At 44.0% G+C, this 288,358-nt stretch overlaps 1 protein-coding gene across 1 annotated transcript; it reads left to right on the plus strand.

Annotated features, from left to right (window-relative positions):
* Window positions 1-34,043: 34,043 nt before the first annotated feature.
* On the plus strand, window positions 34,044-160,905 carry PTEN (phosphatase and tensin homolog). The gene is made up of 9 exons (XM_082268323.1): window positions 34,044-34,722; window positions 78,520-78,604; window positions 103,380-103,424; window positions 119,121-119,164; window positions 122,697-122,932; window positions 126,825-126,966; window positions 140,956-141,122; window positions 151,896-152,123; window positions 160,369-160,905. Exons 1-9 carry the CDS (start codon window positions 34,644-34,646, stop codon window positions 160,543-160,545), a joined length of 1,203 nt encoding a protein of 400 aa, XP_082124449.1. The 5' UTR covers window positions 34,044-34,643; the 3' UTR covers window positions 160,546-160,905.
* The last annotated feature ends 127,453 nt before the right edge of the window (window positions 160,906-288,358 follow it).

The following is a 288,358-nucleotide window of genomic DNA, read 5'->3' on the forward strand; positions in this document are numbered from 1 at the left end:
TGCTTTTGCAGTATTATTACATAACTCATTTAATGGTATACTAACAACAACCAGCAGGGGGAGTAGCACAATAAAACTTTAGTGTTTTTTACTAAGGTGATTTATGAGCACCAACTACAAAGTGAAATGATGGTCAGGAAGATGAATCTAACAATAAAGTAATACATAAATGATACCATTATATTAGTTTACTTTGAGTATATGTTAGTAAATAATCTTAATTTGTTGGTAACATACCACAATAACTATTAGGCCTCCTTCTTCTTGGTTAGCAATGGCAGGATTCCAGTGGCAAGAAACGATGGATTCTTGCATCACTAATGACAAGGTTACAGCAGCCTCCATTGTTTGTATGTAGCCGCACACCAAGCAGTTAACTGCAGTTAGTTACAGATGTCCCAGCCTGGACGCAGCTTAGTGTGTCCAGGCTCGGACATCTGACCCTAACCTCAGGTAAACCCTTGGTGTTCGATCACACACTAACAGTGGTGGCCACTGTCCGCTTGTCATTCGTTTATATGGCTGCCTCTATTATTCACATGACACTTGTCATTCTAGCTGCAAGAATCTACTAATTCTTACCGCTAGACTTTGGTGCTTTGCTGGATGCGGCCAAATGGCAGTGTGATGGAGTCCTTAAAGTGTATCTAAACTCTAAATCAAAAATGTAATACATAACAGCTTACTAATCCTTCTTGTGGCAGCTGATCAAAATTATGATTGAATCATCTCTGGGCTGGTGATTGTTACAAAACGATGCATAATTTTCCATCCTGGCTGTTCGATTTAAATCAAAATTGAGTTCAAACTGATCAGAAATGAAGTTATGTGTATTGGGGTATAAAGCACTCTCACTGATATTCTGATTAAATATTCTTATCAATACACATAAATCAATCTCATAAACATATCAATAAACTCATACCTTCAATTAATCAAATGTCCAAAATAGTCCATCATTATAGGTGATCTTCTTAGTAAATATAAGGATTCCATAGTGACTTAAAATGCTGTAGTGCCAAGTGCTGCAAACATAAATGGGTGCAATCCATGCAGTAAACATAAATCGGTGCAATCCATGCTCCACCCCAAGTAGGGTTATAACCCTTGTCAGATTTTTTTTTTTTCGCCATCTGTATCCCATTTTGGAGATTTTTTTCACTTCTTGTCCCTTAGCCGAACAGGAATTGAGAGGAAATCCTTGCAAATTAGGGGAATCACTTATGGACTCCTTGGTCACCAAAACTAGTGTCCCCATTGGAAAATGTCCCTTTTATTACTTTTCGAGGGACAATTTGGGATTTACTTTCACTTTCATGATAATGGTAAACGGGACAAATAGAGAGGGTGAATCTATAAAACAGGGGCACAAACAGCAATAAAAACTGACAGGGTTTCTAATCCATTTCCACTATATCCAAAACTAAAAAAAAGTTTTGCCTTTAGTTACATTTTAATAACATACACTTTTGAATGTGTAGATTTTTCTCAGAAGACAGTATGATTATTTATTAATGTTTGTCAGTATTTGTCCTATAGTCCAGTGGTTCTCAACTCCGGTCCTCAGGACCCACTAACAGGCCAGGTTTGCAAGATAACCGAAATACATCACAGGTGATATAATTTGCTGCTCAGTGATTGCAATACTCCAGTCCGCATCTCCCCAAGGTAATACTTAAAATCTGGCCTGTTAGTGGGTCCTGAGGACTGGATTTGAGAACCACTGCTATAGTCCACTATTTGGAAAGATCTTCACCGATAAAAAAATGTGCCAACAGGCTTCCAATTTAGGCCATGACAGTTTTAACACTACCATCTGTCTTCTGGAAAATGAATTGTTCCCTGTATATGTTGATTTTATGAGATTGTATCTGCCAGCATCTACTTTTATTTGCAGATTGTATCCGTCAGCATTACATTTTATTTCCCATACCTACTGTATATAATTGTATTTCAGTTATAATAATAATAATATATATATATATATATATATATATATATATATATATATATATATATATATATATATATATATATATTTATAAACATATATTACAATTACAATATACAGTATACCTACTGTATATAATCAGATTACAATTGACAACATAAGGAAAATTAGATAATGATCACTTTGTCTTGATTTTAGGAACAGCCCAGTGGCTGCAGCATCTCCCATGAGGTTTTTGGACTTTGTTCCAGTGCTAGGATGAAATGAAATACCAGCAGACATGTTCCATGTGCAAGTGCCAGCCTGCCTTTAAAACAGCCAGGATGCAGTCATACAAGCAGGAGGGCAGCTGGAGAACATCAGCTGATCCAGAGAGGCAGCTGCCCTAGAACTTGGCTTGCAGATAGAAAAAAAAATGTTCACGATGGGACATGAGCAAAAAGGTCTCCTAATATGAGTTTGGCAGCCTTTGATACTGCAGTTGTTCCTCTACTGAATCATTTGATAATCACTTGTATTATTGCTAAGCTTGATGGACTTTTTGCTCAAAAGCAACTTATTCAGATGCAGAATTTGAGAGCAGGCGAAAAGCTGAATACATAAGTAAAAAAGTGCACTCTTCTGATTTGCCAAATTAAAAATTACAATTAATATTGGGGTGGGATAACCACTTCCAATGTGGGTATTTATGGGGTTTAAAGTTTTTTTTTTAAGAAAGAAATTGGATAATTGCTTCTGAGTTCCTATTTATGGTATCACTCTTTCCACCCAAATGCATAGAGAGGTGACCAGAAGAAACTACTTTAATTTACTTTTGCTTTGTCTATTTCCCTTTTCTTTCCAAATTCTTTATTTATTGAAACTTCAGAATCATTTATTGTAAATAACTGTTAATTACAACAATGAAAGAAATCAAAAGAGATATTAAGCCCCTAATAAGTTAGAATGGAAGAGGAAACTGTTCCAGTCAATGCTGTAAGATCTGCACAGGATGGTAGCTCATTCCGAAGCTTTGTTTTATAGAAATAACATGAAAAATGCCCATTCGAAATAAATAATCTGGGACAAAAAAAGCAGGAATTATCACAAGCAAGGGCAGATAGAAAAAGAGAGAAGCAAGAAATTAGAAAGAAGGGTGAGAAGCAAAACACAAGATGAGAGCAAGGGGAGGAAATAAAGGATGCAGTGAGGGGTCCACCCAAAAATGATTCCAGGAACAACTCATCAGTAGGGCCTTACCCTCATCTGAGAGGAGGAAGGTGCCCCAGTAATTCCAGGTGCAGAGATGGGCTTTGTTTGGGGAACAGGGAAGGCAGTGGCCCAGAGAGTGAATCCGGGAGAAATCTTGGATTACGATTGATTGAATAGAGTGGGGAGGTTGTAGTAGAGATGGGGTATTCAGTTGAGAATGCAGAACAGACTGTAATAGAGGTGCCTATAATGGGATGTGATTTCAAGGAGGGGGATATATGTTGAGCACACCAGGGGAAGCTTTACAGAGGAAAGTCAGAAAAAGCCTGCTTAATGGTTAACCATCATTTTAGAGCGTTATGTCTGCACCAATGAAGAAGTCTAGTCAGATGGTAGTCTTTGTAATGGGTAGCTATGGCTACCTTTGGATTTGGGAAATATCTACAGGGTGCGTTAAAGTCTAGGACGTTTATTTGACCAGATAAAATTGGTAAAAATAGTATTGACTTTCTTGAACAAGACTGCAGGCATAGGTGTCTGGAGAAGATAGAATAATTTAGGCAATATCAACATTTTGATAATGTTTCAGTGAGCCAACCAAGAGTGATCCTGTATTCTATGTGGCAAATAAATCAGGGACCTGACAGAGAAAGGGTGGGAAATTGAAAGTGAAGACAGTTTTTACGTTGGACAGGATGGGATTACCTAGATATTTAATAGCTAAAGGCGCCCATTTGAATTTGAAATTTTGTTGCAAATGGGTACGTAGTGTGAAAGGGAGTGTTTCATATTTTGATTGTTTAGGTGTTTTATATTGTATATATTTACAGTATATTGTGGGGATTCGCTCAAGTGTAGTGCTTTACATCAACTCCAATCCAGCCAGGGAAGTACATTTGTAGGGTTTTTGGCCCACTTTTGTTTAAAAGTAATGTTCAAAAATAACTCACAGGGTTACCCTCACATGGGGTGTTTTCGGCATCATCATAACAGAACATAAATTTCTCAGCTTCCTGGCTATCTTGCCTTCATAGTCCCCGAGTCTATCTCCACACAGACTTACCACATTGTCTCAGTCAGCTTTGTAATAAACAAAATGCCCACCTGGGTTGCACAGGCTCCTGCCTATTGACACACAGTCTCTTAACATGTCTCAGGTAATGGCCTGGTCAGGTGTCCTATCCTTAAGGCCAAAGGCCAGTGTCTCTTCACACACACACACACACACACACACACACACTGCTCGTGCAGTCAATTGTCTCCAAGAAAGGAGCCCTACACCCCTTGACTAAAAGGAGCTGGGCACACTTATACAATCAAGTTTCTGGTCTCCAGTAAGATGTGGACACAGGGTCAGAGGCTTCATCCCTCTCACAAATGTTTAAAGCCTCTGGTTTTCAGAGAAAACTGCACAAACCTACAAAACCTTGATGATGGCAGTTAGACGAAACATGTAGGGCTGAGCTACATGGACAGACGAGAGAGATTGTGGAGAGATTGTGGATTGTGAGGCTCTGTGTATGATCAGCTGCAGCTGTACCTGCCACCTCTAAGACCAAGACCAAGAACTGAGCGATCTCTCAGCTATTGATCCTCAACCTGCTGAGAGCTAGTCAGTCACCAGCTCTTTGCTCTGGCCCTCCGGTGCTCATTGAAACGCCAAGCTATGGAGAGGCTGAACCAGCTGTCAGTCCAGACTTCTGGGTGAATCCCGACCATATCTTTTCAGAGCCTGGACCAGCTTAAGGCCTCTTTCACACGGCCGCTCTGTTTTTTTTTGTCCGCTGCGGCACTTTTTTTCTTTTTTTTTACGGACACGGATGACACTTGTGTCATCCGGTCCGTATGTCCGCATATCATCCCATCCGTTTGCGGATGATATACGGACATAATGTTAGTCTATGGGGATTGCGGATGTCAGCAGATGACACCGCTGATATCCAATTTTGCATCAGTTCCGGTTTTTTAATGGAGGAAAAATAGGGTTCTGTTCCGTTCCAAAAAACGGAACAGAACTGAAAGGACAAAAATCGGAAGGATTGGCTGACATCCGCAATCCCATTGACAAGCATTATATCCGTATATCACCCGCAAACGGATGGGGTGATATACCGACATACGGAACGAAATAAATTTTACATTAAAAAAAAAGTTTTGGGATATTTTTGCTGGTAATTAAAAAAAAAAAAAAAAAACCCAATTTTTTAATAAATATTTGTTAAGAGAAAGCTACCCTAACATGGCAGAATTTCAATCCCCACCATTAAAATCATCCAGAAGAGGAAAAATAATTTGTGGCAAAATAGTTAGGGTACATTTTATAGAAGTACACACCGTGAGATTGCTAATAGTACTAGGACCAAATAAAAAATGAAGGTGTTATGTGTTATCCATGTCTCTGGACGCTGGATTCACAACTTTAACCTTATCAAGGGAGAGACTTTTATTCATTCTCATTCTGGTAAGATAATGCACATAAAAAGTTATATACTTGCCAAACAAGTTTTGTAGTTTATTCAATCAAGTGTCCATGTAGCTTATGTTACATTGGGGAGACAACACAAAAAGTTAAAGAATGCATTATTAGACACAAATATTCCATTATTAAGAAACAAATTGGCCTGCCGGCTGACAGATAGTTTATTGAACAAAAACATTCTGTTTCACAGCTACGTTATGTAATTATCAATCATTTGCCTAGATTGAAAACAGGGGGAGGTAGAAAAAGATTTAAAAGTAAAAAAAGGTAGAATGAGCTCTTTGACTTGATACTATACAACCAAGAGGCCCTAATACACAATATGATTTTTTTGTTTTATAAAAATCACTTTTTTAAAAGATATTCTACAAGATATGATACTGAGTTTTGCTGCAATCACTGCTTTATTTCTATGTGTACCTGGACCTTGGGCTGATCCACATTGATGAGCACCAACCTGCTGTTGTGCAGTGCATCTGCTGTCTATCATTCACTCTATCTCCCTGTCTATCTTTATTATATATATACAGTATATGTGATGGATGTGGTTTGCACTCACAGGATTTTTAGACTAGTATACAAACAAATCCTAATTTTAATAAGGTGACCAATATTTGGCAGGGTACAGCCCACCTTTACCAATGACTCAAAAAAGTGGTCACCTAAATAAGAATGGAATTTTCCGCCAAACCACCTCTAATCGTTTCTGTTTCCATAGTGTTGAGTGCATTCAGGTCGTTGGATGTTGGTGGATCACAATCCTAACCTTGAGCATGTGGCAAAAGATTGCATAGAATAAAATGCCCATACTGAGCATATGTGACTGGGACAGCCATTATACCCTGTGGAAGGCCTCGAGCCATGCTTTAAAATAAGTAAACGACTGTGCATTGTGGAGTATGCAGGAAATGGGGTATTTTAATAATGTCAACCTGTAATGAAAAAACTTTGCACAAATACTTTGAATCAGGACAGTGGAATGTTGACTTACTGCTGCTCTTGCTAAAGAATGATCAAAGGAAGAAAAATATGTATTGTCACTACAACTGAAAGATGTCCACAAATACTGTACATAGGCATAGAACAGGCATGCTTTCCATACTTGAACATGAATTTGGCAGTAAATATTAAAAAATCAGACTAGGCGTACAAAGGAAAAAAAAAATAGAAATTAAGTATTTAACAAATTATCAAATTATTTTTCAATTCCGCTTGTCACAGCAATTTATTTATAGTCTCACATGAAAAAATTATTTGGTATTTCTTTAGGCTATGCAGGATTACAGAAGCAAGGAGACTAACTTTCTACTTATATCCCTATCCATGTTCAGTATTTTAGCATTTCAGCCTAGCTGTCAGCCTCTGTGTGTGGCACAGGCTAACCCAACAAGCCCTATACAAGTACTGACAAGCTGGAAGAATGTGAGATGATGGCTGTTCCAAAGAACGAGCATGCTCAAAAGAGGTCTGAATTGCATCCAAGGCACCATAGGGGAGCATGCCAAATGTCAGTGTTGCACAGTTGGAAGCAAAATGCTATAAAACTTTTGGTTCAGATTGATAAAGCTGAACTCCAGGCAGATATAAAAGGCACAAATGTAACATATTTTTTTTTAAATCCAAGCAATGTAAGTGCCTGCATTTTACATTTTATGAGCCTCTTACAATCTAATACAGCATAGCTCAGGCTCAGGGAGGAAGAAGCAGCACAAGATGCCAGTCATGAGATCAGTGAGCTTGGACCAATCAGTGAGCGTGGACCAGTTAATTTTATTTACATTGTTGTGAGATTCTATGTGTGTGTTTGTTTGTTTGTTTTTTGGGATGTTGGGGTGGAGAGTAATATTGCATTATGGGGATATGGGTGCCCAAGAAAATATTTGCACCGGGTCTAATAAGTATTATAGACGGCCTTGAGTAGACTGATGAGCTTGATCACTCTGCTCTCTTTTTCTATCAGCATGTCTTGGGCACCCATATCCCCATCATGCAATATTGCTCTCCACCCCAACATCCCAAAAAACAAACAAACAAACACACACATAGAATCTCACAACAATGTAAATAAAATTAACTGGTCCACGCTCACTGATTGGTCCAGGCTCACTGATTGGTTGCTAGAGGTTACTGCACAGTCTTACCGCTCACTAATTGGTTGCTAGAGTTTACTACACATCATTGCCGCTTACCCATTTGTTACTAGAGCAGGAATTCACAAACTACGGCCCTGCAGCTGTTGCAGAACTACACATCCCATGAGGCATTGTAAAACTCTGACATTCACATACATGACTAGGCATTATGGGAATTGTAGTTCCTGAACAACTAGAGAGCCATAGTTTGGGAATCCCTGTACTAGAGGTTACTGCACATTGTTACTGCTCATTGATTGTTTGCTAGGGGTTGCAGCACATCATTACCACTCACTGATTGGTTGCTAGAAGTTACTGCACATCATTATTGTTCACTGATTGATTGTTAGAGGTTATTTCACATCAATACTGCTCGCCTACTGTTTGTTAGAGGTTACTGCATATCCTTACCTTTTACTGATTAGTTGCTAGAGGTTACTGTACATCATTACCACTTACCCATTGGTTGCTGGAGGTTACTGCACATAATTTCTGCTCACTATTGGTTGCTATAGGTTAATGCACACCATTACCTTTCACAATTGGTTGTTAGACGTTATTGCACATCATTACTGCTCACCGATTGGTTGTTAAAGGTCACTGCACATCCTTACCCTTACCATTTTCTGATTAGTTTCAAAAGGTTACTGCACATCCTTACTGCTCACCCATTGGTTGATAGCTGTTACTGCACATCATTACTGCTCGCTATTGGTTGAAAGAGGGTACTACACATCATTATAGATCACTGATTGGTTGCTAGAGGTTACTGTACATCATTACCACTTACCCATTGGTTGCTAGAGGTTACTGCACATCATTACTGCTCACTATTGGTTGCTATAGGTTACTGCACATCATTACTGCTCACTACTGGTTGCTATAGGTTATTGCACACCATTACCTTTTCACAATTGGTTGCTAGAGGTTATTGCACATCATTACTGCTCACCCATTGGTTGCTAGAGGTTACTGTACATCCTTACCATTTTCTGATTAGTTTCTAAAGGTTACTGCACATCATTACTGCTCACCCATTGGTTGCTAGTGGTTACTGCACATCATTACTGCTCACCATTGGTTGATAGAAGTTACTGCACATCATTACTGCTCACTATTGGTTGCTATAGTTTTTTGCACACCATTACCTTTCACAATTGGTTGCTAGAGGTTATTGCACATCATTACTGCTCACCCATTGGTTGCTAGAGGTTACTGCACATCCTTACCATTTTCTGATTAGTCTCTAAAAGTTACTGCACATCATTACTGCTCACCGATTGGTTGCTAGCAGTTACTGCACATCATTACTGCTCAGCATTGGTTGCTAGAGGTTACTGCACATCAATACCACTCACTATTGGTTAAAAGAGGGTACTACGCATTATTACAGGTCACTGATTAGTTGCTAGAGGTTACTGTACATCATTACCACTTACCCATTGGTTGCTAGAGGTTACTGCATATCATTACTGCTCACTATTGGTTTCTAGAGCTTACTGCACATCCTTACAATATTCAAATTTGTTTCTAAAGGTTACCGCACATCATTACTGCTCACTCATTGGTTGCTAGCGGTTATTGCACATCATTACTGCTCACCATTGGTTGCTAGAGGTTATTACACATCATTACTGCTCACTATTGGTTGAAAGAGGGTACTGCACATCATTACAGTTCACTGATTGGTTGCTAGAGGTTATCGTACATCATTACTACTCACCATTTGCTGCTTTAGGTTACTGCACATCATTATTACTCACTGATTAGTTTCTAGAGGTTACTGCACATCATTACTGCTCACTATTGGTTGCTAGAGGTTACTACACATAATTACAGCTCATTAATTGATTGCTAGAGGTTACTGCACATCATTACTCTTTACCATTGGTTGCTATAGACTACTGCACATCATTATACTCACAAAAGAGTTGCTTAGTTGCTAGAGGTTACTGCACATCATTACCATTCACCCATTGATTGCTAGAGGTTACTGCTCATCATTACCGCTCACCCATTGGTTGCTAGAGGTTACTGCACATCATTATTGCTCACTGATTGATTGCTAGAGGCTACTACACATCATATCAGCTCAGTGATTGGTGGCTAGAGGTTACTGTACATCATTACTGCTCAACATTGGTTGCTCACAGTTCTCCCCTCTGCAAGTTGCTCCCATCCTACTGCTGCTTTATTAATCTTCTGCCCCCCCCCCTCCCGCTGCTGACAGAAGAAGGTTGCAGTAGAGCAGGTTTCCCACTCTGTGTGTTTCATCTTTCACGCTGCTAACAGGAGAAGGAGGGTCGAGCGAGGGAACACAGAGAGCCGCTCTTTCTCACTTCCTGTCACATCCTCTGCGGTCCTGACAGAGGGAAAAGGGGGCTCTAGTGCATACAGCCCCCAGCTGTGCCTCTCCCCATTCACAGCTTTGCCGTTTGTATCATTGCATCCAGGAAAGCAAGCCTGGCAGGCCAATAGGCTGCGCTTGCTACATCAGGGAAATATATGCAAGCAGTTTAGGTCTCAAGGGGCAGCTGCTATTGGCCCTACAACCATGACTGGGCCCAGGGCATTTGGCTCTTTTACCCCGCGTTAAAGACAGCCATGGGTCTACTGCACTTCCTTCCATTTTTCAATCACAAGCAACTCCTATCATATATGTATTTGATCTTTGTATCTTTTTTCCCTGGAGATACTGTAAGATTTGACGCTGAATTCCAGGCATAGCTATTCTTGCATAGTTACATTGGTCCAGCTTGAACCATTGCAAGTATTCATGTGTCGTACCTGGCCAATCCCAGTGAAAGCTGGAAATCGCTGTGGTCTGCACTGCTACTACAGTGATTACTGCTGGTTTCAGGGTCCCGTCCCAGAAGACAGGAATGTACTCAGTCAGCTTAGGTCCCATTCAGAGAACACTTTGCATGAATGCAAAGCATTTTCTGATTGGAGGAGATAAAGAGGCAGGACGGTGATCTCCACCTTCTCCAATCAGAGAACTCTTTGTATTTAATGAAAACCTTCAACGTGTTCTTTTCATGGCGCCTGTGCCGAGCAAGCCACATCTTGTGTTCAGTAAACAGTAAAGACTCCTACAGTGTTTTTCCAGCTTCCAATGGGATCCCACAGGTATGAAACATACATACAGTAAAACCTTGGATTGCGAGCATAATTCGTTCCGGAAGCATGCTTGTAATCCAAAGCACTCTTATATCAAAGCGAATTTCCCCATAAGAAATAATGGAAACTCAGATGATTCGTTTCACAACCATTTATTCATAAATCCTTCAATTTATAGTCCATATAAAAAGATTATAGCATTGCGATAGGTTATATAACCATAAAATGTCCATCCACAAATAGCCGCTTCCACAAGGGGATTGGAAGCAAAATCCAGCAGGAGATACAGGGTATCAAAGAGAAGAGAGGCGCCTCTAAGTGTAGCAATATGGTTCCATTTAATGAAGGTACAACATTTAGCAACTCACATGGTTGATGAATAAAACAGGCACATCTAAGTATGCAGGCATCCGGGGTAAAGCTGTCCACATAGACCATCGTCTGCACCGCCGGCTGCTAGTCTGTAATCCTGAACGGGAAGACCCCCCTGCAGTAAAGCGAGGGGCAGCATTGAAAGGATGACGTAGATGACGGTGCGGAGGATGGTCCTATGTGGACAGCTTTACCCCTGATGCCTGCATCCTTAGATGTGCCTGTTTCAATCATCAACCATGTGAGTTGCTAAATGTTGTACCTTCATTAAATTTAGCAATATTGCTACACTTAGAGGCGCCTCTCTTCTCTTTTATACTCAGCTGGGACTTGAGGCTACTTGTATATCAAGACATCGCTTGTATATCAAGTCAAAATTTATTTGAAAATTTTGCTTGTCTTGCAAAGCGCTCTTAAACCAAGTTACTCTCAAACCAAGGTTTTACTGTACTTTCATTACTCCAAGCTGGACCAATGTAACTATGCAAAAAACACTAAATCTGGAATTTAACTTTTTTTTTTAATCAGATTATTTTTATTGAAAAGAAAAAAACTATTTTTTCACATACAGCACAAAAACAAAACCACAGAACAGAAAGAGGCACAAATTGGCGATTACATGTCAGAAGAACACAGTAGTCTACTTAGTCTCAAGATGGACTGCATTGCGAACAGAGTAATATGCCATACACGTTCATTGAATGTTACTAGAACATCCCCAACGGTCATCACTTGTTAATGTTAGCGAACCAAAGTATACATGAAATCAAGCAGTAACCAAGATATATAGATGGACACCATCGCCAATTAAAAACAAGAAACACAACAAAACAAAACCACACCGGTGAATTCCATCAAATTGCCCATATGGAGTATGCTAATACCGAAGTCCCGTAATTAGATACCCGCATAAGATACAGGTCAACGGATGCAATCCCCTCCCCGCCCGCCTACGTGCAGGGTAGAGCAAATAGCCACACTACGCTGAGGAGACCACCCCACCCATCAGCCTGTTGGATAATAGGTGAAGAGAGGCCAGACCCGGTACATCAAGCCAAGGTCCCCAAATACGGTCAGATTTAAGTGCATTCCCTCTGTGTTTGTACGTGAGGTGCTCCCTATTCAGAAGTAACTTCACCTCCTCAATCCATTCAGCATGAGTAGGTGCAAGGGCGGAAATCCACTTCTGCCCTATTAGCTTCCTGGCAAGAAAAAGAGCCCTGAGGACCGCAGTGTGTACTTCTGGGGGGTAGAGTTCTTCATCTAGCCAGCCCAGTATACACAGTTTTGGTTCCGCAGAAAGAGACAATTTCTAAATATCATTGATTGAGCGCAAAACTGCATGCCAGTAGCGATGCAATTTCGGGCACCTCCAAAGCATGTGTAGCAAGTCGCCTGTGTGCACCTTACACCGAGGGCAGAGAGGGAAATCCCTCCTCTGCCAGCGATGCAGGCGTTGTGGAGTCCTGTACGAGCGGTGCAAAATAAATAGCTGCGTAAGCCTGTGCGAAGAAGATAGAGAGACCTTAGGTATATTATCAAGTATGCCTGTCCACTCCTCTGAGGAGATGGGACCCAGATCCACTGCCCAGTCCTCCCGACACTTATATGTCATAGCCCTAGAGATTTGTTCCATAAAGGCTGTATATAATGAAGAGATCTGCCCCTTTTTAATGGTAGTGCTTACCAAATTAATAAGTATAACAGGATTACACAAACCCCAGGGAGAGACCTTGGCTTGAGAGGCAAGGGCGTGTCTAAGCTGCAAATATTGAAAAAAAAGGGAGTTGGGGAGGCCAAACTCATCACGAATAGTCTGGAAGTCTTTAAGCACCTCTCCTCTGTACAGCTGGGAGATGAACCTTACTCCATAACTGTCCCAGCGCAGAGAGCTCCGCAGTTTATCCAATTCGGGATAATTGACATTGTTAAGAATGCGAGAGTACCTTGAGAAGCCATTGTAAGCAAAGTGTTTTTTAGCCTTCTGCCAAATCCTATCAAGAAGCACCAGGGTGGGACAGCCAGAAGAGCCCCGCAGGACACCAGCCTCCAGCGACTCTACCAGTGTCCCACCTGCCAGCTGTGCCCTGACGACCTGCTGGACAGGATCAGAGTCACTATCCAGTAGCCAACCCGTCAGGTGCTGCAGCTGGGATGACAGGAAATAATAGTAGGGGTTTGGAACAGCCAATCCGCCACTATCTTTAGCCTCCTGAAGCGTCTCTAGACGAATTCTAGGTGACTGCTTCCTCCAAATGAGTGCACGATAGACTGTGTTGAATTGCTTGAAAATGTGAATGGGGATCCACACAGGGAGTTGTGCAAGGCATACAGTAACTGGGGATTCCAGATCATCTTGATCAGATTACATCTGCCAACTACCGACAGAGGCAACCGGATCCAACTGGCCAATTTCTCACGGAATCTATGCAGGAGAGGGAGAACATTAAGCTTAACATACTGTCTCAGATCAGGGTGGATCACCCCCCCCAAATAACGGAACCGGTCCACCACCATGATCTGCGACGCAGCAGGAGGCAAAGCGACCTCAAGGGGGTCCAGTGGCAGCAAAACAGATTTGTCCCAGTTTATTTGAAAACCCGAGAAGGATCCGAACCTGCCTATCAGGTGCATCGGCGCTACCAGTGAACCTGACGTGTCTCCTAAAAACAATAGTGCGTCATCAGCATATAACGCAATCTTGTTTTCCCCCGCCCCCCTGCAAAAACCAACAATAGCTGGGTCAACTCTAATAGCCACCGCCAGGGGTTCCACCGCCAGGGCAAACAGCAGGGGCGACAGCGGACACCCCTGCCTAGTGCCCCTGTGCAACGGAAACGACTGAGAAAGGGAATTGTTGACTCGGATACAGGCCATAGGCGCCCTATACAGTAATTTAAGCCAGTTAATGAAGGACGGACCAAACCCAAAGCTCTCAAGGGCCGCCCAAAGATACTGCCACTCAACGCTATCAAAAGCTTTAGCAGCGTCGAGTGACAGTATTGCTCTATGACCACAGTTATCAGAGGGCAATTGCATATTCAGATACAATCTACGGATATTGGTAGCTGTGGACCTGCCAGGGATGAACCCAGACTGGTCCCCATGAACCAAGTGAGCGATAACCTTAGACAAGCGGTTGGCCAATACTTTAGCCAATAGTTTCAGGTCAGTGGGCAATAAAGAGATCGGGCGATAAGATTCAGGGTGGAGCGGATCCTTCCCGGGCTTTAACAGGACTACCACCACAGCGTCATACATAGATCGTGGAAGCTCCCCTCCCTCAAAAGAGGCCTGGATAACTTTAAGCAGTTCAGGTAGCAATACCCCACCAAAGGCTTTATACACCTCTATAGGGAGCCCATCCGTCCCCGGTGCTTTAGAGTTAGGGAATGATGCCAGCGCCTCCTGGAGTTCCTCCAACTTAATGGGGGAGTCCAGCATGGTTCGGTCTCTGGCGGATACCTGTGGTAACTGAAGTTCCCCTAAAAATGTTCGCAGGTCCTCTGGGTCATAAGCTACTTTGGAGGAGTACAGATCCTCAAAAAAGCAACGGAAACCCTGCAATATGTCAGCTGTGTCATCAACCACTCTAGCAGAAGGAAGCACTAGCTTATGAATGATGGACGGAGGGTGTTGAGCCCGGGAGATAACAGCAAGCATGTGACCGGTTTTCTCCCCCTCCTCGAAATAAGCCTGAGAGGAGAATAAACGCTTATGGTCCGCCTGCTGTTGCTGTACAGAACGATAGAAGCGTTGCGCTTCCAACCAGCAGCCCTCAGTGTCGGATGTGGGGGAGCGCAGGTAGTCGCGCTCAGCGTGAAGCACTGCCTCACTGGCATCCTGCGCCCAACTCCTGCTCTTAGATTTGATAGTAGATACCTCTCTAATGCACAGACAGACCACGCAAGAACGCCTTCATAGTATCCCATACAATACCAGGAGCTGCAGAGTGTCTGTTGTCAGTAAAGAATTGTTCCAGTTGGGTACTGAGGGAGGCAGGGTCTGGGAACAGCTGTAGCCAAAACGGGTTCAGCTTCCAATGCACGGGCAACCTGGGGCCAGGAAACCGAAGGTTGACCAGGACCGGGGAATGATTGGAGAGACCCCTAGCCAAATACTCAACTGTGGGCGTAAGAGTGTGAACTAGATTCGAGCCAAAGGCTAGATCAATGCGAGATAAAGTGGAATGAGACAGTGAGTGACAGGAGAATCCAGCTTCTAAGGGATGTTTACTGCGCCAGAGATCCACAAGACCCAACTCCCCCATAAATTTGGCGAAGGGAGTGGGTGTCCTGGATCCTCCAGGGCAAAAGCGTTTATACAAATCCAAGGTCGGGTCAAGGATATTATTAAAATCACCCATCACCAGTACCGGAACCTGAGGGTGCCTCCCCATAAACCGAGACAGACACTCTAGCACCTCGAAGGAGAACGGGGGAGGAAGATATACATTCGCAATAAGACATTTAAAGACATTCCAAATACCCACTAGGAAAATAAATCTACCCTGAGAGTCTATCACAGAGTCCACTAGTTCAAATTTTACCAAGGCAGATATCAAAACAGAGACCCCCCTTGAATATTGACTATGAAAAGAATGAAATTGGACTGGATACCTCCGAGAACGGAGATACCCAGTCGTGTCCTGGGTAAGGTGGGTTTCCTGCAGGCAGACCAGAGCAGGAACATGGTGAGACAACAGAGTCAGTACAGCAGTTCGTCCCCCAGACCTCTGACATTCCACGAGAGCATAGATTCCTTGGTGTCAGCCATGAGGAGATGTCAGTATAGGATAAGGACAGGGGAAGTCTCCGACTGGCAGTCGCGTCAGTTCCCAGCAGCGGACCGCCGCCTGAAGCAGCAGGCCAGAGGACCAAGGGACACAATCAGTAGCACCATAGTAGTAAGGCAGATCAGGAGCAGGGAGAGCATCATAGGGGAATTCACCATAATGTAAGCCGGACAAGAAAAAAAAGAAAAAGAAAAGGAAAATCTCAACAAAAAAAACAGTAACAACAAAAACTGATGGAGAGCAGCAGGGAAAGCCACTGCCATCCATGCCCCGCAGGGAACAGTCTGTAAGCCCCAATGGGGCCGAGGGGTATGAGAAGAGGGCCCGAACTCAGACAAAGTCAGAAACCCGGCACTTCCCTGCCACGGGCTTCAAAGAAGGAGCGAACAGTAGAGCCATAGAAATTCAAGCAGAACTCTGCGTCATGGCTCCAAACAGGGGACTAATAGACCCGACAAAGCAAAACTCTTCAACTTGCTTGAAGATAGTATTATTCCACAGCCGCTCTCAGGTGCCTCTCTTGACGATCCAGCCAGTTGGTTGCCAAGGCAGGATTTTCGAAAAAGTGTACTGTGCCATTCGCGACCACTCGTAGTTTAGCCGGATACATCATGGAGTAGACCAAAGGGATGGCACGCAGTCGTTTCTTCACATCAGTAAATCGCGCCCTCTGTTTTTGCAGGGCAGCTGAAAAGTCAGGGTAAATGGAGACCTTAGCACCCTGTATTTCCATACGGGGTTGCTGGCGGGCCGATTTCAGAATAATGTCCCTGTCCTTGTAGTGCAGTAGCTTCAGTAGGAATGGACGGTCAGGGCCCCCAGGCGGGGGAGCCCTGAAAGGCACCCTGTGTGCCCGCTCCACGGAAAAGAATGGTGAAAGATTGTCCTTTCCAAAAGTGGTGATCAGCCATTGTTCAATGAACTCCACAGGTGATTTACCCTCCGATTTCTCCGGGATGCCCACCAAGCGCAGATTGCTGCGGCGTAATCGGTTCTCCATATCCTCCAGTCTGTGCATCGCCTCAGCAACCCCTGAGGAATTAATGCGCACATCTTGCAGAATGGGGGGTAAATCATCCTCTACTGCACTCACCCGTCCCTCCAGGGCCGTGGTACGCTCCCTCATTTTCTGCATGTCCTGACGGATGTGCAGCAGGCCCTTTTTCATGCTTTTACCTCAATGGACAATTCAGAGAGGGATGTACCATACGTGTGCACCGCAGTTAATACATCTTGTATGGTGGGGAGAGGCTGCTCCACATCCTCCAGAGAACCGGGCCTGACAGCAGGGGCGGGAGTTGTACTCACTGCGTTCACTTGGGAAGGCCCAGCCGGGTGATTGAGGCATGGAGACAGCGCTGGCGAGGGAGGAGACGGACGATCCCGGGGAGCCGCTGAGGAGGCCGTCGGTGAGGTATGTGACTGGTGCTTCGTGGGATCGCGGGCGAATTTCCCCAGCTTAGAGATCGCTGTAGGCTGTTTCTCACGGCCCGCGCGCTGGGGGTGCGGGGGGCCGCCATCTTGGGCCTGCTTCTGGGCAGAGGGGCTGTCCTCCTTCTTCTTGGACATAGTGTTTCTGTGCGGCCGGGCATCCGGAGCAGTCACTGGGGTGATGCAGGCACGGGAGCGGAGCAGTCGATCAATTTTAGCGGGGATTCGGGTCCAAACGACAGGATAATTACAATCAGGATCACGGAGCCAGCTCAAGACACGACTGCTCACATGAACGGTTCAGCCACGCCCCCGGAATTTAACTTTTAACTCCCTCCAATGACTCTGCCCAATCAAAGCTGAATATTGATTTAGAAACGTGACTTACTCATCCCTTTGCAGAACCCAATTTCTGAATGTTTAGGCCTCATGCACACTGGACGTTTTTACAGCTGCTGTTAGCAGCGTCAGACGTTTTTTTTTGCAGCTGCAGAACGCCCATCCATGTTATTCTATGGCCTCATGCACACATAGAGCTTTTAGGAGCTCCAAGTGGCATAGGCGTTTTACAGCTCCAAAAAAAACCCAGAAACTGTGGGTTCAGGAGCTCCAGCGTCAAGCTGCAAAAAACGTCTGACGCTGCTAAGGGCTCCATAACGTTGCTTAACGTGCGTTAAGCCACGTTATACGTTTTTTTTCTTCCATTCAAAATCAATGGTTCCCTATTGATTTGAATGGAAGTCACACCGCAGGTCGGATCAGGGTGATCCGACTTGCGGTGCGACCTGCACTGTGAGAATCTTGAGGGGGAACTCCACGCCAAAATGGGGAAAAAAACGGCGTGGGGTTCCCCCCCAGGTTCCAAACCAGGCCCTTCGGATCTGGTATGGAATTTGAGGGTAGCCCCGCGCCGAAAAAACGGCGTGGGGTCCCCCCAAAATCCATACCAGACCCTTATCCGAGCATGCAGTCCGGCATGCCAGGAAAGGGGAGGGGACGAGCGAGCGGCCCCACCCCCCCTGGATCATACCAGGCCACACGCCCTCAACATGGGGGGGTGTGGGTGCTTTGGGGCAGGGGGGGGGGCTCTGCACCCCGCACCTCAAAGCACCTTGCCCCCATGTTGATGAGGACAAGGGCCTCATCCCCACAACCCTGGCCGGTGGTTGTGGGGGTCTGCGGGCAGGGGGCTCATCGGAATCTGGAGGCCCCCTTTAACAAGGGGGCCCCCGATCCCGGACCCCCTCCCTATGTGAATGGGTATGGGGTACACTGTACCCCTACTCATTCACCCCATAAAATGCAGTGTATGGAAATGACGACAGGAGACGTTTTGGAAAATTTATTAAAAATCTTCATCCGGCTCTTGTCCTCTCCGGGGGTCTTCTCCTCTCCGAGGGTCTTCTGCTCTTTTGCTGTCCGCCCTTCTTGTCTTCTCCTCTCCGGGGTCTTCTGCTGTCTTCTCCTCTCCGGGGGTCTTCTGCTGTCTTCTCTCCGAGGGTCTTCTGCTCTGTTGCTGTCCGCCCTTCTTGTCTTCTCCTCCCCGGGGGTCTTCTGCTGTCCGCCCTTCTGCTGTCCAATCTTCTTGTCTTCTCCGCTCCGGTCTTCTGCTCTTTTGCTGTCGGCTGTCCTTCTTCCTCCGGTCCTCCTCCGACGACGTCTTCAGCGATTATGCCGGCCTCTGGTCTCCGCAGCTTATTATATAGCCATTAGGGGCGTGGCCGCCAGATGACGTAATCGGGAGACCACGCCCCTTTGTGTCACAGGTGACGTCACATGTGACACAAAGGGGCGTGGTCTCCCGATTACGTCATCTGGCGGCCACGCCCCTAATGGCTATATAATAAGCTGCGGAGACCAGAGGCCGGCATAATCGCTGAAGACGTCGTCGGAGGAGGACCGGAGGAAGAAGGACAGCCGACAGCAAAAGAGCAGAAGACCGGAGCGGAGAAGACAAGAAGATTGGACAGCAGAAGGGCGGACAGCAGAAGACCCCCGGGGAGGAGAAGACAAGAAGGGCGGACAGCAACAGAGCAGAAGACCCTCGGAGAGAAGACAGCAGAAGACCCCCGGAGAGGAGAAGACAGCAGAAGACCCCGGAGAGGAGAAGACAAGAAGGGCGGACAGCAAAAGAGCAGAAGACCCTCGGAGAGGAGAAGACCCCCGGAGAGGACAAGAGCCGGATGAAGATTTTTAATAAATTTTCCAAAACGTCTCCTGTCGTCATTTCCATACACTGCATTTTATGGGGTGAATGAGTAGGGGTACAGTGTACCCCATACCCATTCACATAGGGAGGGGGTCCGGGATCGGGGGCCCCCTTGTTAAAGGGGGCCTCCAGATTCCGATGAGCCCCCTGCCCGCAGACCCCCACAACCACCGGCCAGGGTTGTGGGGATGAGGCCCTTGTCCTCATCAACATGGGGGCAAGGTGCTTTGAGGTGCGGGGTGCAGAGCCCCCCCCCTGCCCCAAAGCACCCACACCCCCCCATGTTGAGGGCGTGTGGCCTGGTATGATCCAGGGGGGGTGGGGCCGCTCGCTCGTCCCCTCCCCTTTCCTGGCATGCCGGACTGCATGCTCGGATAAGGGTCTGGTATGGATTTTGGGGGGGACCCCACGCTGTTTTTTCGGCGCGGGGCTACCCTCAAATTCCATACCAGATCCGAAGGGCCTGGTTTGGAACCTGGGGGGGAACCCCACGCCGTTTTTTTCCCCATTTTGGCGTGGAGTTCCCCCTCAAGATTCTCACAGTGCAGGTCGCACCGCAAGTCGGATCACCCTGATCCGACCTGCGGTGTGACTTCCATTCAAATCAATAGGCTCCCATAGGGAACCATTGATTTTGAATGGAGGCAGAAAAAAACGCTGCTAACAGCTACTGTGGCCAAACGTGCAATAACGCTAGTAGGAAAAGCTACTGAAAGCACGTTTTTACAGCTGCTGTTTCCCGGCGTTATGTAAACAGCTTTGGAGCACGTTTTTATGACGCCCTGTGTGCATGGAGCCTAAATACTAACAAAAACATTTTTTATAAGAGAATAAACGTTATCATTTACTGTATAAGTCTTTCTTATTTGCAGTGACGGGAAAATAGATAATTTTGAAGTAGGGTCACTGATGGCCCCCCCCCCCTGGGCGTATATAAAAAACCCTATATAAAGTCTTAATAATTATAAACAAAAGTGAACCAGTATATATAGGGCAAGATTTCTATGTATAAAAGATATATAAAAACAATAAAATTAATTAAATAACTAACAACTATTAAAATATAAACAACTGATGTGCTTAATGATCCTATTTAACCACTAGTGAACATACACTTTATTACAAAAAGTATTGGTAGGTGCAAGGGGGGGGGGGCAAATGCCCCCCCCCCCCGGAATCTCAGCTTCCGCTTTCAAGTGGTTGTTAAGCCACTTTATACCATCCTGTCTGGTCTGTTTAATAATCTTGTGTGCCTGTCTATGTGTTTTACAAAAATAAGCCGTTCTTTACCAGTTTTCAGAGGGCCGAGTGCCGCTCACGTGACCCATTGGCTCTCTCTACGTCTGACAGCTGCCTGCAGCAGGCAGGGCCGAGGATTCCTCATTGATGTCAGATGGGATGGGAGGGGAGGAGGAGGGGAGAGGGAGAGGAGGAGAGTGGAACTCTAAAAACTTGTAAAGAATGGCTTTTTTTTTTATAAAACACAGACACAGGGGCACACAGGGTTATTAAATGGACTGTAGACGGGATATAAAACTTTAAAAAAAACAGGAGCAGACAGGCAGGGAGAGAGGGGGAAGAGAGGACAGAGGAGGACAGGAGGGCTGCAGGTGATGGAGGCACGTAAACTGACCACAGTATCAGGGCTCAGCAGCCATGGTATACAGTGGTCAGTTTACAGAGGGGAGGACATAACCAGGCAGGATCAGCCAGGTATTTTAGGTGATAGAAGGAGCCAAATTACACAGCAAAGCACTGTGCTGTATAACATGCTTTAAGGGAACAGGATATTTTTTTTTGTTAGGTTAACAAATGCTTTAAAAATAAATGCTGCCGTTTGCTCTTTAAAAATAGATGCTCAAAATAAGTATAATGATTAAACCCCTCCCCTTCATGACATTGTTGAAAATGGGGTGGAGCAAGGGTGACCTTAAAATGATGTCCCTCCCCTGAAAAAAGTTCTGCGGACGCCCATGATGGGGAGCTGCATGTAGATGGTTTTTCACATTAATGCATAGAATGCAATAAAGTAAAAAAAAAAAAATACCTCTGCCTTTAGAACCACTTAAAAAAAACATCCCACAATGTAAATCCATTGTCAATCACATTATTTAGAGATGCACATCCTCAACAATCACAATGAACAATGTCCACCAACTGCCAAGGTGATCCGCTTCTGTAGCTACTCCTTGCTAAATGACAGATTGCTGTCTGACAGCTGGTTTCTAAATAAAGGGGCGGGGATGGTGGCAACTGGCCTGAGCAAGAAGCTGTCACATTTAGCAGAGGTATTGTGCATCCGGAAAGTATTGTGCTTAATGATCCTATTTAACCACTAGTGAACATACACTTTATTACAAAAAGTATTGGTAGGTGCAAGGGGGGGGGGCAAATGCCCCCCCCCCCGGAATCTCAGCTTCCCCTTTCAAGTGGTTGTTAAGCCACTTTATACCATCCTGTCTGGTCTGTTTAATAATCTTGTGTGCCTGTCTATGTGTTTTACAAAAATAAGCCGTTCTTTACCAGTTTTCAGAGGGCCGAGTGCCGCTCACGTGACCCATTGGCTCTCTCCTCTCTACGCCTGACAGCTGCCTGCAGCAGGCAGGGCCGAGGATTCCTCATTGATGTCAGATGGGAGGGGAGGAGGAGGGGAGAGGGAGAGGAGGAGAGTGGAACTCTAAAAACTTGTAAAGAATGGCTTTTTTTTTTATAAAACACAGACACAGGGGCACACAGGGTTATTAAATGGACTGTAGACGGGATATAAAACTTTAAAAAAAACAGGAGCAGACAGGCAGGGAGAGAGGGGGAAGAGAGGACAGAGGAGGACAGGAGGGCTGCAGGTGATGGAGGCACGTAAACTGACCACAGTATCAGGGCTCAGCAGCCATGGTATACAGTGGTCAGTTTACAGAGGGGAGGACATAACCAGGCAGGATCAGCCAGGTATTTTAGGTGATAGAAGGAGCCAAATTACACAGCAAAGCACTGTGCTGTATAACATGCTTTAAGGGAACAGGATATTTTTTTTTGTTAGGTTAACAAATGCTTTAAAAATAAATGCTGCCGTTTGCTCTTTAAAAATAGATGCTCAAAATAAGTATAATGATTAAATCCCTCCCCTTCATGACATTGTTGAAAATGGGGTGGAGCAAGGGTGACCTTAAAATGATGTCCCTCCCCTGAAAAAAGTTCTGCGGACGCCCATGATGGGGAGCTGCATGTAGATGGTTTTTCACATTAATGCATAGAATGCAATAAAGTAAAAAAAAAAAAAAATACCTCTGCCTTTAGAACCACTTAAAAAAAACATCCCACAATGTAAATCCATTGTCAATCACATTATTTAGAGATGCGCATCCTCAACAATCACAATGAACAATGTCCACCAACTGCCAAGGTGATCCGCTTCTGTAGCTACTCCTTGCTAAATGACAGATTGCTGTCTGACAGCTGGTTTCTAAATAAAGGGGCGGGGATGGTGGCAACTGGCCTGAGCAAGAAGCTGTCACATTTAGCAGAGGTATTGTGCATTCGGAAAGTATTCACATCGCTTCACTTTTTCCACATTTTTTTAAGCATCGTTATTCCAAAATGGATTAAATGCATTATTGTCCTTAAAATTCTAAAAACAATCCCTCATAATGACAATGTAAAAGAAGCTTGTTTGAAATCTTTGTAAATTCATTAAAATAAAAAAAACGGAAAAAAAAAATCACATTTACATAAGCCTTTGCTCAGTACTTTGTTAAAGCACCTTTTGCACCATTTACAGTCTCAAGTCTTTTTGAGTATGCTACAAGCTGGGCACACCTATTTTTAGGCAGTTTCTCCCATTCTTCTTTGCAGTACCTCTCAAGCTCCATCAGGTTGGATGGGGAGCATCTGTGCACAGCTATTTTCAGGTCTCTCTAGAGATGTTCAATCTGGTTCAAGTCTGGGCTCTGGCTGGGCCACTCAAGGACATTCACAGAGTTGTCCCGTAGCTACTCCTTTGTTATCTTGGCTGTGTGCTTAGGGTCATGGTCCTCTTGGAAGATGAACCTTCATCCCAGTCTGAGGTCCAGAGCGCTCTGGAGCAGGTTTCCACCAAGGATGTCTCTGTACCATGCTACATACATCTTCCCCTCGATCCTGAGTAGTCTCCGAGCTCCTGCCACTGAAAAACATCCCCCACAGCATGATGCTGCCACCACCATGCTTCACTGTAGGGATGATATTGGCCAGGTGCTGAGCCGTGCCTGCTTTTCTCCAGACATGACACTTGCCATTCAGGTCAAAGAGTTCAATCTTTGTTTCATCAGACCACAGAATTTTGTTTCTCATTGTCTGAGAGTCCTTTGCGTGCCTTTTGGCAAACTCCAAGCGGGCTGTCATGTGCCTTTTACTGAGGAGTGGCTTCCATCTGGCCACTCTACCATACAGGGCTGATGGGTGGAGTGCTGCAGAGATGGTTGTTCTACTGGAAGGTTCTCCTCTCTCCAAAGAGAAACACTCGAGCTCTGTCAGAGTGACCATCATGATCTTTGTCACCTCCCTGACTAAGGCCCTTCTCCTCCAATCGCTCAGTTTGGCCGGGCGGCCTGCTCTTGAAAGAGTCCTGGTGGTTCCAAACTTCTTCCATTTATGGATTGGAATATTCAATGCTGCAGACATTTCTCTGTACCCTTCTCTGCTTTGATACAATCCTATCTCAAAGGTCTAGACAATTCCTTGGACTTCATGGCTTGGTTTGTGCTCTGACATGCACTTTTAACTGTGGGACCTTATATAGACAGATGTGCGCCTTTCCAAATCATGTCCAGTTAACTGAATTTACCACAGGTGCACTTCAATCAAGTTGTAGAAACAGCTCAAGGATGATCAGTGGAAACAGGATGCGCCTGAGCTCAATTTTGAGTGTCATGAAAAAGGCTGTGAATACTTATGTACATGTGATTTTTTTTTTTTTTTTTTTGATGTTCGAACATTGAGCCCATCCCTAACCCTAGCCAAATGCAAAACTAGTGAAAAACAGTCAGAAAAGATGAGTAGGGAAAAAAACATCAATAGCCTCGACCTGTAAAACCACTCCTGTTTTGAAGGTTGTCTGATTATTGCCCATCTAGTGCACCTGTTGGTAGATTCATTAACACCAAAGCAGCTGAAACAACCCCCTCTGCTATTTAACTGACCAACCAGATTAATATCCCAGGGGTTTAATTGACTTGACGCTATACTCTGATTAAAAAGTGTTCCTTTAATTTGTTTGAGCAGTATATATCTGTGTACAATTACTGGCAAACTATCCCCTTTGTCCTTCGGGTCTGATATAGATTTTAAAGGGAACCCCATGCCAAAATAAAAAAAAATTAATAAAAAGGCGTGGGTTACCCCCCCCCCCAAAATCAATACAAACCCTTATTCGAGCATGCAGCCCAGCAGGTCAGGAAAGAGGGGGGATCGAGCGAACGCCCCCCCTCCTGAACCATACCAGGCCACGTGCCCTCAACATGGGGGGTGGGTGCTTTTGGTGCTCTGCCCTCCCTGCCTTAAAGCACCTTGTCCCCATGAGGTACAAGGGCCTCATTCCCACAGCCGTGTCTGCTGGTTGTAAGGGTCTGCGGGTAGGGGGCTTATCAAAAGCTGGAATCCACCAGCCCCCAGATCCCAGGCCCCCCCCCCAATTCACCAAAAAGCTGTCAAAAAGTCATAAAAACACAGAGACAGTTTTTGACAACTCCCTTATTGAAAAATAAAAAAAACAGTGACTCCCAATGTAAGTCCATTGTCATTCACCTCGTCCGCCGCACCGCCAGACCCCAAAAAAAAAAAAAACCCTCCGGCTGTCCATGAAGGCTGGCTGCCTACTGCAGGCTTCTCTGTTTGACAGTTCCTTACCACAGTTCACACCACATGCAGTCCAGTGCGTTTTTTTTTTTCAGCATCTACTGACGTAGGCTCCTTACCATGTGACCAGCTGTGTCCAATCATAGCTGGTCACATAGTAAATAGGAAGTGCCGTCCATCGTGACAGGCACGAGTAGAGGAGAGCCAATCTGTGGCTCTCCTGAGGGGGGTTTGCACTGATAATCAGAGCATTGATTACCAGTGCAGACCCTTGGGGGGGGGGGGTGCCACTAGAGCCACCAGGGATGCCCACCCATGACCCCAGGAATGCCCACCATGGCCACCAGGGATGGCAATCAAGGCTCAGGGAGCCCACCAGTGCCCTCCCCATCTGTGCTGCCCACCAGTGCCCTCCCCATCAGTGCTATCCACCAGTGCCCATCATTGCCATCTATCAGTGCCGCCCACCAGTGCCCATTATTGCCCACCAGTGCTGCCTATCAGTGCCCATCAGTGCCGCCTATCAGTGCCACCTATCAGTGCCCATCAGTGTCATCTATCAGTGCCCATCAGTGCTGTCTATCAGTGCCCATCAATGCCGCCTATCAATGCCCATCAGTGCCACCTATCAGTGCCCACCAATGCTGCATATCAGTGCTACCTATCAGTGCCACATATCAGTGCCCATCGGTGCTGCATATCAGTGCTGCCTATCAGTGCTGCATATTAGTGCCACCCCATCAGTGCTACTCCATCAGTGCCTCCTCATCAGTGCCTATCAGTGCGGCCTCATCAGTGCTCATCAGTGCAGGAAAAACGTATCTATTTAGAAAATTTTATTACATACCGTATATACTCGAGTTAACTTGAGTCACTGGCTCACTTACTTTTTAAAAATGGCGCCGCCCGGCGCCGACATGTCACTGCGCATGCGCCGCAAGCCCGGGAATAGTCGAACGTGTACGAGCTTTCCCGAGCATCGTCGGTGCATGCGTGGTGACGTGTTGGCGCCGGGCGGTGCCATTTTTAAATCGAAGGCGCCTCACCGACAGGTAAGTGAGACTCCTCCGCAGCCCCTGCATTTCCTCATGCAGTGCTGCGGGCACGGTACAGGACATTCTCCTGTACCATGCCCGCAGCACTGCATCTCCTGTGTTATGCCTGTACCTACTGTGCCATGCCTATACCTACTGTGCCATGCCTATACCATGACCTGTGCCATGCCTATACCATCCCCTGTGCCATGCCTATACCATCTCTTGTACCATGACCTGTGCCATGCCTGTACCATGACCTGTGCCATGCCTATACCATCACCTGTGCCATGCCTGTACCATGCCTATACCATCACCTGTGCCCTGCCTGTACCATCACCTGTGCCATGCCTGTACCATCACCTGTGCCATTCCTGTACCATCTCCTGTGCCATGCCTATACCATGATCTGTGCCATGCCTGTACCATGACCTGTACCATGCAGGGGCGTAACTACAGGGGTTGCAGGGGTTGCGATTGCTACCGGGCCCCATGCTCCAGGGGGCCCAGTAGCAAACCAGTGGGTGAACTTTCAGGATTGCAAAAGTCACACTTGCGAGCGGGCCCTGGCATTGCACCACTGTGGGGAGGCCCAAAGATTGCAGGAAGGGAGCCCACTGCAGAACTTGTGAAAGGATCCTGCTGCGGGACCGTAATAAAAGGCCATGCAACGAGAGTAAAGAGCCCCAGGATTAGTGGGAAGAGCCCTGGGCTTGAAGGGAAGGGCCCCGGCCAGGGATCTGGGGGGGCCCTTCATGGTTTCTTGCATCGGGGCCCTGAAGGCTCTAGTTACGCCTCTGGTACCATGACCTGTGCCATCTCCTGTACCATGCCTGAACCATCTCCTGCACCGTGCCCGCAGCCCCTGTTTTGTGTCTCGTGGTGGTCCCGTTGGGTCCAGTAGCTGCTGCATTTCCCACCCTAGGCTTATACTCGAGTCAATAAGTTTTCCCACTTTTTTGTGGTAAAATTAGGGGCCTCAGCTTATATTCGGGTCGGCTTATACTCGAGTATATACGGTAAACAAAAAAATTTTTTTTTTTTCCCAAACTTTTCGGTCTTTTTTTATTTGTTTAGCAAAAAAGAAAAAACCTTGCGGTGATCAAATACCACCAAAAGAAAGCTCTATTTGTGGGTTTAAAAATGCCATAAATTTGGTGTAGGTACAGTGTTGCATGACCGCGCAATTGTCCTTCAAAATGCAACAGCGCTAAAAGCTATAAATTGGCCAGGGCGGGAAGGGGGAAAAGTGCGCGGTATTGAAGAGGTTAAGGTTAAGAAAAAAGAGGGGGAAAAAATTTCACTGGACTGCATCCAAAACGCACCAAAAACGCATCGAAAACGTGCATGCAGAAAAGTTTACGGAACGCATCTGGACTCAATTTCTTTGATGTAAACTAGCCCTTAGGCCCCTTTCACACATGCGGACTATTCAGATCCGCCTGTCGGTTTTCAGGCAGATCGGAATGGATGCCCCATGCATCTCTATGGGGCAGCGGATGTCAGCGGAGACATGTCCGCTGACATCCGATCCGATCCTGTCCGTCAAATCCGGACAGATGGAAACCCTATTTTCCATCCGTCTGACGGATCGGATGAGAACGGACAGGCGGTCCATTCTCATCCAATTCCCCCATAGGGGACAGTGGGGATCTGACAGCTCCATCTCTGCACACAGCGCTGAGACAGAGCTGTCATCCGCCTGCTCGGCGGGGATCAGCGGATCGATCCCCCGCTGAGCAGAACGGCTCAGTCGACGGAACGGAGCCCTGTGAAGAGGGCCTTATAGGTAGGTGATGTCGCCAGGTGGCCCCACCCTTCCCTATAAAAGAACTGTCAAACGGAGGAGCCTGCGGTAGGTGGACGGCCTTCATGGATGGCGGGAGTGATTTTTTTTTTATTTTTTGGGTGCGGTGGGGGCGTGATTGATGATGGATTTACATCAGGGGACATTTTTTTTTTATTTTTTATCAAAGGAATTGTCAAAAATTGTCTCTGTTATTATTACTTTTTTTACACTATTTTGGTAAAATGGGATACCCCATACTCATTCACATGGGGGGTGGGATCTGGGGGCCCCCTTGTTAAATGGGACTTCTAGATTCCTATAAGCCCCCTGCCCGCATAAGCCCACAACCACCGGCCATGGTTGTGGGGATGAGGCCATTGTCAACAACATGGGGACAAGGTTCTTTGGGGTAGGAGACCATGTCTCCTCCCTTTCCTGACCTGCCAGGAGGCATGCTCGGATAAGGGTCTGGTATGAATTTGGGGGGGGGGGGTGGGCCATTTTTTTTTACATTTTAGCGTGGGTTCCCCTTAAAATCCATATCAGTCCCAAAGGGCCTAGTATGGACTGAGGGGGGACTCTACACCAGTTTTTTCTTTACTTTTTTCCCATAGCCGGGTGCCTGCAATGAAAACCACGAGGAAATTTAAATGTGATTTGACTTGTTTTTTTTCTTTAGAAATGTCATTTTTGCTATAGCGTGTTCCATGCAGGTTACAGATGTGCCACTTTACCCCGATCACTGACAGGGGTTCTTACAATAATAAGATTTTAATCATTTATGTAGAACTTTTATCCCCCTGCCTCCATCTGGTGCCTTTCTGGGCTCTTCCATGCGATCTGAAGGCCAGATTAATGATCTGGCGGCAGCGCTAGATTACCATAGAGCTGGCTGTGGCCCAGATGATCCCCGGCTATCTTTATAAATCTGGGAGGCAGGAAGCCATTTCATGACATCACTTCCAGGCCTGGCAGATGCACACTGACTGTTTTTCTTTTTTTTTTTTATCTGGAAAGCAGATTTTGATGTTTTTTTTTTTTTTTTTTTTTAATTCTCAGGCTATGCAGGGTAGAGGAGAGATCTGGGGTCTCATTGACCCCAGATCTCTCAATAAAGAAGACCTGTCATGCCTTATTCTTATTACAAGGGATGTTCACATTTCTTGTAATAGAAAAAAAAGTGATAAAAAAAAATAAATTAAAGTGTCGTCCCCTTGTGCTCACACGCAGAAGCGAATGCATATGTAGGTTGCGCTCGCATATTTGAATGGCGTTCGAACCACACATGTGAAGTGTCACCTCGAACGTTAGAGCGAGAGCAATAATTCTAGTACAAGACCTCCTCTGCAACTCTAAACTGGTAACCTGTAAAACAATTTAAAGCGTATGGAGATTCTAAAGTACCGACGTTTGGCGCTAGTCCATGAACGTGCGCAATTTTAAAGCGTGACATGTTAGATATCTATTTACTTGGGCTAACATCATCTTTCACTTTATACAAAAAAATGGGAGTAAATATTATGCTTTTTTTTTTTATTTCACAAAAGTGTTTTTATTTTTTCCAAAACAATTGCATTTAAAAAATTACTGTGCAAATACAATGTGAAATAACAAAATGCAACAATCACTTTTATACGCTAGGATCTCTGCTACAAAAATATATATAATTTTTGCGGGTTCTGAGTAATTTTCTAGCAAAAAAAAAAAGAGATCATTTTTTTACATGTAGGAGAGGAATTCCAGAATTGGCCCGGTATAGAAGTGGTTAAAGTGGTAGTAAATTTATTTTATTTTTTAAAAACCTGCAAGGCAAACTTATAATGTGCTAGTAGCTAGCACTGTCACCCCTGACAGGGCTTCCATATTCTCCCGGTCTTCCTTCCGGGTTGGCTCCAGGCCTTCAATTTGATGAGCTGCGATGACGCTGTTCACGGCACAGGCACAGGACTCTGAAGGAATGGCACGAGTCACAGCGCATGGGCCTGTGATGTCACTGACGGCTTCACAAGTAAATATCTCCTAAATGGTGCACGAAAAGTATGGCCAGGCGGGGGTTTCATTGTTCTGACTGGAAGTCATATGAGGTCTTTCAGAACAAGCCACTCATGCACACCCCTGGGGCGCGTGATTGGTGGTGTGGTGTGTTGCTCTGACACACAGCATCTCCGATCTCGGTAAGGAGTCTATGGCGTAGGCTCTGTACCATGTGATCAGCTGTGTCCAATCACAGTGTAAATAGGTTATCGCCATTCCTCTACTCGCACTGACAGCCTGTGAGTAGAGTAGAACGCATAAGCGGCTCTCCTGACAGGGGGAGGGTCTGCATTGATTATCAATGGAGTCCCATCAGCGATCAATGCCAGTGCCCACCAGTGATTCCAATCAGTGCCTTCTCATCAACGCCCATCAGGGCAGCCTCATCAGCGCCCATCAGGGCAGCCTCATCAGTGGCCATCAGAGCAGCCTCATCAGCGCCCATCAGAGCAGCCTCATCAACGCCCATCAGAGCAGCCTCATCAGCGCCCATCAGAGCAGCCTCATCAGCGCCCATCAGAGCAGCCTCATCAGCGCCCATCAGAGCAGCCTCATCAACGCCCATCAGAGCAGCCTCATCAGTGGCCATCAGAGCAGCCTCATCAGCGCCCATCAAGGCAGCCTCATCAACGCCCATCAGGGCAGCCTCATCAGCGCCCATCAGAGCAGCCTCATCAGTGCCCATCAAGGCAGCCTCATCAACACCCATCAGGGCAGCCTCTTCAGCACCCATCAGGGCAGCCTCATCAACGCCCATAAGAGCAGCCTCATCAGTGGCCATCAGAGCAGCCTCATCAGTGCCCATCAAGGCAGCCTCATCAACGCCCATCAGGGCAGCCTCATCAGTGCAGCCTCATCAGTGCCCATCAAGGCAGCCTCATCAACGCCCATCAGGGCAGCCTCATCAGCGCCCATCAGAGCAGCTTCATCAGCGCCCATCAGAGCAGCTTCATCAGCGCCCATCAAGGCAGCCTCATCAGCGCCCATCAGGGCAGCCTCATCAGCGCCCATTAGGGCAGCCTCTTCAGCACCCATCAGGGCAGCCTCATCAGCACCCATCAGGGCAGCCTCATCAGCACCCATCAGGTCAGCCTCTTCAGCACCCATCAGGGCAGCCTCATCAACGCCCATTAGGGCAGCCTCATCAGCACCCATCAGAGCAGCCTCATCAGCACCCATCAGAGCAGCCTCATCAGCGCCCATCAGAACAGCCTCATCAGTGCCCATCAGAGCAGCCTCATCAGTGGCCATCAGAGCAGCCTCATCAGCGCCCATCAAGGCAGCCTCATCAACGCCCATCAGGGCAGCCTCATCAGCGCCCATCAGAGCAGCCTCATCAGTGCCCATCAAGGCAGCCTCATCAACACCCATCAGGGCAGCCTCTTCAGCACCCATCAGGGCAGCCTCATCAACGCCCATAAGAGCAGCCTCATCAGTGGCCATCAGAGCAGCCTCATCAGTGCCCATCAAGGCAGCCTCATCAACGCCCATCAGGGCAGCCTCATCAGTGCAGCCTCATCAGTGCCCATCAAGGCAGCCTCATCAACGCCCATCAGGGCAGCCTCATCAGCGCCCATCAGAGCAGCTTCATCAGCGCCCATCAAGGCAGCCTCATCAGCGCCCATCAGGGCAGCCTCATCAGCGCCCATTAGGGCAGCCTCTTCAGCACCCATCAGGGCAGCCTCATCAGCACCCATCAGGGCAGCCTCATCAGCACCCATCAGGTCAGCCTCTTCAGCACCCATCAGGGCAGCCTCATCAATGCCCATTAGGGCAGCCTCATCAGCACCCATCAGAGCAGCCTCATCAGCACCCATCAGAGCAGCCTCATCAGCGCCCATCAGAACAGCCTCATCAGCGCCCATCAGAGCAGCCTCATCAGCACCCATCAGGGCAGCCTCATCAGCACCCATCAGGGCAGCCTCATCAGCACCCATCAGGGCAGCCTCATCAGCACCCATCAGAGCAGCCTCATCAGCACCCATCAGAGCAGCCTCATCAGTGCCCATCAGAGCAGCCTCATCAGTGCCCATCAGAGCAGCCTCTTCAGTGCCCATCAGAGCAGCCTCATCAGTGGCCATCAGAGCAGCCTCATCAGCGCCCATCAAGGCAGCCTCATCAACGCCCATCAGGGTAGCCTCATCAGCGCCCATCAGAGCAGCCTTATCAGTGCCCATCAAGGCAGCCTCATCAACACCCATCAGGGCAGCCTCTTCAGCACCCATCAGGGCAGCCTCATCAACGCCCATAAGAGCAGCCTCATCAGTGGCCATCAGAGCAGCCTCATCAGTGCCCATCAAGGCAGCCTCATCAACGCCCATCAGGGCAGCCTCATCAGTGCAGCCTCATCAGTGCCCATCAAGGCAGCCTCATCAACGCCCATCAGGGCAGCCTCATCAGAGCAGCTTCATCAGCGCCCATCAAGGCAGCCTCATCAGCGCCCATCAGGGCAGCCTCATCAGCACCCATCAGGGCAGCCTCATCAGCACCCATCAGGTCAGCCTCTTCAGCACCCATCAGGCCAGCCTCATCAACGCCCATTAGGGCAGCCTCATCAGCACCCATCAGAGCAGCCTCATCAGCACCCATCAGAGCAGCCTCATCAGCACCCATCAGAGCAGCCTCATCAGCACCCATCAGAGCAGCCTCATCAGCGCCCATCAGAAGAGCCTCATCAGCGCCCATCAGAGCAGCCTCATCAGCACCCATCAGGGCAGCCTCATCAGCACCCATCAGGGCAGCCTCATCAGCACCCATCAGGGCAGCCTCATCAGCACCCATCAGGGCAGCCTCATCAGCACCCATCAGAGCAGCCTCATCAGCGCCCATCAGAGCAGCCTCATCAGTGCCCATCAGAGCAGCCTCTTCAGTGCCCATCAGGGCAGCCTCATTAACACCCATCAGTAAAAAGGTAAACATTACTTATTTACAAAATTTTGTGACAGAAATTAAAAAAAAACTTTTTTTTTTTTTTTTTCAAAATTTTCTTTCTTTATTTGTTTAGAAACAAAAATAAAAAGCCCAACGGCGATTAAAATCATCAAAAGAAAACTATCTGTGTGTGCGAAAAAATGATACAAATGTCATATGGGTACAGAGTTGAATGATTGAGTAATTGTCATTCAAAGTGTGACAGCTGAAAGCTGGCCTGGGCAGGCAGGGGGTGAGAGTGCCCAGTATTGAGTACATCCTGGATGCCATTTATGATTGCTCTGTTAATATTAAGGGGGGTGGTATAATTAAATATGACATAATCATTATTGGAAGGATAAAGGGATGTGCACTCCCGGGTATATGAGAGGAGAAGAGGAGGGGGAGCAGGCCTGTGTGACTTTTCCTCCACATACAGGAGGAAGAAAGGGAAATGAAGTAAAAAGATGACATTCTGCAAAAGTTCCCCACTTCTACACCACGTGACTCTCCCTCCTCAAGGAACGAAAAGTAGTCCCCTCTGTGGAAAAATATCCTTCCGCCCTCAGCCTCGAATCCTTCCACTTCTCCCCGGAATCCTCTCCTGCCCGCCCCGGGGAAGGCTCCGTCCAGTAGGGGGTGAGGTCCCGCTGAGTCCGGCTCGGTGTGAAGGGTTTGCAGAGCGGCGTTGGCCCGGCGGTAGATGGATGATGTGGCGCGGACTATGTTGTGTTTGAACAGAAGGCGGAGGGATCTGTGGAGGGGGAGGCGGAGGGATACGCGGAGCCTGTTCGCTGACTCTCGTAGGGAAGCCATGATGGGAGCTTGAGCGTGCGACGGCGGAGACATGAGACGCGGCAGGCGGGCTCCTGCACCGACCACCCCGGTCCCCCCAGCCCCGGCTGTGTAGTGACCCCCCCTCCCCTGGAGAAAGGCCGACACGAAGGGATTAAAGCACTGGCCATTGCAGGAAGGAGCCGCGGCTTGGCCCTCCCTACTCGGAGGATCACGACACCACCGAGCAGTGGAGGGGAGACCCCGGACCGGACTTGGTTGTCCCGAGTGGCGCTCCGTAGGGTGACGGGGCAGTCGGCCCATTGCTGGATATACGGTGACTGAGGTGTACGAGCCGGCCTCCGGACTAGGCCGCATCCCCTCCCCCTTCCCCTTTTCCCCCTCCCCTCTTCCCTCCCGGCCGGACTCTGGCCTCCCCGGGCAGCCCCCGGAGCGTCCGCAGCAGCAGCCGGAGGAGGAGGGGGCGCAGAGGGGAGCCCCAGGAGGCTGACCCCCGATCTGGGCCCGCAGCGGCCCCCCACCAACTCTCAGCCCCCCTCTCCTCCTTCTTCCCCACCCCCCGGCTCCCCGACATGACCGCCATCATCAAGGAGTTCGTCAGCAGGAACAAAAGGCGATACCAGGAGGATGGATTCGACTTGGACTTGACCTGTATCCCTTTTTATGTGTGTGCGCCTCTCTCTATGGGTGGCCCGGGGGGATGGGGGGGGGGGGGGGGGGGGGCAGTGCTGCATTTATTCTGATCTACATTCATTCTGGTCTGCATGGGGGCATGACCGGGGGAAAGTAACATTCACTGACACTCAGACTGGCACACACTGAGACCAACACTCAGACTGGCACTGACACTCAGACTGGCACACACTGAGACCAACACTCAGACTGGCACTGATACTCAGACTGGCACTGATACTCAGACTGGCACACACTGAGACCAACACTCAGACTGGCACTGACACTCAGACTGGCACACACTGAGACCAACACTCAGACTGGCACTGACACTCAGACTGGCACACACTGAGACCAACACTCAGACTGGCACTGATACTCAGACTGGCACACACTGAGACCAACACTCAGACTGGCACTGATACTCAGACTGGCACTGACACTCAGACTGGCACTGACACACACACACACACACACACACACTGACACTCAGACTGGCACACACTGACACTGAGACCAACACTCAGACTTGCTGACACACACTCAGACTGACACTGACACACACACACACTGACACTGAGACCAACACTCACTGGCACTGACACACACACTGACACTCAGACTGGCACTGACACACACACTGACACTCAGACTGGCACTGACACACACACTGACACTCAGACTGGCACTGACACACACACTGACACTCAGACTGGCACTGACACACACACTGACACTCAGACTGGCACTGACACTCACACACACTGACTCTCAGACTCCCTGACACACATACTGACACTCAGACTCACTGACAAAAATTGGCACACCGACGGACTCGCTCATGCGCACACACTGACACACACTGGTGTGTGTCACTCTTACACACTGACACTCACTGACACTGTTACACACTGACACACACTCACTGACACTCTTACTCACTGACGCTCTTACACACACTCACACTCTTACACACTCACTGACACTTTTACACACACACTCACTGACACACTTACTCATTGACGCTCTTACACACACTCACACTCACTGACGCTCTTACACACACTCACTGACACACACTCATTGACACACACTCACACACTGCTGACACTCGCACTCACACAGACACACAGGTTCTCTGGGGGGTGATGTCATTTTATTGAAGTTTTCACAGAAAGTGATGCCAGTGGATTCCATCTTGGGATTGGTTGGACCTCTGCTGGGGTTTCATGTCAGCGCTGATATACAAGGCCGAGGCTTGTTGCTCAGGTGTGGGGATTTCAGGTGAACCAGCCATCCTCATCCAGGGTTCCTCAAGAGGTTGCTGGTGATTTCTTGCTGTGGCTAATTGACCTCCATTGGTGCAACAATGCCTGTTTTGTAAGTGGGCGATTCTTCCCACTGACCACCTGTGTGTGTGTGTGTGTGTGTGTGTGTGTGTGTGTGTGTGTGTGTGTGTGTGTGTGTGTGTGTGTGTGTGTGGTTCTTCCCACTGACCACCAGTGTTGGTGGGGGGGGGGGGGTGGGGGGCATTCTTCCCACTGACCACCAGTTTTGGGGGGGGGGGGGTTCTTCCCACTGACCACCAGTGTTGGGGGGGGGGGCATTCTTCCCACTGACCACCAGTTTTGGGGGGGGGGGGGTTCTTCCCACTGACCACCAGTGTTGGGGGGGTTCTTCCCACTGACCACCAGTTTTGGGGGGGGGGGGGTTCTTCCCACTGACCACCAGTGTTGGGGGGGTTCTTCCCACTGACCACCAGTTTTGGGGGGGGGGGGTTCTTCCCACTGACCACCAGTGTTGGGGGGGTTCTTCCCACTGACCACCAGTTTTGGGGGGGGGATTCTCTCTCACTGACCACCAGTGTGGGGGAGGCGTTCTCGGTGGAAAGGAATAGTATTACCAATAACCACCATTATAAGGGGGTGGTGTTCTCAGTCATCGCCACTGTGAGGGCCTTTCTTTCCCCCAAAGACCATTTCAAGGGGACATTTTTTGCACCATTCTATGGAGGCAATATTCCCACTGAACACCGGGGTGGGGGGGGGGGGGGTTGGGGTGAAGATGGTATTCTTTCCTCTGCCCATCATTGTGATGGGTGTTCTTCCCAAAGACCACCATCATAAGGGAGGGGGGGGTCCCACTTGCCACTCATCGCTGATAAATAGGTTGTAGAAGAGGTTTGCTGAGACTTGAATATGATTTTATGGGTTCTTCTGATGTTAAAAGGTTGAGAGGTACTGATCTAAATCCTTGTCATTTGATTTGCGTAATCCTGTGTATCTTAAAATATTACCATAGTATTTATACGAAAATACTATTTCACATTTGTTTTCATCCCTTTTTTTTAATCCTTGTTTGCAACACGGTACTGCTGATTTTTTTTTTTTTTTTTTTTCGGCCCTTCTCAGCCCCTTTCTGTCTACATACACACACTTGGCTGCAAATCATTGCTTAGGACTGGCTGCCTGATGGTGACATTAGTGGATCATGGCTGTGTAATGTGTTGGTGATGCTGCATGTAGAATCAGGGTGTGCATGTGACAGCGCAGGAGCACAATTGGAAGACAGTTGCCTGTAACAGGAAGTGGCTGAAGAAGGGCCTTCCTGGTGGGGTCACCAGGTATACTTCTTGTATGTGATACAGATTAAAAATCTTCTGACTTTCATTAACATGTTTAGGCTTACTTAAAAGTTCAGTAATAGGTCTTGGATTTACCTTCCTTCATACCAAAGCTTGTGTAGTTGTTGAAGACTTGCATCATGTCAGGAGAGCTGCCCAGATCAACGCAAGGCTGAACACAAGGGCACATAGAAACCAGTTTCTAAGGCCAGTTAACACCACAACACTGCGTTGAGGTGTAGTGCACTGTATAAAAACACTGTGTACCTGCAATTTTACCCAGCTCAACTTGCCACATCACACTGCGGTGATAGACTTGAATAAGGCCAGGTTCACATGTGTGGGTGCGATTTCATGCCTGGGGTCCGGTGCGTTTTTGTTTATTAATTCAGGTCTGAATTTTTTCCTGAATTTGCACCTGAACCGGACCCAAAACGCTCTGCGGTTGCCTTGGACCTGTGTGAACCGGCTCGATTGAGAGCCGGTCATGTGAATTGGATGTGATGAAAATTGCATCCAATTCGCACATGTGAACCCAGCCTGAAGTATTATTTTGTGTGGGTTTATTTTTTATAATGGGGAAAACACTGCCCTTACACACTGTACACTGATTAGTGCATGTGCGGTGCAGCGGCTAGTGTGAATAAGGCCTTAGTTTCTTGGGTTTTATAATCCCATGGTCGCGCCGAGAACCATGTTTTATATATACTTCTAATATAATTTTCCACCTTGTCTTAAAGCGGAGTTCCGGGCACAAAATCAATTTTTTTTTTTTTTTTGTGCCCGTCCGCTTGTTCACCTTCACCTGAAACAGAATTGGATAGTTGGGTATATTTTTTTTTTTTTACTCACCTTGTAATTGTAGATCGAAGATACTCACCTATTCTTCACTTCCTCCCTCTGCGCCGTGGCTCCGCCGTCACTTCCGGGCTTGCAATGATTCCTGGGAGCTGAACGTCGTCGCTCCCAGGAATCAATGCGACGGCACCGGCCCCGCTCATCACTTCCGGGGCGACGCCGCATTCCCTGCTAAACAGCTTCTGGGCATGCCCAGAAGCTGTGGAGGAATGCGGCGCCGCACCGGAAGTGACAAGAGGGGCCAGTGCAGGCGCATTCTGGGAGAATAGGACGCGGAAGAAGACGCGGAAGAGGATCGTGCCGGCTTCAGCTGCCCACAAGAGAGATGAAAACGCTGTGGAAGAAATTTTATAAGTAAGTATTTCTTCTTGCAGGTAAGTGCGAACCGGGACAGATCAGATGCTATCAATTGTGGAATGTGCTAGCCCTGACTGTCCCTGGGGTTCATTGAAAAATGGTTTCTGTGCCCGGAACTCCGCTTTAAGATTTGCTTCCTAGAAAAAATGTTTTGAGACACTTGTAGCAGAAGGAGACCTAGGCTCATGCTGAGTACTTCATTTTTAAAGGATGTGGAAAATATTAAAACTTTCTTGTAACAAAAATACATTTGGGGTAGCATGGCAAGGTTAAAAGGATTTTGTTAGGTATGGTTTACATTCTGCAGTTGGTTCCATCTTGTTGAGGTTTATCTCTTCAGTACTGCAGTTGGTAATATTTTGCATTCTATGAAATGGTTGTGCCATAAAAGATGGAAGCTTGAATAATGATGGGTGCTTTTAGGATGCTGTCAAGTCTTTTGTAATGCAGTCAGGTGCCATAGCTTTCTTAGGCCCTGTTCACACATCAGCGTTTTTCAGTTCATAAAATGCTGATCTCTAAAGTCTCAAAACGCCCAACAAGCAAAATCCCATTAATTTCAATGGTCCCTGTTAACATATGAGCGTGTTGTCGCCTGAAGCAAGTACGTGAGCTTCTTTTTTGACAGATTACAAGCGTTATTGTTAGATGTCAATGCCTACCTGCAAAAAAACGCTTGGAAAAAAAAAGCCCCAAGAAACACCTGAAAACGATACGCTCAGGTGTGAATGGAGCCTTCGAGAGGTTTTAGGGTTGAATGGTTGTATCTTATGGGTATGACTAATGCTGTTTTTTTTTTTTTTTTTTTCCCCCCTAGTAGTGGCCTAATAATATATAAGTAACTAAGTCTCCATTCACACTAATACGACTTGTCAGCCTGACAAGTCGCGGTCCGTTGTGTGGTACGGGAACCGTTCTAATAGGAGCCACACAAGTCGCTCCGACTTAGAAAAAGGTTCCTGTACTACTTCGGGGCAACCTCGGAGCGACTTGCATAGACATTCATTCTGTGAAGTCCGTGCAAGTCGTGCCGAAGTTGCACTGCACGCGACTTCACATGTCGCCCCCGAAGTTGTGCCGCTTCAGTGTGAATGCGGTCTAACTCAAATGTTTAATCTTCTTTAGAATGTTGCATCTGTTTAGATTGAACCTTGCTTGTGGACTACACACTAGGCATTAGGAAGTAAAGGCCTCTGCCATGTCAAGGGTTCATTGTGTGCAGAAGATGGATCTTCTTGTGCTTTGACTCGTCTTTTGTTCAGCAGTATTTTGTATATTTTTTTTAATCAAGGGCACAAACATTTTAGCATGGCAGAAGGACAGTTTGAAAATAAAGGTATTGTGATAATGCCAGATGTCTTTGTTGTGCAGTTGTGGTTCATTAAAGAGGTTGTAAACCCAATTTTTTATTTTTTTTTCACCCTGAAAGAGAAACACATAATGAGCTAGTATGCATATGCATGAAATACTTACCTTAGAACGAGCCCCCGCTGTGCCGCCCGCTTACCTCTATGACGGGCGACATGTTCAGTCGCCCGTCTTCCGGTATCGCGGCATCCGGCCATCTGATTGGCTGGAGGCGTGGTGACGTCACTGCGCGGGAGCTGACGGTCACGGCTCGAGGCTCTGAAGGAACGGCACCAGCGGCCGTTCCTTCAGAGCGCATGCGCCAGTGAGGTCACTGGCTGCATGTAAGGTAAATATCTCCTAAACGGTACATGTTTAGGAGATATTTACAGTACCTATAGATAGGTAAGCCTTATCATAGGCTTACCTATAGGTACAACTTGCAGAGGAGGGTTTACGTCCTCTTTAAAGCGGAGTTCTACCCAAAAGTGGAACTTCCGCTTTAAATAGTCCTAACCCCCTGACATGCCACATTTGGCATGTCATTTTTTTGGGGGGGGGGGGGGGAGCGGGTACCTAGTTTTGACAGGTATCCGCTCCCACTTCCGCTCGGAGTGCCGCGGCGCCCTGAGCGGAAGTTCTCCTCTCTCCCTCCCTGCAATCTTCTGGGACACATCAGAGGTCCCAGAAGATTGCTGGCCACTCGCGCATGTGCAGTGCGTACCCGGCTGTGAAACAGCAAACTGTCACAGCCGGGTGCCCACATCAGTGATGCCGCGGAGCAGAGAGGGAGAAGACGGTGCATCGCTGGACCGTAGGACAGGTGAGTGTGCGGTTAGGCTGGAACTCCGCTTTAAGTTGGAAGTTTTTTCTTTTGGTATATCTGGAGCATGCAACATATTACGAATTTATTTTTTTTAAAGGGTTTTATCAGTTTATTTTATGTATTGGGAAATATGACCGGAAACCGTGTTGGTTCAAATAGGGTGGGTGACCTCTGTACAATCTTGCCAGTGTATTACGTTCTGAAAATAACTTCTTCTGTACTACTGGTGGCAGAGGCTTTTGACTGTTTCAGATTTACTAGTTAGTAGGACCTTTTGAAATGGAACAGCAAGATTGTTCATGCAAAGTAAGTTGGACTACGCTAATATCAGTATTGACTGATCAACATAGGTCTTTGCTTCATTCCTTGATCAACATAGGTCTTTGCTTCATTCCTTGATCAACATAGGTCTTTGCTTCATTCCTTGATCAACATAGGTCTTTGCTTCATTCCTTGATCAACATAGGTCTTTGCTTCATTCCTAGAAGTAGAACTTCCTGAATTTGCATGCATAAAGTTCATCCGTGTTAATTGTTCAGCCACATGCTGTGTTGGGGCCACTGAAGTCTCTTCTGTGTCATCAGCTGAATGTGGAGCCCTCCACTGTGTATGTAGTTCTGATCATTACTTTTTGTTCACTTGGTGGTAAGGGCATACAGACCCGAAACACTCCTAAAGCTCATTATTTTCTTATGGATTTCATTTGCTGCTGTTTTTCCAAAACTTTGAGTCCCGGTATTCTGATTCTATTGAAATGGTGTAATATCCATTTTTATATTTGGAATGTTATCTGTTCCTATTTTTTATGTAATAAGCTTCGTTGCTAGAGTAATTTTTTGTTGTGTTTTTATAGTATAAGACAGTTTTCTTTACAAACTGAAGAAATATATAAAGTATTGTCATTTTATTGGTGATGTACAGTTTTTTGGTTGTGTGTGTGTAAGCATGTGGCTTTGAATTCAGTAGGCAGAATATTTCTCACAGAAACCCATTAGAATGTAGAACTAGTTTAGTAGTATTGTGCAAATGTTGCTAAGAGACAGCCCTGTCATTCAAACAGGAAATGTCTGAATAGCAGTAAATGAAGGCTGGCTCACACACAAATGTCTGTATGTTGTATGTATATAATAACTTTTATATACAAGCTGGACACATTTCTGCAGCCAGATTCCTAGGACCTTCATATTGACAAATGCTTTCTTATGCCAAGCTCAGGCTTCATGTACTGTCAGCTCCTAAACTCGAGTTTAGGAGCTTTTGGCGTTTTTTTTTTTTTGCCAATGCTCCTTAACTCACCTCCATAAAAGCCTGTGTGTCCGTGGCGGTTCACACTACAGCGATGTTAGACATCGCATGCGATTCGCACTGCTATGCAAATCACATATGTCTGTGCGATGCGAATTCAGCCATGCAGATTGTATGGCTTAATTTGCATTGTGCAGGACCACACCCATGCGATTTGATTCTTGTCCGAATTGACATTTGTCACTGCGATATGCAAACTGATCTGGGGGTGTGGTTAACTTTACATTGACGCTCCCAGCAGTTGGAATATGGCAGTGTGAACTGCCTGCGAGTCGGATGCAGTGCGGTAACAGTGGATTTGCAGGGTTCCCGAATTGCATCGTGTGAACCGAGCTTCCATGTACATATATTTTACAAGAGTTTAGGAGCTGCCACATTTAGATGAGGTTTAACCTCCCTCTCCTGTACATGGAAGATTCGTGTTTAGGATAGGAACGTTTTGGCCGCGCATATCAAGGTAAAAGGCCGCAGTCAGGGTAGGCTAGTATACATATAGCCTTATAAACGTTCCACATCTTCAGTATAATGCACCTTTCATCATAGAAATATTTATAAACTTTATCCCTTTTCAGTGCAAGTTGCTAGCTATTATTTATTTCAGGTACTTGTATAGCTCTGTTAATTTACGCAGCGCTTTTACATATACATTGTACATTCACGTCAGTCCCTGCCTTCAAGGAGCGTACAATCTAAGGTCCCTAACTCACATTCATACATAGATAGTAGGGCCAATTTTATACAGGATCCAATTAACCTACCAGCATGTCTTTGGAGTGTGGGAGGAAAGCGGAGTACCCAGAGGAAACCCACGCAGGCACAGGTTGATGGCTTACAGTGTTCTTTTACTGTAGTGGGACAATGGTACAGTACTTAAATTGTACTTTCTGAATAAAGGTTTGCTGTGTGTCTAGAAACTTGTTTTGGAGCGGTTTGTGCCTTGCCGTATTGATTTTGGTAAGGATTATTGTATATGTGATATGCTGCTGGATGAATGCCTAGCAGTTTTGAAAATGCATTGACTAGACTACGCATATGAAGCTCAAACAGGACCGCGTTCCAGTGACCTGCATGGGCTAAAGTGGCCCATTGATGTGAGATAAGTCACCAAACCTGGCTTTTGTTTTTTTTACCAGACTGGGTAAAAATATGGTTTACCTTGTGGAAGGCTGGCGTTTTGCCAATGATCAAGTCATAAGAGGGACATTGATGGGACAGGTGAGCATGCACTCCTATTAATGTTCTGCCCAAGATAACGTGCCACTGGAATGTGCGTGTTCTGCTCATATTCTACACCTCCTCTGAATTGATGTATTCAGAGGTTTCAAAGCTTATGGACTTGTTGCCTTGTGGTTAGTTGGATTTTGCCTGCAGTTCCAACCATATTATAAGGATTTGGGGCAGTATAACTCTCATAGTTTCTATTATACTGGGCTGCATGTGTCTAACCTTCCTAAAATACTATACATTCTGCAATGTGGGAGACCTAAACCCAAAAACAAAAAAATAGCAGCTTACCAGGCCTATTTCCATCATTTCCAGTCCCAGTGACAAGGTCATTACAATAAGTCTCCATGTTGCAGACCTAGATGCAATTAACACATGATAGAGGTTGTTACCCACTGGTTCCCATGTGCCCTGCTGGCTCTCTGTATGCAGCCTGCTAGGTCTACCACCTGTTGGGCACTTTTTAGAGTGTCAGCAGGGTGCCATGTACTTAAATTCTTTCTCTGTTGCAGCACCTGACACCAAAACAATGCTGGTAATGTCTAGCAGAGTGATTTTTCACTTAGGCTACATTCACACCTGAGCGTAGCGTTTTTCGCGCGTTTTTTACCGCGATTTTTGCGGCGATTTTTACCGCGATTTTACCGCGTTTTTTACCGCGATTTTTGTGCAGGCGTTTTTAGAATGAATAGAGATCAATGGAAAACGCCTGTAATCTGCCCAAAAAGAAGCTCATGTACTTTTTTGAGCGTTGGGCGTTTTGTATACAGCGTCAAAACGCTCAGATGTGAACAGGGGCCATTGAAATGAATAGGATTTGTCTTGTTGGGCGTTTTGAGAGCTGATCCTAGAGCAGAAAAACGCCCCAAAAACGCCCCAAAACGCCTACATGTGAACGGAGCCTTAACCAGTTCAAGTATAGTCCTGGTCAGATAGGAAAGAGAGAGCGGTATGAGAGTGCAAGATAATTGTAAGTAACCACTGACCGCCAATGTTGGGGGTTTAATTTTATGACCACTGACCATCAATGGTGGGATTTTTTGAAAAAACACTGCCACTGACCACTTGGGGAGGTGGGGGTACAGTTTACAAAAGACTACTGACTGCCAAGTGGGGGGTTTAAAATACTGCTACTGCCTGCCATTTGCTACGTGTTTGGGGGGGGGGCACTAAAAGCACTAATACTGACTGCCAATGTTGGAGGGGAAGTGAATGGGGATGTATGATGCCAATACTGGGCATTAATACATTTTGAAATCAGTGTTGGGGGTTACTATTGCATCCACATACGCCAGGGCTTGACAAATTTGCTTTGAATCTTGGAGCCAGTTTTTTTTTTTCTTCTAACAAATCTTATGGATGTAGCATGTTTTAGAAGGTGAAATTATCTTTTAACCCTTTCACAGCCAGATCCAATTTTTGCGTTTTTTTTTTTTTTTTTTTTTTTTTTTTTATTTTATAAACGTTTAAAAAATCACTTTAGTCCTGAAAATTACTCAAAACCCCCAAACATTATATATTTCTGAAATCAGACACCCTAGAGCATAAAATAGCGGTAGTTCCAATTTTTTATGTCGCACAATATCAAAAAGACCCTGCATGTCTCCTATGTGCTCCTCTGAATGTAATGCAATGCACATCGCACTGCATTACATTGTTTCCCAGCCTTGATGGCCGGAGAAACTGTCAACAGGGACGTCGCAGGTCACTTCCGGGTCCACAACCAAAAGCGGAGGTGAGCAGCTCTCGTCCCGCCTCCCGTTATGCTGGTCCTGGGCCTGCACATGGCCATGCAGAGCCCAGTACACATGGCAGGGGGTGTGCAGAGCATTCAGGCGGCAGCCCAGGCGCAAGGTCGAAACTTCTGTTTTCCATGGCACCTGGGGTTTGTCGATCCCTGACCTATGCCAATGCTGACAGTTGTTTCATCCATGGACACCAATGCAAGGGGTGGTGGTTGTTGTGGTCACTGCCAACAATAAAGGGTGTTATTGCTGTCACTAATGCCGGTGCTGGGACTTGTTAGAGAATCCATGGACACCAATGCTCGGGTTTTCTTGCTGCACCTGCAGACATCAAAGCTGGGAGCTATTATTGCATTCACTAACACCAACGATGGGGCGTAGTTTACTCCCAATTCCCTTCTGTAGTGTGCTGTAAATAAGAGTAGGAGCAAAATTGTCAGGCCTTGGTGCATTATAGCCAAACTCAAGGCAATGCACCTTAAAAAGCTGCCAATGTGCAGCCCTCTGGAAGCGCCAAGTTTACCACTAATAATGTCCCAACCTCGTCCCCTAAGCCCCCACCATTTCACACTGAACAATAGGGTTTTGAAATCTTGCTACTTCAGTGGGATTTCAAAGCCGCAGGATAGTGCGGATGCTTCTGCGGCTTGCAGACATCTGTGCGATTTCATGTGCAGATGTCAATGCAAGTCGCACACGAAGTAGTCAAAAATAGCGCAGGAACTATTTTTCAAATCAAGGTACTGGAAATTGCACTTAAGACTATGCCATAGAAAGACATTGGATGCGACTTCAGGCGAGAATTGTAAATTGCATGACGCACCTAAAGTCGCACTAGTGTGAACAGGGGCTTATACCTAGTTGATACCTGAAAAACCTCAGTTGGCTTTTTTGATTACCTTACCATTCCAGAGCATCAAACAGTGCAATGCAGAGGGACTACTTTAGGGCTGAAACAACTAATGGATTATGGAAATAGTTGTTAGCTATTTTCATAATCTATTGGTTGGTCAGCCAATTAGTTGGCCTGCATACAGAATGCATTATTTGTTTACATCTAAAATATAGTGCAGCACACATACAGCTTAGTACACCCTCCATACATGTCAGTATACACAGCGCAGCACACCTACAGCTCAGTACACCCTCCATACATTTCATTATACACAGCGCAGCACACATACAGCTCAGTACACCCTCCATACACGTCAGTATGCACCTCAGTACACCCTCCATACATGTCAGTATACACAGTGCAGCACACATACAGCTCAGTACACCCTCCATACATGTCAGTATACACAGTGCAGCACACATACAGCTCAGTACACCCTCCATACATGTCAGTATACACAGCGCAGCACACCTACAGCTCAGTACACCCTCCATACATTTCATTATACACAGCGCAGCACACATACAGCTCAGTACACCCTCCATACACGTCAGTATGCACCTCAGTACACCCTCCATACATGTCAGTATACACAGTGCAGCACACATACAGCTCAGTACACCCTCCATACATTTCATTATACACAGTGCAGCACACATACAGCTCAGTACACCCTCCATACACGTCAGTATGCACCTCAGTACACCCTCCATACATGTCAGTATACACAGTGCAGCACACGTACAGCTCAGTACACCCTCCATACAAGTCAGTATACACAGTGCAGCACACATACAGCTCAGTACACCCTCCATACATGTCAGTATACACAGCGCAGCACACCTACAGCTCAGTACACCCTCCATACATTTCATTATACACAGCGCAGCACACATACAGCTCAGTACACCCTCCATACACGTCAGTATGCACCCCAGTACACCCTCCATACATGTCAGTATACACAGTGCAGCACACATACAGCTCAGTACACCCTCCATACATTTCATTATACACAGTGCAGCACACATACAGCTCAGTACACCCTCCATACACGTCAGTATGCACCTCAGTACACCCTCCATACATGTCAGTATACACAGTGCAGCACACGTACAGCTCAGTACACCCTCCATACAAGTCAGTATACACAGTGCAGCACACATACAGCTCAGTACACCCTCCATACATTTCATTATACACAGTGCAGCACACATACAGCTCAGTACACCCTCCATACACGTCAGTATGCACCTCAGTACACCCTCCATACATGTCAGTATACACAGTGCAGCACACGTACAGCTCAGTACACCCTCCATACAAGTCAGTATACACAGTGCAGCACACATACAGCTCAGTACACCCTCCATACATTTCATTATACACAGTGCAGCACACATACAGCTCAGTACACCCTCCATACACGTCAGTATGCACCTCAGTACACCCTCCATACATGTCAGTATACACAGTGCAGCACACGTACAGCTCAGTACACCCTCCATACATGTCAGTATACACAGTGCAGCACACATACAGCTCAGTACACCCTCCATACATGTCAGTATACACAGTGCAGCCCACGTACAGCTCAGTACACCCTCCATTAGAGATGGGCTTGGGCGTGTTCGGGATCCCACCTGCCCAAATCTGCCAGGAAGCCGACATTGCACACAACTAATCACAGGCAGTGAGACATTTCCCGATCTGTGCAGCTGTGAATTGGAAAATGTTTCACTGCCTGTGATTAGCTCTGTGCAGTGTCTGCGTCCTGGTGGGATCCTGAACACGCCCGAGCCCATTCCTACCCTCCATACATTTCAGTAAGCTTGTGAATGTGTGAGGAGCAATGCCTCATGGGACATGTAGTCCTGGCAAGGAGAAGGAAGTGATTTGAAGTCATTCTAAAGGCAGTCTTATTTTTTTATCTTGCTATAGGGGAACTCTATGTTATACTTTGCGGTTTGCTGTAGGGGCACTCTTTAGAAAAGAGGAGCAAGAAGCACCGACAGGGCACCCCAGAAGAGGAAGTACGAGTACTGATACTTTTTCTCATGTACTCCCCGATATCAGTTACTAAAACTAGTTACTAAATTTTTAATGTCGTGATAATTTTTTTTTTTTTTTTTTTGACTAATCCTAAATTATTACAGTTTCTTTATAATTGTGAACAGTTCTTCTGTGGCTTTTGAAATTGGGCTATTTCAGCATGGTTTCAAAGCCGCGGATAATGTGATTTGGACCTCCTGATTTCATTGCGGCTTGTGACTTAATTTAAAGAAACTCAATGCAAGTCAATGGAATTGAAGAAAGGTATCTGTTTTAGTATCAGAGCACCCTTTCCAGTAAACTATACAATGAAAAACAGGGATATTTAGTTTACATATAGTCCATTCCAGAATTTGTAGTGTTATGTGGTCACACCCCTTTAGCACCTGATAGTTTAAATACATGAGCAAGCTATTGGGATTTGAGCACATGTATATCTTTACTCACCATATAGATGATTATTTGTATTTACCACTGCATAGAGATATTTGAGAATATACTTTTTCTTTTTTTTTTAACTTTTCTTTAATAACTAAATTATACGCCAAACATTTTTTTTTTTTTTTTTCTTTATCCGATCAATCGAAACAATAATTGGCCAACTAACCGATTATGAAAATAATCGTTTGTTGCAGCCCTAGACTACTTGCAAAGTTGGAGCTGTATTAGGGAACAAGAGCCGCATAAGCCATGGCCTCTCCTGTCCCATGTGGAGTGATGCCAACTGCACTCCACCTCTCATCCCAGCTAGCGGTCTCCAGAGTGGTGCCAGCAGCAGGAAAGAGGAGATATTCATGTCATTGTGAAGCAATACACTTGGCATATTGGTACACGGCTGCTTTCACACAGATGCATCCTAATTATGGGGTTTTATCACCACCCCCCCCCAAACTGCAAATTTAAATGAAACCTTACTCTTCTGAGCGCCCTTTAAGGCTGCTTTAACATTGATGTGCTGTGGTTTACGTACACTGCAGTGCAGTGTACCTACAGTTTTCATGCAGTATATTCTGCCGCTTTGCTGTCCTTTCAGAAAGAGCGCCACACCTGCAGGATATAATAGAAGTCTTTAGAAAAGCGCAACTAACCCAGGAAAGTTGCAGATGCACTGCGTTGCACCTGCGGAAAAGGTAAACCGCAGCACATCAGTGTTAAAGAAGGCTTACAGGGGGATTAGGACAGCAAGGGTTCATTTACATTTGTAGTTTGGGGGGTGGTAAAACACCATAGCCCCAACCGCACCCCCTTTAACTACAGCCGTTGGGGGTGTTCACTTGCTGCAGCAGGAGTTATATGCCCTGTCATGGTTGGTGGGTGTAGCACCTGCTAAGCATGACCCATTCAAGTGAATGAGACCACTGTGCAAGTGCCCTAAAACCTTGTTCAGTACAGCAAACAATGAGTTAAAGGAGGCAGCGTTGCGTTTTTCTCACCCCCTACCTGGACCCCACAGGAGCATGCAGCTGCCAGAGGAACTTGCGGAGTGGCCCCATTTACTTAAATGGGTCGCGATTTGCAGGTGGTAGCAACCATCAAAAGCAACAGGTGGCATAATTCCTGCTGTGGCATTTGTATACCTTTTGCCTGCTGCCTTAGCAGCTAAAGGAGGGTAGGGATTGGGGGCTGTAAAAGCGCATCTCAACTGCAGGGTTTTACCACTGCCAACTATACTTGTGAACGAGCCCTAAAGGTGCCACTGTCAAATGCAACTAAGGGCTCATTCACAAGCCTCCTCACCACCTGATTTAAAGTCATGATTGCTATGTAATGCGCTCGATTACAACAATTAGAGGTGACACTGGCAGCCCTGTGATCTGACTTCCTCCATGTTGCTCAGGTTGATCCCCCCACCTCTTTAACCACTTTAGGATCTGCCCCCTTCCTGACCAGGCCCTATTTTGCGATTCGGCACTGCGTTACTTTAACGGACAATTGCATGGTCGTGCGATGCTGTACCCAAATAAAATTGATGTCCTTTTTTCCCCACAAATGGAGCTTTCTTTTGGTGGTATTTGATCACCTGTGCAATTTTTTTTTTTTTTTTTTTTTTTTTGCGTTCTAAGCAAAAAAAGCGACAATTTAAAAAAAAAAAAAAAAACTATTTTTCACTTTCTGCTGTATGACCATCTCAAAAAAAAAATTTAAAAATCAAAATTTTTTACCATTTTAGGGCAATTTGTTTTCTGCTACATATTAGCGTATTTTGATTGGTGTGCGCAAAAGTTATCGCATCTACAAACTATGGGAAAGATTTGTCATTTGTTTTATTTATTTATTTATTTATTTTCTTTTACTAGTAATGGCGGCAATCTGTGATTTTTTTTTTTTTTTTTTTTTTTTTTTATTTTGCGGGACTGCGACATTGCAGTGGACAGATCGGACCCCTAACTGACTTTTTTGACACTTTTGGGGGGGACCAGTGACATTACTATAGTAATCAGTGCTAAAAATATGCACTGTTGCTGTAATAATGACACTGGCAGGGAAGGGGTTAACATTATGGGGGATTAAGGGGTTAAATGTGAGCCTAGGGGAATGATTCTAACTGTAGGGGGCGTCGCTTCTAAAATGACCACAGAGACGTGTGATCCTATATAGAAGGATCACATTGACTCTATGATCATTCCAGGGAGAAGAATGGTCAGCTGTGTTTACAACAGCTGACCGTTCTCTCTCAGCGGGGAGCGATCGCGGGTGTCACGGCAATCCGAGCCACCTGCCCGCTGCATCAGCTTCCCCTCTGATGATCGGGGGCGGCAGCATGCCGCCTACGGCGCGCGCTCCCCCCCCTAGCCTCCTGCCAGCAAGCGACGTACAGCTATGGCGATTCGCCTGGGAGCGGCTGCCTACCGCCGTGTAACTGCGGCGGGCGGTCGTGAACAGGTTAAGCTGCCTACCTCTGCCTTTCAGCATAAAGCAAAAGGCTTCACAGATCTCTCTCATGCTAGGGTTGCTTTAAAGGATAAGTTCACCTTTTATAAATAATAAATGCTAATTTTTTGGCAGCAGGTAGAAAAATATGCATTTTATTTTTTTTACACTGCAGCCTTTAAAAAAATTGCACCCACAATTAGCAGATTATAGATGCAATGCCAGGATCCTGCAGACTCTCGGTACACTGTCCCTGATACGCGCAGGCAGTTACTGAATGGCAGGAAGAATCCATGGACTACGAGAACGCTCACTAGCATCGGCAGCAGAGGCTGATGGTACTTTTAGTTCATTCACAAAACTCTGTGAATGAGTGATGTGTCCATATGGGTGGAGCACCGCATGGCCAGGCTGTTTTTAAATTCTGACAGCGGGTGCAGGGAGAAGATCTCCCCCTCGCACACACTCGCAGGGAAAAAGAGAGCAGGAGGGGCAGGAGCTGGAATGTTTCATGTTCCACTCTAAATATGAATGGACCGTGTAACATATTCCAAAGGTGAACTTATCCTTTACAATATTTAACACGTACTTTCCGTCAATATTTCACAATATTGAATTGTCTCCTTCCTTTTGCTCAAACTGAGTCTTGTAAATGGAGTTGGATGGGGAGTACAGAAACCGTGCTGACTGGTTTCTGATCCAACAATACACAAGGAAATATTATTTTGTTGGAAGGCTTAGGCAGGAGTGGCGAGACAAATGTTTTATGAAAGTTTTGCTTCATTAAATATCTCCTGTGGAAAATTGTTGTAGAGCTATGCAAATATTTTTTGCTGTCTAGGATTCCAGTGTTGGGTCCTTTTCCACCACTTGGGCATCCTTCCTTGATTGCCAGAAGACCGTGTATGGCAATGCTGATAGTCCAGGCGTTTCAGCGCCTGCCTCCCCACCAACAGTAACTATATTAGTGTGTTGGGGAAAACCCCATGTTAAAATGCCACCCCCCCCCCCCCCCCACTTTTAGAATTTGACATTTGTTCGCTCCAGGTTCATGACTTGTCTGTGCTGTGAGAGACAGGCACAGCTACCACAATTCTTTTGGCATCTGATACATGGTTTAACCCCTTTTCTACTATATTTTTCAGGTTTTGCACACGGTAAAATAACGTCATGGCTGATCAGTGTATGTTTGTGTGTTTTAAGCAATTTTCTATCATAAGTTGATTTTAACATGTATGAGAAAAAATGTCAAGTGCAGTGGGCAGCAAGTGGTGGGTTAAACGTTCTCTATGTAATAAGATTTATTTTTTTGTGCAATAGGTTCTGTTTTTTTTTTTTTTTAACTTCTTATGTCTCCTCTGACCTCCGTTGAAGCTAATTGAGTGAAGATGATTCTCTATTAGCTTTTTCTACAGTCGGGCAAGGTGCAAGGTGACCGCCAAACCTAGAAGTGATGAAATAAATGTTGGTTCTTATATAGGTGAGATCAGTAAGTGGAAGTTGACTGGTCTCCCTCCCCTCTGCTCAGCGATACCTACCATGGCAGTCTTGGGTTCATCGATGTAATTGGGAAGCCTGATAAACATGCGTGGTGGATTGGGGGGTTTTGGCAACTATATCAGGAATCCATGAAAGTCGGTTTGTCACATTTATGTAGCAGTCGGGACTGTGTATAAAACCACCTGCTGCTGTTAACATATGCCATTCATCAGTGGCAGCGGAAGGAAGGATTACAATCCTTTTCCACCAGCCTCTGTTTATATACAACGCTGGTAGACAAGTGGTTAATGCTGAACGCCAGGAAAGATCTGTGTTCTATACTTATTGCTCCTGCTTGGCACTACATAAGTAAGCATGTTTCATACCTGATGGGCTGCTGGTAAAGCTGAATATCACTATTGTAGATGGTGCCACTACAGTGGTAGCTGCAATTAGGCTTACTTTCCCCACACAAAACACAGGGGCTTGCACGCTCGGCAACGCCACTCATAGAACGCCTTGTATTTTTTTCAATTAATACAAGGCTGTCTGTGATTAAGCGAGATGGAGAGGAGGGGCAGAAGACATCGTAAACTTCACCTTTATCCAGTCAGAGAATAGCTTGCATTCATTAGAAAAATACAAGGCGTCTGGGAATGGCTTTAAAGTTGTTCCATTAATAAAGTAAAGCCTAGTACACACGCAACGATTATCGGCCGACCGAGTGGTGTTTTGTTGGTTGGAATGTGCCTAGACTGCACAGGAATTTTCTCGCCGACAAAATTCTACTTCAGAAGTGATGTCATGTGCTGGATTGCTTTCTTTGTGTTCTTTCTTCTCTAAGCATGCCCAGTCTTGCTCATTAGATTTTTCCCTGTCGAAATCTGTACTGACTGCACGAAAATCGGCCGTGTTTTGACGGCAGACAAAAATTTTATAGCCTGCACACCAGAATTTTTTCGGCCGAAAAGTCTGAGTCGGTTGTCGGAAGCATCATACTAACAAGCCGAAAATTCTCTGCCGATTTTCGACACGTGTGTACGAGGCTTAATAGTCTGTTCTTTAACCACCTGCCCTCCGGAAGATTTACCCCCTTAATGACCAGGCCAGTTTTGGCTTTTTTTGAGCTTTCTTTTGGTGGTATTTGATCACCTCTGTGGTTTTTTTATTTTTTGTGCTATTAACTAAAAAAAAAAACAAAGTTTGAAAACCAAACATGATGGCTGCGATCAGTGACTTATTACAGGACTGTGATAGTATGGCATGCAGTCTAACACAACTGACACTTTGTGGGAACCAGTGACCTGAATACAGTGATCAGTGCTAAAAATATGCACTGTCACTGTATTAATGACACTGGCTGGGACAGGGTTAAATGTGTGCCTAACCAGTGTTAATACGTGTGCTGCTTTTACAAAGGGATGTAAAAGTTTTTTTTATTCCATGCTTTTCAGGGAAACAAAAACCACCACATCCCAACTGACAGGACAGTGCTCGGTCTTCCTCCTTGCCAATCAGCGGGTGCCGGCGACCATTCCTTGGCCAGGACCTGCTGATCAGCTTGTGCTGTGTGTAATCACAGCTGGCATGTGCGCCACCTACCTGGAAGTGCCGGGCACGGGAGAGCCACTTTGCCATCGTATAACGGCGTTATGTGGTCCACAAGTCGTTGATATTATTAATTTGTTAAAGCCAAACTTTAGCCAAAAAATTATTTTGCTCCTATAGCTTCAATCGCATCACTTACCTGTAATGAAGCATGTCTCATGTCGGTCAGGCAGCTGGATCCTGGAGAAACCTTCTGTGCAGTGATGACAGGTCCTCTTCCTATGGAGGGAGATAATAGCTTCTGATCAAGAAAAGATTGGACAGGGACCCGCCCCTACTCCCATCTCACCCATTGAAAAACGCCCATGCATTGAATACACTTCATGTAACATGATCTGTGAATGGGGTAAAGTCTCTTGAATGACCGTATTCTTTTCTCACATTCACAGGTTGTGTTACATGCAGTGTAATCGATGCATGCAGTTTTCTCAATGGCGGAAAGGAGGTACCCTTAAGATTTTTTTTTTTTCCCTCAGTGCAGCTCACTGAAGGCTTGGTGCTATTGACTCCCTCAGAAGTTGAGCAGCAGGAAGAGAACCTGTCATTAATGCACACATTTCTATAGAAACCCAGCTGCGTGACAGTTGTGGGACATCACAGGCAAGTGACGTGACTGTAGCTATGAGCGCAAAACTTTTTAACTAAACGAAGTCTGTTCAAAATTAACTGCACAAATGTAGTGAACACACAAACAAAAATGTTAACACAAAACTGAACTCTTTTATATCCTAATGTGAACAGGCATGTTATTTTATCACAGAAGAGACCTACAGTATCTCACAAAAGTGAGTACACCCCCTCACATTTTTGTAAATATTTTATTATGGCTTTTCATGTGACAACACTGAAGAAAGGAATTTGCTACAATGTAAAGTAGTGAGTGTACAGCTTATATAACATTGTCAATTTGCTGTCCCCTCAAAATACCCCAACACACAGCCATTAATGTCTAAACCGCTGGCAAAAAAAGTACACCCCTAAGTTAAAATGTCCAAATTGAGTCCAAAGTGTCAGTGTCAATATTTTGTGTGGCCACCATTATTTCCAGCGCTGCCTTAACCCTCTTGGGCATGGAGTTCACCAGATCTTCACAGGTAGCCACTGGAGTCCTCTTAAGCTCCTCCATGACGACATCACGTAGCAGGTGGATGCTAGAGACCTTGCGCTCCTCCGCCTTCCATTTGAGGATGCCCCACAGATGCTCAATAGGTTTTAGGTCTGGAGACATGCTTGGTCAATCCATCACCTTTACCCTTTGCTTCTTTAGCAAGGCAGTGGTTGTCTTGGAGGTGTGTTTGTGGTTATTATCATGTTGGAATACTGCCCTGCAGCTCAGTCTCCAAAGGGAGGGGATTATACTCTGCTTCAGTATGTCACAGTTAATGTTGGCATTCATGGTTCCCTCAAAGAACTGTAGCTCCCCAGTGCTGCAGCTTCATACCACAACACTCCCATCACCATGCTTGACTGTAGGCAAGACACACTTGTCTTTGTACTCCTCACCTGGTTGCCACCACACACGCTTGACACCATTTGAACCAAATAGGTTTATCTTCTCATCGGACCACCAGACATGGTTCCAGTAATTCATGTCCTTAGTCTGCTTGTCTTCAGCAGACTGTTTGCAGGCTTTCTTGTGCATCGTCTTTAGAAGAGGCTTCCTTCTGGGACAACAGATATGCAGACCAATTTGATACAGTGTGCGGCGTATGGTCTGAGCAATGACAGGCTGATCCCCCCCCCACCCGGTTAACTTCTGCAGCAATACTAGCAGAACTCCTATGTCTATTTCCCAAAGACAACCTCTGGATATGACACTGAGCATGTGCACTCAACTTCTTTGGTTGACTATGGTGAGGCCTGTTCTGAGTGAAACCTGTACTGTTAAACTGCTGTATGGTCTTTGCCAACGCGCTGTAGTTCAGTTTCAAGGTCTTGGCAATCTTCTTATATAGGATTCTAACTCTTCAACAGTCCTGTCCTGGGCCGTCTTTGTCATATTTTTATTTTCAAGATGCGCCAAATATTTTCAGTTGGCGAAAGGTCTGGACTGCAGGCATGCCAGTTAAGCACCCAGGCTCTTCTACGAGCCATGCTGTTATAGATACACTATGCTGTTTAGCATTCTCCTGCTGACATATGCAACGCCTTCCCTGAAAGATGTTGTCTGGATGGGAGCATTTGCTACTCTAAAACCTGGGTATATCTTTCAACATTGCTTTTCCAGATGTGAAAGCTGCTCATTCTATAACTAATGAGCCCCCTTACCATCAGAGATGTAGACTTTTCAACGAAGTGCTGATAACCCAGAAGGTCTCTCTCCTCTTTAGTCTGGAGGAAGCAGAACCCATTGTTGCCAAAAAAGAATCAAATTTAGATCTGTCTGACCACAGAGCAGTCTTCCATTTTGCTACAGACCATTTTAAATGAGCTTCGGCATAGGGTAAACGGTGGGTGGCATTCGTGGATTATGTTCAGACATGGCTTCTTCTTTGCATTATAGAGCTTTACCTTGCTTTTGGTTGGCACGGTGAACTGTGTTCACAGAATGATTTTTTGGAAGTATTCCTGAGCCCATATAGAGATGCTATTGCAGAATCATGCCTGTTTTTAATGCATTGCCATCTTGAGGACAGAAGATCATGGGCATCCAATATTGTGCTTCAGCCTTGCCCCATATACACAAAGATTTCTCCAGATTTGTAGAATCTTTTGATATATAATGTACTGTAGATGTAACTTATCGGCTTTGAAATTTTTTACGTTGAGGAACATTATTCTGAAATTAAGAAATTGTTATACTTATTTATTTTTACAGATTGGTAAACCTCTGCCCATCTTTACGTTTGGGACACTCTGGAGTTGATTTACTAAAACTGGAGAATGCAAAATCTGGTGCAGTTGTACATTGTAATCCGCTTCTTACATCAGAGATGTATGGGAATTTTTCTTGAATCCTATTTAGGTGGATGCAGCATCGATCTGATGCTGCATCTGTCCCCCAGCGCCTATAAGACTGAGAACCAAGCAATCTAGTACCGCAGAATGCTTGGTTCTCACAGCTCTCAATATATTTTTTTCTTTTTTCAAAATTGTTGCTCTTCTTTTTTTTTTTTTTTTTTTTTTGTTTAAAGCGCAAAAAATAAAATTCGCAGAGGTGGTCAAATACCACCAAAAGAGAGCTCTATTTGTGGGGGAAAAAGGATATCAATTTTATTTGGGTACAGCGCCGTACGACCGCGCAATTGTCAGTTAAAGTAACGCAGTGCTGTATCGCAAAAAATGACCTGGTCATTAAGGGGGCAAAACCCTCCGGTCCTTAAGGGCTCTTTCACACTTGTAGTCCGTCAAACGGACTCCGCTTTTCTCAGCGGGGGATCGATCCGCCGATCCCCCGCTGAGCAGGAGGATGACAGCTGTGTCTCCGCGCTGTGTGTGGAGATACAGCTGTCAGTTCCCCATGCATCTCTATGGGGGAAATCAGATGGGAACAGACCGTCAGTCCGTTCTCATCTGATCCGATCCGATCCGCTAGATGGATGGAAAATAGGGTTTCCATCCAGATTTGACGGATCGGATCAGGTGTCAGCGGACATGTCTCCGCTGACATCCGATGCCCCATAGGGATGCATGGGGGGACCCGATGATCCGCCAAAAAAACGGACAGGCGGATCTGAACGGGGTCCGCCTGTATGAAAGGGGCCTAAGAGGTTAAATGGAACTGCTGCTCTAATGCAGTTCAGCTGCTATGTGATTTAAAAAATTTTAATGGCTGTCTGTTTTCACAACCAGGCTTGATAGGGATAAATGCTGCCGTAGAGCTAAATTCTTGGCAGATATACAAACACACATTCATGCAGCTTTTTCATAAATGTATCATAAAATGTATTTTTTGCATCCATTATAAGTGCATAATTTTGACTTGATTGCTGCCTATTTTAATCCCCTCCCTGTACAGCAGCATTCGGCAGCAACAACGGGAAGGGCAAGGGCAGGACTATGTTTGCTGTATTTTTATACTGAATGATGACTGGAGCATGGCACAAAGGGAAGAGAATATCTGAATGTGCTTCTCCATCATGAACATTGTTATGGTCAGGCTCTCAACTTGGAGTTACTGCATTCTGCAGGCAAGTTATGTCATTAAACTGGTTGTGCTATGTGACTGTACTGTGTAAATATCAGGATTCAATGGGTAGTAATGGACATTGGTTGGAGGGGAGGGGGGAGGGGTTGGTGATAGGAAGCTTGTGTAGTTTCCTGTCAGATTTCATCACATTGCATTTATGCAGCCAGCCCAGCGAATTCCTGTTTGGTGTCTTTTCAATGTTGAGAGAAATCCACCTTTTACAAAAAGAAAATAGTAAATGCATACTTTTTGCAAAAAGCAGCACCAAATTCCAACATGATAGGAGCTGGCAGGGAGTAGAACCCCTGGATTCTGTAATGGTGGGGCTGTTTGAAGTTTGGAGTCTAACATTGTTTTATATTCCACTTTAAACAGTCCCCTAGATGTTAAAATAAGTAAAAATCTATTCCTGTATAGTTCATTCAGCTCTGGTGTAGGATCAGTGTAGTTGATGACGACATCATTGGAAAAGAAAGGTAGTTTTCTTCACCTGATAAACTGCATTCTTCTTACTGGAATATGCAACTTTTGTGTCTTGACTTTCAGGTTTTTCATACAGTTCTTTGAAAAAGGGAACTTTCAGGAACATGTACATGTACAGTTTCCTTTTTCAGGAGTAGGTCATCATTTTCACTCCACTTGCAAAGATCTGGTCATTTGTTCTAGGCAAACTTGGGGGCATAGAATTTGATACCCTTCCCTTTTTTTTTTTTTTTTTTCTTGATTTATATCAATAATATACATATATAATTGATATACAAGGTATGACCATGGCCAGTTCAAAGTCACGTGGGACTGTAAGTCCCCAAATAAACCCTCCCTCTCAACCCCACCCCCTGTGATGCCCTCATGTTGGAATCACCCCCTGCCAAAAATGTTTTAAATACTGGGCACTGCCAGAAGATGTGGATAAAATCTGCTGGCTTGGGAGAAGGTATAGTGCTAGCTAGTTAAAAAGGATGGATATATGCCCGCATTATGACATGAGCTTGCCCACCTTTTTAATACCCTTTATAAGGAATTTTTGATATCCTTGATTTTAAGGTGCAGGCTCTGCAAGTTTATCATCCTGTCCCCGGTCTAAACATTCATGTTGCATTCTTGGTCCAGGACAGGTATTTAAAAAGGAACTAAAGACAGGACAGGGATTATTTCCATCAGGCTGATTTCACACATGCGGCCGCAGCTCAATGCTGGTGTCGGGTGCGTCCCTGTTCACGGATTCGGGTGCGAATCACGTACAAATTTCTGCCTGAATTTGCACCTGATTCGGAGCCAAAGATGCACAGGACCCTTTCTAAATGCTGGCCCCTGCTACCCCGGAGGTGTGTGAACCAGCTCCATATAGAGCCGGTGTTCTGCCGAAAACTCCAACTTACCGAGATCTCCAACCATGTTCTTTCCGGTGAGTGTACACCAGGAAGAATTGGCGATTTTGACCACTTGGTGTTTTCAGACAACACCAGCAGCCTTTACATTCCAGTAGATGCTATAATTAGTGCAGATTGTTAGTCTGCCTGCTAGCTGTCGCTGCCTTTAAAGGCGGCCATGTTTCTGGTTGTAGTGGGTGGACTAACAATCTGCACTAATTATAGCATCTACCGGAGTGTATAGGCTGGCGGGAGTTTTGTGAAAACCCCAAGTGGTCAAAATCTCCAATTATTCCTGGTTGTACGCTCACTAGAAATAACATCGTTGGAGATCTCGGCAAGTTGGAGTTTTCGGTAGAACACCGGTCACACACTCCTGTCATGTGAATAGGATGCGGAGAAACTCGCATCCAATTCGCATGAGTGTGAACTTGGCCTCAAAGTTGTCAGTCACTGCTCCCATATTTGTTATGGCGCTTTTCCACTGCATGGAACCGTACCGGTTCGGCACGCTTTTGTGCTTTTCCACTGCTGGTACCGCATGGTATAGGGTCGGAACGGTTCGGTACGGTACGGTATAGGTTTGTTTTTCCACTGCATGGAACCGAACGGTACGGCTCTGAAAAAACAGTGCCTACTCGATTGTGGTTCCAACAGGTACCAAACTGGTACCATATCCCAAAATCCTTTGCATGCAGTCACTACTAGCCACTGATTGGTCAGAGAATCCCACCCACCCCGTTGTTATCCCACCCACTTAACTTAGTACTACTTTAGTGGAAAAGCAAAACTATACCGTACCGAACCGTTCCGACACTATACCATGCGGTACCAGCAGTGGAAAAGCAAACCGGCCAAGCGGGGCCGAGTAGAGCCGAGCCGGTACTTGCAGTGGAAAAGTGCCATTACAGATTCACCTAGGTATTGGCTGATTATCATTGCCTATGAATGTGTCCGTGGACATTGGTATTTTATATTGACTGCAGCTACTTTTCAGCTCTTGCTCAAGCTGGCCCAGTTATGTTTTCTCATTTAGCAAATTTGATTCTTGGAAGTGTTTTAATGATGGGGGACACTGTTTTGCTTGGCAGATGGCTGCTTTACTGAAGCCTGGTACACACGACAAGGTTATGGGAAGAATAATCATTCGTTTCTTTTTGCATGCTAGTCTCGTATCAAAAATAAGGCAGTTATTCAACTTTGAAAATTCTCGTAAGACAGAATACAACTTCAGAAGTGATGTAATGTGTTGCATTGTTTTGGAATGTATTCTTTCTTTTTGGGGCATGCGTAGTCTTGTTCTTACCATTTTTTTCAGATGGAAACTTTGTTTTTATTCACTATAAAAAAAATATTGAACACGCGAAGACCCGGTCCACACTAGCGCGACTTGTCAGGCGACTTGTCAGCCTGACAAGTCGCGGTCCATTGACTGCTACAGGACCCGTTCTAATAGGAGCGACACAAGTCAAAAAGTGTCCTGTACTACTTTGGGACGACCTCGGAGCGACTTGCATAGACTTTCTATATGTAAAGTCCATGCAAGTCGCTCCGAAGTCGTGGTGCATGGGAATGCACAAGTCGCCCCCGAAGAAGTAAGGAGTCGTGCCGCCCCAGTGTGAACCGAGCCTTAGGGCCCTTTCACATGGGCTTTCCAACCGGCTAGGTCTGCTTTGCTCAGCAGGGGATCAATCCGCTGATGCCCCCTGAGCAGGCCGATTACAGGTCTGTCTCTGCTTACTGTGCTGAGACGGACCAATGAGAGCCCCGCTCTCTTCTGTGGGAGATCTGATGAAACCAGACTGCCTGTTTGTTTTTATCCTATCCTGATCTGGATTTCACGGACAGGATCAGATAGCAGCGGGTTTCAGCGGACATGTCACTGCTGACATCCATTGCCCCATAGAGGAGCATGGAGTGTCCGATCAGGTCTGCCTGAAAAACTGACAGGCGGAACCCGATTAGAAAGCCTGTGTGAAAGGGGCCTTCTGAAATGTTTTAACCACTTCATACAAAATCCTTTGTTGGTAATTGCAGCTTCAAGATAACCTCCTGTATGGAGAAACTAGTTGCATGCATTGCTCAGGTGTGATTTTTGGCCCATTCCTTCACACAAACAGTCTTCAAATCTTGAATGTTCTGTGGGCCTCTTCTACGAACGCTGATCCTTAGTTCTTTCCAAAGATTTTCCATTGGATTTAAGTCAGTTGGCTGGGCCATTCTAGCAGCCTTATTTTATTTCTTTGAAACCAATTGAGAGTTTCCTTGGCTTTGTATTTGGGATCATTGTCTTGCTGAAATGTCCACCCTTGTTTCATCTTCATCATTCTGGTAGGTGGCAGCAGATGTTTATCAAGAATGTCTTAGTATATTTTCTGTAAATAGCACCTTTAGAAATATACCTAGAACAATGATGATGTGTTCAATACTTTTTACCTGCTGTAATATATTCGCCAACAGTTTGTACAGCGCTTTACAAAATGAAGACAGTGATAAGAAGTTATAATGTCCAAATTGGGCCCAAAGTGTCAATATTTTGTGTGGCCACCATTTATTTTCCAGCACTGCCTTAACCCTCTTGGGCATGGAGTTCTCACAGGTTGCCAGTGGAGTCCTCTTTCACTCCTCCATGACAACATCATGGAGCTGGTGGATGTTAGAGACCTTGCTCTCCTCCACCTTCCATTTGAGGATGTCCCACATAAGCTCAATAGGGTTTAGGTCTGGAGACATGCTTGGCCAGTCCATCACCTTTACCCTCAGCTTCTTTAGCAATGCAATGGTCATCTTGGAGGTGTGTATGGGGTCATTATCATTTGGAAATATTGCCCTGCATCCCAGTCTCCAAAGAGAGGGGATCATGCTCTGTTTCAGTATGTCACGGTACATGTTGGCATTCATGGTTCCCAGGGCTTGACAAATTTTCCTGAAATCTAGGAGCCAGCTAAAAGTTAGGAGCCAGTTTTTTTTTTTTTTTTTAAACAACCAAGCTTTATTTAATAAAACGGATACTAAATTTACACTTAAATACGACTAGAACCCCACTCTCCTCTATAGCACAATTGGATGAAAACAGACTGTCTGTCTGTTTCCATCCGATGCCATCTGATACGATCCACGGGATGGATAGAAAATAGAACCACCATCCGTCTGCTTTTGGCGGACAGGATCAGATGGTGGCAGATTACTGCTTCATATAGGAGAATCAAGGGTCCGATCAGGTCTGCCTGAAAAACTGACAGGCGGACCTGATCAGACAGCCCGTGTGAAAGGGGCCTTCGGCTGTGGCATGGCGATGAGGAAAAAAAAAAAAAAACAGTATATATTATTATATATATATTTTTTTTTAATAATTGGAAAAAAAAGAATTTTTTTTTTTAATAATTAAAAAAAAAGAAGAAAATATTACTTATTTTTTTTTTACATTTAAAAAATAAATTAAATAATAATAACCACACTCCCTGTCAAAGGTAACTAACTGGACAGGGAGATGGTAATGAATTGAGAACAAAAAGGCAGTGGAAACAGTCATTACAACAGTCATTACGTCCGGCCTCCACAAGAGGGCGCCAGTTCCCCATTGGAAGCCTGTCATCTCAAGTAGGCCGAAAAGCCGGGGCCTCAATTTTCGGATGGCCCGGAAGTCCGTGCACTCCGTGCGCGGAAGTCCGGGCAAAAATGACAGGGCACCTTCTGCAGTGCACCCCCAGGCGCCAGGTCGCTAATTCTAGTCGCAAATGCGACCTGGCGCCCGGGGATTGTCGAGCCCTGCATGGTTCCCTCAATAAATTGTAGCCCCCCCCCCCGTGCCGACAGCATTCATGCAGCCCCAGACCATAACAGTCCCACCACCATGCTTGACTTTAGGCAGGGCACACTTGTCTTTGTTCTCTTCACCTGGTTGCCGCCGCACACGCTTGACACCATCTGAACCAAATAAGTTTATCTTGGTCTCATCAGACCCCAGGGCATGGTTCCAGTAATCTGCAGCCTTAGTCTCTTTGTCTTCAGCAAACTGTTTGCGGGCTTTCTGGTACATCATCTTTTGAAGAGGCTTCCTTCTGGGATGACAACCATGCAGACCAATTTGATGCAGTGTGCAGCGTATGGTCTGAGCACTGACAGGCTGACCCTCCACCCCTTCAACCTCTGCAGCAATGCTGGCAGCACTCATATGTCTATTTCCAGAAGACAACCTCTAGATACGACACTGAGCACGTGCACTCAACTTCTTTGGTCGACCATGGCGAGGGCTGTTCAAAGTGGAACTTGTCCTGTTAAACCGCTGTATGGTCTTGGCCACCGTTCTGCAGCTCAGTTTCATGGTCTTGGCAATATTCTTATAACCTAGGGCCATCTTTATGTAGAGCAACAATTCTTTTTTTCAGATCCTCCAGAGAGTTCTTTGCCATGAGGTGCCATGTTGAACTTCCAGTGACCAGCATGAGAGAGTGAGAGCGATAACACCAAATTTAACACCTGCTCCCCATTCACACCTGAGACCTTGTAACACTAACGAGTCACATTACACCAGGGAGGGAAAATTACTAATTGGGCCCAATTTGGACATTTTCACTTAAGGGTGTACTTACTGTTGGTTGCCAGCAGTTTAGACATTAATGGCTGTGTGTTGAGTTATTTTGAGGGTCCAGCAAATTTACACTGTTATACAAGCTGTACTCTCACTACTTTACATTGTAGCAAAATGTCATTTCCTCAGTGTTGTCACATAAAAAGAGATACACACACACACACACACACACACACACACACACTATAGAGAGAGAGCACTCCCTTCTTGTTCCACATGTACACCCTACTCACCCAGCTCTTAAAGTGGACAAAGCATCAGATGTTTTTTAGTGTTTGGAGCTCTGCATGGCTGCCTCTGAAAGAACACTTGGTATTTTTTTTTTTCACGGAATACGGGATACAAGGCATTCTATGTATTGGACAAGGTGGCCATGGTGACTTTATTGCCCCGCCTCTCCACCTTGTCTAGTCATAGAATACTCTTGCATTCATTGAAAAAAAATGTGTTCTGTGAATGGTGGCAATGCTTACTATGCAGAAGGGCAGCCCACTTGGCACTGGACCTGGAAGACTGCTGCTATCACTCTAGTAGCAGCGACTACTACTAACGAGATTTGCAGCTTGCACAGGGATCGCTCAGGTTTGGGAGATGCATACTTGCATTGGTTCAAGTTGGATCAATACAACTATGCAATAAAATTCATCCTAATCTATATATCTTTCAAGCACTAGCCAGGGTCTGCATCTGATTCCTGGGCAAGAGATGCTGTGGCTTTGAGATATAACAATCATGTAAATCCTGGTGCTGTTGCACCACTTTGCTGCATTCACAAATGTTTTGACAAAGATCACAGCCACAGCTTCTCTCTCCTTTGACTTGGTATGACTTTACAGGCTAGGCTCACACTAGTGCTGCTGCATGCAGCATGATGTGTTTTTCAGTGTGTTAATACACACCTGCCAAAAAATGCAATAAAAATGTCTATGCGTTTTACACTCGTTCTTATGAAGTCTGAGGCCAAAATTGCACTGAAACTACACTAAAGTAGCACCTGAACCTTTGCACCATAGAGAATGTGATTTTCATTGTCATGCAGTGCTGCCTGAGTGACAGCAACAGTGTAAGAAAATGCCCCAGTCTAAACAGTGGCACAATGGTGAATGATTGCCGGGGGAATAGAAGATGAGGAAATGCTGCCTGCAGCAGATTGATGACTTCTCCATGTAAACTGTGGTGTCTGGCCTGACGTCGTAAAGTGCTGCGTAAACTATTGGCGCTATATAAATTCTGTATAATAATATGGCACTTTTCCACTGCCAGTACCGGCTCGGCTCTACTCAGCCCTGCTTGGCCCGGTTTGCTTTTCCACTGCTGGTACTGCATGGTACGGTGTTGGAACGGTTCGGTACGGTACGGTTTGCTTTTCCACTAAAGTAGTACTAAAGTTAAGTGGTGGGATAACAACGATTCTCTGACCAATCAGTGGCTAGTAGTGACTGCATGCAAAGGATTGTGGGATATGGTACCGGGTATGGTACCTCTTGGAACCACAATCGAGGTGGTACTGTTTTGAGAGCCGTACCGTTCGGTTCCATGCAGTGGAAAAGCGCTGCCTTACCGTACCGAACCGTTCCTACACCGTACCATGCGTTACCAGCAGTGGAAAAGCAAAAAAGCGAGCTGAAACGTTCGGTTCCATGCAGTGGAAAAGCGCCAATAGACAGACAGGACGACTCCCTTTTTTATATATAAAAGTTCCAAGAACTGATTCTGTGTATTGATACATTGGAAATGTATTCATTTAGATGTGTAAAGCAACAGAAAGAGATCCATGTTAACCACTTAAGGACTGCGGCAGGCAGCCCCTCCTGCGCAAACCGACGTAACTGTATGTCAGGCACGCGCCTGCTGCTAGGGGGCTCTGATGCACGGGGCAGGTGGCTCCGATTGCTGCCAGCCATCCGCGATCGTTCCCCGCAATCGCAAAAAAAAGCCTTGTCATTAAGGGGGCAAATCCTTCCGGGCCAGAACTGGTTAAAGTAGATATAAAGGCAAACCGTTTTGTAGCGCGTGGTTTTTTTTTTTTTTTGGTGGTTCCCCCCCCCCCCACCCCAGAGAGATTAGGACAATTTAAAGGTTTCTATTGGTGTCTGTGCCCTATTGGGGAGTTTCCTCTCTATATGGTCAGTTTAACATCATCAGTAAAAGTAAAAGAAAATTCTAATCAGAAACGTTAACCAGAACAAGCTTAAAATATGCCTCTAAGAGCCAGGTTCACACTGGGGTGACTGGGTCTCCCCGACTTTGTGCCGCCCCGTGGAGCATGACTTCATCGCGGCTTGCAAACGACTTCTATAATAGAGGTCAATGCAAGCCGCTCCGATGTCGCCCCGAAGTAGTGCAGGGAGTTGAGTCGCTCTGATTAGAACGGTTCCATTGCATAGAATGGAGCACGACTTGTCAGGCGACCAAGGCAGTGTCAACCGGGTCGAAATGTCCTAATGGGCATGGACACATAGGAGAACGGTGAGCTGCCTAGATTGGCAAAACAAACTCTGTAGAAGAAGGGTTTATTTTTATTTTTTAAGCCATTGTGCATGGAGCCTAAAAATGAGCCGCATGTTTAAGCCCCCATTCACACTGGGGCGACCTGTGAGGCGACCTGGTCGCCTCACAGGTCGCCGCAGGTCGCCTCCCATAGGGAAGCTGCGGACCCGTTCTGATAGGAGCGACACAAGTCGCTCCGACTCAGAAAAAGGGTCCGGAGCTTCTTTGGGGCGACCAGGAGGCGACCGCCATAGACTTCAATGTTACGAAGTCCGTGGCGGCCGCTCCGAGGTCGCGGCGCGCTGCTCGCACCGCGACCTCGGAGGTCGCGGTGCGAAGTAGCGTCGCCCCAGTGTGAATGGGGGCTAAGCGTGTCAAGTGTTTTGGTGTTTATGAATTCCAGAATGTTAATTTATTCTGCCCATTGAAATGATTGAACCCTCAAGCTCTAAACATGTTTAACAACATTTATACACAATAAGTGTTTTTCTGCCCAAAATCTCCTCTCCTGAATGTGCTGGTTATGGTTTTTTTTTTTTTTTTCAGCCTGGAAACACTCCTTGTGTAATATACCTATAAACTCATGGACACACAGGCTAACCTAGAGGTGCTTTTACAGGCAAAAAGTCAAACACCTGTAAAAAGGGCCTTTTTAAGCCCTAAATGGCTTCTGTTCTGACTTTCTCCTAAAATGTTTAGACGTTTAAATAAAAAAAACAGGCCATATTTCTAATATAGATTAGTCTCTGGAAATGTAGTTTGGGTACTTGGCATTTTAACCACACTAAAGAATTTTTGTGTGATAGCTTTGTTGGGTTGTAATACAAATCTGTGAATTTATTGGGAAAGGCTTTAGGAAATGATTTTACTGACTTGTCTGGTATTCATTGGTAGTCCTTTGATTTTGTGTTGCTAAGCTCATTCTGGTATTCAGTAAGTTTTGCATCTGTAGGATGATATATCATCGGTCACTGTTAGGCTGGCCATACACTATACAATTTTCTTATTCCATTTCCTTTAGATTTACCTTTTCTATGTAGTGCAAGGGCCTGCCTGACTGCATACAAATTGAAAGTGTTTAGGTTTGACCCTATATTACATGGTTTTGGTAAATCTAAAGGAAAGTTGAACAAGAAAATTGTATAGTGTATGGCCAGCCTTAGGAAATGCAATTTTTCTGTTGCAGCATGTAATAGTTTTGTATTCTTAAACTATAGGTAATAGAAAATCTGGAAAAATCTCTGTATTTGATTGTATAGAGTAGTCTGAAGAGGGAAGGTCAGTGTAAGTAATACAGGAATTCATCTTTAAAGCGATATTAAAGCCTTGTGTGTGGTGGGTTTTTAATTAAAAAAAAAAAAAAAAACTTTATACTTGCCTGCTCTGTGCAACTGTTTTGCACAGAGCAGCCCGGATCCTTCTTTTCTCGGGTCCCACTCTGGCACTCCTGGCTCTTCCCTCCTACCAGGTGCCCCCACAGCAATGGCACCCTGAAACAGATTTAAAAAAGCAGTGCAATTGCCAGAATTGCATCGAATGGGTGTGAGCACCCATGCAATGCGATTCAGGTGCAGGGGAAAAAAGGGTCCTGCACCATTTTGGTGCAGATGCAATGCAATTTGGGCCATACAAAACTGCATTGAAATTGCATGATGTGCACAGGAATGTGGTGCGAGTCCTGTTAGAATCAGATTCAGTGTTTTGCACGCACCAGTGTGATCCTAGGCTAAAAAAAGTTCTCCGAGAAAAAGTACTAAATATTCCCTTTTAATGCACATGACGTTTATAGCAAGTTTGTGAGTTTCCTTGAATATTCTTGCACATAGCAGCACCAGAGAAGTGGGATCATGACCTGTCCGTTTGGTACTGCTCCTTCATTGTCCAGCTAGCATTTTGAGAGCGTAATATTGACCAAGTTGAGCTGCCACTGCAGTTAATGTCCAGGATCTAGATGACTAAAGAAGTTTCACTTTCACTACATTTTTTTTTAAAATTGAAGTTTAAGAGAATACACAGTATATCAAATACAGATATAGATTCCAAAACAATACGTTTTTAGTAGTAGTCAACAATTGTGTTTTCAAGCGTTCTCTCTTCCTCAGGGGTATATAGCCATGAAGAAATTTCATTTTTTTTTTTTTTCATGGGAAATTTGACAGGTAATGATGATCCTTAATACTAAGGCCCCTTTCACACAGTCTGTCCGTCCGTCGGACGTACTCCATTTTTCTCAGCGTGGGATCGATCTGCCGATCACCCGCTGAGCAGGAGGATGACAGCTGTTCTCCACGCTGTATGCAGAGACACACATCTGTCAGGTCCCCATGCATCTCTATGGGGGAATCGGATAAGAATGGACCATCGGTCCGTTCTCATCCGATCCGCTGGACGGATGAAAAATAGGGTTTCCATCCGTCCAGATTTGACGGATCGGATGTCAGCGGACATTTCTCCGCTGACATCCGATGCCCCATAGGGATGCATGGGGGGGACCGTTCAGATCCGACAAAAAAACTGACAGGCGGATCTGAACGGGTCCGCCTGTGTGAAAGGGGGCCTAAGGCTTCATTTAGATGTGCAGTTGGGGACTGTGCAGCCAAGTTTACCCAAACACTACACATTCAAGCACATGGGGAATCACTGCAAACACCCCACAACTGTGTGCAGTGCATATAGTTGTGGCAATTTTTGGGGGTTAAAACAGGTTGCTTGGAGGCGTCATGTCACTTCCTCACCACTTGTCAGCAGCCCCTGAAGTGCGTAAATGGAGAATTGTACTCCCATGTAATTCTACCCTTAGGGCAAAACTGGACAGATTTGCTGTTCAATGGATTGTTAATGCAAGCTTTGAAAATATATATACCTTTTTATTAAATATCCCGTTGTATTATGATCAAAGAAAAAATGATTGGTTGTATTTATAGTGTTAAAAGTAATGAGTTGCATTGGCAGAACAGTTATGGCTTGCAATCGTGAAGCCTATGAAAAAATGACATGTTAAAACCACTCTTATGTGACATAAATTTTTTTTCTGGAACTACTGTGAATGCCTTGTTGTAAATGTAGGTGAGAACACTGTAGAGTATGTGGAGTTCATTGTGTTCAGGTCTCTTTAATTCTTCTTCCTCCCCCTAGCAATGCGTTATCCACAAGTGCTCTCTCCTTTGCTTACGGAGTGAAACAGGCATTCTTCGAAGAACATTTTCAAAAAGCGTTTTCAAGCCAAAAAGGATTATTTCCTGCCCCAGGATTTGAAGTTTAAAGTATAACAGTGCTTTTTTTCAAGTACAGTCACTTCAGAAATGAGCTTGGCAGACACCATGAATATATCCCCTATGCTGAAAATACCAAAGGCGTTTTCCTTGGCCTAGCCGTGGTATCCCGAGCACAAAGTGTTCACTGTTGAAAGAGGAGATACTGCTGAAAGTCTGCACCATGACTGAGAACAGACACTGCTTTATATCCCTGGTGCTTGTACTCCAACTCCTCTCTGTACATTACTGGTTTAGTGTCACATCAATTTATACCCTTTTTTTGTTTCATTTTGCAGTGTAGTGATGTAGTTAAGGATGCCCCTGGTTGTCTGAGTAAAATAACAAATTGGCATTGAAAATATTTCAACCTTTACCTTTTCAATAAACTGGTAAGGAACAGATAATGTCCCTGTTCCTTATCTGCCAGTACTTTGCAATGAAATTCACACACGTTCGTTTTGCTTCTTCCTGGAATATTTCCAGAATGGTGGAAATTTTTTGTTGTCTAGTTGTACAATGTGAAGAGATTGTTGTTGACCTGTGGCCGCCTAGTGGACATTGGTTTTCAACATTTTACTGTGGCATACTACTGATGCGGTCTTTACTTTGAGATACTACGCTTCTGTATTTTTAGTTAAGGGAATTTGAAGTCTTATGGTAATCATGGAATGCGCATGCTGTCTCATGGTCCACTTTTTCAGCATTGGGTCAAACAGTACAAATATCTTCCAATCAGGATGTAAGAAAACGGCTTAAACAAGTTTAGGTGTGTATTCATTTTAAAGCTGGCCAGATGCTAGTCTAATTGTACAGGTTTGTCACTATTACATTTGTCCTGAACTGTCTAGAGCAGTGGGGGTCAATCTGGTAAATATCGGGGAACACATATGCAGTCCCCAACATGTTCAATGTGCTACAATAGCTTTGTTTTTTTTTAAATCTACTATTTGTACTTCATGCACCCAGGAAAAATGAATCTATTTGTGTAAAACATTACTGTAACTTTCAGATGAGATCAAGTTGGGTTTTTGCAGACCATTAACACAACTGACATTTTCATAGGTTTGTGATCTTTAAATGAGTTGTAAATCAGGAAGGTTTTTTTATGTTAATGCTTTTTATGCATTAAGATAAAAAGCCGCCTGTGTGCAGAAGCCCCCCCTAATACTTACCTGAGCGCCTTCTCTGTCCAGCGATGTCCATGAGTGCCTCTACCGCCCAGAACTCTCTCCTGATTGGCTGAGACATAGCAGCAGTGCCATTTGGCTCTCCCTGCTGTCAATCAAACTCCATTAGCCAATCAGGGGAGAGAGGGCAGGGGCTGAACAGCAGATTTGTGTGTGAATAGATACATGGAGCTGCAGATCGGCTCAGGTGCCTCCATATCAAGCTGCTTGCTTTGGGGTCACTCAAAGGGAGGGGCAAGGAACTCCAGCCAGGGACCTGAGGAGAAGAGAGGGTTCTGGGCTGCCCTGTGCATAACCCCTTCACAGAGCAGATAAGTATACCATGTTTGGTATTTTAGTAGAACAAAAAAACGAGACTTTACAATCTCTTTAAGGCCCCATTCACTTAGGGATTTAGAATCATAGGTGGAATCATGAAGATTCTAAATTGCAGCAAAATGTGTGATGTGTGTTTGGGTGCCATTCATTCTTTGTGTTACCAAACGCAGAAATGTGCATTCACTATATCTGATCACGCACTGTACACAGCACATTGAAATTCAATTATTTTAGTAAATATAAACTACTAAATATGTTTTCTCAGCTGTAATATAGCAGTCTAGTGACTTCTATCGGTGTCTGTTTGAAGCTTGGAGGAGTTTTCATTCTCCCACGATTGTGCAATGAGAATGCAGGACCCCTGAACCCCTGTCTGGACAGTGCTGTTTGGCCCTGTGCTATTCACACGCGCTCACCAAAGAAAAAAAACTGTCTGGCAATACACACCAAACTGAGCATGTGCAGCTTGTCATCCATTTCTGTAAACATCAGGAGATATATTGGAGACACTAAAAGAATGGGAGGGTCAGAGGAGACCGGATCAAACAGATTAACCCCTTAGGTTCCCCAGTGAGTATAAAACAAGCATGCTTTACTGCAAATACTGATTTTACTTATGTGGGTTTAGTAACACTTTAATGGCACCTTAGACGCATTGCGATTTTGCTTCACAACATGCACAAAATGCAGCAAATCATGCATGTGAAAACACACTTGACTCGGGCTAAAATTTAGGTCCTTGAGCTTATTTGTAGTGACAAACACAATACACAGAAATGCGTATTAAATGTGCAAAAAAGATCACAAAAGGGAACTGGTGTTTCTGGTAGGCGAAATGTGAATGGAGCCTTAAATTCTGAATGGCATTTTGCTCTTGTGCAGGTGGTTAATGTTTATCCATTATAATACCAATGTCACACAGAATATTCCATGGTTTTTACAACCTGGGGATTATTGGCGGACAGCATTTTTTTTCCCTGATGGATTTAAGACCAATCTCAGCACATCAGATGTTACATAGTTCGTCTGGTTGAAAAAAGACACAATTCCATCCAGTTCAACCAATAGGAATGCTTTGTTTTTTTTCTCCCTGGTGACCAACAGGTGATGGGCCACATGCAGAGTTCCGGACCAAAGACTAAGGCTCGGTTCACACTTGTGCGATGCGGGAACGCTGCGAATATGCAGCGTGTTCCCGCATCTCATCCGCATATCTGGCAGTTCACACTACCATATGTGATACGCAGGGGGTGTCAATTGAAAGTTGACACCCCCAGTTTGATTGCATATCGCAGTGCGATCTGCAAGTACGCACAGAATCAGATCGCACAAGTGTGAACCACTTTGCGATCCGATTTTGATGCGGCTCAAAAAATGCCTCCTGTGCGTCTTTGGTGCGAATTCAGCCATACAAAGTGTATGGCTGAAATTCGCACCGCACATGAGATCGCATGTAATGAAGGAGCAGTGCGCTCCGAATTACATGCGATCTCTGCAGCCGCACAAGTGTGAACCAGCACTTAAACTGTTTTTTCTTTTCACGTATACACTTGCCCTGTAAAGTTGTTGATAAATCTTCAAGAAATTGTGCAATTGTTTTGTAACGTACGTTGCCGGCTGTGATATTAGGTCTAGTAAAAATATTCTACTGTGTTCAGTCAATGTTTTATATACATTTTTTGTGTGAGCCCACTGATTTGTGTGATTGTACAGTAAAATTGTGTGTGGCTAGTTGTGTACATAGTTCTCTAACCTTATATTAAGGGGAGCCTGTCACCTTACCCATTCAGGGCAGAGTGAAGTCATCTGTTTAAAAGTACGTTGCCTGACTACCTGCTGGTACAGCATTCCGCCTTCAATTGCAGCCCCTGCAAAATAACTGACCTGTGTATAAGCTTAGAGAGTATAGTGATATTGGATTTAGTAATTGGCCCTAGGCACTTGAGACATTAGATGCTCCTCCATACTGGAAAGAACCTGGTGTTTTGTGGCACCACTACAGTAAAAAATGAGCAACAGAGATGAGTCTAATGAAGGTTAGGGTCTGTGTAAAGTCTACCTCCCTGTCACATTGCTCTGAAGGGTCAAGGTTACAGTCTCTTTTAAACATGCAAATTATCCATAGTAATTTTCCCTCTTGGCTTAGGCATTGTGGACAACACTCGCTACTATATATTCGTAACCATCTTTCTTTATCGCAGGTTTACCCGACTGTCTTTACCAAAAACATCACACGTGTAATAAAAGACAAGTATGCCATCATAGCTTTTTAGATGTGTGGGACTAGTGAGGACTGTTTGCTTTTCTCCCTTGTGGGATATGTTGAACTGCATTAGGGCAATCGCATGTTCAGCGTAATTGCAGCCGACTTTCCTCAGCCCAGGTAGCCTAGGTGCAGCATACAACATGTCATTGACATTGAATAACTGGGTGCCGCTATACTTGTGTACATTGGTGTGATCGTAAACAGGAGCACCGCGTATACTTTAAACTTATCTTTTTCTATTTTTAATTTTTTTTTTGCATACTCCCATACACTATACTCGTGTTTACCACCATAGCACCATCATATGCACGAGGACAGCAGAGCGCAACTAATTGTTAGGGATGGATCGATATTGTTTTTTCGTTACCGAGATCGATATGCGCCGATATTTTGTACATTTAAAGTGTTGAAAAATAAAGACAATTTTTGACACAAATCTGGTACTGAACATGTTAATTTTTGTTTAATGTTTAATAGCTGGCTTGTTGGCACCCTGTGGTGGGTGGCTGGCACCCTGTGGTGGGTGGCTGGCTGGTACCCTGGGGTGGGTGGGTGGCTGGCTGGTTGGCACAGGGCCTGTGGGTGGGTGGCTGGCACAGGGCTTGTGGGCGGCTGGCTGGTACAGTGCCACTGGCTGGTACAGGGCCTGTGGGTGGTTGGCTGGCTGGTACAGGGCCTGTGGTTGGCTGGCTGGTACAGGGCCTGTGGGTGGCTGGCTGGCTGGTACAGGGCCTGTGGGTGGCTGGCTGGCTGGTACAGGGCCTGTGGGTGGCTGTCTGGCTGGTACAGGGCCTGTGGGGTGCTGTCTGGCTGGTACAGGGCCTGTGGGTGGCTGGCTGGTACAGGGCCTGTGGGTGGCTGTCTGTCTGGCACCCTGTGGTGGGTGGCTGGCTGGTACAGGGCCTGGTGCTGGGTGGCTGGCTGGCACCGGGCTGCTGTGGGTGGGTGTGTGGCTGGCTGGCTGGCTCGCTGGTACAGGGCCTGTGAGTGGGTGGCTGGCTGGCACCGGGCTGCTGTGGGTGTGTGTGGGTGGCTGGCTGGCACCCTGTGGTGGGTGGCTGGCTGGTACAGGGCCTGTGGGTGGGTGTGTGTGTTGGTGGCTGGCTCGCTGGTACAGTGCCTTTGGCTGACTCGCTGGTACAGGGCCTATGAGTGGGTGGCTGGCTGGCACCGGGCTGCTGTGGGTGGGTGTGTATATGGCTGTGATACACTCCCGCGAGACTAGTCCCGACTCCAGATGCGGCTGTCCAAGGCAAAAGAGGCGGCCTAAGTAGGCAGAATGACCTCACGAAAATATCGGCAATATCGGCAACTTCCGGGGCCGATACCGATATATCTGGGAAAGTGCATATCGGCCCTCGATATATCGGCCTTGCCTAATTAATGCTAATGACAGGCTGTGTATGCTGCACCTTGACTGCTTGGGTGGAGAAAGACTGTGGCTATTACCCTGAATGGACTCACAAGCCAGTGTGCAAGAGTACCAGGGAAATCGGTATGCTTAGTCGAATACAAAATGCTGATTACAACAGCTCTGTAGAAAATATATTTTATTTTACTCTCATTTCTGCTGGATCATTGCATTTTGGAAATATTCGTCTGTGTCACAATATTCTGGCAAGATACCAGTGCCATACTTTTTCCAAAAAATCACATAGACTCGTTATTGGACACCATATTGTTTTTCTTACGTTCAATGACTTGATATTTTCTTGCAAGCGTTGCAAAGTTTACTTGATGCATTTAAAGACCAGCTATACTCAATTTTTATTTTCTTTTTGGATGGAGCTTTTTAAAGCCTTTTTTGGCAAGTTTTTTTTTTTTTTTTTTTTCTCAACTGATTTTTTTTTTTATTTTTAATTGGTGGTTTATCCCTTTCAATACAGTTTTTGAAGCTAAACTCCAACTTTCAATTTAAATAGTGTCTTGTGTCAAGCTGGCCCAAATAAGCAATTTCTTTGGCTAATACATGTGGCTGCTGTATGAACTGTGTGTAGCATCAACTACATATATTTTGCAGCAGTGGTACAGGGACTTCTACCCCGTTCATGGGTCAAAATTGTTGGGCTGAGTGCTGTTCACCATTCATAGACTGCCTTGTATTTTTATGAATTAGTACAAAGCTTTCTATGATGGCTGAGGTGGGGAGGTGACCAGGTGATGCCACAAACGCAACCTCATCCAGTAAGCCATGAAGTCTTACTGCCAAACTGCCCCCAGCTGAGTCAGTCCTATAGCCCTTCAATCTACAAGCTCATGCTTCCCACTGATTGGGGACCCTGACTTTGACTTAGCAGGTGGCTTGTCAGACCTCTGAAAAGATTTCTTTGCTTCCCCACAGAGAACAAGGGTTCCTCTCTGCAACATACTGGCACAGGACAAGCGTTCACGTTTCAGCAGTGGCTGATTTATTTATTTTTTTAAAGATCTAAAACTATGAGTTTGCATAGTTTTTGTTTTGTTGCACTTGAAATGTATTTAGGTCATTTATATTTCAATCTGTTAAAATTTTACATAGAAAAAATCTCTTGTAACATAGTAAAAGTTGTAAGTAATCTTTTCTTGATTTGGATAGGAACAGTAGAAATGAGTACTGTTTGACAGGTCCGTTCCCATCCGATTTCCCCCATAGAGATACAAGGGGAACTGACAGCTGTGTCTCCGCACACAGCGCAGAGACACAGCTGTCATACTCCTGCTCAGCGGGGGATCGGCGGATCGATCCCCCGCTGAGAAAAACGGAATCCGTCCGACGGACGGATAGTGTGAAAGGAGCCTAAAGGTTTTACATGATTAAATAAAAGCTGATCAGTGTTTTGCCTCTCTCTAACTGCTACATTTACCGGAGATCTTGTTCTGTTGAGAAACACTAGCTGGTTCACCAAATGAAAATGAATGCAGCCGTCACATTTAAGATTTGGTAAACTGCAATATAATATAATTGCTTTTGGGATTAATACTGCTTTAATGTTTCCTACAAAAGCGTTGAAAGCATTGTACCTGTGATCAATGGATCAGGGTCCAATATCCGTCTTCTGCAGACAAGCCTTGCAGCTTTCCGTCTGTACCGCCATATAGGCTGTCAATGTGAAAACTGCAGGGCTTGTGAATGAACAAGGGGTGCTCCTCAGTGCTCTTGCAGTTCATTCAGAACTACAAACCATCTGCTGTGATGCCTGGCAGTACTTGTAGTTCATTCTTTCACAGGAAACACTGAATGAATGACGTGACTGTGTGGGGGTGGAGCTCGCACAGCTGCACGGTTTTTGAAATGAGACCTCAGGTGTGAGGAGAAGATCCTCTGCCTGTTGTCACACTTTGGGAATTCGGGGGGGGGGGAGAGACGGTAGGAGCTAGAACATGTTGCATACCTTAATACATGTTCTAAAAGATGAACTTGTCCTTTAACCACTTAAGCCCCGGAAGATTTTACCCCCATTCCGACCAGGGGGTATTTTGCGATTCGGCACTGCGTGACTTTAACGGACAATTGCGCGGTCGTGCGACGCTGTACCTAAACGAATTTGGCGTCCTTTTTTTCCCACAAACAGAGCTTTCTTTTGGTGGTATTTGATCACCTGTGCGATTTTTTGATCACGCGCTATAAACAAAAAAAGAGCGTCAATTTTGCAAAAATAGCAATATTTTCACATTTTTTATATGAAATTCCCCCCAAAAAAAATGTAAAAATCAAAATTTTTTAACATTTTCGGCCAATTTGTTTTATGCTACCTATGTTTGGTAAAAAAAATCGCAAAAAGCGTATTTTGATTGGTTTGCGCAAAAGTTATCGCGTTTACTAACAAAGGGAAAGATTTTTGTCTTATTTGTTGTTTTTTTTTTTTTTTAACGCCTAATGGCGGCGATCTGCGATTTTTTTTTTTTTTGCGGTACTGCGACATTGCGGCGGACAGATCGGACCCTTGACTGACATTTTTGACACTTTTGGGGTTACCAGTGACATTTCTACAGTAATCAGTGCTATATATATGCACTGTTACTGTAAAAATACACTGGTAGTGAAGGGGTTAACTTTATTTGGGAGGGAGGGGCTGTGTGTGTGTCCCTAGGGGCGTGCTTTCTACTGTGATTGGCTGTGGCTTGAGCTGTAAGGACACTGATCAACGGATCTACATAGTAGATCCATGTGATCAGTGTCTTTACAGCGAGGAGAATGACCCCCCGCCGATCGCCGAGTGGCCGGCGGACATCGGGTCCGCTGGTCACACGCGCGGGGGGGTCCGTGACCACGTGGGAGCGGGAGCGCGCGCTCTCTCCCTAGACCCTCACAAGCAAGCAACGTAGCCCTACGTTAGTTTGCCTGTGAGGGGCTGACCGCCGACGTAGATAGTCGTGCAGCGGTCGGCAAGTGGTTAAATGAGCCTGGTATCCTGCGCTATTGCAACTAATACAAAAAATAGATCTAGCAACAACTTGCCAAGCAAGATCCATTTTGCAGAGAATTCTCAAATTCCTATTGCATCCTAAACATTGCTCATAGCAGATAATTATTTCTACATCACGTCCCCTTCAAATAATTTCCTTTACTTTAACTTTTATGGGCATTTAACAAGAATTCTCTATGCTTTTTCAACGCTTCAGTAATACAACAAACATGGGTCGCAATCACATCATAAATTCTATAGGCGTGTAATGAGCATTGCTTTCTTCTATTGCTTTGCCCTAATATCATAATATAATGTTGACAAGTGTTTGCACATGGGATTGGGCTAATTTTGGTTAGTTTTGAGAGTTGTAAGGGTTAACAGTATATCTGGCTTCTGATACAGTCTCATTAATTGGTAAAATATAGGTAAAGTAACCAGCTGGATTTTTTACTTCATATGCATTTAGGGTCAGTGTTGTCTAAAAAAAAAAAAAAAAATTCTTGAATTTTATCAGTCTTTAAGTGATCTGCCATAAACTATTCCTTTTGCTTACCACTGTAACATTTGTTAGTTACCTTGACAGAAATCTTTAGATATTTATCCAAATATAATTGCTATGGGATTTCCGGCAGAAAGACTTGAAGGTGTATACCGAAACAATATAGATGATGTTGTAAGGTAAGTGTTTTTTTACTGATTCTTAAAAAAAGCATTTTGATATTAAATAAATGAGAATTGTGTGCCTCTGAGTCTACAGCTTTCTTCAAAATGGTGTTGAAAGTTGTGTTGCAGGTTTGACCCTTTTCCTCCAGTTGTCCTGTCTGAAAAAGCATATATAGCGTTTGTTACCCCACTGCACAGCCTTTCACTGGGAATCTTGGTGTCCTGCTTCTCCTCCTCCCCCCAGCTCTTATGCAGCTAAGAGCAGAGGGAATGTGATCACTTATAAAAAAAGGGGGAAAAAAGGTATTTTATTTTTTATATCTATACAAAAAATGCTTTGCCTTTTTCATTTTTATTTTAAACTGAATGGTTTTCTTTTACAAGGTGATCGTATTTCCACATTTTGTTGGTGCTCCCTTTCATCATATTGACCTAAAAGTTGAATGTGGGGTTCAGCCCGCATTTGGCTTTTGAATTCCATTTTTGCATCCAGCTCCTTTTGATTCTTAAAGAAGAACTCCAGCTTTTCCTCAAAACAAACAGATGCATTGTGGATGTGAGTGAATCCCTGCCACACTGTCATGTTTGTGTAACTTACCTCCATTAGCTGTATACAGCAGGATTCTTTTTTGTTTAATAAATGTTTATTGAAAGAAATTCACAATGTAAGAACAGAAATAAAGCACAAAATAAATGCTGAGCTTGTACAGATTACTTAAATAAGTTGTCACTTTCACATAACGTTAAACTGGTGTTTTATAAAAACACTTTTTATCGAAAGAAACTGTAAACCATCAGAACATGGCTGTTTAGTTTGGTAAATAAAGAGTAGCAGAGGGGGAATGGAAGAAAAGAGATGGAGGAAAAGAAAGAAGGGTAGGGAAGAGAAAAGGGGGTACCTGCTCCTAAGATAGTATTAAAGAAAAGATATACATAAGTAAGGGCATCATCAGGTTTGAGACATTATTTCAGCATAAGTAGATGAATAGGTAAAGGATAAGCAGCAGGCTCATATCTTATGCGATTTAACTGACGTATTCTAAAGTCATGTCCACCATATGGTAGATGTGATCTACAACTTTTAACCATTAACCGTGGGGATTGTAGATTGCTTCCAATATGATAAGGTATTTTGCTGCATTCAGAAGATGGGGGGTGATTGATCTTCGATATTGGTCTGCTGGCCTCTGTGCAGTGGAATAGTACTTCCCAGGGGTCATCTTTATTTGGATAACCTTCGATAGATTCAATGTGTTTCAGTATTGTAGACCAGTAAGGCTGTATGAGACGAGTGGACCCTGCCACCAGATGTGGGCATGGGTGGCACAACCTCTCCAGCAGAGTTTTGAGATGTCTAGGAATATCTGATGTAATTTTGCGGGTGAATGATGCCATCTAGTTAATAGTTTATAATTGGATTTGGCTGTCTTTTGAAGAGATGGGCGAAGTATGAGCAAGACAAAGTATTTTTAGCTACTGAATATTTGATAAAGGTTGTTGAAAGTCTTTTTCCCATAATGTTATGAAGGTTGGGGATTCAGCAGAGTCTAAAGTCTTTAAGGATTTGTAGAATTGGGAGATGATTTTCCGAGGAGGTTGGTCGGTGTTCAAGAGTACTTGCGTTGGGGTGAAGTCTGACAAAATCCATAAGGGATAAGGCAATGTTTTCACGAATTGTTTCAGCTGGGTGTATCTCCAGTGGTCCATGGAGGAGGAAGAAGGAACAATAGTGGCGAGGGCTACCAGGCTATGCTCTGTCGTCACGTGATGAAGAGGAGTAGGGCATGGAAGCCAGGTTTAGGAAGCCAGTTTTAGGGTCTAGTTGGCCAGGAGGGAAAAAAGATTGGCCTAAGATAGGCATGAGCAGAGAATTTTTTTCCATCCAAATATTCTGTGCATGGCATCCCATATAGCGAACGTAGATCTCGTTAACGGAAAGGTGTGGGTTGTAAAACATCTAAATCGATTGGGGAGCCAAATTTTAAATAAAGTTCTATGCCTCCATGCCACTCAGGCTATGTTCCACTTAAACCCAAAGTTTAGAGTTTTTAGGTGGGGTTTCCAATCTGAGATTCTATTGAGTATGATTGCATGAAAATGTTTTGAAATCAGGGAGAGCCAATCATCTGTCCGATTTTCAACCTGGTGAGTGGACAGGGAGATATGTGGATGTGAACGATACCATACATATTTAAGGATTAAAGACCTCAGAATTTTTAAAAAAACAGGGTATGTTAAAGGGGCTCATTTGAAAAAGAGCTCCCTTTTGGAAGTACATTCATTTTAATGAAGTTCACTCTGCCCAACCATGAGATGGCTAAATGGTTCCATTTGTGGAGATCTTGTCTGATGTATTTTAAAGGGGGATGTAGATAGTGTGAAATGCTTTGGAGGGGTTGGCAATCAAATGTATCCCTAAGTATTTTAGAGTGTAGGGCTGCCAGGAAAATGGGAAATTGGGTTGTAGTCTCCTAGCCTCCGGTCTGGTCATTGAAATGTTTGAGTATTTCTGATTTGGAGAGATTATTTTTAAAATAAGAAATATTCCCAAAGATGTTAAAGGCCACCGTGAGATTGGGCAAGGTGATATTGGGTTGTTGAACATGAAGTAAAATATCATCTGCATGCGCAGCGTATTTGTATTCTTGATCATCCACTTGAATTCCATGAATATTGGGGTTATTACGGATGGATGTGAGGAAGAGTTCAAGGGAAAGGGCAAATAGGATAGGGGAGAGAGCACAACTCTGTCTAGTGGCTTTATACAGCGTGAAAGTGTCACTCAGAATGCCATTGACCCGGATTTGAGCTTTGGGGGCATTATACAATGCTGCAATCATGGGCAAAATATTGGGCCCGAATAGGAGAGAGTAGACATCAGATATTCCCAGTCCACCCTATCAAATGCTTTTTCAGCATAAGTGGATAGGAGTAGGGTGGGCTGATAAAATCTCTGGGCATATGAAATGAGGGAGATTGTACGAGCTGCATTATCTCTAGCCTCTCTGCCAGGGATAAAGCCTGTCTGATCACTGGAGAGGAGTCGAAGGATCAGAGGCAAAAGTCTGGAGGATAACACCTTTGCGTACAACTTGGCATCAATGCTTAAAAGTGAGATTGGCTTGTTACTCCCACTAAGACTAGGGTCTTTCTCAGGTTTGGGGATGACCGGAACATTGGCATGTAATGTTTCAGATTGCAATGTTCTCCCCCCCCCCCCCCCCCGATCGAATTGTGTTGACACGTAGCTAGAAAAGAGAGTACTTTGTCTTGAAAAGCGCGGTAGTAGGTGTTTGGGGGGGGGGGGGGGGTGGTTTAGATAAGCTTGGGACAAAAAAATCCTGCATCATAGTTCGTCTCCGATGGGTTTTTTGTACTTGGTATAAGTGTTGGTATAAAGTTCTGAATTCCTTGGCTATGGCTTTAGATTCATACACGAGCGCATCTGTTGGGGTTTTATTTTTAGATATAAAAGATGCTGATTTTTATTTTATTGTGCAATGACCCGGCCAAGCATCTACTGGGCTTGTCTCCCCATTCGTATATTTTTTGAGCTAATTTATGGAAAGCGCATTTATGTTTAACATAGTGAATAGCTTTCAGCTCCTCCCTTTTTTTTTGCGTTTAAAGGGTAACTCCACTTTCGTGGGGAAAAAAATCAGCAAATAAAGAAAAAACAATATAGTAGAGCTGCACGATTAATCGTATGAAAATCGCGATCTCGATTCACCCCCCTTGACGATCTAAACCTGACATAGTCTCGATTCTTTGCATAGCTGAGGGAGCAGAGAAAACAGCTGTGGAAAACTCCCAGTAACTATAAACAAAATGATTACATTGTATCTTTCCTCCCGCAAACGCCTATCAGCATTAAGGCTCCGTTCACATCTAGGCGTTTTGGGGCGTTTTTGGGGCGTTTTTCTGCTCTAGGATCAGCTCTCAAAACGCCCAACAAGACAAATCCTATTCATTTCAATGGCCCCTGTTCACATCTGAGCGTTTTGACGCTGTATACAAAACGCCCAACGCTCAAAAAAGTACATGAGCTTCTTTTTGGGCAGATTACAGGCGTTTTCCATTGATCTCTATTCAATCTAAAAACGCCTGCACAAAAATCGCGGTAAAAATCGCGGTAAAAAACGCCGCAAAAATCGCGGTAAAATCGCGGTAAAAAACGCGCGAAAAACGTTACGCTCAGGTGTGAATGTAGCCTAAGTCTCCCAGTAACTATAAACAAAATGATTACATTGTATCTTTTCCATCCCTCTGCCAGGAAGAAAGGAAGTTTAACCTCTTAAAGACTGGACCTTTCTCTGACACTTGTTGCTTGCAAGTTAAAATCAGTTTTTTTTTGCTAGAAAAGTACTTAGAACCCCCAAACATTTTAAATATTTTTTTAGCAGAGACCCTACAGAATAAAATGGCGATTGTTGTAATATTTTATGTCACACTGTATTTGCGCAGCAGTCTTTCAAACGCAATTAATAAACTTTTTAATGAATAAAAAAAAAAACGTAACAGTAAAGTTATCCCAATTTTTTTTTGTTACACAGAGAATCGTGAGAGAATCGTGATCTTTATTCCAAGCTAAAAAATCGTGATTCTCATTTTGGCCAGAATCGTGCAGCTCTACAATATAGCGTATACAATTGTGACAAAAATCATATTGAAATTAAAAATTACCTTTCCTTTTCAACCTGCAGCTGTTGTAATTTTCTGAAAATGCAGTGAAATATGGCTACCTGGAGCTGTTCTGTACACAAAATGTGTACTGATCACACCCCAGAAACATAATTTCCTGCTTGTGTGATTGGTTCACCAATTTTCCCAGAAGTCTGCCTAAGATACAAGTCAGATTTCTGGCATCCCCTGCAAGAAAAACTTTATTTTTGGTGAGATACACATATAGGAACACGTCTAAAGGGATGCAGGCCCAGCAGATTTCCTCATTAGTGCCCTGCAGCTGCCACAGCTGACAGATAATTATGAAACCTCTCCCATTTGACCCACTCAGCACAGAGGCATGAGAGGAACAAACAATGATTTATTCAGAATAACAAAAGGTAGGAATCTGCAACAAAGTTTGTTAAAATCCCTGCAATGTACATGGATCACCCAGAGGGGCGTGTTTTTTTTTTTTTCTCAACAAAAGTGGAGCTGCGCTTTAAGGATTGGAGAAGAGATAGTGACAGGGAAGCCTTGTGTTTTACGTTTTGAGAGCCTGTATCTTCTGGAGGAGACCAGATTGGTGCTGTAACCTCTCTTGCGTGAACCTAGCTCTATGAATCTGCTCCGTATATAAACACTTTGTGGGCTTCCCAGACAACCGCAGGGGATGTATTGTCGGATGTGTTCTCAATATAATAGGATGAGATATCCGCTCCAATCTGGGACTTATTCACCTCGTCAAGTAGTAAAGAGTCGTTAAGTTTCCAGTTGGAGGATTTCATGGGCAAGGAGGAAACCTTCAGTGTTAAACAAATCGGAGCATGATCCGATATGTAATAAGGTAATTTATCGCAAGCCAAAATAGACTCTAAGTGGTGGCAGTCGATGAAGATATAATCGATCCTGGAATAGGTTTGGTGTCTTTGTGAAAAGGAGCTATCGTGCTGAAGGATGCATAATGTGCCATGTATCCATTAGCTGTGTGTCATGGAGTTGCTTACGTTGAAAGGTGAGACTTGTATGAGATGGGGATGATTTACCTAAAGAAGTGTTTAGTTTGGGTTACAGGGGAACATTGAGATCTCCAGCTAAAAAAATGCAACCTTTCCCAAGTTCCTTCAATTTTCTTAAGGTGTTAGACAAGAAATCTACTTGATTTTGGTTGGGGGCGTATACATTCACTAACGTACAGGGCATGTTTCCCAGATTGCCCCTAAAAATAAGTATCTCCCATACATATCCACCATAGTGGCATCACGTGAAGGATGACCCTCTGCGAAAACCAATGGCCACCCCTTTTCCTTTATGGAAATCAGAGAGGCTGTAATACCAGTCTGGAAAGTTTGGAGAGAACAGTCTAGTGGTAGTTGAGTGTGTGAGATGAGTTTCCTGAAACAAAGCTACATCAGTGTAGCCTTTTTAAGTTCCCTGTACAAACCATGTCTCTTACCGAAGACGTGGAGACCTCTGACATTGATCGTAATTAGGTTGATGATTGCCATGGGGATTGCAGAGAGGGGCCCAACTGATTAATCAATATATTCTGTAAAGGAGCAGGGTGTAGGTATAGGCGAGGAGGTGGAGGACAAAAGGGTAGCGCGAGGTAAGAAAGGTTGTATAGGAAAGGGAGGGGAGAGAAAATCATGGGTAAAACAATTTTCTGATCAAGTCCAGTCAAGGCACGCTAACGTTTGCAGTGCTTAAACAGGGAATCGCCATCCCTCGATCCACCATTAGTTTCGCCGAGGCTGCGAACATGAGTGGGGTCTGAGGTACAGTGAGCCCCATTAGGGGGCTGAAGGCGGGAAGGCATCAGAGGGAGAGCAAAGGCCGACAAACAAAGTATGAGGTATCGCTCACCCCCCGGAGGCACTCCTAATGCATTAAGTGCAAAAGAAAACCAGCAAACTGTGTTAAAACATTATAAAATAACAAGTAAAACGTGGTAATGTTAATAATAAACTGGGAGGCACATGTGAACAATAGGACCGCTGTGTAGACCAACCAAGCTGAAGAGAGCAGGTTCTGATGTTGGTAAAAGGTAGGAGAAAAGTGGCCACACTTTGGGAGGTGAGGAACGTTGGCTAGTTGTGGAGTATGGCCTCAGCAATGATCCGTGTGGACGCTTACCCATTTTTGTGTGTGGCGTAGCAGTGTGGTGTTTCTTGGTAGGTTTCTGCCATTGTGCTGCAGATGTAGATTCCAGTATAGGGATGTCGATCTTGCCAACCTGGGAGTTCTGGAGGAGAGATGTTGAGGTCCATACAGAACTTTTCCAGGTCTTCAGGGAAGCGAAGGGTAGCAGTTCTTCCATCTCTGGTGGCGACGAGGCAGACTTGAAATCCCCAGCTGTATTGTATGGCGTTGTGACGAACCTTCTCTGTAAGAGGCTGTAAGGCTCGGCATTGATCTATTGTCTCTCTGGCTTTGTCAGGGAAGAAAGGGAGAAGAGCTCCATTAATTTCTAGTGACGCGGCCTCTTTCGCTTCGGACATTATTTGCTCTTTTTGATGATTTTACCCTACAGATCATGTCCCTGAGAATCTCCAAGGAAAGGTTTTGTGGGCGTGGGGCACAATGGACTCTTTCTTTATTGGGTCATCAGCAGGATTGCCCAGTAATTTGTTAAATATCCCCCGAATTGTAGGTAACAGGTCCTCCTCTCTAGTAGCTTCGGGTATGCCATGGATTTGAATATTATTTCTATGATTGTTCAGACTCTTCTACCCGTAGCAGTATTTTTGGATAAATCCGATCCACACTTCCTTTTTAATAGCATTTTGCAGGCTATGGAGCATCGAGGCCAGTTCTGATTTGGTAGGAAGTCCACTGACCGGAGCCGCTACTTCCGATCTCCCCAGGAAGCGGCTTTCTCTGTCTGAACTGTAGAAAGAGGCCGGAGAACTACGGCACAAAGAGGGTTCTTTGTCTGAGGGCAGAGCCACCACCACAAGGCGAGTGGACTAGTTCGCCTCCATCTAAGCAATCTTCAGATTCCAGTAACCTTGATGGACCCTGAAGAAGGGTTTTTAGCTGTCAGGGACTTTCCTGTGCGTTTCCCCATAGCGAGAGCAAGGGTATGGTGTTCTAGTAAGGTGCTGGTAAAGCGTAGAGAAGATACCTCCAGAGGAGATCACAGAGAAAGCGCCTTCACAGCTCCATGCGGAAACCACGCCCTTGCATACAGCAGGTTTCTGTGATGCTACTCCTGGCTTAAAGTTGTTCTAAAGGCAGAAGGTTTTTATGTTAATGCATTAAGATAAAAAAAACCTGTGTGCAGCAGCCCCCCCTAATACTTACCTGAGCCCCATCTCAATCCAGCCTTGGCTATTCTGGACTCTCCCTCTTGGCTGGAACACAGCAGCGGGCGCAATTGGCGGGGCTGAGACGCGGGTCCGTGTCTGAATGGACACAGAGCAGCGGCACCGGCCTGGATGCCCCAATAGCAAGATTTTCTGTGAGGGCACTTGGCAGGAAGGAGGGGCCAGGAGCACTGGCGAAGGACCCAAGAAGAGGATCCAGGCTGCCCTGTACAAAACCACTGCACAAAGCAGGTGTGTATAACATGTTTGTTTTTAAACCAAAAAAAAAAGACTTTGGGCTCTTTCACACGGCCGCTCCGATTTTTTTTTTTTCCCCGCTGCGGCATTTTTTTTTTCATGGACACGGATGACACTTGTGTCATCTGCTCCGTATGTCCGCATAACATCCCATCCGTTTGCGGATGATATACGGACATAATGTATGTCTATGGGGATTGCGGATGACACCGCTGACATCCGATTTTGCATCCGTTCCTTTTTTTTAAACGGAAGAAAAAATAGGGTTCTGTTCCGTTCCAAAAAACGGAACAGCACTGAAAGGACGCAAATCGGATGTCAGCGGATGGTTATCCGCTGACATCCGCAATCCCATTGACATGCATTATGTCCGTTTTTTCATCCGCAAAAAAATGGGATTAAATACGGACATACGGAGCGCCCGTGTGAAAGAGCCCTTTATCACTTTCAAAGTTCTCTGACTTCTTGTGTCCTTTCTTTACCAGTCCTGATACTACATTTCCCATCATCCTTTAAACCTCTGTATCTTCCGGGCAGGGTATGGGACTCACTTGTACCAGTTCTGTGAGTTGATGTGGGTGGGTCCTAGGGTTACTGTGGGTGTTTCTAGAAGTTGATGTGGGTGGAGAAAGGTGTAAATGTGTCATGCCTCCCCCGCTGCCATTTCTGCTTGTAGCATGCCAAAGTATATGAAAGAATAATGGCTTACTGCAAGACGACAGAGGAAGGGCTATGGGGACGGTATTATGAAGGGGTTTCCCTCATATGTAAATGAGCAGGGTATTGGGAGGGTGGGACTCTTAATTGGTTGCACTGGTAGGCATATTTAGTTGGTCAGGATTTAATTCTAATTGTGATCTCTTCCATCCTTCCCAGCAGCAGCACAGGTAACTTTCAGAACGGCTGTGTATGAAGGGGTTTTCTTCTTGAATGCTTGCATCTGTAAGGCAGACTTGGGAAGTTTGGACTCTTCCTGTAGGTGTGACTGGGTGGGATTGAATGCTAATAAAGATGTAATCTAGAGCCGCGCTTGATTCAATCCCCCACACAATCTTAATCCAGCATTTCCTCCATTCATGTAACCGGTTCAGAGCAGTTACAGCTGTGAAAAAAAAAAAAAAAGCAGCCGGCAATGTTTATCAACAATGCTGAAAGAGATTAAAAAGAAACCTTATCTTTCTGGTCATTTACAGTTTAACTGTCCCGGGGGTATTTTTATAAAAAAAATGTATAACTAGGGTGGAACTCCGCTTTAGGCTCGGTTCACACTATTGCGATGCGGGAAGGCTGCGAATTCGCAGCCTGTTCCCGCATCGCACACGCACCCCCGGCAGTTCACACTGCCATATGCGATCCGCTGGGGGTGTCAATGTAATCTTAACGACCCCCCCAGTTTGATCGCATATCGCAGTGCGATCGTGCAGTTCGCACAGGATCGGATCGCACAAGTGTGAACCGCTGTGCGATCCGATCCTGATGCGGCAGCAAAAATGCCTCCTGTGCGTCTTTGCTGCGGGTGCGGTGCGAATTTAGCCATACAAACTGTATGGCTATACTCGCACCGCACAGCTGATCGCATGTCATGTCGGAGCAGTGCGCTCCGACATGACATGCGAACCCGGCACACGCAGAAGTGTGAACCGGGTCTCAGGGCTAGCACATTCCACAATGGCTAGCCTCTGATCTGTCCCGGGTTGCACTTACCTTTCAGGAGAAATACTTACCTTGAAATTGTCTTCTCCAGCGCTGCCATCTCAGGTGTGGGCAGCTTGAAGCCAGCGCGATCCTCTTCCGCGTCCTCTTCGGTCCTCTTCCTCCTTCGGTCCCACGATGCACTGCACCGGCCCCGACGTCACTTCCGGGTCGCGCGCGTCATCCCTCCACAGCTTCTGGGCATGCCCAGAAGCGGTTTAGAAGGGAATGACGCGCGCGCCCCGGAACTGACGTCGGGGCCGGTGCAGGCGCAATGATTCCTGGGAGCGATGACGTTCAGCTCCCAGGAATCATTGCAAAAGCCAGGAAGTGACGAATCGCCGTGGCCGCCGAGGGGAGGAAGCAGGAAGTAAGGTAAGTATATTTTCTCTAAAAGGTAAGTGGAAAAAAAAAAAAATTGCGATTATCCATTTGTTTTTCAGGTGACCGGGAGCGAGAAGATGGAGGTAAGTATAAATTTCGGGTGGAACTCCGCTTTAAAGAGTTTGTAAACCCTTTTTTTTTTTTCTTTCTTTTTCACCCTCAAACACATAATGAGCTAGTATGCATCGCATACTAGCTCATTATGAAATACCTTAGAACGAGCCCCTGCCGTGCCGCCCGCTTAGCTGTATGACGGGCGACATGTCCAGTCGCCCGTCTTCCGGGATCGCGGCATCCGGCCATCTGATTGGCCAGATGCCGCGGTGACGTCACTCCCGCGCGGGAGCCGACGGTCACGGCACGGAGTTCTGATGGAACGGCACCAGCGGCCGTTCCTTCAGAGCGCATGCGCCAGTGACGTCACTGGCTGCATGTAAGGTAAATATCTCCTAAACGGTGCATGTTTAGGAGATATTTACAGTACCTATAGGTAAGCCTTAATATAAGCTTACCTATAGGTACAAGTGTCAGAGGAGGGTTTACTTCCACTTTAAAGGGATGAACTTTAGTCTGCAATTGAGGTCAGTTTAACCCCTTCATGCCTAAGCCTTTTTTCTGACACTTCTTGCTTACTAGTTAAAATCTGTCTTTTTTGCTATAAAATTACTTAGAATGCCCAAACATTCTATCTATATATATATATATATATATATATATATATATATATATATATATATATATATTTAGCAGAGACCCTAGAGAATAATAAAATGGCGCTCATTGCAATATTTTATGTCACACTATATTCGTAGAGCGGTCTTTCAAGCGCAATTTTTTGGGGAAAAGTTTTCGGTACTACACACCATCAGAGCTGTAAAGGAAGTTGCATAATTTGCAGAGACTGAAAGACTACAAAAGGGAGTGTACATACTGTAGCTGCTGCAGGGGAGCGTACAGACTATAGCTGCTGCAGGGGAGCGTACAGACTATAGCTGCTGCAGGGGAGTGGCTGTGGAAGGAACAGAATCTATCAGCAGGCTATAAGCCCAGAATATCCTGGGTCTGCAGACAACAGAGCAACATAGTACCGAGCCAAGATCTATGCTGGGACAGATCATCCTATTCAGTTCTAGTGAAAAATTTGGAGTTCAGCTATAAAGCATAACGCAACCAAAATGGAATTTATTGCAGTTAACCAATCCTTAAATTTTTGATAGCTTAGTTTTATTTTTTTTATTTTAATTTTTCACCTAGTGATCCAGTCAGTAACAGACTTATAAAGGTGACTGCGCTTAGTGGAGGAGCATAGAAGCCAACCTTAGCAGCATTGTTAGCCTGTAGAGAGAGTACTGTTAGATGTACTAGAAGATTTAGATTAATTTAACAAATTAAAGCTGAACTCCAGCTAATGCTTTTTAGATGCGTATATGATGGCATTGGGCATACACTGATCAGCCATAACTTTATGACCACCCATCTAATATTAAATAGGGCCCCCTTTTGTGATGAAAACAGCCCTGACCTATCACCACATACATGCCACTAGACCTCTGAAGGTATGCTGTGGTATCTGGCACCAAGCCGACAGTAGCGAATCCTTTTTGTGCACATAAGTTTACATACCCTAGCAGAATTTGATTTCTTGGCCTTTTTTCAGAGAATATGAATAACACAAAAACTTTTTTCACTCATGGTTTAGTGTTTGGCTGAAGCCATTTATTATCAATCAGCTGTGTTTACTCTTTTTAAATCCTAATGACAACAAACTACCCAAATGACCCTGGTCAAAAGTTTACATACCCCAGTTCTTAATACCGTGTATTGCCCCCTTTATCATCAAATACAGCTTGAAGTCTTTTGTGGTATTTGTGGATGAGGCTCTTTATCTTCTCAAATGGTAAAGCTGCCCATTCTTCCTGGCAAAAAGCCTCCAGTTCCTGTAAATTCTTGGGCTGTCTTGCATGAACTGCACGTTTTGAGATCTCCCCAGAGTGGCTCAATGATATCGAGGTCAGGAGACTGAGATGGCCACTCCAGAACCTTCATTTTATTCTGCTGTAGCCAAAGACAGGGCCTTGTGTTAAGGATCATTGTCATGTTGGAATGTCCAAGTACGTCCCATGCGCAGCTTCCAGGCTGATGAATGCAATTTTTTCTCCAGTATTTTTTGATAACATACTGCATTCATCTTGCCATTAATTCTCACCAAATTTCCTGTGCCTTTTTGTAGCTCACTCCTAACCAAAACATCAGCAATCCACCTCCGTGTTTCACAGTAGGAATGGTGTAGCTTTCATCATAGGCCTTGTTGACTCCAAATGTAGTGTTTTATGGTTGTGGCAAAAAAGCTCAATTTTGGTCTCATCACTCCAAATGACTTTGTGCCAGAAGGTTTGAGGCTTGTCTGTGCTGTTTGGCGTATTGTAAGCGGGATACTTGGTGGCATTTGTGTAGTAATGGCTTTCTTCTGGCGACTCAACCATGCAGCCCATCTTTCTTCAAATGCCTCCTTATTGTGCATCTTGAAACAGCCACACCACATGTTTTCAGAGAGTCTTGTATTTTACCTGAAGTTATTTGTGGGTTTTTCTTTGCATCCCAAACAATTTTCCTGGCAGTTGTGGCTGAAATTTTAGTTGGTCTACCTGACTGGTTTGGTTTCAACAGAACCCCTCATTATCCACTTCTTGATTAGAGTTTGAACACTGCTGATTGGCATTCTCAATTCCTTGCATATCTTTTTATATCCCTTTCCTGTTTTATACAGTTCAACTACCTTTTTCTGCAGATCATTTTACAATTCTTTTGCTTTTCCTATGACTCAGAATCTAGAAACTTCAGTGCAGCACTGGATGAAAGATGCAAGGGTCTGTCAGGAGTCCAGAAACTCTTTTTTTACACATACACACACACTAATTACAAGCAAACAGATCACAGGTGAGGATGGTTACCTTTTTAATAGCCATTCAAACCCCTTTGTGTCAACTTATCAGGCCAAAATCATCAGGGTCATTTGGGTAGTTTAAAATATTAAAAAAGAATAGCGCGCAAATGCAAAAGAAATAACTACAAAATCTGAAGACAATCCATAAATAAAAATGGGGGTTTGGTCCCACCATATGGCCATATCGTGCTCAAGCCCACTACTGCGTCAAAGTACCCCATTATCAGTGGGTCCTACACTATCCATGAAAAAGAGATGAATCCAGCCTTTCTAACCCATGGAGATAATACTCCTTGCTGGGAAGGATGTGCAAATGCACTACAGGGGACTCCTCCTATATCCACTTGATGGTGGACACTGATTGAGTACAGGTGTGTGTGGGGGGGTGGGGAGGGTTGCTCAACCTCGATAGTCTGGTCAGACCGAATACATAATAAACAGGCAAAAAATTTGGGGGAGCATACCCGTGTATTTCTAAAGCTGCTGCAGCTATGAACCAAAAGACATGTATATTAAAAAAGAATAGCGCGCAAATGCAAAAGAAATAACTACCAAATCTGAAGACAATCCATAAATAAAAATGGGGGTTTGGTCCCACCATATGGCCATATCGTGCTCAAGCCCACTACTGCGTCAAAGTACCCCATTATCAGTGGGTCCTACACTATCCATGAAAAAGAGATGAATCCAGCCTTTCTAACCCATGGAGATAATACTCCTTGCTGGGAAGGATGTGCAAATGCACTACAGGGGACTCCTCCTATATCCACTTGATGGTGGACACTGAGTACAGGTGTGTGTGGGGGGGTGGGGAGGGTTGGTCAGACCGAATATATTTTTTTTATTTTTTATATCCATTTTATTTATTGATTGTCTTCAGATTTGGTAGTTATTTCTTTTGCATTTGCGCGCTATTCTTTTTTAATATACATGTCTTTTGGTTCATAGCTGCAGCAGCTTTAGAAATACATGGGTATGCTCCCCCAAATTTTTTGCCCATTTGGGTAGGTTCTGTTGTCATTATGATTTAAAAAGAGTAAACGCAGTTGGTTGATAATAAATGGCTTCAGCCAAACGCTAACCATGAGTGAAAGAAACGTTTTTGTGTTCTCATTCATATTCTTGCAGTGTGACAGGGTACTATATCCTGCTGAAAGAGGCCACTGCCTTCAGGGAATATCGTTTCCATAAGGAGGTGTACGAAGTCAGAAACCATGTTAAGGAAGGAGGTATATGTCAAGTATAATCCGCATGAATGGCAGGACCCAAGGTTTCCCAGCAGAACATTGCCCAAAGCATCACACTACCACTGACTTGCCTTCGTCCCATAGTGCAACCTGGTGCCACTTCTTGACACATGCACTTGTGCCCATCCACATGATGTAAAAGATAATGTTATTCATCAGACTAGGCCACCTTCTTCTATTGCTCAGTGGTCCAGTTCTTATGCTTACATGGCCATTGTAGGCACTTTTGTCAAGTGACAAGGGTCAGCATGGGCACCCTGAACAGTCTGTTGCTATGCAGCCCCATTCACAACAACCTGCAATGTCCATTTTTCTTCTTTGAACACATCAACTTTAGGGACAACATGTTCACTTGCCGCCTAATATCCCATCCACTTTTTAGCTGCGATTGTAACAAGATAATTAATATTGTTTACTTAACCTGTCAGTGGTCAAAAAGTTAGGGCTGATTGGTATCCTCATGGGAGTAAAGAGCAGAGGGTGGAGCTCAACAGTATGCTGCTGTCCTTATTATTCCATTTCTTGCTGGCCCAGTGTGGTAATCAAGCAGTAGAGAGCCAACCTGGCCATGCTGCCTGATAGGGCTTTGTAAATCAAATGAATGGAAAGAAATGCAGAACCTTTGACAGATCAAATAACTTTTATAATGTGTTTCAGCTGTGTTTAGCTATAATCTTTTTATTTAAAAGTGCTTCTCCTCACTCATGTTATCTCTCTTCCAGCTCATCATATCCTTTTTTCACCATATTAGGGAATACTGACACAGCAGTTCTCACACTAGGCCAGCTTGCAGGGTTGGAGAGATATAAACAATGTTAGCTTGTTGCACTGTACATTTGCATTATTAAATGGATTAATCTGTGCACACACATTTATCTAGTACAAATTTGGAAGCTAATCCGTATATAGAGACTCATTAGTTGACCATACCCGATTTGTACTGCACATTCATAAATCTATTGTAGTTCCGCTGCTTCTTTTTTTTTTATTTTACCTTTTTGCTTGGTGTATGCTTTTTAACCAAATGGCTACAAGTGAACTAGATGTGACCCAGATTGCATTGTCTAAACAACTTCCTTCATTTTCTAACAGGATGTGTAGCTACACAAAGGCACCAAAATGCCATCCATGGTAAATCGCGTCATTAGACTGGTGGTTCCTGCATGCCTTTGTTCTATCTATAATCAAATTAGGTCTAGTTAGATGAACGTTGTCTCCGTTGAGAATATGCAGTATTATTTTACTGTGTGCTGGGAATAGAGTTTGTATTGGGTTTTTCTGATCCAGCCCAAAGTTCTAGAATCTTTTCTGACCTTTTACATTTCCAGTAACTGACATTCACCTTAAATCCTGGTTTACTGCAGTCGAGAGCAACACTAATTTGTACTTGTACGCTTATATGCACTGTAGCCATTGTTCTGCATAGCCGTACCTATTTTTATACATTATTTGTGTATGGGATATAGTAGCAGCGTCTGAAATAGTCTGTTGTTCTGCTGGAAGCCAGAAACTGATCTTTTGCTAGCTTAATAAAAACATTTGAAGACTATTTGTGTTAATTTTCATAACTGGACAAAATATGGACAGCTGTGCATAGTAACCAATCAGCTTGTTAAGTTAAAGCAGAAATAAATTCTCCTCTCCTTTACAGCCAAGGAAAGCTGCTTCTTGGCCTCTGTTTGATCTGCAGTTGCCATGGAGAGTACAAGCAACTGATAGCTGTCATTCATGGCATGCTGCCTTGATTGTAACTGTTGGGGAAACTGAATCAATGGGTTTAGTCCTGCTTTGAAAACGAAAGCTAGAAGTGTATTGGTTGCTATGCACTGTGGCTATTCCAGTTTTGATACATTCCCCACAATGTTTAACGCTGTTAAAGATTTAGCTTTTTTTTTTTTTTTTTTAATAACAAATATGTTATACTTGCATGCTCTGCGCAGTGGTTTTGCACAAAGCAACGCTGATCCATGTCTTCTCGGGTCCCCCACTGGTTCTCCTGGCTCTGGACCAGTGCCCCCAATAGCAAGCCACTTGCAGTGTTGGCACTGGTGCGCTCGCTCCCAAGCCCTGTGCATCCATAAGACATACAGAGCCGTGGCGTGGCCTCGCCACCCACCACCCAATCTCTCCTCATTAGCTCACTGGCTAAGATTCACAGCAATGGGAACCAATGGCTCCCAATACTGTCTCAGCCAATGAGGAGAGGAAGTCCCAGGGACAGCTGAGACTCTCATGCACAACGCTGGATCAAGAGGGAGCTCAGGTAAGTATTAGGGGGGCTGTTGGGGGAGCAGCACGCAGAAGGTAGGTCTTTTACCTTAATGCATTGAATGCATTAACCACTTTACCACTAGAGGATTTTGCTGTCTTACGTCTGGGCCACTTTTTGCGATTCGGCACTGTGCGACTTTAACTGACAATTGCGCGGTCGTGCGATGCCGTACCCAAACGAAATTTACGTCCTTTTTTTTCCCACAAACAGAGCTTTCTTTTGGTGGTATTTGATCACCTGTGTGATTTTTACTTTTTGCGCTATAAACAAAAAAATAGCGTAAATTTTGAAAAAACAATATTTTTCACATTTTTTTATATGAAATTCCCCCCAAAAAATGTAAAAATCTAAATTTTTTTTAAATTTTTGGCCAATTTGTTTTCTGCTACCTATGTTTGGTAAAAAAATTCACAATAAGCGTATTTTGATTGGTTTGCGCAAAAGTTATTGCGTTTACTAACAAAGGGAAAGATTTCTGTCATTTTTGGTGTTTTTTTTTTTTTAACGCGTAATGGCGGCGATCTGCGATTTCTTTTGCGGGACTGCGACATTGCGGCGGACAGATCGGACCCTTGACTGACATTTTTGACACTTTTGGGGGTACCGGTGACATTACTGCAGTGCTATATATATGCACTATTACTGTAAAAATGACACTTGCAGGGAAGGGGTTAATTTTATTGGAGAGGGAGGGGTTAATGTATGCCTGGTGCTTACTGACGTGTGGGGGGGAGGTGACTGTGTGACACAAGGACAGATCCAGGGTTCAGCTATGCTGAACCCTGCAATCTGACCCTGCCTGTCACTTGGGAGATCCGCCCGCTTGTGTTTACACAAGCAGGCGGATCTCCACACTAGATCCCCGACGATCGGGGAAGAGCAGAGGCGATCGCCGCTGCTCCTCCCCTGGCCCGACTCCCGCTGTGACTGGATACACATGCGCGCCGCCGAAAAAGGGGAGTGTCTGACGACGTAGTACTACGTCGTCGGACGATAACGAGCCACTTTGCCGCAGTAGTACTACAGTACTCAGTGGTAAAGTGGTTAAGGTAAAACTTCAGCCTTTTCAACTACAAAATATTTTACGGATTATCAGAAATTTAAAAAAAACTGTCCTTTTTGCTCTTGAGCTTGCACATGGTTTGGACCCCTGCTTCCTAAAGAAGAGGGGAGCTTTATTGGGTAGGAGCTTTGTTCTTACAAGAGAACTTTTTGCTTTGCCTTAAATGGGCAAATTTGTTAAAGTATATTTGTACCAACTAACTTGATAGTTGCTACTAAATTCTTCAGACAGACCTCTATTTAGGGGTTTAAGCTTTAATCAGGGCTTCCTTTTACTTCTCAGAGCTTGTCTTTTGGGCAATAGCAGATAATTTAGAGACCATCTTGGCAGGGTTTGCAAGCTGGTGGGCTCTTCAGTTTAGCTCTATGGGTGGAAAACCCTATCTGTAAGATCATGTTCCATCCAAGGTACACGCTCAGGGTCTAGCCATGGCTATTCTGGGTGCATGTATTAAGTTTGGTAAGGGCCCAGGCTTTTTCCTATTGCCAATGGTATGAAGCCTGGAGTGGTGAATGCATCTGTGTGTGAGGGCTGTTCTATGGTTTTTACATTTTGTCAGGAGAGGAAAGGGAATTGGACCAGGGAATTTGAGTTGTCCTCTTAATCGTAGGAGAAACTGCCTTCAGATTAAATAATGGCATTGCATGCATGTTGCTGTGTAATACATGAATATACACTTATCCTCATAGTTGACATTCGTGTACATGCTCTACATCAGTTACCAGTACTGTAAAGGAAAGCTTTGAGGTGATGAAACAGATACAACTATGTGGAGGTGGTGGGCCTAGTGTGTCTAGACAGGAGCGGGGGTGTGCAGCATCACAATTCAGAATGCCCCAATGATCTCTGAGGAGGAAGTTCTGCTGTTTTGAATTTAACTGCTTCATGGTCAGTAGAGTGGCATTGTTTCCTTCATAGACCAAAAATTACTGCTGCCAAGAGCAGATAGGTTGCCTATGGCATGGACACCCTAAGGGCCTAGTAGGCAGAAATTAACCTTATCTTAAAACCATTTTAAATATTCCTGAAAAGAGTGCACAGCATTGATTTGTCTTTTATTGTGAAGATATTCGGGGCTGCTTATTTTTTTTAATTATATTTTAATATCTAAATATAAAATATAAAAGTGTACAATACATAAAAATCTGGACTCTGATAATGTTGTGTTTTTCATACCCCTCTGGGCAGTTTCTTTACTAATTTTCCACTGTAATAAGCTGGTATTATCTATACAGTTTTTGTCATCTTCAGTATAATAAAGTGGTTCTAAAGGCTGAAGTTTTTTTACCTTTATACATGCTATGCATAAAGGTAAAAAACCTGTGTGCAGCATCCCCCTCAATACTTGCCTAAACCCCATTGCGATCCAGCGATGTACACGAGAGCCTTTTATGGACTCTCCCTTCTCATTTGCTGTCCATAGCCAATGAGAAAAGAGGGGGCGGAGCTGAGCTGTGGCTCTGTGTCTGAATAAACACGCAGAACAGCAGCTTAGGAGCTAGCCTGCTGGGGTGCACTTGGCAGGGTGGAGGGGCTGGGGGGGGGGGGGAGAAGAAAAAATATCCCTCTAAAGCATTTCATCCATTTTTGCTGCTAGCTTACATCTTTCTTATATTGCCAACTATAGTATGATCAAGACATCTGGGAAGGGGGTGGTGAGTCCCTGTGGGGGTTATTTGGCTCTATCTTACTGCTATATCGATTTTGGTGCACTTGTAGCACTGCTGGTGCAGTGGTGGGTTGGTATTTTTTTTCGCCGCAATTTTACACATTTTGCTGGCGGTTGCAGGTTAACCCATGGAGTCCCTGGAGCATGTCACCACCTGACCCCCCTTCTCTGAGGCTGCGGACCTGCAGGGTCCCAGTCCGCTTTGTATGCTATGGCGGCTGTCCTGCAGTCACTGGTGTCAAAAGTAGATTTGTTCCTCCAAAATGGAACAAGTAAAAAGCGTTCTCTTCCTTCACCTGCATCCTCTCTGTCTCCTCAGATTCTTTTCCGAGGTGGATTTGGCCGCCGCCCTTTGTAGGAGACCGCTTGTTCGGTGCTTCCATGAAGGAGATCATTAAGGGTCTTACAGGAGGTAAGAGTACTGCTTCCGCAGTCTGCCAGGAGTAAAGAGACTCGTCGTAAACTTGGTCCTTTCTTCTCAGCCCATAAGCAGTCCTTTTTTCCTTCGGGATCTAAGGACCAGGGATCAAAATCCACCTGTAACCCCGCAGCGGGTCCCAAAAGGCTCTAGGAGGGGGCCCCTCCGGGACCACAGACACACTCGCTTCTGCCTGAAGGGGTGCCCTCACCCGTACTTTGGGTGGGGGGATGTCTTCGCTTCTTTCCTGGATCCGTGGACCTCCTGGATTCAAAACAAATGGGTCCACGAGTTGATTCAGCCTGGGTACAAGATCGAGTTTCGGTCCTTGCCTCCGGCAAGGTTCTTTCCTTCCAATCTGCATTTGTCCCCAGATCGTCTACAAGGTCATTTTGGGGCAGTACAGGATCTGCTGTCACAGAGGGTCTTTGTACCGTTTCCGGAATCTGAACGCTTCCTAGGGGCGCACTGGACTGGCCTCACAGGTCTTGGTATGCAGACCTAGTATGGCTGGTCATCGATGTCCCTTGGAGACTCCCTGTCAGAGAAGATCTGTTAACTCAAGGACCGATCTTCCATCCTGCTATACAGTCCCTGGCTTTGACAGCCTGTCTTCTGAAACCGCCCTTTGAAAATATTTGTGAGATTCCATGCTCACTTTGAAACAAAAGGTAGCTTTCTTGGGGTCTAATACTTCTGCGCGCAGGGTGTCGGCGCTGGCTACGTTGTCCTGTCATTAACCCCACCTGGTGGTTCACAGAGACAAGTTGGTGCTTTGTACCTGTCAGTCATTCCTTCCTAAAGTCGTCTTTGGTTTCCATTTTAAATGAAGACCTTGTGTTGCCTTCTCTGTGTCCGAAGCATCCTAAAGAGATCGCCTTACATTCCTTGGATGTGGTTCGGGCAATCGGGGTGTATCTCTGACAGTGACAGTCGTTCCGGAAATCTGATTCTCGGTTTGTCCTTATGGATGAACCCCGTAGGGGGATGGTCGTGTCTGCTACGACCATTTCCTGATGGATCAGACAGACGGTGGTGCAGGCCTATTCCATTAAGGGTCAGGGTCCTCCTCTCCCTGTTGAGGCGCATTCTACGAGGGTGCTTAATGCCTTCTGGGCCTTCCGTTATCGGGCGTCAGTGATGCAGGTTTGCAAGGCAGCCACATGGTTGTCAGTGCAGACTTTCACAAAATTTTATAAGGTGGATGTGTTGGCATCTACGGATGATTCTTTTGGCCGCAAGGTTTTGCAGGCCGCTATTGGTGAGGTTTAGTCCTCTGAGGGTGTATTTATTTTTGTCAGGTAAGCTCCAGTTTTTCCTGGTTGAGCTCTTGTTTTGCCTGGCTATGTTTAGCCTTTGGGAAGTGTGTGTTTTGTTGCTATGTTATTCCCACTCCTCATTGACCCTGCTTTTGGACGTCCCATCGGTCAAGAAGATGTATAGCTGTGTCCGTCAATGAACAAAAGAAAACTGGATTTTTGTCTTACCGTAAAATCCTTTTCTTTGATGTTTGACGGACACAGCACCCACCTCTCTATTGAGTTGGGTTTTATGTTCTTCTGTCACTGCTTATTACAAACTGAAGCCCTATAGCACACAGTGGGAGTATACTAGGGATCGACCGATTATCGGAGGGCCGATATTTACTTTTGCCGATTATATCTGTATCAGCCCCGGAACTGGTTGATATTACCGATATTCCAAATATTGCTCATGTAAGGGTAAAATAATGTCACATAGCATAATTCGGTTTACAAATGTTATTGAATATGCTACTCACATATGTACAAAAGATGCAAGCAATTCCACATTAGCAGATCTGCTGGCAGATCGGTATTTCTCACCCACTTGCCCTAAGTGATACCCGGGTGATACCGCTCTGTTCTGCATGACCTCGTGTCTTCTGAGATCGTATGCCGGACGGAGCGGTATCACCCGGGTGTCACGGCAAGTGGGTGAGAGACGGCGTGGTATCAGGTGGGGGGGAGACAAAGCAGGTGAGAGACGGAGCGGTATCGGGTGGGTGCCGGACGGAGCGGTATCACCCGGGTATCGCGTATGGCAAGTGGGTGAGAGATACCGATCTGCCAGCATATCTGCTAATGTGGAATTGCTTATATCTTTTGTACATATGTGAGTAGCATATTCAATAACATTTCTAAACGTAATTATGCTATGTGACATCATTTTACCCTTACATGAGCATCACCACCTAATGGTTTGAGGAGGAGAAGACTAGTCTCGGACCCTGACATAGGATGTACAAAATATCGGCCGAGCCTGATAAGTTGTGACCAATATATCGGTATCGGCCCTGAAAAAAACCATATCGGTCTATCCCTAGAGTATCCCCCTGGGACTGCCCTATAGGCGTGGTCAAATTTTTTTTTTCCCCAGCATAGTGTCCTACTCCTATGGAGAGCAGCATAAACCCATCGGTCCAGATATAGAGCTGCGTCTGTCAATGAACATCAGAGAAAAGGATTTTACAAAAATCCAGTTTTTGCCTATAGTGCTAGTAGGGCTGGGCGATAAAACGATACCGATGGGTATCGCGATAGTCCCGTGCTCGATAGCAATAAAAGGCTTCGAACGATAAAACGAAAAGTCCGCTCCGACGGGTTTAAGCTTTAAAAATGGCGCCGCCCGTTGCATACATGTCACCGCGCACGCGCCGCCGCCGCTCGGGAGAGGCCGGGAATAGACGAAATTACACGAGCGGTGGCGGCGCGTGCGCAATGACGTGCCGGCGCCGGGCGGCGCCATTTTTAAAATGAAGGCGCCTCTGGAACAGGTAAGTGAAACAGCTTCACTACCTGCCATTATGCAGGGCTGCGGGCACACTACAAGGGATGCAGTGCTGCGGGCATGGTCTACCTGTACCATGCCCACAGCACTGCATCTCCTGTAGTATGCCCACAACCCCGGATCCTCTTGTACCATGCCAGTACCCTGCATTCTCCTGTACCATGCCAGTACCCTGCATTCTCCTGTACCATGCCAGTACCCTGCATTCTCCTGTACCATGCCAGTACCCTGCATTCTCCTGTACCATGCCAGTACCCTGCATTCTCCTGTACCATGCCAGTACCCTGCATTCTCCTGTACCATGCCAGTACCCTGCATTCTCCTGTACCATGCCAGTACCCTGCATTCTCCTGTACCATGCCAGTGCCCTGCATTCTCATGCATCATGCCAGTGCCCTGCATTCTCATGCATCATGCCAGTGCCCTGCATTCTCATGCATCATGCCAGTGCCCTGCATTCTCATGCATCATGCCAGTGCCCTGCATTCTCATGCATCATGCCAGTGCCCTGCATTCTCCTGCACCATGCCAGTACCCTGCATTCTCCTGCACCATGCCCGCCGCCCTGCATTCTCACCCTAGGGTCCTTATTTTAAATGGGTAATAAAAAATATCAATAATTATCGATACCGACCGATATGAAACACTGATATCGTGATACAGTTTTCAGCCATATCGCCCAGCCCTAAGTTCTAGTTTAATTCCTGATTCTGGAGGTGCCTTAGAAATTAAAGCAGGCTTTTTAGTTGTTGCTCTTGGCAAAATTAATTAAAAATACTGCAGTCTGAAAGTAATGTGAAAATAAAACCAAAGAAAATGCTCATCAAGGAAGATTTGCCATTGTTGATATTTCGATGTCTGCAGTAAATTCTCTAGAATCTTACTAAGGCCCTGTTGCTCTGGAGCCTGGAACCACCTTCATAGTTTGCACGCAATGAGACTTGTCCACTCAGTACTTGCCATTGTTTTTCCTCATCTTTCAGACTTTGTAGTATTAACATTTGGCTGCCAGCCAGTTAGTACAATGGCAAATAAAGGGTGTAGCACAGCATGCATAGTGCTCTCAAGGAGTACCTAAACGGGCAAGAACAATTCTCATAATACAGTGATTATGTGGTTCAGTTGTGATTTTTCTAGAATAACTGAGAAAGTATTTTACAAACCTTTTTGCCGGTAAACCAGCTATTTCCCAGTCAGTTTTTGTTAAAGGGGCTAGATTGATTGATTGTTTTTTTGTTTTTGTTTTTTTGTATATGCTTCATTGACATTATAAATGTATGGGTTTTTACAGGGTATGTTTTTTTTTTTTTTTTGCAGTAAAAGCACATATACTTATGTTTTATTGCAATCTGCAATATAGAAAAGAGCTGTTGACGTGCCAGAAATATAGTGGCATCCTTTTTGACATGACAGCACAGTGTGATTTTGGCTCTGAATTCCATAGTGCATCATGTTAGCTTTGCTTCATTACTGATGGATTACCAAGAACACAGACCTCTTCTCATGCCCCCACCTCATCTCCACACCCCCTCCTTGTGCACAGACAGGTAGTTTTTGCACTCATCAAGCAGAAAAAACAATATTTAATAGTATATTTATCAGACCCGAAGGCAAGCGGATAAAAGAAGTTCATTGTTTGGGTTAACATACAATTAAACAGTCTGTTCCCTCTCAGCGGTCCATTTTATGCTTTCTATAACATAACGTGTTACTAAACAGTATAGCTATACATTATAATGTACAGTTTAACCACCTGTCCTCTGGAAGATTAACCCCCCCTTTATGACCAGGCCATTTTTGCAACGCGGCATTGTTACTTTAATGGACAATTGTGCAGTGGTGCTACGCTGTACCCAATTAAAATGTATGTTCCCCCCCCCCCCCCCCCCCCACAAATAGAGCTTTCTTTTAGACTACTCTTTTCACCAAAAATACTGATTTTTGTGTGAATAGTTTTGATTTTAGTTGGCAGTAGTTTGTGGTCAAGCATATTTTACAGTAGGCAGCATGTATTATCCATTAAATCTATTCACATTATAATTCTGCTTCATATTTTCTTTTTAAGGTTTTTGGATTCCAAGCATAAAAACCATTACAAGATCTACAATCTGTAAGTATATTTGGAGTGTGTATTTCGAATGCCCACTTTGCAAAATGCTGCAGGTCAAATGTCCCTTTAAGAGAAGGTTTCTTACTTTTAATTTCTGTAGAATGACTAGAAGGGTATTGTTTTACTGACATCTATGCTGAAAACAATTAATTGTTGAAGCTTAATGGAGACTTCAGTTAGCTTGGTTATGTTGGTAGAGTGACAAGGTTAAATGGAATTTTGGCAGGCATTCATGTTACTTGATCTACTTTTAAATGACTTGGAAACAAGCCCACTTCATGGTCTGTGACCATGTGCTGAATGGTAATAGAACGCATGGACAATGTAATGACTTGTGGACTTCTGGGAGAAGCTCTTGGAAATCACACAGGTGAATGTTTTGTGCCTCTCACAGCTGAGTTTTTTTTTTTGTGCTGTGTAACCCCTGTAGCCTGTTGTGAGGAAATGAGCTACACACTTTAGTGCATGCAAAAACTCATACAGTATGCAAGGTTTTACTCAGTTGAATTTTACTCTTCTAAAAAAATGTTTGCATTTATTTAGGTTATCTAAAGTGCCCCTAAAAGACTGTGTATTGGGAGAATACCCTAAGGCCCCTTTCACACGGACGTTCCGTATGTCCGTATATCACCCCATCCGTTTGCCGGTGATATACGGACATAATGCATGTAAATGGGATTGCGGATGTCAGCAGATGACCATCCACTGACATCCGATTTGCGTCCTTTCAGTTCTGTTCCGTTTTTCTGTTCCCCCGGGAGAGTGCATGTGATCAGCACAGGACCAATCGGCACTGTCCAGACAGAGGGTCAGGAGTCCTGCATTCTCATAGGATAGTCCGAAAACAACTCTTACGAGCTTTAACCCATGCTTGGCTGGACACTGATAGAAGTCACAAGACTGTTCTAACTGCTGATAATAAGATATTTAGCAGTTTATATTAACAAAAATAATTGCATTTCCATGATTTGTGTACTGTGGGAGACCAGATATAGTGAATGCAGGGTCCTGGCTTTAGTGACACTTTAATGACATTGGCTGTATTTTTTGGGCTGTTCTGCTGCAGAATAAATTTGGGGCCAATCGCACACCTCCCTGATGGTATGGCGTGATTGATAAGTATCTGCCTGTATTTGTCAGCATTGAGGAGACCATTGATCCTGACCAAATCCCAACTCCATTTGCAGAAATGCAGCCCCAAACTTTCAAGGAACCCTCTCTATGCTTCACTGTTGCAGACTCTCATTTTTGTACCACTCTCTAGCCCTTCGGTAAAGAAACTGCCTCCTGCTACAGTTAAAATATTTCAAATTTTGACTCCACATTCCAGAGAACCTGCTGCCTTTTTTCATTTTCCCATTCCTCACCCAGTTTTAAAGTGGCCGTTAAGCAACTATGTTATCTTTATACCATCCCCATTGTTGGATAAGAACATGTGTTCTAGTGTCTGTGCTTCACATATCAACTGTTAAGAGTACAATTCAAATTGTATTGAACAAACGTCCTAATGATAACAGTATTTTTTTTAAACATGAAAACCTTACAATGCACTGTTCCAAATTATTATGCATAGTAAGTTCCAAAACACTTTATAGGTTGTAAAGAACTGAAAGTGATCATTTGTTGTGTTTGCAGCATATTTACTGAAATCAAAAGCTATTTAATTTAATCTATCTAACTTTTTAGACATTTTAACAGGTCCAGTTACATTTTAACATAGGACCCCTTATTTGATAGCCGCTTCACAAGTCTTGTATCCATTGAACTTGTGAGTTTTTGGACAGTTTCTGCTTGAATTTGTTTGCAAGATGTCAGAATAGCCTCTCAGAGCTGCTGTTTGGATGTAAACTGCCTCCCACCCTCATAGATCTTTTGCTTGAGGATGCTCCAAAGGTTCTCAATAGGATTGAGGTCAGGGGAGGATGGAGGCCACACTATGACTTTCTCTCCTTTTTATCCCCATAGCAGCTATTGATGCAGAGATAATCTTTGCAGCATGAGATGGTACATTGTCATGCATGAAGATTTTATTACGGAAAGCATAGGGAAGAAAGGGGTCAGTCAGAAACTCTGCATACTTTGCAGAGGTCATCTTTACACATTCGGGGACCCTAAAGGCGCCGACCAGCTCTCTTCCCATGATTCTGGCCCAAAACATGACTTCACCACCGCCTTGCTGACGTCACAGCCTTGTTGAAACAGGGTGTCCGTCCTCCAAACATCCACTACTCCGTCCATCTGGACCATCCAGGCTTGCATAGAACTCATCAGTGAACAGGACTGTTTGAAAATTAGTCTTCATGTATTTTTCTGCCCAATGCAGCCATTTCTGCTTGTGAGCATTGGTTAGTGGTGGCCGAATAGAAGGTTTATGCACAGTTGCAACACTCTGGAGGACTGCAACATGTCCTTGGGACTCCAGAGGCACCAGCAGCTTCAAATATCTCTTTGCTGCTATGTAATGGTATTTTAGCAGCTGCTCTCTTGATCCGATGCATGGATCTGGCAGAAATCTCCCTCAATGTGCCTTTATCTGCGCAAACCCGTCTGTGCTCTGAATCAGCCATAAATCTATTAATAGTGCAATGATCACACTTACGTTTTCATGAAATATCTAATGTTTTCATATCTTGTCCAAGGCATTAAACTATTTCACTCTTTTCGGCAGCAGAGAGATCCTTTTTCTTCCCCATATTGCATGAAAATGGTGCTCTGCTTAATAATGTGGAACACCCTCCTTTAGTAGTTTTTCCTTAAATTGGGCTCACCTGGCAATCTAATTATCACAGGTGTCCGAAATTGTTTTCAGTCATCAAAAGAGCCCTGAGACACAATGCCATCCACGAGTTAAACTGAAAAACTAAATATTTAATCTTTGTGACACTTAGAATTTGCATAATAATTTGGAAAAGGGTGTGTGTCTGTATGTGTGTAAGTATATATGTATATATATATAATATAGTGTGTGTGTGTGTGTGTGTGTGTGTGTGTGTATATACTGATTTCTTCCTGATTTCACAGTCCCTCCCCCCCCGACTCTCCCCCTTCCTTGTCTGACAGCTCCAGTGGGTGGGGCCGAGAACTCCTGCTGACGTCAGTCCTGGAGGAGAGAGCTAGGGAGTCATGTGAGCACTGGGAGGCGCTGTGAAATCAGGTTGAAATCAGCTTTTTTTTTTTTTTTTAAGATTTTGCGCCAGGATCTGGAGGGGAGTCAAAACCCTTCTGAGCTGGCGGATCAGTTGATCCAAGGGTTACAGTATATTTGTGATGCATCCCTGGATGCGCCCCCCCCCCCCCCCCATCCTGGCCTGCAGAGTTTCTGAGACATTGGTGATCCTTCTCTGCATGATCTGGTTGAAGTACTGGTCAGCTGACCAGGCTTTTAAAAAGGTGCGGACTGATCTTCCTTTTGTAGGGGACCGTCTGTTCAGGGTCTCTATGGAAGAGATTAAGGGCCTTACGGGAGGCCACAGTATATTGCTTCCGCAGGCTGCTCAGGGCAAGGAACCTCGCCGCAAGCAGGGGCCCTTCTTTTCGGCTCACAAGCGACCCTTTTGTCCATGTGAATCTCAAGATAAGGGCTCGAGATCCACCCGTAACTTTGCGGGAGGCTCCAAGAGGCCCTGGAATGGTAAGTCCAAAGCGGGCACTTCTGGTTCCGCAGACAAGCCTTCCTCAACCAGAAGGGGCGTCTTCACCCACGTTTGGTGTGGGGGGGGCGTCTTCGCTTCTTTCCGGATCCGTAGACCTTGCTTATTCAGGACAAATGGTTCCACAAATTGATTCGGTACGGTTACAAGATCAAGTTTTGGTTCTTTCCTTGCAACTTACGCCTGTCTCCAGAGCGGCTACAGGGTCTCTACGGAGAAGTGCAGGACTTGTTGGCACAAGGAGTTTTTGTGCCGGTTCCAGAGTCAGAACGTTTCCAAAGTTTTTATTCAAATCTATTTACAGTTACATAGTTAGTGAGGTTGAAAAAAGACATCAGTCCATCCAGTTCAACCTATCATGTGTGAGTGTGTTTGCTGTTAACCGTACATTGTATACCCCTGTATGTTGTGGTCTTTAAGGTGCCCATCTAATAGTTTTTTGAAACTATCTATGCTGCCTGCTGATACGACTGCTTGCAGAAGAGCATTCCGCATCCTTACTGCTCTTACAGTGAAGAACCCCCTGCGTATTTTAAGGTTAAACCGCCTTTCCTCTAGTTTTAGTGAGTGGCCACGTGTCTTATTGTATTCACTTTTTCTGAATAGGTTTTTCCATATGCTAGGGTTGCCAGTACAGTATTTGTACATTGATATCGTATCCCCCCTCAATCGTCTCTTCTCCAGAGAGAATAAGTTCAGTGCTTGTAGTCTTTCCTCATAGCTGATGTCCTCCATTCCCCTAATTATTTTTATTGCCCTTCTCTGGACTTTCTCCAGTTCCAGCACATCCTTCCTGAGGACCGGTGCTCCGAAATGGGACAGCATACTCCAGATGTGGCTGGACCAGAGTCTTGTAGAGTGGGACAATAATCTCTTTTTCTCTAGCGCTCATCGACAGACGTAGTCCTCGGTGATACACCACCTTCGGGCTATGTTACCTCCGCAGGAGCAGGACTAGACAGGAAATTAAAAAGCTCTGGCCACACCCCAGGGGCAGCCCCAGAGGGTATATCCCCTCTCTCTCTGCCTCAGCAAATCAGTTATTTTCTGTCTAGTTAGGAGTAAGGACCTAGACACCTTGCTGGGATCTTAGGTCCTGGCAAGAATTTTTTCTTAAAGGATTTTTTTAGACAGCTTTTTTCTCCAGTGTTCCTGTGAGATCTTCAAGCAAGAAAGCTGAACTGGGCGACGGGCTGGATGTTGAGATCCGGTGGTCACCCCAGTTCAGCCTACGAGCGCGTGCAGGCCATAGCTCCGCGCTGGGTCGGCCGCGACAAAGTCCCATTAAAGGACTGTCCACGCGAGTTAAACGTCTCGCCGAAACGCCAAAGACCATGAGTCACGGCGTCCGTATCGGTCGACAGCCCTCCCGCCCCGGTGGAGAGGGGTACTGTCAGGAGTTGGTGCCCGCCTGGTTCCGGTATGGTGAGTAGTATGTTCCCCCTTTTTCCCTGACGGGTTTTGTGGTGAACGCGGGCCCCTCTCTGTATGGTAAGAAAGAGTTCTTTCTATCCTATAACATGTCACAAATCCTCCTACTTTGAGTGTGATTTATGTGTGCAAAAGCCAGGAAGCTTGGCTTGGGAGCTAACAATCTATTGTATACATGTTTTAAAGATGTAATCTGTGGCATTCTGGGAATCTTATGGGTTAAGTATAAGCTACCTACCAGTCAGAAGCCACGGACATGTAGACTGCCTTCCAAATCAGATCTCCAGCTATTAGCAGGCCTCCCGAACGGCCACGCGGTCCGCCAGGGCCGGTACCGCCAACCACGCCATATCCCCATGCAGAGAGAGTGTTGTGTGCCCTGCAGCACACCGCTATTCAGTTTAGGCCGCCGCCATTTTTTTTTTTTTTTGCTGGATCGCACGAGCCGCCATTTTGGCGTAGCCTCGTGTCTCCAGCATGGGGGCGGCCATGTTTGAGGTGATCCTACACCTCGTGGAGCTTGGGGGAGGCGCCGGAAGGCGTGCAGAGGGGCGGAGCCGCCTCCTCCTTTCTTCCTGGGCAGCCAGCCAAAAGACTTCCTGTTTGTCAAGACAGCGCTGTAAGCTGTTGCAGTTTAACTCTGAGCATCAAGTGGTGAGCCTGGGGGTCTATCTCTCTCTCTCTCGATCGATAGGGATCCCTAAGCAGGTAACTCTAAGGGGCTTTTTTGTGGCGCTGGGGGTCAAAAAAAAAAAAAAAAAAAAAAAGTTTTTTTCTTTACTTTTGAATTATATTATCCAGGAAGTAACTGGAGTTATTATGGACCCTGCCACACATATTCCCCCACCTGTTTCCCTCGAGGGGGCCTCGGGACCCGCCGGTGCACAGAGTATAGAGTCATTTACAGCAATTTTGGAGTCTATGGTGGCTCGGGTGGAGGCGGCCTGTCAGGGACGGGGGTCAAGGAAGCGACCCCCGCCTACCCCTATACCATCTGACACCTCTGACTCAGATTCAGAGATGGTCACGGCAGTTGCAGGTTCCTCTGCAAGGGCTGTTATCCCAGGTAAAGCCCCCTCAGACAGTGAGGAGGACGCTTCTTCTCTTGCTATAATTCAGGAAGAAGCATTGGTGGACGCACTAGTTGTGGCAGTGCAAGAAACCTTAAAACTTGAGGCTTTACCGGCAGAGGCAACTGAAACAGAGAGGCCTTTTGGGACTAATAAGCCCATCAAGACGGCGAAGGCTTTTCCTGTACCTAAATGTTTTGGTAATCAGATTAAAGGAGAATGGGAGCATTCTAAACGTACCTTTACTATTTCCAAGCGTATTGCTAGACGCTATCCGTTTGAGGAATCCATCATTAAGAAATGGACGGTACCACCAGTCGTGGATCCGCCTATTTCCAGGCTGAATAAAGCCACGGTTATTCCAGTGGAGGACACTTCGTCCTTTAAGGATCCGGTGGATCGAAAGATAGAAGCAGAGTCCCGCACTATCTTTTCCCTGATAGGGTCAGCATTTAGACCAGTAATCGTTATTGGTCTAGTTTCCCAGACACTTACGGAATGGGCGAAAATGGTACGCCAAGATCTTAGGGGAAAAGATATTCCCCAGGAGACATCTGATTTGATCAGGGGAATCGTCTATTTGGAGCCAACCTAGATGAAATCATTAAGGATGCCACTGGGGGCAAGAGCACTTTTTTGCCACAGGCTGCAAAAGCTAAGGGACCTCGCAACAAGCGAGGACCTTTCTTTACCGCCCATAAAGGGCGCCCGGCTGGTACTAGCGGGAAAGGCAAGACTCCTCCAGGAGGGTTCAAGAAGGGGACCAACCCAGCCAAACCCGAAGCAAAGGAGTACACAGCCTGAAGGTGCGCCCCCACCTGGTGTCAGGGTGGGGGGACGTTTTCACCGGTATTCAGGACATTAGATCGAGCATCAACCACTACTACCGGTGCGATTCTTCCCTTCCAACATTTAAGTACCACAGGAAGCGGTAGTTACCGTTCCCTGAAAAGATCTTTTCCTTTACCTTTTCCTAAGATTAGTCCCGATACCTCACAGGAATCGGATCTGGTTGACCAGATAGGCCAAGTAGCCTCTAGTCGGGTGACTTCGGTCCCTGAGGTTCAACCAGAAAAGATCACCTTTCCTGATAACTATCAGGTATCTGATAAATGTGTGGGAACAGGAAACGACCAGACTTTCTCGGATGGTCGGGGCCAGATAGCTCTAGGGACGCCTGGTTCAGATCCAATCAGCGCCAGTGGTCCTAGAAATTCTAGGCTGGCCTCCTCAAGCCGGCCTGGCCGACTTGGACATGTTAGTCGCAGACGTTCCGTGGGAACTTCGTCTCAGGGAGTGTCTGTGGTCTCAAGGACCAATTTACCTTCGTGCTTTACAGTCGCTGGTTTTAATGGCCTGGCCATTGAGACCCAAGTACTGAAGGACAGAGGTTTGTCTACTTCAGTCATTCCTACCCTTATTAAAGCAAGGAAAGCGACTTCCAGCAAAGTCTATTATCACACATGGAAGACCTATATTGCGTGGTGCGAATCTTTAGGATTTCCTCCACGTACCTATTCGGTGACTCGAATATTGGCCTTTTTGCAACAAGGGGTTGAGCAGAAGCTAGCCTTGAGCACCATCAAGGGTCAAGTTTCAGCATTAGCAATCTTCTTTCAGAAGCCTTTAGCTACCAAATCCTTGGTGCGGAATTTCATCCAGGGGGTGCGGCACCTGGCTCCTCCAGTCCGCGCGCCCTTACCGCCCTGGGATCTTAATTTGGTTTTGTCGGTTCTACAGAAACCTCCCTTTGAAAACATCAGGGAGATTCCCTTGCTTACTCTATCCCAGAAGGTGGCCTTCTTGGTGGCTATTACTTCTGCTCGCAGGGTGTCAGAACTGGCTGCATTATCATGCCAGTCACCATACCTAGTGATTCATAGGGATAAGGTAGTACTTCATCCTAAGCCATCTTTTCTTCCCAAGGTGGTTTCAGATTTTCATCTGAATGAAGATATTGTACTACCTTCCTTGTGTCCTCAGCCCAAGCATCGTCGGGAACATGCGTTGCATTCCTTAGATGTGGTTCGGGCAATCAGGGTATACCTGGAAGCTACGGAATCATTCCGTAAGACGGATTCACTTTTTGTGATCACGGATGGCCCCAGAAAGGGTTTGCCTGTATCTGCCGCGACCATTGCCAAATGGATTAGACAAACGGTGGTACAGGCTTATTCTATTAAGGGTCAGAGTCCTCCGTTCCCTGTTAGGGCGCACTCCACTCGAGCGCTCAGTACTTCCTGGGCCTTTCGCCATCAGGCGTCAGTGGTCCAGGTATGTAAGGCGGCCACCTGGTCGTCGGTACATACCTTTACAAAATTCTAAAAATTGATGTGACGGCATCGGCGGATGCCTCATTTGGCCGCAAGGTTTTGCAGGCCGCAATTTGAGGAGACCGGTGGTCTACCTCGAGGGTTTTTTTCTGTTTGAAAAAAAAAAAAAAAAAATTTGTTTTCTCTTTTTTTGGTTGAGTCTCATCATTAAGGATGAGCATTGTAAACTTCTAGTTGGCACCGGTTGGGCCTTCTAGATTGGGATTTGATTTCCATTTTCCCACCCCTCAGTTGTGATACTGCTCTGGGACGTCCCGAAGGTGGTGTATCACCGAGGACTACGTCTGTCGATGAGCGCTAGAGAAAAATGGATTTTTGTAAAATCTTACCGTAAAATCCTTTTCTCTTAGCTCATCGACAGACGTAGTCCCCGCCCCTCTGTTTTGGAGTTGGGTTGGGTTAAATTCTCTAAGCACTGCTTTTTCACATAACTGATTTGCTGAGGCAGAGAGAGAGGGGATATACCCTCTGGGGCTGCCCCTGGGGTGTGGCCAGAGCTTTTTAATTTCCTGTCTAGTCCTGCTCCTGCGGAGGTAACATAGCCCGAAGGTGGTGTATCACCGAGGACTACGTCTGTCGATGAGCTAAGAGAAAAGGATTTTACGGTAAGATTTTACAAAAATCCATTTATTTCTGGAGTGAATCCCCTTTTTTATATATCCCAGTATTCTGTTGACTTTGCTTGCAGCGGCTTGGCATTGCATGCCACTTCCAAGCCTGTTGTCTACCAGTACCCCAGGTCCTTTTCCATCCTAGACTCACCCAGAGGCCCCCCCCCCCCTAATGAGTAGCTTGATTTCTGGTTTCTGGCACCCAAGTGCATTACTTTACATTTCCCAGGAAGGAAGGCAAGTTTCATCCAATCGTGGATCTGAAGGCTCTGAACCGCTTTGTGCGGGTTCAGAAATTTCGTCCATCCGCACAGTAGTAGCTTCCCTTCATCAAGGAGATCTGCTGGCTTTGATCGATCTCAAGGACGCTTACCTTCATATTCCAATATATGTAGGGCATCAGCATTTTCTTTGTTTTGCCGTGGGGGAGGAGCACTTTCAATTCATGGCGTTATGCTTTGGTCTCGCCTCAGCTCTCCGGGTGTTCACAAAGGTTTTGGCCCCAGTGTTGGGCTTGTTACGGCAACAAGGGGATTGCTCTACTAGGTTACCTGGACGATCTGCTTCTTCATGCAGAGTCTTTCTCTAGTCTAGAAGCCGACTTTGAGGTTACGGTGCTACCTCTGTAGGAGTTTGGGTGGACGCTGAATTTTCAGAAATTGGCACTGTCTGTTCACAAAACTGGACTACTTGGGGTCTGATGCTGGATTCAGCATCAGCCCGGGTGTTTCTTCCTCAAACAAAACCTCTGAAGCTACATAATGTTGTTCGGCTCCTGTTGTCCAACCATCAATCATCACTCAGGAATTGAATGCAAGTGCGGATTGTATCCACCTTCGAGGCGGCTCTGTTTGCCCATTTCCACACCAGACCTTTTCAAAGGGAGATTCTGATCAAATGGAACAAGGATGCCCTGTCATTGGACACTCTGATCCTGTGAGTCGGGGGCCATGGTGGCTCCGCTCCCTGGCTCTACATCTGGGAAAATCTTCCCTTTCCCTGTGGACTCTAATCACAATGGATGCCAGTCTGTCCGGATGGCGAGGTGTCTTGGGAGTGTGTTCGGCCCAATGTGTGGACACGCGAGTCCAGGATTGCCGATCAACATCCTGGAAATTCAGGCGATCAGACTTTCTGTCTCAATGAATGGATCGTCTGCAGGGATGCCCTGTGCGGATACAATCGGACAATGCTATGGCTGTGGCATATGTCAATCATGAAGGGCACACAAGAAGTGCCCTGGCGGCCCTGGAAGTGGCTGGCATCTTGAGGTGGGCAGAACGATATGTTCCAGCCCTCTCTGATGTGCACATTTTGGGGGTAGAGAATTTTCTAGCGGGCTATCTGTCTGCAGAAGTTGGATCTGGGAGAATGCTCTCTTTACCCAGAAGTATTTCATCAACTGTCTTCAGTAAGGGCCTCCGATGTAGACCTGCTGGCTTCCCGTCTCAACAGGAAGGTGCAGAGTTTCGTGTAAAGGTCTTAGGATCCTCTGATGCCGCAGACACTCTGGTGGCCCCCTGGGGGTCAGTATCGTCTGATTTACACCTTTCTTCCAATAGAACATCTGTCAAGACTGCTACGCAGAATTAAGGTAGAAGGAATTCCAGTCATTCTGGTGGCACCAGACTGGCCTCGCCAGTCTTGGTACGCTGGCCTGGTAAGGCTGGTAGCAGACGTTCCTTGGAGACTTCCTCTCAGGGAAGATCTTCTGTCTCGGGGACCAATTTTCCATCCTGCTTTACAGTCGCTGGCTTTAACGGCTTGGCTATTGAAAGCCAGGTGCTGAAAGACAGAGGGCTGTCGTGAGTCGGTAATTCCTACACCGTTGGAGGCTAGGAACTTTCTTCCAGGAAGGTTTATCATCGAGTTTGGAAGGCGTACATAACTTGGTGTGAGTCGCGGGGGGGGGGGTTCTCCCCGCTCCTTTTCTCTGTTTCGCCTGTTGGAGTTTCTACAATTGGGTGTAGATCAACGTTTTGCTCTAGGCACCATCAAGGGCCAGATTTCCACTTTGACTATTTTTTTCCAAAGGCCATTGGCGGTGAAGTCCTTGTTTCACACTTTTGTGCAGGGAGTTTGCCATCTGGCTCCTCCCTTACGATCCCTAGTACCTCTGTGGGATCTCAATTTTGTTCTGTCGGTGCTTCAAAAGTCTCCTTTTTAAAAATATTCGAGAAATTCCTCTGCTCACTCTGTCGCAGAAGGTGGCTTTTACTTCCACACGTCGCGTGTCGGAGTTGGCTGCGTTGTCCTGTCGGTCACCTTACTTGGTGATTCATAGGGACAAGATGGTGTTGCGACCCAGTCAGGCGTTCCTGCCTAAGAATGTCTCTGGTTTCAATTGAATGAAGACCTTGTGCTTCCGTCCCTATGTCCTAAGCCTACACATCCTAAGGAAGTTGCCTTATATTCCTTAGATGTGGTAAGGGCGATTCGGGTTTACGTGGCGGTGACTGAACCGATTAGAGAGTCCAGTTCTTTGTTCTTAAAAGATGGACCTCGTAAGGGGCAGGCCGCATTTGTTTCTACCATTTCTAAGTGGATCCAGCAGACGGTGGTGCAGGCCTACGCCATTAGGGGTCAGGTTCCTCCTGGGCCTTCTGTCATCAGGCAACAGTGGTTCAGGTGTGCAAGGCGGCTACGTGGTCATCTGTACACACATTCAGAAAATGTTATAAGGTAGATGTACTTGCATCTTCGGATGTGGCGTTTGGCCGCAAAGTTTTGCAAACTGCGGTTGCAGAGGCTTCCGCTTCTTGAGGGTGAAAATTTTTCCTGGTGGGGAGTTCCAGTTCCTAGTTGGGCTCCTGTTGTTGGCTATGTTTAGCCTTGTTGGGAATTCTGTGTTTGCTGTGTCTTATTTTCCCCACTGCTTTGGGACATCCCACTGGTCTTATGCATTGAAGCTGTTTCTGTCAGGGAATGAAAGAACTGGATTTTTGTCCTTTTCTCTGAGGTTCACTGACGGACACCGCACCCGCCATACTGTTGGGGTTGAGTTATTTTTTGTTCTGACACTGCTTGTTACAAACTGGGGTCCTACAGCAGGAAGTGATGGTAAACCCTCTGGGACTGCTCCAGGGGCGTAACCAAAAAGGTTTCGGCCTAGTCATACTCCTGAAGAGACAGCATTAAGCCCACTGGTCTGAAGAATTTAAGCTGTCTGTCAGTGAACCTCAGAAAAAAGGATTTTACGGTAAGGCAAAAATCAATTTTTTTTTTTTTTTTTTTTTTAAAAGCATTCTTACTTTACATTTCTTCGCACTCGTCTAAAACTTTTGCACTTCTGTATATGTGTATTGCTAAGTGACTGCTTGCATTGTAAACGGTGATTCTGCTGAAGTTTTGTGAAAATTATGAACGATCATCCTTCCAGTGTGTGTGTGTGTGTGTGTGTGTGTGTGTATATAATTGAAATGGAGAATGCCACAGGAAGTTTTATGTGCAGTATCGCTATGAGAACGTTCTACTGCATCTAGTGATCAGAAACACTGGCTGAACATTGCAGCCAGTGTCTCTGGTCACTAGCCACAGAATTACACTGTCACCATAGTAACTAAGAGTGCACTTCTCTGGTGACAGTATGTGAAAAAAAAAAGAAAATACTAGTTTTATACTGTCACCAGTGCAGTGTCATTGTGGTGGCATTTTACTGCTGTGACTAGTAATCATGTACATCAGTGGTCCTCAACTGCGGTCCTCGGGTCCCACTAACAGGCTAGTTTTGCAAGATAACTAAATGACATCACAGGTGATCTCATTTGCTGCTCAGTGATTGCAGTATTCTAGTCTGCATTTCCCCAAGGTAATACTTAAAAAGTTCAATATTGTGGGCTCAAGGTGTCACACTCTAATCGGCTAAAAAACTCAAAACACCTGTAAAGGTTTCCTGAGCCAATAAATGATTATATGCAAGTAATTGGCCATAAAAGGGGTATGGGGGTCTGGCTACTGCCTTGGGGGATATGTATCCGTATAAAAGATTTTTTTAAACAATCGCTTTTTTAGGAGCAGTGATGCAATAAAAATTAAAAATGTCTTTACAGGCACGTTAAAAAAAAAACTGTGGGGGATCCCCCCCTTGCAAAATCCATACCAGACCCTTGTCGGGCGCCCCCCAACCCTACCAGGCCACATGCCCTCAACATGGGGGGTGCTGTTGGGCAGAGGGGGCACTGCCCTCCACACCCCAAAGCACATTGTTCCCATGTTGATGGGGATAAGGGTCTGCAGCACAATTCCATCCAGACCCTGTAATTATAGCACAATAAAGTTTAAACCATTTATTGCACTACCGCATAAGTATGGAGTATCTACTAAACTGCTGAAAGAGAAAAATTAAGAAAAAGGCTTTTCTGATATTTTTGTTTCTTAATATTTAATGCTGGTAATATATTCAGGTAATATGTGCATTAAAGTGGAGTTCCGCCCATTTTAGCAACTTTAGATGTATGTAATCCCCTTTAAAACGACTTTTACCAATGGAAACTTTTTTTTTTTTTTGCTAGTAAATACCTTATTTTCTGCTTTATTCATCCTCACTTCCGGGTCCGGTCGGCGATTACGTCATTCGGCGATTCGCAGGGTGTGCTGGGATGTATCTCAGGGCATGAAATCTCGCATTATTACACAGGAGATGAGCTGCACTGCATGCCCTGCCTCCGCCCGCCTCCTCTCAGTGAGCTGTACTGTATGTATTGTATTGAGGCCGTGCTCCACCCTGCCTCCTCTCAGTGAGCTCAGTGAGGATTTAATGCTTTCAGTCCTCGCTCACTGAGAGGAGGCGGGGCGGAGCACGGCCTCAATACAATACATACAGTACAGCTCACTGAGAGGAGGCGGGGCAGAGCATGCAGTGCAGCTCATCTCCTGTGTAATAATGCGAGATTTCATGCCCTGAGATACATCCCAGCACACACTGCGAATCGCCGAATGACGTAATCGCCGACCGGACCCGGAAGTGAGGAGAGGATGAATAAAGCAGAAAATAAGGTATTTACTAGCAACAAAAAAAAGTTTCCATTGGTAAAAGTCGTTTTAAAGGCGATTACATACATCTATGTAATCCAACTTGTTAAAAATGGGTGGAACTCCACTTTAACATCACAGCCTATAGAGTTTACATTTTTTTTTTTTTTTTTTTTAAAGTTGTATTTCTGTTTGTCCAAAATCAATATTTTTGTTTGTATATGAAACTTGGTTTTATTTAGAAAGACGTTATATATTACAATGGCTAAGTCTGTGTCTGTAGTGCATGTTTAAACCTTAATACCAGAAATATCATATTAGATTTTTACTCCAGGAGTATATAATTTGGAAATCCTAGAGAGATGTTAAAATAATGCATTACAATTTACCTAAACCCATTCCATTTGTAGTTGACGAAAATGTATAAGATTTTAGTCGACTAAAACAATTCAGTCAGATGAATAAAATACAACTAAAACTAAAATAGCATTTTAGTCAAGACTATACCCAAATCAAAATTTGCTTCCAAAATGACACTGATGCCCGTGCTGCGCTTTGACATTTCTTATATCAGCAAGGGGCGGGGCCACCTGGCTACGTCACAGACCCTTGTCCCAGATAAGGGTGTGGTATGGATTTTGGGGGGAACCCAGGTCGTTTTTTTTTATTTTTTACCGCCCCCCTCTTCTTTTTTTTTTTTTTTCTTTCTTTTTTTTTTTTCAGCTGTCAGCAGGGAAACCCATTGACAGCTGATGACTCATCGGTTGTTAAAGACGGCGCGGCCGGCTTGCTGGCTCGGCTCCTTAACAACCAGCTTACACTGCACTCTGATTGGGCAAGGCTTTGCCCGATCAGGGCACAGAAATGCACCCTGCAGAGCTTGCGGATGAACACCCTGCAAATTCAGTCGGCGAACCCATGCTCAGGCTGAACTGTTAGCCCAGCCCTATTTCTCTAATAACTTTTTGAATTGAATTAGTAAAATAAAATAACTTTTTGATGATATTCTAATTTTTTGAGATGCTTATGTATTTAAAAAAATAAATACTGAGAAATTATAATACCTTTACTTGCCTGCAGTTCATCTTTAAATATTGGTTTAATTCTTGTTCTTTAAATACTGTTGTCACCATAATAAACTTTTGGACCTGTGAGTCAGCACTTCAGAAATATCTCATTCTTAGATATGCACTTAGATCATTTTTATGAAGCACTTCTGCAAGACGTTATTTAACAATGGGTAGACATGTCCTTCACAAAGGCCACTACCCAAAGTCAGGCTGTAAATGTAATGTCCTCTTAAGGAGCCAAGCCAATAATGACATCACATGGCACTTGCACTCTAAGAGCTTTCCAAGATCAATGCCTGAGATCTTAAATGCATATCCATTTAAATAATGCAGAGTAATGTGTACTACAAGATTTGGCTACAAATGGAAATTAGAAATAATTAGACCATTTTTCCTTTGTTGCTAAATAGATTTAGTTTGATATACAATTTCAGCACCTTTTTGTGGAACGGATACTTTAGAAAAGGTGTTTAGCATATGTACAATGAAGGTTTTCGCATGTTTGATTGCTAATACATTTACTGTAATCTATAGCTTAGCATTACCTCCTTTTCTTACAGATGTGCTGAAAGACATTATGATACCAACAAATTTAGCTGCAGAGGTAAGTTGTGCATTTTTGCTTGAACTTTATAACTATCTTGTGTTGATTGCGCATTTTAACAGCTACCCGTTACTGAAATGCAAGAGCAGCTTTGGTGTTGGTCCTTTTTGTAAAGACCAACTCCAGGCAATAAGTAATTTGAAAAAGAGAGGTACACCCAATAACTTCTCAGCGGAAAAGTCCTGTGAATTCTTGTTCTTTAATCCCCCTTGAGTTTATGGGACTCAAGTGCAGTCCGCATTAACGAACCTTTTATTTGTGGGGTCACAATCCTGGGTGGAGATGCCGGATAAATCTCAAGTAAGAGACTCCGTAATTATTCGCCCTAAAAATTAAATTGATTACTCTAAAAATATTGGTTTTGTTTTATTGTAAATGGCTTAAGGTTTGCTTGGTCATTGTGGCACATGAAAAATCAAGAATAACTTTTAGTTTTACAGGTAAATTGCGTTTACATGTATGGGTTTTAAGGCTTTACTCTTTTGAATGCGCAGTGTACCTTTTATTGTGATGGTGTTGCAAAGGTACAATTCTATTTCCCTCAAAAGGCACCTGCCTAGACCACCCATATCTGTTGGGTATAAACACAGACATGGATGAATAATATATATGTTCAGGTATTGCCCAAATGTAACCTTATCCTCCTGCTTCTTTAGAGCAGCCTTTTTCAACCAAGGTGCCATGGCAGAATGCCTATAAATTGCACCAAAAATGGTCAGCAAATTGAGCAAGCCTACCTTTTTTGTTACACAGTCACACGTTCTCATTATGCATCATTACAACACTGGGCACTATTCGAGCCAGCCACTGGCATACTTACAACAAATGACGTCAGGTACTTGCACGCCATCCTTGTCTGCCCCCTCCCCTGCCCCTCTACATCAGCACTGGAGTCACACTAGCAAGGTGAGGGAGAGAAACACTAAAATATTAGACTTTCAATACAGGTATATTTAGCTTTGTAACAATAAATCACCTCTAATTTTGGGTGCCCTACTTGTGTGCATGCTGCTGCAGTAAATAAAGCTTTTGGTTTAGTTTTACATTTTTGAATGGAGGGCATTGAGATTGTGCTGAATTTTAAAGGGTTGTTTTAAAACGCTGTTCTAGAGTATGTTCTGGATTTTGTTTTTACCTTGTTTCAGCTGCAGGGGCGCCCAGAATTACATCTCTCAAGAACCCTTTTCCCAAACAATGTGTGGGCAAGCTCTAGGGTCTTCAAACTATGGCCCTCCAGTTGCTCGGGAACTACAAATCCCACAATGCTTAGCCATGTCTGTGAATGTCAGAATTTTACAATGCCTCATGGGATGTGTAGTTCTGCAACAGCTGGAGGGCCGTGGTTTGAGGTTCCCTGCTCTAGGGAGTCGAAGCAATAGCTCTGCTTTGCTGAAAAATAAATCAATCTATGCATATTTAGTGGAATTGGGGGATAGAGGAGGTTCTGTAGTCCAGCAGGCAAGGCCGACAGTGCTGGTTTGGATTTCTGTGAGGTTCTATTAGCCCACACAGTAATTTGAATCTCATAGGGTTTCTTGCAGATCCCCTTGTGCAGCTTTTTTAAAGGTATAAAACATAGAGTAAGCAAATTTCACTTTTTTTTTCTTTTTTTTTTTTTTGCATTCCTTGGGCTAGCTTATGAACTTCCTCACATCCGCACTACAGCCTATATACGGCTGCAGCGCGGACTTGAATTTTCGGGAGGCTGTTTTTAAGCGGCCTCCCAGAAAGACTCTCCCCGCACGCTCCCGCGAGCGCGCATCGGGGAGAATCTGTGTCGGCCGTGTCCCTTGGACACAGCCGATCACAGATCGTGGTGAATGGCCAATCACAGCGGCCATTCACCACGTGATCAAGCCGTCCAATGAGAGATGATCTCATATGTAAACATATGAGATCATCTCTCATCGCCGGCGCTCCTTCCTCACACAGAGACTGCAGTGTGAGGAAGGAGGGGGAGCCGTCAGCCGCTGGGGACACACAGCAGTGTAATCAGGGCAATGATCACCAGTGCCCTGATTACTAAAGGTAAAAAAATACACAAATTGCCCCCCCATCAGTGCCCACAGTGCCCGCCATCAGTGCCCCCCATCAATGCCCACAATCAGTGCCCATAGTGCTGCCAGTCAGTGCCCATCAGTGCCTGCTCATCTAGTTATGATGGCAAAGCACAAGTTCACTTTAAGAAAAGTTCATAGCTTGAGGCAGGGTTCACAATTGGGCGATGCGATGACCGACATCGCATGTGATCCACACCGCACGTGCTGATCACAAGCAATGTGATTTCAACCATACAAACTGGCTGAAATCGCATCACATTTGCAGCAAAATGAGCACAGGTCCCTTTTTGTGTTCTGCTTTGGAATCTGATCGCATGGGTGTTCACACCCATGCAATCCGATTTCTACACCATTTTACAGTTCGCACTGCGATCTGCGGGTGTCCTTAATTTTACATTAACACCCCCAACAGTTTGCAAACCTCAGTGTGAACTAGTGTGCGATTCAGGTGCGATGCGGGAACCGGCACTGAATCACAGGGATTCCCGCATTGCACCAGTGTGAACCTGGATAAAGCTGAATTCTGCAACTCTGTAAAAAGTGCAGGCACAATAATGAGTTTAGTCCAACCGGGTGCCTGCCTCCTTTTGGGCTTATATCTATTTATATTTGATGAATTTATTGCTCTGCTGGAGAATATACTGCAGACATTTGGAGCTGTAAGATGTGAAAGAAGCACACAGAGCAGCTATGCCCCTCCCCTCCCCTCCACTGCCCTTTCACAGAAGCCTTTGTATTTTGTTAGTTTGCATGATACAAAGGCTTCTGTGATTGAACAGGTGGAGGGGAAGAGGCCAGACATAGTAGCTGCACCAACTCTACACTTGAAGGAGCTGAGACTAGAGCGATCCACTTCAGAGCTCTTGAATTGATCTTGCTGGAGCATAATAAACCTGTCAGATCTAAATTAAAGAGCACCAATAGGTGGCAGACACTTGGTTGGACTTAAAGCAGTTGTAAACCCTAAAAAAAAAAAAAAAAAAAAACCTGCAAGAAAAAGGCATAATGAGCTAGTATGCATCGCATACTAGCCCATTATGTGTAACTTACCTTAGAACGAAGCCCCGACACGGACCACCGGACATCGCTGCGGGCTCCGGCGCGGTGATTGCCCGGAAGAGACGGCTCCAGCGCGATGATTGGCCGGAGCCGCGATGGCGTCACTCCCGCGCATGCGCGCGGGAGTGATTTTCCGGCAAGCTCCCGGCAAACATAATTGAAGGTCCCCCCGGATATTATTTGTACCTACAGGTAAGCCTTATTATAGGCTTACCTGTAGGTAAAAGTGTCAAAAAGCGGGATACTACCACTTTAACTCATAACGTACCTACACTTTTAACATAGTTGCTGAACTCCTAGATGTGCTTGACCAAGAGTGTTGCAAGTGTGATGCCATTGCAGTTTTATGCTGTTATTTTCACTAATTTGTAAAAGTAGTGTGGTGCTGAATAAATGTTTTTTTCTTTTATTAGTTGCACAGTATCCTTTTGAAGACCACAATCCACCACAGTTAGAGCTAATCAAACCATTTTGTGAAGATCTTGACCAATGGCTAAGTGAAAATGATAATGTAGCAGCAATCCACTGTAAAGCAGGCAAAGGTCGTACAGGAGTCATGATCTGTGCTTATTTGCTACATCGAGGCAAGTTTCTAAAAGCACAAGAGGCATTAGATTTTTATGGAGAAGTTCGGACCAGGGACAAAAAGGTCGGTATTGTTTTTAATTTGTCTTCAAGCCTTGTAAATGACCTTTCTTGCTAATGAGTTGACAAACAAAATCACTACAGGAAATATGCAAATGTAAAGCAAACTTTTAACACCTTTAAAATAATATCAGGTACTAGAATTATATTGTACATAAGTCCACTGTGCAGATAGATGATAAATTAGTGCTAAAGTTGTGTGTTGAGTGCCTTTTTTTGTTTTGCCGTTCATGTTTACTGACCATCACTGACTTGTGAAGTTGTTTGAAATGTGCCTGTATGCTGGTCCATTTGCCTGTGGAAACAGAACAAGCTATGTGTCAGATCCAAATTCTAACATATAGTAGTTAGAGGTAGACTAGGCAGAGATAGGACTGTTCTATTGAATACTGCAGATTGCACCAGACAACCCTGGATTGCTGGCATGGTCAGCAGACTTTTTTTTTCTTTTAGCAGATAAAACATTTTATACATTTAAAAGACCCAGATGAGAGCAAATAAAGTTTGCATACACTTCAAGAAGGGTTTCCATTATCTAATTTCTACCATCTCATTTAGCTTTATTTTAAAGTGGTTCTAAGGTCAAAATGTTTTCTCCCCCTAATGCATTATGTGCTTTAAGGCAAAAACATCCCCACAACATGATTATTAGCGAACAGCGCCTGCATCCAACCGCATGCAGCCACTCGTTAGATTTTTGACAGCCGGTGAGAACAGCTGTCAGAATACTATAGCCGCAGCAGGAGATTCTGGAATCTGTTTCATTTTATTCAGCCTGCAGGCTGAACAGAAAAAATATTTGTGTATGGCCAGCTTTATTAACAATGTTTACTGTCCATTTGTCAGGTGGAAGGATTGTGTTTTTAAATTGTTTATGTAGTTGTTTGGCTAAAATTCTACTTTAAAGGGCAGCTATCTAAAAAAAACTAATTGTATTGTAATTATTTGTAGTTGGTACATGCAGCGACAAAATTCAGTAGGGGAAATTTATTAAAAACTGGAGCAGACAGAATCTGAAACAGCTGTGCATAGAAACCAATCTGCGTCTATCTTCAGCCTTTCCATTTAAGCCATGAAAATGAAACCTAAAGTGGTTGCCATGCACCACTGCTCCAGTTTCTGTCTGTGCCAGTCTTAGTAAATTCACTTCAGAGTATTCCTTTATTTCATATAATTTTGGGATTTTTTTTTTCTTAGTTGTGCATCACAAGATACAGAGGAGTTAATAATTATTACGTTGGTTATGCCACCACATTCAGGTGAATGGACACTGGCCAGAAAAAAGGCAGGCGTCAGTGTCCAGAGATAACCTCTGCCACCTTAGGTAAGCCTCAGTTTTGTGCTAGTGTCCAGAAGGTGTTTTTGCCACTGAAATGCTTACTCACTACCCCATGGAGAGAGTTCTATAGGAAAAATTGGGTTGGCTAGCTGTTGACCTAGCTGTTTACTATACGAATAAGACCTGACTGGTCCCCTTGGATGATGTCCTTGTCTTAAAAGACTCCTTGGATTAGAAGAAGCCCTCTTTAAGGCATCATTCTCTCTGTTGGAGTGGCTCTGTAGGCTGTGTGGTGCATTGGGGAATTTCATAAGCTAACTTTCAGGAGTGGGCACTGTCTGTCAGAATGAGAAGGCTCTTATGGTTTAGGTGTTGATTGGCAGAATTTATCTACAGGATACACATTGAGAGGCGGCTCTTTTGAGGGTGAACACCTATTCAGACTATCTTTGGATGCCTACATCCAAAAGGTGACCATAGGGAAGAGTATTCTCTTGGCCATTAAGAAGAAAGCAAAGGTTATAGGCTAAAAGCCAGTAACGTCTTCAACATTCAAGGAGTTACTTTCCTAAGAAATCAATCTCTAACTCCAAATAAAAGCCTACATTAGAGCTGCACGATTCTGAATAAAACGAGAATCACAATTTTTTGCTTAGACTAAAGGTCACGATTCTGAAGAACTTTTTAATTCTAAAGATTTGCAACCTCTGAACATTAAGTTGCCAAACTAGATGGCAGTAAAACAAGACCTAATACTCTTTGCTTTAATCAAATTTCAAGAAAAGTACATAAAAATGACCATTAAGTATTGGGGTTTCTTTTTTTCTAGTACTCTCTGATACCAATTACTGATACCTACAGCAACATTTTTTGTTTACACTTCAGCTTTTAGCAATGGTACAAAGCATTAAAAGGTTATTTTGCAAATGAAAGAAATTGGCTGTTTCTCTTTCATTCATTGACGGACACAGCTCCATATCATCTTTACCCTTGGGTTTATGCTGACCCCTACAGGAGTAGGACACTAGGCGGAAAAAAGTTCACCTATGGCCATAGGGCAGTTCCACTTCCTGCTATAGGTCTTCAGTTTTTTTATGCCTAGCCAGGAGTAAGGACCTAGTTCCTTGCTAGGATCTCTGGTCAGAGCATTTTTTTCTTTTTAATGGAATTTTTTTTACTTCTCAAAATGTGTTTTTTTGGGAGGAATGGTACTGGTGGGAGCTTTGGTGGAAAGATACCTTACAAGGAGTTGGACGCAGGGGACCTCAGCATGCTGTCCAGAGGATTCAAGCTGGAATTTTCCGTCCCCCCCCCTCCTGCTTTAAGCACTTTAGATTCATGAAAGAGCGGTTTTCTTTGTAGCCCTAAAAAGCTTATTGTCCTAAGGGATCATCCCTCCTGTGCCTTTTTAGAGGAGAGGTCTCAAGGCTTTTTTTACTCCAACCCATTTCATAGTTATCAAACCAGAGACTTCCAGCCTATCCTATCTCAAAGGTTCCAACACGTTCCTGAAAATTCAAAAATTTCTATATTTTGCTAAGGAGGATCGCCGCTACCAGTTTATGGTGTTACCTTTAGCCTGTCCACAACCCCCCACCCGAACCATGCACATTTTTCTTTTCAGAACCCTGCGTCTCAATATACAGGCGGTATGTGACAGGTGTTGGAGTCCTTGGATCAGCCATTGCATCTGACTCAAAAGACCAAAGTTGTTCTGGAGTGCTGGTTATCCATACAGATGCTGGATTCAGGGAAATCCTTCCAGTGACCTGGAATATCTATAGGACAGATGCTTACCTGTCAGGAACATGGTGGTCAGAGAAAAAAAATAACTGATTTGCATCCTGGAACTTCAGGTGATTTGGCTGTCACTCTTGCACTAATCTGTCTGCCTTCAGGGTCTCCTTGTTAGAGTGCAATTGTATGAAGGGTCCTACAGGTGGCTTTGTAAGGGGGAATTGGGCTTATTGGCCTTGTTGCTTTGTTGCCCTCCCCTTATATTTACCCTGTGTAGTAATGACTATCCACTCCTCTGTTTTGTAATGTATGATTAAGAAATTAGGATTTTTGGTTTATCTGTAAACTCCCCTCTGACTGTTCCTTATTGCTACAAAAATGAGGCTTAGCTGTGCTTGCAGCGGTTCTGCCCGGGCAGGGATGCCAGCCCTTTCTTTTCTTCTGGCCAGTGCACATTCAACTCAGGATGGCAGCATAACCAATGTAGTAATGACTGGCAACCCCTCTGCGTCCTGTGTACTCCAAGAAATGGACTTTACAGGTAAGCTAAAAATCCTAATTTTTTTTTTTTTTAATGCACAACCTAAAGTGTCCTCCAAGTGTTCCAATAAGCATTGTGTTTGTAAGTTTAAAATTAGCATTAAAAACCAAAAACCAAAAAGGAGCCTTAAGTGATGCAAGCTTTCTTTAGGCTGAGCAATGTAACAAAGTCCATTTCATTGCTATGACTTTTCTGCCAATGTTTTAAAAAGATTTGTGTACTAAGGTGTGTTTAAAATAGCTTTCTTCTGAGATAATAAAAAAAAAAAGTTAAGAAAAGTACAGCGGTTGTAAACCAATGTGGCGCAGACTGCAGAATTAATGTCTTGTATATTTTTAGGGTGTGACAATTCCCAGCCAAAGGCGCTACGTATATTACTACAGCTACTTGTTAAAGAATCATTTGGATTACAGACCAGTGGCACTTCTATTTCACAAGATGATGTTTGAAACAATTCCAATGTTCAGCGGTGGAACATGCAGTAAGTTGAATGAGTGTCTCCTTTTTGTTTGCTGTAACACCAATGCAAGAATGAATAGGTAAAATATGTATAGTTTGCCTCACTGATATCCGCTAACCATTCAAAAGAGACATTGGATTCTGCTACGGGAAAATCTCTGAATCTGGCTTGATTTGAGTTCACAAACTGTTTTCCTTTAGAAAAACTCAGAGCGTGCTCAAGGCTTTGAAAATGCATTTGTATTGCATTCAGTATCTTGCCAAGCTCCAAGTCCTGCAGGCTTCAAATATTAGCCTCTTTCTAACATTATTGGACCTTGTGTAATAAATGTCTGCTGCTTGTCCAGATTCTCTCTGGAGCAGATCAGAACATGACCGGATTTTGGTATTTTTTTTTGTTTTTTTTTTTCTCTTCGACTTAACAAAGGCTTTATAAAGAAGTAGTGTAAAATGTGAAGCACCATGCTGTTATAACTTAACTACTTTCCACCCGCATGAGGTCGTATGACACCGTGGATTTAAAATGGCTATATCTGGATGATGCCTGCAGCTACAGGCATCATCCAGATATCTTTCTTTTCAGCCTGCAATTCCCTTCACTGTAAAAGGCAGGGGGAGGGGATGCCCTGCTGCCCATCGATGCCTCTCTGGGCTTTCCGGTGCGATGGAAAACCGTAGATCCAATCTAGAGAGAGAGCTAGATTACCACAGGGCTGGTTGAGGACCAGATGGTCCCAGGCCATATCTATGACCCTGGGAGGCTGGAAGTGACATGAACACTCATTTTATTCTCCCTAGAAAGTAGCGATCAATGTGTTTTTTTTTTTTTTGTGCCCATGGTTTCCAAGGTTGAGGAGATATCTGGGGCCTCCATAATGAGGACCTGTCATGCAATATTTCTATTACAAGGAATGTTCTTGTGATAGGAATAAAAGTGATCAAAAAAAATTAAAGGGATAGTGTACTCAAAACCGGTAACATGTAAAGGCATTTAAAAGCATTTATCCATAAAGATTTTTAAGTACCGTATTTTGCCATTCTATGAGCGTGCACAAGTTTGGCATGTATTTACTCGGCGTACTCTCATCTTTAACATTCTACAAAAAAATTGGTAACTATTTTTTTTAGAAAAAAAAAATTGTGTTCGCAAAACCGCTGCGCAAATACCATGCGAAATAAAAAATGTATAATGCTTGGGGGTTATAATTAATTTTCTAGCAAAAAATACTGATTTAAACTTGTAAACAAAACGTGCCAGAAAAAGCCTGGTTGGCAAGTGATTACAGTTATTTTAACTTTAATCTCTAACTTGCACTGACAAATGCCTGGAAACATTGAAGTCCAGAAAGTTTTGTGGTGGTATTTTTTGGGTCCCCCCTCTTTAGAGAAGCAGCGCCATGATTAGGCCCTAGGCAATGTTTAATTTGGTTCTACTGCAAGTCAGCATCCCCCCCCCCATATTTTGAAAGATTATTTCTTAATTGATACAAAAAAAGTCCACGTTTTTAAATTTTTATGCAGCTATGCTAGTTAGGGTAACAGTTTTTTTTTTCTTTTTAATAAGTGATCTGTCACTGTTCAGCTGATCAGCACAACCCTTGCTATTATTTTGTCCTACGTTTAACGTACCATTGTGGTTTCTTCTGGCTTTCTTTTGATATGGGTTTAAAGCCTCCTCCCTTCCTGTTCTTAATTTGAGGCAGAGTGGTTTTGTGCACCTAACCCAACCCTAAACAGAGCTTACCTCCCTAAAAGTTTACAAACTTGAGATTTATTTGGTGTAACTACTGTAGCCTTTGTTGGAATAATATTGACTGCAGTGAGTACTAAATATGAAGCAGAGCTTTTGGCATTTGGTTATAGATTTAGATTTTCTTTGCATGGCTTGTCTTAGCAGTCGTATTTGAGAGATACAATATTGCTTTCCTAATCCTTTTGTAGAAAGTTCTAAATTCATATAAAGTGTACCTGTATTTTGCATGGTCTGTATATTAAAACTGCTTAGGAAAATTGGCATTAGAATATTGAGCATCTGTTTTAAAGAATCTTGTGTGTGCTCAGAATGCCGCTAAACCACAAAGGCCCGAAAACAATGTATGAGCATGGGAAAAGAACCAATGAGGAAAATTTTTCTTGGCTTATTCAGGATTCAAATTATTTGGACTTTAAATTTTTCTTACTCAGTGGCTTTACTTATGGAATATTTATTGCCCAAACACTATGGTGTCACCTGTCTTCTCTCAAGCACTGCATACTCATGTGGGATATATATATATATATATATATATATATATATATATATATATGTGTGTGTGTATGTATGTCTCCTGATAGGAGTCTTTTCAAGTGGTATTAAGCCCAGACCCAGAACCGAAAATGTATTATATTTCAGCTTACCAATCAGCTGTGGTGGCTGCATTAGTTTTTGTTTTGCTCTTACGTCCTCCGACAGACGCCGCCCACTCATACAGTCTTCACCAATGGGTATTGACCTCTTATCCATAGGAGCAAGCTAGGCATAAGACTTGTTAAAAACAAAGCAGACACACCTATGGGGGCTGTCCCACTGGTCCAATACCCCCCTGCTATCAGCCATCCCAACTCAGTTTGTCTTCTGCCTAGTTAGGAGTGAGATAGGCTCTCCCTGTGCTGGGGCTACAGTCTTAGCCGCCTTCTTTTTTTCTTTATGATTTTATTTCAGGGAATGTGTTTTTTCTTCACATTACTAGCTGTTATTTCTCATCTTTTAGTTAGTCACTTTTTCAAGATGATGACGGCGTTGCGGAGCTGGGAGTCGGACTGGTCATCCTGGTTCTCCAGGACAGAGGGCCTTATGGAATCCCAGCCCGCCATGGAGTGTTTAGCAGGCTATGTGTTCGCCCTGGCCTCGCAAAGGACCCATCCCTGTCCTCAGGGATGCAAGCCTGCGAGGTGGCTACCTCGCCTGGACGTCTCCCCGCGGTTCTCCGTGCACTGTTAGCATCCTGCGTTTTGGCTGATGGCACTCCTCGTGGTTTCCGGTCGATGAGAGGCACCCCATGCCATCGGGTACATGTAAGTACATTCTGTGTGGGGCCTCTGTCTGGGGCTGGCAGTCCTGTGTGTCTGTGTTATCCCCTCATGTCTGTGCGTTTTTTTGGGCTCCCTGATCCCGGTCCCTGCGGGGGTTTTTTCTCACGGGCTGTGCACTGTGTGGGTTTGTGGGGGTCCCTCTCCTGTGTCACTTTAGGGTGCTTTGGTAGGTACAGACACGTGTGGCGACCGCTGCGGGGTTAAACACCGCCGGTCCGCTAATTTTAGGTGTGGGCAGCATGTCTGGCTCCACTGTGGGCGCTTATACAGCATTGTATGTGGTGTGTTTTGGCGCCTTGCGGCGCCATCTTGTCTGTGGCAAAACGCTCGTTCCGAGCACATGTCGGCGGCCATTTTCCCAAGCCTCCCATTACTTTTTATAGGCAACCATTTTTCCTTGGCCTGAAGTCTCTGTTCAGCCTCTTGCGGTGACATCACTTCCTCCTTCTGTTCAGGAGAGATCGGCTGCGGTGGTAACACTTTGTGGGGGTCTGTCTGCTGTCCTTTTTTTGTGCAAATACTTCTGGCTATCAGTTTATTCCTGCTTAGGGGTCCGTTTGTCACAGTCTTGTAGCCGTGTGCTGCGGGGGTCCGCGGTGCGCTTAAAGGGCCAGTACCACCAAAAAAAAAAAGAAAACTTTTTTTATTATGGAATCTCAGGACAGCAAATTTTCCCCAGCCTTAGTGGGGGGATTCAGGTTCTTCTGAATCTTCTGCTCTGACTACTTTGTCTGCTGCAGTGGCAACTTTGGTGTCCAAAGTGGATATTCTGATGACTGAATGAGCTAATAGAAAAAGGCCTAGGGTTTCTTTTTCTTCTGATTCTGAATCTGACATGGTTGCCATAGGTAGCGTGCCCCTGGCAGAGTCTCACTCTTCTCAGTCTGAGGGGGAGGCGGAGGTTGCAGGGGTGGATGATTTCCCCCCTGGGACGGCCGAAGACCGGGCAGCTTTGGATGCGCTAATTCTTGCCATTAAGGAAACACTACATTTAGAGGACGAGCCCAATCCTCCGGGAATTGTGTCCTCTTTTGGTACACACAGGTGTTTCCTTGCCCCGCTGAGTTTCACGCTACTGTGAATGATCAATGGCGTCATTTAAAACGCACCTTTGTGGTGCCAAGAAAGTTTCAACTCCTAAATCCCTTTGCGTCTCCTACGGATTCGCGCTGGTGTGTGGCTCCTCAGGTGGATCACATTGTGGCCAGGTTGAACAAGGCTACTCTGGTACCCACCGAAGATTCTCCGGTGTTTAGGGATCCTACGGATAGGAGGATGGAATCCCTTGCCCGCCATGCCTACATGGTGGCGAGTTCCATGCTAAAACCTATTTTCGCTTCTGTGATGGTGGCTCAGGCGGTGGCAGATTGGACCAAGGTGCTGAGACGCACCCTCATGGCTGATTCTGCCCCCCCCTACTACCGTGGAGATGGTGGACCAGATTTATCAAGGGGTCATGTATTTGTGCGATGCGGCCTTGAATGAGGCCCCATTATCAGTGTCGCAGTGAATAACCGTCGCCTGATATGGTTGAAAAGCTGGTCGGCTGACCAGACTTCCAGGAAATCGGTGGCTGACATCCCCTATGCGGGGTCTCGCCTTTTTGGGGACTCCCTGAATGAATTGGTTAAAGGGGTCACTGGGGGCAAGAGCACTCTGCTGCCCCAGAATCCTAAGGGCAAGTTTTTCCGCGGTAAGCGGAGCCCCTCCCTTAAACCAAATCAGGGGTCCTTTCGTGCCTTCAAGGCACAGGACAAGGGAAAACCAGAGAAAGCCCTGGGCAGGCAAACCAAAGACCGCCCAGGCTGGTGCGGCGGCCCAGTCTGCCTCTGCCTGAAGGGGCGCCCTCACCCGTTTCAGGGGTGGGGGGACATTTGCGCGGTTTCCTCCAACCTTGGCTGCTCCGAATTCTGGACAGGTGGGTTCAGGAAATCATTCGATCAGGATACAAGATCGAATTCCTTTCGCGGCCGGCGGACAGATTCTTTCCCTCAAATCTTAATTTGACCCCAGGGCGGTTACAGGACCTGCATCAGGCGGTGCAGGATCTCCTCGCCCAGGGGGTGATCGTCCCAGTGCCTTATCGGGACAGGTTTCAGGGGTTTTACTCGAATCTGTTCACTGTGCCCTAGAAAAGAGGGCAAGGTGCGTCCGATTCTGGACTTGAAAGCTCTGAACCGCTTTGTACGCGTTCGGAAGTTCCGCATGGAATCACTCCGTTCGGTGGTAGCCTTCCTGAGTCCAGGCGAATTCCTGGCCTCTATCAACCTGAAGGATGCGTATTTACACATCCCCGTTTTCGAGGGTCATCAGAGGTACATCCGATTCGCTATCGCGGAGGAACATTATCAGTTTGTGGCGTTACCCTTCGGTCTCGCTTCGGCTCCAAGGGTGTTTTACCAAAGTGCTGGCTCCCGTTCTGGGCCTGTTAGGGGCACAGGGCATTGCGGTCTTGGGATATCTGGACGATCTCCTGTTAAGATCGAGTGCCAGTCAGAGCCTGCTGCGTGATCTGTCCACTACAGTTCAGACGCTTCAGGAGTTTGGATGGACCATCAACGTGCAGAAGTCGACCTTGTCTCCTTCGGTTCGTCTCCCATACTTGGGAATGGTTCTGGACTCTGCTCAAGCAAAGGTGTTCCTGCCGGAGGACAAACTCCGGACCCTACAGAATGGGGTCAGGGCCCTCAGGAAAAATGAATCCTCGTCACTGAGGACCTGTATGTGGTCCCTGGGGTTGATTGTGTTGGCCTTCGAGGCCATACCGCTTGCACAGTTTCACACCAGGTCTCTCCAAGCGGAGATCCTGGCCAGATGGGACAGGTTGCCTCAGTCCTTGGATCTGAGGGTGTCTTGAGTCACCAAACCAGAATGGATCTTCTGTGGTGCCTTCAGTCCCCGGCGGTGGCGGATGGAAAATCCTTCTGGCCATTACTGTGGACGGTAATTACCACGGATGCCAGCCTGTCAGGCTGGGGTGGAGTCCTGGGCAACCTGTCTGCACAGGGCACTTGGTCGGTGCAGGAATCCTCCCTCCCCATAAACATATTGGAATTGAGAGCGATCAGGCTGTGCCTGCTCCATTGGTCGGATCGTCTCCAGGGCCGTCCTGTACGGGTGCAGACGGACAATGCCACTGCGGTGGCTTACATCAATCACCAAGGGGGCACCAGGAGTGCCCGGGCGGCCCAGGAAGTGACCAGAATTCTGTCTTGGGCCGAGACTCCTGTCCCGGCGATATCGGCATTCCGGGTGTGGAGAATTAGCAGGCCGATTATCTGAGCCGCCAGACCCTGGACCAGGGGGAATGGTCCCTGCACCCGGAGGTATTTCAAATGCTGTGTGCGAAATGGGGATCCCCCGGATGTGGATCTGTTTCGCGTCTCCGCTAAACAACAAGGTGGAAAGGTTCGGGGCAAGAACGCGCAATCCTCTGGCAGACGCCTCGGATGCGCTGGTGGTGCCTTGGCATCGGTATCATCTGATATATGCCTTTCCTCCGATTCAGTTGTTGTCCAGGTTCCTTCGCAGGTTGGCCTCGGAACCAACACCGGCCACGCCGGTCCTGGTACGCGGACATCGTTCAACTGGCCGTCGAGCCTCCATGGCGGCTGCCAATGCGAGAAGATCTACTGTCTCAAGGACCGATCTTCCATCCTGCTTTACAGTCGCTGGCTTTAACGGCATGTCTGTTGAAAGCCAGGTCCTGACAGACAGGGGGTCTCTCTTCAGAGGTCATTTCTACCTTACTCAAGGCTAGGAAAGCCTCATCTGGTAAGATTTATTACCGTACATGGGAAGCTTATTTTGCCTGGTGTGAGTCCAGGGGCTTCTCTCCTCGTTCATACTCTGTGGCGAGAGTGTTGGCTTTCCTTCAGTCTGATGTGGACCAGCACCTTACGTTGGCCACGATTAAGGGCCAGGTATCTGCACTGGCTGTCCTTTTCCAGCGCCCCTTGGCGTCTGATTCTTTGATTCGCACCTTCATTCAAGGTGTGCGTCACTTGGCTCCTCCTCGAAGGGCGCCCTTACCTCCATGGGACTTGAACTTGGTTCTGTCCGTGTTGCGTTCCCCGTTTGAAAACATCAGGGAAATCTCGTTAACTCTGCTGTCTAAAAAGGTTGCCTTTCTTGTGGCAATCACTTCTGCTCGCAGAGTGTCGGAGTTGGCGGCCTTGTCTTGTTGCTCCCCTTACCTGGTGGTTCATAGGGATAAGGTGGTCTTGCGACCTAACCAGTCCTTTCTTCCAAAGGTGGTCTCTGATTTTCACCTTAATGAGGACATTGTTTTGCCTTCGCTCTGTGCGAATCCTAAGCATCCTAAGGAGGTTGCTTTGCATTCCTTGGATGTTGTCAGGGCGATCAGGGTTTACCTGTCGTCAACTGAATCCTTTCGGAAATCGGATTCTCTTTTTGTCCTTCCTGAGGGATCTTGGAAGGGTATGGCTGTGTCTGTGCGACCATTTCGAAATGGATCAGACAGACAATTGTACAGGCCTATTCGTTGAAGGAACGGGTACTGCCCCCGCCCCTCTTTTTGGGGTTCTTGGACTCTAACTGCTTGCTACCAAACTGAGTTGGGAAGCCTGATGGCAGGGGGGTATTGGACCACTGGGACAGCCCCCATAGGTGTGTCTATGTAAATGCTTTGTTTTTAACAAGTCTTATGCCTAGCTTGCTCCTATGGATAAGAGGTCAATACCCATTGGTGAAGACTGTATGAGTGGGCGGCAACTGTCGGAGGACTCAGAGAAAGGAATTTTACGGTAAGATTTTACAAAAATTCATTTTTTTGGCTTTTTCCCCTCTGTTTTTTACCTGGTTATCTGGCCACTAACACATCTCCTGTATTGAGATATAATTCTGGATGAATCAGCAGAGGAAGCACAGCACCGTTGTCAGTCTTGGGTAAGGGGAATGTTCTGCTTAGTAGCAGATATAGAATCATTAACCACCTGAAGTCAAACTTACACTTAAGCAGATCCTTTTTGGGATAAAGGTTTTGAATCCATAAATAAAAGTTTAATTTCAACAGCAGACCCCCCCCCCCCCCCCCCCGCCACTGATACATTCTGCTGGAGAGTTTGCAGGCTTCTTTGTTCATCGACGGACACAGCGCTCCATAAATCATACCTACTGGGTTATATTGCCTTCTCCAGGAGTAGGACTAGGCAGAACAAAAAACACCTGGCTATGCCCATGGGCCGTCCTCAGCTGGTATATAACCCACCTCCCACCTGTCTGCTCTAGGTAATCAGTTTTAATCTGTCTAGTCAGGGGTAAGGACCTAGGCTCCTGGCTGTAATCTCTGGTCCTAGCATTTTTTTTTTTTTTCTCCTTCCTTACATCTTTTTTGTCTTTCTCTCTGGAGATCTACAATCAACTGCCGAGCTGGGCAACGGGCTGGATAATCTAGATCCAGTGGTACCCACCAGCTAGTGAGCGTGTCCAGACCACAGCTACGTGTTAGATAGGCTGCGATGTAGCCTTACAGACTGAGGCTGGCCAAGTTAAACATCTCGCTGGGTCGCATTCGACTGGGCGTGGGTCTGAGTCACAGCAGTCCCTTGGCTATCCGCTCCTCTACTTCTGTGGCAAGCATTCTGTCTGGAGCGTTACCTGCACCATGGAACGGTAAGTACAATCCCCCCTCTTCCCTTTTTGGTATTTATTTTTTTGGAGTGGACGCGGGTAACCTCCATTGACGGTCGGACATGTCCTCAGGTTCCCTCCTCCCATCCTTTTTTTTCAATATTAGAGTATGACTTTTTATTTTTTTGTTTGTTTTGTTTTTTGTCATCTGTGTCCCATTGGGGAGATTTCTCTTTGATTTCCCCTATATTCCTGTTCTGGGGACAACCCAAAATTTGGTATTTTCATTCACTTTCACTTCCAGTGATGAAAGAAAATAACAGAGGGGTGAATCTCCCTAACAAGGACAGATAGATATTCTAATCCCTCTCCGCTCTCTTCAGAACAAAACAAAAAGTTTTGCCCTTAGTTATACTTTAGGGACTGTACACATTTGCATATGAAGAAAATGTTATGGCAAGTTTAGGCAAGCAGCTCTTTACAGTTTAAAGAGGAAGTAAACTTCCATCTTTAAGTTTTACCTATAGGTAGTATAAATCTCTCTTAAACATGCATTGTTTAGGAGATATTTACTGAGGTAGCATCCAGTTCCTTCAGAGCGCATGCGTCATTGACGTAACGGCCACCCGTCCCGTTTCTTTAGAGCAGTGTGCTGTGACTGACAGCTCCTGCGTGCATGCTGAAAAATTACTCCGAACCCCCAATCATGTTTTTTTTTTTTTTTTTTTTTTTTTAGCAGAGACCCTAGCAAATAAAACTCAGATTGTTGCAATTCATGTCACACGGTATTTGTGCAGCGATTCTTCAAACACAACTTTTTTGGAAAAAATGCACAATATTTACCCTAATTTTTTTTTGTATAATGTAAAAGATGTTACGCCAAGTAAATAGATACCTAACATGTCACGCTTTAAAATTTTCACACACTTGTGGAATGGCGCCAAACTTCAGTACTTAAAAATCTCCATAGCCTACGCTTGCTGATCGCTGCACTTGTAGTGCAGATTCTCCTGGTGGCTGCAGGTGCCTGTTTCTGTGAGCGGTGAGTCTGGTGGGGTTTTCTCCCTCTCTGCTGAGGATCGCTTGGTGCTTTGTGCCTGGTGGGGGTTGTCCCTTAGCAGTGTTTTACACTTTTTGTGGGGTCCCCCTGGTGACTCTTGGAGTCTTTGGAGCACATTTTTTCACCTGATCCCCCTCTCTGAGGCTGCGGAGCCCTCCGGGTCCCAACCATCCATCCATGTACTGACGGCGGTCCTGGAGTCCCTTGTGTCCCGGGTGGAGTTGGCTTGTGGGCAACAGGTTAGCAAAAGGTGCCCCCCACCTTCCCCTGCCTTATATGCCTTATCAGATCCTGAATCTTATTCGGCCGCCATGGATGTGGGTCACCGTGCTGGGTCTGCAACTACGCACCTGGAATCCTCTGATAGTGAGGATGATTCCTCCACGTCTGCGACGGCGCACAAAAAGGTGCTGGTGGATGCACTTATTGTATCTGTGCGTGAGACACTGAAGATGTAGGACGCAGCTGAAGCTGCTACAGAGGCACAGGTGCCCTTTGGAAGGCTTGTGAGTGCCAAAGTGGCAAAGGTGTTTCCTTTCCCTGCCTATTTTGACAGAATTTTCGCTAAAGAGTGGGGACGACCAAAGTGTCCCCATGGGGTTCCTACTCGCTTTACTAGGCATTATCCCTATGAGAAGTCCCTTCTTAAGAAGTGGATTGTGCCACCGGTGGTGGACCCTTCGGTTTCCAGATTAAACAAGGCAACCTTGATTCCGGTTGAAGAGTCCCCAGCCTTTAAGGATCCGGCTGATCGGAAGGCGGAGGCTGTGACCCGCACTATGTACACTCTGGCTGGTTCGGCAATGAGGCCGGTATTCACCATTGCCCTAGTGTCGCAAACTCTGACCGAGTGGGCTAAGCTCCTACACTGTGACCTGGAGGAGGAACAAACAACTTCCCCCCCCCCCCTCCCCCAGTGTATCAGCCTCCACCCTCTCTGGGCGCAGCTGCTGATCTTCCCTGCACACAGTCTTTTTAAAGTGATTTATTTTTTATTTTTTAAACAACAAACATGTTATACTCCCCTGCTCTGTGTAATGGCTTTGCACAGAGCAGCCCTGATTCTCCGCTAAAGGGATCCCCCACCAACCTTTCTGGCCTCCTGCCCTCGGAGTGCCCCTATAGCAAGCTGCAAAGTATATTAGAGTGCCCCTATAGCAAGGTAAAAAAAACAAAAAAATTTTGCCTTTAGAACCACTCACTTCCTTCCCCGGACTACATGTCCCATGAGGCATTGCTCCTCACTCATTAACAAGTTCTTAGGAACTTACGGTCATGGATGGTGTACTGAGCTGTATTTGTGCTGCACTGTATTTCCTGATATGTAAACAAATAATGCATTCTGTTTGCAGACCAACTAATCGATTATGAAAATAGTACTCAGTGGAGTAGTACTTGTGAGTACACCCTCTGCACCAACCTTCTTCCCTTTTTGTTCTCACAGCTGTACATGTAGCCTTTACCTTTGACAATTTTGCTTGGAATCTAGGAGCCAGCTTAAAAAGTTAGCAGCCAGTTTTTTTTTTTTTTTTGTGCGTGTCGAATGGCCGGCTTCTGTGAGACCGCCGGCAATACACACGGGCCGAATGGCAGCCAGTTTTTATTGAACCGGCTGATGTTGCCTGGCATTCGACCCATGTGTACTTGGCTTGATGGGGTGATGGGCAGTTGGTCACTTGGTAAGGACAGTGCAGCAAGGTGGGGGCGATAGGAGATCCAGTAACTCATGCCACCTTAGGCCCCTTTCATACGGGCACCTCCACTAAGCAGAATTCGCTTGCTCAGCTGTGATTTTTTTAGCTGATCCCAGCTGAGCAGGCCGATGACTGGTCCTGTTAGCGAACACTGACAGTCCCACTCTCCTCTATGGGGCAATCAGATGGAAATGGACTGCCTATCCACTTCCAACTGATGCCATCTGATTCGATCTGCTGGACAGGTGGGAAATAGGACCACCATCTGTCTGTTTTTGGCGCACAGGATCGGATGGCGGTTTTTAGCGGACATCCGCCACTCCATAGAGGAGACTGAAGGATCCAATCAGGTCCGCCTGTAAAACTGACAGGCGGACCTGATCCGACAGCCCACGTGAAAGGGCCTTCGGCTGTGTGGGGTGACGGGGAGAGAATGAAAAATAATAAATGGGATGTCAGACATCGCATGTGATTCGCACTGCATTGCAATGCAAATCACATGCGATGTCTGTGTGTTGCAAATTTAGCCATACAGATTGTATGGCTGAATTTGCTTTGCATTCGGACCAAAGACACACAGGAACCGTTTTTTTTGGTCCGCACCAGAATCGGATCACATGGGTGTTCACACCTATACTATCCGATTCATGTCAGAACTGACAGTTCGCACTGCGATATGCAAACTGATCTGGGGGTGTTAACTTTGTATTGACACCCCCCAGTGATCCGCATATGGCAGTGTGAACTGCCTGCGAGTCAAATGCGATGTGGGAATCCACAGTGGATTCACAGGGTTCCCGCATCGCATGTGTGTGAACCGGCACTAAAAGAACAGGATCCTTTTTATTTAGGGTAACAAACGCTTTAAGTGAAATAGATCAATCCTCACAATTACAATTATAAAAAATACTTGTTCAAAAGGTGTAAATAAACATTTTTGCTACATCAATTTGCCAGCTAAAAAGTTAAACAGTGATTTCACCCACCGCAAATACCAGATAAATCAAATGGCTGTATAGTATAGCACAACTTGCGCAAAAGCTTACATATTAGGCCTCATGCACACTGGAGGTTATAAAAACGCCATGAGCTTTGTAGTGAGTTTTTGAGCGTTTTTCAGCCTTTTGGAAATTGGCACTTTTTAGCTTTTTTTTTTTTTGGGGCGTTAGCGGTTTTTGGTGTTTTTTGCTAAAAAGCACCTCTCTGCTTTTTTAGTGACTCCCACTTTCCCACAATGCAATGCTTGCTAGAATTGCATCGCATGGGTGTTCACAGACATGTGATAAGATTTAGGTGCGGGGAAAAAAGGGTCCTAAAACATTTGGTGCAAATGTTGGACCCTTTTTCCCCCGCATCAAAATCTCATTGCATGGGTGTTAACACCATTCAATGCGATTCTGTCAAGCTCACTGCATTTTCCGATCAGCCCCGGTTCACATTTGTGCGATTGCGGAGATCGCATGTAATTCGGAGCACACTGCTCCTAAATTGCATGCGATCTCATGTGCGGTGCGAATTTCAGCCATACACTTTGTATGGCTGAATTCGCACCGCATCCGCACTAAACTCGCACATGAGGCTTTTTTTTTTTTATTCGCAGCAGAATCGGATCACATAGTGGTTCACACTAGTGCGATCCGATTCTGTGCGAACTTGCAGATCGCACTGCGATATGCGACTGCAACTGGCGGTGTCGTTAACTTTTAATTGTCACCCCCTGCGTATTGCATGTGGCAGTGTGAACTGTATAGCTATTTAACTGCTTAAGGTCATCCACCCATACATTTTATTTCAGGACAGCGTCGCATAACCACACAATTGCTAGTTAAAGTAATGCACTGCTGTATTGCAAAAAAAAAGCCTGGTCATGAAGGGGGTTAATCTTCTGGAGGTCAAGTGGTTAAAGAGTACTTCTGATACTGGCATTACCCTTACCACAAATAACATTTCATTGCAAAAACTACCCAAATTTTTTGTACATAAAATTTGTATAGAGGTCATTAGCTTAGGTTAAAGGCTTTGTCCACCTATATGACCATGTTTCATATTCAGAGGCTAACATGAAACATGGTCACATTACCCAATCCCCCCCCCCACTCCACCCCACTCCCCGCCCCCCCCCCCACTCCACTCCACCCCACTCCCCTTACCAGAATCAAGGTGTTCTTCCCCCTGCGACTTTGTGTGTAGATCAGGCACTGCTGTGCATGGCCCAGTTTACACAGCCATGCCACCCATTCACGGAAACCTGTGAATGAAAAGACTACAAGTCCCATTTGCCACCATGACAGATGGACTCAGATCTCAGTGTTGCCACGCTTGTAGCCCATTTCTTACTTCGTTCTGGTGCTGGGAAGTAAACGGTGCCTGTGCATTACCCTTCATTGCTCTGAAGGTTTTAATGCAAATGTTTTTATTATTGTGGGTGTGTTGTTATATTTTTGTAAAAGGTGGACTATGCTTTTAAGCAATGTGTTTTTTTTTTTTTTTTTCCCTGAACGTCACACAATTAACAACTTCTGATAAATTCATCTTGCATACTTGATATATTGTATGAACGATTCTAACTTTGTGCCTTTTCCCACTCCTGTAGATCCCCAGTTTGTCATCTATCAGCTGAAGGTTAAGATATTTACATCCTCTACAGGACCCACAAGACGTGAGGAGAAATACATGTATTTTGACTTCCCGCAGCCTCTTCCTGTTTGTGGAGATATAAAGGTTGAGTTTTTCCACAAACAGAACAAGATGATGAAAAAGGTTGGTGTTTTCCAGTGGCCAAAACATTTTGCAGACATAAGAAAAGTTCTAAGGTCTCTGATCCCTGAAATTTTATTTTAAAAGTAAAAGATTGGTTATGTTAAAAGCAAAGCTCAGCATTCCTAACATTACTGCAGCACAGTTTATCCGCATGCTGCCACATTCCCTGTACATTCCTCAGCTGGCAAAGGACTTCCTATGTGACTCAACAATGGCTGCTGGGATACCATGTTATGTCTGAGACTTGGCTTTTTTTTTTTTTTTGCATTTGCTTCCTATGGAAAATTAACAGAGGTATCTGTAGGTGAAATATATATAGAGCCATTGCTTATCATTAACACTCTCTTGAATGCAAGTAGACCCCTGAGTTGGCAGCTATACCTCCTGCTTGGAAGAACAAAATGTAAAATTTGGGCTCAGCCCTACCTTTAATTATTGACCTTTGATTTCCAGGTTGCCCTACTTGTTGCCTTGTATCTACAGGTAATATAAAATTGGGTGTCAAAAAAAAAAATTCAAAGCGCTGGTTGCATTTTGGCTCGGTTCACACTGATGCAACATAGGATCGGTCTTGGAAGGCCCCAAGTCGGATGCCGTGAAACTCCATGTTTCCCTTATGAGAGCTGTCTTAACTGATACTAGGGTTCCTTCACTATTTTGGTCCGACTTTGATACGACTTCAATGCCACAGAGTGTAAAAAGTCACAGCAAAGTTGTATCAAAGTCGGGCCCCAAAGTTGCACTAAAAGTCGTGCGACTTTGGAGTCGTACCAGTGGCAACCGAGCCTTAAACTAATCTCGTTCGATATCCCTAATGCAGCTTTAGAAAAACATCCCTTTCTGTGAAAACATGCTTGCTTTCAAAGACTGTATATACCATGTTTGCTTTCAAAGAGTGTATACCTTTTAACAGTCATTCAGTTTGGGTTTATCAATATGTGTTTAGACAACAAACCAACCCCAAGTCATGAATCATGATTAATATTTTGTTAGTTGCACAGAAAAAAATCTCAAACAAAAATGAGTGTTTCAAATAGGTTTACTGAACAGGTCGTCAGCTGTGTTGCAAGGTGCATATGTGGTTTACCAGTGTATTACTTCAGATTTTTAGCGCAGGAAATGCTGCGTTTCTGCCAGCATAATGTCACTGGCCACACTCCCTGTGCCTATTCATTGCCCTGCAGCAATGTTCATAGCTTGCATTGGCTACTGCTTCTATTCCACTTTTTGCCCATCCTCCTATGCTATAAATAGGAGATCTGGTGACATCATCTTAGTGACAATCCTATCCACAAGTCCTTTTTAAATAGACTCTCAGGTAGTTCTGGCGAGCCATATGGCATGCATATTTTGTATATTGAGCATCTTTTCTGCTGCAAGATTGGTGTGATGTTTGAGATTGCTTCAAATTCACATTAATTTGTGTTTTTAAAACTTAATAGGTTAACCAGGTAATACAATTCATGTAATTTACTGTGCATCAGGAAAGTATTAACAGCGCTTAACTTTTTCACATTTTATATTACAGCCTTATTACAAAATGGATTAAATTTAATTATTTCTCTTTCTTTCATTGACTGACACAGCTCCATATCTTTGACCCTTGGGTTATGCTGCTCTCCATTGGAGTAGGACACTAGGCAGAACAAAATTGACTATGCCTATAGGGCAGTCCTAGGGGATATACTCCCACTTCCTGCTATAGGACTTCAGTTTTTTTTCTGCCTAGTCAGGTGGAAGGACCTAGTTCCTTGCTGGGATCTCTGGTCCTGGCATTTTTTCCTTTTTAATACAGAATTCTTTTCTTTTATTTCCTGAACTACAATCAAGTTTGTTCCAGTGAGAACTACAATCAACTGCTGGACTGGGTGACACACTGAATATCCTAGATCCTTGCGGTCTTCCCAGTCAGGCCAGCGAGCATGAGTAAGTCACCCTACTGGGTCTGCGTCCACGCACCCTGAGTGCTCTGACAGTGAGGATGAATCCTCTTCCACTACAGCCACGCATGAAAAGGCACTTGTGGAGGCACTGATTGTATCAGTGTGGGAAACTTTAGAATTGGAGGACTCCGCTAATGCTGTGTCGGCTGCGCCGGTGCAATTTGGTATCCAGAGGCCATCCAAGGCCACTAAGGTGTTCCCCTTTCCCACCGGTTTCAACGATATTGTCTCAAGAGGGGCTCCCCAAAACGCACGGTCGGAATACCTAAGCATTTCGCTAGGAGGTATCCTTTTGAAGAGTCCCTTTTAACCACTTCAACACAGGGCACTGTTTATCCCCTTCCTGCCCAGATCAATTTTCAGCTTTCAGCGTTGTCACACTTTGAATATTTACTCAGTCAACATTTTTTTAATTTTTTTTTTCACACAAATGGAGCTTTCTTTTGGTGGCATTTAATCACCACTGAGTTTATTTTTTTGCGATAGAAGTGAAAAAAGAGTGAAAATTTAATACATTTTGTTTTAGTTTTATATTTTGCAAATAAGCAATTTCTTTTTATAAATTTGGGCCAAATTTTTCTACTGCTACATATATTTGGTAAAAATAACCCAAATGAATGGATAATATTTAGTCTGTGTGAATGTTATTGAGTGTACAAGCTATGGTGCCAATCATTGAAAATTGATCACACCTGATGTACAGATGGCCTATCTAATTTCTTGAAGCCCTGAAATGTCAGGACAGTACGAATACCCCCCAAATTACCTCTTTTTGGAAAGGAGACATTCCAGGGTATTTAGTAAGATGCATAGTGAGTTTTTTTAAGTTGTAATTTTTTCCCACATTTTGTTTTTTTCACAATTTAAAATGATCCTAATAAGTTATTTCTCTTACACAGCATATGCATACTTGTAATTACACCCCAAAATGCATTCTGCTACTCGTAAGTATGGCAATACCACTTGTTTTAGACTTTTACACAGCCTGGCCACATACAGAGGCCCAACAGCTAAGTAGCACCTTCAGGCGTTCTAGGAGCATAAATTACACATCTAATTTCATTACAACCTATCACACTTTTGAAGGCCCTGGAGCACCAGGACTATAGAAACGCCTGCAAAATTACCCCATTTAGGAAAGCAAACACCCCAAAACAACAATCTGAGGCATGGGCTGCAGATAGGTACTCTTTAGCTGCAGATAGTCTGATGGGCTGCAGACAGGTACTCGGGTACAGTGATCGGCTTCAGAAAGGTACTCGGGTACTCTGATGGTCTGCAGAGAGGTACTCGAGTACTTTGATGGACTGCAGACAGGTACTCTGGTACTCCATTGGGCTGCAGATAGGCACTCTGGTACCCCGGTGGCGGGCACTCTGGTACCCCGGTGGCGGGCACTCTGGTACCCCGATGGCGGGCACTCTGGTACCCGGGTGCTCTGATGGGCTGGTGATAGGTACTCGGCTACCCCGGTGGCAGGTACTTGGCAACCCCGATGGGCTGGAGACAGGTCCTTTTTATTGGTGGTTAATCAGTTTGTTTTACTGTGCACTGTAAGCGGTAACTAGCGGTTACCGCAATCTCCTCACACAGGATCATTATGTGAGGAGGAGAGCCCAGTTACAGCTAGTTACTGCGGCTTGTTTACATTCTGTGACCTGCTGTGATTGGACACAGCTGGTCACGTGGTGTAGAGCCAATTTAATTGTCAGTGACACTCCCCATTCCCGATCGCAGCTCTGCGCGCCCCTGGGGACGGGGGGTGCACGAGCGGCGTGCTCAAGGACAGTGCATGTGGCTGGCTGTGATTGGACAGCCGGTCACATGGTAAAGAGCAATTTTTATTGGCTCTATACACTGATCAGGGATGTCTGTGTCCTTCGGGACACGCTTCATCCCCAATCGCTGCACTGCACGCCCCCCAGGGGTACGGGAGAGCGATGAGGACAGACGGACATCACATGACGTCCACCTGGAGAGACGAGGCATTCCTGCCAGCGTCATTTTACAATGCGCCGGTAGGGACGTTGTTAACCACTTTACCACCGGAGGATTTTGCGGTCTTACGTCTGGGCCACTTTTTGCGATTCGGCACTGTGCGACTTTAACTGACAGTTGCGCGGTCATGCAACGCCGTACCCAAACGAAATTTACGTCCTTTTTTTCCCACAAACAGAGCTTTCTTTTGGTGGTATTTGATCACCTCTACGATTTTTTACTTTTTGCGCTATAAACAAGAGCGTAAATTTTGAAAGTAACTATTTTTCACATTTTTTTTTTTTATATGAAATTCCCCCCCAAAAAAAAAAAAATCACAATAAGCGTATTTTGATTGGTTTACGCAAAAGTTATTGCGTTTACTAAGGGAAAGATTTCTGTCATTTTTGGGGTTTTCTTTTTAACGAGTATGGCGGCGATCTGCGTGTTTGTTTTTTTTTGCGGGACTGCGACATTGCGGCGGACAGATCGGACCCTTGACTGACATTTTTGACACTTTTGGGGGTACCGGTGACATTACTACAGTAATCAGTGCTATACATGTGCACTGTTACTGTAAAAATGACACTGGCAGGGAAGGGGTTAATTTTATTGGAGAGGGAGGGGTTAATGTATGCCTGGTGCTTACTGACATGTGTGGGGGGAGGTGACTGAGTGACGCAAGGACAGATCGCAGGTTCAGCTATGCTGAACCCTGCAATCTGACCCTGCCTGTCACTTAGGAGATCCGCCCACTCTGTTTACACAAGCGGGCGGATCTCCAGACTCGATTCCCCGCCGATCAGGGAAGAGCAGTGGCGATCGCCGCTGCTCCTCCCCTGGCCCGACTCCCGCTGTGACTGAATACAGCGGGAGCGCCGCCGAGAAAGGGGAGTGTCTGGCGACGTAGGTCTACGTCGCCAGATGACAACTAACCACTTTGCCGCAGTAGAGCTCTAGTGAGCAGACGGCAAGTGGTTAAAGAAACTTACAGTTCCGCCGGTGGTGGATTCTCAGGTTTCCAGGTTAAATAAAGCCACACTACTGCCGGTGGAGGACTCTCTGTCCTTTTAAACACCCGGTGGACAAGAGAGCGGAGTCTCTGGTCCGATACCTTTTTACCGTGGCCAGGTAAATTTTGAGGCCGGTGTTTGCCATAACCTTGGTCTCCCAGACCTTAATGGAATAGGCTAAGCTTCTTTCTGTGCCAGGATTTGGAAGGGGGTCAGCACCCTCCTGAGCTGACGGAACTGGCAGGTCAGTTAGTACAGGGGTTACAGGATATCTGATGCCTCTCTGGATGTGGCTCATTTAGCTTGCAGAGTGTCTGTGACAGCAGTCACTCTTCGCTGTATGATTTGGCTGAAATGCTGGTCTGCAGACCAGGCTTCCAAGAAGGTGCTGACCGATCCCCCCTTTTGTAGAAGACCTTCTGTTAGGAGCTTCTATGAAAGAGATCATAAATGGTCTGTGGACCTCCTTCATTCAAGGCAAATGGGTCCACGAGTTGATTTAGTCCGGTTACAAGATCTAGTTTCGGTTCTTCCCTTACAACTTGGCTCTCTCCCCGGATCGTCTGCAAGGCCTTCTCGGGGTGGTACAGGATCTGTTATCGCATCGAGTCATTGTACAAGTTCCAGAGTCTGAACGTTTTCATGGGTTTTATTCAAACCTATTTACTGTTCTCAGGAAGAAAGGCGAGGTCCATCCAATCTTGGATCTCAAGACCCTGAACCGCTTTGTGCGGGTTCAGAAATTTTGGATGGAGTCCATTCACAAGGGGATTTTCTGACCTTTTATTGATATCAAGGATGCTTACCTTCATATCCCAATATGTCAGACATCACGTTTTCTTCGCTTTGCCGTGGGCGAGGAGCACTATCAATTTGTGGCGTTACCCTTTGGTCTCGCATTTACTAAAGTGTTCCGAAAGTTTTTGTCCCAGTTTGAGCTTTGCTCAGGTAGAGGGGAATCGTGGTACTGGGGTACCAGGATGATCTCCTGCGCGCAGAGTCTCTGACGGCCTTAAGACGATTTGGACATCACTGTGCGAACTTTGCAAAAGTTCGGCTGGACACTGAATTTTCAGAAATCAGCTCTGACTCCGTCCACCAAACTGGACTGCCTGGGCCTGACTCTGGATTCAGCCTCAGCCCAGGTGTTTCTTCCAGAGACAAAAATTCTGAAGTTGCAGCATGCGCTGGCTTTAACAGCCTGGCTATTAAAAAAACTGGTACTGAGGGAAAGAAGGTTGTCGGATTTGGTAATTCCTACACAGTTAAAAGCTAGGAAATCTACTTCTAGAAACGTTTATCGTCAAGTTTGGAGGGCATACATCCTTTTTGTTGTCTCGTCTGCTAGACTTTCTACAAAGAAGTGTAGATCAGCATTTGGCCCTGGGCACAATAAAGGGCCAGATTTACGCTTTGGCAATCTTTTGCAAACGCCCGTTGGCCACAAATTCCTTGTTTCACACTTTTGTTCAGGGGTGCGCCACCTGGCTCCTCAGGTAAGGTCTGTGGGACCTCAATTTGGTACTGTTGGCTCTTCAAAAACCGCCCTTTTAAAATATTTGTGAACTTCCTCTGCTTACTTTGTCACAGAAGGTGCCCTTTTTGGTGGCTATTACTGCTGCATGCAGGTTGTCCAAGTTGGCTGCATTGTTCTGTCGGTCACCTTACCTGGTGGTTCACAGGGACAAAGTGGTGCTACGTCCCTGCCTGTCGTTCCTTCCTAAGGTTGTCTCAGGTTTCCACTTAAATGAAGACATTGTGTTGCCTTCCTTGTGGCCTAAGCATCCTAAAGAGATTGCCTTATATTCCCTGGATGTGGTTCGGGCAGACGGTGTACCTGGCGGGGACTGAGTCGATTCGGAAATCGGATTCCTTGTTTGTCCTTATGGATGCATCTCGTAAGGGGCAGTTCGCATCTGCTGCGACCATTTTCAGATGGATCAGTCAGACGGTGGTGCAGACCTATTCCTTTAAGGGCCAGGCTCCTTCTTTCCCTGTTAAGGCTCATTCTACAAGGGCAATTAGTGCCTCATGGGCCTTTCCGTCATCAGGCGTCAGTGGTTCAGGTGTGCAAGACAGTCACACGGTCGTCTGTGCATACATTTACCAAGTTTTACAAGGTGGATTTACTTGCATCTGCGGATGCTGCGTTCGGCCGCAAAGTTTTGCAGGCTGCTGTTGCAGAGGTTTCTGTCTCTTTAGGGTGTATTATTTCTGGTTGGTGAGCTCCAGTTGTTCCTGGTTGAGCTCCTGGTTAACCTAATTGGCTATGTTTAGCCCTTTTTGGGAATATGTGAATTGCTGTGTTTTTTTTTTTCCCACCCCTCATGTTGACACTGCTTTGGGATGTCCCAAGGGTCAAAGAAGATGGGGAGCTGTGTGCATCAGTGAACGAAAGAGAAAACTGGGTTCTTGTCTTATAAAATCCTTTTCTCTGATGTTTGACGGACACAGCACCCACCCCTCTGTTGAGTTGGATTATGTATTCTTCTGACACTGCTTGTTACAAAACTGAAGTCCTATAGCAGGAAGTAGGAGTATACCCCCCAAGAATGCCCTATGGGCGTAGTCTGTTTTTCTCTGCCTAGTCTCCTACTGCTATGGAGAGCAGCATAACCCAAGGGTCAAAGAAGATATGGAGCTGTGTCTGTCAATGAACATCAGAGAAAAGGCTTTTACAGTAAGACGAAAATCCAGTTTTTCCTCAAAATTTTACAAAAAATAACCCATAAAAACATGAAAGAAGTTTGTTTTGAAATCTTTGCAAATTTATTGAAAAAAAAAAAATGAAAAAAAATCACATGTACATAAGTATTCATAGCTTTTGCTCAATACAATGTTAAAGCACCTTTGGTACCAATTACAGCCTCAAGTCTTTTTTTAGTATGATGCTACAAGCTTGGCACACCTATTTTTGGACAGTTTCTCTCATTCTTCTTTGCAGGACCTCTCATGCTAGGTTGGATGGGGGGTGTCGGTGCACAACCATTTTCAGATTTCTCCTGGGATGTTTAATCGGGTTCAAGACTGGGCCACTCAAGGACATTCACAGAGTTGTCCCGTAGCCACTCCTTTGTTTTCTTGGGTGTGTGCTTTAGGGTCGTTGTCCTGTTGGAAGATGAACCTTCATCCCAGTCTGAGGTCCAGAGCGCTCAAGTTCTCATCAAGGATGTCTCTACATTGCTGCATTCAGCTTTCCCTCGATCCTGACTAGTCTCCCAGTTCCCGCTGCTGAAAAACATCCCCACAGCATGATGCTACCGCCACCATGCTTCACTGTAGGGATGGTATTGTCCAGGTGATGAGCGGTGCCTGGTTTCCTCCAGACATGCTTGCCATTCAGGCCAAAGAGTTAAATCTTTGTTTCATCAGACCAGAAAATTTTGTTTCTCATGGTCTGAGAGTCTTTCAGGTGCCTTTTGGCAAACTCCAGGCAGGCTGTCATGTGCCTTTTACCGAGGAGGCCTTTTTTTTTTTTTTTTTTTTTTTTAGATTTAATAAATTTGCAAAGATTCCGAACAAACTTCTTTCACATTGCCATTATGGAGTATTGTTTGTTGGATTTTGAGGGAAAATAATGAATTAAATCCATTTTGGAATAAGGCTGTATATAACAAAATGTGGAAATGTGAAGCGCTATGAATACTTTCTTAATGCACTGTACTAAGTTTAGTAAGGGCATCATTCAACACTAACCGCTCACTTAAGGACTCTGTTTTCATTTGTGGGGTGGTGTCTTTTTTTTTTTTTTTTTGCCAGGCAGTGACTTGATGCTCCGTTTTTACCCTTTTATTTAACTTATAGCTGCTGTTTTTGGCGTCAGACATTTTTTTCTGCAGCCAGCAAACTCCCAGCATGTTATTTTATGTGTCCATGCACACATAGGCTGTTATCAGCAGTTTTTGGCAGGGGCATTTTCTGGCTGGAAAAACCCCCCAGAACTAGTGGGTTTTGAGAGGAGTTTTTCAGCTGTAAAAATGCTCTACCTCTGGTAAAAGCTGAAAAGCGCGGTTATTCAGCGTTTATCAAAGTGTTTTGAGCCATAAGCTTTTGTGGGAGTATAGTTTTGCTAAAAAAAAAAAAAAAAAAAGCTACAGCTGAAAAAAGGCTACTGCAAAAAAGCTATAAAACCTCTACAGCTTTCTACTGACGTTTTTATAATGTCTAGTGTGCATGAGGCCTTGGAGTGTACAACGTTATGTGCCATTTAGGTCTCTGGTGCAGTGTGATGTGGTACCAATAGATGTTCACATAGTGTGAATAATCTTAGTTGGGACGCTATAATCTCTCTGTAGTTTTACAAAAGCAGCTTTGGCTGGTTTATAAAGCAGTGGTATGGCCTTATTGTGGTCATACCACAAGAAAAAGCTGAAATATACAGTCACAAGTAGAAAGCACAGTGGCGTTTATGTGCTTTAGGTTCTGTATGTTTCGGAAACACAAAGCACGCAGAGTGCTATTTATTCCAGTGAATGAAAAAATGTGATTGCTGCCTCTCCAGCAGTCACATAATGCAGACAGAACTCTGTGGGACACTGTAGGCTCTGCACTGCATTTTTTATTTTTTTTTATTAATCATGAAATGGTGTAGTGTGGAGTTAACTCTGTCATGTCCAACAGAGCATAAAGAGAGCCGCTTTTCATTATAAATGTTTATATTTACTACAGTGTTTAGTCCAGTGTTCATCAGAGGACACTGCTTCAGTCTTTATTGTGTGGGAGCGCTGCTGCTTCCAGGAAGTTTGACAGTATGCAAATCCAAACACTGGCCAGCTCTTTCCTTTACTCCCGCTCTAAAGCGACGTTTCGCTTAGTGTACTGAGGAGGTTATAAATCTCTCCAGTTTTGTTGACCTTAGTTTTAGTTTTCAACCATTCTTCTTTCAAGCTGCTGCTGGTAATTTAAAGTGAATGTAAAGCCTTGAATTTTTTTTTTTTTTTTTTTCAATGATTTTGCACAGAGCAGCCCCAATACTTCTCTTCTGGGGTTCCCTGCTGGCACTCTTGGCTTCTCCGCTTTTCTGTGTGCCCCCATAGCAAGCCACTTGCTATGGATGCACACTTGCTGGCTCACATTCGAGCCACAGTGCCAGCGCAGTTCGATCCAACCCCTCGCTCCCTCCTCACAACATTTGATTGACAGCAGCTCCTGCTGCTGCCTAGGTCCCTGTGTGAAGGGAGGAGAGAGAAGATTGCAGCTGGGCACAGTGCTGGATCTCCGACAGGCTCTGATAAGTGTTTAGATGGGGTGGGGGACTAGTGGTTCTTTTCCTTTAATGCAGTGAATGCATATAGGTAAAAACACCCAGCCTTTAGAACCTTTTTAATGCTGCTTTTCAAGATCCTGCATAGTTTCTGTAGTAGCTGAGTGCAGTGTACAGGTGACTGTTGCTGCAGCAGCCATTCTCCATCTGCGCCTTGTATCATTTAAAAGTAGAAATAGCGGACGTTACAATGCCTAGTCACAACAGTGGTTATATACAACTGCAACCTTTCTCTCTAGGCCCGTTTTCTTGTAAGTATTTCACTTAGGTCTTAATATACAGTGCCTTGAAAAAGTATTCATACCCCTTGAAATTTTCCAAAAACGTAAATGTACTTTATTTGGATTTCATGTGATAGACCAACCAAAAGTGGCACATAATTGTGAAGTGGAAGGAAAATGATAAATCATAGTCACATTTTTTTTACAAATATCTGAAAAAAAAATCTCTTCTTACTATACGTTCTCTTTGTATGCTTTTTCGCTTTCCCTCTCTATCTCTTTTGAGTTTTCTATTAAAGAGATTGCAAGATAACTTTGCCTTCTTACATAGTGCTAATTTTTATTTCTCCCTATAGGAAAAAATGTTTCATTTTTGGATAAATACATTCTTCATACCTGGTCCCGAAGAGTATTCAGACAAAGTAGAGAATGGAACGTTACTTGGAGAGCAGGAACTTGATGGTATCAAAAGCACGGAACGTTCAGATAATGACAAGGAATATCTCGCTCTCACGTTAACAAAGAATGACCTAGATAAAGCTAATAAAGACAAGGCCAACAGATACTTCTCCCCAAACTTTAAAGTAAGTCTGAATTTTTCACTTGTGGTCTTCCCTTTTGATAGCAGAACTCATCCAATAGTATTATGTGGTAGTAATAAAACTACCAGCCTTAAAGAACTTGAAGTTTGGATTACATGCTTTTTAGTTGCGTGGTACTATATAATGATGTGCAACTTCTCCTGCAGAAGTGTTTTTAACAATCTGTTTTTTTAATTCACTATTTTCTGCAACACAGAGTTTTTTTCCCCCAGGTAATAGAGATTGGCACTTCTGCATTGAAATGGCCAACCCACGCTTGCATTGTAGGGCGTTGCCTGTAGATAAGTTAATTTCTCTTTCGTTCATTGACGGACACAGCTCCTGTTATTTTTGACCATTGGGTTATGCTGCCCCCTACAGGAGAAGGACACTAGGCAGAAAAATACTTCTGGCTATACCCATGAGCAGTCCCAGGGGGTATCTTCCCCCTCCCTGTTTATAGTCACTCATTTTTTTTTCTGCCTAGTCAGGATTGAGGACCTAGTTCCTTGCTGGGATCTTGGGTCCTGACAAAATTTTTTAGATGGAAATTTTTTTTTTTCCTGGATTCTTGCTGTGAGATCTACTATCAATTGTCAGACTGAGCGACGGGCTGGATAATCTAGATCCAGTGGCCACTCCAGTCTAGCCAGCGAGCGTGCGCATGCCTCAGCTCCGTGCTAGGTCGGCCGAGACATAGTCCCACTGGATGGGGGCTGGTCCTGTGAGTTAAAAGCCCTGCGAGGTCACATACGTCCTGGTCTTGGCCTGAGTCGGAGCGTTCCTCCTGGCCCCATTTCGATGGAAAGGAGGATCTGTCTGGATCGGTGCCTACCTGGTTCCTGGTATGGTGAATAGCTGTCGTCCTGTCCCCTCCCCTCCCTCTATTCTTGGAGGGTTTTGGGGTGGAAGTGGGCCCCTCCTTGGGATGGTGGTACCCCCAGGTTCCCCTCTCTTCTGCAGGCACCCCCCTCCTGCCAAGTTCCTCGTCTGCCAAGCCCCAAACCCCCCCCCCCCCCCACGTATGCTGGGGGGGTGTATTTTTTTGGGGTGGTCTGGCCAATTTCCTGGTGTGGGGGGGGGGTGAGGTTGTACCTGGTAGGGGTTCCTGCCAGAGCCCCCTGTACTGCCTGGTCTCCCGATTGCTGGGCCATTTTCTTTTAGTTTGCATGGCAAATGGCGGCAGCCATGACATTGGAGCCCCGTGGGCGGTGATTTCGGCAGTGAGAGCCCCTCCTTGTCCCCTGGTGCTGACTCCTGGATCATTTATCTTCCTGATCGCCACATGTGTAGTGCAGATTCTCCTGGTGATTCCAGGTGCCTGTGTCGGCCAGGTGATAAGTCTGGTGGGGGTCCTCTCCCTCTCTGCTGAGTATCGCTCTGTGCCTTGTACTTGGCGACCGGGTGGTGCTGCCAGCACCGTGGGGGTTGTCCCTTAGCGGTGTGTTACACATTTTGTGGGGTCCCCCTGGTGACTCCTGGAATCTTTGGAGCATGTTTGCTCACCTGATCCCCGCTCTGAGACTGCGGGGCCCTCCGGGTCCCAACCATCCATCCATGCATTGACGGCGGTCCCTTGTATCCCAGGGGGAGGCTTGCGGGGAAACGGGTTAGCAAAAAGCACCCTTCGCCTTCCCCTGCCTCATCTGTCTCCAGATCCTGAATCTTATTTGACCGCCGCAGACGTGGGTCACCCGAAGATGATGGACGCAGCTGACGCTGCGTCAGAGGCGCAGGTACCCTTTGGCACTCACAGGCCATCCAGAGCAGCAAAGGTGTTAACCTGTCCCCGCCTATTTTGACAGAATTGTCGCTTAAGATTGGGGGATGACCATAGCAACCCCGTGGGGTTCCTAAGTCCTTTCTTAAGAAGTGGACTGTGCCACTTGTGGTGGACTCTCCAGTTTCCAGATTAAGCAAGGCAACGGTGATTCCGGTGAAAGAGCCCCTGGCCTTTAAGGATCTGGCTGACCAGAAAACGGAGACTGTGGCCCGCATTATGTACACCTTTGCTGGTTTGGTAATGAGGCCGGTATTTACCATTGCCCTAGTGTCGCAAATTTTGAGTGGGCTAAGCTCCTGTGCCGTGACCTGGAGAGAGAACAACTCCCTCCTGCCTTTGCTGAGCTGGGGGACCAGCTGATCCAGGGGCTGCAGTTTCTGTGATGCCTCTTTGGATGCAGCTCCCCTGTTGGCTCGCTTCTCTGCTTTTGGCGGTGATCCTTTGGCATGTCTTTTGGCACAAATGCTGGTCTGCGGACCAGGCTTCTAAAAAGACCTTGCCTGATATTCCCTTTCTAGATTGTCTGGAGCTACCCTGGATGACATCATTAAAGGTCTCTCTGGGGGGGGGGGGGGGAAGAGTACCCTTCTTCTGCAGGCTACTAAGGGCATAGAACCTCATCGTAGAACTTGTACCGAGGTTCCCGAGGCTTTCCTGGTTTCCGCACCCGTGGACCTCCCGGGTACAAGACAAGTGGGTCCACCAAGTCATCGGTCCGATTAGAAGATCAAGTTTCGCTCTTGTCCCCGGCAAGGTTTTTCCTTCCAACCTGCTCCTGACCACAGACTGCTTACAGGGCCTTTATTTGGGGTGGTACAAGACCTGTTCCTTTTAAGGAGTGAATATCCCAGTTCCAACTTCGGAAAGTTTTCAGGGTTTTTACTCAAACCTGTTAAAAGTCCCCAGGTAGGAAGGTAAAGTGTGTCAAATCCTGGACCTCAAGGCACTAAACTGCTTTGTGCGGGTACAGAAGTTCAGAATGGAGTCGGAACGGTGGTGGCATCCCTGCATCAGGAGGATGTTCTCGCCTCTATAGATATCAAGGATGCCTATCTTCACATTCCAATATGTGCCAGTCACCAGCGGTTTTCTCCTCTTTGCTGTAGGAGAGGAGCATTATCAGTGTGTGGTGTGACCCTTTGGTCTCGCCTCCGCTTCTCAGGTCTTCACAAAAGTGTTGGCTACGGTGCTAGCCTTGCTATGCCAATGGGGGTTCGCAGTACTGGGCTACTTGGACGATCTCCTTCTGTGAGCGGAGTCTCTGGTGGATAACCTGGAGATCACAATACGAACTCTGTGGGAGTTTGGCTGGATTCTGAATTTTCAGAAGTCTGCCCTGGTTCTGTCCATGAAGCTGGACTATTTGGGCCTTACTCTGGACTCGGTCATAGCCAGAGTGCTTCTTCCGCTGGACAAACTCCAGAAATTGCAGGCTGCAATTCACCTCCTGCTGTCCAACAGATGATCATCCCTACAAACATGCATGCGGGTGCTGGGCCTGATGGTATCTACCTTTTTGAGGTGGTTCCTTTTGCACAGTTCCATACGAGGTCCCTGCAAAGATGGATTCTGACCAAATGGGACAAGACTCCGCAGTCTCTGGACAGTCCGATCCGGCTGAGGCGGGGAACAAAGAAGACCCTGATATGGTGGCTTGGCTCTCTGGTGCTTCGGCTAGGAAAATCATTTTTCCCCTTGTATTGGACAGTGGTCACCATGGATGCCAGCCTATCGGGCTGGGGAAGCGTCCTCGGCAAGCATTCTGCTCAGGTGATCTGGACGCTGGAAGAGTCTAGACTACCTATCAATGTCCAGGAACTATGAGTGATCAGACTGTCTGGATCATTGGACTGATCGTCTTCAGGAATGCCCAGTACACATTCAATCGGACAATGCCACGGCTGTGGCTTATATTAATCACCAAGGGGGCACAAAAAGTGCCCTGGTGGCTCTGGAGGTAGCCGGTATTCTAAGGTGAGCAGAATGGTTCATTCCAGCCCTCTCTGCCATTCACATTCCAAGGGTGAAAAATTGACAGGCAGAATACCTTAGTTGACAGGTGTTGGACCAAGGGGAGTGGTCCCTTCATCTGGAGGTGTTTCATCAGCTGTGTCTCTGGTGGAGCACCCACAAGGTGTATCTGTTGGCGTCTCGGCTCAATAGAAAGGTGCAGAGGTCAAGGGATCCTCTAGCAGACGCCACAGACGGGCTGGTGGCCCAGTAGGGTTAGTATCATCTGATCTACGCCTTCCCTCCTCTCAAGCTTCTGCCCAGACTCCTACGCAGGATCAAGGCAGAAGGGTTTCCGGTCATCTTACCAGTCACCAATGTTCCTTGGAAGCTTCCACTCAGGGAGGATCTGCTGTCCCAAGGACCAATCTTCCATCCTGCCTTACAGTTGCTGTCTTGGCGACGGCTTGGCTGTTGAACGCCGGGTGCTGAAGGATAGGGGTTTATCTGAGTCTGTGATTCCTACCCTGTTGAAAGCTAGAAATATTTACCATCGTACATGGAAAAGACGTTTTATTGAGTGGTGCGAGTCTCTTTGGGTTCATCCTGGCTCCTTCTCAGGGGCTCGGATATTAACCTTTCTTCAATGGGGGGTTGAACAGAATTTTGCCTTGAGAACCATCAAGGGCCAGTTATCAGCCTTGGCGGTCTTTTTCCAATGACCTTTGGCCACACACTTCCTGGTGCGTACTTTTCGACATTTGGTTCCTCCAGTGCGGGCTCCACTGCCGCCTTGGGATCTTGATTTGGGATGGTGGTTCAGGTCTATTCCATCGGGGGGGGGGGGGGGGTCAGGTTCCTCCTTTCCATGTCATGGCGCACTCTACTAGGGTGCTTAGTGCCTCCTGGGCCTTCCTTCATCAAGCGTCGGTGACGCAGGTTTGCAAGGCGGCCACCTGGTCATTGGTGCACACTTTTACAAAGTTTTATAAAAATGAATGTGTTGGCATCTGCCTTTGGCCACAAGGTTTTGCAGGCTATTTAAGAGGACCTGATCCTATTTGAGGGTGTATTGTTGTTTTCAGGTGGGCTCCAGTTGTTTTGGTTGAGCCCCTGTTGCCTGGTAGGCTAATGTTTAGCCTTGGGGATTTTTTGCTGTTTCCCACCATTTGGGTTGGGATGGGAATGGGATTTTTGACTTACTGTAAAATCCATTTCTCTGATGTTCATTGACGGACACAGCGCCCACCCCTCTGTGGAGTTATAATTCTCCGGACACTGCTTGTAACAAAATTGTCTATAGCAGGGAGAGGGAGTACATGCCCATGAGTGTAGCCAGAAGTTGTTTTTTTTTTTTTCTGCCTAGTGTCTTACTCCTGTAGGTGGCAGCATAACCCAATTGTCAAGAATGACAGAAGCTGTGTCCGATAATGAACATCAGAGAAATGAATTTTACGGTAAGTCAAAAATCTAATTTTTGTGCCGAAAAACAATTGCAAGTAAAAAAAAGTATAGCCTATACAATTGCTACACAAGTCATATTGTAATTGATTGCTATAAAAAAAATACCTTTTCGTTGCAGTGCTGTAATTTACTGTAAAATGTAATATGGCGACCTCAAGGTGTTCCATACACAGATGCACAGAATGCCCCCAGATATGTAATTTCCCACTCGCTGCAATGTACACTTAGGAATTAACCAGATTTGAAGCTTGATCTTTAATAAACATGCAAGGCAGCACAGCCTACCTTCATTTTTTTTATCTAGGCATTCCTTTCGTTTAAACCTGCCTTAAAATATAAATGTAATTGGTGGTACATGAACCAATGTGAGCCCAAGTTAAACTGCACATGCTTCAGGAAGTACATTCCTATTGACCTCCCATAGACCTTTGAGTTTTATGTTGGCTGTGGATATGGTGGTTCATGGAGACCTTAGATTAAGGTAAATTAGGGAAATGTTCTGATTTTAGCACAGCTGCCATTTGCTGGATAGCAGTAGCAGCTTACTAATCGCTATAACTTGTAGCCTGGAGTTTCTCTTTTAGTAATATCCAATTTTCATGTTTGTGTAGCCAAAATACACCCAGGATTGACAAGTGATCCTTTCCTTGCTCCGATATCAGGATTATGTTGGCGGTAGTACCATCATGTAAACAGGTGCTGGGAGAATTCCCCTTTTCACTGTGTCATCAGCTTTTTTGTAGAAGTGATTTGGGCAGTTTTAAAGCTGCTTGATAATTTCTACATGATGCAGAAGATGCTGTGCCCAGTTGACTTCTCTCCCCAGTAAGGTAATTAGGGCTCTAAAAGGCCCCCATACTCTCCTTTAGGCCCTTTTCGCATGGTGCGGATCCGTTTTGACAGACTCTGCTTGCTGATCCCCGCTGAGCAGGCGGATGACTGGTCTGTCTCCACTCACTATGCAGAGACAGCCCTATCAGAGTCCCGCTGTCCTCTATGGGGAGAAAAGATGAAAACAGAAAGCCTGTCCATTTTTCATCTGATCCAACTTGCTGGACGGATGACGAACGTATTGCCATACGTCTGTTTTCAGCGGATCTGTCGGATCGGATGCCAGGCCTCCTCCTATAGAGGACAATGGGTGGCTCGATTGGGTCCACCTGAAAAATGAACAGGAGGATCCAATCGGTCTGATCGTGTGAAAGAGGCCGTAAAGAGAACCTGTTTTATTACATATGGGGCTTATCAGCAGCCCTCTTGTGATAACCTAAAATGTGCACATTGAGTGTGCTTGGATATGAAAATTGATGATTGCGCCACACATTTAGGTATCACCACATGTGCCAGAGTAATCGCAATAATTCTAGGGCTGTCATTTCCTGTTAAATATAAATGCATACGCTGTAAAGGCTTTTAAAGCATCACCTATGGATAATTTGCGCTACTGTAGTTTTCCCAACATTTCACAGGCGTGCAACATAATCTCATCTATTATATTTTATAAAAAGGATTGGGTATATGTGCCTTGCAGTTAGGGAGTTTTGGCTGAAAATATGGTTTTGATAAACAATTATGCTTATTTCATGTGACATAAAAAAATAAAAATAAAATTGCAATTGTGTCCATTTTATTGTACAGGGCTTCTACTTTCAGATAGTATATAATGTTTTGGGGGTTTTAGGTAATCTTCAGGCTTAAAATATGCATTTTTACATGCACGAAAAAAAAAATGAACTCTGGCAGTGAAAAAGTTAAATTTTGAAAATAAGGGAGCATTACGATTGTTGGCTTTATCTAGGGCAGGGGTGTCAAATGTTATTTTTATCGCGGGCCACATCAGTATTATGGTTGCCCTCAAAGGGCCAGTTATATCTATAGGATTAGATGTCCAGAGCACCCCACGCCCCCTTATATGAGATGTCAAGAGCCACCCCACCATCAGAGGTCAAGAGTCACCCACCCTTCCTTACATCACAATGCACCCCCTTACCTTGTGCTGCTGCCAGGAAGAAGATGCGGGTGGATCTGGGAAGAAGTGCAGGGTCTGGAGGAGAACCAGAGGAGGGCTGGAGTCGTCTTCCAGAGTCTGCTGAATGCTGAGATCAGGGGAGGCAAAGACAAGGTGGTGTTGACGGATCTTTAGGAGGATTTCTGCCCTCAAAGACGAGCCTTTCTGCACAGAGGACTGCAGGATCTGGCAAAGGAGTTTTGTCCTCTCCTGCTGCCGACTACATAGACAAGGTAGGGGCAGAGACCAGGGGTCTGCCACAGCTGCAGGAGAGGTGCGAGGGCCACATGAAATGGCCTGGGGGGGGGGGACGCATTCGGCCCCCCCGGACCTTGTTTAACACCTGTGATCTAGGGTAAATCTAGATACAAAGCTTACTTCATATAATAGTTGTAACTGTAATTATTAAAAACTTCTGAAGCTAGAGATGGCTTTGTGTAAAGTAACCAGATGCTGTTGTGCATGTATAAGAAATAATTCTATCGTCACCTTTGGGGTTTTTGGTGTCTTAAGACCCCTTTCACACGGGCAGTTGTTGTGCCGCTGGTAAAGGCATATTTGGTCATTTTGAAATTCCAACACTCCTGGCACAAAGATTACTCACATTTGTGCATTGCGATTATGTGCGATTACTTGCATTTACATGCGGCTGCGTTTAGCTGCGGTGTCAATTCTTGCCTTTTGTAAAGCAGCTGTTTACTTTCTTTGTACTGCGATTAACTGTCTTTATATACCGATAGCTGTGGTACATCGCTCCTGGACGCTGTCAACTTTATTTTTCCTAAATGCACAAAACTGTATGTTATGAAAACGTTGCTAAACGCAATGGGCGAATGGGGCCATGGGATGCATTGTCTGCATTTAGCTGTGGTAAATATGTTCCTCTTTCTGCAGCCAAAAGCTGATATCTAACTGTTCGTATGAAAGAGGCCTTCAAATTTGTAATTTCCGGAGTTTCAAAGTTGAGTGTTTTTAAGCATTAACGCATATCAAAACTGCTTATTTACTTTGTGTGTTGATTACCGTTTTCTTTTTTTCTTTAGGTAAAGCTATTTTTCACTAAAACCGTAGAAGAATCTTCAAATTCAGAAGCAAGCAGCTCAACTTCAGTAACACCGGATGTTAGTGACAATGAACCTGATCATTATCGATACTCTGACACCACTGACTCTGACCCAGAGAATGAACCTTTTGATGAAGATCAGATTACAAAAGTCTGAGTTTGTTTTTTTTTTTGTTTTTTTTTTTTTTTTAATCGAGGGAATTAAAACCACAGAAAGACAAACTTGAATAAACTGATAAAGGACCTTTTTAAATGGCAAATCGCATTGTCAGACTACAAGTTATAGGAGCAATTTTTTTTTTTTTTTTTCCTTGACCAATATTTTTTTGCCCAGCAGGGTTTTTGGCACTGTTGTCCAATGGAATGAGGAAAAAGGAGAGGAAAAAAAGAGGAAAAAGCAAAGTACAAAAAAAAAGAAGAAAAGCTTACGTAACAATGTTATGTAAATATCCTTTTCGTGTCAAAAGGACATTTAAATCTTAATTAGGATAAATAAAGATGGCACTTTCCCATTTTATTCCAGTTTTTTATGTTTGTTTTTTGTTATTCCCCCCCCCCCCCCTTTCCAAAAGTGGAGCTGTGTATACATAGGATCCCTTCCCCCTTTTTTATTTTTTTTTTTTTTTGTCACAAGTGAAGTTTATAATGTGCTTTTGTGAAATATTAGGTTCACCTCCTGCCTCTTCACAACCAGTGTGGCAACAGTTATATTTTTCAATTGGCTATAGAATGTTCAAGGGTTATTTCCATGTACGTATGTTTATTAAATGCGGTGGAGAATTTAATATTTAAAGCTGAATCTCTTACCAGCTGGATTCATGTACCATCTCATGCTTTTTACATGCTCCTTTTTTTATTTGTTTTGCGTGCTGCAGTAATCCTGAACATATAAGGAATTGTCCACTGTCGCTGCTTTTATTTTTTTATTTTATTTTTTTTTTGCATAATGGTGCTAGAAAAGGCAGCTGTAGGGAGTGGTTCTTCTATAGAGGTACAGGATTGAACCATCCAGGCCATCATGAGAGGACCCACGTGTGTGAAGATCTGCCACAAGTTAGCAGGGTCTCAAATGTCCTTTTATAACTTGGTAGTTCTCTAAATAAATGTTAAGGCTAGCTGTCCATTGTGAATATTTTTACCAGTTTTATTCGAAATAAGTAAACTAGCAATGATTTTAGGTTCTGCAAATCAAAATCTTTACGCCAAACAATTGCAATGATGGTTCCATCCCATGCATAATTAAGGCCAGTGCTGAAAAAGTGCTGTTTTTTTGTGAGATATTAACCATCTGTGTGCCAGGGGATTCTTTCAAAGCACATTCATGCTCCTTTATGAACACTATTGCAAGTGGAGGTCTTTGCCATAGTAGCCAGATTCCAGCTGTCATTTTTATAGTGCCACTTTAAAAATGAGAGCAAGCATTTAGTTGACACCACATCCGACTTTTCTTGTCTCCAGTTATATAATTTTATCTCAGGTATGCTTTAGACCCCTTTCACACTTGTGAGACTTGTCCTGCGACTTGGGACTGCAGAGTCTCATGACACGTTGTACCCTATGATTTCCAATGAGTACCGTTCATATCTGTGCGACTTCAAAGTAGCCCCTGCACTACTTGGGTCCGACTTTGATGCGACTCGAGGTCCATAGACCATTACACAGGCATTGCTTTAAGTAGCACAACTTTCAGGTTGCACAAGTGTGAAAGGGGCATAAAGACAACTTGGGCTCATAATGGTTAATCATAAAGGTCTAATTATTGCATTCTTTTTTTTTTCCAGTCATATAACTTTTGTGAATGCTTCAAGTGCTGCCTGCAAGTTTCTGCTATAGGTTTTGTCCCCTGCCCTCCATCAAATATGAACTATTTTAACAGTGCACAGGAAATAGCAACGTTCAGTTTGAACAGATCTATACAAAAAGTCATGCGTTTATTTAATTGTATAGCTGTCAGCAAATCCACCCTTTTTGATCGTACACATTCTATTACAATGAGTTTTGCAGTTTTGCACACTTTTTATGTCATTAACTGTTAGGGAATTTTACTTGAAGAATGTTTAGTAGCTTCAATGTCTTTTTTTTTTTTTTTTTTTTTTTTTATATAGATATATATTTGTTTTTTTATTTACATTACACATGGTAATGAAGTCAGTGTTGCTTTAAAAGTTTCAACACGGCACAGATATAAGATGGTGTATATCAAAATTATAATGCGTCCCAAATACTCTATATAGTTTGATTGCTATCTATTACATTATGGGAACTTTGAACTGGCTGTAACACTGATCACCGGTATTGTGGACTGGCATTCCACTTTTTAATTTTTTTCTTCTTCTTTTGCCAGACTGAAGAAGAAAAATGAAACCGTGTTGTGTTTTTTTTTTTTTTCTTTTCTTTTCTTTTTTTGTTTTGTTAGTTTTTTTTCTATCAGTTTCCAGTTTCAAGCTCCAGTTCAAATGCTAAAAAATATTCTTTTTGTGAAAATACATTTCATGACAGTGTAAAATCCCATTTGATATAGTTTGTTTATACTATGACCTACTTAACATTGGAAACTCTAATTCAAGTATTTGGAAGGATTGTTTTTCCCTTAGATTGAGAAACCAGTGTTATTCATGACTGTCGGAATATAGTTTAAAAGAATTGGAGGGCTCAGTTTTGGACCTACATGTGCATATAAATCGGTGTCTTCTTGAACCAAACACATCTCTTTCCACTTATGGGTTGTTTAAATATTTAGATTCATAAAGATTAGATCAAAACACTTTTGCCCTTTAGACCGCATTCACACTGAAGCGGCACGACTCTGTACTACTTCGGGGGCGACTTGTGAAGCCCCGTGCACCGCGACTTGCACGGACTTCATATAATGAATGTCTATGCAAGTCGCTCCGAAGTAGTACAGGACACTTTTTCTAAGTCGGAGCGACTTGTGTCGCTCCTATTAGAACGGGTCCTGTAGCAGTCAAAGGACCGTGAGGGACCGTGACTTGTCAGGCTGACAAGTCGCTTTAGTGTGAATGGAGCCTTAATCTTTAATAGTTTTCAATTTCTCGATTGTATCAGAAAATAAACATACTAAATAGCTAGCTGTATGCAACAATTGCTGCAGTTTTTTGTTTTATCCACACCCCTGCCTTTTTAGTATGGTGAATGGATATAGAGCTTAATTTTCACTTTAAAATTATTCACCTCTTTCCAGAAGTGGAAATTATTTTTCAATTATTTTTTTTTTGCCCCTTTAATGCAACATTTTAATATTTTTAAGCTTGCATTTTTATTTTTTTTTAAATACCATATGCAGCCTTTATTTACAAATATAAAATGAATTTATTGGCAGTTTCAATCTTTCTTAAAATGCATACCCCAGTTCAAATATATGCTAAAAGGTTACGGCAGTGTTGTACCTCTTTGGCTATTGCTTGACTACCAAGAGGAATATGTTACTTGAATAATAGGACTTGACTGCCCTCTAAAATGAGTGGGCCTCTTGCATAAAAATTGGGAGGAGAAGAAAGTGTCTTGCCCACAGTTACTAGATCCACGCTGTAATTGTTTTTTCATTGGCTAAAAAGGGAAAGCTGGTATCCAATCGGCTGCTATGAACCATACCTCTGCTTTTCCCTTCCCTCCATTTTTATGAGGCGGTATCTTGGCACATTTTGGTAAATGACAATTCTCAGTTAGTGATGGTGGATCACATCAGGACTAAGCACAGTTTGACGCACTAAATATGCTATACAAGATGTTTTGCAACACAGCTGCCTAATATTAAAAGCACTTTTCAAACTTTAGGGCCTAAAACAGTAAAACCAAGCATAGATTGAATTTCATAGGTCTTAATTTCTTACCTAAGAAAGCTATTTAAAGAGCATATATTGATGTCCAGGTAGCACTTAATATTCTAAAGGTAAATGATCCATTTTGTTTTTTTGGATATTCTGTATGGCCTCAGAAATAATGATGGTTCAGCTCATTTGTTGCCTTACTGACATTGCCAGGAGTGAAGACTTGGCATGGACAAACAGATTGCACTAACTTGGGGAGTCACCAGTGATGCAGACATGGACATTTATCCTTGTTTATCTAGTACATATTTGTTTCCTATTGCCTCACACCTATTGTGTTTAGATATACAGTTTATCTTGATTTACAGAAGGGTAAATCATGAAGCCAAAATTATGGGATTTTGCACTGTTTTTTTTTTTTCTCCCTTAAAAAATGGAATCCATTTTTAATTTTAAGAGTTAAACTATTTTTGAGAAGCCTTGCTAACATTTTATGGTATAGTCATCCGAAGTGGGTAAAAATGGCATTATATATGTATAAATATAAAAAATATATATGACATACTCTTCTATGCGTTTACTTCAGTTACCATCCCCCTATACTTTGACAAGAATTTATTTGACTGACTGATTTGCTCACTCCTTCCAGTTTCTGAAACAGTCTAACGATGACAGTATTTTATTTTTTATTTTATTTTTTTTGCCCTAAGCCCATTATTGAATTCTGGTTACTATTCATGATGGCCCCGAGACATTGTGGCCTGTAAGTGTGTAGAACTTTTTTTTTTTTTTTCTAGAATTAAAATCATTGCTTTGGGTAGTGTTGATACACTGTCAGGGCATGCAGGTCAATCCAAACACTGAACAAGTATCCCAGTCTGATTTTTGCCACAGAAAATAGTTTTGTACATAGCATCCATGGTGTTCTTGTTCTGTGGCACAGGCCATCAATTTAAGTGGAGCGTACTGGGGATATATATATATATATATATATATATATATATATATATATATATCCAGTACATTCCCATATGAATTTGTGCAATATGTCTAACGATGCCTGTGGTTGCCACAAAGTGCCTCGTTTAAATTTTTTTTATTTTTTATTTCTCCTTGTTGAATACTGTTAAACTTGTCATGCATGCAAATGGAATGGGTGGAACTGTGCACTATTAAGAGGCTACAACTGGAGTTGGGAATATTCTGTCCATTCTAAGCTCAGATTTTTGAAGAATTCAAGAATTCCCTGTAATGTTTTTATTATATATACTTTTCTCTCAATCGGTCAGTCTTCTCTCCGGTTCAGCCTCTTCAGATACTATTGTGCTGTGCAGCAGTGGCTCTGTGTGTAATGCTATGCACTGAGAATATACAACAAATTACATGTACAGGATAATGCCTCATACAAATTCACATGTCCATTTGTTATTGTATGTGTTAACATCCCTTTATCTTAGTGTTATAAACTCCACTTAAAACCAATTAAAGTCTCATTCTTGTCACTGTGTGGGTGTTTTATTGGAAAGGTGTATACCCAAACTTCAATTTTTACTGGTGTATTATAGTGCTCAATTGTTTACAGGGCCAAGAATGTCCCACGTTCTCTACTCCAGTTTCCAGTGTTTTGTTGTGGTCTTAGCCGAATAAAGCTGAAAGATGTATATGAAAATATATACAAAATAAAAAAGTATATTTAAAAAAAGACAGTTCACAAACACGATGGTTTTTCTTGATTTAATGTTTGTGTTTACTAAAGGTGTGTATGGTTAAAATCTACATTTAACACTACATCCTGTTTAATTCACTTTTAGGATTATCTTTACCTAGATTTTAGTCTGTTGTAGTTGGATCAGGTTGCTAGTGATAGGATGTTGCAGTGTGCTTGTGTTATTAGATTGTTGTGTTGCCTGCAATCAAAGTTTTAAGCCCCCGTTCACACTGGGGCGACCTGTCAGGCGACCTGGTCGCCGTAGGTCGCCTTGCATTGAGAAGCTATGGACCCGTTCTAATAGGAGCGACACAAGTCGCTCTGACTTAGAAAAAGGGTCCGGAGCTTCTTTGGGGCGACCCGGAGCGACCTGCATAGACTTCAATGTTATGAAGTCCGTGCCGGCCGCTCCGAGGTCGCGGCGCGAGCAGCGCGCCGCGACCTCGGAGGTCGCCCCGGGAAGTAGCGTCACCCAGTGTGAACGGGGCCTAAATCTGAACTCCGAGATACACAAATATTGTGTAAACACAGGTGCGCAAATTGTTCTTTTGTGCTTTGTGGATTTCTTCCAGATCTGTGGAATAATCCAATGTAAAACTTTGCCTCTGCCTATAATAAAGGCTTGTCACTGCTGCTCTCTCTCCTTGTGCAGAGTGACTCGTCTTGAATGTGCCCCCTTCTCTAGTTTTCTGCAGGCAATAGGCAAGGTAAGGTAATAACTAGGTTTGCAAAGACCTTTGGTGCACAGTCTAATTTGTATATTTTGTGGCTATTTAGCAATATATTTAAGTTTTTGTGACTGGAGTTCAGCTTTATATGTTTGCAAGCATCATTTTGGGAATATAATTTCAGAAGGTGAATATACCTTTCTATATTGTTTGGAGGAAAAATATAGTGTTCTTTTTATGCTGTTAGAAAAGGTATTAAACCTATAACTACGAATCAAACATGCTGCTCATAGCAACTGGTCAGTTGGTGCTTTTCATCTCTTTCCCTACAACATAAAACTGAAACATGAGCAAAATTTGTGATTGTGATGGCACAGCCAGCACCACCCACTAAAAGGGTGGCCTTACCATGAATATTTATCCCGTAGGATTTTTATATACATTTTGGACTTGGTGACGGCTCCCTGTGATGATTGCAAATGAGGAATGCTTTGAACTGCCAAGTCAGAGGTTCCTCTGTGCAGGTGTTGCATTTACCAATGTATGTAGTACACTAATTTCCGTGAAAAGATAAGCAGTTATGGTATTTTTGGGAACATTGGTATGTTTATAAACTGTATCTTAATCATACAGGATGCAGGCAGAATATTTATAGACCCTGGTATAGGCTGGTACCTTTTAGGTAATTGGGCACTTGCAAGATTTTGAGGACATGTCCTCTTAAATAATATCTGTTCCTACGTAATAACTATCAGGAAACTGGAACGGATTGGAATTTATTCACTTTGACAGTGTACATTTTTCAAACTTTGGTCTAAATTTCAACTACCTGGGCTTAGTCTCAGGTTGACGACCAGCTGTTACATAACGTATCGCACACGTTAATGCCTCTTGAACAGAGCTCTTTATTAAAGCCTAGTACACACTATTCGTTTTTTTTTTCTTCGTTTAACCAAATAGGGCTGAACGGAAAACTGACCGCTCCGCATCTGATCTCAGAACTTCACACAATTTGCTTGCCAATGTTAATATGTTCTGCTGTGTGCGCTTGAATCTCCCACCATCTTGTCATGCCCTTTGGGTACAAGGAGACCTGATAAATCTAAAAAGGCTTTCCCCATAAATGAACAAATAGAATGGAAATTTATGATTGGTTCAATCCAGAAAAGATTTTCACCGCTCTGAAAAAAGTTGTAGAGTACTATCTAATGGAAAAAGTTCACAAAAACATGATCCTTTCTGGTAGTGCACAACTCACTGTAGTGACTGAAGATCCTTCATTAACAGATAATGCAGGTAAAAGTTTGAGATTGTTTCTTTACGCTTGCAACCAGCTATTGATGCAATTTCTATTTGCCAAATTACAGCTAACTGGATTAGGGCAATGAGCAACCAGCAGGATCCTCTGATCCTGGACCATACTTTAAGAGCCAGTTCACACTAATCGGACTCAAAAGTCGCCCCGACTTCGGGCGACTTTTAAGTCGCCCGTGCAGCGTGACTTTATTGCGGCTTGCAAACTACTTCTCATAATAGAAGTCAATGCAAGTCGCTCCGACTTCGCCAAAAAATAGTGCAGGAACCTTTTTCTAAGTCGGAGCGACTAGAGTCGCTCTGATTAGCTAGTACGGTTCCATTGCACAGCATTGGGAGCTACTTGTCAGGCGACCAAGTTGCCTGACCAGTCGGAGTAGTGTGAACCGGCTCTAACTGAGTAATTACTTTCTGCTGTGCTATTTTGGGTGTATGCCCTAGAACAAGTTTTTTTTTTTTTTTTTTAAACTAATCTCCAGAATGACGGATTTCCGGTATCTTGTTAAAACTACCCGCAAGATGCCTCACACTTATGCCTTTTAAGGGGGACCTCTCTTTTGTGAAGCACTTTACAAGTTCATTAACCACTTGCCTTCTGTGCACTTAAACACCCTTCCCATCCAGGCCAATTTTCAGCTTTCAGCGCTGTCACACTTTGAATGACAATTGCGCGGTCATGCTACACTGTACCCATATGAAATTTTTATCATTTTTTTCACACAAATAGAGCTTTCTTTTGGTGGTATTTAATCATCTCTGGGTTTTTTATTTTTTACAAAAAAAAAGAATAAAGACAAAAAATTTTGAAAAAAAAAAAAAGTTTTTCTTATTTTCTGCGAGTAAATTTTGAAAATAAATTTTTCTCCTTCACTGATGTGCGCTGATGAGGCGGCACTGATGGGCACTGATAGGCTGCACTGATGGGCACTGATGAGGTGGCACTTATGGGCACTGATGAGGAGGTACTAATATGCCGCACTGATGAGCACTGAGAGGCGGCACTGAGAGGCAGCACTGAGAGGCGGCACTGATGAGCACTGAGAGGCGGCACTGCTGGGCACTGATAGGCGGCACTGCTGGGCACTGAGAGGCGGCACTGCTGGGCACTGAGAGGCGGCACTGCTGGGCACTGAGAGGCGGCACTGCTGGGCACTGAGAGGCGGCACTGCTGGGCACTGAGAGGTGGCACTGTTGGGCACTGACAGGTGGCACTGCTGGGCACTGAGAGGCGGCACTGATGGGCACTGATAGGCGGCACTGATGGGCACTGGCGGATGGCACTGGACACTGACGGGTGGCACTGATGAGCGGCACTGATGGGCAGCACCATCAGTGCCCACACTCAGTGCCCATAGTGCTGCCAGTCAGTGCTCATCAGTGCCTAGATGAGCAGGCACTGATGGGCACTGACTAGCAGCACTATGGGCACTGATTGTGGGCATTGATGGGGGGCACTGATGGCGGGCACTGTGGGCACTGATGTGGGGGCACTGTGTGTGTGTTTTTACCTTTTAGTAATCAGGGCACTGGTGATCAGTGCCCTGATTACATTGCTGTGTGTCCCCAGCGGCTGTCGGCTCCCCCTCCTTCCTCACACTGCAGGCTCCGTGTGAGGAAGGAGCGCCGGCGATGAGAGATGATCTCATATGTTTACATATGAGATCATCGCTCATTGGACGGCCAGATCACGTGGTGAATGGCCGCTGTGATTGGCCATTCACCACGATCTGTGATCGGCTGTGTCCAAGGGACACGGCCGACACAGATTTTCCCCGCAGCGCGCTCGCGGGAGCGCGCTGGGGGCGTGTCACTGGGAGGCCGTTTAAAAACGGCCTCCCGAAAATTCGAGTCCGCGCTGCAGCCGTATATAGGCTGTAGCGCGGACGGGGGGTGGTTAAAGGTTTTTCAAGTGGAAAGTTCAAAAATCTCTTTCCTAAGGAGCCTCTACCTCCTGAAAACACAGATCACCTCAGCACTCTCCTACCCAGGCTTCAACTTATAAGCCTAAGTTCAGCCCTTTTTTTTCAGTGCAATACTTGACCCACTAAGCTCACCAGGGTTTCCCCAAAGCACCCGTTAAAGTGTACTGTACACCCTTTTCTGACAAAGTGGTCACTAAAGATCCAGGAAACTCATTGATGGTGTTTTTTATCATCAATAGATACAAACCTTTCCGAAGAATCCACTTTAAAGCTCCTTTTTATTTAATGTGACCACACTCATTCAATTTCGGGGCCTAATCCTCTTTACCAAAATATGCCCCAGATCAGGGGTACTTAAATAAAATCCATGGGGGTCTGGTCGGAAAAATGTTCTTCCAGCATAGGTCCGAGTGCCATATTGGGGCTATGACTCCACATGATAGCCTCTGATGCACGTCACAGTGCCCCCCACAGCTTTAACCACTTTAAGACTGGAAGGATTTGCCCCCTTAATGACCAGGCCCTATTTTGCGATTCGGCACTGTTACTTTAATGGACAATTGTGTGGTAATGCGACGTTGTACCCAAATAAAATTGATGTCTTTTCCCACAAATAGAGCTTTCTTTTGGTGGTATTTTATCACCTGTGCGATTTTTATTTTTTGCGCTATAAACAAAAAGAGCGACAATTTTGAAAAAAAATATATATTTTTCACATTCTAAATGACATTCTCAAAAAAAAAAATTAAAAATCAAATTTTTTTTAAACATTTTAGGCCAATTTGTATTTTGCTACATATTTTTGGTAAAAAAATCGCAATAAGCGTATTTTGATTGGTTTGCGCAAAAGTTATCGCTTCTACTAACTACGGGAAAGATTTGTCATTTTTATTTATTTATTTTTTCTAGTAATGGCTGCAATCTGCGATTTTATTTTTTTTTTTTCCAGGACTGTGACGTTGCAGTGTACAGATCGGACCCTTGACTGATATTTTTGACACTTTTGGGGGGACCAGTGACATTACTACAGTAGTTAGTGCTAAAAATATGCACTGTAATAATGACACTGGCAGGTAAGGGGTTAACATGGGTGATCAAGGGGTTAAAAATGAGCCTAGGGGAGTGATTCTAAATGTGGGGGAAAAAAAAGGGGGGTTATATACCAGCGCTATGGAGTTTCAGTACAAAATCAATTTTTTGTGGTGTAAGCTGCCTCCAACCTACCTCTGAGGTAGTAGAGTGCGGTAAGCGTGAGCGTTCCAGATGACGTCGTATGACGAAACGCGTAGGGCGTGGTTTGTGTACGTCAATACGTCACTTCCGGTTTTGGTGGTTTGAGCCAGTGGAACGCGGAAGCGACCCGGCGAACACCATTCAAGCTGATCGTGAACTCCCCAAACTGTGAGTGGATGCTAAATATTTTCGCTTTATACAACAAATGCTACGCAATGGAGGTTTATTCTTTGTTGTAGTGACCAAGAAGTGTCGAGTCAAAGGCTTAAGAGTGCGGTAAGCAGCGGTGTTTTTTCTGGTGGAATATCCGCCGGCGCCATATATTGTTTTAACACGGATCACAACACGTGGCACTTGGTTTTATCAGCACTTGGCACTTTGTATAAATGTATGGTATATGACATTTTAATGTGGCACAATGAGCACAGCCCAGGTTAATACCTATTGTTGGTTTTAAACGGCACGTAGCACTTTTTCACTTTGTTGATTGCAACACATGCACTTTTACAGCACATATTTGCACAATACTATTTTAAAGTGGTAGCGCCGGGTCCAACATTTCTTGCATTTTTTCTAAATGTGGGGGGGCTTCTGAAATGACCATAGCGACATGTGATCCTATATAGAAGGATCACATGGGCTCTATGATCATTGCAGGGAGAAGAAAGGTTAGCTGTGTTTACAAAAGCTGACCGTTCTCTCTATAAGCGGGGAACGATCGCAGGTGTCAGGCGGCAATGGGAGCTGCCTGACACACGCATCGGCTTCCCCGCTGACAAGTGGGGGCGGGAGCGCGCTGTTGGTGGCGCGCGCTCGCCCCCTAGCCTCCTGAGAGCGAGTGACGTATACCTATGTCACTTTGCCCAGGAGCAGCTGCCTTCCGCAGTATATCTGCAGTGGGCGGTTGTAAAGTGGTTAAGGCCCACACGTCACGCTTTGTCCTTTTTTTTTTTTTTTCTTTAACTTTATTGAAATGTCAGTTACATTTCATTTTTGTTTATGCACTGCAGCTCTGTTGCGGTGAATAGAAATAGTATGCATTTCGCACTGCACTGCTCAGCACTCAGGGGTGCTGTTGCAGTGTTATTAGGACACACAGAAAACCATTGTTTTCTATTGTCCTTGCAGAGGCCTGTGTTTTGCTAGTGCAGAAATCACAGACCCCCTTTTAGATCAATGTCCTCAGTCCCCCCCCCCCCCATCCCCTTCACAGATCCCCGTTTACATTAGTGTCCTCAGTCACCCCTTCACATCAGACCCCCCCTTAACACCCCCACCACCTTTTACATCACAGTGACCCATCCCAGAACCCCCTAGTCACAGACTGACACATCACAGACCCACCAAAGACTGACTCATTACAGACTCCCCCACCACAGACTGGCCCATCACAGACCCCCTCCCTCCTCCATCAGTCTGACACATAACAGACCCCCCCCCCCCCCCCACCACAGACTGACCCATGACCTAACCCCCCAATCACAGACCCCCCCCAGTATCACAGTCCTCCCTTGATATTAAACTCCTGTCCTTTTTCATAACAGCACTCCCCCCCCCACCCACAGAGTTCTACCTTATGCACACAAGACAGAAATCACAGCAGTCTTGGACAAAGGGTGAGACTTTTCACGTTAAAGGTGGGCGATTGATTGCTGGGATCGCCCCACTGCCAACAACCAATCACCTGCTTCTTAACCTAAAAAGTCCTGCCCTTTGTTCAGAGCGGCCACGCTTCACATCTTGTATGAATAAGACAGCCAGTGTGTGTGGGGTGGGGGGGGGGGGCAATGCAGCAATATTATGAAAGGGACAGATAAACATAGGGACAATAATAATTATAAAAATAAATGGACAGTGAACATAGCGGCAGGCAGTCGAGCCGGCAGCAGAGACTGGACACAGGGAGCTACTTGGCGAGGCTGCGGTTCGGGTAGGATGGGTACTGGGGCCAGAACCGGACAGCGGTCTGCCATTTAGTGGAGGCTACCCTAAATCAATCAGAGTTTTAGAATGCCTTGAACCATCACTCCAAGGGAGTATTTGTGCAGTACTTCTAGAGGACAGAATCAAAGGATTTTATTTGAACTATTCACAATGCCAAAACCCAGTGGCGGTATTCCTGCTATCCTAAACCTACAATTCCTCTGCAAATCCCTAAATTTTGCATGGAACCTGCAAAGGTCCATTTTTGCCCCTCTGAGACAAAGGGATTACTTGGCATCTGTAGACATCCAGGATGTCTTGTATATTCCCAGTTATCCACCTAATCAGCGCTTTCTATGTGGTTTGTCACACTGCCCTTTGATCCTATCCTCTGCTTCTAGGGTATTCACATAGATCCTAGAACCCCTTCTTGCTCTGTTAAGAACTCTGGGCATCCAGGTAACAGGTTATCTAGATGACTTTGTTCTGAATGACCCTTCTTTCTCTTTCAGATATCTGTAAATATTCACAGGAAAATTCAGATACTTCAGGCTTTCAGCTGGGTGACCAAATTCCAAAAACCTGCTAGCTCATGGCCTACAGCATTTTTTTTTTTTTTTGGGATCCCTGCTATCCTGGTCCTTGTGGGGGCCTTTGTCCAGTGTGGCTGTCTATATGCTGGGAATCCTGTGCTGTGAAACTGAACTTTGCTCACCAAGCAGGCAGCCAAGCCTGCTGTAAGTAGAAGCAATTCTATTCATTTTACTTTGTGAGAGGAAACTCCCCTTTTGCAGTTATTCAGAGTACTGAGCAATCTATATTCAATTTTTTTTTTTTTGACTGCTTCCTGTTCTGATGCTTTTTTGCCACGTGTGAGTGTTTTGGGGTTCAAAGGAATTTGGGAGTTGCAGAGTCAGGATCACCCTGTTCTTCAAAGACCTTGCAAAATTTGGGGTCCATTCCTATTTTTCTCTTTCGTTCATTGACAGACAAAGCTCCTGATATTCTTAAACATTAGGTTATACTGCCCCTCTATGGGAGTAGGACACTAGACAGAAAAAAAAAAGTCTGGCTACGCCTATGGGCAGTCCCAGGGGATATACTCCCTCTCTCTGCTTTTTTCTGCCCAGTCAGGAGTAAGGACCTAGTTCCTTCCTGGGATCTATGGTCCTAGCAATTTTTTCTTTAGATTTTAGTTTAGAAATTTTTCTCTTTTCTTTTCCTGCTAGATCTGCAGTCAACTGCTGGACTGGGCGATGGGCTGGATAATCTAGATCCAGTGGTCACCCCAGTCTGGCTAGCGAGTGTGCGCAGACCTCAGCTCTGCACTCGGTCAGCCGCAATATATCCCCACCGGATGGGGGCTGGCCTGCGAGTTAAATGCCTGGTAAGGTCGCATACGACTGAGTCTCCGCCTGAGTCACAGCATTCCTGCTGGCTGACTGCTCTTTGCGGTGGTTTACTATTGAAAATAGCGGCGGCCATGACTGTGGAGCCCTTTGCGTGACAATTTTGGCAGTGGGAACCCCTTCTCATCCCCTGGTGCTGGCTTCTGGATCTTTTCACCTGATTGCTGCACGTGCAGTGCAGATTATCCTGGTGGCTGCGGGTGCCCGTTTCTGCTGGGTGGGGAGTCTGGTGGGGTCCTCTCCCTCTCTGCTGAGGATCGCTTGGTGCTTTGTGCCTGGTGACCGGAAGGTGCTGCCAGCGTGGTGGGGGTTGTCCCTTTGCAGTGATTTTCACTTTTTATGCAATCCCCCTTGTAACTCATGGAGTCTTTGGAGCACATCCCCCCCCTCCTGATCGCCTCTCTGAGGCTGTGGGGCCCTCCGGGTCCCAACCATCCATCGTTGCACTGACGGCGGTCCTGGAGTCCTTTGTGTCCCGGGTGGAGGTGGTTTTCGGGTGACAGGCTAGCAAAAAGCCCCCCCCCCCTTCTGTCTCATTAGATCCTGAATCGGATTCAGCCACCATAGACGTGGGTCTACCTGCTGAGTCTGGGACCACACGCCCGGAATCCTCTGATAGTGGGGATGATTCCTCCACATCTGCAACCGCGCAGGAAAAGGCGCTGGTGGACGTCTGATTGTATCTGTGCGTGAGACCCTTAAAATGTAGGACGCAGCTGCGACAGAGGCGCAGGTTTGCTTTGGCACTCACAAGCTATCCAGAGCAGCAAAGGGGTTTCCTTTCCCTGTCTATTTTGACAGAATTGTCGTTTAAAGAGTGGGGACAACCAAAGTGTCCCCTTGGGGTCCCTAAGCGTTTTGCTAGGCGATACCCCCTATGAGGAGTCCCTTCTTAAGAAGTGGACTGTTCCACCAGATGGTGGACCCTCCAGTTTTCAGATTGAACAAGGCAACCTTAATTTCAGGTGCAGAGTCCCTGGCCTTTAAGGATCCGGCTGCCAGGAAGGCCGAGGCTATTGCCTGCAATATGTACATTCTGGCTGGTTCAGCACTGAGGCCGGTATTCACCATTGCACTGGTGTCGCAAACTCTGAGTGGGCTAAGCATCTACGCCGTGACCTGGAGGGAGAACAGCTCCCCCCTGCCTTTGTTGAGCTGGCGGACCAGCTGGTCCAGGGGCTGCAGTTTATCTGTGATGCATCTTTGTATGCGGCTCCCCTAGTTGCTGGGCTGTTTCAGCAGTGGTCCTTCAGCGTGTCTTTTGGCTCAAATGCTGGTCTGCAGACCAGACTTCTAAAAAGGCCTCGACTGATCTTCCCTTTTAAGGAGATTGCCTGTTTGAAGCTACCCTGGATGACATCATTACAGGTCTTACAGGGGGAAAGAGTACCTTTCTTCCGCAGGCTACTAAGGGCAAGGACCCTCGTCGTAGATGTGGGCCCTCCTTGGCTCATCAGAAGTTTTATCGTCCCTCACGGTCAACTGACAAGGGCTCAAAGCCTTTCAGCGCCTCCTCTGGAGGAGCCAAACGAACCTGGTCTGGCAAGCCGAGAGCAGGCTTCTCCAGACCTGTGGACAAGGCTCCTTCAGCATGAAGGTGCGCCCTCACCCGTATCAGGGGTGGGGGGGATGTCTTTGCTGGTTTCTGGACCCGTGGACTTCCCTGGTACAAGACAAGTGGGTCCACAAAGTAATTTGGTCCATCTACAAGATAGAGTTTTGCTCTTGTGCCCCCGGCAAGGTTCTTTCCTTCCAACTTGCGCCTGTCCCTAGACCGCTTACAGGGTCTGTTTGGGGTGGTACAAGACCTGTTCAAGGGATGATTGTCCCGGTTCCGACTTCAGAACCTTTTCAGGGATTTTACTCAAATCTGTTTACAGTTCCCAGATAGGAAGGCAAGGTGTGTCCAATCCTGGACCTCAAGGCGCTGAACTGCTTTGTGGGGGTGCAGAAGTTCAGGAAGGAGTCCATTCACACAGTGCTGGCATCCCTGCATCAGGGGAATTTTCTTGCCTCTATCGACATCATGTTTGCTTACCTTCACATTCCAATATGTGTCGGTCACCAGCGCTTCCTTCGCTTTGTTGTGGGAGAGGAGCATTATCAGTTTGGGGTGTTACCCTTTGGTCTCGCCTCTGCTGCTAAGGTCTTCACAAAAGTGTTATCCATGGTGCTAGCATTGTTACCCCAACGGGGGATTGCGGTACTGGGCTACTTGGATAACCTTCTGCAAGCCGAGTCTCCTCCTGCTCTGGTGGAAAACCTGGAAATCACCATACAAACTCTAAGGGAGTGCGGCTGGATTCTGAATTTTCAGAAGTCTGCTCTGGTTCTGTCCACAAAGCTGGACTATCTGGGCTTGACTCTGGACTCAGCCTTAGCCAGAGTGCTCCTTCCACTGGACAAGCTCCAGAAATTGCAGGCTGCAATTCGTCTCCTGCTGTCCAGCAGATGGTCATCCCTCTGGACTTGCATGCAGGTGCTGGGCTTGATGGTGTCTACCTTCAAGGCGGTTCCTTTTGCACAGTTCCATACAAAGGTCCCTGCAAGAGGAGATTCTGGCCAAATGGGACAAGACTCCCCAGTCTCTGGACAATCAGATCTGGCTGAGTTGGGAATCGGAGTCCCTGATATGGTAGCTTCGTTCTCCGGTGCTTTGGCTGGGCAAATCCTTCCTCCCCTTGTATTGGACAGTGGTCACCATGGATGCCAGCCTGTCCAGCGGGGGAGGCGTCCATGGCAAAAATTCTGCTCAGGGGCTCTGGACACGGGAAGAGTCCAAACTACCAATCAATGTCTTGGAACTCCGAGCAGTCAGACTGTGCCTGGACTATTGGACGGAGCATCTTCAGGGATGTCCAGTGTGCATTCAACCGAACAATGCCATACGCATTCCTGGGGTAGAAAACTGGCAGGCGGATTATCTCAGGGAGTGGTCCCTTCATCCAGAGGTGTTTCATCAGTTGTGTCTCCGCAAGAACTAGCTCTTTAAAATGGACTGCCCAATAGTATGTTGCTCCTTCCTCCTCTATCACATTTGCAAAATGTATATAGTCTGTATATATTTTTACAAATACTTTTTTTTTTCTGAAAGTGCTATCGCTTTAGCCTTTCTGGATTAGCCCTCTGGGGATACCTTTTGTTTTTTTTTTTTGTATTGTTAATTTTCAGGTGAGCTCCATGTTACCTGGTTGGCGAAGGTTAGCCTTGGGAATTTTTTTTTTTTCCCCCCACCCCTCAAATCTAAAACTGCTTTGGGACATCCCAATGGTTAAGAAGAATCGGTAGCTGTGTCCGTCAATGAACAAAAGAGAAAATGGGATTTTTGACTTACTGTAAAATCCATTTCTATGATGTTCGATGGACACAGCACCCACCCCTCTGTGGAGTTGGTTTGCTTCTGATACTATTTGTAACAGCTGAAAGTGGGTGTATACCCCCTGGGACTGCCCATAGGTGTAGTCAAGCTTTTTCCTGCCTTGTGTCCTACTCCTGTAGGGGGCAGTATAACCAAATGTTTAAGAAGAATCAGAAGCTGTGTCCGTCAATGAACATCAGAGAAATGGATTGCACGGTAAGTCAAAAATCCCATTTTTTTTTTTTTTTACACTTCAGGAGTATATGAGTTTGTAAATTCTAGAGAAATGCTTAAATGCCTTACGATTTAACTATACCCATTAGATTCTAGTTGACTAAAATGTACTGCAGATTTTAGTTGACAAAATACAACTAAAACAATTAGTGATGACTAAAACTAAAATAGCATTTTAGTCAACAGACTATGACTAAAACTAAATCAAAATTTGATGCCAAAATTAACACTGTCTGAGAGCCTATGAGAGCAGTCTCTGTCCAAGCAACCTCTGGCACTTATATCCCAAAAGCACAGTCACCAGTAATCAATTCAGGGTAATTACTCACAAGTCCCCAGGAGAGCTGTCACCTTCCAGCTTCCTCTAGACATGGTTCAGTGAGTGAGACGGTCCTTCTCTGGAACAGAACCCTTTGTTTAAGTCCTGTAGTCAGTTCCAGATCACCCAGGTCCCAGCTCTGCCACTTCACAGAACAGCAACACAGTCCACAGCCTGCCTCAAAGGCAATTGCCCAAACGAACAGCCTTAAGGCTAATCCACATGAGTGAACACAGGACAGCAAAAGCAAGCAGTTGAGCCACATTTGTACACCTTACCTCCTGACCACCTCTCTGAACAAGGTGATGCAGCTGTTCAGGTCTGTACACATGCCATGGGCTCCATGCTTTGCGGCCACAGTAAGAATTCAATGGAGAAGGGCCATGCTGCAACTGCGTGCAACGCACACGAGCTGCAGCACAGTGTGTTGGCATTTTCATGGTTAAAGCAGACAGCGAGGAGGAGACATATCGCATCCTCATCGCCTGTCAAACTCTCGCTGGAAAGCAATCTGCTACCAATCATTTTTTAGAGGGGCAGCAATGGTAGCCGTAAATCTGAACGAGCCCTTAGAGTACTTTCAGCCCCACTTTCTCCCTCAGAGCCCCCCTGGAGCTCTAGTTCTTTGCAACCTTCAGAACACACCTCCTCTTCCCTCATTCATCTCACTAATATAGATGTCAATTAGTCCTCTTCAGACTGACACCAGCGATGCAGCTGAATTTTTCCTAGCAACATCACTAACCCGGAGGCATTCTTTCCTTTCAGTGACACCACCATTGTAGGGACATTTTTCTTTCCAGTGACACCACCAATGCAGTGACTATTGGCCCCATATTTGTGCACTCGTTTTGAACTCTTCAGTTTGCTGCAGTATATCAAACTATTTGTACCATTTCAGCATATTGCACAGTTGTTACATACTCTACATTTTGCTCTAGTGTGCGGCTTTTAGTCCCCAGTTCCCTTCCAGTGCAGTTGGCCATCTTCTTTCTGGACACTGGTGGACTTTATCCCAGCACTGTGTATGCTTGTGAGATATGGATCCTAGATTGTAAGCTCCTTGAGCGCAGGGACTGATGTGAATGCACAATAATGCTTACATTTTCGGTGCTATAATACTGCCTGTAACAAGTACATAAATAAATGTGCGGTGCCATTCATTTTGATGGCACTCCGCAAAGTACCAAAACACACAGTTTTTAAAAAATGTTTGATTTTTGGGGCCTTAAGGTAATCTTCCAAGGTAAAATGAATAGGCTTTTTAAGCTGTGCCCAGTAATGCGTCAAATTAAAGCAAAATATAGTCTGAATGGACCCCAAAGTGAACCTGAAATTTGTCTATCCTGGATGATGTTTAAGGTTCCCTAAAGTGATTGCAAAGGCAGAAGGTTTTTTTTTATCGTAATGCATTATATGTATTAGGATAAAAAACCTGTGTGCTGCAGCCCCCCTAATACTTAACTGATGTCCATCTCGATCCAGCGATGTTACATGAGAGACTCAGCTGCCCGGGACTCTCCTCCTCAGTGGCAGAGACAGTAGCAGAGCGCCATTGGCTCTTGCTGCTGTCAATCAGTCAGTGAGCCACTGAGGAGAGAGAGGGGGCTGGGGCTCCCTGTCTGAATGGACACATGGTGCTACGCCTCCGTTAACCGGTTGCCGACTGCTCACAGTATATTTACTGCGGCAGTCAGCCCCGGCCAGGCAGAGTGACGTAGGTCTACGTCGCTCGCCTGTCACTCCTTTTAGAGCCAATAGCGGGCGAGCGCCCGCCTCGGCTCGTTCACAGAGGAGTGCGGGCGTGTGACCGGCAGACCCGATGTCCGCCGGTCACACTACCATCGCCGGTACAGCGGGAGAAAGACAGAGCGGCTTATGTAAACAAGCTGCCTGTCATTCTCCCCTGTGTAAAAATGAAGATCAGACGGTTCTACTATGTAGAACCGTTGATCTTTGTTTTTACACTAGGAGACCTGTCCCCCTACAGTTAGAATCACGCCCCTAGGACACACTTAACCCCTCCCTCTCCAATACAGTTAACCCCTCCCCTGCCAGTGTCATTTTTGCAGTAACAGTGCATATATATAGCACTGATTACTGCAGTAATGTCACTGGTACCCCCAAAAGTGTCAAAAATGTCAGTCAAGGGTCCGATCTGTCCGCCGCAATGTCGCAGTACCGAAAAAAAAACTCGCAGATTGCCGCCATTACTCGTTAAAAAAAAAACACCAAAAATGACAAAAAATCTTTCCCTTTGTTAGTAAACGCGATAACTTTTGCGCAAACCAATCAAAATATGCTTTTTGCGATTTTTTTTTTTTTACCAAACATATGTAGTGTAAAACAATTTGGCCGAAAATGTTAAAAAAATTTGATATTTACATTTTTTTGGGGGGGAATTTCATATATAAAAAAAGTGAAAAATATTGTTATTTTTGCAAAAATTACGCTTTTTTTGTTTATAGCGCATGATCAAAAAATCGCACAGGTGATCAAATACCACCAAAAAAAAGCTCTGTTTGTGGGAAAAAAAGGACGTGAAATTTGTTTAGGTACAGCGTCGCACGACCGCGCAATTGTCCGTCAGTCACACAGTAAAAAATCGCAAAAAACCCCCTGGTCAGGAAGGGGGTAAAATCTTCCGGGGCTTAAGTGGTTAAGGTGCCCCTAAAGCAAGTTGCTTGCTGTGGGGGCACCTGTCAGGAGGGAGGGGCCAGGAGCAGCTAAGAGGGACCTGAAAAGAGGAGGATCTGCGCTGCTCTGTGCAAAACCAACTGCACAGAGCAGGTAAGTATAACACGTTTGTTATTTTTAAGCAAAGAAAAAAATTTGACTTTACAATCACTTTAAGAGCATTAACTCACCTTCCTTGAGCTCCAGTGCTACCTTAATTTGCTTCCAAGGTTCCCCTACCTAGAGATTGCCATACAAATTTTCTCATATGACTGTTTTTTTTTGGTTGAGCCAGATGGACTTGGGTCTTTTTTTCAACCTAACTATGTAACGATACTTGAGATGAGTGATTGGTCACACAGGTACCAAGCACTGCGTTTTGGAGGGGCAGGTAAGTGTTATATGTTCCTGTTATGAGACCCCTTTGAATAGAGGGGGCTCCTTTTAATTGTGCTATTTACAGATCTGCGTAGTAACTTCTCATTGGTTATGAATGGCTAAACCTATAACCAGTTAACTGATATTCTGAAAGCTCTGCATGCTTACCTATCATTTATATAGTTTAAGCTGTGAGCTTCCCTTCCTGGATGCTTTGTTTTAGGGAGAATTATTGCCTTGCCTTATACTTCACAAATAAATTAAGGTATTTTTGTTTTTTATTAGCCTGGTGAACAGGGCCATTGGTTATGTAGTTTAATTATTATTATTATTTAACCCCTTCGCGCCTAAGGGTAAAACAAATCGTAATGCCTAAGCACAATTTTGCAACTTTGACATGCGTTAGTAAAGCCGTACATAAACATACTTTGTGCATCCAGGTGGATTATACCCTTTTTTTTTTTTTTTTTTCTCTTTTTAGGATAAATTGGGCTTTCATTTGGTGGTAAATGGTAATATGGTATATCTCCTGATTTTCTTTTACTGTCGAACGAAAACTAGCCCAAAATAGTAAAAAAAAGAAATCTATTTTTAAAAATTTAGCTGTATATTTTAGGGATGCACCGAATGTTCGGCGGCCGAACATTGTTCGGCCGAAAATAGAAAAAATAGCACTTTCGGTGTTCGGCCGAATAAGTAAAAAGGCCGAATAAATTTGTGCCGAACAATGTCAGCGGCGGTCACTAAATGGCGGCACGCGCGATGCTTCCGCCCGGACCGCGAGCCCGCTACCTAGGAGTCCTTCAGTCCCCTTCCTCATTGCGGCTCCCGGCTCCCTGCTCACACGCCGCCGGTGTCCTGTCCGGCCGCGAGTAGGGGGTGTGACGTCACGCGCGCGTCCCGCCCCCTGCTCCTGACTGCGGCTCCTTCACACTAGGTCCAGCGAGCGTGACACTATGTGCACGCCCCGCCCCCCGGTTGGCGGCTTTTGGCTCCGACCTGGCTGCAGTTCAGGTATGTGGAGCACATTTGGGGGAGAATACGGTAGCTGCACAAGCATTAGTGTGCAGACTGGCATATTTTGCCATATGTTGCCACTTGCCATGCTCATTAGAGTGCCCTATAAAGTGCCCCTTAAAAAAAAAAGAAAAGGAATGTGCCCAACAGAGCGCTCCCTTGACATAAAATGTGGCCATCAGCGTGCCCCTTATTTTATGCTAAGGGACATGCTGATGAGCATATTTTATGTTAAGGGGCACTCTGATGGGCATATTTTATGTTAAGGGGCACGCTAATGGGCATATTTTATGTTAAGAGCAACGCTGATTTAAATGTTTTGTTTTGCCCATCAGAGTGCCCCCTAACATAAAATGTGCCCATCAGCGTGCCCCCTAACATAAAATGTGCCCATCAGCGTGCCCCCTAAAAATTGGCAAAATAAATGGAAAAAATGCGAAACACCGCGTTCGGTATTCGGCCTTCGGCCAAGCATTTCATTATTATTCGGCTCGGCCAAGAATTTCATTTCGGTGCATCCCTAGTATATTTCTTTCTACTGCCATAACCTTCCACCAAAGAACAACACAAAATAAATTCTCCTGCCCCTGACGATCGCAGCAACACCATGTTATTTTTTGCTTGTACCGGTATTACAGGCCAGAAACAATAGTGCGCATTTTGCTTTTTTTTTTTTTTTTTTTTTTTACCCTACCTAAAACAGAACTGATACTAATTAAAAAAAAAATTCTGTCCAAACAAATACAGTCTCTGACTTTGACCCAAACACTAATGGACTGTACACACGACTCAAAAATAGGATGACAGATTGTACAAGTTTTTTTTTTTTTGCATGCTAGTCGCATATTGAAAATGGAGAGGTTACTAAAGTTCAGAAAATTTTTGTATGAGAGAATAAAAAATCAGAAGTTATGTAATGTTTTGTAGTGTATTTGTATTTTTGGGCGACAACTGTACTGATTAAACAAAAATCGTACGATCTGGTTTTCGTGGTTGTTCGATTGGATATTATTGGATGAACTGTCGTGATTGGCTCTTGAAGGCTGTGTACTAATGATCCGATTATCGTACAATTGCTTTGGAAAGCGGTATTTTTGGTCTGATTTTCAGATCATGGGTATGGGCCATTACCCTGGCACTGACCTAGATCGAACGTTGGTCTAGGTATTTTTTTTTTTTTTTTTTACACACACCTTTTTTATTTTTTTTTCTCTCTGCAATGAAAGAGAGAGCTATGATGTACACTATATTTTCAAAAGTATTGGGATGCCTGCCTTTACATGTACATAAACTTTAATGGCATCCCAGTCTTAGGCTCCAGAGCACTGTGTCTTAGGGTTCAATATTTGGTTGGCACACTCTTTGCAGCTATAATAGTGTCAACTCTTCTGGGAAGGCTGTCCACAAGGTTTTCGGAATGTGGCTATGGGAATGTCTGATCATTCTTCCTGAAGCAAATTTGTGAGGTCAGGCACTGATATGGATGAGAAGGCCCTGGCACGCAATCTCTGCTCTTATTCATCCCAAAGATGTTCTATCGAGTTGAGATCAGGATTCTGTGAATGCCAGTCAAGTTCCTCCACCCCAAAATCACACATTCATGTTTTTAACCTTCTCCCACCTGGACACTGTATATAAATGGCTTGGTGGGAGCTCCGTCGTTCTGAGTGGACGTTCCCGTACGAGTTCAGTGAAGGCTATGATCACAGGACAAAGCCAAGATGAGATTGTGATATGGGTGCTGTGATTGGCCCTCAAGATCACGTGATTGTTGTGTTCATTCACAGCCTTCACAATGTAAACAGAGACGCTTGTCTCTGTGACAGTTCTCCCCGCTGAGTTTAGAGCTGTGTGGGGGGGGATCTGCAAGATCTGTGACAGTTCCGTGTGTAAGGATGATTTTACACACAGAGCTGTCACAGATCTCCCACAAACAGTACACAGCACCCCTGTCCCCATAGACATCTGTCAGTGTCCCCATAAAACATCTGTCAGTCACGTATAACATCTGCACCAGTGCACAAAACATCTGTCAGTCACGCATATCATCTGCACCATTGTGAAATCCTCAAAATTTGCCAGTGGCCGATCAAGATCTGTCAGTGTACCAGTGTCACACCAATAAATAAAACATTTAAAGCACCGCCATGCTCGTGTGTAAAGGCGAACGCACGCGTTGGTCCCGCACGCATACGTAAACAGCAATAAGCACCACCATGCTCGTGTGTAAAGGCGAACGCACGCATACGTAAACAGCAATAACACCACACATGAGGTATCCCCGCCAACGTCTGAGTGGGAGCAATAATTCTAGTACCAGACCACCTGCGTAGCTCTAAACTGGTAACCAATAAAGGCTTATAAAGTGTCGCCTATGGAGATTTTCAAATACCGACGTTTGGAGCCATTTCACTAACGTGCGCAATTTTACAGTGTGATATGTTTGGTATCTGTTTATCCAGCATAATGCCATATTTTATATTTTCCAGAACATTTGGGTACTGTATTATATTGTCTCTGTGTGCATTGAAATGTAATAATATGTATTTATGCATTAGTGTGTAAAATTGCGTTAAAAAAAACTGCTGTGCAAATACTGTGAGACATAAAAATTAAAAAAAAACACCAATTTAATCTCCAGGGCCTCTGCTACAAAAAGATATAATGTTTGGTGGTTCTAAGTCGTTTTCTAGCAAAAATACAGATTTTTACTTGTAAACATAAAGGGTCAGAAGAAGGCCTGGTCCTTCAAGTGCATTATGGCTGAAGGTGCTATTTGGATGTTGCGCTTATCTATGTGGCTAGGCTGTGAAAAAGTCTCACACGTGTGGTATCTCCATACTCAAGTATGGCAATGCCGTGTGTGAAAAAAAATTATTTCTTAATTTTCCAAAGAATTATGGGGAAAAATTACAACTTCAAAAAATTTGCCATGCCTTTTACTATATACCCCGGACTGTTTACTTTCCAAAAAAGGGGTAATGTGGAGGGGGGGGGGGGGTATTTGTACTGTCTTGACATGTTAGGGCCTCAAGAAATGAGATAGAAACATAGAATGTGTCGGCAGATAAGAACCATTTGGCCCATCTAGTCTGCCCAATATATCTGAATCCTATGAATAGTCCCTGGCCCTATCTTATATGAAGGATAGCCTTATGCCTATCCCATGCATGCTTAAACTCCTTCACTGTATTTGCAGCTACCACTTCTGCAGGAAGGTTATTCCATGCATCTACTACTCTCTCAGTAAAGTAATACTTCCTCATATTACTTTTAAACCTTTGCCCCTCTAATTTAAATCTGTGTCCTCTTGTGGTAGTTTTTCTTCTTTTAAATATGCTCTCCTCCTTTACCGAGTTGATTCCCTTTATGTATTTAAAAGTTTCTATCATATCCCCTCTGTCTCTTCTTTCTTCCAAGCTATACATGTTAAGGTCCTTTAACCTTTCCTGGTAAGTTTTTTCCTGCAATCCATGTACTAGTTTAGTAGCTCTTCTCTGAACTCTCTCTAGAGTATCTATATCCTTCTGGAGATATGGCCTCCAGTACTGCGCACAATACTCCAAGTGAGGTCTCACCAGTGTTCTGTACAGCGGCATAAGCACTTCTCTCTTTCTACTGCTTATACCTCCCCCTATACATCCAAGCATTCTGCTGGCATTTCGTGCTGCTCTATTACATTGTCTTCCTACCTTTAAGTCTTCTGAAATAATTACTCCTAAATCCCTTTCCTCAGATACTGAGGTCAGGACTGTGTCAAATATTCTATATTCTGCCCTTGGGTTTTTACGCCCCAGGTGCATTATCTTGCACTTATCCACATTAAATTTCAGTTGCCAGAGTTCTGACCATTCTTCTAGTTTTCCTAAATCCTTTTCCATTTGGCGTTTCCCTCCAGGAACATCAACCCTGTTACATATCTTTGTGTCATCCGCAAAAAGACAAACCTTACCATGGAGGCCTTTTGCAATATCACTTATGAAGATATTAAACAAAATTGGTCCCAGTACAGATCCCTGAGGTACCCCACTGGTAACATGACCTTGTTCTGAATGTTCTCCATTGACTACAACCCTCTGTCTGTCACTCAGCCACTGCCTAATCCACTCAACAATATGGGAGTCCATGCTCAATGACTGCAGTTTATTGATAAGTCTTCTATGTGGGACAGTGTCAAAAGCCTTACTAAAATCTAGATATGCAATGTCCTCCACCGTCTATTATTTTAGTCACCCAGTCAAAAAAATCTATAAGATTTGTTTGACATGATCTCCCTGAAGTAAACCCATGTTGTTTTTCATCTTGCAATCCATGGGATTTAAGATTTTCCACAATCCTATCCTTTAATAGGGTTTCCATTAATTTGCCTACTATTGATGTCAGGCTCACTGGTCTATAGTTGCTCGATTCCTCCCTACTACCTTTCTTGTGAATGGGCACGACATTTGCCAATTTCCAATCTTCCGGGACGACTCCTGTTACTAATGATTGGTTAAATAAATCTGTTAATGGTTTTGCCAGCTCACCACTAAGCTCTTTTAATAATTTTGGGTGTATCTCATCAGGACCCTGTGACTTATTTGTCTTCACTTTAGACAGCAATCTTAGAACGTCTTCCTCTGTAAAGACACATAGGCCATCAGTAAATCAGGTGTGATCAATTTTTAGTGATTGGTACCATTTTCTAGACTCTCTTTCACACTGACCAAATAATATACCCTGATTTGGGTTATTTTTTACCAAAGAAATGTAGCCGTATAAATTTTGGTCAAAATTTATAAAGAGAAATTACTTATTTGCAAAATTGTATAACAGAAACCAAATTTTCGGTCTTTTTTCATTTGTAGCGCAAAAAATAAAAACCCTAGTGGTAAATAAATACCACCAAAAGAAAGCTCTAGTTATGTGAAAAAAATGATAACATTTTATTTGGGTATAGAGTTGCATGACTGTGTAATTGTCATTCAAATTGTAAGAGCGCTGAAAGCTAAAAATTGGCCTGGGAAAGAAGGGAGTGAAAATGGCCAGTATTGAGGTGGTTAAAGGGCCTTGTGTTCACACTGGTATGCAGTCATGTTGGAACAGTAAAGGGCCATCCCAAAACTGTTCCCACAAAGTTGGGAGCATGAAATTGTACAAAATGTCTTGGTATGCTGACACCTTAAGAGTTCCCTTCACTGGAACTAAGGGGCCAAGCCCAACCCCTGAAAAACAACCCCACACCATAATCCTCCCTCCACCAAATGATTTGGAACAGTGCACAAAGCAAGGTCCATAAATACATGGATGAGCAAGTTTGGGGTGGAGGAACTTGACAGGCCTGCACAGAGTCCTGATCTCAACCCGATAGAACACCTTTGGGATGAATAAGAGGGGAGACTGCGAGCCAGGCCTTTTCCCTGACCTCACAAATGCGCTTCTAGAAGAGTGGTCAAACATGCCCATGGACACACTCCTAAACAGCCTTCCCGGAAGAGTTGAAGCTCTTATAGCTGCAAAGGGTAGGTCAACTCAATATTGAACCCTACGGACTAAGACTGGGATGCCATTAAAGTTCATGTGTGTGTAAAGACAAGTGTCCCAATACTTTTGACAATATAGTGTATCTCTCGCCTCCATCCACAGAGAGAGAAAACATAGGGACGGGTTTGCCAGTGACTGATAACAGTGGTTGCCAATCAGAGGCTATTACAGCGATCAGGTGACCCGGAATCAGGTGTTCTGGGTCCCTATTGTTAGTACAAGGCCTGGGGCTCTCAGTGAGACCCGTTCTCTGTGATACGCAAATATAAGGCCCCATTGATAAAGCTCAGTCAAGTGGGGCTGCATATTTGTGTGAGGTTGGTGTCTAGGGGTTACATTACTTATTTATGCCTAAATATATTTGGGACACCCCTTAATAAAACATTGTGGCCTTTTGGCAACTTTGAACCAAATTTATGGTGTCTATGTGTTATTTTGATTTATGATTATAGCTACTGTTATTTACACACCCCGTGAACCATTGAATGAGGTAGATTGGGGGTATTGGGGACTGAGTGGAAGGTAAGTAAAGGGTCCAAATGCTCATTATGTCTCAAGTACATTCTTACTTCTAAAAGCACCTTTTTTAAACATCTACAAGACTGTGACTGAGGCCACGGAGAACCTGATGCTAATGGTCATAATGGCTGCTCTCAATGTTGTCTCCTATAAGCTTAATTATATTGTATTTAGACAGGTAAACATCTATTAACAGCTTGTATGACTGAGGATGATCAGTAACTGGTGTCCAACTTACCCTGAAAAACCCTCAGGTTCCTCATATTTTTTTTTCTGGTGGACATGTTTTTTCCATGCTATTATCGGTATCCCCGAATAACGCTCGGGGTAGATGAGCAGAGCCTGCAGCGCTGTCTCTTACCTTCTCCTGGCGATCCAGCGATGATCTCCCATTGCTGTGACCGCCAGCCGAGATCCCCGCCGCTCGTCCGTCGGTCTGATGACTTCCTGGTTCCGTTCCCTGCAGCAGCAATGCTGCATGGGAGCGGAACTAGGGAGGGAAATTCAAACGTTGCACAAAACACAAACACATACCATTTATATTATATATATATATTTTATATAAATATATATATACATATATGTGTGTGTATATATATATATATATATATATATTGTGAGGGATTAGCTCGGTGGCGGGTGTGGATGACCCCTTGGGGGGTGCGTTTTCCCAGAGAGGTAGCCGACAAGTGCTTGCAAACAAACAGTGTGGTTTATTAAATGGTGTTTTCTTCACCAGGCTGTATGCAGCAAAACATCCAAAATAAAATAAAACAGAAAATAAATCCTTGCCTCTGTGGGCGGCTACCTTCTCACAACTGGAACCTGCCTAAGTGTCTGTCTCCAACCTACCGTCGGGCAGACTTCCTTGTCCTACAGCGGACACTCAATAGTCCTTTTATAATAGCTTCACAGGGCAACACAGTCCTTTTGTTTCTTTCACATCAACAGTTCGTCTTCTCACCTTTGAGACGTATTCACCCTTGGTTACCGTCCCGGGCACACATCACTCCGGGGGGTCTTCTCCCAGGCCCACACATCCTGTCGGGAGGCACACGCTGACTGTCCTCCTGCTCCCAGCCCACATGGCTTCAGGATGCAGCTTCTGGAGGCAGCAAACAATAGGAATTTCTCTGAACAAATTATAGAGCCTTAACTCCCTCATTCTGAACAGGTGAAGGCCTTTCAACTTCCTGCTGGCTAGCTCTGTAGCCAACACCCTAAATTAATTAATGGACTTTCTAAATCAGGTAGAAATGTATCTCCTTCCTGTGACTACATTCCCAGATTTAGCTGACTTCCTGTTACATACCCCCCCCTCTTGTTTCAACCCTAGGGTTGGGACACAGATTTCCAGGCACGCATGTGTCAAGCACTGCTGACTCACTGATAAGCCTCCTATTATCCTCAAGCTTCCGGATGAAACTGTTTTGTCATCTTCATTGACGGATTTCTCATAAATGCCACACAGTTTGTCTCTCATCTCATATACACATTCTTCAACTGCATTTTTGGCATCATTTCGCTCCTTCTCGTTTCTGTCATCTTCATTGACAGCTTTCTCATAAATGTCAGACAGCTTGTCCCTCATAACCGTCTGTCCAATCCACCATGGAGGACCGTGATCCATAGGCAACTCAATTGGGCTAGTCTTAATGTCTTCAACATTCTTAAGACGCCTCTCTCTGCAATCCATAAATGTTTTCCACAAAACTTTGAGAACCTTTGCTTCACTAAGCTTTGTTCCAAGTAGGGACTCTTGACATCCCTCTGTGACTTGAGTTGCCTCTCCATACAGCTGTACACAATCATTGACTTTTTGTTGTAAAAGGGAATGATCTTCCTTCTTGAGCTTTGCTTGCTCTAAGATGCTGTGCAGAGGATTTTCCAATTGAGACAACAGGCTGTCACACATTTCTTCAAAGTGACCCCTGTTCCTTTTCCCAGAGATATCAATATCATTCAAACATTTCATATTCATAGGCAGATCTGAAGCATTTGCACTCATCAACTTCTTAAACTTTTCGCCCTCCTGAGCGAGTCGCAGTAAAGGCCTACTACTTGATTTGATATTCAGTTTATATTTCTTGCCAAACTCTTCACAGAAGTAGCCAACCAGATCATCAACTTTCCTTCCACCAACATAGGGGTCAAAGGCAACAACACCGTTGAACCCAGCGATCTGGGTGGTATCCATTATAGACCTCCTCTCTGCATCAGTGAAGAAGCATGGAACTGCAACACATTCTTTTACAGGTTTCTTCAATGCACTTTCTGCTGAACTATTTGACCGCTCAAGGTCACCTAGTTCTTTTTCTCTATCTGAATTCCACATGGAATGCATCTCAAGATCACGATCAAACTTCTGCCACCCGTCTTTCACCAGTTCCATTTTGGAAACACTCCCTGAAAGGCACTTATTCATTTGCTTCACGTTTTCACCAACAGCCTTAGTTTTCTCCACTAGGTTTTCAGCCTGAACTGAGAAATCACCACATTTCTTACTCAGCTCCTTTGTTTGCTGAAGTTCTAATGATACATTTTCCAATGCTTGAAGTTTTTGAAGGAACGGTTTATTCCAAAGGGGTGATTCAAGCCACGTGTCATCACATTTCTGAGGCTCACTCAGGACAGACCCCAAAACACTGATCCTTTTAAAAACTGCATCAGGCACACTATCCCCTCTTTGGGACAGATCCTCTGTTGCCTGGAATTCCTCTTCCAGTTCCTGCAACGGAATCTTCATCTCTTCTACTTGCTGTTCTAAGGCTCGCTTAGACTTTTCTAGCTCCTGAACTCTTTTCACAACATCATCCTTGGAGCTGACCACATGTTCCATCTCTGTACATAGCTGCTTGTTAACTCTTTCTAGTTCAGCCTTAGACTCTAGAGCTTCCTCCAAAGAGCGAGCCAAGAACAGGGCTTTGCTCTCGTTATCACGCACCTCCGTTTCTGCACGGGCGCGTTCTTCTGCATATTTTGCAGACACAGTCTTCTCTTCACCAAGCATCTGATCAAACTTCTTTTTCACATCTTCAACACACTGTAATGAACCAACGCTTTCTTCCATGCGTTTTTTCATATCCGCTATCTGAGCTTGCAATGTTGCGACTTGCTCTGATAGGTTTTTCTTTGCTTCCGCCTCCTCTTTTAATTGTTCCAGGAAGCCATTTTTCTCATCTTCCATTTGTTTGAGCTTTGTGCTAAAACTCAGCCTTTGACACCTCTCTTCCTGTAAGAGTTCCTGCGTGTCTTGCAGCTGCGATTCCAAGATAGAAAAATCTTCCGCAATTTCTCTAGATTTGCTGTCTGCTTGAGAAAGCCGATTTGTGACACTGTCCAACTCAACCTGCAATCGGTTTGCCTTCTCTAACAGCTTAGCACACAATCGGTCACCTTCTGACACCTTGACTTGCGATTCCAGAAGCCGTGCCTCTACTTTTTCCCTCTTATGTTCACAATCTCCTTTTCCCTGCATAAGAGCCTTCACCTCATTGGCTAGTTTCTGGGAATGAGACTGTAATTCTGCCACACAGGCTTCTTTCTCCTTTAACTGCTGCTGGAAACGTTGGGCTTCACCTTTCCAACTTTCACAGTCTGCACGTAATTCATCTACCACATTGCTCAAAGTGGTGAGCTCATACACAGTACTCAGTAATTTAGCCTCTCTTTCACTTTTCTCGTTGTCGCTGAGAGACAATGTCGTTTTCAGAGCGACATTCTGTTCCTGCGACTCCTGCAGGTCTATTTTTGTAGCTTCCAAACACTGAAGACTTTTTTCCAGCTGATTACGCAACTCCAACATTTCACACATGCTTTGCTTCTGCAAAGTCTGAATTTCAATTTCCTTTTCCATGAGGATGGTATCTTTCTCCTTTATAGTGTCTTGACGTTTTTGCAACTCGACCAAAAGAAGAGCAGTGGATTCTTCCCACTGTGACACATGAGACTTGAGTAGTTCATTCGTTTCCTGCAAGTTTCTATGCTCCATCTTAAGCAATTCCAAGGCTTGTTCCTTTTCTTCCATTTTCCGTTGCAAGGCATCCAACTCAGCCCTGCACACATACTCGGTTTCTTCCAAACCGATGGCCTCCATTGGCTGCTGGCGTCTCTGTTTCCAGCCTGCCATGCTCTCTTGATGAGCCTTTTGTTGAGCTGCATTTGATATAATCAGTTGTTTCAACATCTCCTCCATTTTGAGCTTACTTTTCATCTGAGCACACTGCGTCTCCATAGCAGTTTCATCAGTGTTGCTAGGGACAACAACCTTCCTCTTTAGTAGACTCTCTTTAGGCATGGATGGGGCTGGTTCAGACGGTAGCATCCCCTCCATCCATAGAATCCGGTCTCTCATTTCATCTATCTTTGCATTCTTCAGGCGTTTTGAACGCCCCATCTTCAATAACTCCACAAACAAATTTTTCACAGTCCAGCAAAAATTTTTCAGACCACTGTCTCTTTAACACATGTAGTTTTTCTCTCTCTTGCAGGATCTCTTTTCCTGCGCACACAGTTTGTGCAGTCACTTGCACCAGACACAACAAAGTTCATCAAAAAATTTTGAGACCCCTGTCTCTTTAAAACACTTTTTTTTTTTTTTTTCTGTCAGGATCTTCTCTCCTGCACACATAGATTGTGCAATCTCATGCACCAGACAAAGTTCATCAAACATATGCACTCCATTGCAGGGATCTCTGCTTATGCCCACTGCATACCTCCACCATATGTGAGGGATTAGCTCGGTGGCGGGTGTGGATGACCCCTTGGGGGGTGCGTTTTCCCAGAGAGGTAGCCGACAAGTGCTTGCAAACAAACAGTGTGGTTTATTAAATGGTGTTTTCTTCACCAGGCTGTATGCAGCAAAACATCCAAAATAAAATAAAACAGAAAATAAATCCTTGCCTCTGTGGGCGGCTACCTTCTCACAACTGGAACCTGCCTAAGTGTCTGTCTCCAACCTACCGTCGGGCAGACTTCCTTGTCCTACAGCGGACACTCAATAGTCCTTTTATAATAGCTTCACAGGGCAACACAGTCCTTTTGTTTCTTTCACATCAACAGTTCGTCTTCTCACCTTTGAGACGTATTCACCCTTGGTTACCGTCCCGGGCACACATCACTCCGGGGGGTCTTCTCCCAGGCCCACACATCCTGTCGGGAGGCACACGCTGACTGTCCTCCTGCTCCCAGCCCACATGGCTTCAGGATGCAGCTTCTGGAGGCAGCAAACAATAGGAATTTCTCTGAACAAATTATAGAGCCTTAACTCCCTCATTCTGAACAGGTGAAGGCCTTTCAACTTCCTGCTGGCTAGCTCTGTAGCCAACACCCTAAATTAATTAATGGACTTTCTAAATCAGGTAGAAATGTATCTCCTTCCTGTGACTACATTCCCAGATTTAGCTGACTTCCTGTTACAATATATATACACACACACACACACACACATATATATATATATATATATATATATATATATATATACACACACACATATATATATATATATATATATAAAATATATAACGCATGAATTATAATCTAATCAATAATATAATTTTATTATATAATATATATATTATATTATATATTAAATAATAAAATTATATTATTGATTCGATTATAATTCATGCGTTTGTATTTCAAATTTATCACATCTGGGATGTCTACTAGAGTCTTGTTTTGGTCAGGTTTAAGTCAGTAATTACTAAGAATTGTAGGCCTATAATACATAACGCCAAATTTCCATGCAAAAAAATTGTACCGCTTTTGGTACAGAATTCCTGACATAATCATACCGCCAGGGAGGTTAACTGGTCACATTTAGCAATAGGTTACTAACATCTGCATTAGCAATTAATGGGATTCTCCTTTTTATGGTCTTAGGCTCATTTTCTAGCTACAACTGATTAACATCAATTTCCCAATTGTTAACCGGAGAGTTAAGTAGATGCAAAAAAATGAAGTCCCAGAATTCAGAAAATTGCAAGCTAAACATGTACAGGAAGCACTGTTTACATTATTTTAACGTCTTCAGATTTTCTGGGGAGTGAAATGCTTTTTGTTTACTTACTGTAAAAACATGAGCAGAGCAGTTCAGCGCAGATAAATCTTAGAGGAGGGATTGAATATCATGCAGTAATCTCAATATATCTAGCAAGAATAAAGATTGTGAGTACAGCTGACCATACACTGAGCAAACCTTGGCTGGTTCCTAATGAACCAAACAAAATTCGTCAAATGAATGACCTTGTTGGCACCACTCCACCCAACGTCCTTCCACTAAAAAGAAATCAAAGGAGCCAGGTAGAAAACTGTCAGCTTAGTAGCGCCTGCATTCAATCAAATGCTGGCACTGTTTGGTTATTTTGACAGCCAGTGCCAATTGCGTCAGCCAAAGATTTGTCCACCCATGCTGTTTAGTGAGGATAGAGAAATCGATGGATATCTAGCTAGCTTAAAGGGGAAAACGTACCTATTCTGAGGGTGCTCCGGTCCGGTCATGTAATCTCCCCAGCAACCAGCTTCAGCGGAGAAGAGAAACTGCCGACAATGGTTGCAGTGACTGCGGTTATATCACCCATAGGCTTGCTATGGGGCATCCATTGTTGACTGTCCCTCCTCTCCCCTGAAGCTGCTGCTGGAAGCCGATCACTTGACCGGACCAGAGCGCCCTCAGATTAGGTAAATACCTTCCTTCTACAGGGTAGTTAGAATAGGATTTAGATAGGGGTGGGAGGAAGTTTAATCTTAGTAGCAATAGCCTGGAAATCCACTGTATTAAAACCAAAAATGTAGTATTATCTTCACAAGACAGGAACGCACAATGAACTAAGACATGGGATTGCTGGAACATGTTTGCTTTCTCAGATGAAGGCTTGGCCTTACAAATCGATCTCCCCGGCAGTTAACGGTGGGGAACCCCCTCTTGGGGTGGGAGGGATGTAGTGAGGATTTTACATGAACAAGCTAAATTGATGTTGGGCACCCCTCTCTGGCCTCTCTTCACCTGCTTTACCTTCTCTTTTCTCTCTTTCTCTTCCTTTCCTAGTCCCTTCCTTCTGTGCCTCCCCCTTTTTCCCTCCCCTCCTCCCCCCCTTTTTTTTTTTTTGCTCCATTCCTCCTAATAAGGCGGGTTCTTGCCTGCGGTTGCCTCCCCTACCCTTCCTCTGTTTCCCCTTATTAACCACTTGCCATCTGCTCACTCGAGCTCTACTGCGGCAAAGTGGTTCGTTATCTTCTGGCGACGTAGACCTACGCCGCCAGACACTCCCCTTTCTCGGTGGCGCACGCGCGCCGCCGGAGGCGCGCTCCTGCTGTTTTCAGTCACAGCGGGAGTCGGGCCAGGGGAGGAGCGGCAGCGATCGCCGCTGCTCTTCCCCGATCGTCGGGGAATCGAGTTTGGCGATCCGCCCGCTTGTGTAAACAGAGCGGGCGGATCTCCTAAGTGACAAGGAGTGACAGATTGCAGTGTTCAGCATAGCTGAACATGTGATCTATCCCTGTGTCACTCAGTCACCTCCCCCCACACATGTTAGTAAGCACCAGGCATACATTAACCCCTCCCTCTCCAATAAAATTAACCCCTTCCCTGCCAGTGTCATTTTTACAGTAACAGTGCATATTTATAGCACTGATTACTATAGAAATGTCACTGGTACCCCCAAAAGTGTCAAAAATGTCAGTCAAGGATCCGATCTGTCCGCAGCAATGTCGCAGTCCCGCAAAAAAAATCGCAGATCGCCGCCATTACGCGCTAAAAAAAAAAACACCAAAAATGACAGAAATCTTTCCCTTAGTTAGTAAACGCAATAACTTTTGCACAAACCAATCAAAATACGCTTATTGTGATTTTTTTTACCAAACATAGGTAGCAGAAAACAAATTGGCCAAAAATTTTAAAACATTTTGATTTTTACATTTTTTTGGGGGGTAATTTCATATAAAAAAAATGTTTAAAATATTGTTATTTTTTCAAAATAAACGCTATTTTTTTATTTACAGTAATCCCCCGCTCCATCGCGGTTCAGTTTTTGCGGTCCCGGTAATTCACGTTTTTTTTTTGTAATGTTATTTTACTATATAAATCATTAAAAATGGAATATTTTTGTGTTTTCCATAGCTCTTGCTATGTCTCTCAGTATCTTTTATGTGTTTAAATGAGTTTCTATTGTTTTAAAAGTGTGTTTAAAGACCTTAAAATGCTTCTACAGGTACAGTGACAGTAAAATAAACATGCCTACAATGCATTTTAATAGGGTTTTTCTATTTCGCAGAATTTCACTTTTCGCGGCTGGGCCCGGAACGTAACCCCCGCAATGGAGGGGGGTTTACTGTATAGCGCAAAAAGTAAAAATCGCACAGGTGATCAAATACCACCAAAAGAAAGCTCTTTTTGTGGGAAAAAAAGGACGTATATTTAGTTTGGATACGGCGTCGCACGACCGCACAATTGTCAGTTAAAGTCGCACAGTGCCGAATCGCAAAAAGTGGCCTGGACGTAAGACAGCAAAATCCTCCGGTGGTAAAGTGGTTAAAACTAAAAATGTAGTGTTATCTTCACAAGACAGGAAAGCACAATACACTAAGACATGGGATTGCTGGAACATGTTTGCTTTCTCAGATGAAGGCTTGGCCTTACAAAGCGATATCCCCGGCAGTTAATGGTGAGGAACCCCCTCTTGGGGTGGGAGGGATGTAGTGAGGATTTTACATGAACACGCTAGATTGATGTTGGGCACCCCTCTCTGGCCTCTCTTCACCTGCTTTACCTTCTCTTTTCTCTCTTTCTCTTCCTTTCCTAGTCCCTTCCTTCTGTGCCTCCCCCTTTTTCCTCTCCCCTCCTTCCCCCCCCCCTTTTTTTTTTTGCTCCATTCCTCCTGGTAAGGCGGGTACTTGCCTGCGGTTGCCTCCCCTACCCTTCCTCTGTTTCCCCTTATTAAGCATAAAGAAATAAAATAAAAACATCCTCTGTTTTTCTTAGTTATCTGTATATGATAGTTTGAACATGATAGTTTACTTGGTATCCTACCATACGATGTTCTGCTTGGGTATACTTGTTGTATTTACGCTGTCTCTTACATTGCATTATTTCTCGGACCGCCTGTATATCATTTATGTATCTTTGTTAAAATAAAGAATTTTAATAAAACCAAAAATTTGATATATTGCAGCGTACCAAATATTAGATGTGACAGCTGATTTGGTTTTCTTTTTTTCTGTTTACCCCTGGTGATCTGGCCAGTAACACACCTCCTGTATTATACAGACACCACTCTGGATGAAGGGGCACAGAGCAGATTTGGACAGCGGCATTGTCAGTATGGGGAGAGGGGAGTGGTAAAAGTACTAGAAAATTTAAATACAGCAACAGATCGAAGCTGAAATCCAGCTAAAACTTTATAATCAGTTACAGCAGATCGTTTTTTTTTTTGTTTTTTTTTCTCTTTTTGGGATAAAGGTTTTACACAAATAAAAGCTGATCAATTTATCTACATGCCTACTGGGCACTTTTACCCCCTTTCTGCCCAGGCCAGTTTTCAGCTTTTAGCACGGTCGCACTTTGAATTACAATTGCGCGGTCATGCTACACTGTACCCAAATGAAAGTTTTATCATTTTTTTTTTCACACAAATTCCTTTGGTGGTATTTAATCACCAATGTTTTTTTTTTTTTTTTTTTTTTGCTAAACCGATAAATATCAAAAATTTTGAATAAAATAAAATAGTTTGTAAAAAAATTTTTCAAACTGCTGACCCTCTATCTGGACAGGGCTAATTGGCCCTGTGCTGATGAAAAAAAAATTAAAAAAATCTTTAGCAATATACACAAAGCTGAGCATGTGCACAGTTCCCCACAAGGCTCTGTCCTACCAGGAGATGGATTGGGGACTGTGGAAGAAGGGGAGAATCAGAGAAGACAAGATTTAACTGCCTTTTTACATAATGCAAAGGATTAACCTCTAGGTTCCACAGTGAGTATAACAAGTATGCTTTACTGCATATACAGACTGATTTTACTGTTGTGGGCCTAGCAGATAAAATTTAACATACCAACCACAACATGCAAAGCCATCTGCAACTCTGCCCTGAGCTAAATCACCACCTCCTCTCAAAATATCACCCAAACCATTTTCTTTACTCTTTCCAAAATCTCCTGCTCACTAGCTCCTGAGTCACTTTCTTCCATGCTCACCTCTAGGATTTCTCTAAAGTCCCTCCCATCCTCTGGCACTCCTTATGCCAATCTGTCTGGCTGTCTTCCATTATGTCTGCTTTTAGGCGATCCCTGAAAACCCATCTCTTCAGGGAAACCTATCCCTCCTCCACCTAAAAACTGTACTTTTATCACCTCCATCAGTTAATTTCTTACAGTTTTTTACCTTTTATATCACTTGACCCTTCCTTTAGGTTGGGGATCAGAAAGCCATTGATTACAATTGAACAGTCGACTGCAGGGAGCAGATAGGTGGATCTTACTCCCCCAGCCTCTGCCGCTCTCGTTCATTTCAGAGTGGAGAGCAGGAGGCAGCATAGTGCTGGATGGAGGGCAGGGGCGGGAGCTGCCTCAGTGATTGGTTGCTAGGAGGTCCTAGGAACCAATAACCAGCTTGTTATGAAATGTCTTCCACCCAGTACTATACCATCTCCTGATCATCTCTCTGCTATATACACGCTGGAAGGTAGGAAGTTCTACCTTACAGATAGCAAGTATAACTTGCTACAAAGTTGTGGCAGGTTTGAATTGTAAGTCTGTTAACTTGCTGCACATTTTCACTGGCAAGTTGTACACTTGCAGAGCACTTGAAGCACAAGTTTTAGCTGACAGTTTTCCAATTTATAGCAAATTTGCGTGGCAAGTTTCTAGCAGGAGCAAAGTTGCAGTGGTGAGTCTACAGCAAGAGCTCTGTAAGTCTACAGCATGGAAATTCAGCCACAGTGACCCCTGTGGTGGGATGACTATAGCACAGCATAACTGAACCAGAACTTGCAGCAGACTTGCAGAATGTTTGCAAAGAAAGTTGATCTGGAATCATGCAATGCAGACTGTGCAAGTCTAGCAATAGTTTAGCAAATCATTTTCAAACTTGCAGCGTAATTGCTTGCTATCTGGGCTACACTGTATGTATGTGGGGCTGGAGGATGATGTGAAGTGGACAGAGTAGACACTGTTGAAGGGAGGGCAGAGGACACTACAGTAAGGAAGGGGGGGATTGGAGGGACTGTGATGAAAAATGGGCAGAGGACACTGCTATGGGGGGTAGAGGATGCTACAGTGAGGTTGGGGTAATGTGAAGGAGGTAGAAGACACTGTTTTTGGGAGGGGTACAGGACGCTACAGTGGCAAGGGGGGTGGTGATGTGAAGGGGGGCAAAGGACACTGCTTTGGGGGGGACACTACAGTGGCAGGGTAATGTAAAGGGGCAGGGGACACTAAAATGGGGATCAGGGTAATGTGAAGGGGCAGAGGATGCAGTATTGGGAGGTATAGGACACTACTTTGGTGGGGAGGAGGACACTACAGTTAGGGGGGTTGACGTCCACATAGACCTTTTTATTGGGAGCTTGATATTTTTTTTCTTTTTAATGGCGCTGTCCACTCCCCTGGGATCTTTGCTTCCCTACATGTTGTCCAGGGAGATCTCAACCTCCGAAAGTTTGCCCACCCCTGTTTTAGAGTCTTTTTTTTAAGCTCTTTAAAGCAGAGCCCTCTGATCCCTCTTGTTTTGGATTGTATTGTAACTTTATTTTTCTAAAGCAATGCAGTAACTGTTGGAACTGTATAAATCCTGTATAAGAGTCATTTTAATAAAGACATAAGTGAAATAAATTCTGTTTATATCTACTTCACAGTTCACTTTAAAATAATCTTGTTTTGTGAGGCAATAGAGATTTTCTAATGTTAAATACATGAGATTACATGTGACATATGAAGGGTATATTTTTAGATGTAGTTCCTCTTTAGCTGAGCCCGTATACTACATTCAGACAGCAGATTTGCCTAATGTTCCTCATATCCAGCATGGAGTGCTAGAATGACATGCAAATGTTCTCTCACAAAGCATGCCACATCCTATCCATCAGACGTACTGCAAAGTCCTGCAGATGAAGGAAAGAGAAGATGTGGGCTAAGTGCATACTTTCTATTTCATACAGATGGGGGTTCATTCTGTCTCTGATTTACATTAGGTTGTAGCCGAAACATAAAAAGAAAAGTGTTGCAACCTGAGGTTGTTTGCAAGCATTACGTAATATCCTGTCTTTCTGTTCCCTGAGTTACCCATTTGTATAAAACTGCAGCATAGCATAGTGTCAGTGGGGCTTATTTATAACAAAGAAGGAACTAATGGAAGTATTGCTCACAGCAACCGGATGCCAGTGTTCAATGTTCTAATGTGAGTGTCTTTTTGCTTTAGGTGACTGTTCCATTCTTCTCTGTTCTGGGGCTTGACAGGTTACATCATCACCACAGTGGTGATTTATGGTGTACATTTACTATTCTTTGCAGCAAAGGACTGTCGTCGTTTGTAGATATTTCATAGTTTCATAAATATTTCCTATGTTACATAGTTACAGTGCCTTGCGAAAGTATTCGGCCCCCTTGAACTTTGCGAACTTTTGCCACATTTCAGGCTTCAAACATAAAGATATAAAACTGTAATTTTTTGTGAAGAATCAACAAGTGGGACACAATCATGAAGTGGATCGAAATTTATTGGATATTTCAAACTTTGTTAACAAATAAAAAACTGAAAAATTGGGCGTGCAAAATTATTCAGACCCCTTAAGTTAATACTTTGTAGCGCCCCCTTTTGCTGCGATTACAGCTGTAAGTCGCTTGGGGTATGTCTCTATCAGTTTTGCACATCGAGAGACTGAAATTTTTGCCCATTCCTCCTTGCAAAACAGCTCGAGCTCAGTGAGGTTGGATGGAGAGCGTTTGTGAACAACAGTTTTCAGTTCTTTCCACAGATTCTCGATTGGATTCAGGTCTGGACTTTGACTTGGCCATTCTAACACCTGGATATGTTTATTTGTGAACCATTCCATTGTAGACTTTATGTTTTGGATCATTGTCTTGTTGGAAGACAAATCTCTGTCCCAGTCTCAGGTCTTTTGCAGACTCCATCAGGTTTTCTTCCAGAATGGTCCTGTATTTGGCTCCATCCATCTTCCCATCAATTTTAACCATCTTCCCTGTCCCTGCTGAAGAAAAGCAGGCCCAAACCATGATGCTGCCACCACCATGTTTGACAGTGGGTATGGTGTGTTCAGGGTGATGAGCTGTGTTGCTTTTACGCCAAACATAACGTTTTGCATTGTTGCCAAAAAGTTTGATTTTGGTTTCATCTGACCAGAGCACCTTCTTCCCCATGCTTGGTGTGTCTCCCAGGTGGCTTTTGGCAAACTTTAAACAACACTTTTTATGGATATCTTTAAGAAATGGCTTTCTTCTTGCCACTCTTCCATAAAGGCCAGATTTGTGCAGTATCCGACTGATTGTTGTCCTATGGACAGAGTCTCCCAACTCAGCTGTAGATCTCTGCAGTTCATCCAGAGTGATCATGGGCCTCTTGGCTGCATCCCTGACCAGTCTTCTCCTTGTATGAGCTGAAAGTTTAGAGGGACGGCCAGGTCTTCGTAGATTTGCAGTGGTCTGATACTCCTTCCATTTCAATATTATCACTTGCACAGTGCTCCTTGGGATGTTTAAAGCTTGGGAAATCTTATTGGGTTTTAATGTGGTAAACAAACATAAAGGGGCACATAATTGTGAAGTGGGAAAAAAAATTGATAAATGGTTTTCAACATTTTTTACAAATAAATATGTGAAAAGTGTGGCATGCATTTATATTCAGCCCCCTTTACTGTGATACCTCTAACTAAAATCTAGTGGAACCAATTGCCTTCAGAAGTCACCTAATTAGAAAATAGAGTCTACCTGTGTGTAACTTAATCTCAATATAAATACAGCTGTTCTGTGAAGCCCTCAGAGGTTTGTTAGAGAACCTTAGTGAACAGACAGCATCATAAAGGCCAAGGAACACACCAGACAGGTCAGGGATAAAGTTGTGGAGACGTTTAAAGCAGATATAGGCTATAAAAAAATATCCCAAGCTTTGAACATCTCAGGGAGCACTGTTCAATCCATCATCCAAAAATGGAAAGAGTATGGCACAACTGCAAATCTATCAAGACATGGCCATCCACCTAAACTGACAGGCCGGGAAAGGAATCAGAGAAGCAGCCAAGAGGCCCATGGTAGCTCTGGAGGAGCTGCAGAGATCTACAGCTTGGGTGGGAAAATCTGTCCACAGGACAACTATTAGTTGTGCACTCCACAAAACTGGCCTTTATGGAAGAGTAGCAAGAAGAAAGCCATTGGTAAAAGAAAGCCATAAGAAATCCTGTTTGCAGTTTGGGAGAAGCCATGTGGGGAACACAGCAAACATGTGGAAGAAGGTGCTATGGTTGGATGAGACCAAAATTGAACTTTGTGGTCTTTAAGCAAAATGCTATGTGTGGTGGAAAACTAACACTGCATCCCCACCGTGAAACATGTTAGTGGCAGCATCATGCTGTAGGGATGCTTTTCTTCAGCAGGGACAAGGAAGCTGGTCAGAGTTGATGGGAAGGAGGATGGAGCCAAATACAGGGCAATCTTAGAAGGAAGAGTCTGCAAAAGACTTAAAACTGGGGCTGAGGTTCACCTTCCAGCAGAACAACAACCCTAAACATACAATCAGAGCTATAATGGAATGGTTTAGATCAAAGCATATTCATGTGTTAGAATGGCCCAAAGTCCAGACCTAAATCCACTTGAGAATCTGTGGCAAGACTTGAAAATTTGCTGTTCACAGACGCTCGGCATCCAATCTGACAGAGCTTGAGCTATTTTGCAAAAAAGAATAAACAAAAATGTCACTCTCTAGATGTGCAAAGCTGGTAAAGACATCCCCAAAAAGACTTGCAGCTGTAATTGCAGTGAAAGGTGGTTCTACAAAGTATTGACTCAGGGGGGCAGATTACAAATGCATGCCAGACTTTTCACATATTTGTAACAAAAAAAAAATGAAAATAAGTTATATTTTTCCTTACACTTCACAATTATGTGCCACTTTGTGTTGGTCTATCACATAAAATCCATTTACGTTTGTGGTTTTAACCTTACAAAATGTGGAAAATTTAAAGGGGTGTGAATACTTTTTAAGGCACTGTAGCTAGCAGGTAAGATGTGTCTGGGAAGTCATATCAGTTCATCTATATTCAGAAGCCCAGAAGCCTTTAAATATCATGGGACCTTGTACAGCCTACTTTACAGCCCCCCCCCCCCCATCCCCTTCCATATGAAAGTACTGCCTGTACCCCCCTATTGGTGGGCCCTGGTGCATTGTGTTTACTACCCATTCCTAGCATGCCCTGCCTGCCTGCCTGCCTGCCTAAGGAGGACAAGCTGGGACCTGTAGTTGTACAAGAGCTGCAAAAAAACAATAAGTCCAAGACTGGTTTAGAACCAAAAGAAAAAAAATAAATAGGAGTGGTCTGCATACCAAAAAGAGAACCTCAAATATTTAGTGAGATTTCAATTACAAAGCAAGCAGTAAATCTATTGGCGACGAAAATATTTGACATTCTTATTTTGGTGTGCTTGCCATTTTTTTGCTTGTTGGTTTTTACTGTGTCTCCATTGGTCGTGCACCTGGGATCAGGTGAGAAAGGTGAAGGAGAAGGTTTAAAGATATGACATGGTTCACAACCATCTTAAAAGATATAGGCCAACAAACTCTTTGAGGGTAAACCCTACCTCCCCTCCTGAGAACATTGCCTTCATTGCTACTGGGAATGTAGGCCGCACACTTACCCCTTCTCAAATATAAACCATGAATAAAAATTACCAACACAAGAAATAGTAGTAAAATGGCCACAGCACCTTTATTGGTATATAAATTATTTGTTAATAAAATATCTATTAAAATTCAAAAAATAAACAGATATTAAACTTAAAATTCAAATATACATATCTCTCACTCAGTCATAGAACTCGAGCGAATATGCTCAAATAAATAATTAATCAGAGTCCCCCCTTGATTCAAGGGTGACATAACCACATAACAGGTGCTGCGACAGGGTGGAGGGAGGGGATCAACTGTGACGGGAGCCTTCACGCAACGCCTTATGTAGCCCTTCTTCCACGTGACAAAAACCTTCTCGAAAGGCACGTTTTTCCCGCCTGACTTGTACGCATGTGTTTCCCGCATCAATTTATGTGACGAGCCTGTAAAGGCTTAAAGCCACAGTAACCAAAGAAAAAAAAAAACAGAACTGTGGCCACCACAATCCCATGTTGTGGGCCCTCAATTGTGCCCACTGGCCATTCTCCTCTATCTCTTTCTGTACAACACAGCCCCTGTAGAGTGTGTGACAACCCTTACAGACAGATACGATATATGTTGCCAGCAAACCTTAATCTTCTGCAAAAAGAACCATCTTTATTGACATTCGTTCAGCATGTCATACAGCAAAGTGCAATACTTTGAACCACCAGGTTCTGGTGTTGGTTCCAAATCACTGCACCTTGTATGATATGCTGGCCGAACATCAGTAAAGGCAGGTATTTTTGTAGAAGATTAAGGTGTGCTGACAACATATTGCTTATCTGATTATGAGGCGCCATTCAGCAGTTGTTTCAGCACTCTGCACCTGGGTAGAGACAGAGAGAGAAATAGAAAGCAGGGATTGCAGCACCAGTGAAGTTTTAAGCCTCATTTACACTTATATTTGAGTGGTGGCAAAAACACATGGTTGAGCTGTGTTTTTACTGCCTTTTCACGCACATGACCTTTAATGGCATTCTAATCTTAGTCCGTAGGGTTCAATATTGAGTTGGCCCACCCTTTACAGCTATAACAGCTTCAACTCTTCTGGGAAGGCTGTCCACAAGGTTTAGGAGTGTGTCTATGGGAATATTTGACCATTCTTCCAGAAGCGCATTTGTGAGGTCAAGCACTGATATTGGAGAGAAGGCCTGGCTCGCAGTCTGTGCTCTAATTCATCCCAAAGGTGTTCTATCAGATTGAGGTCAGGACTGAGTTCAGGCCAGTCACGTTCCTCCACTCCAAACTCATTCATCCATGTCTTTATGGACCTTTCTTTGTGCACTGGTCCAAATCATTTGGCGGAGGGGGGGGGGGTTTATATGGTGTGAGGTTTTTTTTCAAGGGTTGGGCTTGGCCCCTTAGTTCCAGTGAAGGTAACATTTAAGGCTTCAGTATACCAAGTCATTTTGGACAATTTCATTCTCTCCAACTTTGTGGAAACAGTTTGGGGATGGCCCCTTACTGTTCCAACATGACTGCACACCAGTGCAAAAAGCAAAGTCTACAAAGACATGGATGAGCGAGTTTTGGGGGGGGGGGGGAACTTAACTTACCTGGACAGAGTCCTGACCTCAACCCGATAGAACACCTTTGGGATGAATTAGAGCTGAGACTGCAAGCCTGACCTTCTCGCCCATCGTCAGTGTCTGACCTCACAAATGTGCTTCTGGAAGAATGATAAAAACATTCCCATAGACACACTCCTAAACCTTGTGGACAGCCTTCCTAGAAGAATTGAAGCTGTTATAGCTGCAAAGGGCAGGCCAACTCAATATTGAACTCTACTGACTAAGACTGGGATGCCATTAAAGTCCATGTGCGTGTTAAGGCAGGTGTCCCAATACTTTTGGTAATATGGTGTATGTGTGGATGGTCCTTTACCCCAATAGTGATGATGTTTGTCCCCTGATTCTTTCTTTATTTGCTCTTAGAAATGCCCCCGGGGGTCTTAATGACTTGGGCTTTCCTCTTGTGGGATTTGCGAGGAGAGACAGCTTTTAACCTCAGTAAGTAAACAATACAATTTGTATACAGTATAAATACTTTATTATTTAAATGTGGTTTTAAAGAAATGTTTTGTCTACTCTTTCTTAATTATCTAGAATGTATGTATCCCTTGAAGTCCTTGTGAAGAAGTGGGCCACCCTGTGAAATGTGTAGAGGCATATACATAGGGCACATAAGGACCCCATTACTGTATACACTGTAATGCAAATGGAGGTGTGGTGCAAAAATATATGGATCTACAATCAGATTGAGTTCCATTTTAATTGTAACTGTTTTTTTTATGATTTTTTATTTTTAGAATTTATGTGAACAACTTTGTATAAACCTACTTTTTAGCCTTTTCATCCTACAGTAACTCGAAAAATCCATTGTGTTTTTCATTTTCGTCATTTCTATTGTTGACTGTTTGGAAAATAGTAACTTCTGAGTTTTCTGCTATAAAAGATACATGGTAATTCTCCTTTGTTCAGATGCTTTGAGGTCTGACAATGGGCATGTTCCCTAAAATTGTTTCCTATTGTATAATTTGATTCATGTGAACTTACTGGATTCTAAATAAAACTTCATTGGTGTGGCAATCCCTGCTTTCTTTTTGTATTAGTAGGATCTTGGGTTGATCCACATTGATGAGCACAGACCTGCCTTTGTGCGGTGCTTCTGCTGTGTATCTAGATGTTGGACATATATAAAACAAACACTGAAATTTTGGGACATGTTATGCCTTTACTAAAAATGCTTTTTTTTTAATTGTTTACCTTATAAAAAAATATTAAGAATAATGCAGGTGTGTGTAATAAAATATGTGCTTTGGAAAATACAGCCTGTGCAGATTTTACGACAATCCCCCAATCTGTCACTAGCAACATAATCGTTGTCATTTTGTAGGCTCAATGAGAGCACACTAAACCATCCGCTATCAGCTGACAAATAAGATGCTCTGTGTCTGCTGTATTATGTTTCCATCATATTGGCTTCACTTTATTTTGCAGCTGACTTGTTTTACAGCTGCAGTTGACTGTTCTAAATTAGGATGAGCAAAATTATTTTCTGTACTTTCTTTCCACTTACCCCTTATTTGTTCCATTGAGAATCATCAGATGAAAATCACACATCTCGTGGCTTCTCATTAGTGCGTCAAATGCATGGAAACTTGGGCAAACCTTGATGATTGGTGTGTTGCTAGTACCAACAAATCTGGCATGGCCTTAAACCTAAGGGAGAAATCTGATAGGTTGCTGTGGATCATCTTTTGCTCCAGTTTTTTAAACCAACAGCAGTTTATTCATTTCTAAAGGGCAAGATTCACTAATGTACTAATTTCCTAGCCATTTGCTTAGAGTAGTATATGCTACAGCTGATTGCTGTGATATGCAGGACAACCCCCTAGAGAAGGGAAAGTCATGGAGAAGAAAAAGAGATAGGAATCAGGTCTCCCATAGCAGACAGAACTAACACATCTATGTAAATTGATTCTTGGAGCAGGCTCATCAGTTATCATTAGACTCTGGTTTCACTGAATCAATTAAGGTCTCTTGTGCTTAAAAGAAGAACCAATTAGAAGAGAAAAAGTAAAGTCCAGTGAAGGACGCACTGAGGATTTATGGAACAGCAGGAGGGCAAAGTAGACTGCAAGTAAAAAAACCTGTACTCGGATCTTGGCAATGTAATGGTATACATTGAAACATTTAAGGTTTGGGTTCTTTTAATTTTTTAAGCTTTATACATTTTTAAACCATTTTATGCTTTTTTCACTATTTGTTTTAAATCTTTATTTGCAAATATTTAACAGATGGTGCATACATATGTTTGGTTCACAGAGCTCCATGGTTTTTCTAAAGAGAAACCTCAGTCAGGAGCTCCTTTCCTTCAGACTAACCATCTCTAATTGAAACACCATATGACTCCCTCTGTACAGAGCATACAGATGTGGAGAGTTGTGCCAGAATGAAAGATAGTATTTCCACATGAGCACCTGTGAACATGCACAGGTCAGCTCACATCTTTATGCACATGGTTGCTGCTGATCCTGTATAGAACAGGAAAATGGTGGTCCCAATTCGTGGGGTTTAAATACAGCCAACTCTCGAAACAATTGTAAAAATTTTCAAAAAAGTTTATTTATACATCTTAAAAAGACAGTAATGAGACAAAAACACGAATAAATAAAATACAGACATAAATATACCACTACGGTCAGTCATCTGTGCTCTAACATGGTTATAACGAATACGCTAACAGGCAGGGGTGAAGCCATAGGAGTAGCATTTCGGTACCATTATGCCCAACATGTTTCGGAAAATACATTTCCTTTTTTCAAGGGAGGTAGCACAGGGTATATCTGTCCAGGGTATATCTGTAAGGGTAAAAGACATCCGAGGAGATTATCTCTCTGACCAAGAGAGGGAATTCTCACTTCCAATCCTTTTTGGTTTTCCATGGGACAATTAGGCTTGTGTCATGGGGCCAAAAAAAAAAAAAATGAATTTTAGATCTTTTTAGATGGGCACATGAGGTGTGTCCCCAGAAATTTGGTTCTGGAAGGGTTGGGATAACTCGTTTGACGTGAGACGTGAGGTCAGCAGTATGACTAGCTGGATTCCAGGAAGATTCCCTCGCAGATGGCCCAGGCTGCACCACACCGTCCCACAAGGATCCCCAAAGACAAGGACCGGTCCAGGGGCCCCCCCCAGGAATAGGAGGGGGAAGAGAGGGGGGGTGTTTGTTGTTTTGGCTTGTCTTTTGACCAGCCCAGTGAACCACCTGCTATCTGAGTGTCTGGAAGTACAGAAGTTTATACCCTGTGCTATCTCCCTTAAAAAAGGAAATTTATTTTCCGAAACATGTTGGGCATAATGGTACCGAAATGCTACTCCTATAGCTTCACCCCTGCCTGTTAGCGTATTCAGTATAACCATGTTAGAGCACAGATGACTGACCGTAGTGGTATATTTATGTCTGTATTTTAGTTATTCATGTTTTTGTCTCATTACTGTCTTTTAAGATGTATAAATAAACTTTTTTGAATACTTTTACAATTGTTTTGAGTGCTGGCTGTATTTAAACCCCACGGAATTGGGACCACCATTTTCCTGTTCTATATTAAAATAGGGGGACAGCCACACACTTGCATTGATTCACCCACCACACAACCACCTTTCCTGTTCCTGCTGATCATGTATGTGCGCTCAGCAGTGTGCATATCTGTGTGCGCATACAGTATGCATGGTCATGTTCACATGCTCGTTGCTGCTGATGGCACCAACCAGGATATATAAACAAGGCAGCCACATAAGCCCTTTGCTGACCTATCTTTATCAGTACCTGCAGTCTCCGATCTGTGTTACCAACTCTATCCAATACTGACCTGGCTTGCCTTGATCTGCTCCTACTCATCTGCCTGCTGCTGACTCTGACCTGCACTTTAGCTATACTTTTGCCTGCTTCATCTGTATCTGATCAACTTTGTGGCAGAACATTGACCTAGTGGTTAGCACTCCTCCTTGTAGTACTAGGGTCCTCAGCTTGAATCCCAACCAAGATACTATCTGCATTGTGTTTGCATGTTCTCCATGTGCTATTGTGGGTTCCCTCCCATGCTCCAAAGACCGGTAAAATGGTCCTAGTATGTCTATGTATGCATGTGACATATATGGAGTGTTCAGATCATACTGGATAAGCCTGATCACTGTGCAACTAACATTTTCATAAGGCAATATCAGCAATAGAAGCCCACTTCCTTATTTCAGTACCGGTCTAAATAGTGCTGTTACAGTAGCATACAGTACAATGGGTAGTACAGTGGTTAGCACTTCTGTCACGGAGCACATAGATCATCAGTTCAAATTTCAACTTGCATGGGTTTACTCTCAAACTCTAAAGACATGCTGGTAAGTTATTAGGCTCTTTTCTAAATTGACCCTAGTATGTATATGCATGTGGTGTAAGGAGCTTACATTGTAAGAGCAGAGACTGATGTGAATGTACATTTTGTAAGGTGCAGCATAAATAAGGGGGGGGGGGTCAGGAATTGGTTTGGAGTTTGATTTATTTGCATGGCATGAGAGAAATACACCCTGCAGAAGTTAATTGCATGAAATAAAGACAAGACACATATTCATATGATACATTTATTTGATCCTCTATTTAAGAACAGAAGGAAACACATAATTTATGGACCTTTATTATGGACTGTGACCCTATAGCGTTGGTTGTTTATTTTTGATTATCTCAGCCTGGGTTGACAGGTTATTTCCAGCTGCTGGGGTGGTTTTAGATAAGCCCTAATGCACTGACATTTATAAATGGTAAACAGTCAACAAACAGTAATCTGCAGTCTCTTGCACTAGTACAATGGCCTTAGTAATTGCGCTACAAACTTGAGGTACTGTTCCAGATACTCTTACACTCGTAAATTTGGTAGCACTGGCGGTGAAGGTTCACTCAAATGGGGGCCTAGGGCTGAAGGTGTAATAAAATTGGTCTTCATCTCAATATGCTTCTTCACCAGGTATGTGACAGGCCGCTATTTCTACTTAAAGCGGAATTCTGGCCTCAAAATCGACATAATTGATTTTGGGCCATCCGCTTGCTCTAGGTCACCTGAAAAACAAACGGATAGTTACGACTTTTTTTTTGTTTACTTACCTTGTTATTGAAGAAAATATACTCACCTTTCTTCCACTTCCTGCCTCTGCGGCCGCGGCCCGCCCCATCACTTCCTCCTTGTATTGATTCCTGGGAGCTGGACGTCATCGCTCCCTGGAATCAATGCACCGGCCCCGCTCGTCAGTTCCGGTGCGGGCGCCTCATTCCCTGCTAAACAGCTTCTGGGCATGCCGGAAGTGACGAGCAAGGCCGGTGCAGGGCATTCTGGGAGAAGAGGACACGGAAGAGGATGCAGAAGATGACGCGCTGGCTTCAGCTGCCCACACCCGAGATGGCAGCGCTGGAGAAGAAATTTTCAAGGTAAGTATTTCTTCTAAAAGGTAAGTGCGACCCGGAACAGTTCAGAGGTTATCCATTGTGGAATGTACTAGCCCTGACTGTCCCGGGGGTATTTTTAGCTAAATTTTACCCCAGAGGCCGGAACTCCGCTTTAATCATTCCTGACTGTAAATTTCTGTTTGAGCTATTCCTCTCTGTAAATAACAGCCTTTTTCTGTACAGCAAGTAAAGAAAAGCCTGGCAAGCAATTAAAAAAAGAGTCAACATCTCCACTTACTATAATTTCTTAATTAAGTTCAGAACTTAAACATCTTTTAGAAAATAATGGAATATTGTACACTGTATTTCATATTTTAAAATCATGTTTTAGTTCTGAATATGATTAGGAAAAATATACGAAAACTCTATACATTCTCTTAACTCTACAGCAAACCTATGTTTTTTGTAATTCAAGTAAAGACATTTGTTATCAGTGATCTATTATGTCATTCTGCGTGTGCTATAACTGTCCATTTATCTGTCAGTTTGGTTACTTGCTCTGATCTGATATAGTTCAGCAGATCCCATTTGATTAGTTAATGCAATTATTTGATATAAATCTTATTACAAAATGCTTTTTTATTCAAGGTATGCTGGAAGGTTAAATGTTGCAGTATTTTGCTTAACCACTTTAACCACTTGCCGACTGCCTAACGCCGATCTACGTCGGCAGTCAGCCCCTCACAGGCAAAGTGACGTAGGGCTACGTCACTAGCTTGTGAGGGTCTAGGGAGCGAGCGCGCGCCCCCGGAGGCGCGCTCCCGCTCCCGCGTGGTCACGGACCCCCCCGCGCGCGTGACCGGCGGACCCGATGTCCGCCGGTCACTCGGCGATCGGCGGGGGAGAGGGAGAATGTCAGGCAGCCTGTGTAAACAAGCTGCCTGTCATTCTCCTTGCTGTTAGGATACTGATCACTCGGATCTAGTATGTAGATCCGTTGATCAGTGTCCATACAGCTCAAGCCCCAGCCAATCATAGTAGAAAGCACGCCCCTAGGGATACACACAGCCCCTCCCTCCCAAATAAAGTTAACCCCTTCACTACCAGTGTATTTTTACAGTAACAGTGCATATATATAGCACTGATTACTGTAGAAATGTCACTGGTAACCCCAAAAGTGTCAAAAATGTCAGTCAAGGGTCCGATCTGTCCGCCCCAATGTCGCAGTACCGCAAAAAAAATCGCAGATCGCCGCCATTACACGTTAAAAAAAAAACAACAAAAATGACAGAAATCTTTCCCTTTGTTAGTAAACGCGATAACTTTTGCGCAAACCAATCAAAATACGCTTTTTGCGATTTTTTTTACCAAACATAGGTAGCATAAAACAAATTGGCCGAAAAAGTAAAAAAATTTTGATTTTTAAATTTTTTTTTGGGGGAATTTCATATAAAAAAATGTGAAAAATATTGCTATTTTTGCAAAATTGACGCTCTTTTTTTGTTTATAGCGCGTGATCAAAAAATCGCACAGGTGATCAAATACCACCAAAAGAAAGCTCTGTTTGTGGGAAAAAAAGGACGCCAAATTCGTTTAGGTACAGCATCGCACGACCGCGCAATTGTCCGTTAAAGTCACGCAGTGCCGAATCGCAAAATACCCCCTGGTCGGAATGGGGGTAAAATCTTCCGGGGCTTAAGTGGTTAAGACCGGAAGGATTTGCCCCCTTAATGAGCAGGCCACTTTTTTTCAACTTGGCACCGCGTGAATTTAACTGACAATTGCACGGTCGTGCGACACTGTACCCAAACAAAAATTACGTCCTTTTTTTCCCACAGATAGAGCTTTCTTTTGGTGGTATTTGATCACCTGTGCAATTTTTATTTTTTGCGCTATGCACAAAAAAAGAGCTACAATTCTGAAAAAAAAATCAATATTTTTCACATTCTGCTATATAACATTCCCAAAAAAAATGTAAAAATCAAAATTTTTTAACATTTTAGGCCAATTTGTTTTCTGCTACATATTTTTGGTATAAAAAAAAAATCTCAATAAGCGTATTTTGATTGGTTTGCGCAAAAGTTATTGCGTCTACTAACTATGGAAAAGATTTGTCATTTTTTATTTATTTTTTTACTAGTAATGGCGGCGATCTTAGATTTTTTGCGGGACTGCAACATTGCAGCGGACAGATTGGACCCCTAACTGACATTTTTGACACTTTTGGGTTACCCGTGACATTACTACAGTAATCAGTGCTAAAAATATGCACTGTTACTGTAATAATGCCATTGCGCAGAGATGTATAGTAACGAAGTAGAACTACTTAAGTACTGTACTTAAGTACCGAAATGCGGTATCTGTACTTTCCTAGAGTATAATTTTTTTCTCCTACTTCTACTTTTACTTCACTACATTTTTCCGATGATTTCGATACTTCTACTCAAGTATTTTTTTTTTGTGCTGTGCGAATAAAGTGCCTGTGCAATCAATATAATATCATCGTTGCCCCCAGTGCCCTGCCCACACTCCACACAGTATCAAAAAAAAAGTGACATGAATGTGCTAAAGCCTAAATGTGGTGAAAATAATTATTCCCACAATGTAACAGTAAATTCAATTCATATAAAATATGACAATAAATCACAATAAAATAAGTTATGAAATAAGTTAGGTCAGGTGCGTGCAACAAGTTGAAGTGTGTAAACCTATCTATAACGAAAAGTCCATAAATTAATTCCAGTGTGCAAATCTAAAGTGTGACTTCACTTGTCAGATGCTTCCACCTCCTTCAGTGCTCGAGTGACCGACCAACACACTTAATGGTGGTGGCACTGGTGGATAGCGTCTGGGTGGCACTGTGGCACTGGCACTGACTGCACTGGTTCAAAAAGCCATATATATTTAATCATTTCAATTCTCAATCTCATAGGTCCTCTCCTCATAACATATTAATAACTTAGGTGATGAACTTCTTGGCGACCCTGGCAGGATGACAGGGACACCCGCCACTTCTGGAGCCGAGCCGCTGTGATTCCCCAACATGTGACAAAGTGACAGCCAGGAGATCTAGTGGCTAGTAGTGCTCAACAATACCGCTTTTATATATAAAAATGAAATAAAATATACTGACTCACAATTTAGTAGTAGGTAGCGTGTAGCAGTAGGCAGCACAACTCAATTCAATCAATCCCACAGCCTCGCTCGCGCCGCGGCCCGCGGAATCACTGTCATGATCATCAAGTTAAGACCGCACAGGAGGAGCCATGCTGCCGTCTTCCCACTCGAGGTCTCCGCCTCTAAACGTGTTGTGTGTCACTCAGACTTCACCCCTTAGGGCCCTAACTGAGAGGAGTTGTGACGCGGGCGGCGGGACGCGGGAGCATTTTCTTCGTCATCTCATCTTCTTCTCTATGAGGTGCGTGAGGTGGACCGTGGAGAGGGCCTAATCCTTGCCATGGCAAATGTGCCATTTGAGAATCAAATAATCAATATACAGTAAAATATTAATATATTATATACACACGGGTCATGGGTGGCTTTTTTGAACCAAGAAGAGTGAGACTGACGGCTATGATGATTATCCGACCATCCATGGTCCATGGACCATAAGTGTTGTGTTGTGGTGGTGCCTGTGCTTCCTGCGGCCTGCCTCTTCCTGTGCGGCTGTGCCTGCACTGCAGTGGCCACTGGCAGTGGCACTTGACTTGAGCAAAGCAAATGAGCACTACTAGTGTGAAGGACAGGTGGTGGAAGCATGTTCTGACAAGTTCTTATAATGAAAATAATATAGACAGCTTTTTGAACCAGTGCAGTGCCAGTGCTACTAAGGTGAGAGGCAGAGAGAGACAGAGAGAGAGGCTATCCAGTCCACCACTTTACTTGAGCAGATCACAGAAGAAAGGTGGAAGCATCTGACAGCAAGTGACAAGCACTTCTTAGATTGCACACTGGAATTCAGTTATGGACTTTTCGTTATAAAGTTTAGTTTACACACTTAAACTTGCACCTAACTTATTCACAATCACAACTTATTTTATTGTGGTATTGTCATATATATTTTATATGAATTACATTTACATTGTGGGAATAATTTGCACTGCATTTAGCACAGACATGTCACTTTATTTTTGATACTGTGGGCGATGATTTTGAATACAAGAAGAATATATATAATTGCAGGCACTTTATTAGCATTTTTTAGCACAGCCACTTTGTTAATAGTTTTTGATGCATTTTTCACTTTAAGCGTTGTAGGTTTGATGAAGCTGGCCTGGCACATTATCATCAATTGAGCAAATCAAATCAAACCGCGATTAAGAAGACTGCGCATGCTCCTGTTCTGCCTTTTGATCAGCTGAAAAGATGGACGAACCAAAAACACCACCTTCCACCCCTGGCCCTTCAACTTCAAGTGATCTGCCTGGCTGTGAGAGTGAGGAAGCTCAGGAAGGAGACCACCCCTGGCTTTAAAAGGTGGATGCTTTAAAAGGGGAAGGGAGGGACTTTATCTGTTTTTTGTTTACAAAAAGTTACAGCCTAAGGAATTGTGATTGTCCTTTAGGTTAATCATTTGAATAAATCATTTGAAATAATAAAAAACAATATGATGTTCAAACTTTTGACTTCTTTCTTTAATAACTACATAACACAGTACTTCTACTTCTACTTTCAGTACTTAAGTAGAATTTTTTTTTCAAAACTACTGGTACTTTTTATTTTTAGTACTTAAGTAGCAAATTTTTTGAAAAAACTACTTGCAATACTTAAGTAAAAAAAATGTTGAATACTTTAGTACTTCTACTTAAGTAACTTTTTCTGCGAGCACTTCCACTTCTACTTAAGTCATTTTTTGATCGAGCACTTGTACTTTTACTCAAGTAGAAATTTTGAGTACTTTATACAAGTCTGGCCATTGGCAGGGAAGGGGTTAACCCTGTGGGTGATCAAGGGGTTAAATGTGAGCTTAGGGGAGTGATTCTAATTGCGGGGGGGGGCGTGGCTTCTGAAATGACCATAGAGACATGTGATCCTATATAGAAGGATCACTTGGGCTCTATGACCATTCCAGGGAGAAGAACGATCAGCTGTGTTTACAACAGCTGACCATTCTTCTCTCTCAGCGGGTAACGATCGCGGGTGTCAGGTGGCAATCGGAGCCACCTGCCCGCTGCATCGGCTTCCCCACTGACAAGGGCGAGTGAGCGCTGTACAGTTATGGCGATTCACGCAGGAGCGGTTGCCTGCTGCAGTACATCTGCAGCAGGCGGTTGTAAACAGGTTAATTAAGCTATGGAATGAGATGGGTGTTTTTTCTTTTTATTTATATACAAGTTAATGATTTAATATGCACATAAATAATTGAGTGCAAATATATATCGTGGACAACACTGTGCACAGAGTTTTACAGAGAACATTGGGCTTTTTATATAGATGTCTTCCTATTCATAGTCTGGGGCGATTTAAACCAAGTCCTTACCCTTATTCATGTGGTCAATGGCTTTAAAGAATACAACAGCACTCTTCAAACCCCAGTTGATGTCTTGGACATTTTTTTTTATCTCTTTATTGTCCTGTATGTCTGAATGCTATGATTTGTGAATACCGATTGGTAGAAAATGCCTAAAATACCTATTTGTCTCAGTAAAAATTTCGCTTTACGTTAGAAATTCCATATATAGCCTTTACAGAACAGACAGTGCATAGTCCACGTGGGCTTTTCTGCTTAACTGTAGACAGGAAACAGAAACTTTATTTAGGGAAAAGGCATAGAGCATACTATAGAGGCAGCTACAAACTTATAAACACTGCCATCTACTGGCTGAAGAATATAGCTATACTAAATACTGATGTACAGTAGTTGTTGCACAAAATAAAATTCTGTTTTTTAACACCTCCACTCAACAACTACTTTTTATATTAGTGCCATTTCAGATCTCAGTTCTATAAATCTGTTTCTTGTAAGTAGTTTTGTCAAATACTGTGATCCACATTTGTTTCTAATGAGTTGGAAGTCTTTGCATCTCATCCCATGAATCTGGCTCTGGTTTTATTGCTATGCGAGCAACATAGAACAGATGTTTGGCTGGGATGCCTTTATTGCTTCTGGTGAATTTCCTGATTGAAGCCTCTTTTGGCTTGGTTTAATCTTTTACAGCATTTGGATTGTCTGCTTTAATTTCGGTTTCTGTGTCACTTTGTTGCTTATCTTCATGTGACACTGATGTGGAATTTCCCTCAGTTTGACCTGTTTGCGTTAGTTCATTAAAATTTTAACACACTGAGGTTTCATCAACAAATACACTTCTACTGAGGGTTACACTGTTTGTGTCTTGGTTTAGAGTTTGCTATCCCTTTTGAGATTCACTGTACCCCACAAGTACACCTTTCTTTGCACAAGCATCCCATTTTGTACCTTTTTCTTTTGGGACCCTCACCTTACTCTAAATACACTCAAACACAGGGATTACATATCAATGCATGCAGACAGCTAATTTGGTGCATATCAATGTTTACTTTACCCAAAAGATGAGCTTATTATCATGACTTTACCCAAAATCTTCTATCTGTACATCTGTAAATGCAGATGTTTGCAATGGGTGAATATTTTCCTTACACACTACTTTGTAAATCTGTCCTACATCTTTCATTAACGTGATACACAAGAAACACATGCACATAAAGAAACAGTCTATTTATGGTTGAGATAATTTATTATCCCCACATACTACAACATATTACAAACAATCTGTCAGGTTGTAAATCTCAAGCACAAACTTTATGGAAATGTTTTGAGGGAAGGCCACTTGGAACTATATTTTGCTGTGCTTTGATGATATGTGTTACAATAGGATTTGGAATATTTTATCACGTTTTAAATATGACTTAGCTGAACTAGCAACTAGCAACTGAACTAGCAACTAGCTGAATCCCGAGGGCATTACTTTTAATGAATAGCTCCTTCTGCTCTGCACCTTTTATTAGTCAGACATAAGTGGGCTGGTTGTGACAATCTGGGGACTCTTGCAAATGTCAGAATAGCTGCTATTATGTGAAAGTTCCCATAGATCATCTTGGCATTATCCCATTTGTGACATAGGATCATCATTGCCTAGATGCTCAGGTCAAATCTATCAGTGCCCGTATGCGTCGGTTAAAGCGGAGTTCCACCCTGGATTTTTTTTTTTTTTTTTTAATACCCCCGGGACAGTCAGGGCTAGTACATTCCACAATGGCTAGCCTCTGATCTGTCCCGGGTTGCACTTACCTGTTAGGACAAATACTTACCTTGCAAACGTCTTGTCCAGCGCTGCCATCTCAGATGTGGGCAGCTTGAAGCCAGCGAGATCCTCTTCGGCGTCTTCTTCCGCCTTCTTTGGTCCCACGATGCTCTGCGCCGGCCCCGACGTCACTTCCGGGTCGCGCGCGTCATCCCTCTACAGCTTCTGGGCATGCCCAGAAGCTGTTTAGAAGGGGATGACGCGCGCGACCCGGAACTGACGTCGGGGCCGGTGCAGGCGCAATGATTCCTGGGAGCTATGACGTCCAGCTCCCAGGAATCATTGCAGAGCCAGGAAGTGACGACGGGCCGCGGCCAAGGAAGGAGGAAGAAGGAAGTAAGGTAAGTATTTTTTCTTCGCTACGAGGTAAGTAAAAAAAAAAAAAATATGCGATTATCCATTTCTTTTTCAGGTGCCCCGGAGCGAGAAGATGGAGGTAAGTATAAAAATAGGGTGGAACTCCACTTTAATGTGACTATACTCTATGGCTAGTTTTCCTATGTGAAAGTGTTTGCTCTGGTGTTTTTTACCCACATGTGTGTCTTTTATTATAATCAATATTCTGCTCGGAATTTTTCATTTATTATAAGCTGAAAAATTGACAAAAAATGTAATCTTTTTGTTTTAATTGTAACAGTTTTTTTAATAATCTTTTAAAAAAAATTATAATAGTACCATTATATTGTTTTAATCAGTCTATTTTCACTTTAAAGTGGAACTAAACTCTCCCAAACAACATTAACTATGTTCAATCCTTATGCTGCTAGCATTTGTAAATAGATAAGAAGGCATTATTATATTTATTTGTTTCAAACCTTTTTGTTACATTTCTTCACTTGCTTAGTGGTTTCCGGCCTAGGTCAAAATTATGGCATGTCATATGACCTACCATATCATATGATTACAAGGGAATGAGATGTTCGCATGTAAGGAAACAAGGGCCCCCCGCCACCTTAACCTGGAACCTGTCTGGCTATTTCACAATTACAGGGCTGTACCTAGTCAAAAAGATTTGTGAGAACTGAAGCCTGAATATAAGGAATGACATCAGCAAACTGCTTATGAAAGTGCAGGGAGATGATTTAAGGGCTATTTCACGCCAGATGCAGTCCAGTGAGTTTATTCTGCATCAAAAATACATGAACAGAGTTTAACATGGTAAAATGATAAAGATTGTGCTGCGCAAAACTGTGTATCCTATGTAAAAAGTTATTGTAAAATCAATTGTCTATACGATCACTAGTTATGATGATGGATGTGCGATAAACAGATATATTAAATTGACTATGTGATAAATATACTCATAGAAGCTATGTTGCTGTGTTAATCGTGAAAATGAAGTGCAGTGTGTTCCAGTGCAGTCAACAAAACTAGAACAGGTTACATTGTTTCTGTATGGAACGCATCTGTAATGCGGCAAAACGCATACAAAATGCTCCCGAACACACATGTCCTCAATTGTTCTCAATTAAGATGAAGAAAAAAAAGGACGGGAAAAAACACACTGCAGTGCATGAAAAATGCATCCATAAACACACGGGAATGCTTTTAAAGTGCACAGCAGAAACACATCCGGATGTCAAAATTGTTGTGTAAACCGGCTCTAAAAACGGGTTTACTGGACTATGGGGAAAATCTCTAAATTATTTTGAATGACCAAATATTATTAATAAATATTATACATTTTATTGTTATTTTTTTTTAATAGAGTGGTGAGGAGTCAGAACCCCTGTCAAGTGTTATTGTTGTCTTTGTTAGTGAGAGAGTGGGTGGTTAGCACTTCTGCCTTACAGCACTACAGTTCACATCAAATCCAAGATGCTATGTACATGAAGTTTTCATGTTTTCCCTGAACTTGCAAGTTGGAGAACATTACTAAAGGTTGGGTGCCAAAGCTTAATGTTAAAAACCAGTAATGACCATTTTCTAGGTAATATAAACTGTATTATTAAACCACTTTACCACCGGAGGATTTTCCTGCCTAACGTCCAGGCCACTTTTTGCAACTTGGCACTGCGCAACTAACTGACAATTGCGCGGTCATGCAACGCTGTACCCAAACAAAATTTACATCCTTTTTTTCCCACAAACAGAGCTTTCTTTTGGTGGTATTTGATCACCTCTGCGCTTTTCATTTTTTGCGATATTAATAAAAAAAGAGCGAAAATTTTGCGAAAAAACTGACATTTTCTACTTTGACAGTTAAAAATCCAATATATTCAATTTTTGTCATATATTTAGGCCAAAATGTATTTATCTACATGTCTTTGACAAAAAAATTCTCAATGACCATATTTTTAACCGCTTTAAGACTGGAAGATTTTACCCCATTCCTGACCAGGCTATATTTTGCGATTTGGCACTGCGTTACTTTAACGGACAATTGTGCGGTTGTGCGAAAATGTACCCAAATTCAATTTATGTCCTTTTTTTCCCCACAAATAGAGCTTTCTTTTGGTGGTATTTGATCACCTGTGCGATTTTTAATTTTTTTAAAAAAAGAGCGACAATTTTGAAAAAAAAAAACTATATTTTTTACATTCTGATATATCACATTCCCAAAAAAATGTATAAATCAAAATTTTTTAACATTTTAGGCCATTTTTTTTTCTGCTACATATTTTTGGTAAAAAAAAAATCACAATAAGCGTATTTTGATTGGTTTGCGCAAAAGTTATTGCGTTTACTAACTACGGGAAAGATTTGTAATTTTTATTGTTTATTTTTTTTTACTAGTAATGGCGGCGATCTGCGATTTTCTTTTGCGGGACTGCGACATTGCGGCAGACAGATCGGACCCCTAACTGACATTTTTGACACTTTTGGGGGTACCAGGGACATTACTACAGTAATCAGTGTTATAAATATGCACTGTTACTGTAATAATGACACTGGCAGGGAAGGGGTTAACTTTATTGGTGATTAAGGGGTTAAATGTATGCCTCATGCTTACTGACGTGTGTGGGGGGAGGGGGTTGTGTGACAGAGACACAGATCGCAGGTTCAGCTATGCTGAATCCTGTAATCTGTCACTGTTTGTCACATAGGAGATCCGCCCGCTTTGTTTACACAAGCGGGCGGATTTCCTCACTCGATCCCCGACGATCGGGTAAGAGCGGCGGTGATCACTGCCTCTCCTCCCCTGGCCCAACTCCCGCTGTGTCTGAATCTGCGCGCTGCCGAGAGAGGGGAGAGTCTGTAGTAGCAGCACAGTGAGCAGTGGTCAAGCGGTTAAACAAATAGCATGGGGGACTGGGCACCACCCTGGGTGACATGCACCAAAGCAAAGAAATAAAATCAGTTTGACAGGGAGCAGAGATTTTAACAATGTTTAAAGGGCACCATTAACAAAGGCAACATTAATTTAAATAGCATGCCTGTGGCAATGTGAAAATTAAATACACATACAGTATCTCACAAAAGTGAGTGCACCCCTCACATTTTTGTAAATATTTTATTATATCTTTTTCAACACTGAAAAAAATGACACTTTGCTACAATTTAAAGTAGTTAGAGTACAGCTTGTATAACGAGGTAAATTATCTGTCCCCTCAAAATAACTCAACATACAGCCATTAATGCCTAAACTGCTGGCAACAAAAGTGAGTACATCCCTAGGCGAAAATGTCAAAATTGGGCCCAATTAGCCATTTTTCCTGAACCCTTGACACTCCTGGATATCTCTGCCAGTACCAGATGGCCTCCACATATGTGCTCCAATTAAGGATCAGATCGTGTCATGAAAATAAAAATGGGGGCACAATAGTGATACCGTTTCAAAAAATTTATTGAACAAACCACTCTAAAGTGAACCCCCCAAATCCAATATGCTTACATTAAAAACAATTATTCAAGCACAAATGATAGTAACCCACTGGTTATGTCCAGCTCACCGCTGCTGCATGATAATTTTCCAGCTTCCTCTGTAGGTGAGATCCGGACCCCAGCCACGACTCCGTAGGGTTACCAGGAAAACAGCATGCCTGTGTCCTGATGCGTTTCGTCTGTTTTGACTTCTACTGAGGACTCAGGCATACTGTCTGCTGTTCCCATTTTATAAAGAGGGTAATTAGGACTGTTTCCATCGCTTTTAGTATCGCTCCTCCCCCTAGGAGGAGCTCAAAACGCCGCAAATGGCCGCCAATCTATTTGCTTCCGGTATCCGCGACACCGGAAGTGACGTCAAAAGTAAACAAAAGCTTTTGGTTAGATGTCCAAGCGTCACTTCCGATCCCGGAAACCGGAAGTGACGATCCCGGAAGTGACGTCGAAGATAAACAAAAGCCTTTGGCCGGATATCCAAGCGTCATTTCCGGTCGTACTGATACCGCTATTACCGCTGTAACTACTTCCGGAGTACTCACCCCGGATGTTGTTCCCTAGTGGGACTGTACAGATCGGTCAATGTAGGCATGATAATATTGTGCCTTCCGCGGCTGGAAACTACAGTTTGATATTATTAATACCCGCGATAATTTTTAATGATAATTCTCACCAGGGGACAGTCCTAATTCCCTGACAATATGAAAATACATATGCGATAATAAATTCATATATGCATTCAGTTTTCACTGATATACTTCCACATCAACCAGGAATATAGTTTATATACATTTCAATACCCCACATAAAGGACTATGTACGGTAAAATCAATATATTAAAAACGCAATTCTGCTTGAATTCTAAAAACACCAATTGCACATAAAATTAATATCAAATCACCTCAAAAAATGTTAAAAAATGATTAAAATTATTAAAAATATAAAAAAATACCAGAGATATAAGAGATGTTAAAAGGTATTCACCGCTTGATAAAACAATGTAAATTACTCAATAAAATATTATTAAAAGTGGCGAGGATAAATGTGTATTATGCTAGTTAAGATAATCATAAAAATGGAGGGGGGAAGCAAAAAAGCCCCTCAATAATTACTTAAAAAACAATTTAAATCTAAGTCCACGTTTAAACCATTCGGTGTTAAGGCATTGGTCCGGTATATCCATTCTGTCTCTTTCTTGGATAATTCTCTAACCCTATTGGCACCACGCCAGGAGTGGGGCATTTTTTCAATCCCCCAAAACTTAAGTCCCGATGGGTCCCTCATATGTATATCCCTAAAGTGTAAGGGGACACTATGTTCTCTAAAACCTATACTAATGTTATAGATATGTTCTGCAATCCTTACACCCAGTTTCCTCTTTGTGCGGCCAATATAAATCATGCCGCACGGGCCCTCCATGCCATATACTACATGTGTAGACATGCACGTTATTGTTTCTTTAATTTCAAAGGTCCTGCCATTGGCATTGGATGTGAAAGCAGTGAGCCCCTTAAAGTGCGTGTTTACTTGCCGACATGTTTGCAGCGTCTACAGGCATAGAAGCCTGGAGTGTTCCAGAACATCTGAGGAGCCTTCGGCAAATCCAAAACTTTTTTCACAATTCGATCTCCAATGCTGGGTGCTTTGCGATAGATAAAAATCGGATTAGAGGGTAAAACAGGTCCCAAAATTTTGTCCATTTTTAAAATTTTCCAATGTGCCTTAAAAACTTCTTCAAACTCCTGGTATTGTACATTATAATCTGTGATAAAACCCCATTGGTGTCTGTCATTAATAACCTTTTCTTTGGTAGCCAGACACTCACTTTGGGGAATGTCCAATACTTCCCGAATGGTTTTGTCTAGATGACGTGCCTCATAACCCTTCTCCAAGAATTTATCTTTAATAAGGGTTTAAACCTTTTCACTTCCGATCCCGAGGACTCAGGCATACTGTTTTACCCTCTAACCCGATTTTTATCCTTAATTGGAGCACGTATGTGGAGGCCATCTGGTACTGGCAGAGATATCCAGGAGTGTCAAGGGTTCAAGCAACCAATGCTTACAGGCGTATCTTTATAGTGTTTCTGGTGAGTGCCCACTCTTCAGGGGGTCACGTATGGTGTGGTGAAGGTCGATACCGGATTATATACATCAAAACACCGGGGATCACTAAAATGTGGATTGTCTGGCTATGTTATGAACAATAATCAAGCTAAAAGACAGTGTTTTTACTCATTTATGAGGACTATATGATCTTATATATGTTTTTACATATTGGGCGCTGCTGGATGTGACTAAGTGCTGAACTATACTAGTCTGAGTATTCTTTATAGTATTTTTTACATCTTCTATATATTGCTTTTTATTACAGCGGCTGCGATCAGCAAATTTTATGTGGTTTTATATTTTTATATCTATTGTATGGTTTTTTCCCTTTTAATAAGAAGCGCTGGGCGAGTGTTTGGAATTTTCTCTATTTGTTTCAACCACTTTTTCTACATTAAGCCATTTTTCCTACTGGGTGTATTGTGACTCGTTAGTGTTACAAGGTCTCAGGTGTGAATGGGAAGTAGGTGTGTTAAATTTGGTGTTATCACTCTCACTCTCTCATACTGGTCACTGGAAGTTCAACATGGCACCTCATGGCAAAGAACTCTGAGGATCTGAAAAAAATAATTGTTGCTCTACATAAAGATGGCCTAGGCTATAAGAAGATTGCCAAGACCCTGAAACTGAGCTGCAGCATGGTGGCCAAGACCATATAGCGGTTTAACAGGACAGGTTCCACTCAGAACAGGCCTCGCCATGGTCGACCAAAGAAGTTTAGTGCACGTGCTCAGCGTCATATCCAGAGGCTGTCTTTGGGAAATAGATGTATGAGTACTGCCAGCATTGCTGCGGAGGTTGGGGGGTCAGCCCATCAGTGCTCAGACCATACACCGCACACTTCATCAAATGTGTTTGCATTGCTGTCGTCCTAGAAGGAAGCCTCTTCTAAAGATGATGCACAAGAAAGCCCACAAACAGTTTGCTGAAGACAAGCAGACTACTTTGGATTATTGGAACCATGTCCTGTGGTCTGATGAGACCAAGATAAACTTATTTAGTTTAGATGGTGTCAAGCATGTGTGGCAGCAACCAGGGGAGGAGTACAGACAAGTGTGTCCTGCCTACAGTCAAGCATGGTGGTGGGAGTGTCATGGTATGGGGTTGCATGAATGCTACGGGCACTGGGGAGCTACAGTTCATTGAGGGAACTATGAATGCCAACATGTACTGTGACATACTGAAGCAGAGCATGATCCTTTGGAAAATTAGCCGCAGGGCAATATTCCAACATGATAATGACCCCAAACACACCTCCAAGAAGACCATTGCCTTGCTAAAGAAACTGATAGTAAAGGTGATGGACTGGCCAAGCATGTCTCCAGACCTAAACCCTATTGAGCATCTGTGGGGTATCCTCAAAGGAAAGGTGGAGGAGCGCAAGGTCTCTAGCATCCATCAGCTCCGTGATGTCGTCATGAAGGAGTGAAAGAGGACTCCAGTGGCAACCTGTGAAGCTCTGGTGAACTCCATGCCCAAGAGAGTTAAAGGCAGTGTTGGAAATAATGGTGGCCACACAAAATATTGACACTTTGGGCCAATTTGGACAATATCACTTAGAGGTGTACTCACTTTTGTTGCCAGCAGTTTAGACATTAATGACTGTGTGGTGTTGAGTTATTTTGAGGGGACAGCAAATTTACAATGTTATACAAGCTGTACACTCACTACTTTACATTGTAGCAAAGTGTCATTTCTTCAGTGTTGTCACATGAAAAGATATAATAAAATACTTACAAAAATGTGAGGGGTGTACTCACTTTGGTGAGATACTATATATATATATATATATATATATATATATATATATATATATATACAGGTGCATATTAGAATATCATGAAAGAGTTAATTTATTTCAGTGGTTCATTTCAAGAAGTGAAACTCATATATTTAATATGATGCATGACATACAGAGAAGTATATATTTCAAACATTTCTTTATTTTAATTTTGATGATTATGGATTACAGCTATTAGCAAAGTGTCATTTCTTCAGTGTTGTCACATGAAAAGATAATAGAACATTTACAAAAACGTGAGGGGTGTACTCACTTTTGTGAGATACTTTATTTAAAAAAAAAAATTACCCACAGGGGTTATTTACTAAAACTGGAGAGTCTGGTGCAACTCTGCATAGAAACCAATCAGCTTCCAGGTTTTGTTTGTCAAAGCTTAATTGAAGAAGCTGAAGTTAGAAGCTGATTGGCTACCATGCACAGCTGCACCATATTTTGCCCTCTCCAGTTTTAGTAAATCAACCCCATAGTGTAAATTCATTGTCAATCATATTATGCAGCGATGCAGATCCATGTCAACACAATTCATTCCCACTGCTCATTCGCCATGGAATGACATCTCCCAGTCCTCACAGCTAACAATAAACAAAGGAATGGGGTCTCCAGAGTGATCTCATTGACCAAATGTGGTCATCATGGTCATATTTAGTTAATGTCATTGCTCAAATATGGCAGTGTGCCCACATGTGTTAAGTGATTTCAGTGCTATCCCTGCCCCTTTGTTTAGATTGCTTAGGATTCCCAGCCAAAGAATTAATGGGGCTTAGTGATGTCACCGGTTGCTAAGTATGCAGCAGGTGTCCAACCATTGACAGCAGGTGGCATCATTGGTTACTAAAGATTCAGTGGGTGCCTGCACAGGAAGCTGGCAGAAGAAAAAGCACTTCTATGTTTGACATTTGGCTCCAACCGAATAAGCAAAAAGGTAAAGTTTTTTCCAAACCTATGTTCGAACTGTACCTAAAGCTCCTTGTGGACAGAGACTAATGTGTATCAACAGTATGTAAAAGCACTGTGTAAATTGTAGGCGCAGTTTAAATGTCTTTTATCAAATAAATCCCTGTCTCTCTTGGTCTTGGTTAACCATTGAGAAAACAATCCAAGTTCTTGAGTTGTCATCATGGTAGCAATAGATAGGGAAATCTTCCAGGTCAACTATCTATTAGGTAATTTCCCTCAATTGACGAGGTTTCCTTTCACCTTCTGCTGTGTTTTCAGGATAGGAAGTGAAGGGAAATCTCCACAACGATTGGAACAAAGATGGAAGAAATTATAAGTGACAGAGTATTTTGTTTTAGATATACTTTAAAGTAGTTGTAAACCTCAGTCATAAAATCTGAACAAAGCACATATATCTGTAGTGTTAAATTATCTCTCTCCAAAGCTCTAAGTATCATTTCTCTCTGGTGCTTCATTCCTCTGTTATCAGCATGAGTCACTTCTGAGAAGTTTTCCTGACACATGAGATACATTTGTGACAGGGGAGGGAGCTCAGCCCACAGTTTGTCTACTCAGAACACAACTTTGTATGTTCCTTCATTCCTATGCAGTGTGTGGAGGGGGGGGGGGGGGGGTGTCCCTTTCCTCCAGTCAGCTCTCACACAGTGTATAGCTGCAGCTCTCCATCCCCTCCTCTGTGATTCTGACAGATGAAGAAGAATTTTATCACAATTGTGCACTTTTTAATGGATGTAGAAAAGAGAAGGCTGCAAATAAACAAGTGAAACGTATATAGTAGGGTTTGTTTCATCTCTGTGTATCATCTGAGGCTATTAACTTTACTGGGTTTACAACCACTTTAAATGATAAAGCAAAAATGTTCTTTGATGAATGCAGGACACACAACAAGTTTGTATACCTACCTTTTGGTGCTTTGTTCAACCACTGAGGAATACCCAGTACTTCTGAGTGTAGCACTCACCCCTGAAGGGGCTGCTAGAAATAGCCCAGATCTCCCCTACCTGTTCAGAAACTGCCAGGTCCAGGTACCAGTTCCAGAGTCCACCGATAAAATTGAGGCTCAGTCTAGGAGTGTATATTTGAAGTTTTATTGCAGTACTTGAACAGGAGAGAAGGTCTTCAAAATACTCCAAAAACACAAGCAGGTGCAGGAGGACAGATCCTCAGGCACAATCCCTCAGTCACAACCTTAAAGAAGAAGTATGGCCAAAAGGTTTTTGACCATACTTCTCCTATGGATCACAAGAGTGCAGTTCGTTCTGCACTTTGGTGACTCATTTTCAGCCCACAGAGGGCTAAAGCCCGCTTCGGCTGACGTCAAATATGGTCAGGATCCACCCAGATTTTTCATTTCTCACTGCAGACCGGGCAGGGGGCGGATGCAGCATTGAACTATAGTGTAAGTCTTTACATTTTGTTTCAATAAATTAAAATTACATTTACTCATTCAGCGCCCTGGTTGCTTCACTATTTTGCTTGCACTACAGATCCCCCTCTGATTATTTTCACCAGGAGCTGCAGATCATCATCCCTGCTGCGTCCTCTGTGTTGGTGTCTGTGTGGTCTGACCCCAGTTGCCAATTTTTATCCAACATCTGCAGATTTCCACCTATTTTCATACCTATTGTTAGTGCTTCACTGCATTTTATTTGTCAAGATGCAGCATAGGATTGATGCTGCATCCACCTGAGTATAGTGTAAATGTGTTTAGTGTAAATGTGTATTGTGTAAATGTGTTTTTTTTTTAATCCCAAACCTCTCTTTTAAGTATTGCTGGAGGTAAAAAGGGGAAATCCAGCTAGTCATACTCTGTAAGAGCAGTCAGATTCCCTGTAGCAACCGCTGGTGTCAAGCACAAACACACCTGGAGATGTAGGCAAAAGTTCCTACTCACAATGTCCAGAGCAGCCTGTTTTTCAACCAGGGTGCCTTAGGGCTTCTTCAGGTAAAATGCCTACAATGTGATCAAAAATTCTATACAAGCCAGCAGGTGGATGAAGCCTGCCTTTTAGTTACACAAAGCCACTGGGTTTTCATTATGCACCATTATAACTTTCTAGACACTGGCATCCTAACAACCAATGGTGTCAACAGTTAATAAGGAGGATGTCTGTTTCTTCCACAGCATCCTTGTTTGGCCTTGCTGTTCCCCTCTCCCTCAGCACTGGGGTGACATTATCTGACTGATGGAGAGAAATTGAGGGAGAAGAGAAACATTGAAATACTAGTCAGTATTAGTGTGCAAAAATGTATTTGCTTAGGAAGAAAAAATCATCTCTAGTGTTGGGTGTCCTACGTGTGGATGTTGATGCATTACGTAAAACTATCAGAATCGTTTTTTTATATTTTAGAATGGGGTGCCTCGAGACTGTCCATTTTAAAGTGTGCCTTGAGATTGTCTATAATTTAAAGGGTGGCATGACTGAAAAAAGTTGGAGAAACACTGGTCCAGAGACAGTTCCCCTACCATCCTACCTGTGACAGTCTTCAGGGGAGTTCTTCTCCAGCCCATCTTTTGACGGTAGCATCCTCCAGCAAAAGTCTAAGTCCAGGTTCTTTCAGGCCCTCAGCCAAGCACATACTGAGGTTTAACAGCAACAGCTCTTCAATAACACAAACTGCATCCCATAATGAATAGAAGGGGTTACTGTACGGCACAGGAGAGAGCGCACAAAAGAGATCTGCCTAGTAGGAGGAGCCACCACCACAGAGTCAGCTAGACTGGGGACTGACAATCTGAACGGAGGAAGGGATCTGTGATGTCACTTCCACCGTCAGGTGTAGCTGAGTAGGAGACACATATGCGGTGGAGCTAGATGGCGAATGCTGGGGTGTGCCGGAGCGTGGAGGCTATCCCACATGTTGGCGGAGAGCCTGCAGGATACTTAAATGTATCTGTGAGGCTCTGAGCGTAGGGCCAGTTTGGTCACTGCGGTGACATGTTGCTGAAGTTGGAGCAGGGCGATTGCCAGCTCAGAAGACTATATATGACCTGGGAGGTAGGAACCACCTCTGAACTGCTAATGCCAGTAGTAGCTATTCCCTTTGGAAGAGGACGGGGAGTGCCGAGAACCCTTCTGGGGCCGGGACCAGTGGTGCAGACCAGCACAACCATCTGCCAAACCAGGGAAATCCGTATTTCAAAGGTGCAATGCACACGAGTCATGAGGGCCGAGCAGCGGCCACAGCAACAAAAGGCCCAGCTCTTAAAGAGGCAGAGGGGCATCAATAGATCCAGAAGTTGAAGTCCTCTGGTTCATTCAGTGAGGAGGCAGCAGGGATCATTGATGTGGGGTCCCCCAGCTTGAAGTGTGGATACAGATCCCTGGAAGAGGGAATCAGTGAATGGGGATCAGATGTGGAGGACTAAGTGGGACTGGGGAACTGAAGGAAGAAGTCGTCCTCCACATTCCCGTTCACTTAGCGATGAAACAGAAGCAGCGGTAGTTCGCATGAGGTGTGCGAAGAATCTCGGGTCCTGTTAGGCCTATGCCACAAGGGTCCCAGACTTATCCCCGCCCCTACGCTCGGGCCAGAGCACAGAACAATGCTTATTCAAAGCTGATCTCTAAAATGGAGACCCTGTATACCCCACCTGGGAGAGTAGATAGGCAGAAACTTCCCAGGTTCTCTCATTTCCAATGACTCATTCAGAGGAAGGTGGCTATGGAATACGGATATGATTATCCATATGCTCCATGGGAGGAAATGGAAGGAATCGAAAGCAAGAGGGAGGTTTGGTGTGAAGAAGCTGTCTGGGACTTTCTAAATGTCCCCAAGCTGCATCAGAACCCGTCCAGGCATCGGCTGTGGGAATATAGTGCTTGTAAATACACTTACGCCAAAGAAAAAACAAATTAAATGAAAACAAATACAATTATGACTGCTGCAAGCCACTACGGGGCGTAAGGTATATATATATAAATTCACTGCAACCAAATATGAGCTCAGCAGAGCAAATTCATGAACCAACTAAATTATTATTGTGCAATACAATATATGAAATGATGACAATAAAGTGCTCTGTGCAAATATATATGTGTAAAAGGGAAAAAAATAATAAAAAAATGATATATATATATATATATATATATATATATATATATACACACACACACACAGTGCCTTGCGAAAGTATTCGGCCCCCTTGAACTTTGCGACCTTTTGCCACATTTCAGGCTTCAAACATAAATATATAAAACTGTAATTTTTTGTGAAGAATCAACAACAAGTGGGACACAATCATGAAGTGGAACGAAATTTATTGGATATTTCAACAGGATGATGAGTCAAGAGTTGTCCTTAGGGGGCTAGATTAAGTTTTTGTTTGGCGTAGGTGTATTAATATAATGCACTTGGTGGATACCTCTGTAAAAATTTGTAAATTCTTGTACAGCAGATGTCTATATTTTTTCACAGAAAATATTGTGCTTACTGGCCACATATGGGGTACATAGGTTTTTTTCCCTTTTCCAAGTTTGTGGGATACTCCTTGTATATTTTTGTACACATATTTTTGTAGGGGTGGACGCCCAGAGCCAATGAGGACATAGCTCAGTTTGGCAGGGGGAGGATGTAGCACCCTCATAGATAGGTGCTAGAAGAGAGTATAGGTTTTGGGTCTTTCTGCTTACCAGAGAGATTGCCAGGTAAATTTAGATTGCTCTCTGCCTACCAGAGAGCAGGATCCATTGGTAGGGTTTGCTCCTGGTACTCAGATGCAGCTCAGCTTGTCTGAAATGTTTCACACTGGTTCAATAGGGAGGCATATTGGACAGTGGAAGGAAACCTGACAAGTGGGTGCACAGGAAATTTTACAGCCCTGGTGATTGGCAGAGGAAAGTGCCTCAGTGCATGCTGGGTGACTGTATAAATGCCAAGTGCACATTTGCTTGGGGTCTTTGGCTAGAGAGTGGGGTCCCAGAGGGAGGGGGCAGCTGCCCCTCCTCTGTAGAAGCTGCCATGCGGCCTTGGGTAGTCGACCTGATGGCCTGAAAGTCAGATAGGAGCTGAACCCAGATGTCCTGCAGAGCTGACTGGAAAGGAAAAAACTGGAAAGGATCTGATTCTGCTTACAGTGAGTACAGATTTGTATCATGGGACCTGTCCTGTGAGGGCCATCCCTTCAGTGGAACAGTCAGTGGAAGGGTGCCAGTCAAGGGGATGCTATAGAGTGTCCTGAAGATAAAGTAGTTTCATCAAGTCTGCTGCTAGAGAGAGCAAGAAGACAATTCTTCCATACAAGTGGCAGTATGGTTGAAGCAGTGTGTCTGCTTACACAAATACCCTGGTGAGGCCAAGTGAGAGTTGTCCTTATCTACTGTAAATAGTTCAGTTGGAGTATCTCACTATTCCCTTCTCCCCTCCAAGTTCCACAATAAATACAAAAAGAAATACCCTGGACTGTTTATTGAGTAACGGGCAAGTGGGAGTAAGGATGGCTGTGTGAAAAATACCCAGCAACTTTGTGCAGGTAATCAGAGGGAGGCCCAAGAAGCCATCACACAGCAAGCCCTACGGCTACAGTGCTACATGAATTTATTTACTGAAATAAATTAACTTTTTGATGATACTCTACATTTTATGAGATGCGCACCTACAGTATATACATAAATGGTTTTGGTTGTGCAAGGGTTTGTATGTTTGCATGTTCATGCTGAAATTTACACAGCCCTGCCACACAGCACAACCAACCTGAAGACCTGCAGATAGTACAGTTAGGTCTAGTCCCTGCCTCCAGCCTGTGATTGGACAGTGAAAGGGGAAACTTTTTAGTAGCACATGAGAGTGTAAACACGACAGATTGGCTCTTTTTGTGCTGTGTATCATTAAGTTCTGCTATGCGGAGAATTGCAAGAGGCTGCCATCTCCCCAGGAAGACGCAGATTTTCACCTTCAGGAATACTCCACCTTATGGATTAATACTTCCATTATACTTTGTTGACCTCTAGCCATGAGAAATACTAATTTATGGCAGGTATTTCATACCGGTCTATATGCCTATTAAGGATTTCCCCGGACCAAACGTGGATCATTGTGGCGCCCACGGTCCTGCTGCTTACCAGCCATTTTCTACACTATTTTCTTCTCCATTGAACTATGTATATGGGAGACTTGGCACTCCTCTTTCGGTGAATACCGTTTTTAACTGACAGCCCAGTTATCTCTATAGGAGGACTTCCTTTGGTATAATTGGTGTATTGAACTTTGGTTGACCCTTGAAGAAGGGTATTACACCCGAAACCTGTAGGGTCCGGTCCGGTTCTCTCCACCAATGGTACCTAGGAGTCTTCTGTACGGAAACTGGTCTGTCCTTGCATGCAATTTTAAATTTTGTGTATATCCAGCTGGTTGTTGGGTATATATAATTATGCACTATTATTTATTGTTTGTTTGTTTTTATCTATGTATAATAAAAATTGAAGTTAAAATACTCTATTGTATACTTGTTTCAGTGTTTTAGTGGCATTCAAAGTCCCAAACCATTGGGGGTACCTTCTTTGTATCGGAGAATTGCAAGAGGTCGATAACAAATTCAGTTACTTATACTAGCTGCTTTTAAAATTTTTATTTCTTTAAAAAACAAAGCACACCTGCACGAGTTGGTGTTTTTAATCTGCCTAGAGTTCACCTAAAGAATGCATAGTTTACATAGCCGTGTGCAAACATGAAAATCCTTATTGAAACAGATTGTTTGCTTAAAAGAACAGCAGCAGTCATAAAATATTTCTAGAACATATTCTTTATATGTACAGTATCTTAAAACAGCCCTACGGAAATCAAGTACAGTAAGCCATACAGGTAATTTAGGCAGCATACAACATACTACAGTGCTCCTCTGCTCTGCCTAACATTTTACATCTGAAACTTCAATAGACCACAAAGGGATTGTGTTTCAGAGTTTTTCTGGCTACTCTCCATCTGCTGCTCATCTTATCAACCCTGAGGATATGATTTGTGTTTTAAAACCATGAATACTGAATACTGGTTCCATTAAGAAGGGTATTGTTCACCCTATCCAGTCCTTACTCGCTAGCTCCAAACTCACAGAGAACTTTGTACATTATAACGTGGAGGATCAATTCAGCATGAATAAAACATTTAAAAACAGCCATTATATTTGGCTGATATACAGTAAGTAATGTGAAATACATATTCAAAAGAATAGGATATACTCTGATATATTCAAGTCATTAGAAAGGGTCATTATATTTTTTTGCATTACAACTTTGTATTGTGATGATAGTGAGGTCTGATGGACCCCAAACTTTGTGGAAAGGAATTTGGGAGTCTTATGGGCCATACACACTATAGGATTTTCTGAAGACTTTTTCCTTTAGACTTACCAAAACCATATAATATGAGGTCAAACCTAAACACTTTCAATTTGTATGCAATCTGGCAGGCCCTTGCACTACATAGAAAAGGTAAATCTGAAGGAAATCTAAGTTGGATAGTGTGTATCCAGCTTTACTGAACACCATGCCAACCTACTTTTCTCCAAAATTCGGTTGCAGTTTCCCTTGCAGAAGTTTCGACCATCAACACAAAATAAAGTCATATTCAGTCTCCTGGTGTAGTTCAGCAGTGCCACTGCCCAAGCCTTTTGCTCCGGTCCTCCTGACCATCAAACACAGCATCCTTGTATTCATTTACAAATGCTGTACCTATGTCAGCTCTCTTTCTGGCAGCTCCCTGCTCCTCCAGCCCTCAGACTTGGGCTCTCTCTGTTCCATCACAGATCTGCACCCTGCAGAAATGCACACTTTTGGCTGCTCCCTTGCCACCCCGCAGATTCCCTGGATAACTCATTTTTCTCGTTTCAAGCCAAGACTAAAGGTAATGGGCTCATGCAGTATCTGTTGATCTGATTTGGTGACTTTTAATGCTTAGTGTGATAATTACCACCCCCCCCCCCCCCTACATGTTACGTATTGTAGTGTGGAATGTAGCTGTTGCTCCTGCACAACGTTTCTGAAGGAACTTTTTTCTTTCTATGTCTATATACCTTGACCTGTTACAGGAACATTACACTGTTATCTTTAACCACTTTACCACCGGAGGATTTTGCTGTCTTACGTCCAGGCCACTTTTTGAGATTCGGCACTGTGCGACTTTAACTGACAATTGTGCGGTCGTGCGACGCCGTACCCAAACGAAATTTACGTCCTTTTTTCCCCACAAACAGAGCTTTCTTTTGGTGGTATTTGATCACCTGTGCAATTTTTACTTTTTGCGCTATAAACAAAAAAAAGCATACATTTTGAAAAAATAACAATATTTTTCACATTTTTTTTTATATGAAATTCCCCCCCAAAAAAATTTAAAAATCTACATTTTTTTAAATTTTTGGCCAATTTGTTTTCTGCTACATATTTTTGGTAAAAAAAAAATCGCAATAAGCGTATTTTGATTGGTTTGCGCAAAAGTTATTGCGTTTACTAACTAAGGGAAAGATTTGTCATTTTTGGTGTTTTTTTTTTAACGAGTAATGGCGGCGATTTGCGATTTTTTTTGCGGGACTGTGACATTGCGGCGGACAGATCGGACCCTTGACTGACATTTTTGACACTTTTGGGGGTACCAGTGACATTTCTACAGTAATCAGTGCTATACATATGCACTGTTACTGTAAAAATGACAATGGCAGGGAAGGGGTTAATTTTTTTGGAGAGGAAGGGGTTAGTGTATCCTGGGTGCTTACTAACGTGTGAGGGGGGAGGTGACTGAGTGACACAGGGACAGATCGCACGTTCAGCTATGCTGAACCCTGCAATCTGTCACTGTTTGTCACTTAGGAGATCCGCCCGCTTTGTTTACACAAGCGGGCGGATCTCCAGACTCGATTCCCCGACGATCGGGGAAGAGCGGAGGTGATCACCGCCACTCCTCCCCTGGCCCGACTCCCGCTGTGACTGAAAACAGCGGGAGCGAGCCTTCCGCGGCGCACGAGCGCCGCCCACAAGGGGAGGAGTCCAGCAACGTAGGTCTACGCCACTGGATGGGAACGAGCCACTTTGCCGCAGTACAGGCAACGTGACTGGTCGGCAAGTGGTTAAAGCTGTACTGTATGTTTTATCTTGAACCTTGTACTGTACATGTACAATGTAATTTAAAAAAAAGAATACAGTAAATGGGTGTTTTATTTAACAAAAAGCATATTATGCATTGTAGAAAACTTAGTTGACACTTACAGTATGTCGGCAAAGTTGGTGGCATGTGCCTAGGCTTACTTTTGAAAAAAGATTTTTTGGCAAGATTTAAATTCCAATATCATTAGCAATCTGCATAATTAAAGGGTGACTCCACTTCCATGGGGGAAAAAAAACAGCAAATAAAGAAAAAATAATATAGCGTATACAATTGTGACACAAGTCATATTGTAATTAAATGTTATTAAAAATGACCTTTCCTTTTCAATCTGCAGCCATTGTAATCTTCTAAAAATGCAATGCAAAATGGCTACCTAGAGTTGTTCTGTACACAGAATGTGCACCCCAGAAACATTTCCTGCTTGTGTGATTGGCTCACCAATTTTCCCAGATGTTTGCCTAAAGCTGGATACACACTATCCAACTTTTGTGGTTAGATTTCCTTCAGATTTACCTTTTCTATGTAGTGCAACGGCCTGCCAGATTGCATACAAATTGAAAGTGTTTAGGTTTGACCTCATATTATATGGTTTTGGTAAGTCTAAAGGAAAAAGTCTTCTGAAAATCTTATAGTGTGTATGGCCCATAAGTCGGATATCAGGCATCCCCTGCAGCAAAAATGTCATTTTTGGTGAGATACTCCCAATAGGAACACATCTAAAGGGATGCAGGCCCAGCAAATTTCCTCATTAGTGCCCTGCAGCTGCACAGCTGATTGATAATTATGAAACCACTCCCATTGGACCCATTTAGCACAGGGGCACAGAGGAAAACACAGTGATTTCTTCAGAATAACAAAATGTAGGAATCTGCAACAAAGGGTGTTATAATCCTTGCATTGTACATAGATCACCCAGAGAGGAATGTTTTTTTTCTCAATAAAAGTGGAGTTACACTTTAAAAGGAGTTATTCCTTAACATTGTTCCTAGCAGTAAGGACTTTTTTTTAGCACATTCAAAATGGTTCACTGTGTTAATAACATCCCAAATATGTCCAGCCAGGCAATGTGTCACATGGATATTTTCTTGGAATATTTGTCTGTTATCTCACTCAGCCTATTCTAGATCTCATTTGTCCTATTAAGCAACTGCTTTTCTTGGAAAGTAAAAACAGTGCTTGTTGTAGCTCTGAACAGCAACATGTAACATAGGACAAAAAGATCTAGGAGTTCCTGAAAAGAATGATTTATAATGTCACTACTGCACACAAATAAAACAGATTTTATTAAAATGAATTACATTACACAAAGAATGTTCTCTGCAAGTTTTATTTTCCGTGTGAGACCTTCGCACTTCGACATTCATCTTGGCACAATTCCCAGAATGCTGCAGGTCCATGTCCTTCCTAGCAAAGTAACTGTTGGTGGCATTTTGCTAAACATGTACCATACAAGCTAGCATTAACATTACAGAACCGGCTGCTAGCAAATCACTAGTATGCTAATAATAAGAAATATGTAGATGCAAATGTTGCATTTAGCATACACCCAAACATTACTGTATATCAGGCATCACTAAATGGTGGACCGGGGTCCGGATCCGGACCCAGTTAATGTCTCATCCAGACCCCTGCGGTCCCACCCTTTAGTCGTTCTGCCCACAGCCATCACCACTGCCAGTCTCATAGAGCCAACAGCTGGAGGCAGGACAGCTATAGACAGAGGACAGGGGCTATCCAAGTTAACAAGCAGGTGATTGGTTGCGAGGATACAGGGCGGTCATCGCACAAACATGCGATTCGGACCTCTGCTGGAAGAATATTTTATTGACTGGACCTTTGTAAACTTTAATTCAATACCCCTGCTGTATATTATAGTGTGGGTATAAAAAAGAATCACCCCCCTAAAAAATAATCATTTTGTTGCATTGCAACCTGAAATGAAGACAGATGCAGTTTTTGTTTTAGCCGGCTGTACTTACTCAGTTCAACTTATAACATCCAAGTGAAAGATATAGCACCAACATGTCAGAAAAAAAAAACAAAGAAACTGAGTCCCTAAATAGGAAAAATCAAAGAAAGTATGCTGGTGTTGAATGCTTCCCACGGTGCCGCATCCCAAATATATCTAAACAATAGGAAAAATGAATAACTTTGTAAACATATTTTATAAAAGTTAATCAAATTTTAACAATATGTTTACAAAGTTATTCATATTTATGTCTGAGTGCCTATAAAATCCCACAATCAGGGGAATTTTTCCTATTGTTCTGAATTGGAAAAATGATCACCCCCTCCTAAAAGTGACTTGCAAACTCAGTCAGGTGTAGTGAATCATCTTCTCAATGGCACACAAAGCCAAGTCCTGCTGGAAAATGAAATCAGCATCTCCATAAAGCTGGTCCGCAGAGGGAAGCATGAAGTGCTCTAGAATTTCCTGGTAGAGGGCTGTGCTGACTTTGGATTTGATAAAACACAGTGGACCAACACCAGCAAATGACTGACTGTGGAAAATTTTGCATTTCATTTAGAGATCAGGGTCCCAGAGTCTGGAGGAAGTGTGGAGAGTCACAGAATCCACGTTGCATGAGGTCCATTGTGAAGTTTCCACAGTCAGTGATGATTTGGGGAGCCATGTCATCTGCTGGTGTTGGTTCACTGTGTTCTATCAAGTCCAAAGCATGCGTAGCTCTCTACCAGGAAATTTTAGAGCACTTCATGATTCCCTCTGCTTACCAGCTTTATGGAGATGCTGATTTAATTTTACAGCAGGACTTGGCACCTGCCAACACAGCCAAAAGTACCAATACCTGGTTTCATGATCATGGTATCACTGTGCTTGATTGGCCAGCAAACTCCCCTGACCTAAACCCCATAGAGAATCTGTGGGGTATTGTCAAGAGGAAGATGAGAGACACCAGACACAACAAAGCAGATGAGCTGAAGGCCTCTATCAAAGCAATCTGGGCTTCCTTAACACCTCACTTTTGTGAGATACTGTATATACATATACACATACATATACACACACAGTATCTCACAAAAGTGAGTACATCCCTCACATTTTTGTAAATATTTTATTATATCTTTTCATGTGACAACACTGAAGAAATGACACTTTGCTACAATGTAAAGTAGTGAGTGTACAGCTTGTATAATAGTGTAAATTTGCTGTCCCCTCAAAATAACCCAACACAGCTATTAATGTCTAAACGGCTGGCAACAAAAGGGAGTACATCCCTAAGTGAATATGTAAAATTTAGGCCTAAAGTGTCAATATTTTGTGTGGCCATCATTATTTTCCAGCACTGCCTTAACCCTCTTGGACATGAAGTTCACCAGAGCTTCACAGGTTGCCACTGGAGTCCTCTTCCACTCCTCCATGACAACATCACAGAGCTGGTGGATGTTAGAGACCTTGCACTCCTCCACCTTCCATTTGAGGATTTACCACAGATGCTCAATAGGGTTTAGGTCTGGAGACATGCTTGGCCAGTCCATCACCTTTACCCTCAGCTTCTTTAGCAAGGCAGTGGTCGTCTTGGAGGTGTGTTTGGGGGTCGTTATCATGTTGGAATACTGCCCTGCGGCCCAGTCTCCGAAGGGAGGGGATCATGCTCTGCTTTAGTATGTCACAGTTCATGTTGGCATTTATGGTTCCCTCAATGAACTGTAGCTCCCCAGTGTCGGCAGCACTTATGCAGCTCCAGACCATGACACTCCCACCACCATGCTTGACTGTAGGCAAGACACACTTGTCTTTGTACTCCTCACCTGGTTGCCGCCAAACATGCTTGACACCATCTGAACCAAATAAGTTTATCTTGGTCTCATCAGACCACAGGACATGGTTCCAGTAATCCATGTCCTTAGTCTGCTTGTCTTCAGCAAACTGTTTGAAAGCTTTCTTGTGCATCATCTTTAGAAGAGGCTTCCTTCTGGGATGACAGCCATGCAGACCAATTTGATGCAGTGTGCGCTGTATGGTCTGAGCACTGACAGGCTGGCCCCCCACCCCCTTTAACCAATGCAGCAATGCTGGCAGCACTCATACGTCTATTTCCCAAAGACAACCTCTGGATATGACGCTGAGCACGTGAACTCAACTTCTTTGGTCGACCCCGAAGAGGCCTGTTCTGAGTGGAACCTGTCCTGTTAAACTGCTGTATGGTCTTGGCCACTGTGCTGCAGTTCAGTTTCAGGGCCTTGGCAATCTTCTTATAGTCTAGGCCATCTTTATGTAGAGCAACAATTATTTTTTTCAGATCCTCATGAGGTGCCATGTTGAACTTCCAGTAACCAGTATGAGAGAGTGAGAGCGAAGACATCAAATTTAACACAACTGTTCCCTATTCACACCTGAGACCTTGTAACACTAACGAGTCACATGACACCGGGGAGGAAAAATGGCTAATTGTGCCCAATTTGGACATTTTTACTGAGGGGTGTACTCACTTTTGTTGCCAGCGGTTTGGACACTAATGGCTGTGTGTTGAGTTATTTTGAGTGGACAGCAAAATTACACTGTTTTACAAGCTGTACACTCACTACTTTACATTGTAGCAAAGTGTCATTTCTTCAGTGTTGTCACATGAAAAGTTATAATAAAATATTTACAAAAATGTGAGGGGTGTACCCAATTTTGTGAGATACTGTATAAACACACACACACACACCCACAAACACCCACACACACACACACACACGTGATTCTTCACAGGAGCGCCACCCTGTAGCACAAACACACAAACATACACACACTATTTGTCCCGGTTCACAGTGGTGCGATGACAGACATAGCATGTGATTAGGTGTGCACTGCTCTGAAAATCACATGCGATGTCTGTGCAATGCGAATTCAGCGATACAGATTGTATGGCTGAATTTGCATCGGATTCGGACACAACACACACACAGGACCCTTTTTTGGGTCTGCAGCAGAATCGGATCGCATGGTGGTTCACATCTATGCGATCCGATTCATGTCCGAACTGACAGTTTGCACTGCGATATGCGAACTGATCTGGGAGTGTCGTTAACGTTGTATTGACGACCCCAGTGATTCGCAAATGGCGGTGTGAACTGCCTGCGATTTGAATGCGATACGGGAACCCAAGTGGATTTGCAGGGTTCCCGCATCGCATATATGTGAACCGGCACTTAGAGCTGCACGATTCTGGATAAAGTGAGAATCATGATTTTTTTGCTTAGAATAAAGGTCACGATTAACATCTTTCACATTAGAAATAAAATTGGGCTAACTTTCGTTTTTTCATTGAAATGTATTTTTTGCCAAAAAATTGCTTTTGAAAGACTGCTGCACAAATACGGTGTGACAAAAAATATTGCAACAACCGCAATTTTATTCTCTAGGGTCTCTGCTAAAAAAAATTATAATGTTTGGGGGTTCTAAGTAATTTTCTAGCAAAAAATACTGATTTTAACTTGTAAGCAACAAGTGTCAGAAAAAAAGGACTTTATGTGGTTAAACTGTCCTCATTTACAGACAAAGTTCGTCCTTTTGATCTAAAAGAACCAAATGATACAATGTTTCTTTTAAGCTTTGAGCAATGTTGTGATAAACTTTGTCCCCTGCCTTTGCTCTGCATCGGTTAAATGAATTGTGGAAATCTTGGATTAAGATCGTGAGGGGGGTTTAATCGAGATCGCAATTTTCTTAACGATTATTCATGCAGCTCCTATATACATACACACAGTATATATACTGTATATACACACACTAAAACACTATGTATGCATGTGAAAGATCGGGCCACCCAAGTCAAGTTGGGCAGTCTAATCTAAGGCTGGCCATAGAGTATGCAATTTTTTTTCTTCATGCAAAAGTTGAAGGAAAGAAAAACACTTGATTCCCCATCAACACAGTCAGTGTTGATGGGGGAATCTCTCCTGTGTCATTATTGTACTCTGCCAGTGGGAGGTTTCCTCATCACCAGAGATCATTGTTGGCGGCTATAGCCACCGGCTGTGGTCATATGAGTAAAAACCAACAAGCTGATTGTACTGAAGTCAAATTGATAGATCGACTTCAGTACAACCAGCCTGCCCATAGATCGCAATTTGTCCGGTTCCTATTTATCCGGCTGAATTTAGAGCGGTTTATAGCTGCCTTAGATTGTTCACAAATTTGGAATTGAGAAACACTTCTGTTAATCCTTATGTGTTGAAAGTGATGAACAAAAGTATTTGCTGTAACAAAGATCTCTCCATTTAAACTTGCCAGTTTTTTTCCGGGTCACCAGTTTTTGCTGGCCACCCTTTTACAACTCTGGTTTAAAAAATTTCAAAGACCATGTGTAAGTAGTGCTAGGATTTTGAAATCTTGAAGGGCAGAAAAGAGTGAGAAACTTTCCTTCAGAAGGTCAGCTCACATCTTGGATTTACCTGACACCCAGGGCTTTTTTTCAGGGGGAACGTGGGGGAACGCAGTTCCGGCACCTCCAGACAGAACTGAATGTATGTAATAGCAGGTGCTGGGGGGTCTTTGGATGCTGACTGATGAGGGATATATTGTTGCTGGAAGGGATCTATTTTTGCAGGGCGTCTATTGTTGCTGGTAGGGATCTATTTTTGCAGGGGGGTCTATTGTTGCTGGAAGGGATCTATTTTTGCTGGCTTCTGTAGGGTATATTGATGCTGGCTACTGAGGAACCTTTTGTTGCTGGAAGGGATCTATTTTTGCAGGGGGGGGTCTATTGTTGCTGGTAGGGATCTATTTTTGCAGGGGGGTCTATTGTTGCTGGTAGGAATCTATTTTTGGTGGCTTCTGTAGGGTATATTGATACTGGCTACTGAGGAACCTTTTGTTGCTGGAAGGGATCTATTTTTTCAGGGGGGATCTATTGTTGCTGGTAGGGATCTATTGTTGCTGGGGGTGGGTCTTATGTTGTAGAGGGGTAGTTATTGCTGGGAAGGATGTACTGATGAGGGAGGGGGCATTGTTTCTGGCTGCTGGAGGGTCTATTGATGCTGGCTGTTGGGAGTCTATTGTTGCTGGGTTGGATCTATTGTTGTTGAAGTGTCCATTGTTGCTAGATCTATTTGACTGTCTTTCTTGTTATCATTAACAAATTCTATACAAATTACTTAGCACCACAAAATAATACTTGGGACTATATTCTCTAAAAGGGGCGGTATTGTGAGGTGGGTAAGGGGTGGAACCAAAGAACGGTGCTTGGAGGTGGGTAAGGGGCAGAGTCAAAGGGTGACTTGAAAGGGAGGAGTTCCTGAACCTATTCTCTGAGAATAAAAGCCCTGCTGACACCTATAGGCCAAATTATTCTATTGGGATGGCTATTCTTTTCACATGAAACTACACAGTATCTCTCAATCTTTGGGGGTAACTAGACTATGCTGGTCTGCAGAGAGCCTGTGATGGCAGCTCTGGGAGTAGAATGCTGTTTTGAAAGATATGAACCTCTAATAGACCTAAAATAAGTACCTACAATATGTATCCAGTAGACGAGTCAGATATAAAGAAGAAAGAAAATGAAATGTTGGGGATCCAAATCTATGTTCCTAAATCTAAAATGATTATGCCACAACCAGATACTTGGTGGTCTCCAGGTTATTATTTATGATCTTCGTTCTTCTGTTAAAGTCAAGTAGATTTTCATGTGAATGTACAATTGACATAGAATTTTCCTAATTTATAAAGTAACCTCCTTTAGGTCATTGTGTCTGATTAGTAAAGTAGATTAGATCCCAAGCAGTCAATCAACTCATTCTCCTTAAGGCGCAATGAAATTAGTTTCACATGATCCTTGTCTCACAAACCTGATCCAATAACTCAATGATTTTTCCAATGGCAAAACAGCACTCAGGCACAAAACAGGAATTTGTTTAAATACATATGAGTGTACCTATACGTGACAGCCTGGTGTCAGTGCAGCATTAAACAATTAAGTTACCCATAAATTATTAGATCAAATCTGATTGGCCAGATCAGATAACTGCCTCATGTCTATGGGGGTTTCACATGGCTGCATTTGGGGGAGGGGTGGACAACTGATTAGACAGATTAAAAAAAACCTATGCCAATCGATATTTGTTCCTCACATGCTGTGTTAGTGCCACTCTCCATGTTTGCTGTCTCTCCACACTAATGTAACAGGAATACGTAGCTGCATAAAGAGACTGAGGTATAGTTTTAAGAAAAATGTTTTAACACTTTTGTCTTTGTGGCAGTGCTACATGCCCAGAGAACCAATGCACTGTTTGACTGTTGCATAGCTGACTGCCCTTCTAATTTCACAGACAAATCATCTGGTGTATAGTCCAGAAAAAAATACAATAAATCAATAGCAAAGAAATTACTTATACATTGTGGCTTTGATGATCATGTTATACTATTTTAAAAAGTTATTTTGACCCTACTTCTCCTATGTGCACTTCGTTCTGCACTCTTGTTTTCAGCCAACAGCAGGCTCAAGCTGTAAATCAGCCAGTCCAGGCTCTGGAAAGATCCCATCTTTACAATTGGGATCTACCCAGATGCCTTCGACCAGCAGCTGGCTCAGCCTTTCAGCAAGTTCCCACCCCCTGCACAGCCCAGCGCTCCAATAAGTGCTGGAGGGGCAGAGCAGAGAGCCAGTGAATGACAGTCACCGCTCTCTGCAGACTGAAGACCAAGAAATGAATGATCAGTGATATTTGATTGCTCAGTTCTCTGTGTAGAGCCGAGCTGAAGTTGGGATCGGTGCTGCAGCCATTTAGGGGAGTATGATTTTTTTTTTTTTGCCCTATTACAAATTGACGGCGGGAATGTGGTTGAGTTATCCTGACCGGACGTCATATGACGGCGGCAGGATAACACCGCTCTGGGCGCCCCCCGGGGGCGCGCAGAGCGGCGATCGGTGATGCGAGGTGTCAGTCTGACACCCTGTATCTCCGATCTCGGTAAAGAGCCTCTGACGGAGGCTCTTTACCATGTGATCAGCCGTGTCCAATCACGGCTGGTCACATAGTAAAACAGGAACAGCCGTTGATCGGCTTTCCTTAGTTCGTGCCTGACAGACACGAGTAAAGGAGCGCCGATCGGCGGCTCCCCTGACAGGGGGGGGGTCGGCACTGGTAATCAGATCATTGATTACCAGTGCAGACCCTCGGGGGGGGATGCCACTAGATCCACCAGGGATGCCCACTATGACCCCAGGGATGCCCACTATGGCCACCAGGGATGGCGATCAGGGCTCAGGGAGCCCCCCATTGCCCTCCCCATCAGTGATGCCCACCAGTGCCCTCCCTATCAGTGCTGCCCACAAGTGCCCATCATTGCCATCCTTTAGTGTCGCCCACCAGTGCCCATTATTGCCCACCAGTGCCGCCTATCAGTGCCCATTAGTGCCCATCAGTGCCGCCCGTCAGTGCCGATCAGTGCCGCCCATCAGTGCCCATCAGTGCCCACCAGTGCTGCCTATCAGTGCCCATTAGTGCCCGTCAGTGCCGCCTATCAGTGCCCGTCAGTGCCGACTATCAGTGCCCATCAATGCCGCCTATCAGTGCCCAGCAGTGTCGCCTATCAGTGCCCACCAATGCTGCATATCAGTGCTACCTATCAGTGCCACATATCAGTGCCTATCAGTGCAGCCTATCAGTGCCGCCTATCAGTGCCGCCTATCAGTGCCACCCCATCAGTGCCACCCCATCAGTGCCACCCCATCATTGCCTCCTCATCAGTGCCTGTCAGCAGTCTCATCAGTGCTCATCAGTGCAGAAAAAAACTTATTTATTTACAAAATTGTATAACATAAACAAAAAAACTTTTTTTTTTTTTCAAACTTTTCTGCCTTTTTTTATTTGTTTAGCAAAAAGTAAAAATCGCACAGGTGATCAAATACCACCAAAAGAAAGCTCTATTTGTGGGGGGGAAATGATATAAATTTGGTGTAAGTACAGTGTTGCATGACCGCGCAATTGTCATTCAAAATGCAACAGCGCTAAAAGGGGAAAATTGGCCTGGGCGGGAAGGGAGGGAAGTGCCCTGTATTAAAGTGGTTAAACCACTTGCCGACCGCCACACGACTATTTACTGCGGCGGTCAGCCCCTCACAGGCAAAGCGACGTAGTACTACGTCGCTAGCCTGTGAGGTTTCTAGGGAGCGGGAAGGCTCCCGCTCCCGTGCGGTCATGGACCCCCCCCCCCCCCCCGCGTGTGCCCGGCGGACCCGATGTCCGCCGGGCACTCGCGATCGTCCGTGACACCGGAAGAAAGGCAGGCGGCTGATGTAAACAAAGCCGCCTGTCATTCTTCCCTGTGTAAGAATGGAGATCAGACGGTTCTATTATGTAGGACCGTTGATCTCTGTTCTTACACCAGTAGCCATGTCCAATCACAGTTAGAAGCACGCCCCTAGGACACACTTAACCCCTCCCTCTCCAATACAGTTAACCCCTTCACTGCCAGTGTCATTTTTACAGTAACAGTGCATATGTATAGCACTGATTACTGCAATGTCACTGGTAACCCCAAAAGTGTCAAAAATGTCAGTCAAGGGTCCGATCTGTCCACCGCAATGTCGCAGTCCCGCAAAAAAAAATCGCAGATCGCCGCCATTACTCGTTAAAAAAAAAAACAACAAAAATGACAAAAATCTTTGTTAGTAAACGCGATAACTTTTGTGCAAACCAATCAAAATACGCTTTTTGCGATTTTTTTTTACCAAACATATGTAGCATAAAACAAATTGGCTGAAAATGTTAAAAAATTTTGATTTTTACATTTTTTTCGGGGAATTTCATATAAAAAAATGTGAAATATATTGTTATTTTTGCAAAATTTACGCTCTTTTTTTGTTTATAGCGCATGATAAAAAAAAATCGCACAGGTGATCAAATACCACCAAAAGAAAGCTCTATTTGTGGGAAAATGGACATCAATTTCGTTTAGGTACAGCGTCGCACGACCGCGCAATTGTCCGTTAAAGTCATGCAGTGCCGAATCGCAAAATAGGCCCTGGTCAGGAAGGGGGTAAAATCTTCCGGGGCTTAAGTGGTTTATACAGTAGTTACAAAAACTGCACATCTATGTGTATATTCGTGTAAAAAGGATTCGTCAAAGCAAATGGTCTTTAGAAACTTAACAAGATTGAATACCTTAAATACTTATATCTAAACCTGAACTACTATCAGATCTGAAAGACATGTCAGACTTCTGTAGTTATTTTATGGAATGCAAGTAGCAAAAGTATAAGCTTCCTGCAATTTCCTAACTGCAGAAGTCAGACTGGAAGAAGTAGGAGGGAGTCATATGTGTTGCATGCAAATGGTGCTGAGACAGAACATGCTTATAGGGAGAAATATATATATATATATTATTTATGTGTGTGGAGGTTGGGAGTGTAAATCACTTATAGTATTGGTATGGTATTTGGTATTTCTAATAAATTAGAGCTTGAGGAATGTTGTTTATATAATTACCCTTTTCGTTTTTTTGCCTTTTCTTGTATATGGTATTTTATTGACTGTGGTATTATTTTTGTCATTTGAGGTTATTCTCTGAAAATAGTTTTTCAGATATAAATGTTTTTTTCCATAGATGTGAATAGTTCTTGAAACCGCCAAAAGCCTTCTTCCTTGCACAACCTTGTTCTTTTCATACATCTACGAGACATGATTGCATAATCCAACTCCCAAAACAGGTTTTCCAGACATAAGAATCATTTTAAATAAGCATGCATACATATGCATTCAGCAAATACTTTCAACGACAATGTTATCTAAGGTTGCTTAAAGACATAAGTGGGATATTAATCAGCAACAAAGGTTGCTACACTCTGATGGTGCCCAATGCCCATTAACATCAGATTGCTATCGAATCTTGCCAAAAGTGACAAGACTGGGCAACAACTATAAAATCTACAGTAGCCAGAAGTTTCCTGCCTATTGGCAGCCAGGAATCCTAACACAATAAGTGCTCTAAAGGCCCCATTTAAAAAGCAGCAGTATGGCTTAACCATTGCCAATACCTTGAAAAGCCCCACATACTGATATGTGCTTTACAAATGTGAATGGCACTCTGTAAGCTTTGTAACTTCGAAATTGTAGATTTTTGAAATTACTTAAACCTTTAGGAAATATTAAATTTTAGGGATTGGGTGCACATATATTTTAACAATTCTTTTTTTGGGGCTTTCATTAAGGGTTTAAGGGTAAGAGCTAGGACTCAGGTAGGGCAGGTTTTAGGTTAACACTTGGGGATAGATGACACGTCAGGGGAATTTTGGCTCGCTTTTTTAATTATGACATGTTTTCAGCCCTAAAAGACACTATCGGAGAACTACTTCCTTTCTCCCCCAATGGGGGGTAACCAATGAGGATTCCTCATCCGCAATTCTAAGTGGACAGATGAGATTTGATGGCACCAGAACTAAAAGCCAGAAGGGATCAGATCATGGCACAACAAAAACATCTAAGCGTTTGAATTAATGTTGGAATTGCTAAGATTTTAATTCACATCATCTGAACTTATTTCAGTATATATAAAAAAAAAAGGTTATTTTCCAGTACAGTAGTTTTCCGTAACGATCAAAAAAAAAAAATGTATGTGAATAGTATTTATTAATGGTCTGGTAAAAAGAAAAATGTGGGGCTGCCACAAATATACACACAAATAGGATTTAAAGTCCTAAAGTGGAACTGTGGGTAAAATAAAAAGATAAAATATGCACTAACATTTACACAGAATTGTTTTTATGAGTTCCCCTAATCCCATAGCTTAAAGGCTAAATTCACCTTTTCCACAAAATAGCCTATGCGGACAAGGAGCCCTAGTAGCTATTAAAAGCTATGCCGCTTTGTCATATGCTCATTAATTTTATTGTCATGTCTGTAGGCCATTTGGAAGCCTGACCAAAAAACTCTCTTTTAATCATGTCCTCTCTTGTTTCTAGGACTTGAAAACCGTTGGACAGGCACTCTCAGAATTACCGCAGTGAAAATCAACAGTTTTTGAATCCGTGCAACAAGGTAGGAGGTGCTCCCCCTGGAAATCAGTCAAACACTTTGGGGGGTCATAAATGGCCTACACATACAGTGTCTCACAAAAGTGAGTACACCCCTCACATTTTTGTAAATATTTTATTATATCTTTTCATGTGACAACGCTGAAGAAATGACACCTTGCTACAATGTAAAGTAGCGAGTGTACAGCTTGTATAACAGTGTAAATTTGCTGTCCCCTCAAAATAACTCAACGCACAGCCATTAATGTCTAAACCACTGGCAACAAAAGCGAGTACACCCTAAGTGAAAATCTCCAAATTGGGCCCAATTAGCCATTTTCCCTCTCCGGTGCCTTGTCACTCGTTAGTGTTACAAGGTCTCAAGGTGTGAATGGGGAGCAGGTGTGTTAAATTTGGTGTTATCCCTCTCTCATACTGGTCACTGGAAGTTCAACATGGCACCTCATGGCAAAGAACTCTCTGAGGATCTAAAAAATATAATTGTTGCTACACATAAAGATGGCTATAAGAAAATTGCCAAGACCCTGAAACTAAGCGGTAGCACGGTGGCCAAGACCATACAGCGGTTTAACAGGACAAGTTCCACTCAGAACAGCCCTCGCCATGGTCGACCAAAGAAGTTGAGTGCACGTGCTCAGCGTCATATCCAGAGGTTGTCTTTGGGAAATAAATGTATCAATGCTGCATGCATTGCTGGAGAGGTTAATGGGGTGGGGGGTAAGCCTGTCAGTGCTCAGACCATATGCTGCACACTGCTTCAAATTGGTCTGCATGGCTGTCGTCCCAGAAGGAAGCCTCTTCTAAAGATGATGCACAAGAAAGCATGCTAACAGTTTGCTAAAGACAAGCAGACTAAGGACATGGATTACTGGAACCATGTCCTGTGGTCTGTTATGAACAAATCAACCTTTTTGGTTCAGATGGTGTCAAGCGTGTGTGGGGGCAATCAGGCGAGGAGTACAAAGACAAGTGTCTTGCCTATAGTCAAGCATGGTGGTGGGAGTGTCATGGTCTTGGGCTGCATGAGTGCTGCCAGCACTGGGGAGCTACAGTTCATTGAGGGAACCATGAATGCCAACATTTACTGTGACATACTGAAGCAGAGCATAATCCCCTCTAATCAGAGACTGGGCCGCTGGGCAGTATTCAAACACGTTAACGACCCCAAACACACCTTGAAGATGACCACTGCATTGCTAAAGAAGCTGAGGGTAAAGATGCTGGACTGGCCAAGCTTGTCTCAAGACCTTAACCCTATTGAGCATCTGTGGGGCATCCTCAAATGGAAGGTGGAGGAGTGCAAGGTCTCTAACATCACCAGCTTCGTGATGTCGTCATAGAGGAGTGGAAGAGGACTCCAGTGGCAACCTATTAATCTCCCCTGAACTTCATGCCCAGGAGGGTTAAGGCAGTGCTGGAAAACAATGGTGGCCACACAAAATATTGACACTTTAAGCCCAGCTTGGACATTTCCACTTAGGGGTGTACTCACTTTTGTTGCCAGCAGTTTAGACATTAATGGCTGTGCGTTGAGTTATTTTGAGGGGACAGCAAATTTACATGGTTATACAAGTTGTACACTCACTACTTTACATTGTAGAAAAGTGTAATTTCTTCAGTGTTGTCACATGAAAAGATATAATAAAATATTTTAAAAAATGTGAGGGGTGTACTCACTTTTGTGAGATACTGTATTACAAAATGAATGAACATTTTACAAAGCTGCCCAGATTTTAATATCTACTGGTGATCCTTGATTGCATAGGATATTTACTGGAAAAGGTGAACTTCAGAGAGGTAAAGTCAGCTAAATTAGTAGTATCTTGCACACTCAGATATTGAATTTAGGTCACACAACGAAGGAGCAGCATAGAATCTCAGGTCAGGAGTGTAACTGGGTCCAATAGAAGTATTTTTGGTGATTGTAAAGTCTCATTTTTTAATTCTAAAATAACAAACATGTTATACTTACCTGCTCTGTTGCAGTGGTTTTGCACACAGCAGCCCAGATACTCTCTTCTCAGGTCCCTCTTCTGTGATCCTGGCCCCTCCCTCCTGTTCAGTGTCCCCACGGCATGCATTTTGCTATGGGGCACCCAAGCCTAGTTACAGCTCCCTGTGTCCATTCAGACACGAAGCCCCGACACGACCCGGCCTGCTCCGCCCCCTCTCTCCTTTGATTGGCTAGCTGAATTTGATTAACAGCAGGGTTTCTAAGCCAATTAGGAGGGAGAATCTTGGAAGGTTGAGACACTTGTGGACATTGCTTGACAGAGAGGGACCTAAGGTAAGTATTAGGAGGGCTGAGGCGGGCTGTTGCACACAGAAGGCTTTTTATCTTAATGCATATTGTTTGGTGTTGAAATTGAAGTCCCATCTGACCATAACACCTTTTTCCATGTGGCCTCAGAATCTTCAAGATGCATTTAAGGTGGTCAAATGAGACTATAATTTTATTATTTGGCTTCAACATCAAACAATATGTCTGGCGGAAAGCCAATACAGCTCACTATCTGCTGCGATCTGCCAGAAAGTTGTCAATGAGAAGAAGGTTTACCTTCCAACATGACAATGACCCAAAGCACACAGCAAAAAAAAAACACACAATGGTTGATGGAGAAAAAGGACAATGTCCTTGCATGGCTTAAGTGGGGTACACTAGTAGAAAATCTGCCGAAAATTCCCGCCCGATGTGAAATCGTCCGATTTTCGCCTAGTGTGTACACAACTTTCAGCAGCCGATGCCGACATTTTCAACGAAAAAAAACGGAGGGACATACGCCAAAATTTTTTTCGTCCGTCCCCAGCCGACCGATTTTCGTTTAATGTGTATGCAGTACGTCCGTGAAAAATCGCATACGAAAGACCGCGCATGTTCTGAAGTTGCTGACAACCCGGAAGTCTAGGAACAAATGTGCCAAAAAAAAGAAAAATCGGACGAGAAATTTCGTGAACATTTATGCACTGTCGACTAAAAACGGTTATGAACGCTGAGAAGACAGAGAAAAATCGGAGGATATTTCGTCCGATTTTCGTCAAGTGTGTACGGCCCTTTAGTTAGAGCCCAGACTTAAACCCCATTAAAAATCTGTGAAATGACTTGAAGACTGCAGTCTACAAATGGTCACCTTAAAATTTCACTGAATATGAGCAGTTCTGCAAAGGAAAAAGTGGGCAAATATTGCAAAGTCTAGACATGCAAATTTAGTAGAGACAAATCCCAACAGACTAAAGGCTGTAATTAAAGCAAAATGTGGTCCAACAAAATACTGACATAAAGGGGGGTTTTCCAACTCGGTGATCGTTTTTGACTATTTTGTTTTTTCTGACACATTGGTGTTATGTCTTTCAGTAGGATGTTATAAGTTGCACTAGTAAATACAGCTGGTTAAAAGAAAAAAATGTGCCTGTCTTAATTTCAGGCTGAAAAGCAACAAAATGTGATTATTTTTAAGGGGTGATTATTTTCTATACCTACTGCATATGTTTTTGCAGGTAAAAAAGTGCATGTATTTATTTTTCTCTCAGGAGTCTGCAAAGCATTGCACCCACGATCAGTAGATCATGGGTGAAATGTCAGGCTTCATTATGCTCTCCCTCCAGCTTTGTACCTGTACCTCTGCAGGGACTTTCTGTGACAAAGCTTGAGAAAGGGTGAATGGACAATGAGAGTGTCCATCAGCGCCTTCGCAGGCCTTTGAGAACTATAAGCCATCTGCTGCGGTGGCAGATAGAACTTGTAGTTTCTTCATTCACAGATCACTGTAAATGAAAGATGTGGTTGTGCTGGCAGAACCCTGCACAGCTGCACCATTTTAAAAACGTGACAGCAGCTGTGGGGAGAGGATCCCCCAACTGCTGTCACAGGAGGAGGGAGAGGGGTGTTGCTGCATAGTAACATGTTACACTGTAAATATGATGAACTTTCAACAGTATGTCTATCCAAAACTTTTTTGTTCATTTTGAATAGAGTGGGGATAGGTTACAATCCCTGGCTTTTGAACACTTCCTGAAGGCATTAGAACCTAACTGACCCTCCCCATGGGATCCTGGGACAGCTGGAAAAAAAACGACCTAGTACTGTCCATGATACTTTTTTCATTTGCACCAACATTTAAAATTGTCAGGACAATCATTCAGGGACGGTACCTTCTTCTCAGTCCTGCTTGGACTGAGAAGAAGGGAACACCCCAGAAAGCTTGTCATGAAAATTTCAAATGTTAGTGCAAATTAAAAATTATCATTGACAGTACATTTTTTGCTGCAGGTGCACTAATATAGCTACAATCACCTCAAGTAGGATAGCTGAGGCTCCCAAATCTTGTAAGAGGAGGTTTAAGTATTGTTCTAGTGCACAATCTCATGGGATTTGGGGTTCTCAGCTTTCCCAGAATCCTGCAAATAGGTCCAGTAACATCACTGATGCCTAGGCCATTTCGAAAGAGGTTGAATGTAAAATATATATATTGTGAAAAAGTTGCTAATCAAAGTGCTTTAATGTCATCCAGTTAGGGTTTACGTGTACTTTAAAAAGGGAGTACAGTTGTAGCTGAAGGGTATATACAGGGAACGCAAACAAGAGCAGGAATTGGTCTTTCAAATAATTTGGAAACAGGAACAGGAAATATTTAATGACCCCATTTGTATGTTATTTTTGTATGTATTGTATTATTTTATTTTACCATTTGTGTCCAAAAGTTTCTTTGTAGCATCCAATTAAAATAAATATATATTTTATATAATTAAATATTCCTTTTTCTTCCTTTGACCTATCTATAGAAGATCTTTCATTTTGTTTTTCATTGATTGTATACAAAATGTCCCATTTGAAGCTTTTTTTCACACGGAAATAAAAATTAGATTTTCATAATAAAGAATTTTTCTTGGCCCCTCTGAGGTATAAAAACTGAATGAGTAATAAACTACGTAATAAACTATGGTGAGTGCCAAAAATATAAATGACAATAAAAATAACTACATTTTAACCATCTGTTTCTTGTTGCTTTAGGACCGTGTTATTTCATGTTCCATTCTTAATAATTTTTGTAAACACCATGTATGGACCTAATTACAGCTAATGAATAACTGGACATCCCAGGGTTTTTGGACAAGGTACAAGTTTCCGGCTACGATATATTACAGTACTTGTTCTAATATGGTTCATTGCACCTTATATACAATGACGAGCTGTGTTTACGGATGTACAAGTCATTGTGTATTCCATTACATAGTGTGTGTATGTTTACCATATGCAGGAACATCTCTTATGTTTAAAGCACTGCCACTTTTGGTTTATTTTCGGACTACTACAGGGTGTTTGGAATGTCACTTTAACATTTTGATGGCACGTACACAGCTTTTTGTTTAAAATCTTTTTAGGCTTAAAAAAAAAAAAAAAAATTACACTGCTTTTAACCAAGAAGAAAGGCCAAGCCAGACATTAGAACATTAAAATTGTCTAATGGGCCTGGTCCCTTCTTTTGGTCCCCTTAGGCTGTTTTGTGCTTCCCCCCTCCTCCTATCCCAGTTGACTAGCTAACCTTAGTATCACACTAACAAGATCAGATATCATAGTCCCACAAGGCATGTCAAAGGCTAGGGGCACACAAGTTGAAGGAGACAGTTAGTCACTTCCTTCACCTGCCTTAACCTATAACCAAGGATCAGAAGGCTAGTCTGTCAACAGTTCAGTTCCAGATGTATGGACACAGAGCACATAAACTAAGTACTGTACATAGTGAAGCACTCCACCAGCAGAAACGCAGGTAGGGAGGCAGTCTGTATCATTTCACTATACATTAGGTATGTGAATCAAATAAATGTATTGTGCTATCTCTTTAAACTCCTAATTGTGAAACGTCACGTGTGAATAATAATCAGAAATTGATAAGTAATAAGAAATCTCCCTTACAATGTCATAAAAAAAAACCCCACACAAACATATATAGTGCTGTAAATCGGTGACATAAAGTCCATATGTGTCAACACATCATGCTCCATATTTTGTAAACTGCGTTTAAGGAATAATCCTCCAGGATCTCCTACACCATCACATCAAACTGCTTACCAATAGGGATGAGCTTCGAGTTCATGTCGAGGCTACGTTGGGCTCGAACATCGATTGTTCGCCGAATGACGAACAAATGTGCTTCTTCGCGGGAAATTCGAGTTTCCCATAATGCACTGCACACGCGCTGCGCATGCAGTGCGTTGTGTGATTGCCCAAAGCATGCACCCTGACCTCATGCTTTGGCCAACCAAATGATCTCCGCCATGATTGGACTAAAGGCAGGCTGTCTTTAGCCAATCATGGCTCAGGGGCCAAGTACACGCCCCACACTACATAAAGGCTGCTCGCACAGCCGCAGCGTGTAGTGTCATTGTGCGGGCGATGAGACAGGGACAGGCAGAGAGAGAGAGAGAGTAGGTTTTTTTTTTTGAGTCAGACAGTGCAGAGAGACATTCCTAGCAGTGTAGGGAGGGCCAGGTTCCTGTGTGAGATAGGGAGAGATTTATTTATTTACATCATATGAGACAGTATAACGCCAGTGAGTGAGTAGCAGTGTAGGGAGGGCCAGGTTTCTGTGTGAGGTAGGGAGAGCTTTCTTTCTTTACATCAGATACCAGTCACAGTATTGTTCATCGGTCAGTTTCTGCAACATTCTATATTATTCACAGACCTATAGGAATAGGGATCACTTCAGATATCAGCCAGAGTAACCATTGCTCAGTTGTGGAACTTTCTATAAGGATCACAGACCTCTAGGAATAGAGATCACTTCAGATATCAGCCAGAGTAACCATTGCTCTGTTGTTGAACTTTCTTTAGGCATCACAGACCTCTAGCAATAAAGATCATTCAGATATCAGCCAGAGTAACCATTGGTCAGTTGTGGAACATTCTATAGGCATCACAGTTCATCCATCTACAGGGTTATAGATTAGATCAGATATCAGTGAGAGTATTGATAATCAGTCACTTGCGTACATCTATAACCACCACAGCTCATCTATAGGGCTTTCAATTACATCATATCAGGTCATTGAGTATCTATTGGTCAGTTGCGTATACCATATTTTGATCTGTATCAACATCATGTCTGAAAGGCCGACAAGGAGAGGCCGACGCTCGCAGGCCACGAAAAGAGGGCAAGCAACCTCTGTGTCTATCGTGAAAAGTGGTGGTCACAGTCGACATAGTGCATCCTCTGCAGGCGGGGCACGCCCATCCTTTATTTCCGGTGCTGCCCGTGCTATTCATCCACAACATGTGGAAGAGTTGGTGGAGTGGATCAATAAGCTGTCCTCATCCTCCTCTTCCTCTGACACCCACGCTCCCAGTAGTTTGCCTTCCACCGCAGCTGCCAAAGCGGCCCATTCCACAGACTCCTTCTCCACAGCTACTCCATCAGTTGACCCACCATCATGCACGGAGGAGTCACCTGAACTATTCGATCATAGTGTCAGTGACATGCTGCTGGAGGATGCGCAGCAATTTGAAAGCTGTGATATTGGTTCCTAGGTTGATGAAGGGAATAACGTGAGCCTAAAGAGAGGGGATGACAATGACGGACAAGAAACCAGCAGTCATGTTGCCACAGCCGAAGCATATTGCCAAGTTTGCTCCAGTGACGAGGAGGGAGGGGATAATGAGGTCACTGACTGTACTTGGGTGACTGACAGGATAGAGGAGAAGGAGGAGGGGGAGGATAAGGAGGACGCACGACTCCAGCGAGGCAGGATGTGCTCCAGGGGCTGCCATAGCAGTAGCCAACCTATTGCGTCACAGCACAGAGTTCCACAGGTGCAGGGTGCTGCAAAATCCCCGTGGACTCCAAAAAGTTCATTAGTGTGGGCTTTTTTCAGCATCTGTGCAGTAGACTGCAGAGTTGCTGTTTGCAACAGCTGTCTAAAGCAGATCAAGTGTGGCCAGAACACCAGCCGCTTGGGCACCACATGCTTGACAAGGCATAAGACGACCTGCCATGCAGTCCGTTGGCAACAGCACCTGAAAGAGGCACCAGATCAAAACAAGCATACATCACCTTGCTCCTCATCTACGATCTCTCACCCTACTATACCTCATGCCTTCTCAAATACCAGCATTGAGAGGGATGATGGTATAGCAATGAGTGGCACAGAGACTTGCACCCAATCTGCTAGCAGTACACCACCACTTGATTTGAGCAGCAGGCATATTTCACTACCCCAGTATTTGAACCGTAGAAAGAAATACTGTCCCAGCCATCCACATGCTCAGTGTCTTAATGCTAGCTTGGCCAAATTGCTAGCATTACAGTTGCTGCCTTTTCAGCTGGTAGACTCGGCTCCCTTTCGCAAATTTGTGGAATGTGCTGCACCACAGTGGCAGGTCCCAAAAAGGCATTTCTTTTTGCGTAAGGCCATTACGACTCTCTACCGCTATGTGGAAGGTAGTGTTTTGGCCTTGTTGGACAAAGCGGTCAGCAGGAAGGTGCACATTACTGCTTACTCTTGGTCCAGCAGGTATGGACAGGGACATTACATTTCTTTCACGACGCACTAGGTAACTCTGCTGGCAGCTGGGAAGAATGCAGGACAGGGTTCGGTGTTGCAGCTTGTTTTGTCACCACGCCTCCAAAAAGCTGGTGCTGGTTCTGCCACATCTGGCTACTCCACCACCTCCTCCTCCATGTCCTCTTCTGCTCAATTCTCCTCTGCAGCAGAAGTGCTCCCTAAGCGTTCAAGGGGCTACGCAAGCAGTCAGGCTAAAAGATGCCATGCTGTGTTTCAGTTGGTCTGTCTAGGGGATAGGAGTCACACCGGTGCAGAGATTCTGTCAGCTCTGCAGGGGCAGGCTCAGAGATTGTTGATGCCACGACAGCTTGAGCCAGGAATGGTTGTGTGCCACAATGGCACCAACCTTCTCTCCGCCCTCCGACAGGGACACTTGACACATGTTCCATGCTTGGCACATGTTCTGAATCTGGTGGTGCAGCGTTTCTTGACCAGATACCCGGGCTTCCAAGATCTCCTGAGGCAGGCCAGAAAAGTCTGTGGCCATTTCCGCCGTTTGTCCAATGCCAGTGCTCGCTTATCTGTCATTCAAGGGGAGTTCAACCTTCCCACCAACCGCCTCATTTGTGACATGCCCACCAGGTGGAACTCAACGTTGGCAATGTTGCAGCGGCTGCACATGCAGCAGAGGGCCATCAATGAGTACCTATGTGAGTATGGCACAAGGACAGGGTCAGGGGAGCTTGGCTATTTTTTGCCACGCCAGTGGCCTTTGATTAAGGATGCATGCATCGTCCTGTCACTATTTGAGGAGGCCACAAGGATGGTGAGCCAGGACGATGCATGCATCGGTGACACTATCCCGCTAGTCTACCTGCTGGAGCACACGCTGCGTTGAATCATGGACAGGGCACTTGAGGCAGAACAGCGGCAGGAAAAGGAGGACTTCCTTTCCTCACAAGGCCCCCTTTATGCAGACATCATTCCTGCAGGGCCACAAAACACACAGGAGGAAGAGGAGGAGGAGGATTTCGGCAGCATGGATGTAGAGAAAGAGGATAGCATACAGCAGTCTTCAAGGGATGCTTTTGATTCCCCAGAAACCACAGGAGTTGTACGTGGTTGGGGAGAGGCTGCTCCTGCTGACAAAGTCATCCTTAGTGACCCAGAGGACTCAGAAGCTCATGCCTCCTCCAACTTAATTTGCATGGGCTCCCTGATTCTGCAAAGCCTAAGAAAGGACCCAAGGATTCATGCTATCAAGGAGAGGGATAATTACTGGTTGGCAACCCTTCTTGATTGACGTTACAAGGGTAAAATCCTGTCTTCGCAGAGGGAGCAGAGGATGAAACATCTTGAGGAGGCCTTGAAAAAAAATTTGTGTACCGCCTTTTTTAGACACTGGGAGGTCAACATTCTCCAGACGTGTTTTTGAGGCATTCAGCCAAAGGAGGAGCGGTGGAGAAGGCGGCCGGCTGACCAATGCCTTTAAATAGTTATTTTGTCCTCAGCAGCACCCAGGGCTGTTAGGTTTAAGCAACCATCGCCAGCGTCTCCATCATATGGTGCATGATAATCTAGGCGCAAGAGCAGACTTGGAGATCTTCCCAGCTGCCCATCCACTGGCTTACTGGGTCTTGAGGATGGACCACTGGCCAGAACTTGCTCAAAATGCAATGGAGTTACTGGCCTGTCCTGCTTCCAGCGTGCTTTCCAAACGGACGTTCAGTGCTGCTGGAGGTTTTGTAAAGGACAAAACAGTGCGTCTGTCCACAGACTCTGTTGACCAGCTGACTTTCATCAAAATGAACCAGTCCTGGATCAACAAGAGCTATCAGGCCTCTGATGCTGATGTAACAGATGGAATTTGCTAGGGGTCTGCCATCCCTTAAAGACTGCGTATGCTGCCTATCCTATTCCTCTACCTTGATTCTGCTAGCTTCCAACAATGTTTTTGGCTTAGGTCACTACTAGGGTTGAGCGGACACCTAGATGTCCGTGTTCGACGGGTTCGGCCGAACTTTAAAAAAAAGTCCGGGTCCGTGTCCCGGACTTTTACCGAACTTTTCCCGGACACCGAACCCCATTGAAGTCAATGGGGACCCGAACTTTAAGGCACTAAAATGGCTCTAAAACACCAAAGGAAAGGGCTAGAGTGCTGCAAATGGCAGCAAAACGTAATTAAGAGCATGGCAAGTGCTCTGCAAACAAATGTGGATAGGGAAATAACTTAAAACAACAAAAAAAAACAGAAAAATAAAACAATGTTCTTCTTCATCTCTGAAGGACGAGGCCCATATGGAGTAGGAGGGAGGTTGAGGTGGTGGTGGATGTGGCGGTGACATAGGCGTGCGCACAGGGTGTGCTGGGTGTGCCTGGGCACACCCTAATCACCTAGGGCACATAGCATTGCCAGTGAGGAGATGGGAAAGATCTCCCTGGGACCTGCTCTGCTCTATTTCTCCTTGCCTACAGGTACATGGCCCCGATACATTACTCTCCCTGCTGGCAAACACATGCATGTGTATTTCAACTTTGGGGTGCACACCTTAATGCAATAGGCTGCGCACACCTATGGGCGGTGTAGGTGGAAGCGGCGGTGGAGGAGGACCAGGGCCGGATTAACAGCATCATGGGCTTGGTGCTGAGGATTTTGAAGGGCCTTAGGGCCGTGCCTTGCCATGCACCCAGAGGAGGAAGGGTGCAGCCATGCATGCCTAATTCAACATGGGATGCTGTCTCTGAAGCCCATAAACACATCCATGCATCGCCAACTGTCCCTCCTTGTCCGGCCTTCACGCTGTGTGGGGAGGTTCTGAGGGTGCTGCCTGGGGAAGCGAGCATAGAAGCCAGACTTCTGTGTTTACAAGTGACAGAAGAGCGGTAACAGTGAATATGGCCAACCCGGGGCCTATATAAAAGGTAGGGGCCTGGAGCTGCAGCTCCAATAGACCCTACATTAATCTGGCCCTGAGGAGGAGGACGAGGTAGCCAACACTGCTTCTTTTCACAAATTTTAAATGAGGGTACACCCCAAAAGAGTGAGAAAGAGCAAAAATGGAACAATGGGTGGGTAAGGTCGGTATCCATTACTATTCTGCATAAGGTACGGAAAAGTCCCGTGGGATCCATGCCTGGTTCATTTTAATGAACGTGAGCTTGTCCACATTGTCTCTGGACAGGCGGCTGCGCTTGTCTGTTATAACGCCCCCAGCCGTGCTAAATACCCGTTCAGATAATACACTGGCTGCAGGGCACGCCAGCACCTCCAAGGCGTAAAGGGCAAGCTCAGGCCATGTGCCCAATTTGGAGACCCAGAAGTTGAAGGGGGCAGACCCGTCATTCACTACATGTAGGCGTGTGCACACATACTGCTCCACCATGTTGGTAAAATGCTGCCTCCTGCTAAGACGTTCCATCTGAGCTGCTGGTGCTGCTGTTTGTTGTGGCGTGCTGACAAAGCTTTTCCACATTTCGGCCATGCTAACCCTGCCTTCTGAGGTGCTGGCGGTGCCCTGGTTGCGTTGGCGACCTCCTCCTCCTCCTCCTCTGCCTTGTGCTTCCACTGTGGCCCCGCTGTCAGATGGGAATGCCAGCAGCATGGCGTCTACCAGCGTGCGCTTGTACTCGCGCATCTTGCGATCGCGCTCCAGTGAGTGAATTAAGGACGGTACGTTGTCCTTGTAACGGGGATCCAGCAGCGTGGCCACCCAGTAATCAGCACAAGTTAGAATGTGGGCAACTCGGCGGTCGTTGTGGAGACACTGCAGCATGTAATCGCTCATGTGTGCCAGGCTGCCCAGAGGCAACGAAAGGCTGTCCTCTGTGGGAGGTGTATGGTCCGTGTCCTCTGTATCCCCCCAGCCACGCACCAGTGATGGCCATGAGCTGGCCTGGGTGCCACCCTGCTGTGAACATGGTTCCATCTCCTCCTCCAGCTCCTCCTCCTCCTCATCCTCCTCATCCTCCAGAACTGTGCCCCTGCTGGACAATTGCGTCCCTGGCGTTTGCGTGTGCAGGAACCCACCCTCGGAGCCCCTTGCGAATGACTGCCCTGAAAGCCTTGGAAATGTTACCTCTTCATCCTCCTCCTCCTCCTCATCCTGTGCCACATCCTCTTCCATCATCGCCCGAATTGTTTTTTCAAGGAGGCATAGAAGTGGGATAGTTAAGCTGAGAACGGCGTCATTGCCACTGGCCATGTTGGTGGAGTACTCAAAACAGCGCAACAAGGCACACAGGTCTCGCATGGAGGCCCAGTTAAATTAAATAGCGGAATAGAAAATATGATCCAAAAAAAGTGTATGTATATCACACGTACACAACCACACTGGGCCCCAATTACTATTGTTTGTACCCCTAAAAGGCTAGGAGTAGGGGGAGTATGGAACAGGCAGCACCCTCAAACCTTCAGAAGTATGAGATGAACCCCAACAACTTGGAAAGGTGGATCTCTCTCACACGTACCAACACAGACTATCCCCCAATTTAACTGATCCCCAAAGGTTTTTGATTAAATAGCGGAATAGAAAATATGATCCCAAAAAAGTGTATGTATATCACACGTACACAACCACACTAGGCCCCAATTACTATTGTTTGTACCCCTAAAAGGCTAGGAGTAGGGGGAGTATGGAACAGGCAGCACCCTCAAACCTTCAGAAGTATGAGATGAACCCCAACAACTTGGAAAGGTGGATCTCTCTCACACGTACCAACACAGACTATCCCCCAATTTAACTGATCCCCAGAGGTTTTTGATTAAATAGCGGAATAGAAAATATGATCCCAAAAAAGTGTATGTATATCACACGTACACAACCACACTAGGCCCCAATTACTATTGTTTGTACCCCTAAAAGGCTAGGAGTAGGGGGAGTATGGAACAGGCAGCACCCTCAAACCTTCAGAAGTATGAGATGAACCCCAACAACTTGGAAAGGTGGATCTCTCTCACACGTACCAACACAGACTATCCCCCAATTTAACTGATCCCCAGAGGTTTTTGATTAAATAGCGGAATAGAAAATATGATCCCAAAAAAGTGTATGTATATCACACGTACACAACCACACTAGGCCCCAATTACTATTGTTTGTACCCCTAAAAGGCTAGGAGTAGGGGGAGTATGGAACAGGCAGCACCCTCAAACCTTCAGAAGTATGAGATGAACCCCAACAACTTGGAAAGGTGGATCTCTCTCACACGTACCAACACAGACTATCCCCCAATTTAACTGATCCCCAGAGGTTTTTGATTAAATAGCGGAATAGAAAATATGATCCCAAAAAAGTGTATGTATATCACACGTACACAACCACACTAGGCCCCAATTACTATTGTTTGTACCCCTAAAAGGCTAGGAGTAGGGGGAGTATGGAACAGGCAGCACCCTCAAACCTTCAGAAGTATGAGATGAACCCCAACAACTTGGAAAGGTGGATCTCTCTCACACGTACCAACACAGACTATCCCCCAATTTAACTGATCCCCAGAGGTTTTTGATTAAATAGCGGAATAGAAAATATGATCCCAAAAAAGTGTATGTATATCACACGTACACAACCACACTAGGCCCCAATTACTATTGTTTGTACCCCTAAAAGGCTAGGAGTAGGGGGAGTATGGAACAGGCAGCACCCTCAAACCTTCAGAAGTATGAGATGAACCCCAACAACTTGGAAAGGTGGATCTCTCTCACACGTACCAACACAGACTATCCCCCAATTTAACTGATCCCCAGAGGTTTTTGATTAAATAGCGGAATAGAAAATATGATCCCAAAAAAGTGTATGTATATCACACGTACACAACCACACTAGGCCCCAATTACTATTGTTTGTACCCCTAAAAGGCTAGGAGTAGGGGGGAGTATGGAACAGGCAGCACCCTCAAACCTTCAGAAGTATGAGATGAACCCCAACAACTTGGAAAGGTGGATCTCTCTCACACGTACCAACACAGACTATCCCCCAATTTAACTGATCCCCAGAGGTTTTTGATTAAATAGCGGAATAGAAAATATGATCCCAAAAAAGTGTATGTATATCACACGTACACAACCACACTAGGCCCCAATTACTATTGTTTGTACCCCTAAAAGGCTAGGAGTAGGGGGAGTATGGAACAGGCAGCACCCTCAAACCTTCAGAAGTATGAGATGAACCCCAACAACTTGGAAAGGTGGATCTCTCTCACACGTACCAACACAGACTATCCCCCAATTTAACTGATCCCCAAAGGTTTTTGATTAAATAGCGGAATAGAAAATATGATCCCAAAAAAGTGTATGTATATCACACGTACACAACCACACTAGGCCCCAATTACTATTGTTTGTACCCCTAAAAGGCTAGGAGTAGGGGGAGTATGGAACAGGCAGCACCCTCAAACCTTCAGAAGTATGAGATGAACCCCAACAACTTGGAAAGGTGGATCTCTCTCACACGTACCAACACAGACTATCCCCCAATTTAACTGATCCCCAAAGGTTTTTGATTAAATAGCGGAATAGAAAATATGATCCCAAAAAAGTGTATGTATATCACACGTACACAACCACACTAGGCCCCAATTACTATTGTTTGTACCCCTAAAAGGCTAGGAGTAGGGGGAGTATGGAACAGGCAGCACCCTCAAACCTTCAGAAGTATGAGATGAACCCCAACAACTTGGAAAGGTGGATCTCTCTCACACGTAACAACACAGACTATCCCCCAATTTAACTGATCCCCAAAGGTTTTTGATTAAATAGCGGAATAGAAAATATGATCCCAAAAAAGTGTATGTATATCACACGTACACAACCACACTAGGCCCCAATTACTATTGTTTGTACCCCTAAAAGGCTAGATGAGGAGTAGGGGGAGTATGGAACAGGCAGCACCCTCAAACCTTCAGTATGAGATTGTGTTCACTGTACCCCACAAAGATTGAGTTCACTGCACCCCACAATGATTGTGTTCACTGCACCCCACAAAGATTGTGTTCACTGCACCTCACAAAGATTGTGTTCACTGTACCCCCCAAAGATTGTGTTCACTGCACCCCACAAAGATTCTGTTCACTGTACCCCACAAAGATTGTGTTCACTGCACCCCAAAAAGATTGTGTTCACTGCACCCCAAAAAGGATGTTGTTCACTGCACCCCAAAAAGGATGTTGTTCACTCCACCCCAAAAAGATTGTGTTCACTGCACCCCACAAAGATTGTGTTCACTGCACCCCAAAAAGATTGTGTTCACTGCACCCCAAAAATGATTTTGTTCACTGCACCCCAAAAAGGATTTTGTTCACTGCACCCCAAAAAGGATGTTGTTCACTCCACCCCAAAAAGATTGTGTTCACTGCACCCCAAAAAGATTGTGTTCACTGCACCCCACAAAGGATTTTGTTCACTGCACCCCAAAAAGATTGTGTTCACTGCACCCCAAAAAGGATGTTGTTCACTGCACCCCAAAAAGGATTTTGTTCACTGCACCCCAAAAAGATTGTGTTCACTGCACCCCACAAAGGATTTTGTTCACTGCACCCCACAAAGATTGTGTTCACTGCACACCAAAAAGGATTGTGTTCACTGCACCCCAAAAAGATTTTGTTCACTGCACCCCAAAAAGATTGTGTTCACTGCAGCCCAAAAAGATTGTGTTCACTGCAGCCCAAAAAGATTGTGTTCACTGCAGCCCAAAAAGATTGTGTTCACTGCAGCCCAAAAAGATTGTGTTCACTGCAGCCCAAAAAGATTGTGTTCACTGCAGCTCACACACAGAAAAATGGATGTGGATCACTGACACCTGCCTATCTCCAATCCCACACCACACAGCAATATCGATTGTAGTTTGTAGAACACAGTTTCCCTAAAATTCAGCAGACTCTGTCCCTAACAGGATTGAGAAGAGATCGTAGATCAGGATTGAGTGCAGACCCCACCCCCCACACAGCAATATCGATTGTAGTTTGTAGAAGACACTGACCCTATATAATTCAGCAGACTCTATCCCTAAAATGCCTACAACTCGCCCTGCCTAAACACTCCGACCTGTCCCTCAATTCTATCCGGACACAAATGGTTTTTTCCTGCCTATCTTTCCCTAATCAGCAGCCAGCACGTTGATGTGTGCTCTGTCCCTGAATCTAAGCAGCATAATGACGCCGCTGCGGCTGCCTCGAACTTATAAAGACTTGGTCACATGCTTCAGACGGCCAATCACAGCTACTGAGACATTTGCAGGCATGGCTGGGATGGCTTAAGGCACACCAGTTAAACGATTGTTGATTGGCTGTTGAAAGCCCGCCATGAAAAGAGCGCAAAAGCATGCAAAACCCGGAAATAAAACGACCGAACACGGATTTTTACCCGAACATACAGTAAAGTGTCCGTGTCCGTGTTCGGGTACAAAAAATCCAATTATTCGGTACGAACACGAATAATACAGTCCGTGTTCGCTCAACACTAGTCACTACCCATCCCCATGGCCTAATTTTTCTGCACTTGTATGACAGGTGCATACAATTTAAATGTTGTATGTCATTTTTAACAGCAGGCCCTGTCCCTGCGCCCTGCTAACTGTGAAGGTTTACGGTGTTCAGGCACCACCAACACCAAAGGCCCAATTTTTGGCAACTGTGTAGTACATGCAATTTCAAATTTGTATGGAATTCTTACCAGCAGGTCCCATTCCTGCTCCCAGAAAGAGTAACTGCGAGGGCTTGGTTACGGTATTCAGGCACCACAAACGGCAAAGGCCCATTTTTTGACACTTGTATAGTACCTGCAATTTCAAATTTGTATGGAATTCTTACCAGCAGATCCTGTTCCTGCTCCCAGCAGGAGTAACTGCGAGGCCTTAGTTACGGTGTTCAGGCACCAACTACGGCAAAGGCCCAATTTTTGGCACTTGTATAGCACATGCGATTTCAAATTTGTATGGAACTCTTACCAGCAGGTTCTGTTCCTGCTTCCAGCAAGAGTAACTGCGAGGCCTTGGTTATGGTGTTTAGGTACCACCTGCCGCAAAGGCCCATTTTTTGGCACTTGTATAGCACATGCAATTTCAAACTTGTATGGAATTCTTACCAGCAGGTCCCATTCCTTCTCCCAGCAAGAGTAACTGCGAGGCCTTGGTTACGGTGTTCAGGCACCACCTACGGCAAAGGCCCAATTTTTTGCACTTGTATAGCACATGCGATTTCAAATTTGTATGGAATTCTTACCAGCAGGTCCTGTTCCTGCTCCTAGCAAGAGTAACTGCGAGGCCTTGATTACGGTGTTCAGGCACCACAAACGGCAAAGGCCCAATTTTTGGCACTTGTATAACACATGAGGTTTCAAAGTGTATGGAATTCTTACCAGCAGGTCCCATTCCTGCTCCCAGTAAGAGTAACTGCGAGGCCTTGGTTATGGTGTTCAGGTACCACCTGCGGCAAAGGCCCAATTTTTGGCACTTGTATAGCACATGCAATTTCAAACTTGTATGGAATTCTTACCAGCAGGTCTCATTCCTGCTCCCAGCAAGAGTAACTGCGAGGCCTTGGTTACGGTGTTCAGGCACCACCTACGGCAAGGGCCCAATTTTTGGCGCTAATATAGCACATGCAATTTCAAATTTCTATGGTATTCTTACCAGCAGGTCCCATTCCTGCTCCCAGCAAGAGTAACTGTGAGGCCTTGGTTACAGTGTTCAGGCACCACCTATGGCAAAGGCCCAATTTTTGGCACTTGTATAGCACATGCAATTTCAAATCTGTATGGAATTCTTACCAGCAGGTCCCATTACTGCTCCCAGCAAGAGTAACTGCGAGGGCTTGGTTACGGTGTTCAGGCACCACCTACGGCAAAGGCCCAATTTTTGGCACTTGTATAGCACATGCAATTTCAAATTTGTATGGAATTCTTACCAGCAGGTCCCGTTCCTGCTCTCTGCAAAAGTAACTGCAAGGCCTTGGTTATGGTGTTCAGGCACCACATACCGCAAAGGCCCAATTTTTGGCACTTGTATAGCATATGCAATTTCAAATTTGCATGGAATTCTTACCAGCAGGTCCCTTATGCTGGGCATTGAAAGTGGAAATGAAACCCCACTCGTGGCGGTTATCAACTACTTTATCTTTTACAATTAGTCAGGTTTTCTGTGAGTTTTGACCAACCAATTTAATCGTATGATCTAGGTCCGTGGCCTTATATCCCTTTTCGGCAAAGCGATCCTTAATAATCTCCGCTTGCTGGAAGAAATCATTGTCTGTGGTACAATTCCTTCTTATGCAAAGTAGTTGTCCTTTAGGGATATTCTTAAGCCATTTGTTATGATGGCCACTTTGAATAGGTAGTGGCCATCATAACAAATGGCCAAAGGAAAACTAAACCTAAACCTGCCTAATTGCAAAAGATAAAGTAGTTGATAACCGCCATGAGTGGGGTTTCATTTCAACTTTCAATGCTCAGCATAAGGATGTGGAAAGTGTTTTTAGAAAACCAGGCTTGGATGCATTAGGGAATATTAACCCCTCTAATGAAAATTAATGGCTAATTATGTCCTGTCTTGTGACTTTAATAAGTATGGGGACAGGATAATGGCCATGTGAAGGGGGTTAATTCCTGGAGCTGTGGTGATCACTTTAAGAGTTTATCCCAGTGGTCCCCTCGAATGTTATAGCTGGTCCCATTAACCTGCCTGTATGGAGGCTCTTGTAGTTCAAGAGCTGCGGACAATTAATGGCCGATAGTACACACAGCATTGGTATTAATTGTGTGTCTTTTAGACATAGGGTTTTATTTTATGTACATGAGCACTATATGTGTCCAAGTGTACGGTTTTAGCATATAAATGTATCCATTTAAAGTAATTGAACTGATTATTATTACAGTATTAAGTATCAAGTTGCATGGTATTATAGATTAGTGCGGCTGATCATAGAAATATGACAGCTTAGCACGATCTTTTGTTTTGTTTACATATGGAAGGCCGATTGTCCAATTGACGTCAGGTTGATACCTGAAGGCTTCATTGCCAGTGAATACTTCCGCCCGTCTTTGTCACATTATAAATGGGAGTGATGGCGTTGCGTGCTCACGGCCTCCGTAGAAGTCCGCCAGTGATGAAACGCGTAAGTGATGAAACCCGGAAGTCCCGCGGGGGTTTCCTAGCCGCGGTCTCGGCTGAACAAGTATGACGGGATGACTATCAGGTAGCCCGGACCGGGACATGTTTGATGAGCTTTGTAATTATTTACCTTTGTGAGTGCATATTACTTGGGCTGTTTTTTTAACAATAAATTAAGTGTGTTTACGGATTCACACTATGAGCCTATTATTTATATGCATGACACATGGTATACATTATGATTGATCCAGGTACCAGCCTTTGGAGATCCAGATCAGTCCTGTGATTCGGAGTTTGTTCCTTGTACACATCCTTTTGGCGCATTATCCCCCACATTGAAGTACGTGGGCACTTCTTGGGGGGCACGCCGGTGAGGTGGTGGTGCATGACAAGATCTATGGACTTTATGGATAAACAGAAGCATGCTTAATATCCTGCATTTATGTTGTAGCGCTGTTAGTGTATACATGTGATTTGCTTTATGGAATTAGATGTACACACCTTTCTATTATTGTGGTGGTGTATAGAGCCAAAAAGATTAGAATTGTGTTGATATCCCAATATTTATGGACCTGACTGTATATATATATACACACACATACACATACATGCATACATACATTATATATATATACATATATATACATACACACATATATATATATATATATATATACATATACACACACACACACACATATATACATACATAATTATATTATTTATATATATATATATATATATATATATATAGATAAATATATATATATATGTATATATCCACATATCCACATCCACCATTACTAATGGCCCCTAGTTGCCCTGGATTCCCAAAGCTGCAGCCATTGTTGGCTATGCAGAAATCCAACCCTCTAAGCCATACTCTATTTATCATATTGTTGGTAATATGTGCAAAATGTGTTCCTTACAGATATTTCTTCAGGACCATTTTGTTGTAATGCCTTGCTCCACTAAGGAGCTGTAAATGCTTCTTTTGCAATGATTAAACAAAATGCAGATAACGTGAAATTGATTGAATGTCCTGACTTTTGCACAATTTCTGTTTTTGACTGCAAAGCATTAGTAGATTACTAAATGCTTCCACATGTGCCTGGAATTACTCTTTAACAGATTGCATAGATGAACTTCAGAACTTCAGAGGACCTTGTGCCACTGTAGTCTGCAGTCTACACAAACAATAGGTCTACCTCATTATTTAGGCCGGCCATACATGAATCTAATTTTGATCCATGTATGGGTGGGCTCAGGTTGATTGTTCCCGAGTTTTTCCGTCAATCGGCTCCTGTCAATTTGTTTTGCTGCCTGTGCCCCTGTAAGGGAGATTTACCCTCTCCATTTGTCCTGTTTACTGTTATCATTAAAAGTGAAAGTAAAAGAAACCCCACATTTTGGTTTGTCCCCAGAAAAGTAATAGAGGGGAAATTTTCCAATGTGGACACTAGTTCTAGAGACCTGGTGGTCCCCAAAGAATTCACTCATTTGTAGGGATTTTATTTTGGCTATGGGCAGGAAGTGAAGGTAAATCTCCCCAATGGGACACAGATAGCATAAAAAATTGGACAGGGGTTATAACTCTCTTACTCTATCCAAAAATGAAAAAAAAAAAGTTTTGCCTATAGTTCTACCTTAAGTCTAGTACACACTGCAAGTGTTTTTTTCGTTAATTTTTTTTTTTTAAACTGACAGATTGCCATACCAAAACAGGCGATGGTGCAGCAATCTTCCCTGCTGTTCTATTGATTGCTTGCAGCCACTGGCTGGGAGTTGATGAAATGCTGGTTTTCTAGCATGTCCCTTTGGAAGCAGTTGGCAGACCAGCTTTTGTTGGACAGACAATTGCACACAGTGACCGAAAGTCAGTACCTGCTGGACAGTGTGTACCCAGCTATGCAATGCATTGTGGGAGAGTAATAGAGGCAAAACAGTGGAGAGGGCAGTAGGGGCAGATGACAAGGTTATTGGGTGCACAGGGCAAAAATGGCAAACCATGCCCCCCTAGGGTAATATGTTTGTGTGATTCCACGCTATGGATAATAAATGATAAATGTGTATGGCTGCTGCCCCCACTTTGACTGGCTACCGAGGTAATGTCTAATATAGAAGTTTGAAACAAAAAAGATGGAAACAAAAAAAACTCTCACATTGGGTTTGGCGCTGCTCTTTGCATGCCTATAGTGTTAAAACAAAAAATTCATAAATCACAGCGTACCAAAATACATATACAGTGCCTCATAATAAAAAAAGTGTACTGGTGCCAAGTGAAAAGTGACCAGTACTAAAAATAACATCAAACCTAATGCGATTAGAGACAACAGTAAATCAATATTGCCAAAATTCATATAAAGTGACCAATGCTCCAAATAGTAAATCCTTATGTGGTAAAAAATGACAATAGTCCTTCCTTAATCCAATATTCCAAACATCATGTGCCCACACTGCAAGCCCCTATAGTTCTGCTATGAAAGCATTTGTTGGTGATGCTGCAACAGAAGAGAGTTCTACAAAGTCATGCAATGTGCTCTGTGTCTCCATGCATGCCCCCTTCTTGTTGCTTCACTCACCAGAAATCTCTCCCCTCAAGGGGGTAACCAGCATTCATAGCTCCACCTGGCTGTATGTGGATATCCAGGACCATCCCTAGGATGTCTCTCCTTATCCTTACTTCCACTCCCCAGAAGTTTCAAACATGCATGGAAATAGTAGAAACAAGCTCCATAGCGTAATACTTTAAATCAAAATTTATCAAAATAAACAGTATTGTACTTACATTGGCTTAAAAATCAGTCAGCATAACAAGAATCAGGAAGTCCGGGACGCAATGCGCTCCACAAACCTGAGTACCAGAAGTGATGCAATGACGCTGGAGCTCCTCCCTATGCGTTTTGTCACAATGATATCATCAGGAGTGGCCCCCTAAGCTTCCCTCCCCCCTCCCAGGATTTATAATAAATAGTTCATTGTCTTTTTAAGACATTAAAATACAGTATACAGTAAAACCTTGGTTTGAGAGTAACTTGGTTTAAGAGCGCTTTGCAAGACAAGCAAAATTTTCAAATAAATTTTGACTTGATATACAAGCGATGTCTTGATATACAAGTAGCCTCAAGTCACAGCTAAGTATAAAAGAGAAGAGAGGCGCCTCTAAGTGTAGCAATATGGTTAAATTTAATGAAGGTACAACATTTAGCAACTCACATGGTTGATGATTGGAACAGGCACATCTAAGGATGCAGGCATCCGGGGTAAAGCTGTCCACATAGACCATCCTCCGCACCGACATCTACGTCATCCCTTCCATGCTGCCCCTTGATTTCAGATTGCTTTACTGCAGGGTGGTCTTCCCGGTCAGGATTACTGACTGGCAGCCGGCTGTGCAGAAGATAGTCTATGTGGACAGCTTTACCCCGGATGCCTGCATACTTGGATGTGCCTGTTTTATTCATCAACCATGCGAGTTGCTAAATGTTGTACCTTCATTAAATGGAACCATATTGCTACACTTAGAGGCGCCTCTCTTCTCTTTGATACTCTGTAGCTCCTGCTGGATTTTGCTTCTAATCCCCTTGTGGAAGCGGCTATTTGTGGATGGACATTTTATAGTTACACAACCTATCGCAATGCTATAATCTTTTTATATGGACTATAAACCGAAGGACTTATGAATAAATGGTTGTGGAACGAATCATCTGAATTTCCATTATTTCTTATGGGGAAATTCACTTTGATATAAGAGTGCTTTGGATTACAAGCATGCTTCCGGAACGAATTATGCTCGCAATCCAAGGTTTTACTGTATACTGCTTCGGTCCTTTTTTTCAGTGCGGTGGATTGCAACGCAAACTATCACATTGCAATGTCACTATATCTAGTGCTCCCACGGTTTTCTTTTAGGCCGGTTTTACTTGCATTGGTGCATAATATGCTGTAAATTGTCATTCCTGCTGTATTTTTACCACAAGGCCCACTGAAGAGAAAGTAGGACTAAAATAAGACCTATCATTGCATTTTTAGTAGCCTCCAGTATTGATGTATTTGGCACAATAAAAACCCCCAGCACTGGTGCCAGATTTCCCTATTATAATCCTCAGCATTGGTGTCAGTTTCCACAGTAATAACCTCTAGCATTGGTGCCATTTTTTGCCATAATAACCTACAGCAATGGGGCCAGTTTACACAATTCTAACCCCTACCATTGGTGCCAGTTTACAAAATAATACCCCGGTTTGGTGCCAGTTTGCACAATAACACCCCCAGTTTTGCTGCCAGTTTTCACAACAACTCCCAGCATGTCAGTAGCAAGAATAATAATGCCCAGCATTGGTACCAGTTTCCACAGAAACAAAACTCCTTGTTGCTGCCAGTTTATGCAATAACAACTCCCAGTTCAGTTCCCAGGTAAGTAGCAGCAATAATAACCCCCAGCATCAGTGCCAGTTTATGCAATAAGAACACCCAGCATTGGTGCTAGTTTACGCAAGAATAATCCCCAAACATTTGTGCCAGTTTATGCAACAATAACTCCCAGCTTTGAGGTCAGTAGCAGCAATAATAACCCCAAGCATCAGTGCCAGTTTCTGCAAAAAAAAAAAAAAACTCCCACATTGGTGTCAATTACACAATAATAACCCCTTGCATTGGTGCCAGTTTTCGCAATAACCCCCTACATAGATGCCAGTTTTTGCAATAATACCACTTACAGTGGTGTTCTGCTGTTTCAAAGCTCCCCTTCCTTAGTAGCCCCCTAACCTTCTTCCTACATGAAGGTCATTTAAAACAACTCTCCCAATGGTGTTTAGTGGCGGTCTCAATGTACCCCTTTATGCTACACAAGTGGCCAGGGGCAGTGTTATTTAACCACTTCGTAATGCAGAATGAAGGGGTTAGGAAAACACTACCATAGCCACAAAGGGGTACCCCTCCCTCATTCTTGTAGGTGGAAGACTGGCCAGAGAAAGGAGTGGCAGTGAGTGTGTGCCCCCATCTCTTCTGGAATAGGCTCTCAATATTGGTATGGTACCTTGCCATGAAGCAACCTTATCAAAGCACTGTGTCCCCAAATGATGGAGACAAGGGCACCAGATCCCTGGCCTGGTGGATGTATGGGTTCGCAGGAAGGGGTCAGTGGCCTTTTCACGCAACAAGACACACAAGGTTTAATCCAGAACTAAAAGGTCCCCAGAAGAAGATCTCGTGCCCGCTGAGAAGACAATGGTGGAAATGACAGCCTGGAATGCCTTAGCTGCTCATGAAAACCTCCTTGGCAAGGAGAGTCACAAAGTCAGTACCACAAAACAGAAGAGCGCTTGGAGTCAGGCTTATGGGTGAGAAGTCATAATATTCACTGATCAATGTTCCACGGAGCAATTCGAACAATTCAAAGCAAGGCACCACAGTCTTATCATAAAAGCTGTAGTCTTTATTTGTCAACATAAATAAAGTTATGAAAGGCTAAAAACACAAAGTTAAAAGCCCTTTTTACTTGCCACCTGGATGGTAAACACTGCTGCTCACTGGGGTTGCATCTGCTTGTTTGTCACACTGAAGGAGGTGTCCCTGGATACCGGTAAGGTGGCAGAGTTCGAGATGGAACTCCAGACAAAAAAGCCACTAAATGTCTCTGGGTAAACCGATCGGCAGAAGGGCAAAGGCAGAAGGGCAAAGGCCGAAGGGAGGAGGTAGAAGGCGTCCCAGGTCTGTGGGTCAAGCTGGTGAAAGCAGGTGTGAAAGGGCGGCCGGTGATGACGTCAATCACCGCGCCAGGAAGCCGGACAACAGCCTGGGGAGCGTGCAAGCAGTGGAGGGCAATCAAGATGGTCCCTTAACTATGGCAACATGTTTCGCCACCATGGCTTGACAAGGCACAAGTGCTAGAACTGTAGCTTCATCTCTTTCCTTGTAAAAAAAAAAAATTCTTTGTAACTAAAATTCTGGTGCCAGCAAAACAATTTAGAATTCAAATTCAGAAAAAAAATTATAGCATACTCCCCTCATAATTTTCCATTTCTGATGCCAATCGATGGCAGCATACTGAACGCATCCAGCTCATTTCTAGCATTTGATATGAAATGGGATGTCACTTTGGTTTAAGCACTTTATAGCTAAGCACTGGTCCTATTAGGGTGAAGCTAGGCCATATACAGTATATATTGCCACAGATTGATACCAGGAGAGGAAATTTTACTAAGTAAGTGAATTTCCTCTCCTGGAAATTCTGTCAAAGTATGACAGAATTTTCCATTTTCTTTAGGAGTATATGGGAAGACTGTTACTGTTGTAAGTTCTACTCACTTACTGCCTGGTTAGTTGCCTGGTAAATTTTGTCAGCTGAACAGAAAGAGAGGAAAAAAAATGGACCCCCAGATAGCTGTAATAAAACCCCGTCAAAAGATCTAATCCTTTGCCACTCCGTTTAACCACTTAAGCCCCGGAAGATTTTACCCCCTTCCTGACCAGGGCCTATTTTGCGATTCGGCACTGCGTGACTTTACCGGACAATTGCGCGGTCGTGCGACACTGTACCTAAACGAATTTGACGTCCTTTTTTTCCCACAAACAGAGCTTTCTTTTGGTGGTATTTGATCACCTGTACGATTATTTGATCATGCCCTATAAACAAAAAAAGAGCGTCAATTTTGCAAAAATAACAATATTTTTCACATTTTTTTATATGAAATTCCCAAAAAAAAAATGTAAAAATCAAAATTTTTTAACATTTTAGGCCAATTTGTTTTATGCTACCTATGTTTGGTAAAAAAAAATCGCAAAAAGCGTATTTTGATTGGTTTGCGCAAAAGTTATTGCGTTTACTAACTAAGGGAAAGATTTTTGTCATTTTTGTTGTTTTTTTTTTAACGAGTAATGGCGGCGATCTGCGATTTTTTTTTGCGGGACTGCAACATTGCGGCGGACAGATCGGACCCTTGACTGACATTTTTTACACTTTTGGGGTTACCAGTGACATTACTGCAGTAATCAGTGCTAAACATATGCACTGTTACTGTAAAAATGACACTGGCAGTGAAGGAGTTAACTTTATTGGAGAGGGAGGGGTTAAGTGTGTCCCTAGGGGTGTGTTTCTAACTGTGATTGGCTGTGGCTAGATGTGTAAGAACAGAGATCAACGGTCCTACATAGTAGAACCGTGTGATCTCCATTCTTACACAGGGGAGAATGACAGGCGGCTTTGTTTACATTAGCCGCCTGCCTTTCTTCCGGTGTAACGGAAGATCGCGAGTGCCCGGCGGACATCGGGTCCGCCGGGCACACGCGCGGGGGGGGGGGGTCTGTGACCGCGCGGGATGGGGAGCGCGCCTCCGGCGGCGCGCGCTCGCTCCCTAGAGCCTCACAGGCTAGCGACGTAGACCTACATCACTTTGCCTGTGAGGGGTTGACCGCCGACGTAAATAGTCGTGCGGCGGTCGGCAAGCGGTTAAAAGTGTTTCTGGATTGACATACACCTAAAGAATTAAGCTGAAGTTCTCTTGTTTGGATGGGTTAGGTATCAATGATTTATAATGTACTACCATCTCTGGGGGAACTGCACAATGTTAGAATTTCAAACATAAATCTAAAATATAAGCATTCAACACCAAGAGCACAAAACTGCATAGGCAAACATTTACCACAAAACAAGATACAACAAGAATAAGAAACCTTTCCCTATCAAGAACAAGGTTAGAGGCCAGGGCAGGACAATTATACAGCAAATTAATCTGCAAGATGATATATAATAAAGCATGAAAATATGTCTCTATTTGATGAAAAAAAATAAAAAAATCTCTCAGGTTACAAAGTTATCTTTCGTAAGCATTTTTGCAGGACTTTAAAATGTATCTCAGAACTCTCAAGAGCTTTTAAAAAGTTAAAGTTTAAACTTGCATAACTGGAACATTCTACAATTGCGGTGGACTGTCCCTCGATGCCAAACACAGCAGAGGTATTTGAGAAGCAGAAAACATTGGAGACTTTCCCCAATTGTAAAAACAATAACATACGTAACTTCAGTTTTCCCTGTCTCGAATTTCAGTATGCTTAGAACCAGAACTGAAAGGGGCACTTGATGAGATGAAAGTCAATGACCAAGTGATTGGGGGGAAGGGGGAGGGGTGATTTCCATAAGTTTATTAATAATGAAAACAGATCCTTAAAAAAACAAGAAGAGAATTCATACAATTATTGGGAACAGTCATATATAAAAATGTCTGTAAATTTTATTGCAGATAGTCAGGGTAACCTGGTAATATTTAGGATTGCTTTCATTGCTTTACCAGTTTTGTTGGCTCTGCGGCATGCTTTATATTGTAGAAGCTATGCACATAATAAAAGATGAGATTCCTAAACATAAAACTACTGAAAAGAAGCAAGAGGAGAGATCAGCTTCTGAGGACGCCCAGTGGGAGGGACGAAACATGTCAAGCAAAGACAGTTAGTGACGAGTGTTTTGACAGCTGGAACGCACGGCAAGGCAGTGATTTGATTTGTATACATGCTTTTATCATACAAGTGAATGTAAGTGAAATTTTTTTAAATCTTTTAATAAAGGCCAAACAATAGTACACTATGGAGATTCTTCTCAATATCCTTTTCTATGGTACGAGAGCATTGCATTGATCCTGGGCATTACGCTGGAGAAGTGGAGGAGGATAAAAGGGAGAAGTCATTTGTTCTGAATATCTATATGCTTATATGACTCAGTGAGTCTGCCACTGTTGGTAAGTGGGTGAAAACAGGAGGAGAGCACACCACTGTGGAACTTCATGGGTAAAGAGAAAGTCACCTATTTCTTTGAAATCACACTAAACCCTTTATTTATGTTGGTGTACTTCATATGGCATGCAGTGGTGTATTTAGGTTTTGTGCTGCCCTAGGCCTTACTAAAGGTGGGCACACCTAATTTAAATATGACCTACCCCTTCCTGTAAAGGCCACACCCTTTCTTGTTTATGATCCACCCTGTCATCTGTAAACCACAACCACAGTCTGTCAGTACCCATCAGTGAAGCCTCATCAGTTCCCATACGTTCAGCTACATCAGTGCCCATCAGTGCTCATCAGTGTAGCCTCATTACTGCCCATCAGTGCAGCCTCATCAGTGCAGCATATCAGTGCAGCCCCATCAGTGGCCACCAGTACAGCCTCATCAGTGGCCACCAGTACAGCCCCATCAGTGGCAATCAGTGCAGCCTCTCAGTGCCCATTAGTGCAGCCTATCAGTGCATCATATCAGTGCCCATCAGTGCTGCCTTATCAGTGCAGCCCTATCAGTGCAGCTTATCAGTCCTGCCTCATCAGTGGCCATCAGTGCAGTCTATTAGTGCCCATCAGGTCAGCATATCAGTGCAGCCCCATCAGCTTTTTTGCTGCCCCCCAGCAAAGTGCTGCCCTAGGCCTGGGCCTTGTTGGCCTAGGCCAAGATACAGCAATGATGGCATGCCCAGAAGCTGTTTAGCAGGGAATGACGTGTTTGCACCGGAACTGACGAGCGGGACCGATGCAGGTGCATTGATTCCTGGAAGCGATGACGTTCAGCTCCCAGGAGTCAATGCAAGCAGGAAGAGACAGCGCTGGCCGCGGCTGCAGAGGGAGGAAGTGGAAGAAAGGTAAGTATATTTTCTTCAATAACATGGTAAGTAAAAAAAAGAAAAGAAAAAAAATCGGGACTATCCATTTCTTTTTCAGGTGATTGTCAGCAAGCGGATGGCCCAAAGTGTTTTTTAAGGCCGGAACTCCGCTTTAAATGCTTCCTACTCTAGCCAGAACTAAAAAATGGCTATAAATACAATGCAAGGCCTTGTTTACATGGGCATACCTAAAGCACTGGTTACCCCAGCACTTCATATTCCTGATATGTGCCTGCTGTACCATGTACTTGTATGATAAAGTATCCTGTTCTCTTTGTATTGCCTCTTTTGTGTAAAATCCCTGGTGTTCCTGCCAGTCCCCCTGCTTTTCCTATTAAAAACTGACCACACTAAGCAGGAGAGCACATCGTGGTCAGTTCTCTAGCTATGTTGGGAACTCAGCCTGTTCTCCAATTATCAGGCTTGTACTGACACACCCCCGCTGCACAGCCATTTACCGGGAAGCTCAGTGTGCTGCTGCTTCTCCTTCCCCCAGCTCTTATGTAGTTGAGAGCGGAGAAAATGTGATCACTTATTAACAAGGGGGAAAAAAAAAGTGGGGCGGCCGATCTGTGCCAGATCACATACCTAGTACATGATCTGACACTTCCAGGTCTGAGGTGCGCATGCTGCTCCCCCTGTGATCACACACAGCGGAAACCCAGCGGCGGGTACCACTGCATTGATGTCTGCTGGCCCCTGCCAATTGTACAGTACACAGGCAGAATGGCAATCTGCCTATGTAAACAAGGCAGATTGCTGTTCTGTCAGTAGGGAAGGTATTGATCTTGTGTTCCTGCAAAGCAAGAACATGGATCAATGCCTTCCCATAGTAAAAGCACCTCCTCCAAAGTAAGAAAGCCCATGCTAGGCACACAGTTAACCCTGTGATTGCCAATGATGTTAATCCCAGCCAGTGTCATTAGTACAGTGACCATGCATATTTTTAGCACTGACCACTGTATTAGTGTCACTGGTTCCCAAAAAGTGTCAGTTAGTGTCTGGACTGTTGGCCAAAATATCACAGTCCTGCTATAAGTCACTGATCGCCACCATTACTAGTAAAAAAATAAAAATATCCCATAGCTTGTAGACACTATAACTTTTGCGCAAACCAATCAATAAACGCTTATTGGGATTTTGTTTTTTTTTTTACCATAAATTTATAGCAAAATACATTTGGGCCTAAATCCATAAAAAAACTTTTTACATTTTTTTTCTTTGGATATTTTATAACAGAAAGTAAAAAAGATTATTATTTTTTTTTTCAAAATTGTTGGTCTTATTTTGTTTTTAGCACAAAAAATATAAAACCGCAGGGGTGATCAAATACCACCAAAAAAAAAAAAAAAAAGCTCTATTTATGGGGGGAAAAAGGACATAAAATGTTATAGCGCAATTGTCAGGTACAATAACGCCGTGCTGGATTGCAAAAAATGGCCTGGTCATTGAGGGGGGGGGTAAATCTTTTGGAGGTCAAGTGGTTTTAAGGTTTTCTTATTTCTTTTTATATCAATACAAACATACTTTGCATTACATTTCTATTTTAAACTGGGTTGTTTTACAAGATTATAAATCACTTTAAGCATTCACCTGTGTGAGAACTGTGTTTTGCCCGCAGATGGTGCACAGGTGTTCTGTGTAACCACATACAGGCAGTCCTATTCATGTTAATTGGGAAGCAGCAGCTGAATGGACACAGCCACTGCTCCCAGTTTGACATCTGTGTGTGTGTGTGTACCTGAACTCACACGGTCTGCATTCGGGGACCCGCACCGATGTCAAACTGGGAGCAGGTGTTGCATCCTAATTACCATGAATGGGACTGCCTGTAAGCAGATGCACGGAAAACACCTGTGTATCCTGGGTGGGCAAAACATGGTCCTCACATGAGTGTACCTGAATGATCTCGCACAGTACAAAGAAAAAGAAAAAGAAAAAGCTATTATTTTAGTAAATATAAACGGCTAAATACCTTAACTCATCAGCAGTATATAGCAGTCTTGTGACTTCTATCAGTGTCTGGTTAAAGCTTGTAGGAGGAGTTTTCATTCTCCTCTGACTGTCTTATGAGGCTGCAGAACCCCTGACCCTCTTGTCTGGACAGTGCCGATAGGCCCTGTGCCAATCACATCTACCCTTCCAAGAAAAAAAACTCTCTAGCAATACACACCAAACTGAGCATGTGCAGAGTGACTGCTAAGGTTAGGTCTTATCAGGAGATGGTTTGGGGACAGTGGAAGAAGGGGAAGATCAGAGAAAACAGGATCAAACAGCCTTTTTACACCATTTGCAGGATTAACCCCTTAGGCTCCACTAAGTATAACAAGCATGCTTTACTGCATATACAGACTGGTTTTACTGTTGTGGGTTTAGTAACACTTTAGGTACACTTGTGAGAATGAGGCCTAATTATTAAAATGAAAGAGTTTGGAACTGTGAGCACAGATTCACAGCCAAAGGTAGGTCACTGTGAAGGTGGTCTGAAAGAGTAAAGCTGGATATACACTATACAATTTGTGTTGGTAGATTTCCTTTAGATTAAAGCCTCGTACACATGCAACGATTGTTGGCCGTGAATTTTCGGCCAACATCCGATCGGCCGATTGTCGGCTTGTTAGTATGATGCTTCCGACAACCGACTGCGACTTTTCGGCCAAACAAAATCTGGTGTGCAGGCTATAAAATTTTTGTTGGCCAACACCAGAACGGCCGATTGTTCTTCAGTCAGTACAGATTTCGGCAGACAAAAATGTGATGAGTAAGACTGGGCATGCTCAGAGAAGAAAAAACACACGGAAAGTAAACCAGCACATGACATCACTTCTGAAGTTGGTTGTTGTTGGCCGACAAAATTTGTGTGCAGTCTAGAGCACATTTCAACCAACACAACAACACTGGACAAAAGACGGCTAATCGGTCGGCCAACAATCGTTGCGTGTGTACGAGGCTTTACCTTCAACTATGTAGTGCAAGAGCCTGCCTGATTGCATACAAATCAAAAGTGCTTAGGTCTGACCTCATATTATATGGTAAAGAAAATTGTATAGTGTGTAATACTGTTCACAAGATGAACATTTCTCAGTAAAGTCATTGAGGTGTGATCTACTACAAGAAATTAAAATTAAACTTAAAAAAATAAAAACGAGGCTATACAATCATGCTCATGACTGGGTATTCAAAGTGAACAGCGATTTGATTTTTTCAGGATAGGGAAACTGAAGTGAATTTTCACACAATTTTGGGCAAATATTCTCGCCTCCTTTAGTTAATCAGCCTCCTTGTGTTCTTATGATGTCAGACAATTTTCTCAATACACATGTGATATTACCCATGCAGCAATAACCCAGCACATATACCTGTGCACACAGGCAATCCTAGAAGAAAACCTTCACTATCTGTTAGACTTTATCTTAAAATAAGGATGTTTGGCAATTGCCATGGCTTGCTTCCAGCTGCACATGTGTGACAAATGTGCACGTATGAGTTGGAAGTGAGCTCACATATGGCGCCTACATATTTATAAACATGTCTTACACAAAACAGATCTACTGAGAGATCAAAGTATTGGAGGAAAATACTAAATTTTTAGTGATCATGGACATTTTACACATATTGGTGGCAGTTTTTTTAAGCATAGTTTCTAGTATTCCAGGCCTAAAAGAGAAGTATGGGACTTTTTTTTTTTAAATCATACTTACCTAGGTGGATGCAGCATCAGTGTGATGGTGTGTCTGTCCCTCCCTGGCTCTAAAGCCCCGTACACACGATCAGATTATCGAACGATCTGTAGTCCATTTTTTGTGGCATGCTAGTCTGATGTGCAAAGTGAAGAGGTTATTTTCATACGAATTTTCCCGTACGACAGAATTCTACTTCAGAAGTGATGTCATGTGTCGGATTGCTTTGTATGTGTTCTTTCGTCTATGAGCATGCCTAGTCTTGCTCTTAAGATTTTTTTTCCGTCGAAATCTGTACTAATGAGACAAAAATCGAACGTTGTTTTGACGGACGACAAAAATTACCGTATTTTCCGGCGTATAAGACGACTGGGCGTATAAGACAACCCCCCTAATTTTCAAGTTAAAACATAGGTTTTGGGCTATACTCGCCGTATAAGACTACCCCCCTTCTGAAGCAAGGCAACACCATTGAAAAACATCAGATTTCTCATAGATCTCCAAGGTACCCCAAGTACTGTAATACATGTAATCTCTCATAATATCTCCAAGGTACCCTAAGTATAAGTATTACCAGTAGATGTAATCTCAAGACGCTGGCTGTGCGGGAATCCTGTACCAGTATACCGTATGTACCGTAGCTTCGGCTACATACAGTATACCGCGCTGAGCCAATCAGGGAGAGCGATGTATTCTATTATTGAATGCAAAGCCTGCTCGGATTGGCAGAATAGTACTAGCTGGCTGTCATTGGGGCCCTTCTGTAGGTTGATGCATGTAAAGCTGTCGCTTTAAGAATGAACAATGGATGGCTAATGTGCTGCAAAGTAAATAGCAGTCTCAATTGTATTAACTGTGGGTAGTAAGGGTTTGAGCTCTGTAGTCCAGTCCCATGACCTTTGCGGTTGTCCCAGATGTTACAGTCCTCACGGTCAGGTCCCCAAGATCAGGTCTCTCAGCTTTGGTCCTCACAAGGCTAAGTCTCTCAGCTCAGGTCTGGCATTCATGGCACAGTAACACTCCTAGAAGCTAAGTATCTTCACAGGCCCAGTGGTAGGTCTGTGCACTCTCGCTCCCGCACTAGGCTGCCCTGAACTCTTGTAATTTGCCCAGGAAAAGTTCTGGTCTCTCCTTCTCTGTGGTGCAGGGACCACTGGGTATTAAAGCCTAAAGCTCCATTATCCTCAACTGACTTGTACTGGGCAGTGCTCCTTTAAGGGCTCCTGCTCCCAGAATCGTTAGCATCTGTATAGTAAATGCTTTCCCTCCAATTGGCTCAGGTCTTCTGCTGCCAGAAGAGCAGGCACGAGCGGGAGGGGAAGACTTCACAGAGAGCCGATCCGATGCTCACATAGCAGGTAAGCTCAGGGTAAGAGCTATTTTAACACACACAGTCTGCTCAGGGCTGGAGCAAGCAATAGGCAGCTTAAGTATCTGAACCTCTGAGCCCAGTGCCGTTCTGGTGTGAGCAGGCCCTTAGTCTGCATACACAGGATTTCTTTCATATCTCCAAAAGTTCCCACCAAACCTGGAGTGGAGGGAGGATTTTTGCTGAGAGGGGGGATTGGGGGTGGATTTATCCTGGGGGAGATTTAAGGAGAGGTCCTACGTGGTGCACCCCATCACAAATACGGACACAATATGAAGGAAGTTCCAGCACGGATGCGGACACTGGGGGTTGCATTGTGGAGGGGAGAGGGGGATTGGCAGAAGGACTGTAGGGTGGGGGGGGCACAAAAATGCCCAAAAATGCACCTTGACCTAAGTAGACAAAAATCCTTGACCAGCCCTGAGCCTGCTCTACTGACACAGCAGCCCAAGGGGAGGGGCTGATCGGAAAAAGATCACACTGCCATGGTTGCAATATTTTTAGCTCTGGCTGCAGAGTTTCAGATGCTCACCATCTGCCAAACTTCAGCTATTTAGTTCAATAAGGCTGCACCAAAACTGTGTCAAATACCCTCCGGAAAGAGATCAGAATGCGGATCACTCTTCAGAGGGCACCACAAAGTTAAAAGAGCCCTAAATGTGTTACCCTTGCCAGCTGCTGCCCATACACATGCTATAATTGGAAGCGTTTAATCAAAAAGAATATCGCATGGAACTGAGCAGTCCACAGTTTTAATTGTTCCCTGTTTTTTTTTAACAGACAAATACAGTGGTGATCGAAAGTTTGGGCACCCCAGGTAAAAATTTGTATTAATGTGCTTAAAGAAGCCAAGGAAAGAGGGAAAAATCTCCAAAAGTCATCAAACTACAGATTAGAAATTCTTATAATATGTCAACAAAAGTTAGATTTTATTTCCATCATTTACACTTTCAAAATAACAGAAAACAATAAATGGTGTCTGCAAAAGTTTGGGTACCCTGCAGAGTTAATATCTTGTACTGCCCCCTTTGGCAAGTATCACAGCTTGTAAACGATCTTTGTAGCCAGCCAAGAGTCTTTCAATTCTTGTTTGAGGTATCTTTGCCCATTCTTCCTTACAAAAGTCTTCCAGTTCTTTGAGATTTCTGGGCTGTCTGTCACGCACTGCTCTTCTAAGGTCTATCCATAGATTTTAAATTATGTTGAGGTCAGGAGATTGTGAAGGCCATGGCAAAACCTTCAGTTTACACCTCTTGATGTAATCCCCCGTGGATTTCGAGGTGTGTTTAGGATCATTATCCATTTGTAGAAGCCATCCTCTCTTTAACTTCAGCTTTTTCACAGATGGCATCAAGTTACCATACAAAATTTGCTTAAATTTTATTGAATCCATTTTTCCTTCTACTCGTGAGATGTTCCCTGTGCCACTGGCTGCAATACAACCCCAAAGCATGATTGATCCACCCCCATGCTTAACAGTTGGACAGAGGTTCTTTTCATTAAATTTTGTGCCCCTTCTTCTCCAAACGTACCTTTGCTCATTCCGGCCAAAAAGTTCAATTTTAACCTCATCAGTCCACAGAACTTGTTTCCAAAATGCATCAGGCTTGTCTATATGTTCATTTGCAAAGTTCAACGCTGATGTTTGTGGAGAGGACGTAGAAGAGGTTTTCTTCTGATGACTCTTCCATGAAGACCATATTTGTACAAGTATCTCTTTATAGTGGAATAGTGTACAACAACTCCAGTGTCAGCCAGATCTTTCTGGAGGGATCGTGCAGTCAAACGTGGGTTTTGAATTGTTTTACTCACAATCCTGCGAGCTGTTCTGTCTGATATTTTTCTTGGTCTTCCAGATCTTGCTTTAACTTCCACTGTTCCTGATGACTGCCATTTCTTAATTACATTCCAAACAGAGGATATTGACATCTGAAAACGCTTTGCTATCTTCTTATAGCCTTCTCCAGCTTTGTGAGCGTTAACTATTTTCAGTTTTCTAGAATTTAGACAACTGCTTAGAAGATCCCATGGTGCTGATTGTTGGGGAAAGGTCAGATGAGTCTGGGCATTTAAAACCTTTGAGATTGACATCACCTGGTCTTCCCAGACGATGATTGAGAACAATCCATGACACTAGCAGGTCTCAGCCTTGCAAAGAGGGCAGTGCATGCTATAAATTCTGCAGGGTGCCCAAACTTTTGCAGACACCATTTTTTTGTTTTCTGTAATTTTGAAAGTGTAAATGATGGAAATAACATCTAACTTTTGTTGACATATTATAAGAATGTCTAATCTGTAATTTGATGCCTTTTGGAGATTTTTCCATCTTTCCTTGGCTTCTTTAAACACATTAATACAAATTTTTACCTGGGGTACCCAAACTTTCGATCACCACTGTATTTGTCTGTTAAAAAAAACAGGAAACAATTAAAAATTTGGACTGCTCAGTTCCATGTGATATTCTTTTTGATGAAACGCTTCCAATTATAGCATGTGTATGGGCAGCAGCAGGCAAGGGTAACACATTTAGGGCTCTTTTACACTTGTGGTGCCCTCTGAAGAGTGATCCACATTCTGATCTCTTTCCGGAGGATATTTGACACAGTTTTGGTGCAGCCTTATTGAACTAAATAGCTGAAGTTTGGCAGTTTTGCATCTGAAACTCTGCAGCCGGAGTTAAAAATATTGGAACCATGGCAGATTTACAGCCCTGTCCAGCAAAAAGCGAGTCCAGCAACCGCAATTTCTCCCTGTGGAGACAGAATGGCGGTCTGCCATTGTAAACACAGCAGACCGCTGTTCTGTCAGTTATGAACACAGGGATCCTGTGTTCCTCTTATTTAGGAACACAGGTCTCCGTGTTCATGCAGCAAGCCCATTCCCCCCAGTGTTAGAAAGCACCCTCTTGGGACACATTTAACCCTTTGATCAGCCTTGGTGTTAACTCCTTCCTTGCCAGTGTCATTAGTACAGTAACAGTGTATATTTTTAGCACTGATTACTGTAGTAATGCACGGGTCCCCCCAAAAGTGTCAAAAATGACAGTTAGGTGTCCGATATATCCGCATCAATGTCACAATCCCGCTAAAAATCGCAGATCGCCGCCATTACTAGTAAAAAATAAATAAATAAATAATAATGACATAACTCTTTCCCGTAGTTTCTAGATACCATACCTTTTGAGCAAACCAATCAATATATGCTTATTGCAATTTTTTTTTTTTTTTTACCAAAAATATGTAGCAGGATACAAATTGGCCTGAAATGATTAAGAAAAATGTGATTTATACATTTTATTTATTGGGAATAGCAGGAAGTAAAAAAAAAATATATATATTTTTTTTTCAGAGTTGTCGCTCTTTTTTTGTTTATAGTAGGTGATCAAATACCACCAAAAGAAAGCTCTATTGGTGAGAAATAAAGGACATCAATTTTATTTGGGTACAGAGTTGCACGACCGCGCAATTGTCAGTTAAAGTAACAGTGCTGTATCGCAAAAAATGGGCCTGGTCATTAAACCTTCTGGTCCAGAAGTGGTTAAGGGTGTTCTATATTTATAAAATATAGTTGTCAAAGTTTGTCCTTATATTCAAATGTCTATTCCTAGAAGGCATTAGTGAAACTCTGCACTATACTGGGCAGAGTTTTACAATTACAGTTTAAACCTGATGTGTAGAGTACTTGAATATCCTCACACAATAGAATTAATATTTACTGTGCCAATTATACATTTAACCACTTTACAACCGGAGGATTTTGCTGTCTTCCGTCCAGGCCACTTTTTGCGATTCGGCGCTGTGTGACTTCAACTGACAATTGCGCGGTCGTGCGACGCCGTACCCAAACGAAATTTACGTCCTTTTTTTCCCACAAACAGAGCTTTCTTTTGGTGGTATTTGATCACCTGTGCGATTTTTACTTTTTGCGCTATAAACAAAAAAAGAGCGTTTATTTTGAAAAAATAACAATATTTTTCACATTTTTTTATATGAAATTCCCCCCAAAAAAGATGTAAAAACCAATTTTTTTAAAAGTTTTTGGCCAATTTGTTTTATGCTACATATGTTTGGTAAAAAAAATCGCAATAAGCGTATTTTGATTGGTTTGCGCAAAAGTTATTGCGTTTACTAACAAAGGGAAAGATTTCTGTCATTTTTGGTGTTTTTTTTTTAACGCGTAATGGCGGCGATCTGCGATTTTTTTTGCGGGACTGCGACATTGCGGCGGACAGACCGGACCCCTGACTGACATTTTTGACACTTTTGGGGGTACCAGTGACATTACTGCAGTAATCAGTGCTATATATATGCACTGTTACTGTAAAAATGACACTGGCAGGGAAGGGGTTAATTTTATTGGAGAGGGAGGGGTTAATGTATGCCTGGTGCTTACTGACGTGTAGGGGGGGAGGTGACTATGTGATTCATGGACAGATCGGATGTCCAGCTATGCTGAACAGTCCGATCTGTCACTCCCTGTCACTATGGAGATCCGCCCGCTGTGTTTACACACAGCGGGCGGATCTCCAGACTCGATCCCCGACGATCGGGTAAGAGCAGCGGCGATCGCCGCTGCTCCTCCCCTGGCCCGACTCCCGCTGTGAATGAAAACAGCGCGAGCGAGCCTCCGGCGGCGCGCAAGCGCCGCCCAGAAGGGGGAGTGTCCAGTCACGTTAATACTACGTGGCTGGACGATAACGAACCACTCTGCCGCAGTAGTATTACTGTGAGCGGTTGCAGAGTGGTTAAAGTAGCTATAAACCCCAAGGCCCCAGGCACACTGGGCTTAAAAAGAAACGCTGCATTTACAGGCGTTTGGCTTTTTTTCTGCCTGAAAATGCAGCTCTAT

Source organism: Pelophylax lessonae, assembly GCF_965119305.1.
Source record: "Pelophylax lessonae genome assembly, chromosome: 9".
Lineage (NCBI taxonomy): Eukaryota > Metazoa > Chordata > Amphibia > Anura > Ranidae > Pelophylax > Pelophylax lessonae.

Coding starts and splice junctions, on each gene's coding strand:
- PTEN (XM_082268323.1), top strand. CDS start 34,644: ATGACCGCCATCATCAAGGAGTTCGTCAGCAGGAACAAAAGGCGATAC. Junction 126,967..140,955: donor GTTCAGCGGTGGAACATGCA/GTAAGTTGAATG, acceptor CCACTCCTGTAG/ATCCCCAGTTTGTCATCTAT. Junction 152,124..160,368: donor ACTTCTCCCCAAACTTTAAA/GTAAGTCTGAAT, acceptor TTTTTTCTTTAG/GTAAAGCTATTTTTCACTAA.